This window comes from Castor canadensis, chromosome 9 (assembly GCF_047511655.1).
Source record: "Castor canadensis chromosome 9, mCasCan1.hap1v2, whole genome shotgun sequence".
Taxonomy (NCBI): domain Eukaryota; kingdom Metazoa; phylum Chordata; class Mammalia; order Rodentia; family Castoridae; genus Castor; species Castor canadensis.
Window position 1 is genome coordinate 151149973 of NC_133394.1, and position 283947 is coordinate 151433919.

The 283947-nt window shown below is 48.1% G+C and overlaps 5 protein-coding genes across 11 annotated transcripts; 3 read left to right on the forward strand and 2 right to left on the reverse strand.

The window, feature by feature from the left end:
* Positions 1-23618: 23618 nt before the first annotated feature.
* Positions 23619-95577, forward strand: Kiaa0232 (KIAA0232 ortholog). 5 transcript variants are annotated; one of them, XM_020165298.2, is made up of 10 exons: positions 23619-23773; positions 50038-50536; positions 65654-65791; positions 73718-73784; positions 74951-75032; positions 77523-80793; positions 82124-82195; positions 86727-86835; positions 91178-91275; positions 93123-95577. In XM_020165298.2, exons 2-10 carry the CDS (start codon positions 50306-50308, stop codon positions 93300-93302), a joined length of 4248 nt encoding a protein of 1415 aa, XP_020020887.2. In that variant the 5' UTR covers positions 23619-23773; positions 50038-50305; the 3' UTR covers positions 93303-95577. The 5 variants fall into 5 exon arrangements, with proteins under 5 accessions (XP_020020887.2, XP_020020900.2, XP_020020908.2 ...); XM_074042669.1 differs by lacking the exon at positions 23619-23773 and adding an exon at positions 47699-48737; XM_020165311.2 differs by lacking the exon at positions 82124-82195.
* Positions 95578-114533: 18956 nt separating this feature from the next.
* On the forward strand, positions 114534-205648 carry Tbc1d14 (TBC1 domain family member 14). 3 transcript variants are annotated; one of them, XM_074042671.1, is made up of 14 exons: positions 114534-114662; positions 124149-124887; positions 158256-158376; positions 176379-176497; positions 177863-177945; positions 180253-180370; positions 181890-181996; positions 185520-185600; positions 187113-187207; positions 190932-191003; positions 191580-191708; positions 194535-194644; positions 199224-199482; positions 203024-205648. In XM_074042671.1, exons 1-14 carry the CDS (start codon positions 114557-114559, stop codon positions 203087-203089), a joined length of 2205 nt encoding a protein of 734 aa, XP_073898772.1. In that variant the 5' UTR covers positions 114534-114556; the 3' UTR covers positions 203090-205648. The 3 variants fall into 3 exon arrangements, with proteins under 3 accessions (XP_073898772.1, XP_073898774.1, XP_020020870.1); XM_074042673.1 differs by lacking the exon at positions 190932-191003; XM_020165281.2 differs by lacking the exons at positions 114534-114662; positions 124149-124887; positions 158256-158376 and adding an exon at positions 171165-171311.
* Positions 205649-209598: 3950 nt separating this feature from the next.
* Cfap184 (cilia and flagella associated protein 184) lies at positions 209599-212196 on the reverse strand. Its single transcript, XM_020165032.2, has one exon. The coding sequence runs from the start codon at positions 212081-212083 to the stop codon at positions 210431-210433; it is 1653 nt and encodes a 550-aa protein (XP_020020621.2). The 5' UTR covers positions 212084-212196; the 3' UTR covers positions 209599-210430.
* A 468-nt stretch (positions 212197-212664) lies between these two features.
* Tada2b (transcriptional adaptor 2B) lies at positions 212665-225103 on the forward strand. Its single transcript, XM_020165223.2, has 2 exons — positions 212665-212969; positions 221681-225103. The coding sequence occupies exons 1-2, from the start codon at positions 212700-212702 to the stop codon at positions 222671-222673; spliced, it is 1263 nt and encodes a 420-aa protein (XP_020020812.1). The 5' UTR covers positions 212665-212699; the 3' UTR covers positions 222674-225103.
* A 2233-nt stretch (positions 225104-227336) lies between these two features.
* Grpel1 (GrpE like 1, mitochondrial) lies at positions 227337-232212 on the reverse strand. Its single transcript, XM_020165097.2, has 4 exons — positions 232061-232212; positions 230144-230306; positions 228872-228953; positions 227337-227982 (listed from the first exon to the last, which is right to left on the reverse strand). The coding sequence occupies exons 1-4, from the start codon at positions 232195-232197 to the stop codon at positions 227636-227638; spliced, it is 729 nt and encodes a 242-aa protein (XP_020020686.2). The 5' UTR covers positions 232198-232212; the 3' UTR covers positions 227337-227635.
* Between the last annotated feature and the right edge of the window lie 51735 nt (positions 232213-283947).

Below are 283947 nucleotides of genomic sequence, written 5' to 3' on the forward strand. Positions count from 1 at the left end.
TGGAGGCACCAATATGCCCACCCCACTGCAGCAAGAGTCAGGAAGAAACTCCAACCCTATCTGGGGTTGGAGTAGGGCTTCTGTGAGCTCTGCCTACCCTGGCTGGTGGTAGTTCCCAGCTTGACTCCAGCCTGTGACCATGCTGGCCAGCTGGCCTGCCTGCCAGAAGGCCAGAGGCCAGCCTGTGGTCCACCAGGCCTCCAGAGAGCCTAGCCCGTCCAGAGCAGGCTGACCTTGGGCTCCCAAATGCACTTAGCAGATTGTTCTATGCAAACACTCAACCAACAGCAAACATCGCGATGACCCCAAATAAACAAGCACAAATAACAGTCCAAAAAGAAGGACTTCAGGAAAGTAGGCTCTCCCTGTCCTGATTTTCTTTGGAAGAGGTATCCTTAGAGTCATGAGTTTTACACTTTTGATTCACACAAGCCTCAAAATTTTTGGCAGGGAAACTTTATGATTTATAGCTATTTGGCCCAGGCCCTCAACGCAGCCCTTCTAGACCATTGTGCCAACCTCCAGCAGGTCAGAAGCCTCTCGCCTGCTCCTCCTACTCCTTCTCTTCCCAGACACCAAGAGACCTTTCCCAAGTCTAACCTCGTGTCTTTCCTGCCTCCCCAAGACCAGGCACTCAGAGCCTCATGCTACTTGGTCCTGCCTGGCCCTCCTGCCCTGTCTCCTGCCAGGTCCAACCCCTGCCTCACACCATACAGTGGACACTCATGCTCTGCAGGTGAATGATATCAACCTACCCTTGGTCTGCACCTGCCAGCTTGGTGAGAACTTGGTACATTGTCAGTTGCTGTTAGAATTAAATGAGATGGGAACCCAGAGTGCTGGCATGAAAGAGGTACCATCCTTCTGCCACCAACCACGGTTATCCTGCTACTCCCATCAACAGGTAAGCTTGCAAAATAGAAGACAGCTGAAAAGAGAGCAGGGTTCTTGGAGTGGACTGGCCTAGGCATGACATCAGAAAAGTCGCTTCTGTCTCCAGACTTCAGTGTCCCTGTCTGCAAAATGAGGTGGGACTAGTGGTGCCCAGTACTCCTAGCAGTGGTCTCATCTATGTCCCTTCTTGTCCCAGGGGTAACAGCCCTGTCTCACTGCTCAGCATCTGTGGACAAGGTCCTGTGATCAGCTCTGCACGCAGCAGTCAGTATCTAGCACCCCCATGCCCACACTTTCATTGCCTGCTTCCCCCTCAGAACAGGGAAACTGGTCACCTTTGGCCTGCAGGTCTGGGCTGTGCCCCTGAAGGAGTACCATGTCACTGGCCTCCGAAGAGAGGCATTCCCTGGCAAGCTGAGGACAAAGGCGGCTCTGTCCCCAGGCCAATGGTTATTCCATGTCACTGTGTGGCTCCTCGTGTTCCCTCCTTCCCACCTCTGGGTGATAAGGGTGATAAGGACCAGAGGCTCACGTGGGCCCTCAGCTGTTTTCCTCTGCAGAAATGGTTGCACTAGGGCCTTCAGAGGCGACTGTGCCCAAGGCCCCAGCCCAAGCTGACAGTTGGTGAGGGCAGGTGCAGGAGCAATCTGCATAGCACTCAACAGCAATTCACAGAGGCAGGACAGCAGGTCTGGAGCAGAGGCCTGAATGAGGGCCTCTGAGGTGCAAGCTGCATGGTTTCACTTGCGTTTGTTTATGTAAATGTTAAATGTAAATGTATATTTTATAGTAAATTATTCACATAGATTTCTCACGATGCCTGGCTCTTGAGTAGGCACTTAATTGTTTTGTTGCTCTATGTCCTGTGGTGTTTTTTAAACATGGCCCTTCATCCTTGTTGTTTCTTGCACTGAGAGGCAAGGCCCAGTCCCAGACCTTCACTGTGGCAAGCTTGATGATGGCTTCACCAGAAGACAGAGGAGACCAGCCCCGTGTGCTCTGGGCTAAGCTGCAGAGCCTCTTGCTGCAGACTCAAGCTTTGCCCCTCCAATTCACGGGTTGACTCCTCGCCCCCAAGGTGATGGTATCAGGAGAGGCGGGTTTCGGGGTTGCTTGGTCATAGCATGGAGCTTTATGAGTGGGACTGGTGCCCTGGTAGAAGAGACCCCAGAGAGAATCATGCCCTTCTACCATGTGGGGACACAGAGAAGGAGCCCTCTATAGACCAGGAAATGGACCCTCTGCAGATTGAATCTGCTGGCGCCTTGATCTTGGACTTCCATTCCCCAGAGCTGTGAGCAAGAGATGTCTGTGTTCCTCAGCTCTGGAGGGTGGCATCCTGTTGTGGCAGCCCGAGCAGCCTTTGTAAAAGTGGTGAGAAAGTTTCCTTCCTAGGGGACACCCCCAAAGGGCTCAAAAGGGCACATGCAGGAAAGGCACCTGGCCTTGGGTTCTGTGCCCGGCTCTCCCTAGGCTGCCCCAGAAGCTGCTGCCCATGCTCCCCCATTCCTCGATCCACACCACTCATCCACAACGCCTCCCACAACACATCCTTCCTTCAGACACCTGAACACCCATTCTCTCCAGCCCTGTGGGCGCACGAGTCGCAGTCTCACCTGGGAACCCGATGTGCACTCAGCACATGTGGGCGTGACCTGGATCCGACTGCTTGAGGGGACACAGGTGGTGAAGATAAAATGACATGACCGGCGACTGTTTTGCACGTGACTATGCTGAGGGTTGCGAAGGAAAGTTCCAGGCAAGGGAAGCACACAGCAGCTGATGGGGTGGGGAAGGCATTGCCAGGAGAAAGTGGGTCAGCTTGCTGCTCAGAGGCTGAAAGCCGGAGAGTGAGTGAGGAGAAGTTGGGGACAGGTATGCCAAGGACACACAGTACAGAGAGTCAGGCACTTAGCAAGTAGACTTTGACCACAGCCGCTCCTCATATGTGCCTCTGTTCCCACCCCATTTCACAATTAAAGCAAAAAAAAGAGCAGCCTGCATCCATGAGTGCGAAGTTCAAAGACAGGCAAACTCTTGACTGGTGGAGTGGCTCAAGTGTCTGCCTAATAACCAGAGGCCCTGAGTTCAAACCCAGTATCACCAAACAAACAAACAAAAAACCTTAAGGGGAGAGAAATCAGAACAGGGGTTCCTGGAGCCAGGGAGGTTGGCAGGAAAGGTAGATGAGGGAGCTTTATGGAGGCAAAATGAGAAAGTCCTATCTCTTTTTTTCTTGTTTTTTGTTTTTGTGTTTGTGTTTTTGTTGAGACAGGGTCTGGCCACGTAGCCTAGGCTGGCCTTGAATTCGCCATCCCCCTGTCTCAGCCTTCTGCCTGCTGGAATTACAGGCATGTACCACCGATGTACTAGCTCTTGGTTGGAGGGATGGCTATAGGCACTGATAGAGCTGGCCCGCTCACCAGTGCATAAAGTCTGCATTTTATTCCACTCAAATTTACTTAAAAGGGATGATTGAGCCAGGAGCGTGGCTCACATGGTGGAATGCTTGCCTAGCAAGTGTGAGGCCCCAGGTTCAAACCCCAGCACCACAATTGAGATAGAGAGAGAGAGAATGGACGGAAGAGGCACTGATAACATGATATGAGATAAAGTAGTGTCAGAACAAAAAATCAAGGAGCCCATCTAGTGGTCGCAAAAAGTTGTTTAATTTTTTGAATCTTAGTACTTCATTTGTAAAATGGAATGATCAGCAGGCCTCATGGAGTTCTGAGCCTCAAAACCTCTGCACACAGTGTCTGATAGATGAGGTCGTGGGTCATTTGTCCCCTTCCTCTGTTGTTCTCTGATTGGTGACTGAGTTGAGATGGGGGTAGGGGATAGTGACCACTATGGAAGGCACTGTTGGCTCAAAGGGAACCCAGCCCACAACTGGCCCCATCCTATGGCCTGACCCAGCCAGGTCAGTCTTTAAAACATCCCTTTGTGTTTGCTTTCTAAAGCACACATTAGATTTTAGACCTATGAGTCACATTTACTTCTGTCTCACCCAGGACCCTGCAGCCAGCGGCTCCTCTCTCACAGGGACCTGACTCAGAGCCATCCCCTGCCACCTACAGGAGGAGGCCTTACAGGAATGCTGGTGGGAACAATGAGTAAAACCATGTCACTTACAATCCCTGGGATAGCACAGTTCTAGAAAGCACCGTGACAACTCAGTAGAGGGGGCAGGAGCCACCATGATGCAACTTTCACCTAGGAATGAGGATCAAGTCTGGAAGCCAGAATACAAAAGAGGGAGAGGCTGGGTGGGGCAGTAGAAGTCAGAAGTTCTTAATGTCATATCAGGAAGTCTGAATTTTATTGTCTGCAATGCAGAGGGGCCTGGGAGATTGTCATACCAGGGAGTGAGAGAACAATAGAAAATGTAAAAGTGTTGTTCTTCCCTTCCAATGAAACTTTGTTTTGTTTTGTTTTTTTTTTTTTATTATTCATATGTGCATACAAGGCTTGGGTCATTTCTCCCCCCTGCCCCCACCCTCTCCCTTACCACCCACTCCACCCCCTCCCTCTCCCCCCCACTCCCACGATACCCAGCAGAAACTATTTTGCCCTTATCTCTAATTTTGTTGTAGAGAGAGTATAAGCAATAATAGGAAGGACCAAGGTTTTTTGCTGGTTGAGATAAGGATAGCTATACAGGGAGTTGACTCACATTAATTTCCTGTGCGTAGGTGTTACCTTCTAGGTTAATCCTTTTTGATCCTCACCTTTTCTCTAGTTCCTGGTCCCCTTTTCCTATTGGCCTCAGGTGCTTTTAAGGTATCTGCTTTAGTTTCTCTGCATTAAGGGCAACAAATGCTAGCTAATTTTTTAGGTGTCTTACCTATCCTCACCCCTCCCTTGTGTGCTAAAGCTTTTATCATGTGGTCAAAGTCCAATCCCCTTGTTGTGTTTGCTCTTGATCTAATGTCCACATATGAGGAGAACATACGATTTTTGGTCTTTTGGGCCAGGCTAACCTCACTCAGAATGATGTTCTCCAATTCCATCCATTTACTAGCGAATGATAACATTTCATTCTTCTTCATGGCTGCATAAAATTCCATTGTGTATAGATACCACAGTTTCTTGATCCATTCATCAGTGGTGGGGCATCTTGGCTGTTTCCATAACTTGGCTATTGTGACTAGTGCCGCAATAAACATGGGTGTGCAGGTGCCTCTGGAGTAACCTGTGTCACAGTCTTTTGGGTATATCCCCAAGAGTGGTATTGCTGGATCAAATGGTAGATCGATGTCTAGCTTTTTAAGTAGCCTCCAAATTTTTTTCCAGAGTGGTTGTACTAGTCTACATTCCCACCAACAGTGTAAGAGGGTTCCTTTTTCCCCGCATCCTCGCCAACACCTGTTGTTGCTGGTGTTGCTGATGATGGCTATTCTAACAGGGGTGAGGTGGAATCTTAGTGTGGTTTTAATTTGCATTTCCTTTATTGCTAGAGATGGTGAGCATTTTTTCATGTGTTTTTTGGCCATTTGAATTTCTTCTTTTGAGAAAGTTCTGTTTAGTTCACTTGCCCATTTCTTTATTGGTTCATTAGTTTTGGAAGAATTTAGTTTTTTAAGTTCCCTATATATTCTGGTTATCAGTCCTTTGTCTGATGTGTAGTTGGCAAATATTTTCTTCCACTCTGTGGGTGTTCTCTTCAGTTTAGAGACCATTTCTTTTGATGAACAGAAGCTTTTTAGCTTTATGAGGTCCCATTTATCTATGCTATCTCTTAGTTGCTGTGCTGCTGGGGTTTCGTTGAGAAAGTTCTTACCTATACCTACTAACTCCAGAGTATTTCCTACTCTTTACTGTATCAACTTTAGAGTTTGGGGTCTGATATTAAGATCCTTGATCCATTTTGAGTTAATCTTGGTATAGGGTGATATACATGGATCTAGTTTCAGTTTTTTGCAGACTGCTAACCAGTTTTCCCAGCAGTTTTTGTTGAAGAGGCTGATATTTCTCCATCATATATTTTTAGCTCCTTTGTCAAAGACAAGTTGGTTATAGTTGTGTGGCTTCATATCTGGGTCTTCTATTCTGTTCCACTGGTCTTCATGTCTGTTTTTGTGCCAGTACCATGCTGTTTTTATTGTTATTGCTTTGTAATATAGTTTGAGTCAGGTATCGTGATATCTCCAGCATTGTTCTTTTGACTGAGTATTGCCTTGGCTATTCGTGGCTTCTTGTGTTTCCATATAATTTTCAAGGTAGATTTTTCAATCTCTGTAATGAATGTCATTGGAATTTTGATGGGAATTGCATTAAACATGTAGATTACTTTGGGGAGTATCGACATTTTTACTATGTTGATTCTACCAATCCATGAGCATGGGAGATCTCTCCACTTTCTATAGTCTTCCTCAATCTCTTTCTTCAGAAGTGTATAGTTTTCCTTGTAGAGGTCTTTCACATCTTTTGTTAGGTTTACACCTAGGTATTTGATTTTTTTTGAGGCTATTGTAAATGGAATTGTTTTCATACATTCTTTTTCCGTTTGCTCGTTGTTAGTGTATAGAAATGCTAATGATTTTTCTATGTTGATTTTATATCCTGCTACCTTGCTATAGTTATTGATGATGTCTAGAAGCTTCTGAGTAGAGTTTTTTGGGTCTTTAAGGTATAGGATCATGTCGTCTGCAAATAGGGATATTTTGACAGTTTCTTTACCTATTTGTATTCCTTTTATTCCTTCTTCTTGCCTAATTGCTCTGGCTAGGAATTCCAGTACTATGTTGAATAGGAGTGGAGATAGTGGGCATCCTTGTCTGGTTCCTGATTTTAGAGGGAATGGTTTCAGTTTTTCTCCGTTAAGTATAATGATGGCTGTAGGTTTGTCATATATAGCTTTTATAATGTTGAGGAACTTTCCTTCTATTCCTAGTTTTCTTAGAGCTTTTATCATGAAATGGTGTTGGATCTTATCAAAGGCTTTTTCTGCATCTATTGAGATGATCAAGTGGTTTTTGTCTTTGCTTCTGTTAATGTGGTTTATTATGTTTATTGATTTTCGTATGTTGAACCACCCCTGCATCCCTGGGTTGAAGCCTACTTGGTCGTGGTGAATGATCTTTTTGATGTGTTGTTGAATTTGGTTTGCCATTATTTTATTGAGGATTTTTTCATCAATGTTCATTAAGGAGATTGGCCTATAGTTCTCCTTTTTGGAGGTGTCTTTGCCTGGTTTTGGGATAAGTGTAATACTGGCTTCATAAAATGTGTGAAACTTTGTTTTTATTCAGGGCAAAGACTACATTTCCCAGCCTCCTTTGCAGCCAGGTGTGGCATGTGATTGCATTCTGACCTATGAGACAAAAGAGAACTTGGGGAGGGTGTATGTGCAAGAAAAGTCATTAAAAAGAGGACAGAGACATGGGGGGTATTGCTCACTAGCAGACTGCTTGCCTAGCTGGTGTGAAGCCCTGGGTTAATCCCCAGCACCGCACACATGCACAAAGAAGACACAGATGGTAAAAGCTCTATTTATCCATTTCCTCTGTCCTATTTTTTGCCCAAGGTGAAGACATGATGTTTGGAGTTCTTGGTCCCAAGTCAGTGCCAGTGGACCAAGGATGCCTGGAAAACTGATGCTGAACCCTTTATCTGCCCCAAGCATCCATTGAGAGCTGTGGATGCCCCTCTAACACCTCTTCCCCTACACCCTCCCCATCTCTGTCAATATACTACTGTTCCCCACTTTTGTAGGCCACTCCCCTGCTCATCTACAAGCCCCACCAGCTGTACCTCAGATGTATGTCTGACTCAACAACTTCTGTTTGTTTCCATCATTGCCTGTCTGGTCCATGCCCTGTCTCTCCTGCCAGGGATGCTGCAACAATATCTTAGCTGCTGTCTCCCATTTATGCCCCTCAAGGCTACCTCCACCTCCGTGACATCTTAAAAATATTAATTCAAGATCTTGCAACCTTACCTCCACCTGCAAGGCCTACCTACCTCTCACCCTGACCTCCTTCCACTCTCCCCAGTGTTCAGAGGAGGAGGCTGAGGCACAGCGACAAGCCTGAGGTCACAGAGCCCCTGGGGTGGCTGTGCTAGGCACAGCAGACACAGAGGTAGTCCAGACACATATATCCCAGGAGCCCCCAGCTGGTGAGAGGCCCATACATGATACTGAGGCTTCCCCCGAGGTCCTGCAGGCTCTTCCCTGTGCTGGCTGCTGTCTCCTCCCTGCCCCATACAGCAGGGTGCTTGTTAGTCTTTGGGCTCACTCGGAAGCCTTCCTGGTCCTCCTAATCCCAACTGTCTAAGTGGATCCCTGCGCTGCTTGGCTGGGGAAGCCATGATTGGCTGAGTCTGCCGATTTCCACTGTGAGAATGCTCCCCCTACATCAATGTCAAACCACCCACATGACACCATTGAACTCAGAGCTGGGTATGACGAGCTCTCGTGACCTGAGTCAAGTCACAGGACAGCATGAGCATTGAAACCGGGTGTTTACCTTTTCAATGTTTGTGTCCCCAACTGCTCTGGGAGGTGTCTGCTACATTCCCAGGGGCTAGCACCATGTTTAGCTCATCTTGCATGCCAAGTCTGAACTCAGAGAATGAAGGGAAAGAGGCAGGAGAGGTGGCACTGGGCCTGGATGCCAGCCTCCTCCTGTTGTCTGCCAGGGTCCTACCAAGGAAATGGAGACTGATGTCAAGGAATTGGCTTACAGGATATGTGGAGCCTGCTGAGCCAGTCTGGGATGGATCTTTAGGGCAGGCCTGCAAGCTGGAGACTCTGGGACAGAAGTTCTTCTTCCTCAGTTTTGCTCCTCAAGCCTTCGACTGCTTGGATGAGGCCCACCCCTATCACCAAGGGCAATCTCCTTTGCTTAGGAGGAGTGATGCAAACCACAGGCATGATGTTCCTTCACAGTCATGCCTGCACTAGCGTGGCTGAAAAAGTGGGCTGTAGCCTGGCCACCTTGGTGTGCACACTAAGCAGGACCTCTTTCTTTGAGATCCAGCAAGGACTCTCCCTAAGCAACGTCCAAGGTCTACAGAGTGAGAGTCTGGGGTGCCCAGTGGCCTCCCCGAGTCCATGGAGCTTCCAGTCTGTCCTCTCGCCCCTTTAGTGGGAACAGCTCCTCTGGGCTCCAGGAGTCTGCAGACTGAGCACAGAGTCTAGCTGGGAGCCCCTGTCTAGATGGGCTCAGCTTTGTAGCACCAGAGTGAGAGGCCCATGGGAGGCCACTGGGGACCCACTGGAAACTGACAGCTGTTCAGGTGTAGGCCCAGCTGTCACCCGATCTCCCTTCCTTCTCACAGCCTGGTACCCTTCCTCTCTTCTTCCACCAGTGTTGCACTGCCCACTAACCCCCACCCCAGAGTCCCGGTCCCCACCTGACTGCAAGCAATTCCCTCTCCCTATCTGCCCTAAAGGGATACAGGCACAGCCAACAGAGACAATGTGAGCACAGCCAAGGTTCAGGGCCTAATGGCATTGTCCCTCCCTGTGTAGCCCTCTCTCTGAAAGGGCCCTGTGCCCACTGGAGGCTCTGGCTTCTCTGTTGGTCACCCTGTGCTCATTGGTCTCCCTGTCCTTGGATAGGCCTTCTTTCCACAGCTCAGTCATGGTGTCCTCAAGTCTCCCAGCTCACACATTCAAGGCCGCTCCCATCTTCCAGGGTGCTCAGCCTGCCTCTAGGACCCCCAAGTTCTTGGGCTTCTTCTGTTCTGGATAATCCTGGGGTCCTGGAACCCAGATCTGGATGAGAAAGGGTCTCATGGCCTTGGTAATGGGAGAAGATGTGCAGTCCTCTGTTAGGCTGGTCAGATGCCTCTTCCAGGATGATGAGTGAAACCATTTTCCAAAAGAGGAAGCAGGAAAAGGTTGTATATCTTGCCCAAAGTCACACAGTGGAGGCAGGATCAAATTTCACTCTGACTCTCCACAGGTCTCCCCCACTGTGCCTCGATGGTCATGGGTTTAGAGGAGAGTTGGCACAAGCCCCTGTGCCCTGAGGCAGTGGGGAAGTCAACCAGAGTCAAGGCCACAGGGTGCTGGGTCCATGTCAGAGAAATAAGAGAGCCTTGCTCTTAATTCAAAGTTCTGATAGAACTCTGGTTTCACAGACAGTTGCCACCATGCTGCATCAGTGGAGCTGGTGGGCAGCCAGACAGGCCAGACCCAAAGAAGACGTGTACATAGCCACATGAAGACACCAAGAGAGTCATTGACTTGCCACCCCTTCCTGCTGAAAGGAGAATTTTCTGGGAGGAAGAGTTTTGCCTGCCCTGCCTTGCTCCCTGAGGTGACAAGAGAAACTGTCATTGCATTTACAGTGTGGAGACTGAGGTTGTTCCTTGCCCAAGGTCACACAAACAGTAAGTGGCAAAGGCACCTAAACCCTCGTTCTTTGAACATCTCAAAGAAACTCTTTGCAGAAGCTTGTCCTAAGCCTCTGGAAGTGTCTTAATTTTGGGGTCCTTGGGAATTGACACCGAAGCTCTTAACCAGCTTGATTCTGTCCCAGGAGGATGACTGCCATAAGGTCCCCGTGATTCAAGTCAAGGGCATCAGCCCTCCAGAGCGAGGTGGAGGGGCTCTCTGGGACCTTTAACAGGATGGGGCCATATTAGGCATGGGTGGGCAGTGGGGACACCCCTTCAGGCAGCCGCAGTCTCTCTGTGTATTCTCCTCCCATCTCCCTGGCCCCGGCTCCCCACTAGGTTCTTCTCTTGGAAGTTGTGCTTGTGCCCAGGCTGGGTAAGAGCAGCTGCAGTCAATATGGCCCTCACACCCATTCTGTGGGACAATCACAGAATCCCCAGGCTGGCCCTGCCCAGCATGGAGCACCCTGACACCCCTAGCTGCTTGGGAGCCTGCTGTTGGCCTGGACTCCTTCTGCGGGCAGTGGTCTCAAAGTGCAGCTGTTGCAGCTTGCAGCTTAGGGTGAAGACAAAAACCTGGAGTCAGCACAGTGGCAGTGGCTAGTTCCTTGGTGTCACCATGCTGCGGCTGTGTGCAGCTGGCCGCCCCTACTAAGCACCTTGCCTGGATAAGCTCATTTACTTTCATCACAAAACCTGGAGGCAGCACCTTATCACTCCCATCCTGAGGACCAGAAAGGCTAAGTGACTTGTCCTAAATCACATAGCTGGTCACTGAGTGAGCCAGGCTCCAAGGCAGGCCACCTCTGCCTGTCTGGGCCTCCATTCCTTCTGCTACTTCTTGGGTGAGATTGAATATGCGTTTACCAAGTGTGTGCTGGCCAACCCAGTCTCAGCAGTTAGGGGAAGAGTGGCAGATGGAACAGAGAGAGCCTGCTACCAGTCAAGTGAGGAGACAACAGAAAAGGAACAAATACGTAAGTGTATTCTGTATCAGGTGACTGAGAGACATAAGGAGGTGAAGACTCAGAAGGGGCTGCAGTGGCTGCTCAGGTGACCCTGTTATCAACCAAAAGGCAGCCCAGAGCCCAGCCTAGTGTCTGACAGAAGCGATGCCAGAGGTAGGGCTGTTGTGGTTAGTATGGTTTCATCCTTATCTGCCAGGTGCTCTTGCCTGTGTCAGCCATGTGTGGTAGGTTTTGTTACTTTCAGGTTACAGATGAGGAAACCAAGGCTCAGTGAAATTAACTGGCGCATATCACACAGCTGGTCAGTGGGACAGTCTGACTTCACAAAGCCTCCTGATGCTCAGCGGAGGGCCTCTTGTTCTGGCAGGGACCATGACACGTTACCAAACTTAAACATACTTAGAGTTCTTTTTTTGTGAGTCTAGATTCAAATTAGTAATACCTGGTGTCTGAAGAGCTGAAAGATTCAAATATATATCTGACCTTGTTCCAGGCCTTACTCAGAAGCCTTGGGCAACACTGGTGGAGATGGGGCCACGCAGGTGAATGAGTCACAGCTGCTCTGTGAGTCCAAGGAGCACAGCCCCAACGATGCTCTGAAATGCTCTGGCAAGGTGCGGGCGGCCACCCTTTCCTGGGGCAGGCAAGGCACTGCAGAGCAGGCAGTTTCTTGTCCTGTGATGTATGACTCAAGACAAGGCCCTGCTCGCTCTGGACATGGGGCACCATGAGGTGTAAGGGCGGGGTGTAGGGCCCTTTCAGTGGTGGCTTCAGGATGAAGGCAGGTCTGCTGAGTGAGCAGGGGGCTGAACAATCACGTTCCTTCTCACTGCTTGTCCACAGGACAAGGGGCACTCAGAGGAACGCTCGGTGTCATTGTTGTGACCAGCAGTGCAATGCAAGAGGCTAAAGCCTCCTGGGGTTAGGTCATCTCAGCAGTCACAAGAATAAACTCAAGTGGCTCTGACACAGACTTTGGAGTCCAAAACTGGGGACTGCCTGACTCCTAACTCTGCCATCAGCCAGCTGTGTGGATTTAGCCAAGTTACCTAGCCTCCCTGACCCTGTTTCCTCATCTGTAAAATGGGAATAAATTTTGGGGGGACACAGCACAGGTCTGGTAGCTGCTCATCCCTGAACGTTCACTGAAACTGATGTCAGTGGAGGGGAAATGTCAGAGTGACCATCTCTGAACACCTACAGTAGATGATCCGTAATGGTGGTGTGTGTAAATCTACATCTATGCCCATGTCTCTCTAGAGAGAGTAGAGTATTGACCAGATGACTTCAGGAAGGACAGCTGGCTGGGCGCCTGGGGGGACAGGGCTGGGCTGGCATCGTGTAAATACCCCCTTCTGTATTTTGAATTTTGAGTTATATGTTACCTCTTTAAAACTTACACTAAAATCAGGCTTGGCAATTTATCCTTTGACTTTCAAATTGACCCACCAGAAAGGACTAGAGCCTCGCCCATTTGATAGAGGAGATAGAAAGGTGACTGATTTGCTCCCAGTCACCCGGCAAGAACCAGGCGAAGCTGGAACTTGACCTTGGAGCCTCTGTGCTTGCAGCTCCCTGGCCAGGACACCAGGCTGTGCTGGCCAGGAGCTCCAAGCCTACTCCCGCTGGCCTCAGCAGGCGGCCCCAGCAAGTGTCCTTCCTTTGCCTGGCAGGTTTCACTGGCTCCATTTGAGAACCTGCCCCAGGGCCTCAGCTCTGCAGAGGGAAGAAATAAAAATAGCTGGGCACAGAGGCCAGTGGCTGAGCTGTGGGCAGTGGCGCGTGCCTTTCCTATGACTCGCTCCAGAGGAGCTGCCTTCCCTGACCCTCCTGGGTGCCAGGCCCAGGGCTTGGCCCCAGAGGCAGAACCAGACACTTGGCCAACCACTGGGAGGGGCTCATAGCCTACTGAGCTGGGCGGGGCAGATGCTCTTGGTGGCCCCTGGACTGGGACCTAAGAGGGGTTAGCTAGTGATGCAGGAGAGGGCTGTCACCCACCTGGGGGCTGCAGAGAAGGCTTCAGAAAGAGGTTATCTTGGAGAAGACAGAAATTTGGCAGAGATGTGAGGACATAACAGCCTGTGGGACCAGCGTTGGCAAATGCTTGATGAACCAGAGAGAAGTGCAAGCTGCCAGGTGTATCTGGAGGGCGGGGTGCCTGTTGAGGCTGGACACAGGTCAGACTACAGCACATGCCAGGACTATGGGGGCCGTGGGGAGCCACTGAGGTTAAGAAGTAGCAGCATGATCACTCCATCTCAAGACCCATATCTAAATCCCATCTACAAACCTCCTCTTGCCACATATGGTTTTGGGGGGTTAGGAGGTGCACGTTTGCAGGGGGCATCATTCTTCAGACCACACTTTCACAATAAACTGTTTGCGCTAAATACTTATTCCATGGTCAGCGTCTAAGGACCCCTAAATTAAGATACACCAAACCTTAGACCTCTATATATCCCAACCGGGTCTTTAGCAGGACCTCTGCTTCAGAGGTCCTGGCAGGTCAGTCTCTTAACAGATAGGACTGAATTCAAATCCTGCCTTGGCTGCTTACTTGCTCCATTGTCTTGGGGGACTGGTTGGTTTTAGAGCCCTTATTTAACAAGAGGTGAGGGCGTGAGGAATCCCTGAACAGGTTAAAGAGTCAATGGGTAGAAAACCCCTGGCACATAGTAGGTACTCAGGAAAGGAGAGTGGTGTGAGCTGCACTGGTTCTAGCTCTTTGCTACAGTCCCTGGTGCAGACAGTAAGAATGACCAGAAATATCTGTTTTGCTGTCACCCTGAGCCGCCAGCATGCTGAGGGGTAAAAGAAGTTTGTTTTGTTTTGTTTCCTGGTTGCAAAGCACCACTTGCTTGCTTTTTCCAAGCCTAGCTCAGCCTAAAAATTGTCTCCGCCAACACTGATGCTACCTGGAAGGCAGCTGACATCTGGGGGTGACCTGAACAAGGGCTTCTCTGAGGAGTACCTTCACTTTTACCAGGAACAGCCTTAGGTCCTGGGCCAGCCATGGACACAATGAGCTCCTGACTATGCTGTAAATAGAGCTATAAAATGGAGGTGGCCACTGGATAAACTTCTCCCTTAAGGCAAGACCACCATGCCATAGGTTGCCTTTGCCCCACTGCACATGGAAATGGATGAGCTGATGACTGTCAACATTTTGAGCCTTAAATTAAGTGGATTCCCTGTGGATACTGTTTAGTGTTGTTCTGGGTCAGTCAATGAGACAGAATGTGTTCTTTTAGCATGTTTTCTAAAAAGATGATGAAAGGGGAGTGCTTACAGAATTTCTGAATGGGTATTGCTGTTGCTGATGCTTTCTTTCTCAACAGGGAGGACCAAGCAATAGCTGTTCTTTAAGGACTGGGTACCAGTCAGCCAGCAAGAGGGACTACAGAGCCTTAGAGCAAAGCTTCCTTCATCTTCTTCCCTGGGACACTGGATGGACCACGGTGGCTTCGCCCACTGGGAATGCTTGGGATAAGCCAGTGGCATGAGCTGTGTGGTGTAGGCTGTGACCATGATGGACTCACTGCATTGTGGACGGGAGAAACCCTGCTGATAAGAAACCCAGTCACATGGAGAAAATATAGTTGAGCAGTTGGGCTTTGGAGCTAGTGGCTTAAGATTTTGTCCCTATTTCTTTCTGCCTGTGAGACCTTGGTAAAGGTCACCATTTCCATAAAATGGGTGAGTGATAGCACTCAGAGGGTCGTGGATGTGTAACTCCATGTCGTGTGCAGCCAGTGGCTTAGCACACACCAGTGACTTCTACCTGTGTGGAGGCCCCTGTGGCTTGTTAAGCAAAGTAATTTCGGAACTACTTGGAAGACAAAGTAATTTATATAAGCACATGAGGACAGGAACACCACTTTGCAAATAAGGAATAGGGCTTAAAAATACATGAACCATAGCAATGCTGTTCCCAAAAGCCAAGAAGTGGAAGCAACCCACTGAAAGATGAAAGGTTAAACAAAATGTGGGTGTCCACACATGGAATGCCATTCAGCCTCAAAAAAGAAGAAAATTCTGCCAGGCACCTGTGGCTCACACTTGTAATCCTAGCTACTCAGGAGGCAGAGATCAGGAGGATCATGGTGTGAAGGCAGCCCAGGCAAATAGTTTGTAAAACTCTATCTCGAAAAATACTCAACCAAAATGGGCTGGTGGAGTGGCTCAAGCATTCAAGCACCTGTCTAGCTGGAGGCCCTGAGTTACAGTAAAACAAAAATGTTTTTTAAAAAAAAGGAAATTCTGGCTCTTGCTCCAACATGGGTGAGCTTTGAGGACATTAGTCTAAGTGAAAAAGCCAGTCACACAAGGACAAATAAATACAGTATGTTCCTCTTATGTAGGGTTCCTAGAGTCATCAAATTCATAGAGACAGAAAGGAGAATGGTGGCTTCTAGGGGTGGGGCACAGAGGACTGAGGAGTTGTTTAGGGGACAGAGATGAAAAAGTTCTGGGGAAAAGTGAAGGACACACGACAATGTGTTGGGCTTACCACTGCTGAGCTGTACACTTCAAAATTACTAAAATGGTAAATCTTGTGTCTCTTAGCACAATTAAACACTTAAAGGAGAAAAAAGAGCCAATTTTCAAATCTCTCCGCTAGGAAGGTTGAGGGGCAAGATTAAAATTCAGATCTGAGAGACCTCCCACCCCCACTCCCCAGTCTGGGGATCCCTGCTGTGAAACCTCCCTGCCTTGCATGTGTTGAGTGGGTAATATCCAGGGGAAGAGGGTGACTTCCAGAAAAAAAGTATTTTACCAAGGAAAGATGCAAAATGAGACCTTGGTGACTCAGGAGGCATGATGTCTGGAGAAAGGATGTCAGGCTGCTTCTGCTGTGTGATCTTGGGCACACAGTTTACCCTCTCTGGGATTTGGGTCTCTACTCTGTATGTGGCTTAGGTCTAGGGTGGGGTGAGATGGGATTGCCAGGCACACTGTGATGGCCCCAACAGGCCTGAGTACCCCCTCCCCTAGACAAGTTGCTGGGAGAGCTCCCAGGCAAGGGAGTAGGTAGGAGTTACAGACAAAGATGAACTTAGCAAATGTTTGCTGACCATCTACCATGTGCCAAGCCGTCTTAGGGCTGACCTCCTGTTGGGGAGGATACGCAACAGAGAAGTAAATAAATAGGAACAGATTGGGGGAAGGAATGAAGAGCAGCAATGGGGTGGAGGTAGTCAGGTTGGAGCAGGAAGACTTCCTGGGGGAGAGGGAGGCTGCACCAGGGAATGGAGGCTTCTGGGCCAGGCCTGGGCTGATTCCCCCGGCACATCCTGTGCTCAGGTGCAGGAGATAAAGGAGTCACAGTCCAGTCTCATGGAGAACAGGGACATGGAGCAAACACGGAGTATGAGAATCCCATGAATCACTTCCTGGGGTGCCCGCAGTGACCTCACCACCTCCTGTTGGGCCCCACTTCTTAAAGGTTCTACCACCACAACACCGAGGACAAAGATTTCAGTGCATGAACAATGGGGACACATTTCAACTATAGCCAAACCACAGCAGTGGCCCCTGAGGAGGCTGCTGGGCTAGGAAGTCCTCGGCCTTTTGGGTTGGTGGAGAAGAGGCCTCTGGTCAGAAGAGGCAGGGAGGTAGGAGTTCCCACCACCAAGATCTCCCAGTCTGAGCTGAAGGGGTCTTTGGGATGGACAGGCCACCTTGGAGAAGTCTAACTTCTCCAAGAAGTGAATTCACCTTCACCAGGCTAAGGGCTGCCTGGACAGGTTCTGTGCCAGCTGCTTTACCTGGGTGCCTCTTCACTTAAAGTCACTTCCTTCTGGAGGATGTTAGCTTCCTGCCAAGAATGCTTAAACACTGTCATAAGCACATAAGTATAAATATAATATCCACACTAATAAATATCAATTATACCTCTCTGTAAACACCATGGCATCATTAGCTGTTAGTAACAATTCTTTCCAGTCCAAATAGGGCTGTAAATCCTTGGCACTCTGAGTAACCATCACCCTCCCTGCTCCTCCCTAGGATGTGGCTTCATGAATATACCCAAGTCACCCTTTAATCCTAAAGTCCCAAACTTGCAGAGTTAGAGGGAGATCATCTTGTGCAGACCATACCAGTGCCCCAATATCTCATGGTAAGTGATGACCCAGGTCTCATATAAACACCACTCACAGATGCTCTCTGCTGGAGGATGCCCCTGACATCTTTGGATACCTGAGGTTGTTCAAAGTGGAAAGAACCCAAGGAGAGAGGGTGACTGGGTTATAATGATGGGCCCAGTGACTTTAGACAAGTCACTCACGTCTCTGAGCCTCAGTGTCCTCACCTACAAAATGGGGAGTACTAGAGTGGTGGGTGAAGTTGAAATGAAATAAGAGGAGTACTTAGCACAGTACCTGAACATAGTAGATGCTTGGTTAAAAAAAAAAAAACAAACAGTGCTAACAGCACAAAGACCTATGGCCTCCCTGGAGGGTGATTCCAGGGTGCAGGGCCAGATCTAAGTGCCCATTTTCCACTCAAGGTTTGTGTATCAGTCCTAGTTTGCTGATGAAGAAATGGAGGCTCAGTGACTACCTTAAGTTAGACGGCTAAGACCTGAGTGTGGCTCTTGGTACTGTACCATCCTCCAACTTCAACTGAGGTAAAGATACTGTTAGAAGTCAGAGAAAGGAAGAAGCCCCTTCCTTTCTCTCTCTTCTTCAGGGACTCTGGGTGCATATAGCACTCCCTTTGCAGGGAGGAGGCAGAAGTTCAGAAAGAGGCATAGCTTGCCCAGAGGGACCCAGCAAGTGAGACCCAGAAGTCTAGTTCCTCCTCCCACAGCTGGAGGTGAACTCCTGAGCCATGGCCTTGCCTAGTGGACATCTTTGAATGGAGATTTGACCCAGCATCTAAGGGACCTGAGACCTAAACACCTCCAAGGTCAAGAACTTCCTCAGCTTTGAATTGAACACAGCAATGTGTTCAACTAAATGAACTCAATTCAACTATTGAATAGATAAATGAATTACTACACAGCTCACACACTGTGGAGCCATGCTTCCTATCAGCATTCAGAGTAAAGTCCAAACTCCAATTTCCTTGCCACAGCACACAAGGCCTGGTTGATCTGTACTCTGGACGCACACACACACACACACACACACACACACGTTGACTGTCCAAAATCAGATGGAATCTTCCAGCCATGCCCAACTGCTTTCAGTTTCTCAGTGCAGTATAGACTTTCCTGCCTGAGGATCTTTGTGCATGATATCCCTGTGTCTGATACACTCCCCTCAGCCTACCCTCCCTTCCCAATCACCAAGAGCTGGGTTCTCATTTTTAAAGCCTAAACCAAAACATCACTTCCTCAATGAAGCTTTCTGCTGACACTATAGCTAAGCAGATTCCCCATTTGTTTCTTGTTAAAGCATTTATCACAGTTAGTAATGATGTATTTTTTATTTTTTATTTTTCGGTGGTACCGGAGTCAGGGCTTTGTGCTTGCTAGGCAGGTGCTCTATCACTTGAGCCATGCCTCCAGCACTTTTTGCTGTGGTTATTTTGGAGATAGGGTCTCCATTTTCACATAGGCTGGCCTGGAACCACAATCCTCCCAACCTTAGCTTCCCAAGTAACTCGATTTGTATTTCTATTTTTTTCATAGTTAGTCCCCATCTTTAGATTGTAAGTTCCATGGCGACATTGCTGCTTTACCAATTACCTACCTAGCCGCCCCCCCACACCGACCTTAACTTAGTACCACCTATGGAGGCAGCTGCCATCTCCTGCTCAGCATCATGGCTGTCTTCAGGCCTCTGGTGAGGTCCAATACCTCCGTCAAAAAGAGGACCAAGACGTTTACGGGCACCAGTCAGACCAATATGTCAGAATTAGGCATAACTGGTGGAAACCCAGAGTCACTGACAACAGGGTGCGAAGAACATTCAAGGGCCAAGTCACGATGCCCAACACTGGTTATAGGAGCGGCAAGAAAACACATGCTGCCCAGCGGCTTCTGGAAGTTCTTGGCCCACATCACCAAGGAGCTGGAAGTGCTCCTGAGGTATGCTCCTGACAAATCTTACTGTGCCAAGACCACTCACAATGTTTTCTCCGAGAACTGCAACACCATGGTGGAAAGAACAGCCCCACTGGTCATTACAGTCACCAATCCCAATGCCAGGCTGTGCTGTAAATGAAATGAATAGATGGTTTTATTTGACCTTAAATAAAACCACACAAAAAAATTACCTACCAAGAGTCTAGGACAAGTGCCTGCCACACTGCACAGTAAGTTTTGCCAAATGAATGGATGGAAGTATGGAGAGGAAGAAAAGTGACCTGGTGACAACTACTTCAATTCTCTAAGTCTCAGTTTCCTGATCTGTAAAACAAAGATGTAACAGTCCCTCCCTTCTGGGGAAGATTGAATGAGACAGGGCATGCAATCCAAATGGCCAGGAATATCACAGGCATTATAGGTTGATTGTTTTCCTCCCAAAAGGTATGTTGGAGTGCTGATCACAGAATGTGACCTTATTGGGAAATAGGGCCTTGCAAATGTCCTTAGGATGAGGACAGTCTTCAAAGGATCTGTGTCTGGGTCGTCAGGTGCCCAGCATGCAGCCGGCCCTGTAGTGCTTGTGGAACTAAGAGGTGAATCATGCACATCAGTGTCCTTGTGGTTGGGAGAAAGGATGGATGTGCTGTGGTACCTGCCTGGCTGGGCCTCGCCCAGTGCTGCACACTGAAGGGAAAGCCCGAGAACTCATCTGGCCTCAGACTTGGAGGTCAGTGGAAAGGGCCTGGGGTCACCCCAGGTTTCCCAGCACTAGGTTTGCTTCTCTAAACACTGCTCCCTCTCCAGTGCCTTTCTATGCACCTCCTGGCACAGTAGCAGGGCTGTACTCTGCTGGAGAAGAGAGGAAACCCAAATGCCAGCTCACCTGCTCCAGGTGTGAGGGTTTTGAACTCAGAACTTTCTACTTATAAAGAAGGTGCTCTACCCCTTGAGCCATACCTCCAGTCCATTTTGCTCTGGTTATTTTGGAGATGGGGGTCTTGTGAGCTATTTGCCCAGACTGGCCTGGAACTGCAATCCTCCCCATCTCAGCCTCCCAAGTAGTTAGAATTATAGGCGTGAGCCATTGGCACCTGGCACGCCTGGGCTTTCAGTAACACTAGGTGGAGTGTTGTCTTCCCACAGAAGTCTGGCTGCCAGCAAGCTGCAGGTAAGCTGTGGTTAAGGTTTAGAATATTGATAACAAATTATTTCCAACGCCTTTTCATACCAATGGCCCAGGTGCAGGGTTCCTCTGAGCACAGAAGATAAAAACAGTGCAGACAAAGCCTCAGGAATAGCTTCAGGTTGTTATTAATGACAACATGTCATTAGGACTGAGTTTGGGAGGTGAGGAGGGAGGTATGGTCAGTGTGTAACCTTCAGGCTTTGAACAGGGATGCTGGCATGACTTCTCATCTAGATGTGAAAGGGGGTTGGACTCCCCAAACATAGGATGGGCCTTCATGTACTGAACGGATGCATCTAGAAATCAGTATTCAAACCATGTGCAGTGGCACACTTCTGTAGTCCCAGCTAATCAGGAGGCTGGGGCAGGAGTTCAAGACCAGTCTGGTAACATAATGAGACCTCAGGGGAGGGGGGAGAAGAGAGAGAATGAGAATGAGAGAGCAAAAGCGAGCGAGAGAGAGAGAGAGAGAGAGAGAGAGAGAGAGAGAGAGAGAGAGAGAGAGCGCTGAGGAGGGGGAGTGGGGAGGGGGAGAAAGAATGGGGGAGAAAAAATTAATGTTCACTAGTGGAGGACACTCTCATTATTTCTGTTATGGAGATATAGAAGCCAGCTAGGAGATGGGAAATAATTTGCTCAAGGTTGCACAGATGACAAGAGGCAGTGCCAGTCTCCTCCCCAGGTCTGCCTGACCCCAGAGCCTGGTCATTTCTGAAGCAAGTGCAACAGGGTGGCACAATGAAGGGTGCAGGGTCCCCACGTGAGAACCCTGCCTCCCAAGTGGTCATGGAAGGCAGGATGGCTTCCCTCTGAACGTCCACTCAGACTGCACTGCAGTTATAGTTTGGTTTAGTTAGGGCTGGAGGAGTGGCTCAAGTGGTAGAGCACTTGCCTCACAAGGCCTTGAGTTCAAACTCCAGTGCCGCCAAAAGAAAAAGAAGAAGAAAGAAGATAGTTCAGCCCTTCACCTACAAACGGTGGTGAGCAGAAATGAACACCATGAATAAGATGCCTGGGATGAGCGGGGAGGCAGGTCTTGAGGTGGGAAACAGACATGCAAGCAAGACAACTTCAGATACTGACAAGAGCTGTGAGCAAAGAACCCAAATAGAGTGGTGGCATCATGACCAGGAAGGTTGACTATTCCAAATTGGGCATCAGGGAAGGTGTCTCCGGATAGGTGACACTGTAGCTGAGTGTTGAACAAGGAGCCTACTGTGCAAAGAACTGGAATGAGACTGTTCTGCAAAGAGGAATCAAGTGTTAGCCCTGGCATTCTGTTCTCAAAATAATCAGAAGCACAGGGGGCTACTTGGTTAAAGAAACAAAGTAACCAAGACACCTCCATTCCTTAAACTCTAATCTTTACCACCTCCAAATCCACTAATCAGAGTTAATTGTCACCTGTTTTAAATACCTCTTCTTCCAAGAAGCCTGCAGTTGTACTAGTTTGTGGCTTGTGAAAATTGGCCTGTGACAAAATGATACAAAAGGAGGTCAACAAACTGTGTTGCTAAAAAGTTGCCAACTGTGTTGCTGTTTCCTCTGAGGATGAGATATATTATTACTATTTTAAAAACTTTCCCTGACAATATTTCTTTTCATAAAAAAAAATGTAGATGACCGTATTGTCATGGATGACCACTTTTTGCAAATTCCCCATATCTGGGGAAAATCTTTCACTGTTCTGTGAAATCGTAGTGCTTGGGGCACCTGGGAACCAGATCCTGAGGTCACAGTGAATCTCCGCTCCTTTGCTCCCAGACAGCCTGGGACTTCCCATACACTTTCCACCCTCTCCCCACTTCCTGGAGTTTCATCTCCAGGAGCTCAGGGACACCATCTCTGCCTGGCACAGAGCCATGCTAGAACAGGTGCCCAGAAGATGGTGATGTAGTGAATGCATGGTGGTTTAGGATGAGATATATTCACCTGCTATGAAGGTTTAGAGAATGAAACTGGAAGGAACCTGCTGAAGGGAAAGTCTATGAGGAGCCAAAGACTCCAGATGTCAGAGCCTAGGGTCTAGGTTCAAATCCTGCCTCCTATCACACACAGTGGGGTTTAGGGCAAGCAGAGGCAGGGGGAAATCTCTTTCTTTTTCTGAGCCCCAGCTTCCTTATCAGTGAAATGGGACAATCCTTACCCTAGGTTTCTTGTGAAGAACAAAAGAACGTTTGCAGAAAAACACTTCGCGGATAATACATAAATGATTGTTCTTGATCCCTCCCCCCCTACACGCCCATTCTGCACGCAGGAACTTTTGCCTGCGGGTTCTGAACAGAATATTAGTGCCTGGCACCTAGTGGGAGCTTAATAAGTGAAACGAGGAACTAATGACCCTAGGCCCCAGGTAAGTAACTCCTCCTGTGGACCTGTTTTCTCAGGAAAGTATGTACTCTTCTGGGCTCCTCCTTCTTTTCGGGTGTTTATGATACTTGATTTTTTTTTTTTTTTTTTTTTGGAACAGGCCTAGGAGTCACATTTAGGGAAGGATGGGTGGGTGTGTAGAGACTTTGATTAAAAGGTTAGTGCACATTTTTGGCGCTCTCTTCCGAATCTTCCAGAATGTCTTTTTTTTTTTCCCTACTTAATAATATAAAAAAGTCATGTCACATTTCTATAGCTTGTCTTCTGGTTTCTCTTTTTAAAAACTGAAGTCTTTATTTTAAACCGCCCACTCCAGCCATCCCAGGACGCGGCGAGGAGGGGGCGCGACAGGTGGAACCAGCGCGTGGAAAGGCAGGGGCTGCTGCGGGCGGGGCGGGGCGGGGGAGCCGCTCTTCCCAGGGGCGGGGGCGGGGGCGGGGACCAGGGCAGAGTTTGGGGGCTTTTGCGAACAGGCCCGCGGGGGCGCCTCCCTCCGCGTCCTCGTACACTAGGTGGGCTCCCGCTTCCAGCCCCCTAACCTCACAGCTGCGCACAGCGCCCTCACCTGGCCACAGTGCTGGTCGCCGACCCCCGACCCTCCCTCCGTTCCGGCACCGGCACCGGCACCGGCACCAACCCCAGCCCCGGCGCGTCCCCCCGTCCTCAACCCGCGGCTGGGTAGGAGGGCGGGGCCGGGGCGGGGCCCGGGCGCGCTGATGTAATCCTGGTGCCTGGGCGGAAGGATATGGAGCGCGGACCTGGTTGGCGGAGCGCTGAGGCCGTTGCCAGGTAACGGAGCGGAGCGGCTGCGGCGCGCCGCCTCCCGCCCTCCGCCGAGTGGCGCTCGGGCCGCCGCCGCTTTACGTAAGGCGCAGGCCAGGGCCGCCCGGCGCTCGGCAGCCGCCCGCAGCCCTCGGAGCGCGAGGAGAGGCGCCCGCCAGCCGCGCCACCCGGCAGCCTCGGCAGGTAAGGTGGGCAGGCGGGCGGGGCGGCGGCCTCTCGGCGCGGTGGGCGCGGTGGCGCGGGCCGGGCAGGGAGGCGGCGGCGGCGCCGAGGGCTCCGGGCGGCCTGAGGGAGGCCGGGCCGCGGTTGCCGGGCCCCGGGGCTGCGCGAGCACCGGGCGCCACCCGACCCTGGCAGCACCGGTTCTGGCGTCCTGCTTGCGGTGGGCTGGAGCCGGGACCCCTGCCCGGACCCGCCTGCGGCTGGGCGCCGGGCAGCTAAGAGTGCGCACAATGGGCGGCCCCGGGGCCGCTGCCCGCCGTGTCGCTGCGGCGGGCTCCCTTTTCGGGGTGCGCGATTGCGAGGCGGGCGCCGGGCCCCAGGCCGGCGGCGGGAGCTCTGGTGTCCCCGGTAGCGGGGCCGGGCGGCGCGCTGGTGGCTCGCGCGGTCCCTCGGCCCCCCGCCCCTCAGCATTGTCCTTTCGGGGCCCGGGAAGGGAGAGCCGCGGGGCGGGGGCGGGGGCGGGGGCCGCGGCGGGCGGCTGAGTGGCGGGCGCGCCGGCCTATGGCGCGGGCTCCGCGCAGGGGGCGGCCTGGCGGGCGGGGCCGGGCGCGGCGCAAGGTTTGGCGAAGGTTACAGCCGAAGGCAGAATTGACAGGCCACAAAGTCACCGGCCTGCCGCCCCCGGGAGCCCGCCCGCCTGTGCGCGCCGCGGGCCTGACCCCTTTCCGGCTCGGTTCCGGGAGGGGCGTCTCCTCCGGCGTTTCCCGAGCGCTCTGCGTCGCTCGGCTGTGGAAACCAGAGTTGGTCGCGTTTGGAATGCTTCGTGTTGCCCTAGAATCTGGCTTGCAGTGTGCGGCGCGCAGATGACAAGGCATTAATGAACCCTTGGGTGCAGACCCCCAAATCTGGCAATGCTCGGTGTCGATTTTCCCCTGCCTTTCAATTTTTGAGCTTCTGTGGGCTTTAAAGACTTCACGAAGTAAAAGGCATAAGATAGCGATGAAGTGGGGAAGGGGATGCGACTCGAGGGAGAAATTTAGCTTTAAAGGGGGTTCTTTCTTGGGTATATTACTCGAGTTAGAGACTTTGATTCATTGCCTAAGAATGGGTTTTGCATTTGATTCATTCCTAAAAGTGGGGTTTACATTTTATATTACATGACAAACAAGAATGGGTCTTGTTTGAAAACGTTGGTAGGAGGGTTGCTGAGTAGGAGGGGACAGGCAGTTTTGGTAACAGGTGATGCTGTGGAAAAGACGACCCATTGAAAACCGCAAGCTAGATTTCTGATCTGCCGTATAAGAACCATTCCCGAATACTTTGATCATTTCATAGACTTCACATTTAAAGGGAGAAAAAAAAAATGTCCCTTCGAATCCTGAAGGTCAGGTATTCACCCATCAGTTATTTTGGACTGAACCATTCTTAAATAGGTCTCAGGATCTTTATTTCTCTGTGACACAAACCATTTTTGAAATTGTGCCTTCGAATACCTGTAGAAGCTCCTTGCAGTTAATGTTTCTTATATCCTAGATTCAATTATTGTACGAATTTTTAATAAGGGCTGGGGATGAAACTCAGTGGTAGAGTCCTTGCCTAGAACCTGTGAGGCCCTGGATTTGATTCCCAGCACCAAAAAGAAAAAGAAAGAAAAACTGCTTCAGTCTTAAATATAACGGTTTTTTATGTAAGCCTGCTTTCTTCAAGGAAGTGCTAATATGACCAGTGAAATATTTAATATTCTTAAATATTTAGTTCCATAGGAAATAGAATTAGAGGTACAGGTGTTTTTGTTCTTTTGTTTTAAAGAAAAAATATAGGTCTTTAATATTGCAACACAAGACAAATCTATTTTAAGGATAATTAGTTTGTTATACAAGTTGCATACATTTAAGAAAATTAAAATTAGCTCCTGGTAATGAAGCTTGCTCTATGCCTTATTTTATCATAGCACTGGACAAACAAGAAGATGGCTTTTTTGTTTCACGTAATGTGGAAAAGTACGAAGTCTGAGCTTTGTCCTTGAAGCATTTGAGTTGGAGCAGTTAATGGCCTCTAAGCCAATTTTGTCATCTGCGAAATGGGAAGAATGTTGACACCTGTCTTACAGGATAGTTGGGATGATCAGTGAGGGAAGGTGTCAAATAATTTCGTTAGCACTCAAACCCTTTTAGAATACTGGATTAGTGTTATTATTGTTAAAACCTCAGGGTCCTCTGCTTGGCTTAAAACGTTCAGCTTTGTCCTTAGGCTCTCCCACCCCTTCTATGCACACCATGCCTGGCTGCCAGAGTTCTCTTTCCTAAACCCAAATCCCTTCTTGCCTGCCTCTGGCTAAGCAGCTCTCCTAAGATGCCTCTGGTTTGGAGCTTAGAACACAAACACACCAAGACCACATGGGAGGCTGCAAGTCATCTTGTACTTGTCCTCTTTGTCCCTCTTCTTCATTGTCCAGCCAAATAAGACTTCTCTTGGTTCTTTGAACATGCCAAGCTATTTCAACCTCTCTTTGCTTATATTCTTTTCTCCAGTTTTTAAAAGTTCATATCAGATGTTATGTCCTCTCTGAAGCCCTTTGGAAGTCCTGTAAAAGTGAATTATTTCGTCAATCCTACTCATATTTCTATATCCATTGTTGTTCATGTCATGTTGTATTCTAAACTGTTCATATTAAACTCTGGCTGTAGTGCCCGTGCCACTATTTTATCCCCAACGCCCTCCTTAGGGGTTTAAACATAACGAAAGTGCTCAAATATTTGCTAAATAAAATTAAAAATTTATAATCTAAGAACATATTAATAACAGAATTTTTAATAACCAGACCTCAGAGTACCTACCATGACATTAGAAATGCACTTTTACCATGTTGAAGTTAGTTACTATTTAAAATATTTTTTTACAGTTATTTCTGGCCTCTCACATAATCACATTTCAAGTGGCATTTCGTCACTTTGCTTTCTGCATCTAAACTTGCAGGGTTCACTTCGTGGTTGCTGTTCCAGGTCTTGGGTAGAGGGAACAAGGCATGAGCTTGAAAATACACCTTACATTTGAAATATCATTTCACTCCCAGCAGATAACATGCTTTGTAACGTTTTTTTTCTCTTTTTGGAAATTTATTATACTAATAAAAAGTAACTGCTTTGGGGGGAGGTTTTATTAAAAAAAAACATTAGGACTAGATTTGAAAGATTTTCATCTTGGCCCATCTTTACCTGCCTGGATCACTGCAGGCAAGCTCGTTAAATCTCTCTTGGCCTTCAGTCTTTATTCTGTGAAATGAAAATGGTTAGACTCGCTTCTGCCCTTTTGCTTTGTAGTACGCTCCGGGTGGCCAGACTTTGTGTGTTGCACATCCTGTACAGGTATGAGGTAATATGTCTTGCTTCGCAGCATGTTCGCCTTCCTCTTTATCCAAGCTGGAACCTTACAGACTTTTTCTCAATGACCAGATTTTTCCCAGGTCTGCCTCCAGCACCGTCTTCTTCCCTTTCCTTCCTGGATCCTCTTCCCTGTCCTCTACCAGCCTCTCATCATCCATTAGAAGATTGCTACTGTAGTCCAAACTGGCCTCCCTTTCTCTCCTCTCTTTGGCCCTCCTGTGTTGTTTTGCCAAAGTTACTTAACATGTAAGTCAGATTTTCAAACTCTCATCCCAAGAGTGTGACTGCTGATGTTCTCAACCTTGCCCTGTTCCATCACCCCTGAAGATTGTGGCAGTTCTGTTGGTAAGGCTGTAGGCTTATTCCAACCAAGATTGTCATCTTCAGGGCACCAGCACCCTCATCCCCAGTTGAGAATTGTTTTAAAGGATGAGGAAATCACTCTAAGATCATTGCCATCTAGGCTCATTCTGACTTTTAGCCGCAGCTTTTCTCGTTACCATATGTGTTAGACTTTGTCACTGTGACCAAATACTTGACATAAACAACTTAAGGGGAGGAAAGATTTATTTCAGCTCATGGTTTCTGAAATTTCAGTTCATCATGGCAGAAGGGCTCACCTCATGACAGACAGGAAGTGCAGAGAGAGGGGGACCAGAGACAAGATGCTCCCAAGGACCCTTCTCCAGTGACCTAGTTCCTCCAGCTAAGCTCCACCTCCTGAAGTTTCAAGTACCTTCCAAATTAGCACTACCAGCTGGGGACCACAGTTCACATTTCAGATTCAAACCATGATACCTTGAATTTCAGCATGAGACTGCTGGCCACTCATGATTGATTCCTTTATTCTGAGTATCCTTTCCACCCATCTCTAGCAAAATCTTGAAGACTTGCTTGAAATGCTCCTACTTGTACTTCTGTAACCTGATTTTCAGAATTAATTCCTCATTACTCTTTTCTTTGTAGTGCTTGCCTGATATCTCCACTCAAGTAATATTTTCCTTAGGACTTAGCAGTTTAGTTGCATGGAGGCCTCGCCTGGCTTTTAAATTTCTTGGGGGTTAGAGAGAAGAATCTTACTTGTGGCTCCTTCTCTCTAGTATGCAATGTAGTCTTTTACATAGTACTCATTCACTAAGTGTTTGGCTGAATTGACTCAGAAGCACTTTACAGTCTGATTTCAGCAGGAAGGAGAAGGATTGGAATGACTTTCTGTGAGAACTTTGTGAATGCACATGCTACTCAGAGTAGGGCCCAGCATGCAGCAGGCACTCTTTAAGTGGCAGCTTTTGGCTGTTAGTTAGAGCAGACGTAGAGAGCACTAGTGGTTTGGTAAGCTGATTGATTGCATGTGCTCCTTTATTATGAAAGTGTTCACAGATTGACTTCTGGCATGTGTGTGTAAAGATAAAAATCATCTCTTCTCTCCACCTGCACCTGCATTCTTTCATTAGTTTTGAATAAGATTCAAGACAAGTAAGCCTATCTGAAGCACAGGTTTTCTTTTTGTATGTGGCTTAAGAAAGTAAGTGGGAAATTTAAGTTGTTAAATTTTACATATACATTATTTTTTAGCAAAGCAAATGTTTTCATTTTATTCTTACATTTTGTAATTATTTATTAAGCAATAGAATTCCCCTGTTTACCATTTGGGATGGCTGTTGAAATTATTCCTGACATCTTCTCCAAAATTCTTCCCTGTCGCTAGACTTTCTAAATGCCTCTCTGTTGCCGGGCGCTGGTGTCTCACAACTGTAATCCCAGCTACTCAGGAGGCAGAGATCAGGAGGATCAAGGTTCAAGGCCAGCCTGGGAAAGTAGTTTGTGGAACCCTATCAAAAAATGCCCAACACAAAAAGGGGCTGGTGGAGTGACTCAAGCGGTGGAGCACCTGCCTAGCAAACATTAGGCCCTGAATTCAAACCTCAGTACTGCCAAAAAAAAATTACCCCTCTGTCATCTTCCTTTGTCTTGTCAGCAGTCTTGCCCCATAGTTGGATAAGGAGCAGATAGATGAAGAAAACTAGTCTTAATTTTGAATCTTTAAATTAAATATTTAGTATGATGTTTAAGTTTGTGTTGCTGATTAAGTCCTCCATCTGGACAGGTTGTATCTAGAAACTTCTAAAATGATATGGAATTGTCTCCTTTCAGTAACATAGCAGGGCAGTGCTGTTAATTTATACTGCCCATGTTTATGATCGCCAACGAAATTATGCATTCCTAGGAAAGCTCTTAAGAACTGCTCCAAAAATTTTGTGATGATAGGGTTATCCCAGTGGATGAACTTGTTAGTGTTTCGAGTATCTGTATTAGAAACCAGAGGCATTAGAGCAGATAGAGGATTGACAGGTGCACAGAATGGCTTTCTAATGTATTACTGTGTTTCTAGCTAGAGTGATGAGTTAATGTGAGTTCTGAGCACGGGGGTGTGCTGTGCATGTGTATAACTCCCGTGAGCTGCAAGAGAAACCAGGTACTGTGTGTCTGTGGTCTTTATGGACGTAGAAGTAAGGGTATCACCAAGTGAACATTTAAGTAAAGTGAGTTAGTCAACTTTGTGGAGGAAAAATAAATGGGAATAAAGAAGTGTAAAGAAATATGCCTCCGTCCGTTTTCAGATTTTTTTTCATGAAAAGAGTATATATTTTGTGTTTTGTACATACATGTTAAGTTCTAACTTTCAATAATAAAATTCAGTAAATTTGATTCCTTAATCATAAACACTTGCTGTACATATATTATTTACATGTCGCCAAGTTCCACAGCCATCACAAGAATGCAATGGATGCTCTGTATGGGACAGAGTTTGTTTTATAATATGGTTGTTACCTCAAAATTAGGGGGAGACTTGTTTTCCCTTTGAGCCAGGAGTTTGTTTCCTGCTCAGTTATATTTTCTGAAGCACCTTTAATCTTAATAGTCAGTACATAACTATTTCAAAACTGTTGGTCCAGTTTGGACATTCATTAGTAGCCTTTTCTTGGAGAAAGTTGAGTAGATTTTTGAGCCTTTTTTGGGTTGTTATTCTTCACTGCTCTCTTTGGTTACCGCCATAGACAACTGGGTTTTGAGTACAGATGGGTTTTGGGGTTATAGGCATACATCAGTATGCCTGGGTTTGTATTTTTGTTAATCCTGTTTTGCTAGTACCATCTTGAAGGTGTTCCTTATTTTTCCAAACTTTAAAGTTTAAGTTCAACCTGTTAAAGCGTATTTTGTATGTGGATGTCAGCTTTACGTTGCTATAATGAAATAACAAAGTAGGCTACTTATGAAGAAAGGAGGTGTGTTTAGGTCATGGTTTTGGAGGTTCAAGGTTGCACTGGGTGGCCCCATTGGTGAAGGTGGCAGATAGCACCACATCAAGGCAGGGCGTGTGTAGGAGCAAGCAGCCACATCTTGAACCAGGGCTCACAGGGAAGAGAAGAGCCAGCCCAGACTTGCTGCTTTTCTAAAAGCCTTCTTGGGAGGACTACCTTAGTCCCTCTCAAAGGCAGCATCCCAATAACCTTAAAGGTTTCACCACCTACCAAGACTACCATCTCTGAGGACCAGGCTTCCAACACATGGACGTTACCTCACATGTGGGGTACACTCACAACACATTTAAAGTATAGCATCTGCCCTGATCCTAAAGTGATGGTCTCTGTCTCATAATGCAGAGTGCATTCATTCTATCCCAGTATCCCCATAGTCTTATCTGTCCCAGCATTGTTCAAAAGTTTAGGTCCAAAGTCTCATCTGAAACTCAAGGCAAATTCTTTCAGCTGTGATCCCCTGAAAACCCTGGCAACCCCCTCCCAAAACAAACCAAAAAAATCCAAAAATAAATTGCATACTTCCATAATAAAATGGTATGACAGGCACAGGGCAAACATTACTGTTGCAAAAAGGAGCAGTAGGGAAGTTGAAAGGAGTAATCTGCCCAATGCAAGACCAAACCCAGCAGTAGAGACATTGAATTCTGCGGCTCCAATTCTACAACTGTGCATACTGCAGCAAGAGGCGAAACCCCTCCCCCTCTGAAGCCTTTTGCCCCATTGCTGGCCCTTCTGTTTACTGTCTCAGGCTGTATGCTAATATTGGCAGCTCTCCTGGGTAGCTGTTGGGAGTGTTGGTTATGCTGCTTTTTGCTGGGGGTCTTCATTGCAGTATGGTTTGCCAAAACATTGTTTTGAATATAAGTAGCTGTTAGGAATCTTATTTTTAAAAACGTACAGGCTAGAGAAATCTAAAAATGTGAGAAACTATCCTATTCTATCCTCTTCTTCCCTTGAAAACCACTAATAAGTTGCTTGGATAGTACAGGAAAAAATTACGCCTATAGTCTTAAAAAAACGGAATCATGGTAAAGAGTGTTATTGTGTCCTGGGTTAAGCAGACACTAAACTTTGTGTCTTAGTGTGGTTTCCATATCGGACATACAGAGCTACTTCATGAAGAGATCTACCTCACCATGTTCTTTTTTAAATGTGCCTAGTATTCCATTGTCTGGATGTGCCAGATTTTATTTAACTAGTTGATGGGCTAGGTTTTCATGTTTTTATTATTGTGACAAGATACTAGAGTGAACATTCTTTTACATTTGTCTTAGTGAATTTTCATGAGTAACCTTCTCAAAGTAACTAAAACAATTAACTAAGAGGTTTCTAACTCTCTAAATGATCATGTATCTGTTAACTTTATGTTACTCATTAGTTTATAGTAATTGTAGACATTAGGCTGGATATTTCTTTTTCAAGGTAGTCCTGTGATACAATTTCACACTATTAAGGAAACATAAATTCTTCATATTATACATTGAATATTAGGTTTATAAAAGTTGTGAAAGCTCATTCATGAGCCTATGTCCTGTGCAGTGTCACACAGTTCCTTGGTTGGTTTAATGATCTCCTGCCATAGTCTTGATGTTCCTAGTCATTTTTGAACTAGGTGCCCCATTGTCATTTTGCACTGGGCCTCGCAAATTAAGTACCTAGTCATGTAAAGAAACTTACCTTTTTATGAGAAAACAAAGTAAGAAACTCTTGTCCTTTCACTACCTAATCCCATTTCCCGTAATGACTGCCATTAATATTTTAGCTTGTCCTCTGGAGACTCTTTAGTCTTGTAAATGACATAGGCTAGGCTTGAGTGTATTTTAGAAGCTACTCATTTGCGATCCACGGAAAGTTAGTGTGTATTTTCTTAGAAAACTCCATAATAGAACAAAAATGCTACAGGTTTTTAAATTAAGGGAAGAAAAGGCTCTATAGCCAAGGGCCTGGGATGTAACTCAGTGGTAGAACACTTGCCTAACATGCACAAGGTCCTGACTTTGATCTCCAGCATTTCAAAAAGAAGGAGAGGGAGGAGAAGAAAACGCCAAGGTGGGCATACCTATAATCCCAGTTCTTGGGAGGCTGAGGCAGGAGGATTACAAGTTTGAAGTTATTCTTGGCTACATAATGAGAGTGTTTCAAAAAACAACACATAAAACAACAACAACAAAACCCACCACTAACCGAACAGAAGAACTTGGCCATAAGAAGTTGGTACTGAACTGCAGTTTCACGTTTTTTGTTTTTTGTTTTTTTTTAAAACTATGTTTAACTTGAAGTTTTAGGGAATCAGGTTAAGTTTCACAGTATTAAGATACCTACCTCTGATGAGATTTCATCTTGTAAAATGAAGCAAAAAAACAAAAAACAAAAAAACCAAACAAAAAAACCTTGAGCATATTATAGGTAAGACAGGAATGAAAATAAACTTTATTCACCTGTCAGGCTCAATTGAACAAGAGGTTCAGCTAGGATTATTGGATTATTTAGTTAAAAAGTGCTGAATTCTTGTATTCTTGGAAACAGCTACAGAAAATGGGTGGGGAGAGAATGAGCTAATACTGGCTAATCCGTCAGTGCGTCATGTTAGGCACCTTAGGTAAACCATTGCATTTCAGCCTCCTAACAACCCTTTGAGAGTTGGTTGTGTTACACAGCTTTCCATTACTGTCACAAGTACCTGAGACAGTCAGCTTAGACAAAAGTCTTACTTTGGTTGAGTTTTGGAGGTTTGAATCCATGATTGATTGGCCCTGTTGTTTTTGGTCTGTGGAGAGGCAGTCTTCCCTTGACACTGTGTTAGCTGATTCTAAGCTCTCAGAGTGCCTTTGAACATTTCCATTGGACCCCTTGCCTGGACTTGGCTATTGTGAGGAGGGGGCTTTTTTTCCTTACATTTTATAAGCTTACAGTTTGTTTTTCTTGTGTACCAATTGGTCAGTTGGTTACTTTGGCCAGCACCATTTGCTGCATCTGCTTTTTTGTCCTGATCTTCCTGCAGCGCTGAGGCGCAGACTTCAGCCATGTATTGATAATAGCTTCTGTTTAATATGGTGGTAACTTATTGGTGTGGTGTCAGACATGCCAGTTCATTCTTCCATTCTTAACCAGCAAACTGCTCACACTTTGAAGAGCAGTGTTTCTAACGTTTTTTTCTCCTGGCATGTGATAGAAGCAGTCATGGAAACTGAAACTCCTCTGCATGGACCTTGCCTGGCCTTGCAAAGGATCAGGTAACACCCTGCAGTTGGCCATTGGTTAAAGCAGAGTCAGAGCTGTTCTTGCTTTTCTCACCATCTTGTAGTTGAGGCTGTGGGGACAGTGAACATTAGTAGCCAAACCAAAAGCTTTGGTGAAGAAGGATTTGCTAAATACTGAGGAAAAGACTTTGCTTCAGTTCCTCAAAATCACATGGAGGGAGGCCCGCTGGTGGAGTGGCTCAGGTGGTAGAACACCTGCCTAGCAAACTTGAGGCACTGAGTTCAAACTCCACTACCTCAAAAACTAAACAGAAACATAGGACTACAAGTTAGCTAAGGGGCTTAGTATGATAAGGACATCGGCATTGGAGCTGGGGGCACATGGTAGCTTTGATTTTGACTTGCCACGGGAGCCTGAATACACGTCTAGGTTTCTTAATTCATGTGACGGGGTTGGCTTGGCTCTGTGTGTTTTCATGCTGTGGGAGCAGTGTCTAGGGCCGAGTAGGTGTGCATTGTATCTGAATGAGAAGGTACTGCAGACCTGAGTGAGGCTGGGGTGCTAAGGAGATGGGCGTGTGTCTCCCAGCACTGCCACAGCCCACTTTCACCTGCTCACTATGTGTTGGTTTCTGTACTCGAAGTGTCTGAACACCACTGCATCCAATTCTTGCTCTCTGAGCACCAGTAGGGCATGTTTCTGATGCCAACTTCACCCCATTTCTTTCCCCTCCTTGTTATGCCCCTGTATGCTTTTTACTAAGGACGAAGTTGCAGGAGAATAAATCTACTTCAGTCCAATGTAGGAGGGCTGCTGTAAAAAAGTATCACAAACTGAGGGTTTATAGCAACAGAAATTTATTCTCTCACAAATTCTGGAGGTCAGAGGTCCAAAATGCAGTTGTTTGCAGGGCTGGTTCCATCTGGAGATTCTGAGGGAGAACCTGGCATATGCCTCTCTTAGCTTCCGGTATCCTTGGATTGTGGATGCATCACTCCAAATTCTTCCTCTTTATTATTTTTTCTTTCTTTCTTTCTTTTTTAACAGTAAAAAACTTTATTTAGGTTTAGTCAGTAAGGTAAGGTATACTGGAGTCACACAGCAACATGTACTAACAGGATATAACAGTTCCTAAAAACTGAGTAACTCTGCACACAAAGTCTTAAACATTCAGTCACCTAAGGATAAATGCGCAGATGAATGGTAGGAAAGACTGCACATCCAACGGAGCTACTATAGGGCTCTATCAGCAAGTCCAGTTTTAGTGATAAAACTACTGTACTGGCAGACCTGGCAGTCATAAACCCATGTTACTCTAACAAGTCTGAGTGGTGCAATAGCTGTATAACAGCATGAATAGGAATAGCCTTGCACAGCACAGGTTCTAGATAGACACAGATATATTCAGATGTCATTGTTGTACTTTAAGGAAAGATTCCCATTTACAACTTCACATTAGCTCATATAAGAATAACTTGATCCTACACAAAATGTCCTTTTAGCAACATTTAAAGTAATTAACTGTTAGAGCTTTCAAAGTGGCAGAGATATTGAAGCAAGGGGGAAAAAAAGGGAAAAAAAAAAAAAAAAAGAACCTAACCAAACAAAAACACACACACACAAAGGCAACTTGTGACTAAAGTATGCATTAATTTTCTGAACAGTATCCTCTCCCAAATTGAAGACACTGTGTAAAAACTTGTTGAAAAAATGTTACAAAACTGAAACTTGTTTATATTAACACTTGAGTCCAAGCCATTCTGAACATGGCAGGAACCCACAGTTCAGTTACCTTTCCCACTCCTTCCTCCTCTTGAGGATCATGATTGAAGTCTATCATTTGAATGGTGTGTAAGAAAGTTTCACTGCCGGTGGGAGAGTCTACACTTACATACCCCACACTGAGTTGGTTTATGCTATTTTTTTTTCTTTTCTTTTTTTGATTATACTGGGTTTTGAACTCAGGGCCTTGCTCTACTACTTAAGCACTCTACTACTTAAGCCACATTCCCAGCCACTTTTGCTTTAGTTTATTATTCTGGTAGGGTCTTGTGTTTTTGCCCAAGCTGGTGAGCTGCAATTTTCCTACTTCTTCCTTCCATGTAGCTGGAATTACAGGTATGAGCTACCATACCTTGCTATTAATACTTGAAATGTGGCTTGTGCCATTGAAGAACTGAATTTCAAATTTTATTTACTTTTCATTAAAATGGCCAATAGTGGCTACTATACTTATTGGAATGTTGAATTCTAGATATTTTGAAGGACTTAATCTAATTTTCTGTACAGATTGAAGGTAGATTGAAAATGAATAGATTGAGGTGCATTGAAAATTGTCAGAGAAGGAAAAGTTGTACTCACTCAAAGTGGCTACAGTGCCTAGGACTTTGAGGAGCATGTCTGTGTTCTTAAAGTAGAACATAGAGTTTCTATAGAGTGCAATTGGTGTATCTGCAGTGCAGAAGGAATAGGACCTTGAGGGTGATCATTTTATCCATGTGCTGAAATCACATTCTCTTAGCTGTTAAGTCACCTGTGAACATGCTGCCATTGTCCTCCAGATTCAGCTTGAGTCCATCACTGTGTCCTGCACATAGTAAATGTTGCTGCTGTTCAGATGCAGGTGGAGGCACTTACATCTTATGGGCAGCCAGCTTTCAGTAGACATCTCACGTTGGTTTCTTGGGGAAGCAGATGCAGATAGCTTCTTAGCATGCAGGGTGTTACACTGACTGGAGGGAGGTGTTGAGTTGCTTTGCAGGCCTGGCCACACCATAACTTTGTTGGACCTCTGGGGACTTGGGAGGCTGGAAGAGCCCTTGGCTAGATGGCCAGTTAGTCAGTAAGTGTCACAGGGGAAAGGGTAAGGAGACAGTGTTCCTGCACCTGAATTAGTCCTTGAAGGGGCTAGCACAACACTCCCAGCAGATGGGCCACATGTCCTGCTATTTGGGGTCTGTATAATGTATCAGTGTCACAGTTGGGCCACATTTTTTGATTGATTTTACTTGACTCACTGTCAGCCTTCAGGAGAAATGTCGGGTAAATCTGTCCCCCTTTCTCTGTGACTCTCCTCATTCCCCATTCACAGTTACATAGGTAACTGTGAATATGTGTTGTGTGTGCATCTGGACAGAGCTAGAGTGCATAGTAACCTTTTCTTTCCCAGATCAAATACACTGGTTTCCTCAAGCATGTCATTTCACATGAGATCTGTCTCAACCTGCTATTTTTCTTGGTGAGGTCAAGACTCCTTGGCTTTCTTTAGCCATCTGTCATGCATATTTTCAAATACTTAGAAGTGACATTAAACTTCTTGGACTAATTACTCATTCCCCAAATTTTGTTACCTTTCCTGTGAACTTGAAATTTTTGGCTAATTTCATTTCATCTTCTTTTTCTTTTCCCCTGTTGAATGTGTCCTGTTTTGATAATTTCAGAGATTGCTTAAGGAACCTGTGGCCCAATTGAACTTCATCAGGGTAGAATGTAACTGCTGCAAATCCCAAGTTTGATGTGGAGTAATTGCAGCTGAAGCCCATTGCCTTTAGGGCCACAAGGACCCTTGTAGGTAGATGAGCCACTACAGGGATGAAGGACAGCTGGCTGTGGAGCCAGTTGTAGCCTCCTACTCTTCCTTTTCTCATGTTTACTGGGGAGATTAATTTTCTCTTCTGAGTTTCAGTTTCCTCATTTGTGAAAAGGGAGTAACAGTATCTCCCAATGAACTGCACATGCACATACACATCTTACATAGCAAGGACTCACATGCGAGCTGTGGTTTTTGCTGCTCAAGGAAAACTATACTTAGGAGAAAGAAAGTGTCTTTGCTCATTAAGTGTTTTCTTTTTTTGGTGATATTGGAGTTTGAAATCAGGGCCTTACACTTGCTAGGCAGGTGCTCTTACCACTTAAGCCACTCCACCAGCCAACTCATTAAGTCTTGATTCAGGTGACTGAGCTACAGCTACAGTCTCGCAAACTTCAAGTAGGAGGAAGTGTGCTTAGTCAGTAAAGGGTGTCTAAGAAAACCTGCCTTACAGAGATCGCACATCAGTCTTATGCGGGAGTGTGGGAACATTTCCTGTGTATGAGATAAAGTACCACTTCTCAGCGGCATAGCTGAATCCCAGCCGACACAAAGAGAGAATAGTATTCACAGGCAAAAGGGTTGGAATGCTAGAAACAAAAATGTTGTCATTTGCAGATGATTTTGTATAGAAAACCTAAGAAAATCTATAACCTATTATGTGGGGTTAGATTCATCGGGGTCTGTATGTCAAAATTTAAAACTTAAAAGACATGAAAGGAAGTCAAGCATGCTGATGCATGTTGTAACTCCAGCACTGTGCTGACTGACACAAGAAGGTCCTGTGTTTGAGACCAGCTTGGGCTATATAGCAAGACCCAATCACAGACGTCTCCCTACCCCCAAGAAAGACAGACATGAAAGGAGATCTAAATTAAATGGAAAGTGCTTTTATTAATAAACAGGATGACAGTGCTATAAATCAGTCAGTTCTCTTCAGATGTATATGTACATGTACACACACACATACACACAATGCATTGTCAATCAGAATTCCAAGCAGGGCTTTCATAGAATGTGACACACTGATCTAAGATTATTAGAAAGCCAAAGGGCCAAGAAGAGGTGAGAGACTCCTAAAGAGAATCCTGAGGCTTCATGTAAGATCTAGTAGTGAAGATAGCATGGTGTTAACATATGGTATGCACAGTTAGCGACGAGAGGGTCCCAAGCAGACATAGGATTCATGGAACTTGGCATATGAGAGTCATGGAGTTATACGTGAGGGTAGGAAGCTGATCTGTCAGTGCTGCTGGGAGTCTTGGTTTTCCACCTTAAAAAAAAAAAAAAGAAATTGATAACTTCTCACAGATGGACTTTCACTGATTCTGGATATGGGAAGCCTCTAAATGGGTTAAGGGCTTGGATGCTTTATTAGTTTTTATGAGGTTGTGCTCGGATAACAGAATGAAACAACCCAAAGCTCAGTGGCTTAAATACCAAATATTGCTTTTTGGCACCCATCACTTACTGGTGGCTTTGAGTTAGCTGCTGTGGTTCTGTTGATAAGTCTTCTCCTTTCGGGAACAATCCTGAGGAGTCCGTTCCATTTGGACATACTGTTTCAGTGATACTGGGAGAAAAACAAGAGGCCAAACCGATCTGGGTGCTGGTGGTTCACACCTGTAATCCTAGCTACTCAGGAGGCAGGAGGATCACCGTTTGAGGCCAGCCCAGACCCCCCCCAACCAAAAAAAAAAAAAAAGCAAGACCCTATCTGAAAAATAGGACTGATGGAGTGGCTTAAGTGATAGGGTGCCTGCCTAGCAAGTGTGAGGCCAAGTTCAAATCCTAGTACCACCAAAAAAAAAAAGCTTTAAAGCTTCTGCTTGACATATTATACGTTATGTCCACTGTAGTCCATTACCCAAACCAGTCACGTGAAATGATGCATGATGAGTCTGCCTACAGAGGGGCAGTGCCAGACTATCCATGTTGTATAAAGAGGTGGATGATTTATATAGGGAAGGGAAGGAGTGGTTAGGAATTCTACTGTCAATGTGGGGAAAAAAAGATATTCAGAAGAAAATGTAGACCATTATCTAATTGACTTTATGGTAAAGAGGGATGTTTGAGGAGTGTGTGGGGGTTACTGGTGAAATGTAGATTCTGATTCAGTGGGACTGGGTTGGGGTCTGAGAGTCTGCATTTCTTATAAGCTCCAGGGTGTGCTCAACTGCTGGTACATATATGATACTCGGAGCAAAAAGTCTTAGGGCACAAAAAGTGCCAACAATAAAAAGAAAGAGTGAAAAATTCAGCATATTAAAATTAGAAGTTTTGTTCTTCAGAGAACAGCATGAAGAAAAAACAATGACAAGCCATACGCTGGAAGGAACACTTACAGGGCATGTAACTGGCAAAGGATTGGTGTCTGTATATGAATTAACTGCAAATCAACAAAAACAACAAAGAAACTATCCAATGGAAAATAAGTAAAATCTATGAACAGGTGTCTTAGAGAAGAGGAAACATTTATGGCCAATAAATGTATGAAAAGGTGCTCATCCTTAATGATCAAGGAAATCTCCAATGAGGTTTTTTTTTTTTTTTTTTTTTTTTTTTTTTACATTCCCTGCCTTGACAAAAATTAAGTTTCTGAGTACCAAGTCTGGCAAGCTTGTGGATTAAGGGTTACAGATATGTTGCTAATTAGAGTACGGTACTGAGATGCTTTGTACTAGTAATACTTATTTCACTTACATTGTTTTATGCAGTTTAGAGTTTGTATATATTCAGGAGAAATGTATTCCAAGAGTTACATACAAGTCTCTTCATAGCAGCAATATTCAAAGTAGCAAAATATTGTAAACAACTCAAAAGTCCATTAGCAGGATGTTGAATTAATATGGTATTTACATGGTGGAGTATTATAAAATAGTGAAAAATACAAGTTCCTGAAGACTTACAAGAGCATTGTACCAGTTACAGAGCCGAAGAGTAAGTGCTGCTGAGTGGTGGACTGTTTCAGTACATAAGCATTTGTTATAATTTTTTTTAATTCAAAGAAATGACCAAATATAGGTCAGTAACTTCTGCTGGAAAGAGGCAGTGAAATGGGATAGAGGAGGAATGGACAAGTCAATGGTAGCATGTTAGCTCTAGGGTGAGTGGTGAGCTCACTGGTATTACAGTTTCATGCCTTATAACTGAACAGTGTAATACACAAATGCTGTTCCTGTAATAAAGGCAAACATTAGTACTAGCAGTGGGCCATATCCTAGAAGTGGAGAATGAGGAGGGCTACTTTGTCCTAATCAGCCATAGCTCTAGTTGCTCTTGTAAAAAGGATCTCAGTTCTTTGGTGGGGAAGTGGATAGCCTTACATTTTAGTTAGTTCTTTTTTTGAATTTCCTGCCTCCTTCCTCCTTCCTAGCACCTTCATATGAGAACACTAGTTGGCTACCTTGAAGGAGGCATGAATGGTGTCTCTGTTATGGAATCTGAATCCATTCAGAATGCTCCATCTTCACCCCTCCTCCAAGACAAAGAAAGGGGACTTTGGTATAGTATCATAGAGGACTACAGAGCACAGAAGAAGGAAATTAGTTTGTATGAAGCTCTTTCAGGGAAAGTGAATCTTTCTCACTTACATTGTTCTCCCAGATGTTTTGGTCACTGCTGTGCAAAAGTAAGTAACACACCTTGTTATGTAGTAATATTTATAATTTGAACATGTCATGTTCTGATCTGTGTAGATCTCTATAGGTTGCCTTTCAGTTTATTTTTTGAGAAGTTTTAATTAGTGTAAAATTCTAATCTAAGGTATTCCATCTTTGTTGAATAGTTTACATATTTTTGGGACTGTTACATTGTTAACTTGTCTTTGAGGTATTTGTACTTAAGGTTTTGAGCAGTGTGCCTTTTTAACTCATCTGGCAAGAGTTCCCTAAGATAAATAGACATCAGTGCTAACTCTGCCTTAAAGTGTTGTTGGGGGAAGGGGGAGAAATGACCCAAACATTGTACGCACATATGAATAAAATAAAAATTAAAAAAAAAGTGTTGTTGGGACTTTAGTTCTCAGTGTATTTCCCAAATTCAAGAATACCTCAGAGTGCAATTAAATTTTGTAGAGTTTCTAAGTCGTTTAGCAACTGTGCCTGACACTTAGCAAATGTTTGTTAAATACAGGGACTCCAGGTTGTCTGGCCTCCCTCCATGAGCTGCTGGGTGCTATCTCTTGCTCTGCCCATACTTGCCGCTCCTTAATTACACTGCCACTGACCAGTTGGGTTCACTGCTTAGTGGAGATGTTGCCACTAACATCCTATCATCAGATGTTTTTGCCTTTTGATTCACTAAAACTGATTGTTTTATAAAGCCTTTATAAACCATTTTATAAATAGGACCATTTTGATGGTGGTTAAGTGCCTCCTTGATGCCAGTGTGCCGGTTTCACTGCTGTGTAGGTGGGCAGGCAGTGTGCCGCAAGGCCCCACTGAGAAGGAGGAGTGCAGCCAGCACGCTCTCAAGGCCTGAGGCATGGGCAGGGGAAAGGGGAGAATCTGGACATTTCTGATACATGTGAAAAGGAGTGCCGGTGTCTTGCTTATAACTTGGGCCTTGGGAATACGTTTTTTGTCTGTTTGAAGCAGGGTCTAAGTTGCCCAGGCTGTTTTCAAACTTGTGATCCTCTTGCCTCAACTTCCCAAGTAGTTGGGGTTACAGGTGTGCACCACTGTGCCTGACTTAAAAATGTTAGTTCTTTTATTAAAAGGCCATGGTTCCCAAAGTGTATTCCAAGGAAGCAGAAAGAAGGTCAAAAAAATAACAAATAAGCAGACAAACTGCTACCTCCTTTTTCCTTTTTGGAGGCCCCAGATGCACTTGAGCATGAACTTTTCAAGAAGTTCTGAGTTAAACAAGCTGCTCTTGTTTCAGCACTGGTTATCTTCCTAATTTATACAAAACAAATAATTTTTCATGCTTGAAAAGCAGGTGCTCTACTGTTTGAACCACACCTCCAGTCCATTTTGCTCTAGTTATTTTGGAAGATGGGGTTTCACAAACTCTTTCTCAGGCTGACCGTAAACCTCAATCCTGCTGATCTCAGCCTCCCAAGAAGCTAGGACTACAGGCTTGAGCCACTAGGGTCTGGCTAACAATACCATACATATTTATATCACCCAGGATTTACTTTTGGGAAACTGTGTAGCACCTTTCCCCCTTTTAAATTTATTTATTTTTTTTTATTTTTCAAAGGGACAGTCTCCCACTGGCCTTGAACTCACTGTAGCTCTGGTTGGCCTAGAACTTACCATCCTCCTGCCTCTGCCTCCCCAGTGTTAGGATCACAGTATGGCACTACACCAGGTTGCAGGTTGTCTTTTAAATGGTGACACCCTTCTTTTAAATACCTTCCAAGGGACTAGAAGAATTGTTTGTTACCATAAGAGCCACATTTAGAACGTGATTTAATGTTTGAAGCATATAATTAGTGGATGAAAAATGAAAACGTACTTTGATCCTATTTTGAGTTGTCTAGTATAATCAAATAGAGAGTTTCATTTGAACGCTTTAAAATTCCTAACTAGTAGGATATTAAATAGTCCATAAAATTCTCCTGTTGAATTACATATTAAGTACTACTGAAGTATTGCTTATTACTACCTAAGTCCATTTTGGAGAACTGTGACATATTATCACTTAGCTTATAGCTTTTTACTGTAATTAAAAACCAATTCACTGTCTCACCAATTGCAGAATTTTAGGCCACTTTCTCCCTTTGGTTGAAACTTGAAAGATAGATCACTTTGTGGTTTTGAGCTGAGTACATTTTATAGTTGAAACCTGTAGAACGTTTACGCCCAGGCATTTTGACAAGCTCTGATATCACTGTGAGAAATTGCACTGGCACACTGTGATGATCTTGTGTTTCTCATCATTAATTGTTTCAGCTTTGGCAAAATAGTTTTGATCCTGATGGACCTTTTTGCATTTTCAGAAATTCTTTGTTTTGTTTCTAGATAGACTTTTCTTAGGGTTTTTGAAAAATTGAATTTCTTAGTGTGAATATAAGTTTTAATTCCTCATTAAAATTTCTAAAATTTAGATGTTTCATTCTAACGAGCATCTAAGTGAGCGAAACATGTATATTGATTATTGTAATGTGATAACATGCAAACAGTTTTAATCTGGTGGTAGTTCAGCTTTTCAAGCCAAAGAATATTACTGAGTACGACTCATTAGATAACTGGGAATTAAGTAAAAATTGGACATTTAGCAGTGTGACTTTACATAAGCAGTGTATCTCCTAATATCCTAGTTGAAACAATAAGGATGTAGACGCTGAGCAAAGGTTTCAGTTCTGTGGGCATTTGCCAGTGGCATGGTCAGTAGAGGAGAACTGGTTCAGGTTGGAAAGAAAGCTCTTCCGTTTTGGGGTCTTCTTATACACTTGACCTAGCTTTAATGTTTTGCTTTAATGGAAGTCTAGTTAGCACTTCTCATTCTATATGGAACTGGCTGCTTTTGTCTGTATTTTGTCATTATAAATTTGTTTCTTTTGCCTTCATCTTTCCCACCTTTTAATTTTTATTCATTTATTTTTTGTTGTGCTGCGGCTCAAACCCAGGGCCTCATCTTATCGTTTAAACATAAAGATTATCTAGGTCTTAATTTATTAAAACCCTTAATTGCTATGTTGCTATCAAGTAGAAGTGTGTAAGAAGAATGCTGTGTTTGTGAAAGGAGTTTTCAGTGTCACTGGAGAATAGATACTTATACTAGTTCATTTCTAAGAACCTGGCTAGTTAAAGTGGAATTTCTTCATCTTTATGCAGTTCCTCCTGTTTGCATAACAACAGCTGAGGTTCCACACTAGTTTTATTGATTACATTATCTTAAAAAGAAGCTGTATTCATTTCCCAGGACTTGACACATGTTAGTCTTCAGACCTGCAGGCAGAAGACTGTGTATCTGACTGTGCATTTAGACATAGTTTCTCAGATAACCTAGAGTAAACAGGCTTACATGATCAGCTTTCAGCCCTTGCTCCCTGGTTTCAGGGATTTTTTTTTTTTTTCCCCCGGCCCTGGGGTTTGAATTCAGGGCCTCATACTTGCTAAGCAGGTGCTCTTACTGCTTGAACCATTCCATCAAGCCTTTTTTTTGTGATGAGTTTTTTTCAGGATTGGGTTTCAAGAACTATTTGCCTGGGCTGGCTTCAAACCATGATCCTTCTGATCTCTGCCTCCTGAGTAGCTGGGATTATAGGCGTGAGCCCCTGGTGCCTAGTGGTTGTAGATTCTTTGTGGATGTTCACTTCTGGCTGTACATAGGCCTTGGAGCCAGATTGCCTATGGAAGAGGAAAAGCAGTGGTTTGTGCTTCAAATTATTGATCTGAGGTCAGAAGATAACAGGAAACAATTATTTATAAATATATAACTACTTCATTACGTGTTTGCACTCTGGTTTACCAGGCAAATACTATTTAGGATCTTGCTCAAAAGTAGTATCATCTAAAGCTAGAATTGTAGTGTTTCAGATATCCTTTTCTTTGTTTCCTCTTCCTTCTTTCTCCTCTTCTTTTTTTTCTTCCTCCTTCTTTTACCGCTTCCCCTTGAAGGCTGTAGACACCCAAATTGAATAATTATGAAAAGACAGTTGCAGGTAATGCAGACCTCTGAATATTGGGCACTTCAGCAAATTTATTGCAAACTTTGTAGTGAGGAAGGACAACTTAAAAATATATATTTAAAGACATAAATCGCAAAAGTATCATACTAGATCAATGGAATGGCAGAGGATTTCAGTGGGAAGTACAAGTTGGTTTACCTAAGCAGGAAATCAAAGCTCACTAATGATACAGATTGGTGAACACCGAGGGGGAAAACCTGAGGGCCGTTGACTTTCTATTACCAGTACCACCCACAGCACATGGCACACAAGAAGCCTCTAGCAGAGATCAGGGTGGTAAAAGATTGAGTTAGAATTCCCAGGTTCAAGAGTTATCCACCCTGCTTGTGGATTTAGAACTTAACCAAGGTTGGCATCCCCCTCCTTACACACACATACACACTAGTATTTTCATATTGCTTTATTTCCCAAATCTTGGGAAATAAAATGGTTTTATTCCCCCACATTTAGATTTGGGAAGCAGTTGAGCACACACAGTTTGGACCACCTGGCAAGTCCTAGGTGTTCTGTCACTATTTGGCCTAAAATAGTGACAGATGATGGTACCCACCTCTCAGGCAAAGCACCCTGAGGACGACTGCCCTGTGCAGAGGAAGAGGGTGCAGGGGACTTTAAGTAATTCAGGGGGCAGAGCAGAAATGGACTCCATTGCCCATTAGGTGGCCGTGTTTCAGCTGTGCTCTTGATTTTAGAAACGTTTCTGAGCATGTGTATTACTTTTGTCTCTTTCATGGATTATTTTTTTCTTTTGTGGTGTTTTGGTTTATTTGGGCCTCTAATATTTAGACTAACTCTACAAGAATACTCTTAGGTACTTGGGAGGTGGAAATTGGGAGGGTCATGGAATGATCATGGTTTGAAGCCGGCCTAGGGGGGATAAGTTCCTGAGACCCCATCTCAACCAATAAAAGCTGGGCATGGTGGTGTGCATCTGTCATCTCAGCTAGCAAGTAGCATGAATAAGAGGATCACAGTCCAGGCCAGTCTGGGCATAAGTGTGTGACCCTATTCATAAAATACCTAAAGTAAAAAGGGCTGGAGTCATGGCTCAAGTGGTACAGTGCTTGCTTAGCAAGTACATGTGTAGGCCCTGAGGTCAAACCCCAGAACCACCAAAAACAAATTTAAAAAAATACTGGTTTTAACAATGTTAGGCATTAGATGCTTCTTATTAAGGAGCCCATGTTTTGCCCCTTGAAGTGGTCATTATGGCTGTGACACCTATCCTTGAAGAGAGACCAGGCAACTTGCTTTGACTGTTAAGTTGAGAGAAACTCATTTTCAGGAGAAAGTGTTTGAAGCACTAGTGCACACTTGGCATAGAGCTTGTTTTCTCTGGCTCCTGGACTAGCAGCAGAGGTCAGTGTGGTGGCCATTTTGTCACCTTGGGTCCCAGAATGATCATGGTGAGCAGATGCGCTGAGCGTCCCTGCCAGTCTAGGGTGGACATGTAACACGAGCAGATACAAAGAAAAGGTAGCTGTGTCTGCAGCATAATATACCTCATTTTAACTAAAGCTTTCTTACCAGTGTTTGCCCCTTGGCCCCTTGGCCTAGTTATTCTCAGTTCTCTTTATTTTGTTAGTAAGCTTCATCTGTTCTTGTCGCATACAGTCTGACTTTGTCATTGAACTATTCATGATTACATGCAACTGTAATGAAACTTGACCTCTTGAAATTTGAGTCCTTTCGAACATAAAGATAGGTATTTCCCAATTCCCTCAAGTTCCTCTTGGGCATGTAGTACTACCTCAGAATAACTGGCGATTAGCATCCTGTCTTCTGGGTCTAAGGAAAAGTATCTGGTATAGTCTACAGGCAAATGGGGAAGGGCATGTGAACTGTGGAAAAGAGATTTGAATGAGTCTCTTTTTAGCTCAACATAGTCATTTGCTGGAGTCAAAGCCATTGTTCTCCTAGAACTATATTTCTGATATAGGCACTTACTATTATAAATTTCTCCCTGGTTGATGGTGGGGGCAGACCTAACCAAGATACATTGTAAACATGTATAGAAATGTCACAATGAAACTCCCCTGAACAACCAATATGTGCTAAAAACAAATGTTAAATTAAAAAAAAATTCTCCTAGGTAAGTAACTGCTTTTGTAGCATTTTCATTCAGTTCCAAATACTTTCTTAATTTCTCCTTTGTCTTGTTATTTAGAAATACATATTTTAGGGGTGAGACTGTGGCTCAAGTGGTAAAGCACCTGCCTAACAAAAGTGCAAGGCTCTGAGTTCAAACCCTAGTACCACCAAAGAAAAAAGAAAAGGAAAAGAAAAAAAATCAGTGTTGAGAAAGGAGTATTGAAATCTGGTACAATTGTAAATTTGTCTTTTCTCCCTGCAGTTTCAATCTTTTTTTTTTTTTTTTTTTTTTGGTGGCACTGAGGTTTGAACTCGGGGCCCCAGGCTTGCTAGGCAGGCACTGTACCACGTGAGCCACTTTGCCAGCCCTTTTTTTGTGTTGGCCTCTCAAACTATTTGCCTGGGCTGGCTTTGAACCACAGTCCTCCTGATCTCTGCCTCCTGAGTAGCTAGGACTACAGGCATGAGACACTGGCACCTGACTGTCAGTTTTGCTTTATATATTTTTTGGATTCTGCTATTAGATGTATGATAAATAGTACTGTTAGGTCCTTTTGATGAATCAACCCCTTTATCTTATGAATTGTCCTACTTTGTCTTTATCTTTATACTGAAATCTACTTCATCAGATAGATAATAATATTAATGTAGACATTGATTGTAACTTCTTTCTGTTAGTGTTAACATGCTATTATTATTATTATTATTATTATTTTTTGAGACAGGGTCTTGCAGTGTGGCCCAGGCTTGCTTAGAACTCACTGTGTAGTCCAGTTTGGACTCAAACTCCTCGTACTCCTGAGTGCTGGTATGACGGGTGTGGGCCATAATTCCCAACTTAGAATAACTGTTGTAATGTCCTCTGCTAATAAGTTCTGTGTTAACCTGAGTCCATTTAAATGCATTTTCTTCTCTTCACTTGGACTCCCTACTGGTTTTAGATGAACGCAGACACTGTAAACTCTACCTTCCCAGGATCTGGGTACACTCTGTATCCCATAGTACCCTTGAGCTTCGTTGTGAGGACATGACGAAATTAGCTGGAGATAGTTTGGTCCTTTCGGGTCCTTTAAAAGATTTCTTAGGGAAGACCAGAGCAATGTTTAGTCTGAGGCTAATTGTTCCCCATGACAAAGACCCTTCTGAGTACTCTACCCAGTCTCCTGGAGTTACAAGTTTTCTGGCCTGCCTTGTGGCAAATATCCCCTGTTGAACATCAGATCTGTTTCCTCCTGCTCTTCATGATGGTCATTTCCTGTGCTTCAGTTGGTCCCTTATGTGCATATACCCATTAATTCTCTGCCGAATAACCGAGGGCAGTCCTTTTAAGACTGCTGTTTTCTTTCTATGCAGGTCTCTCTGTGCTTCCTGTGGACTCTAGATGTCTAGATTTTCTCACAGGTTCAGTCATCACTTCTTAACTTACTTCATGTGACATTTCCAGAATTGAGTGCATTAGTTGGTGATCTTTCTGGCATCCTGAGATCAAATATTTATTAGATTTGTGGAAAATGTTTTAGCTTTTTGAGTCACCTGGAAAATTTCAGCTGGCTGCCATTATAGAAAATCTTTGCTTTAATCAGCTTTCATAATTGAAGAGGAGCACTGGAGAGAGCATTCTTGAAAGTGCAAATGCCCATTAAGGACATAGTAATCCAGTGACTTAGTCCTATGTAGAGTCACCATTATTTAAAGAAAGCACTTCAACATATGTAAAACTGTGAAATGCAAGAAACTCAGCCTTAAGTCTTTGCAGGTGAGAGTGTTTACCTTTTTGACTTGATGCTTTTACTAACAATAAATATTAATACTTCTCAGAAAGCCATTTTTTGGTATCCTCCTTGTCTGCTAAACTTAATACAAAAGTTGATCTGGCAAGCTTTACTTTTCACTATGTTCGTGTTAACTTTCTAGCAGAATATAGTAGTCAGAACTCTTAACATAAAGAATCTAATTAAATTCAGTAAGACCGTTATTACATTAGCTTGACATTGAAAGTGTGTAAAAGGAGAAGCTAGTAAATTAAGAGTATCATCTGTCATAATCAGAAATTCATCCTAGGTAAACAAGAAGAAAAGTTACAATGGTATGACATTATAGCTTGGCATGGGTATAAAAGAAATTTGTGCCTCACGTTAATTTTTATAAAACAAGGGATGACCAGCCTTAAACTTTTTAGCTGTACAAAATAATTGATTAGCCAGGTGTCAGTGGCTTACGCTTATAACCTTAATTACTGTGGAGGCAGAGATCCAGGAGTGTCACGGTTTAAGCCAGCTCTGGCAAATAATTTGCAAGACCCTATTTCAAAAATACCCAACACTAAAAGGCTGGTGAGTGGTTCAAGTGGTAAAGCATCTGCCTAGCAAGGACGAGGCCCTGAGTTCAAACCCCAGTACCAACAATAAATAAATTTATTACCTGTATAAAACTTAAATTTAAAGTACTAATTTTTTTGGGGGGGTAGTATTGGCGCTTGAACTCAGGGCCTACACCTTGAGGCACTGCACCAGCCCTTTTTTGTGATGTGTTTTTTGAGATAGGGTCTCTTGAATATTTGCCCAGGCTGGCTTCGAACCACGATTCTTGATCCTCCTGATCTCTGCCTCCCGAGTAGCTAGGATTGCAGGCATGAGCCACTGGTGCCTGGCTGAAGGACTAATTTTTAAAGTAGTGCTTCAATGAAATTACTGTTCAATTCTTTCTTTGCATTAAACTTAAATATGAGCTAGTGATTTGTTAGTAAATTCTCTCAGTGTTACAGATAAACAAAAATTTTATTAGTCCAGTCTCTTGAAATAGCAAAATAAAAATCAGTATAGTTAAGCACAAATAGAACATCAACTTTTCAATTTCCCTTTAAATTATAATTAAGCTTTTAAAAGTTTATAGTGTCACTTAGCTTAAAATGTCAAAGATTCCGGAAGAGGAGGGACAACTTTGTTTTAAGATACCAAAGATATTTTAATAAATAGGAACAATTTTTTAAACTTTTTCAAAACGTTCAATTTTATATCTACATATATGCTTATTGTTTTTCTCTCTCATTTTTGTAGGTTTTGCCGGAGACTCATATTTGGCCTCAATATGAAACAAAAGTAGAAAACTGCATCTACATGTGTGTTACTATCAGGATGTTGATTCACTTGCTCTGCCTGAAGAGGGAAGTTGTGTTGTAGAGAGCTGACTGAAGCACACATAAATGCTTATCCTAGATGTCAAGCACCTCTCCTTCCTGCTGGAGTGAAAATCCCCTCCAGACACCAACAGTATAGCAACTGCAGAAAATGCTTCCAGTTTTAAGGATGTCAGCAACCTAAATTCATGCACCCTGTCTGTACAGTTGTTGTGGATGGTTTGCCATCTGAAAGCTCCTCAACTTCTTATCCAGGCCCTGTGTCTGTTTCTGACATGTCTCTGCTTCATGCTTTGGGCCCAGTGCAGACCTGGCTGGGACAAGAGCTGGAGAAATGTGGCATTGATGCCATGATTTATACTCGGTATGTCCTCAGCCTTCTGCTGCATGACAGCTATGACTACGACCTGCAGGAACAGGTATTTGCATGTTTTAAGTGTTTGGTTAAAATTGATGAACATATCTGTAATGTGTACATTTTTACACTTCAGAACAGGGCTAGTCAACATATGGTGTGCACACTTGTGGCATATTGGTTACAAGATGGTAAGACTGCATTAGAATGTAAATCAGCTATGTCACTGAGCACATTTGAGTTCAGTTACATGCTTTGCTTCATAGATGTTTTCTATATTGACTACATTTTGGCACTTTGAATCTTGTCTGGACTGTTAGTATGTTGATGACCTGCCACTTCTGAGCAGTACTGCCTTGGAGTGTTGGCTTCTGCTACTTAGGAAAGAGAAAGTCTTTCCTTGCACCTAGATATTTAGTTGTGTGTCTGCTTTTTTGTTTGTCTTATTTTCCTTGTGGTGCTGAGGATTAAACACAGGACCTTGCACATGTTAGGCAAGTGCTTTACCACTTGAGCCATGCCCCCAACCCATTTTTGCATTTTGCAGGATAGAGTCTTGCTTTATGCTTGGACCTTCCTGGACCACAATCCTCCTGATCTCCACTTCCCAAGTAACTGGGATTACAGGTGTGAGCCACTACACCTAACTTAATATTGTATTAAAATACACCTGCAAGAATGATGTTCAACTCCTTGTTAATCACAGTGTATATGACAAAATCAGTAGACTTAAAGTTCTGTAAAATCATTACCTTGCCAGAAGTTACAGTGTATCAACTTGTAAGTCTTTCACTACACATTTTATTTGACATGGGTGCTGAGTTTAAAGTGAGAAACCAACCAAATCTTGGTTCTTGTTTAAAAAACAAAGCAAAACAAAAAACAGTAACAACTCTGAACCTCAGGCTCATTTTGCAAGAGGTCCTATTCAACAGTGGAGGAATGGGCTCTGGGTGATTTCTGTGTACAAATTTCACATCAAATCTTTTGGTTTTTATAGACCCTTGGTAGAACAAAGGGGGCATTTTATGGGAACTTTTTGTTGGTGTTTTAAAGCATTGCTACTAATACTGAAAGTAGAAACAAACTTTCCTTGACAGAAGAAACTGACTTTTTTCTTCCAAACCACTAAAAAGCCTCAGAGTCCTGTAAATAATACAGAGAATTTCACTAAGATGCTTTTTCTTACATCACTTGTACAGAGCATATATTCTTTCTGGTGGTGTTTTCATCATTTCTGGTTGGGCACATCTGCATTTTCTTGCATTCAGGTTACTTATTGCCTTGGCTGGTACAAATTAGGTCAAGTACGGTTTTGAGGGGATTGAGTAATAGATTACCTAATAATCAACAAATGTGTTATTTTAGGGGATCAGTAGTTGGTATATTTTCCTTACCAAAACTTTATTATTTGTCCCCGTATTTCTAGTAAATGTAAACTATTAGGCTTTTTTTTTTTTTTAGGGACAAGTAAGATGTTATCTGTATTAACATGGAAGAAATTGTTCCCAGAAATGAGAAATATCTTATTTCCATCATTCAAAAATCATGTACTCAGTTATAAATATATACTCATAGGGAGTGGACTTTTTTTTTCCTCCTGGTTTTGGTGTTTAAAAACCAGGGCTTTGCTTTTACTAGGCAGGCGTTTTACTACTTGAGCCACACCTCCAGTCGTTTTTCCTTTGGTTATTTTGGAGACTGGGGGATGTCTTACTTTTTGCTCAGGCAAGCCAAGACTGTAATCCTCCTATGTTAGGCTTTCTTCTGTTGCTGGGATAACGGGCATGTGCCCCCACACCCAGCTTTTTTGCAATCAAAGGTCTCTCAACCTTTTTTTGCCCAGGCTGGCTTGGAACCACAGTCCTATCCTCCCAGTCTCAGTCCCCTTGTAGCTTGGGATGACAGTCACATGCCACCCAACCCAGCTATTGGTTGAGGTGGGGTCTCTCTCACTGTCCCTACCCCCAGGCTTGAATTGTGATTCTTCCTGTCTTAGTTTCCTAAGTAGCCAGAATTATTAGGCTTGAGCCACTGGCAGTCTAGCTTGGATTGTTTCTTAGTAGGACTTTAACTTTTCATTTCTTAGAGTTGTATGTCAGCAGTGGCAATTCAGAGCATCTCATCAATAGCAGTAGACTCACTAGGCCCATCTCCTTAGCATGCTGAGTGCTGTGATGGCGTGCAGGACATGATGTAGGCACACTCACAGCAGACTCTGATCACACTTGATTGGGTCAGGGATCAATGGAGCATCAGTGTCTCTACCAGACTTGACCTCCCTTCAGAGTTTTGCTTCATTGCTTACGATATGACAGATAAAGGGTGGTTAAAACATAAGATACCTGGAGTTACTAGTGGGATCCACAGGGAAATAAAAGGCCCTAAAATACTTCTCCCCCAGCCCAGGGAAGGCAGAGTACATCACATCCTGTGTTGATGACGAAGGTCAGATTGGAAATGAGACCTGGTTTTGTTTTTTTGTTTTTGTTTTTTTGGTGGAACTGGGATTTGAACTCTGGGACTTATGCTTACTGGGCAGACACTCTACTACTTGAGCCACTCCACCAGCTCTGATACCTGTTTTAATAAGAGGTGACTTAAGGGTTATTACTTTTCCCTGCAGTTATAATCCCCTTGTAAAGGTGGCAGAAGCAGATGTGTGACTCACGGGGAAGATGTGTGCACTCTTCCCCAGGAGGAGAGGTAGAGTGTAGAGCCCAAGGAATGTTGTGTTCCAGTAGGCAGAACAACGGAAGGGCTCTGCTTGGCTTCTGCAACGCACAGCTGCAGCCAGTAGTTAGACTAGCCAGCTTACTTTCCACAACAAGCACTCCCTTCCTGACCTCTGGTTTGCCTGAACTCAGGGTAGCATGGCCCCTCAGGTAGAGGCCAAATGACTCCACCCCTGGCCTGGGTGTCTTATTTCCTCACCTCTCTTCTCATCCCTCATGGCCTGAGTCAGTCTGGCTCTGAATTGCGAAAGGCCAGGTTTAAGGTCATTGCTTCAGCTACTAGCCATATTTTCCATGTTCAGTCCGTGACTTTTGCAGCATTGGTTAAAACAAACACACGAAAGCTGATTTCTGAAACAGATTTGGTAGATGAATGTGGTGTCAGCTGCATGGGATAATGAGGTAGGAAGTCAGGCTGATCAAATCCTGGTCTTCTTGTTGTTTTGAGTAAAGCAGGAGAGTTTATTGAGATTAAAAAGAAATAGCAGAGTACAGCCCCCAGAGTTGGGGGGAGGGCAGTCCCAGGCATGGGTTGCCCCAGATCCTGGTCTTAATGGAGAATGGATAGCCAGGTAGTTAGTTACCTGTGCGGCCTCTGATTTGTGGTGCTGGCTGGTTCCGGGGTAGCTCTAGAGAACTGCTACCTTCTGGTGTCGAGATGTCATAGCATGTCAGTAATTTCACTTCCCAGATTTTGCTCCCCACCTTTTTTGGTCATGATTACCATATTCTGGTAAGTATACTCTCACATAATTTGTAATTCACTAGATATCATTTTAGATAGATAAAACCTTTTTGTCTTTCCCATCCTTCAAAGCCCAAGTCACCTTTCTCTGTGAAACTTTTGATAATTCCTGATGATGAAAGCAGTATCTCCTGCTGTACCTGATCATGTTTCTCCTGTTCAGCTCCTCACTGTTGTTGCTGAAATTACTTCCTTTCTCAGTAAAATGTAATATCTCATGAGTAGAACTCATATATTATCTTTAGTATTTTTAAACTTTTCCTCGTAGAATAATGTTAAACATCAGAACAATAACAATGATGAATTCCTCTGAATCAGCACTGATTGTTGAAAACTGATGGCTTTCTAACTTAATTATCCACTCTGCATTTAGTTGACGTTCTGCTGCAGTGCCTACATCTTTTTAGTTGAGACTATTCCAGCATACCCAATGTGTTGCTGAGCACCTCGTGAAAAGGAATTGCCTATTTCTTCTTCAAGTCAAGCAGATTTCCTTGTTTTGACTTAAGTGAGATAGAAGTAAGGGTGACCAGGGAACTGTTGGGAAGCCAAATGATTTAAACCTGGTTCATGAGAGCCGTCTTTTATACTGATGATTTTGGCTTTGTTCATTTTCATATATAACAAGCAATTGTCAAATGAATAATACAGACTACTGTAAAAGCAAGCTTTAGAAACTAGGTAGAATTAGGTTACTGTTTTTTAGTGTACCTGTAGGCTTTAGAGGTGGAGAAAGTTTATTCATTTCTCTGTTGACAGTTGACTCATGAGTACCCTCCTCCACCATGGAAGTGAGATAGGAGACTTGGAGCATAAGGCCTAGATCCTGTAAATCTTGTGATGGGTTCTTTTGAGATAGGGTCTCTTGAACTATTTGTCAGGGCTGGCTTTGAACCATGATCCTCCTGATCTCTGCCTCCTGAATAGCTAGAATTACAGGCATGAGCCATCAACGCCTGGCAGATCCTGAAAATTTTCAAGTAAGCTCATGCTACATTTGTTCAGAACACTTTATGGTGTTGCTCAAAAAATGACTAAACAGACTGGAGGTATGGCTCGAGCTGTTGAGCACTTGCCTACAAAGCACAAAATCCTGAGTTCAAGCACCAGTATCACAAAAAAAAAAAAAGGAGGAGGAGGAGGGAGAAGGAAGGAGGAGGAAGAAGAAAAGGCTAAAAGGGAAACACATAGTAAGACTATAACTTAAAGGTGGGGTTGACTTTTCTTACCTCAAGATTGGGCTACATTTATAGTCAACAGTGATCTGCCCATGATCCATCACTGGCGAGAAGAGATATTTTAGAAAGATGGGACTGTTTTTCAGCATGTCATTCTTACAGTCCTAAACATTCTTAGTCTTTCTTTATAGCTCATTAAATTAAAACTACTGTTCCAGAGTTTAATGGTTTCAGCATCATGAATTCTTTATTACTCTTATTAGGAGTCTATGAGTATGACAAAAGCTGGTCAGGCTGGCTTAAACAGAATAGTAAAAAACAAACACAGGTCTGTCGAGTGCTGTGTGCCAGCTACTATTGCGAGTACTTACTTTCTATTCATAGTAACTCAGTTCTCAAAGCTACCTAGCTGTTACCCATATTTCAAGGTGGAGAGACTGAGGTACACTGGCTAAGTAGTTTGTTCAAGGTCACACAGCTAGTAAATTTTAGTATTAGAAGATGCTTGAATATTAAACAAATGAATAGTTGCTTCTTTCCAGGTGCATGGCTTGTTTATACAGGAATGTATGGTAGGAGTGGGTGCAGCCCCAACAGATGTACACTGGGGCCTTCCCTTCAAGGAACTTACTGGGCTTTTCTTTTAAATCACCTAATTGAATGTGTCTTCTAACTCTGTGTCCATCATTCTAGAAGTGTAGGTGGGCTGTTGCATTATATGGACTTGTTACTAAGAAAAATCCCAGCACTGATTGCTAGGCAAGTCTCCTTCTGCATTCAACAAACCTCTTTTGCTCTTGGAGCCCATTTGTTACATATTCCTTCAGTGTATCTGGTAACGGGTCACATTTCACTACTTGGACAATCTGACATTTGTACTGTTTCCCTTTACACTTCATCTAATTTTTAACAGTAGGAACTACAAGAATTGGACCTATTCTGGGTCTTCAGATGTTTCACTGTGTATACAGACTATCCCTGGCTTACAGTGATTCAGTCTCACAATTTTTGACTTTATGACAGTGCGAGGGCAATACGTATTCAGTACAAATCTTACATCAAATTTTAAATTTTAGTATTTTCCTGAGATATATGAAATTATTCAATACCTTAAGACAGGCTTTGTGATAGTTTTGCCCAACCATAGACTAATGTAAGTGTTCTGAGCATATCTAAGATAGGCAAAACTAAACTAGGATGTTCAGTAGGGTGTGTGTAATCAGTGGATTTTTAATTCAGAGTATTTTCAGTTAGTGATGGGTTTATGAGGATGCAATCCCATCATAAACTGAGGAGTACCCGTGCTATATTACAGCACATTTTCACTCAGCAGACATTATTTAATGTCTTCTACAAGACAAGCATTGGTATTTGCATCAAATGACACTTCTTATCTTTATTCCCTTATTATTTTTGGTTAATGTACCTAATCAGCTTACTATGCATATCCCCCCATACACTGGGGTTTGAAACCAGGGCCTCATACATGCTAGGCAGACACTCTGCCACTTGAGCTATACCCCAGCCTGGCTTAATATTTTTCAAATCAGAATTTCAAGGCTGGAGGAAGGAAGCCAGGAGAGAGAGAGAGAGAGAGAGAGAGAGAGAGAGAGAGAGAGAGAGAGAGAGAGTGTGTGTGTGTGTGTGTGTGTGTGTGTGTATGAGAGAGTGAGTGTGTGTATTTTCCCTCCTGGCAGTACTGGGGTTTGAACTGAGGACTTATCTCTTACTAGGCAGGCACTCTACCACTTGAGCCACACTTCCAGACCAAGTAATGTCTTTCTACAATCTCTCTGACCCAGAAACCTTCCCATGGTTTGCCTTTGCTGCTAATGAGAGAATGTGTGCATGCCGGTATTCACATTGGCTCTTTTTTTAAATTTTTAAATTTTTATTTTTATTTTATTCATATGTGCATACAATGGTTGGGTCATTTCTCCCCCATTCCCCCCACCCCCTCCCTTACCCCTTGCTACCCGGCAGAAACTCTTGAAAGTGATAGGAACATTCTGTGGGCGCATATGGTAGTATGCATCATTGGATCATTCATGAAGAGTTAAGCTGTGTGTATGGGAGGCGTCATAGGATGAAAAAACTTGTACCACTGACCTGGACCAAACATTGGTTGGTTGTTTTAAATGGCACCTGAAGTTTATCCCAAATGACTGTCAGCCTCCTGTTCTCTCTCCACCTTTGAGGTTCCTCCTCCCCATACTGTCAGATCCCATAATTAAGAACATGTGCTGTGGGGTTTGAAGACCTAGGTGTCATCTCACCTGCTGTACTTCCTAGCTTCATATCTGTGATGATTACCTTCTCTGCATGTCTGATGGCATCACTGAGGATTAAGTGAGGTTCATTCTCTGAATGTGTTTATTGACTCCATAGATACCAGGCATCATTCTAGGTACTGATAAAATAGAGCAGTACTAGACCCAAAGTGAATGTTCAGTAACTACCATTCATGCAAACCTTTCTATCTCTCCATCAGATAGCTGTTTCCTATTAACAGGTGGGTGAATGCATTTATTAGAGACAGGAATAAGCTGCTCATTGAATTGTTCAGCAATTTCCAGAACAATCTCAATCTGAAATATTTGTCCCAGTCATATATCTTATGATTTCAGTAAACATGGTCATTGTGGCATTTCTGGATATAATTACTACCTGTGACGACACTACTGGGTTTCTTGAAAAGGTATTGTTTTAGAGGACTGACAGATTCTGGTGGCACTTACTACTACTTTGTGACAGAATAGCTAGGCTTAAAAAATACATTTTAGGAAGGTAAAGTAAAAATCTTTCGTAGTACATATAAAGTGAACCTGGATTTGTTCATCAAAAGGCATAATGGGGGCAGGTGTGGTAAGGTACACCTATAACCCCAGCTAGCGAAGCAGTGGAGATGGGAGAATTGCAGTTTGAAGTTGGGGAGGTGGGGCACAAAAAGTTAGTGAGAGTATCAAAAAAATGAGCTGGGGTCTTGGGTTGTAGTTCAAGTGGTAGAACACCTGCCTAGCCAATGTGAGACCCTGAATTCAACCTTCAGTACCACACACAGAAAAGGATGGAAGGGAGGGAGGGAGGACAGCTGGTAATGGTGATGCATGCCAGTAATCCCAGCTACTTGGGAGGCAGAAGTAGGAGAATTGAGGTCCAAGGCCACCTCCAGGCCAAAGTGCAAAACCCTATCTGAAAAAAAAACTAAAGCGTAAAGAGCTCAAGTGGTAGAACACTTGCCTAGCAAGTTCTCGGCCTCCAATTCAAACACCAGTACCACTCCGAAAAAGAGGAGATTTTCTGTTGAGTTAAAACAGTGATGCTTAGTAGAAAAGAAACAATGTTTTGTGATGAGAGTGGTTGCATAATAAACCACCCCTAAAACTTAGTAAGTTAAAAAAAAGACCTGTACACCTGACAGACTCAGGCAGGAATTTGGCATGGCTCTACATGTCTTCACCTGAAGTCACTCATTGGTAATCAGCTGGCAGATGGGCAGGCCTGCAGGACCCAGGTCACCCCTTCACTGCAGAGGTGCTGGAAGGCTGGGCTCAGTAGACAGTGTTGACTAGACCTTATTGTGTAGATGGGGCCAGACTGACAGGGCAGGTTGCTTCCCTCCAAGTGAGCAGGCGCAAGCCTGAGGCCTTGTACCACTCAGCCTTGGAAGTCACATAGCATCACATCTACCATGCTTTTGTTCATTGAAGAGTACTGGGTGTGTGGGGAGGTGTGGGGTGAGGATCAGTCTTTCTCTTTATGGAAAAGCTGCCATTCCACCAAGGTAAATGGTTTTGACAGTTTAGACCACCAAGGACAGGGGAGGCTACAGTTTTCCAAAAAGTGAAAAACAGGCCTTACTCAAAGAATTAGGACTTTTAAGAATGTACAACAATGGCTTTCAGATTTAAGGAAAATTATCTCTAGTCTGAAAGATCTTACCCAATCTACTAAGTCTAAGGGTAACAAGCAAAGCTTTGACAGGTGTAAAGTTTCTAGGTCAGAGTATGACCTAATAGAAATATTACTCCTCATAAAACTGCACATTGACATTGTGTATACTCTGGGATGTGGGATAAGTTACACATTTAAAAAATCTAGCTATATAGATGCCAGTGAATGACAGTAGTTAACTCGGGGGATTGGCATTTGGAAAGAACTGACTTTTTTTCTTTCTTTCTTTTTAACTTCCATGTATTTGCATTTATTAAGTTATTATTTTTACAGTGAAAATAACCAGTGAATGTATATGTTAAAAGTTGTCCATTTCAAAATTGTTACAAGGGTTGCTTGCAGGGAAAGCTTACTTTTTACAGTTTATGTATTGATACAATGCTAGAGACTTTCTAAACTCAGTAATGACCTTGAGTAATACGACTAACTTTGGTTCTTGTGTGAAAATTGATTAAATTTAAAACTACCACCCATTAAGTGTAGAATTATTTTGTGTGAGTACTTAGATTACTCAGGAGAAAATGTATAAAACTTTATGCATAAAGAATATGGAAATAGTCCAGATGTGGTTGTTTGCACTGTAATGCTAGCTAGCTATATGTTAGAGAGGTGGAGATTGGGAGGATTGTGATCGAAGGCCAGCTTAAGCAGAAGGTTCATGAGACCCCCATCTCAACCAGTGGTTGGGCCTGGTGGTTCACATCTGTCATTTGGCTGTGTGTGGAAGCACAAATAGAAGGGTTGAGCTTCAGGTCCTAACGGGCATAGAGTGAGACTCTGTCTCGAGAGTGACCAGAGCAAGGGTGGCGAGTGGCTCAGGGGCCACCGCGCTTCCTAAGCAAGAGACAGGCCCTGAGTTTAGCCCTCACATAGTGATGGTAGGTCCAGAAGCCCACATAAGTATACTTCCCATGGCGCCATATTTACGTGTTTTGTGCATAAACTCTCTTCATGGAAGAGAGAGGTTTTGAATGTAAGTATTATTTTTTAGCAGTACACTTCTGCTTTTTTACTCAAGTGTGGTGGATCAGTATGTGGCTAATGCTGAGTCAGACACCAGGAATATGGAGGTAGCCAAGCAAGATCACTGAGAGACAGCTGCCCGTTTATGGACCTGTAAAATTTTGTGCTGGGCAGAGCCTGGAGGCTGATCACAGCAGGAACGACAGCGGAGATGCAGTTGAATAATCTTGAAGGAAGAAGAAAAGAATAGTGTGTACAAGGTCCTAGAAAGAGAAGAGGCCCGTGTTGTGAGGCCTGAGAATGGTGAGAGTGGATAAAGCTTAGACTGCAATGGCCAGCAAGAAACAAATGCAGAAGAACCTGGCATGCTGTGCTAGGGGATTTATATTTTTGTCCTGGAGACAAGGAGACCATAGCTCTGGTAGGCTGCCAGCACAGAGCACGGTGGTGGTAGGGACAGAGGCTTGGGCAACTAACTACAGGCAGGAAGGTCATTGAAGAAATCCCCACCCTGGCAGAAGACAAGGAGGGTGGAAGTGGATTCAGTTACCTGTAAGCGTGCTTATTTGACTGGAGCTACTGGCTTTTAGAGGATGGATTTATCACTGAGTCCTCAGATTCTGGCTGTATTTTTCATTCACAAACAAACAAAATTTTGACTAAATTGGCTTGAGGAGAAAATAGATTCATATAACTGAAAGTCCAGGAGTAGAGCTGGCTAGGTGTGGTTTGAGTCCTAGCTTCATGGGGTCTTTAGGCCTTCTGCTCTGCCTCCCTGTCCACCTCCTGTTTTCAGCTTGGTTTTGAACTAGCTCTGTGTTGGGTAGAAGGTAGTGACAGTAAGCACATTTTTAGCATCATATTCTCCTACGCTACCCAAAAGAAGTGTTCCCTACACTCCCAGCAGAAAACATGAAACACTCATTTCTTATTGGTCTCTTGCTCCTCTCTGAGTGGATCCTATGGCCAAAGGATGAATGTGCTGATTTGCATTCAGTCAGTTAGAGCCTGAAGGTGGAGGTGGCATTGGTCCCATTCAGACACACGGGGTTTCTGTTCTTCAGGAGGCTGTTAACAGGAAGGTGTGGGAGGCAGGGGTGGGTGCTCAGCAACTCGCAGCAGACGTCAGCGACACCAGCTGTATTTTAGAATGCTGTGTTCTTTTTCTTCCTCCAGTTCCCAATCTCTCTTTTAATAGAAGACAGTACAAAGAAGTCAATCAAAATTCTCACCTTATGTTACCTCACAGTAATGTCTAGAAAAGTATCTGGTTTAACAGGTAGACCTGCACACTAGGAAGTTCTTTTGCTGCATCTGCTTTTGATACTTGATAATTGTGTTCTGTCTTTAAGATTAGGGCTTTGAGAAAACATAGTTAATTTTACTCAGTTTTTTGAGTAACTATTGAGCACATGCCTAATATCTTTTGTTTATGAATCAGTTAACTTTTAGCAAAGCATGGAAGAATAAAAAGACAATAAGTATGTGTTAGCTTTCTGTTGTTGTGACAAAATACTGCAGAAAGGCATCTTAAAGGGGAAGGATTTATTTTGGCTCACAGTTTCACAGGCTTCAATTTTGGTCTGTGTTGAGGCAGAAAACATGGTAGAAGAGCATGGCAGGGGAAAACTGCTTACCTCATGGGAGGCAGGAAGCAGAAAGGAGGAGATAGAAAGGATGGGACCCCCTCAAAGGTCCAGCACCAGTGACCCACTTCCTCCATGCATGCTTAGTTTCAACTGGGCAAAGGGTTTGAGTAGATGTTTGTCCAAAGATGATAGACGATGGACAAATTGCCATTAAGCACATAGATTACTCAACATTACTTGTCATTAGGGAAGTCAAAATTACAATGACTTCTGAGGTTGAGATCAGGAGAATTGAGATTCAAGGCCAGCCCAGGCAAAAAAAGTTCATGAGATCCCATCTCACCCAGTAGCTGGGTGTGGTAACCGATGCCTGTCATCCCAGTTATAGCGGGAAGCATAAAATAGGATTGCAGTCTAGGCCTTTCTGGGAAAAAGAGACCCTATCTCCAAAATAACTGGAGCAAAAAAGGTCAGAGGCGTGGCACAAGGAGTAGAATGCCTGTTTAGCAAGTACAAGCCCTAAGTTTAAACGGCAGTATCACCAAAAAAAACAAAAAACAAAAAAAATCCCACAATGAGATAGCACTTCATACCCACCAGGGTGGCTAAAATAAAAAATAAGTAAATAAATATTCACAAGTACTGACAAGCATGTGGAAAAATTGGCAGGGGAACTCAGATGGTAGCGCGCCTACCTAACAAGTGTGAGGCTCTGAATTCAATAACTAGTACTTCCAAAAAAATAAAGACAAAATGTCTGAGATGACACATTTTATGTATATTTTACTATAGAAATGCTTTTGGAGAAAGAAAAAAAATCAGCACTAACAGCTGAATATTTGTAGCTGATTTTGCTTTATTTTGCTTTCTTGAGGAGGGCTCTTTTTGAGTTTGGCCAGACTGGCCTGTAATTCCTGGGCTCAAGTGATCCTCCTGTGCAGCCTCCTGAGTAGCTGGGACAACAGGCATGCGTGCCACTGTACCCAGCTGCTACTTGATTTTGATGGGGAGGGAATACTAACTTGGAACTCCAGTTATCGAATGTTATCTCCTGCCAAAGAATTGTGTTCTTCTCCTTAGTAGAGCTGTATTACACAAAGTCATTGCTGAATTACATTTTAGGTTTTACCAATAAAATTTTTAGATACTCTTTTTTTTGTAAAAGAATCTACATTTTATCTTTGAATTACTGTCTTGGCCTTAGCATACTTACTCGTGGCCCTTTATAGAAAAGGTTTACTGTCCGTTGTTTCTTTTGCCTGGCATTTTGCTCCTCACCTCACCCCCCACAGCCTGTGAGCTTTAAGACTGTGCATCAGAGACCCTTTCCTCTGGGAAGTCTTTGCTTACCTTCCAGGCCAACACAGGAACATGACTGACTCTTGCATTTCCTGGATGTTTCTAGGCTGTCTGACAGCAGTAGTCATGCCATGAGCCATTGGCTTACCTATCATTCTTCACTAGACTGCATCTCTAGCAGGCAGGGGCTGTGTTGTATTCATTGTTATAGCTCGAATGCTACAGTGGAAACACTGAAGTGGTTTCTGAATGAAATTAATTTATTTCCATGTATAAACAAATTATGGCCAGACCGGAAATGAAAGAAACCCTATTATAGGTGAAGAGCTATAGGACCTTTTCCCTTTTCTATTGACTTAGAAATTTTCCATGTAAAACAATGATAAACTTTTTTGGCTGTTAAGTTATAAGATAATTTAGACAATAACAATTTAGAATCTTACCCCTGCTCGCCTTGGAAACTAACTTCTTAATAGTATTTTTTTCTCAGACCTTTTGGTGAACATTAACATGTATTACGTGTGTTTAACCAAAAATGAGATCACTATTGTATAAACTGCTTCTCTTATAATATTGTAAGTTGCTTTCCATGTCCATGAATATATCTCATAATCCCTTCTTAAAGGCAGTACCATCCCTTTGCCTGGGTGAATTAAGACTGACTTAACCTTGTCCTCTATTGACATTGAAGCTGTCTGTCATGTTTACCCTTATGACAGACAGCATTATGATCAGCGTCAACATAGCTGAGTCTTTGCACACTTAGTGATTATTTCCTTAGGAGGAATTCCCAGATGGAGAATTACTGTATCAAAAGTATGTGTACATGTATGAGGTTTTTGCTACATATTGTCAAACTGGGCTTCAGAAGGACTACATGTCCATCTGAACTTGAAAAATTCCTTTCCTCTTTATAATACAAGTTTATTAGGACTATAGTGTATGTTACCTCTCCTGAGCTGTAATGTACTTTACTAGAGAAATGTTTAATAATGCTTAGTAAGAGAAACAGCCAGTCTCCAGCCTAGACAAAAGTGAGTTATATTTTCAATAACTGACAAACACTTTTCCTGCATTTGTTCTTTCGTACACTGTAAAACAGCAGGAAGTTATAACATTTTTCTCTGCCTTTAAGAAACTTTGAATTGACACTCTTATGGTTCTGTCCTGTGTTCCTATTACAGGACTAGCTCTATCTGCAGAAGATAGAGGAGATTGATAAGAAAGGTCAGGTCTCAGCTGTAGTCTGGCTAAGCATGGTGAATAAACGGAAACATTGGTAGTTCTCATTTGGCTTACAGCATGTTTTCTCTTAGAAATGTAAATAACACCATTCAGCCAAAGAATGTGTTTTCTCACGTGCATGAGATCTGAAAATATTCTCAAGAAATTCGATTCAAAAAGGATGCTAATTGTGACAAGTATAGAGGGAGTGATGTTCTGCTTCTTTGGCATAAAAGTAATGTTATGTTTTGGATCAAAGTATAAAATTGAGTTAGGTAGTTGATGGTGTGTGGTTTGATCTTAAAGGTCTTTTGAATTTTTTATTATGCCTTTCCTTCTGTATCCCATCTCATTCATTCATTCATAGCAAAAATAAAAAAATATTAAGTTTCCAGTTTAGGAAAATAGCTAAATATACCTACATGTTGGAATATTATATATTCAAATAACTTATAAAATGGGCTAACACTTATAATAAATTAAGTCAAATACAAAATTGTACAAATAATATGAATTAACTCTTTTTTTTTTTTTTTTTTTTTTTTTGTGAGCGCACTGGGATTTGAAGTCAGGGTTTCACACTTGCTAGGCAGATACTCTACCACTTCAGCCATGCCTCCAAGCCCTTTTTGCTCTGGTTATTTTGGAGGTAGAGTCTCACTTTTTGCCCCAGCTAGCCTGGGCTGCAATCCTCCTATTTTAAGCTTCCCACTGTTTATGGGATGAAGGCATGTGCCAGCATGCTCACCTTTTTTCCATTGAGATGGAGTCTTGTGAACTCTTTGCCTGGGCTGGCTTTAAACTATGATCCTGTCGCCCTTAGCCTCCCAAGTAGCTAGGATTATAGGCATGAACCACCCGTTACTGGCAAACATGTATTCTTTTAAAGCAGAAAATGAAGATGGAATGAAGCACACACAAAATTTTTACTGAGTGGTGAATTCATGTGTAATCGTGTTTTTCCCCTTTTTTCTTGCCTTCTGAATTTTTATTTATATTTTATAATGGACTTATATAAGTGGAAAAAAATACACAAAAAATCCTGACGAAATATTTTGTATTCGATGTTTTTTAAACTGTAAAATACAGAACCATTTAACTGTTAGTTTTAAAATCTAATAGTAACCTGAATGCTCATGACTGTGAAGTAGGACATTTAGCTCAGAGAATAGAGTTGTACCTCAGTTATCTTTGCATTTATGCACAAGCATCAAGTTGAATTTTACTAGTTCGCATTTTTCCTGTAGTTAACAAAGTGATCACCTTTGTTAAGATGGTAAGTAATAGATCATAAATAACCTACGTAATAGATGCCAAGCAAATGGGTTGTTGAAGTATTGTGATTGAGAGTGTTCTGTGGGCTCTCAGTTTAGTGGGTCCCATTTGGTGAATGAATGTGTTTAGTAGGTAAACATATGTACGTGTGTAGAAACAGAAGCACTTGAAACTTGTTCTTCAGTCCTTCCATTTTAACCAGGTGTACTCTTACTGCAGGAGAATGACATCTTCCTGGGCTGGGAGAAAGGAGCTTATAAGAAATGGGGAAAGAGTAAGAAAAAGTGTTCCGATCTAACGCTGGAAGAAATGAAAAAACAGGCTGCTGTCCAGTGTCTTCGATCTGCTTCTGATGAAGTAAGTTTGCATTTTGTTTCTAACACTTAAGAGAAAGAAAGAGAAGGATGTTTTTGAAAAGTTTACAGATAAAACATCTTAATCAAAAAACTTAAAAATAAGTTATTGTCTTATCACCATAGTATGAACATTAGCATTCTTCCTATATGAAAAGTTTTGTGTGTATCTTCTTTTATAAAATACATGTACTACACAAAATTTCATTTTGTTTTTTGCAGTACTGGGGATCAAACCCATGGCTTTGCACATGCTAGCAAGCACTCTACCCCTGAGCTAGATCCCGAGCCCTATCTCTCTCTCTCTTTTTTTTTTAGGGTATGTAGGACCTAACACTTGCTAGGCAAACACTCTACCATTGAGAGACAAGGTCCTCTCTCCCCCCAGCCCTATTTTGCTTGAGTTATTTTTCAGATAGGATCTTGTTAATTTTTCACCCGGGCTGTCCTTGAAATGAGATTTCATGGGATCCTTTCCCTCCTTCCAGCAGTTTTTCTCTCCTCCTATCTCTTTGATTTTTTTAACTTCTAAATTGCTAGAAGCTGCTGCCTCATATACTGTTGAGAGGAAATTTGGGAGTCAAGCATCATTTTGTTACAAATAGGAACATAATTAACCTAGCTTAAGAAAAATAGCATATACATAAAGGATACGGAGTGATCACACTAAACCAAGGGCTGGAAGTGTAGTGGCCTCAGGAGGGACCTGAACTGTGAATGGTGTGATTGGCAGATAGACCCACAGTCTCTCCTTTGCTTTTCTCCCCACTTCAGAGTCATCCCCTCTCTTTCTGAATTCTGGCTGTCTGCTTAAAGCATACCATGGTAAAAAAAAAAAAAAAAGAGGGGGCCATTCTAGCCCTGGTCAGGATGGCTACCAAACTCAGGTATTTACCACTGTTCAACTACAGAGAAAACCTGATTGACTGCATGAGCCAGGTGTCCATCCCTACTTCAAAAAACTGTAGCAGGGGAATAGGACTATCTGAAGGTCACCCCTTCAGCAGGCTGTGAGTGATGGGCAGTCTACAGAGAAAAATGTGTGGTTAGTCAGTTACTTAATAGGTGTTTTGATCATGACACTGAAGGAGCAGATTGATAAAGTAACTTGGAACTTTTGAAGGAATTGAGAATGCAGATGGTCTTTACACGTGAGAGGTTAGGTCAGGTAAATGCTTTCAGTGGAGTCCAAAGAAGCTGCTGAGTCAAGGTTGGAAGGAATCTGGGAGAGAAAGAGATTGAGGACCTTATCTTAAAGGAATGCATAACCTTTGCATGTTCAGTTTGCATATAAGTCATACTCGCTGAGTGTGCTGTGTGTTGAAAAGAACATGGAGGTAGCAGCAGTGCAAGGTAAGGGTAATGGCTAGCAAAGGTCTCTGAGTCTTTGGGTTATTGCATTGGAACAATACTTTCCTTTGCTGGCTGTCATAGGTGGGGTTTTTATTTCAACCCCAATAAAATGTGATTGTGCCATCTTGCTCTTTCCTTCTCATTTTACAAAATAAATAATTTAATTAAGTAAATAAAAATAATTCCATTGCCTTTTCCTAATAGTGATTATTAAAATCTTACCAAATTTAATTGGCCAAGGAAATGAATATGCCAGACATATACCAGGTACTCAGTGAATCCTTATGGGGGCGAGTGAAGAGAAAATCCCCAACGTCCATTCCCCTGCCTCAGAGCCAGGTACTGTGTTTGTGCATCAGTTTACAGAACTAGCTCTCTGGCTCTTGGGGAGTCAGAGAAAAGGACTTTGGAGGAACCCTTAATTATTGCCTGCAGCAATAGAAAGAACCAGTGTGGTAATTTATGAATCGTAGGCTGATTATGTGTACCCCACCCCACCTTTTTAGAATCTGTCTGTTGGTTTCAGTGGAAAGAAAGGAACAAGGAAGACCTATAGGACATTACAATGCAGCAGTGGAAAGTTTGTTTCATGTTGTTACTTTATTGCCACAGTGAATGAGTGCATATGGATATGTTGCTGGTGTCCTGAATGAGGAGGATGGTTATGCCCGTGGTTTTGGGGTGCTTTCTCACCCAGTGCAGATACCCACTTAGAGCTCTTCCTAGTATATACTTTAGTTACTACCACCGATCACAGTCAAAAACCACTGACAACCCACATTTCTAAACTAGTTGATAAAATGCTAACACATAATTACAAAACAGTAATACAGGTAGTGTATTGGATGCAAGTGCAAGGTAGGTAAGTAGTAGTGATGTGTGCACCTGTGTGATGTTTCTTTCCTGTGTTTGTGTTTGGTGTGACTGTGCTGGTTACTGTGCGGACTGCTTGCTGAAAGCATCTAGGTCAACAGGCTTTTCACTGTGTTGTGGGTTTAAGTAGGATGGCTTAATTCGGACTCCATTTTACATGCTTGTGATTCTACACTTGGCCTCCTGTGAAGAGCTGTGCCCCACATTACATCACATCTTTTGATGTCCTCAGTTCCATGTTTTATACCTAAGAGACATTACCAGAGCCGTCTGGCAACTCAAGTGTGTCAGATTGTAACTCTGTACATTGGCGAAAATGTAGCAGCACTGTGAAGGACTCTGAGCAGTTGGTGATGATTTGTCCTGACCTTTGATGGCTTTGCTGTTTGTCAGGCCCCAGCTGAAACTGCCTTTGTGGAGTCACTTTTCATTTGCACATTCAAATGCAAGCCTCTGGGTATTTGTTTTCTGTAATATATTTTGCATTTGCTTTTCTCTCAGTTGGTAGTGGGGGTCTCTTGAAAAGGAACGGCACTATGACTCAGCATCAGAAGCTCAAACCCTCTCCCACTAGATTTTATCAAGTGTTACTCTCCTGGGCTGCCTGTGTATTTCTCTAATCAGGGGACATGGCTCTGCCTGATATTGTTAAATATATTCAGACTTCCTTCTTTCCCTTTTAAAAAAATATAAAACAATTTTGAACTTTGCCCCAGCTATTGTTTTTTAATCCTCAAGTTTACTTGGCTTTGTTTTTTTCCATCCTCAAAAGTTAGGGCTTTTTTGGAGGTGTGGCTCAAGTTGGTAGAGCGCCTGCTTTGCAAGCCTGAAGCCCTGAGTTCAAACCCCAGTCCCACCAAAAAAGAAAGAAAAGAAATCCAAGTAGTTAGGATTACAGGTGTGAAAATAGGCCTGGGGTTTGGGAGTTACAGTGTGGGGTGGAGGACAGCAGACTGGCAAGAGAGAAGGAAGGCAGGCAGAGGCAGAGAGGTTCAGTGTACTCCTTGTGGTGAGCTGGGAAGACCACCTCCCTCTCCCTGTCACCTTTCTCTCCACCCTGAAGAGGCCGCCACCTATCTGTCTTGGTGTTTATCTTTCCCATGCTTATGTTTGTACTTTCAGTAACTATTGTTTGAAGGTATATGCAAATATGTGGGCTGTTCCTCATGTTCCCCAACTTCTTGCAAATGGTACCATACTGCATATATTTTGCAACTTTCTTTTAGTTAACATTTTAAAAAATTATCTATGCTAGCAGTCGTTCTTATAATTTCTTTTCATTTCTGAACAGTTGTCCATTGTGAGACTTATACAGGGCTTATTTTCTTAGTAATGAATCATTCAACTGTTTCCCAGTTTTGGCTTTTACAAAGAGAGTGGGGCAAGGCACATCTTGCACACCTGTCCTTGTGTGCCTGATGAGGTGGAGCTCAGAGAAGTTAAGGACTCATCCATCCTCACAAGCACAGCCTGTCTGATAAGTCCATACCACATTCTCTTCGCCTTACATCACTCTGCTAAAGATGAATGCAAAGAAGGGTTACCTTCTTTAAGCTTTAATTGTGCCTTTTGTTTTCTGGGTGATTTTTTGTTTGTTTTGTTTTGTTTTACTATATTTCATTTGTTTTGTTACCTTTTTCTAAGCTTTGTTTGTGCTTTTTGTTTTCTGGATGATTTTTGTCTGTTTTGTTTTACTGACAGGGTCTCACAGTATAGCCAAGGGTGGCCTTGAACGCCCAGTCCTTCTGCCAGGTGTGCATCACCATGCTAAGCTGTAACCTGATTGTGTTGTATTATCATTAGTTGTAACCGAAGGTTGAAGTACTTGTTTTTTTTTTTTTTTTTTGGTGCTGGGATCAAATCTAGGGCCTCATGCATAACAGGCAAGTGCCATATTATTTAGCTACACCCACAGGCTGATCCTCTACTTCTTGTTACAACTTTGAGCCATCTTTTTCCATTATTCCAAGACTATAAATCTGTGCTCTATGCCTCTTCCTCACCAGCACATTCTCTGAAGTCTTCTTTCCTCCTTGTGCTAGAGTGTGACTCAAGTGGTACAGTGCCTATTTTGCAAGCCCAAGGCCCTGAGTTCAAAAAATAAAGGAAGGGAAGAAAAGGAGTTAGGGGTAACAGTACAGGAAGACCAGAAATTAGCTATTGGAAATGTATCTGTGGTAGTAGCACCACTTTCCAGATGTAGATAGGTAAGTGGTTTGTGTAGGGTCACATGGTTCATGCTGGTGCCAAACCCAGATCCTGGTGACTTCATTGTGCTAGGGACAAAAGGAGCAGTCAAGTAAGTGTCACTGAGTATCACTGGGTAGGTGTGGGATACCTGTCTAGCACTGAGGGGAATATCCAGTCCAAATGAGTTTTCCAACAGAGTCACCTGCAGGATGAGAGAAGCCTACAGTGAGAGAAGCTGTGGGTATGGAGAGGAGTGGTGGTGAGACACAGCAAGGCATATCATCTCTTTTCTTTACACTGAGAGGTAAAAAGGAAGGAAGCATGCAGAGGGTGTAGAATCCTTGGGAATGTGGTGGAACAGGAAACCATAGGTATTTATTTGTCAGGGATCAAATGAGGATTGTGTGGAAGTAACAGGACACAGCAGCTGTAGGCTGTAACCATGCTCAGTCCCCATTGTTTACTGATGGTCTTTAACCCTGACTGCAGTCACCAGCAGAGTGGGGCAGTGGAAGGGCCTCCTGTTGGTCAGAGGTGCAGAGCAGGCCAAGGAGGCTAGGTGGGGTCCAGAGGGGTTTTGGTGAACTGCATTTGGTTAATTATCTTTCTTTCTCCTCTAACTTCAAACTCATCAGCAAAAATTGAAGGTATTTTTGAAATGATGAATCCAAAATTGAGATTCTGGAAAATGAAAGACATACAAAAGCTGGAAGTAGGGCTGGGCATGGTGGGGAATGTCTGTAATTCCAGCTACTTGGGCAATGGAGGCAGGAATTGGTGAGTTTGAGGCCAGCCAAGGCAAAGTTAGTGAGACCCTACCTCAGAATACAAAACAAAAGGGCTGGAGACGTAGCCGAAGTGGCAGAGCTGGGTTCGGTCCTCAATACCACCCCACCCCACCCCTCCCCCAAAAGCCCCCAAAACTAGAAATGGGATCAACAGTTAAGGTGATAAGGACTCTGATGGGTGCATCCCATATATGCTTTTGAGGGAGCTGGTGGTATTCTTGTGCTCAGAGAGGGAGTGGCACACGTGCCCTTTGCTGCCCATGTTTGTGGCAAAGCAAGAATTCAGAGCCATGCCTGCATGACCCCAAAACCTAATGCATTCAGCTTGGCCCTATTCCTGGAGAACAGGTACTGGCACGTGACCTCCAGAAGGGTAGGCTTTTGTTCTTTGTGTGACCTGCCTGGCCTGTGGGGTGCCCACTACCACTCGTTCACTAGATGAGAGAGCTCATGCTAACTCGGTGACTGGCTGTCACTGAACTCAGAAGTGGTGTTTCTTAGGGCTGGCTCCTGAAACCTGCCAGTCCCAAGCATGCTTCTCCACTTTGCTGACTGGAAGTAAGGTGACAAGTTTTTGCTGGCTACTTGGAGATGGGCTGGTATTATCACAGTGAAAAAAAGCAAGGCATGAATTCTGCAGCATTGTCAGTGTTTTCTTCACCTCCAGCCTCTGCTTCTGTTGAGTAACTAAAAAACATGTACACTGTAATCTTTCTTTGTATCTTAACATGCAGTAGGCACTCAGTGTTCTTGAATACCCCTGTGGATATGGTACACTACTGAAGTATCACTAGTAAAATGGTGTGATCGCTTATATAATACTTGGGAAAGTAAATAAAATGTCTCATTAGCAGTTCTAAAGTAACATTTAGAATGCTTGCTAAGACATAACAGACCATGATGGCAGCTTCTGGTGTCCCTTTAAACTTTTCAGTTTGCTTATGATAACCCAGTGGCCTAATGATTGTTGTAAAAATGTAAGTAGCAAGCTGCAGATAGCAAGCCAAGAACTCAAACCAGGTCAGCAAGGCTTGCTTTTACACAAGAGTAAGAAGGACTCTGTGCTCTTCATATATGAAAGCATACATTGATATTTACCTGCTTATTTATGTGTGAGAGCAGATACATAAACTCCTTCATATATTTTTCCTCTCACAAGTGAATAAGCGTCTGTGTAAGTGGTTAATTTCCAGGACAAAGCGTAAGAAGCTTGGTTGCAGTGGTCACTCTCCTGGCAGCCTGTATTAGAGTATAGAAAGAGTTTAATAAGCAGTCTCTGGAGGTTTCGTGTTCTGCACTGACACAGCCTGGGTTTGCAAGCACGGTGACATAGGCTCGCTGTACAGAACAGTATGTGCCACGTCAGCTGACACTGGTGTTAGTTTCATGATCTGGGGAAAGTGGAATATAATTGCCAGCCTCATCACACCTGGGACATTATGGTAAGCAAGACCCTCTCTTACGGAATGTGGAGACGACCACAATCTTTATGACTAATCTCTGCCATGGTTTTAAGAGTGTTTTAAAGGAAAAGGCAGCTCTTCTCTGGCCCATTTTCCTGTCTCTCTATTAAAAGATAGGATAGAATGTAACTATGGATATTTGCAATTAATGATTTTCATTGTAATTTGTTTCTTGTGGCTTAAACTGTGTAACTCCGGGGTTTCTTGTTGAAGATATCTATAATACTTGTGCTGAGTCATTTTGAGTTAAGTGAATGGGGTAAAGGTCTATTTTTAGCCCTTCCAGGCCCAGTGAGGGCACTCAGTGCTCTGACGTGTGCATCTGTTCTGCTGTACCCACAAAAGATTTGATTCCAACTTAAATAGAACTTCCTAAGGAGTGTAGTCACATTCTTGTCCATTTTGAAGTTTTTCTTCTCAAAAGAAATCAAAAACTTGAAACTTTAAGAGTCTACATAGTGAAATATATGTGGCTGTGCCTGTTTTCAACATTCATTCTTCTTTAAAGTTTGAATTTTATCCTCCCAATTCTAGACTTCTGCGCCTGCTCCTTAAATGGTACCCGGTTCGGTATAAAGGTGACACCTTGTTCCTGACTCTTAGAAGAAATCAGAGCTTCCACATTTACAGCATTGACCTGCTTTTGTGCTGCTTTTTTTTGTTACAGTCATTAGAGTTCACTTTAAATAATAGAAAAAAACCACCTACTTCATTTTCTTTAAACTGTGAGCTCCTAAAGGACCAAGACGAGATTTTTTTCTGTAATTTTCTGTACATTGAGGTTGTACAAGACTGTGCCCACATAGGCTCATTGGTTTTTTTGGTTGTTGTGTTTTGTTTTTTTTGGTACTGGGGATTAAACTCAGGCCCTCGTGCCTGCTGGGAAGGTGCTGTACCTCTTTGAGCCATGCCTCAAGCTCTTCACACAGATTTGTGATGTCATTTTTGGTGGTGACTCACTTTTGGCCAGATCATGGCACTGAGGTCTTTGGTCTGTCATACTGAGCAAGGTGATGTGGGAAGGTAGAAGCTATGCTGGGAGGTACACTAACATTTCTGCATGTTATCAGCAAGTTCCACTTTGTGTCCTTTGTTAGTGAAATACTGATTTGGGTCTACAAATGTGCAGTTTTTATCTCCAGTGGCAATGTATTTCTTTTGTAACATGAAAGATTTGTAATTCTCTGTATTAACATAAAAGTACACAAATACCTGCTTTTTTGTACCCAGTGGTAAACTAACAGTCTTTCTGTTGTCACACAGAGCTCTGGAATCGAGACTTTAGTGGAGGAGCTCTGCTGCAGGCTGAAAGACCTACAGAGTGAGCAAGGTGAGTGTGTGCACTGGAAGCAGAGGATGCATCCTGGATTGCAGCCCCCAGGATCTGCATTGAGGAACTTCTTAGGACTGACCAAAAATAATCTCTGTGTTCAGCGTGTCACAAGGCCGTCATCCCATGCCATCTTCAGCTCTGTTAATGGCTTCTGTGTTGGCCCTTAGCAACCACTTGCAGAGGAGATTCCTGCTCCAAAAGGAAGGACTTAACCCATGCGTGCCCTCATAGCAAGGAAACATTTCCTTTTTTTTTTTTTTGTCTCCAAATTGAAGCTCATTGATCAGAAAGAAGCAGTAGTTTCTTTTCTCGCTCCCCAACTTGCCCCCCCCACCCCATTTAGTACCAGCCTGTTGATCTCAAGGCCTCCAGAGGTGTCGGCACTGATTATTTCAGTTTTAGAAGGAATTTCTGCCTTGCCTTGAATTTTTCTGGATATGCAGACTTGACAAGCTCATTAACCCATTAAGTCATTGTGACTTATGAACCTTCGTAGCTGCTTTTCCTAATTGCTCTACAGAATCTCAGAAGAAGACCTACATTTTAGACTAAGGGTTCCTGTTTCCTGCTCTCATCATGGCCATTTGCTGTGCACAAGCTTGAGGCTTCCTGCCTGTTAAGGGCACAGCTTGTTAGTAATCCAAGGCAGTAACAGGGCCAAGTGGAGAGAGGATAGCCCTTTGTTTCTACTTCAGTTGAGATACAGCCCTTGCTTACCTACAAGTTAAGTAACAGCTAATGTCAATGAGGTCTTTTCTTTACAGATTAGCATTTGTTAAAATGAGTCAATAGAAAGTCCATGAGTCAGAATTTTGTGGGAAAATATTTTTGGAATCTAAACAGATGTTCACTCCATCTGGTCTAATTAGTAACTACACAAGGGACTTAAGTCTCTTAATTAAGTGCCTCCAGAGCCTGGTATCAGTAAAGAGATCAACCATTCTCACCTTGCACCCTGTTTCTAGTGTGGTTTAGCTAGAGAATTTCTTCTGGCCCACTGAAGAAGTAGATTTTTATTAAAAAGACAAACTGGTATAGCTTTCTCCTTTTAAGCCCAAAAGCCTGTATCATTTCCGATTGAAATTACTTGAGAAACTTTTGAAAACATGGCATTTATTAACTAGATATAAGACAAATCTTTCTGAATTTTTGTTTCATAACAGAAGAGAAGATTCACAAAAAGTTAGAGGGGTCTCCCTCTCCAGAGGCAGAATTATCCCCTACAGCAAAGGATCAAGTGGAAATGTATGTAAAACTGTATTCAGTATAAAGTGTGCATTTGTTAAAATCAGACTTAATTACTATGTGGTTTCCGTTTTTTGTTTGTTATCTAAGTAATTTCTTATTTAATAATTTAGGAAACATTTATTGAATACTTAGCACATGCTTGATACCAAGAATGCAAAGGGGATAAGATAGTTCTGACCTTATCATGTATATTCAATAAATATTTGTAAAATGAATGAAACAAGGAGGGTTACTGTTTACAAAGTCCAGCATTCTTTTGAGACAACTGTAAAGAACTGTGACTATCTGTATATAGACACAAAAACTTAGTCTCTACTACTCATTGCAAAGGGAAAGTGGGCAAATCCTTGACCAAACCAAACCTGTTTTCTATATTTTTAGTTGTTTTTTTGTAAATGGCTTGTATTAAAATAATCTGCAATATAAGCAGACTTCCTTTGATATATACATTTTACTCTAATCTTCTGGTCCTGTAGAATCTAAGAAAAAAAGTTTCATTTGGACCTATGCTGTCCAGCACAGTAACTACAAGCCTCCTGAGGCTGTTGAGCACTTGGAATACGACTAGTTCAAATTGAGACTCACTGTAACTGTAAATTCTTATTAGATTCAGAGACTTTGTATAGAAAAAGTACAAAACATTGCATCAGTCTTTGTTCAATATGGATTACATGTTGAAATAATAATGTCTTGTATTTATTTGATTAAGTAAAGTATATTATCGGAATTTCATCAATTTCTTACACTTTTAATGTGACTGTTAGAACATTTACAATTAAGTATGAAACTCACAATATATTTCTACTGGAGAGCTGCAGTACAGACTTAGGAGAGTCAGGTTCAGGTCCTTTGAAAACGTGGTCCTTGCTACTTCGTGTTTGACCTTGAGTATTGCTTCTGGAACATCAATGGCCAGTGTGGCTTTAGGTCATCCTTTGACAGTTTGTTCTCCTCTCAAATCTTCAATGACTATTAGTTTCTTAGCGAGTCAAAAACACTTTCTTGTTTTCAAGCCCACTACAACCAGCCTCCCTGTTTTCAAGCCCACTACAACCAGCCTCCCTGGTCTCTCCTTCTCTGCATTTCCAGTGGTCACCAGTCCAATCAGGCTTCTGTTCCAGCACACTGCATGTGTACATATCATGATAGCTTATCCTCACCTTGCAGTCACTGCTCACTAAACAGCTGTACAGTGAGACTGCAAGACCACTGCTGTGGTCCACTTCCCCAACATCCTCTTCCCTAAGCATTTGAATATTATGTTCCCTAGGCCATTCCTAGAAGGCCTGTTTAAATTCAGGCCTAGGAATGCATCCCAAGATAAAGTAACAGGAACAAGGACAGTCCCTTAAGCGGGTGCTGTTCTGACTCATTTCTCATATTAATTCCTTTACTGCTGACACCAGCTCTGTGAAGTGGCTACTGTTCTTACACCTACTTTGTAGGTAAGGAAACTGAGCCACAGAGAGAGTAAGTAACAGACCTAAAATCACACAGCTGGTAAGGGGCAGAGTCGGAGTTCAGTCTCAGGGAATGTGGCTTCAGAGATCATACTTTTGACTCATTTGCTACCCAGCTTTTCAACGGCATGTGTTTCCATGCTCACAGCAACTTTGTGAAGTAACTCATGTGCTCACCATCTTACACTTAAGGAAATGTGCCTTTAAGCTCATTTTCTAATGTGTTGGCCTAAGCATAGTAAGTTCAGAATCAAATTCAGACATTTCTTTCTAAAAAGATTACATTCTTTCTACTACATTGTATTTATCATTTCTTCTTAATTAAAATTCAAGTGTTGAAGATAACTTTTGCCTTCCATATTTTTATAATTGTATAGTGTTATCATAGTGCTAAGCCAAAAGGTTCTTGAAGCCTGGCACTGGTGGCTCACTCCTTGTATATAATCCTAGCTCCTTGGGAGGCTGAGCTCAGGAGGATTGAGGTTTAGGTCAGCCTGGACCAAAAAATAAAAATTCATGAGATCCACATCTCAACCAAGGTACCTGTCATCCCAAGCTACTCCGGAGGCTGAAATCAGGAGGATCGTGGTTCTAGGCCAGCCCGGGGAAGTCGGGGGAAGAGGGGCAAGCTGGGTTTGGTGGCACATGCCTGTCATCCCAATTATAGTAGGAAGCATAAAATAGGAGGATTCCTGACCTAGACAAAAAGTGAGACCTTCTTTCCAAAATAACCAGAGCAAAAAAGGCTGGAGGAGTGACTCAAGCGGTAGAGCACCTGCCTTGCAAGTGCGAAGCCCTGAGTTCAAGCCCCAGTACCACAAAAAAAAAAAAAAGTGCTTGATTCATGAGACTAATTTTAATGTATAGTATATGTTACTGTATTAAAGAGTATTTTAAAGTTACTGGTTGGTTAATGTTGACTCTATTAAGATGGAATGCTCTATTTCTCTGGTTGGCATTGGTATTTTACTGTGTGTAATGAATACATAAAAGCGCTTGCTTGTGAACTCTTTACTCTGCTTTTCAGGTACTATGAAGCATTTCCACCACTTTCTGAGAAGCCAGTTTGCCTGCAAGAAATCATGACAGTGTGGAACAAGTCCAAAGCCTGTTCTTACTCTAGCTCCTCTTCATCGTCCACAGCCCCCCCAGTGAGCACAGATACATCCTCTCCCAAAGACTGTAATAGTGAGAATGAAGTCGTCAAGGAAAGAAGCACTGACATGTCCACCAGTATGCATGAAAAAACCCAGAGCAGAAGCAGATATGAGAAGGAGAACAAAGTGAGTAATGGCACTGCTGAAGAAAAGCCTGCCTTGTACAAAAAGCAAATCCGACATAAGCCTGAAGGGAAGATTCGCCCTCGCTCCTGGTCTTCTGGCTCTAGTGAAGCAGGCTCAAGTTCAAGTGGTAATCAGGGAGAATTAAAAGCATCCATGAAATACGTTAAAGTAAGACACAAAGCACGAGAAATTCGAAACAAAAAAGGGCGAAGTGGACAAAACAGGCTGTCACTGAAACATGGTGAAAAGGCAGAAAGGAGCATTCATGCAGGCAGCAGCAGTAGCAGCAGTAGTGGGTCCATCAGGCAGCTGTGCAAGCGGGGTAAAAGGCCAGCTAAAGAGACAGGGAGGAAAGAACCCGGGAGCACTGGAGGAAAAGACCTGTATGCGGAGAGCAGAAATGACAAAGAGTATAAAGAGGAGCCGTTGTGGTACACCGAACCAATTGCTGAATATTTTGTTCCATTAAGCAGAAAAAGCAAACTAGAGACCACATACCGAAACAGACAAGATACAAGTGCTTTGACATCAGAGGCAGTGGAAGACTTGTCTGAATCAGTGCATGGTCTTTGTATCAGCAACAATAATATTCATAAAACATACCTCGCAGCAGGTACTTTCATTGATGGTCATTTTGTAGAAATGCCTGCCGTTATAAATGAGGATATTGACCTCGCTGGGACCTCATTATGTCCTCTACCAGAGGACAATAAATACTTGGATGATATTCATCTATCAGAATTAACACACTTCTATGAAGTGGATATTGATCAATCCATGTTGGATCCTGGTGCCTCAGAAACAATGCAAGGAGAAAGTCGGATTTTGAATATGATTCGACAAAAAAGCAAAGAGAATGCAGATTTTGAGGCCGAATGTTGCATAGTGTTAGATGGCATGGAGTTGCAAGGGGAACGTGCAATATGGACTGATTCTACCAGCTCCGTGGGTGCTGAGGGCTTGTTTCTGCAAGACCTTGGCAATCTGGCTCAGTTTTGGGAGTGCTGTTCATCCAGCTCTGGCGATGCCGATGGAGAGAGTTTCGGAGGAGACTCTCCAGTCTTGGACAGCACAGTGCTCAATTCACACTTGCTTGCTGGCAATCAAGAGCTCTTTTCAGATATTAATGAAGGATCTGGTATAAACTCTTGTTTTTCAGTGTTTGAAGTGCAATGCAGTAATTCTGTTTTACCATTTTCTTTTGAAACACTCAATTTGGGAAATGAAAATACAGATTCTAGTGCTAATATGCTTGGGAAAACACAGTCTAGATTGCTAATATGGACCAAAAATAGTGCCTTTGAAGAAAATGAACATTGTTCTAATCTTTCAACAAGAACTTGTAGTCCGTGGTCCCATTCAGAAGAAACACGTTCTGATAATGAGACATTAAACATCCAGCTTGAAGAATCCACACGATTTAATGCAGAAGATATTAATTATGTAGTTCCTAGAGTCTCATCAAGTTATGTAGATGAAGAACTTCTAGATTTTTTGCAAGAAGAAGCTTGCCAGCAAAACAGTAGAACTTTAGGAGAAATTCCTACATTAGTTTTCAAAAAAAGATCTAAACTAGAATCTGTCTGTGGTATTCAGCTAGAACAAAAAACAGAAAACAAAAACTTTGAAACTACACAAGCGTGTAGTGAACGCAGTCCACATGAAGATGGCTATAGCTCAGGGGTTATTAAAGACATTTGGACAAAGATGGCAGACAGAAATTCTGCAGCTATGGTAGAAATAGAAAGGATTGACGATGAGTTGTTTTCAACAGATGTAAATAACTACTGCTGCTGCCTGGATGGTGAAGCTAAAGTGGAGACCCTGCAGGAGCCTAGTAGGGCTGTGCAGAGGTCGGAATATCATCTCTGGGAGGGTCAGAAGGAGAGCCTGGAGAAAAGAGCATTTGTATCAAGGGAGCTGTCGAAGGTGGACGGTGGTGATTATACCACACCTTCTAAACCTTGGGATGTGGCCCATGGTAGAGAGAACGCATTCATTCTTGGAGGAGTTTATGGCGAACTCAAAGCCTTCGATAGCGATGGGGAGTGGGCAGTCGTACCGCCCCGTCACACAAAAGGAAGCTTGTTACAGTGTGCAGCTTCTGATGTGGTGACCATAGCTGGTACAGATGTCTTTATGACCCCTGGAAACAGCTTTGCTCCTGGTCACAGGCAGTTCTGGAAACCCTTCATGTCATTTGAACAGAATGATGAGCCGAAGAGTGGAGAGAATGGATTAAATAAAGGATTTTCTTTTATCTTCCATGAAGACTTGCTAGGAGCATGTGGTAACTTTCAAGTTGAAGACCCTGGACTTGAATATTCATTCTCTTCCTTTGACTTAAGCAATCCATTTTCACAAGTTCTTCACGTAGAATGTTCATTTGAACCTGAAGGGATTGCATCTTTCAGCCCTAGTTTTAAGCCGAAATCAATCCTCTGCTCTGATTCAGACAGCGAAGTTTTTCACCCCAGGATATGTGGTGTTGACAGAACACAATACAGGGCTATTCGGATATCTCCTAGGACTCATTTTCGCCCAATTTCTGCATCTGAACTGTCCCCCGGAGGAGGAAGTGAGTCGGAATTTGAATCTGAGAAAGATGAAGCAAATATTCCTGTTCCTCCTCAGGTTGATGTATTTGAAGATCCACAGGCAGATCTTAAACCTCTGGAAGAAGATGCTGAGAAAGAAGGCCATTACTATGGGAAATCAGAGCTTGAGTCTGGGAAATTCCTTCCCAGATTAAAAAAATCTGGAATGGAAAAGAGTGCTCAGACATCACTGGATTCCCAGGAGGAGGTGACTGGAATTCTGCCAGTCGGAAAGCAGAGTCAGTGTGTGGAATGCAGCATGAATGAGGCTCTGGAAATAGATTTAGAAAGCTCAGAAGCAAATTGCGAAATAACGGCACAATGTGAAGAAGAAGTTAATGATTTTTGCAGTTGCAAAGCAGGTTGTCAGTTCCCTGCTTGTGAAGATAATCCAGTTTCTTCAGGACAGCTGGCAGAGGTATGTGTCTGTGCACGTCAGTATTTGACAGAAGATTTGATCAGACCTTAACCCAAGAAAAGCCACATCAGACAGTGAAGAATAGGGCTAAATGATTGGGAAATTAGCTTAAATGTCCTAGAGCTTATCACTCTTATGAGCTTACATTTAAGGACTTAAAATGATTTGACATTTATAAATTTGAAGTAGACAGTAGACTTCCCTGCAGAGAAGAGGCATTTCACAATGAATCACAGGATGCAAGGTTCTTATGTACTATACATGGACTGTGCATAAAACAAAAACCTAGTATGTATAAACATTCCAGGCTTCAAAGTCAGTGAACCAGGATGAAGTTGCTAGCAAAGAGCTTCGTTAGGTAGCAAGCCTGCCTTAACTGCCCCTTGAGATGGGTCATTTTATTAAAACTTGTGTATTGCATGTGACATATATTGTGAGTGAACAGTGTTCTCTAAGATACATTGGGGTACATGTAAAAGATGAACCTACTTTGCAAATGCAGCAAAATGTTTTCTACAGGTACAGATGTACCTTGCTTTATACAAAGTTCAGATTCCTGAAGCTGTGAAATTCTATGTTGAGTCTGTCAAGTGAAGTTAATGTACCAACCTTAACTATATTCCTAAAAAGTGGTTTGAGGTTAGATTAATTGCACCAGAACTAATACTTAAAGCAATAACCTGTTTCAAAAACAAAACAAAACAAATCTACACAGCTACCTGCCCACTTTTCAACTGTTATTTGACATAGCAGCGCCTGACCTTTTTCCAGAAGCAGCTTATTAAACAGAGTTGGAGGCATCTAGAAGTCATGCCACCTAAAGTGGGCAGGTGTGTGTGGCCCTCCCTTCTATCTGTCCTGCATGCTGGCTCCCACCCATATACCATGAGCCCCTCTTCACATACTGCCTCTTTCACTGACACTGTCCCCTACTCCACCCTCACCCTGCATCACAATGTATTCTCCCTCCTCTTAACTGTCTTGCGCTTTCTGCCTGTCTTACTGGTTTCCATCTCTCCTGAGTTACATAGTTTCTACCCTACACCCATTGCAACTCTGTATGGCTGTGGACCACACCCTACTCATTTGTTGAGCCTAGTGCCTAGGTATGCAGTCCTTGCCTGTAATTGTAGGAATCCTGAGGAACTTGAGCGTTGCCGCTCTGGTTAGCCTCCCTATAGAGGGATGAGTTTAAACCCATTGAAAAACTGAAATCTAAACTGCCTAGGAGAAACCAATAATACTGTTAGCCTTCATTTGTTGTTTATTGCCCCCCCCTTTCCTCCTTAAGTATATCCCTTTATGTACTTTGTATTTCACCTGGTTCCAGATTGGGAAGAAAGAAAAAGAGGAAAGAAGCAAGATTCCACATCATACCACTACCATATTCCTTCGCTTTCTAGTATGTTCATATATTTCCGTGTTATCAGAGTTGTGGGTTTTCTTGAGCAGTCTTAGCTTCCAGAGGATGTTCGGGGTTCTTTGAGAGTCCAGGTGCTGTCACTGCTGTCAGCACTCACTTCTCGAAGCATCACTACAGGTTGCAGCTTACTTCGTAGATTGATCCGAGGTATGGAGAATCGAACAGTGGCTTGAAGGAACAGCTTAGAACCAGACTGGAACTAGGACCTGTGTCCTTCCACCTGTCACAATTTCCTGGTCAGTCTTGGGAAGCTTGGAAGAGGATATTCTTTCCCTTGTCTGCCATCTTTCCAGAAGGCAGTTTGTGTACCTGCTTAATGCCACTAGTAGCCATTAGGCAAAAGGTCAGAGATGCAGGATTCCCAATAGAATTGGTATTTAAGAGCATAAAAGCATAGGATGTTTGTTTTGTTTTGTTTTTTTAAAAATTCAGTTCAGTTCATCAAACATTTACGGAATGCTTGTTATGGACCTGTTACTGAGGAAGGAGCCCCAGATGAGTAAGCTGTCAATCCAGTCTAGAAACGAAGATGGTTTGCAAACAATTTATTTTAATTGAAATAGGTTTATCTTCAGAAGTTATAATAATAGGGCACATTCACAGTGAAAAGTCCCCTCCCCAGTAGCAACTACTAGTGTGAGTTGTGGTGGGTCCACCAAGAGTGTTTTCTACAAAGATAAGCAAATACGTGTTCTGATATATTTTCTCCTGTTTTTTTCCTTTTTAATTTCCTGCATGTACCATTCCACTGTATGAATGTACCATGATTCAACTGGCTGGTTCCTTAATCTTCAGGGCATCAGAGCCAATGAAATTTTAGGTCATGTGGTAGGTGGGATGGTAGAGGTGAGCCCAGGAGGCTGTGGGAGCCTTGGAGAACCTTCCCACACTGGGGAGGCGTAGAAGGCCGTTTGAAGACACGTGGATATGCAGGGGCAGATCAAGGAGGCAGGCTGTGTGAGGTAGAGAGGCCTGGGCAGAGGTGTGCAGGGTGGGTGAGCATGGCTCTTTAAGTGTGGACGAAGGCAAGGACTAGCACAGAGAAGCAGTGTACTACACGTGTGCACAAGTGCCCTTCATTTACTCCGTCACTCACTTGGTGCCAAGCCCTCGGAAGCAGAGAAAGGAAGCAGAAAGCCTGGTTCCTGTCTTCAGGGGCTTTCCAGTACAACTAAGGAGAGGAGAAGATACTGGGTTCTAGAGGTCAGTGGATCTGGAGGTTGGAGAGGAAGTAGGGGTCATCCTAGAGGTGTGTCACCTCTCCCTCCTGTGCCAGGGTTTGTCACCATTGTCCAACTACATGCCCACAGGGACTCATTTCTCCACCTGACTGCTAGGGAGTCATAGGCTAAGCAAGGAGAGAGGCCTGCCCAGGTCCCACAGGAAGAGACAGGGTCAGAGCTCTCTCACTGCACCTCTTAGCAAAGGTAGTACAGAGCAGGTGCTTGCAAGGCTCCCATTGTCTCCTGCGCTCCCTATCTGTGGCTTTTCTAAAGAGAGGCCTAATGAGGGCTCCCTGGCTCCCTTTCCCTTTTGTGACCCAAATGATTGCAAACAAGTCTTGGCAAAGGGGTCCGGACCCCTAGTAAAGGAGCCTCAGCACCTTTCTCTTCACCAGAACTAGGTTATTTAGTGAGAATGTAAAGCTGTGAAGCCTTTGTTTCCATACCTGACTTCTGTCTTCTGAACTGTGAGGTGACAGCTATTGCTAAAAATAGCTATGGTCTGGCTTTTTGGATGAAATTTGTGCCTTCTTTCCTTTTTTTTTTCTTCTTCACATTTTCATTGATTCATTGTATATGTATAAAGTACCTACTGTGTAGGTGCTGGAATAAATAGCAAAGAGTCCTACATTTGTGGTAGCAGCTGCCACCTTGGGGCTCTGACAGTAAACATGCTGGTGTATGCACTGAATGATAGATAGTATATCCAAAAGGAGGGGCACAGATGAGGCGGGTGGGTTGGAGCGCTGGAGGGCAGGCCTCCTCACGAAGCTACCATTTGAAGAAGTACTGGAGGGGAGAGAGAAAACACCTGGAGGCAGGCAGGCTTGCTCTCCTACAGGTGGTCTTATTCTCCCCTCTGTTTTCAGTTTCCCTTGTTTTTCTGCATTCTTTTCAGTCACAAACCAGAAGTTAATACATTAAATAGACATTAGAGAAACAAAGAGCCGTGCAACCCAAAAGTTGGAAATAACTTAGTGGAAAGATGTCATAAATGTGGTTTTTTTTTTTCTTTTGTTTTTTTGGTAGTAGGGATTGAACCCAGGACTTCACACATGCTAGGCAAGCCCTCTACCACTGAGCTACATCCCAGCCCTATAAAATGTTTTTTTTGAATATGGTCATTGAAGCAAAAAACAAAAGACAGTAAATCCTTTCCATAGGAGTTTGACACCCAAATGGAGTATGCAAAATAGATAATGGCAGAAACTGGCAAGCTCTTACCATGGTCTCAGCAGAGGAAAAGGAGGACACGATGTGCCAGATAATCAGAGACTAAGCTGGGGGACACTTCTGCAAAAAGCTGTAGATGCTTTTTGTCTGGAGGTGCAAAAGATGACCATACCTTTATGGTCCTGCCCTAAAGAAGCTTCCAGTGAAGTTTCACTGGCATCTTACTTCATCTTGGTCTGTCCCTCTGCAGTGCCTCGAGCGCTCCAGCTTGACTTCCTCACTACAATTAACTCTGTCCACCTCTCTCGCCCATGGCCCTCTCGTCTCACTAGAGGTTTAAAAGATAAGCAGCATAATTGAACTCACGTTAACAAAGCTTATAGGAACTTACTACCATCTCTCTTCAGTAGTGCCTTAGGATAATGGAGAATTGTGGCCAGCCTCCTAGATGCCCCAGCTAGCTCCCAGAATAGGTAGGGCCTTTCTGAAGAGGCTTGGGGTGCCATGACCCACCTTTAATTAATTGCACTCTTTGTGCATGGCTGTCCTTGTTTGCTTTACATCTAACTTTGTCCCTTTGATTTTTGCATCTGTTTAGCAGCAATATTGTTTTTCTTTTTTTGGTGAGACTGGGGTATGAACTCAGGGCTCTGTGCTTGCAAAGCAGGCTTTATTGCTTGAGCCACATCTCCAGTCCATTTTGCTCTGGTTATTTTGGAGATGAGGTCTTGCAAACTGTTTGCCTGGGCTGGGCTTGAACTGTGATCCTCCCTATCTTAGCCTTCTAGGTAACTAAAATTACAGTTATGAGCCACTGGCATAGTATTAATTTTTATTGTTAAAATAAGCTTCAGGAAGCTGGGTGCTGGTGGCTCATGCCTGTAATCCTAGCTACTCAGGAGGCAGAGATCAGGAGGGTCACGGTTCAGAGCCAGCCTGGGCAAATAGTTCCACAAGACCCTATCTTGAAAAAACCCTTCACAAAAAAGGACTGGTGGAGTGGCTCAAGGTGTAGGCTCTGAGTTCAAGCCCCAGTACTGCAAAAAAAAAAAAAAAAAATCTGCAGGAGAAAATAATGAAGATTAATTGACTACTCTGGATAGGCAGCACAGTTTTCTTTCAGTTCCTGGGATATTTCAGGAACGTTTGAAGTGTGTTTCCCACTTAGTTATGTAATTAAAACACAGTACTGAGTCAACCAGATTTAGACCTATAGAATAATTTACAGTTAAAAACATAACAAAATCCTGTGAGAGAATTGATGTTCAGTAGCACCAAAATAGTTCAGGTTTTAAACTTGAACACATAATGACATGTCTTTTAGAAAAGTAAAGATTTGTGCAGAGTTCACAGGCCTCTCTGTTGAGCAGAGTTCTGCTGAGAGCACAGCATATGGGCCCTGAGAGGTACAAAGTGCAGAACCTAGGCCTTCCTCTAGGAGCTGTTGGCAAGCATACTGTGCCCCAGGCACAGTGAGGGAGGTACTGGAAGGGGGGACCACCAGCACACCAGGATGCATGTGCTGACTGAAGCCAGCCGAATTCTCATGACTACACAAAGAACTCTTGATTGCCAATGACAGCTGCTGTCTGTCAGCCATCAACCACATGGTGTCTAGTGCCCACTCCCCATGAGGGTAAGCCAGATCCACCTAGGCCTTGAGAGCTCCACTTGTGAAAGTTGGAGCCTGGACTCAGACTTGGATCCTTCTTGTGGGCTAGGTACTTTCCACCCTGCTGTGGCCATGGAGATTCATAGGCAAGAGTCATATTCACCCACCCCATTCTCTCTAGAGCACCTCAGGCTCTAGAGCCACTCATTATCTATGTGCACTTCTGAAATCTAGAAATTCCCTTAATTTGAGAGCATTTCCTGCCTGTTGTAAAGAAGTCTGGGGGGGTTTTGGTTAAGATTTTCATTCCACTTCCAGTGTAAGAGCTTTTTAAGAGAACTTTCTTTGTTTTCTATGAACATGTTGGCTTTTTTTCCTTTGCCTTATCCAGAACAGTTAAAAAACAAAAAACTCACTACTCAGCCTATAATTAGCAATGGTTGAATGTTTTTTCTATCTGCAAGTTTATAAACATTTTCTATGTTTGGTTTAATCTGCACAGTTTCCTGTATTGAACACTGATGTACAAGAAATGAATAGAAATCAAGAAAAGCAGACTTGGTGGGAAAAAGCCTTATACTCTCCTCTTTTTCCTGCTTCAGAGTGTAAAGGTAAGGCCTGTGTTCATTCGTTCATTCATTCAGATTTCTAATTTGTCAAGAGCACAGATTCCTTTGCTATGAGTTATCAGTCCAAGAAACTCTTACTGAGAGGTTTCTCTGACCAGCACTTTGTCACACACTGGGGACACAGAGATGAATGAGAACTGGACCCTGCTCTTAAACTCTTCCGAGAGCTGATGGAAGGGAAAGGCTTAGAAATTCCTAAGTGCCTTGAAGATATACAAGCTACCATTGAATGTAAAAGAGGAAGTAATCAGGTAGTGTCTGTTGAAAGAAGGCAGGAGGGTCCATGGAAGGGGAAGGAACAAGACCTGCTGGGCTCAGCAGGTTATTGCTGGCCAGAAAGGCGGGGTGGGGGGAGGGGGTCGGTCCTTTCAGGTTTGGGAGTTTGGCTGCATTAGAGCTTAGCCTACAGGAAGACACAGCTGGGGAATAGACTTCGGTTTCAGCGGTGTTACAGTCAGGTGTGTGTTAAGAACACTTACAGTGAAGATAGAATTGAAAAACTGCAGGGCAGGTGCCAGGTGCTTTGGCTCTTGCAGTGGTTGCGGAGTGGTAAGATAAAGGCTTGTTCGTGGCAGTGGCAGTGGGATAGATAAAGGGAACAGAATCAAAAGGATGTTTGTTGAGCAGCTTTCTGTAAGGAGTGAGCAGTGGGAGGGAGTTAGCACTGCAGAGAGGGCGAGGGGAGCAGGAACTTATTTTATGGGGCATGTTTTGAGTGAACCAGGTGAACCTTTCAGATAGCCACATGCAGAAGCTGCAAGGAATACTGACTTGGAATTTTGGGAGAAGCAGAGACTAAGGAGATAGCCTGCACAGATTAAGTCAAGGCATCGAGCCTGTGTGGGCTGTGGCCACCTGGGCTAACAGTCTCTCCTGTCAGAGCCCTGAGGGGTTAGAAATATAGAAGCCTTCTTTTGAGTACGTACACCTTCACATCCATTGTGGCTCTGGTTCAGCTGCAGGTGACTTACAGCCAGCGCCTTTGCTGTAGCCTCAGTGCCTGCCTACCTGGCCTGCTTTCCTTCACACCTGTTGGAGGTCATGCTAAAGGGAAGTTTGGCTCTTCTTTGAGAGTGCTTGCTTCTCTGTTCGGAAGCCACAGACTGCCTCCCAAGCCCTCTTTTCCTTCTTCCCAAAGGTGCACTGGGTCACATGAGGACAGCAGAAAGCTGACTCTTCACCGAACGTCTTTGTTTATTTCACGGTGTTTATCAAAGGCCCAGTGCTACTGTTGCTCTCATGTGAGCTCCTATCCGGTCAGCCCTTTCTTAGTGGCAAGGTGTTCTTACTCTTTTCTTACCCTCCACAAGAGCCTGATGAAATGTTGCCCATAGTTTTCAGATAAGGAAGCCCTGTCTCAAGGTTAGTAATTTGCTCAAATCATGCAGGTTCACCTTTAAGCACGGCTGGAAGCCAGGTTGTGTATCTGTGGTCCAGAAATTTTTCCCTCTGTAGAATGGTCTGCACTTGATGCTGATGTATGAGTGCACACATGGCCTTCATAAATGTCCATTCTGTGAGCTGGGTGAGTGTAAGATGCAGATAACGGAACACGGGCTGAAAGAGCCCAGCATTGTACCTCAGAAGCCCACCCTGGAAGATCCAGGAGGGAGGGGGGTACCACCTTACAGCCAGAGACTACTTCCTTGTAGTGATTTTCAAACACACTAAAGTTCATGCTTCCCTTGCCTTGTTCAGTTTCCTGTCTGTCACTAGTTAGTAGGAGTCCAGTTCTAAATCCTAGCTCTAGGTTCTTGGTTTTCCATAGTGTGCAAGCATGTGCCAGGAAGTCATTGTTGGTGTGTGGTGCAGAGTGGCACATGAAGAAACTCAGTGCACAAATAATGGTAGCCGGTCTTTTGAATAACAACTGTGAGTTAGAGCCCCATGCATTTGCCTTGCAGTGACGATATGAAGCGTCCTTCATATTGGGTCTGGGGTCTCTAGCCTTAGGAGGGGTTACCCAAGAAGACAGGTAAGCCACTAACTCACTCAGCAGAAGTGACTGGAGACTTCTGAAGCTTCTGGTGTTGGAAATGATTAATAACAAGCATATGCTGCTCTGAACAGTGACTGACCTGGACCTCTGGGCATCCCTGGTAAGGGGGATTGCCCCTTGTGTACAGTAGAGCGAGGAGACTGGAGCTGGTAGGTGAGGCAGCTTGTCCCAGTGCCCATCTGGCCTGAGAGCCCATGCCCACAGTACTCTGTCCCCCACTGACCTTGCCATATGTTTGTGGGTTCTTCAGTCTGGCAAGTGCACGTCTTCCTTGTTCTGGGCACTGCTTTAGGCTCTGGGAATGCAGTCTGTCTCTATCTTCCCAGTCAGGTTCCTTCTGAGCACCACATAACAGCCAAGGCTTCCTGCAGGAAGTAGAAGCAGTGACTGGGGCAATAGAAGAAGTGTGGCTGGCACAGGAGTTCGGGACACAAGGCCACCTGGGCAGTGGAGAACGTACTGCAGAGGGCCTTGAGATGTGTAATGGTACTCTCTAGTGACCTTTGAATGCTTTTGAAGGCGCAGCTGGTATGGGCATGTGTTACTCTAGCTGTGCAGAGCAAGCACTGCAGGGCAGCCACACACCACAGTTAGGGCCCAGGTTGAGAAGTAGGGTTGAGCCACTGTGCCTAGCTGCTAGGCCTTGGCAATAATGTGCCCTTGACTGTATTTGTAAGAGGAGGCTAAAAGGCATGCATCCCTGGTGAGGCAGTTTGTGAAGAGTGTCAAAACGTGTGTCACTTGAAAACCAGTGGCTGTCACCCTGAGCAACACGAGAAATGTGGGCGCTAGTTGCCCTTTCCTAACACCTACAAGAAGGGGCAGTGGAGGTGGACTTCCCTTCATCCTGGAGCGTTCCTGGCCCAGGAAACAGCCACCTTGCCTGCCACAGTCCCTGGAGCAGTGGGGACAGGGGCAGCTGAGTGGGAGTATGGTTAGAAGGGTGAGGTAGAGCCCAGCCTCATCAGAGGAATGGTCTCTTCCCCAGCCCCCCCAAAGCCCGGTCTTGGGCTGGCGGTTGTAGGTGATATTAGCTTCACACACAGCACCTCCTCTAATGTGCTCACAGGTCTCTGAGGACAGTGGTTTTAGAGATGAGGGCCTTTAGTTTTGGAGTCACATTGCAGAAGCAGAACCTGGTATTGAGTCTGCGTTATTCTAGTAACTTGCAGTGTCAAGGGCCATCAGGTTGTGGAGAGCATTGCATGCAGCCAGTGCAGGGCTGTGAGGACCGAGAAGGGCAGATGGCTATAAGTTTGCACAGTCCATACCTCATGTGAGGCCTGCAGCCCTCCATTGGGGCTGGCCTTGTCTTCTGTAGCTGTGGGTACAGACAAGCCACAGCATCTAATTAATACCTCATGGTAACTGTCCCAATAGGCAAGGGTGTTAAAGGACTTACATTCCTGAGCAAGTGTCAAAAGCCAGCTCCAAACCAAGCCCAGCCCAAGTTCTCCCCACCCTGCACTGTGCCTCTGCTAGAGCTACCTTCTTCATGGAGTCTTGGGGGACAAGAGGTTCATTTAGATTGAGACCAGAGCCCCTACCTGGGCTGTTTGCTGGAGTCACTTGGAAGCTTCTCAGATGGGCTGATGGTGGCCTCCTGGAACCAGTTTCTGCAGTCTCCCAGAGCTCCCCTGGTGACTTGAACATGCAGCATGGACGGACTGAGGACGACTCTTCTTGGATCTATTTGACTCCTTCTAATTTCAGCCTACTTTTCCTTCCTGTCCTGGGGACCATCGCTCAGTTGAACCAATAGCCTCCTTGCTTTCCCCATTGCACAGGTGTAGGGAACATGCAGTCAGCATGGTGTTGGGTGAGGAAGAACAGGCTAGGCTGTGAATTGTTTTGCTTCCTCGTTGCACTTCCCCCATCTGGAATGCCTCTGTCCCTGTTTCATGAACATGTCTGTGGTGCATCGTCCATCTCCTTCCACTCAACGGGCGTTCTTGAGAGCACGGGCCTTGATGCTCTCTTTATCCTGTGTTCCCAGGGCCATCACATCAGCGATGTGAAGTGAGATTTGTTGAGTGAATGTCTCATGGTGGAATGTGCTTATGCTGGCCTGTTTTTAACAAAAGAAAAAACAAGCAAAAAATCACTAAACAATCTGGTCCGAGAATTCCTCAATTGGCACAATTGGCACAGCATTTTTCCCTCATACACCTGGCTAGCTGTGCTTTCAGTGACTACTTAAAACCTCCAAGGGTTGGGTGATGTAACTTTTCAGCAAAAATGGAACAAGAATGTATGTTTCATAACTGTATCTTAATGGAATTTCCCCCTTTCCCTCTTTTCCCTTCTCCATTCAAAATGATTAAGAATGTTATACAAATGCCAAGGGAGAGAATGGTATAGAAGAATATCCAGATGTTAAAGAGATACCCAGTAATGAAGAGCGTCTGTTAGATTTTAATAGGGTAAGTGGACTGTCCTCCTCCTTATTATTAATTTAGAAATGGCCACCACCTCCCCTTGTCACTGCAGTCAGAAACCTGGGAATTCTGTAACTTACTCCTACCCCTACCCCATATCGGCGGGTGTCGCCTTTCTCTTCTCTTCCCATTCCTTTGGGTCTGTCTCACCCCCCACCTTGACCACCTATGGCCTGGCCTTCCTGAAGAATCCTCTGACCCTGCTCCAATCTTCCTTCACACTGGTGCCACAGGGAATTTGTCAATGGGAAGCTGACCCTATCACTACCCCTTCCATTCTTGGGTGGCGCCTCTTCATCTGTCAGAGTACACCACAATGGAGCTCATCCAGTGTGCTTTTTCCTGCCTGTCCTGGTCTCTGCAGGACAGACTGCCCTGTCTGTGCCCTCACTACACTGTCTGGGTAGAACTCTTGTTGGGGCCATGGTGTTTGGCGCATCCAATTCCTGCTTGTCTGCCTCCCCAACAAGCCTGTGAATGCCTTGAAGACAGATTCACAGCCTATGTCTGCTTTAATCTAGTCTCAGGCCTTCCCCAGTTAGGTAGGTAGGTGAGTGAATCTAAGGAAACTTCTTTTTCTTCACAGTTGATTGTCAGTATTGTTTCAAGCCCTGTAAGAACTTTCCTCCAAAGTACCAGGTGGTGTTAGGCCCATAGATCCGTCAGATCTCGTGTGTTGAAGCCAACATGTGAGGCCTCCCCACAACCTCCACCTCTCAGTCAGTGGCTTACAGCATCCCCCACAAGCCTCAGGCCCAAAAGCCAGAATCACTCTCCACCCATCTCTTCCTCTCACCTCACAACTGCTCCCCACCCATCCCTTTCCTCCGCTCCTTCCTGCTTCGGCATGTCCTCTTCAGTCATCTCCAGCCGGCAAGACAGTGGCTTCATGACACCCCTGTGTGCTTGGTACTGTTGCCATGCCCATTTTGCCAAATAGAAAACTGAGGTACCTAAACACTGTTGTGTGTCTAGAGCTATGGGTTAAGTGCAGCCCGGAACTGGGAGCCCCGGCAGTCTGACTACAGGACCCCCACTGTTCCAAGTCCACACTCCTTCAGGCCTGGAAGGCCCTGTGTGCATTTTACCTCTGACCTCTAGCTCCTCGACTCCTCACTGGCTTCTCTGTGCTCCTGCCTCAGGCTCTCAAGCAGGGACAATAATGCTATTTGGAAATGGTGCTGGGGGGGTGGTAGTAGGTGTGATGCTGGGGTAGGGAATGTTGCTGGTTGCTGTGACTGGGAGGAGCTGCCACTTGTACCCAGTGTGTGAGGTGTGCCTGAGGTGCTGGCCTTGTGGTGGAAGGACACAACAGAGTCTGCCCTGAAAAGCACTAGATAATATTTCTGACCCAGTTCAGAAATGTGGCCTGGGGATGGCCTCTGCAAGCTGCTTAACACGCCTCTGCTCAGAAGCACCACTTTCGGGCACCTCCAGCCAAGAGCACTCTCTCACCAGCCTTGGAGTGTGTGCATCTACAGTCTGAAGCTGCCTTTTGATTTGCTTGTTGTCTCCCCATCGAACGTGAGTCCCAGGAGGGCCTGGCCTTATCCACCCTCCCAGTGGAGTTCTGTGCCCAGCACCATGACTGACCTTGCAGCAGGCACTAAAAAGAATTGTTGAAAATTCTTCCTCTTATCCTACACAGCCATATTTGTCAAGGGACAGCATATGCAGAATTAGGATGGGGGTCCTTCATGGGCTGAGGGAGGTGACAGTATGACTCGTCATATTTTTGTAACTCCACAGGAGAACATCAGTGACTTGGTATTTCATCTCTGTTTATAAATGGAGTATCTCAGATCTGTTGAAAACTGTTTCTTGAATCATAGGTGTCTTCTGTTTATGAAGCAAGATGCACAGGAGAAAGAGGTTCTGGGGCAAAACCAAATGGCCTCCACAAGAAGATGTACTCCAGCGCCAGCTCCGACTCACCAGACTCGGGCTCCGAAGGCGGTGGCGAGTGGGCCGGCCCCAGTGGAGAGGAGCTCTTCTCCCGAACCCACCTCTGAGCCTGCAGAGTAGCACCAGTCATCCAGATCATGCGTGATGGGAAACTGCCTTCTAGGAGGCCTGTTAGTGTAAAGCAGCAACTTAGGTTCTCCTTCAATTAACTGATGCGCATCAGTGATTAGCTTTCTCTTCCTGCTTATTTTAGAGTTGAGGATAACTGTCCTGTTGAAGATTTGTCTCCACGCTGTTCAGTTCTTGCTATCTGAAGTAGACTAGACTGTGCTGTCCAGTGAAGAATGGGTGTGCATGTGCTTGTCTTAGAGGTGTCCCCGCTTCTGCATCGCAGCTGCAGGCCTTCCCTCTCTCGCTGCGGCTGCATCGCCATTACCTTACTAATACTGCAGCGCTGACAGCCACTGCTGCTGTCCAGAGACTCTAGCCATGTTCTCTGAGGGCTGGGAGATTAATAAGCTTCCACGTGGGTCAGTGCCTTTCTGAAGGCAGAGGGAAGCAAGCTGACTCAGCTGCAGTCTCATTCAGTAAAGCCTCGTGGACATTTGACTAGGAACCACAAGCGTGTGCTTTTAGAGACTTTCAAAATACTGTGTTTTCTCTCTTAGGATTTCCCCCTAAAGAATCATGGAAGAAACTATGGTTTGTGACTCTTGCTAACTGAAGAAACCAAGGATTTGGGGTGTGGGGTAAGGGAGGAGGCAGAGCAGGGTGAGGATGCCCGCTCCACCCACCCTGTTCTGACACTGCAGTGTATTCACACCAGATGCCAACCAGGGCTCTTTGTGGTGAGTGCTCAGCACAGGGTGAGTGAGGCCTTAGTTGCAGGTTTTTATATTTGGTGATTCCATTAAATCAAAGCCCCCACACCTTGCAGTTATAAGCATTTGACATGCAGTAAGGCCACCTATCACCCAAAGAAACCTTGGCTGCTGCAGCTAGCTGCTTTTGTAGCTGTGAGCAGTAGAGCTCATATCTCATTTTGTGTTTGAGAGAATGTTCTGGCCAAGTTCTGTGTGGTGGGTGGGCTGGGCAGTTAACTTTTCCACACACCCATGTGCTTGCTGCTCTGATCCTCACCCCATGTGACCTGGGGAATCTAGAGCACCCGTCCATGTGGCACCCATCCAGAACGATCACTTCCGTGAGCTCTCGCAACCCTGTGCAACAGGCTGATGCCAGGAGAGCGATGTTTGCAAGACCTAAACATTCTACATTATTTCCCTTTCAACCAGCTTGGGTTTTTTATTTAAAAAAAAAAAAAAAAAGCAAACAAACAAAAAAAAAAACCACCTAATCTGTGAAATCAGTTTAGCATGTCTGAAACATCAGGAATAGCAGAGAAGTCTCACACAGCCGAGACAGCTTCACCACTAAGTTCGGCAGGCAGTGAACACATGGATAGCTCTCAAGCTGGGAGCCAGACTTTGCTTTGAGCATTTGAGTTTGTTGCCTTTTTCTTAATAACACAGAAAACATCTCGAAGGCTGTGGAGTCATTGAGGTTCTGTCCTCACTGTGAGAAACCTGCCTGGCATGCTCGTTGGGGTCGATCTTACCACCTGTTAGGGTTTATTTTTATATAGCACATCTTTTGACACTTTACAGTGAGTTTGTGTGTGCGTGTGTGCATGTGTAAGGTTTTTTGTTGCTCTTATTTATTTACAAACATCAGATAAGTTTTTATGTATTTTTCTTTCTTCTGGAGCTTCCTAAAAATTGATTAGCATCTGCACTGAAGTATCACTTAATGTCAAAGGCAAAAAAGGATTGGAAGTTGTAAATTCCTAAAAACACTGCAGTGACGATTATTCTAGACATCGTTGCTTATGTAGCAGAGACCAAATAAATAGATTTCAGAACAACCTTGAGCTCAGTTTACCTGGACAGCTGCTGTTCATCAGGAGAGGACTCCAGGTGGCATAGGTGCCGACTTCCTTAGGCGGTGGGGCTGGAGAACACCTTCCGCAGGGGCGGGGGTGGATCTAAACAGGAAAGGGATTAACAAAGACTGTATTTATTTGTTTTCATGGTTAAGTGGCTAAAGCTCAGAGGCTTTCGGCACAGAGTTGAAAGTGTGGTTTTTAGTTTTGTGAATGGGTGATCACAAAAGTATTTTAAAAAGTTGGCAAACGCTGAAACGCACTGTGGTATGAAGCGCGTTGCATATTCATAGCACTGAAGTATCAGTTTCCATTCCTGGGCTGAGATTTTTTCCCGTGGTTGTATTGTTCTGATTTCACGTACACCAGAGTAACTGATTTTTTTTGTTTTGTTTTGTTTTCTTGTGGAGTTAACATCAAATAAAAAAAATTAAAAATAACTTGTTGGTTTTATTTATCATAGCAAAGATTCTTGTACAAAGAATGTCAGCCACCTCTTAATTGTGAAGGAGCTAAAAAGAGCCCAGGTTATTTCGTCCAGATGCAGGGCAGTTAGCTCTCCTTACAGCATTCCCAAAAAGCTAGAGAAGGAAGCAGATGGGGACTGAGCAAGGAGTTGACCCTGTGTACCATACACACAGGAGCTAGTCCTGTCTCTCCCTGGTAGGCAAAGCTTCCTCTTTTTCTTTTGGAGAAAAGAAAAGCCTGTATGTGACTGATGTTCATTATAAAAAGAAATCAGTGACTTAAAGAAGGCAAACTTGTCCAAACTTCATCACCCATACCTGTGACAGCTAATACTGTGCAGGGGCCCATCCTGACATCTGAGTGGGGTGGGAACACAGACTGGAGACAAGGTGCTGCAGGCTGCCCTGCACCTGCTCTCTGTAACCCGCATAGGCTTTTCCCAGGACATCTGTCAGTAACCACAGAGCTGCCTAAGGACGTTTAAGCTGCATCATTCACCAGATGGGGTTAACACTCCTCTCCTCACTGACCAACATGTAGAAAGTTACTCTGTTTATTCAGTACTGAAAAGCACCTCTGTGCACTTTGTGCAAGCTTCTGCCGGTGCATCCCAGCTTGTGTCTAGGCTGCATGTCACAGTGTCACCAGCATCCTGGGAAGCAGTTCCTGTGGCCTGCTTGTGGAGTTCCAGCATCCTTTTCCCCACTTTCTGTAGTTGATACTCAACTTTGGTTATTTGAGGCAGGTGCTTTTTTTTCTTTTTTTCTTCAGTTTAGGGTGTGCCTTTCATCTAGGGGCAGAGCGTCTGTCTAGCGAACAGGAGCCCTGAATTCAAATCCCAGTACTGCAAAAAGACAATTCATATAGGGGCAGAGGAAAAGGGGTTCCATATAGAATGCTTAATTTTGTGTGTGTGTGTGTTTTTTGTGTTACTGGGATCGAAAATCTGGTCTCACGCTTGCTTACACAGGTTCTCTACTGCTTGAGCCATATGCCCAGACCTTTTTGCTCTGGTTATTTTTTGCCTGAGCCAGCCTAGATGGTGATCTTTCTGTTCTCTCCTCATAGCTGGAATGACAGGCATGCACCACTATGCCTAGGGTTTTTTTTATTGTTGAAATGAAGGGTCTCCTTAACTTTTTGCTCTGGGCTGGCCTCAAACTTCTGTTCTCCTGATCTCCTTGTCTGCTAGTGGCATGAACTATCATGTGCAGCTGTTTCAAAACTTTTTAGGTTTCAGATACTGTAAAATGTATTCTCCACTTGTAAGAGTATAAAATTTACTTCTTGTGGGGTTTTTTGTTTTTGGTTGGTTTTTGTTTGCCAGTACTGCGGCATAAACTGAGGGCCTCATACTTGCTAGGCAGGCACTTTACTACTTGAGCCACTCACCTAACCGTTTTCTGAGTTGGATATTTTCGAGATAGGGTTTCAAGAACTATTTGCCTGGGCTGGCTTCGAACCACAATCCTCTTGAGTAGCTAGGATTACAGCCATGAGCTACTGGTGCCCATCTAGAATCCATATACTTCAGAGTTCATGTCCGCAGTATGTGCAGTATATCAAAGAATTAGGGTTAAGGACCCAGCCCCTTTTCCCAGCTCATTGCCAGCCACTCTGACACGTTACGAAGACCTTCTCTCCCCCACCAAAAAAATTTAAAGTGACACCTGTGTCAGTGCTGCTTGGGCTGTCCTTGAACCTTACTCCTATCTCTGCCTCCTGAGTGACAGGGATTATAGGTATTTGCCACCATGCCCAGACTATGTTGTACCAGCTCCGCTGCTTGCTAGCTTTGTGGCCTTGGGTGGCAAGGGAGCCTCGTGCCTGGGCAATCCTCAGCACTATAGGTAACTCTGGCCAAACTTTGGTCTAGTGCGATTACTGACAGTTGGAGTGACCCCACGGCCCAGTGGAGTGATAAGGGGACATGGACGCCCTTCTGGGAGCCACCTGGGGATGTTACGATGGCACACCCTTCACGGGTTCACTAGGGGGTTATCCCAATGGTAGGTGCACCTGAGGGTTGTGCGGTACATGCTGGGTCCTAGCCAAACCCCAGTCCGTCGATTTAGTCCCACAGTTGTGTACCTGATGGTTGTGTTGGCGGCCTGCTCCACCTGCTCTGGTCAACACATTGGCTTCACAAATGCCCTCACCTGGAAGAGCATGGTCGGTGCTGAGGCAGCCCATTCATCAGGCCTCTGGCCTCTTCCTGTCCCCAAGAGAACTGGCATTGCAGCTAAGTGTTGTGTAGAGCAATCAGGGATATAAAGGCCGTTACCTCTTTCGGCTAAAGAGTTCAGGTCACTAATGTTGTGACCAATGCTCCTGCCACCAGTGCCACTACTGTTGTCACCCTGCAGGTTCTGGACACATGCATAGGTAGCTGTGGCAGCACCACGCCTGTGGGCGAAGATTGAAGAGCCTGACACCTCACCTCAGAGTCCAGGAGCCACTACCACTCAGCCCCAGGGGTGGGGGAGCTTGTTAGAGCAAGAAGAGCCCCACCCTCTGTCCTGTCACCCCCACAGGCTCGGCCACAGTTGTGGACCCTGTACAGGAGTAGAAAAGGGCACACCTCAAAGCCGAGGGGCACAGAAGAGCCTTCCCCACCAGCTATACCACTCTCAGGGATGATCGATCATAGGCAGCTGGGGCTTCCTCCGGCCTGGCAGGGAGCAGCAGCTCCCAAGCACGCTTCTTGCCCTCAGCCCACTGGGACCAGCAATTCACCGTCCTGTACCCCAGAGGACCCGAGCACTGGGGCAGAGGAACAGTGACAGACACGCCCTGCTCAGGAGCAGCTGCTCCCTCCAGCTGGTCCCACTCTAACCCAGGTTACATGCACAGCACATTTACCACGTGCCCCATCCCTCGGTCAACCCCAGCAAGCCAGCCTTGCCATGGTTCAGAGAGTTCACAGAGCTGGCCAAGACGCTGATGAGCTGCGGCTGCTGTTAGCTTGGCAGAATCTGAAGTGCAGAGCCCCGCCTTCACACCACAGAGGCCTCCCAACCTGAAGGCCAGTGCCCCGTCCCTGCCACCTCTTCCTCTCACAGGGAACTAAACTCTGGCAATTCTTCGAGGCCCATCGAGCCCTGCTGCATTGCCTCGGACACAGACCTCCCACCAGGAGGCTATAGGCTAGGAACCTGAGGGCAGCCGTAAGGGGGTACCCACTGCTGGCCAGGAAATCAAGAAGAGTTTGTCCTGGCCAACTTCGTGAACAAGGAAGCTGGTGGTGGTGAAAGATCCTGGATTTGACCAAAACCCCAGGTGCAAGGCCAGGGCTTGCCAGGGCCCGCTGGGGCCTCAAGCCAGTCCTGGTTTCAGCTCCTCTTGTCAAGGGTCTGAGGACACCATCTATGGCTACACTTAGGATCCAGTTCCTGGTGGTCACAGATGTCAAAAACAGTCACCACATCTTCCCACAGACCACAAGCTGCACACCAGAGATAACAGCAGCAGCCGGTCCCTCCCCCACCCCAGGGCCCTCTGGTCTACCTGTCATGGCCTCCCTGCAGCTGGACAGTGAGTGAGCACAGATGCACAGGTTGCTCAAAAAAGGCAGGGACCTCGCCTAGATAGCAAAACTAATTAGTGGCAGACCCTGGGTCTTAGTAGTGGTGCTGCCCTGTGATCATACAGCGGGACTCAGCTCCCTTATGCCCACGCCGGAGCTGTCCCACCCCTTGCAACCTAAACCTGCCCAGTAGCCCCTCTGCCACCACGAGGCCTGCCCAGGGATGCTTTGAGCCCAGACTCTCCACACAGGTCTGTGGAAGTTGTGAGCTCCCCAAACACACAACCCCCGCCTTCCTCTTGCCACCTCCCCTTCCCAGGCTGGGAGGGTCTGGAGGGGCTTGGGTCCTGGCCCCATTCTCCCTCAGAATGTGACTCCTCCCTCCACTTGCCAACAGGTCCCCACTTCTCCCCAAACCTAGTGGCATCACACACGAGGGACCTCTGCGTATCTGGACAAGGCTGGCAGCAAAGCCTGGCTTCCCTGCTGACCTTTGCCTTTCAGAGTCATCATAGTGGGAATAGGGACAGCAAATTGGGGTTGTTTCGGGGCCGGGATGCCTTCATGGTGGCATTAAGTTGCTAACAAGGAGGAAAGAGAAGTCCCTGGCCCTTGATCTCCCCAATTGTGGAACTTGGGGGTGAGCCTCTTCCATTCAGGGGCCACGTCTTCCCCAGTGAGGGTGAGGTGGCAGCCTCTGGGGAGGTGTCCAGGCTGGGGGCTGCACTGAGCCTGGAACTGGACACGCCCCTCTGTGGGGTGAGTGACGTGCCTGGGGCTGACTTGGACTCCTCCTGCCTGGGTGCATTGAGTCTTCATTCTGACAACCAGGGGGAAGCCTCCAAATCCAAGGTGCCATCCCATGGGGTATGTCCCTGACATTCACTTTGAGTAATGTGAGGATGTGCCAGAAGTTTCATGGCCCATTTGACAAATTTGGAAGAACCAAGTGGACTTGTGGCATTGGCAAGGCTGGGCAACCTGTGCATACAGGGTGGCAAATTCCAGTTAAAGATGTGTTAGACTGCTGATGGGGTGGTGTGTACTGGGCTCTGAGCCAGCTGTAAAAATGTAAAAGTTTCTTTTATAAAAGAAGAATGACATGAAGTCACCAGGGCTAGGCCCTCTAAGGTTTCCAGATAGTTTGGAAACATTCATTCACTCAACTAACATGTAACAAGAACCTACTATGTTGGGCTGGTGGAGTGCCTCAAGTGGTAAAACACCTGCCTAGCAAGCGTGAGGCCCTGAGTTCAAACCCTAAAAAAGAACCTACTGTGTGATAGTCCCTGAACCTGTGCTAGTGATGACTTTTGTTCTTCTAAACCAATAAGCCCCTCTCTACCCTGGTTTTCTGGTAACATTATGGGTTATCTGTAATCTCTCCGTGATAAACTTCAGTCTCTCCAGCCTGCCCGAGCCATGCACCCTCTAAAGGAGTTTGACAAAATGGGTGAGGCCCCCGTCCTGCCCCAGCAGTCCTCTTCATTAGGATGTACATCCTTACCCAGTACAGTGTCTATAATCCCAGTTACTTAGGAGGCAGAGATCGGGAGGATGACAGTTCAAGGCCAGCCCTAGCCAAAAGTTAGCAACACTCCATCTCAATCAGTAAACTGGGTGTGGTGGTGTATGCCTGTCATCCCAGCTACTCACTCAGGAGGCCATACGTGGAAGGATTGCAGTCTAAAGATGGTCCCAGACAAAAATGTGAAACCTTACCTGAAATGTAACTATAGCAAAAAGAGCTGGAGGCATGGCTCAAGTGGTAGAGCACCTGCCTAGCAAGCTCGAGGCCCTGAGTTCAAACTCCAGTACTGCTCGAAAAAAGGGAAGAAAGAAAGAAAGTGCATGGCTTTCTTGACCCAAATTTCCTGCCTGGAAGGCCCTCAGGACATGGAGAAGTCAGCAGACTGGAGGTGCAGCTGGGTGGGCAAGAAACACCAGATGGTGTTTCTGGGCAGGGAGGGGTCAGTAATCTTACACACCCAAAGCAGGTGTGGCCCTTCCTGCAGGATAAGTTGCATGTCTCATCCCTGATTGACACACGAGGATTCCTTTCCACCGCAGGCCTTTGCAGATTGGCTATGGACAGTGGTCCCTTCTTGGCAGCATCTGGGTCTCAGCAAACTTCTACAGGGCAGAGAGCAGCAGAAAGCCCAGCTATCAGGGCACAGCTTCCTGGGATTGGGCCAATTGGAGTGCAGAGGGAGGCGCTTTCTTGATGATACAGGAACAGGGTCTCTCCTCCCCTTTTCCAGGGCCGGAAAAAGCAGGGGAGGCCACTGGACAGCAGGAAGCACCCAGGGCGTGGGCCACACTGCTGGCTCTGCCTATTCCTGGCTCCCTCTGTGTGACCTCATCTGTAAAATTGGAAGTCTGTGTCCCAGGAGAGCAAGGAGTCACACACCTGGCACACATGGGTGCCTGATGGATGCTAATTCCCTTGTCAGTGCACTTCTTTGGGATGAGCCATTCCAGAGGCCTCTGGTCAGTTTCTCAGACTCTGACCTTTGGTGTCCGGGCTGGGGTTGGCTAGGGTGGTGGTTCAAGTTACTCAATCATGGGTGGGAAAGCCCTTTGTAGACTGTACGGGAAAAATGATTAATGTCATACTGCCATTATACTGAAAAATAACTCAGCCCTAATAGAACCAAGCTAGGTGGGTGGCCTGTGGCACCAGATGTGAGCAATCCATAGACTTTTTTGGGGGGTGGAAGTGGGGTTTGAACTCAGGGCTTCATGCTTTCTAGCTAGGCAGGTACTCTTCAGCTTGAGCCACACCTCCAGTCCATTTTGCTCTGGGTATTTTGGAGATAGAGTCTCATGAACTATTTGCCTGGGCTGTCCTCAAACCAAGAGCCTCCTGATCTCAGCTTCCCAAGTAGCTAGGATTACCTGCATGAGCCACCAGTGCCCAGTTTTTTTAAAAAAAAGATATTTTAAAAAGACAATTGGGGGTCTGGGGGTGTGGCTCAAGTGGTAGCATGCCTGCCTAGCAGATGTGAGAGACCCTGAGTTAAGAACCCAGTACCAAAAAAAAAAAACAAAGAAAGAAAGAAAGAAAAACAAAGACAATTGGAGCCAGGTGTGATGGTGCACACCTGTAATCCCAACACTTAGGAGACAGAGGCAGGGGGATCCTGAGCTCTGGCTGTCTTGGGCAACTTAACAAGTGCCTGTCTCAAAAATAAAATTTAGGCCAGGCATGGAGGTTCACGCCTATAATCCCAGCTACTTAGGAGGCAGAGATTGGAAGAATCATGATTCAAGACCAGCCCAAGCAAAAAGTTAGCAAGACCCCATCTCAACAAATAAGCTGCATGCACCTGTCATCCCAGCTACTTGGAAGGCAGAGGTAGGAGGATCATAGTTTGAGGGTGGCTCCAGGCAAAAAATGAGGGACCCTATCCAAAAACTAAAAAGGGTGGTGGCTGTGACTCAAGTGGAAGAATGCCTGCGAGCATTCAAGACCCGAGTTCAAACCAAATCCTGCCAAATAAAAGAGAGAAAACTTACAAGAGAGCTCTTAGAAGATGCTAAGGAATTACTATGAATTTTATTAGATGTGCTGATGGTGTTGGATGTTTTTTCTTTTGTTGGTGGTACTGGGGATTGAACTCGGGCTCACACTTGCTAGGCAGGCGTTTTACCACTTGAGCCACTCCACCAGTCCTATTTTATGTTGAATATTTTTGAGACAGGGTTTCGAGAATTATTTTCCTGGGCTGGCTTCAAATCCTCCTTATCTCTGCCTCCTGAGTAGCCAGGATTACATGCCTGAGCCACGAGAGCCTGGCTGGGAGTGTGTTTTTAAAAAGTCTTACTATTGCAGATGTTAGAGCGTGCTGAAGCATTTTCACGTGAACTGATAAACCTGAGATATACTCAAGAGAATGCAGGCTGTGGTGGGGGGAGGGATGAGAGGACAGGGTGCGGGGCGGGGTGTGGGAAAGACGAGAGAGAGAGAGAGAGAGAGAGAGAGAGAGAGAGAGAGAGAGAGAGAGAGAGAGATGGGGGAGGGAGGGATGTGTGGAGAGGGAGGGAGAGAGTGGTGAGGCTTTGGGGAGGAGCTTAGCACAGCAAAATACTGATTTCTGTTGAGATGGGTCGTGGGCCTTCATTGTACTGTCCTTTCTACTTGGCGTGTATTTGACATTTCCCATAACACAAGTTATTCTGAAGATTTACTCTGAACGCTTTCAAGTGGAAAGTCAAACGCGTTTCAGCTAGCACTGGGGCATGACTCCAAAGGATCCAGATGGAGCCAGGGGAAGCTGCAGCCTCTGCCCTCACAGCCTGGTGCTGCTGCTAAGCCCCATGGGAAGGACCAGACATGGGCCACTGCTGGTACCCACTGTCCGGGATCCCCCATGAGTTCTCAGGATACCATAGCAACCCTGGGCCTGCCTGGCACCTAGCCTGCAGGACAGCCTGCCTCCTGGAGACAGAGGTGATGGACAGCAGCCCGGGACGATCGTCCAGCAGCACTCTCAATGGAAGCCCCTGTGGCACCAAGGTGTGTGGGTCAGTTTCCATACCCCTCAGCCTTGCTGAGCTGAACTTAGGAGCCAGGGCAGACTTAGAGGGCGGAATTGGGCCCACTTTCTAAACCAGACGCTGACAAGCACAGGGTGGGTGCCATAGCTCTGTGTGCACCCCCTCTGGCTGCTGGAGCCTTAGCCCTGGCACCTGCCCGCATCCCTTGGGGTGCATCCTGACTTCTTCATGGGTGATTTTCTCCTCCTTGACTGTGGGAACTGAGAACATATGCCAGCCAGTTTTGTCACCAGCAGCCCCAACCATAGGTGGCAGTCCCAGATCATTTCACTGAAAAAGAAAAAAAAAAATCACAGTTTCCCTGGAAGCCCTTTCCTTGCAGTGGTATTCTAGCACATTCCAGAGGAAGGGGCAGGCAGCCTCCTTCCTGTAAAGAGGCCTCATCCCAAAGCTAAGCAAGGACACACTTGATACTGGAGGGTCGCCGTGCTTCAGGGGAGCCCATGGCCACTGCTGGCTGTGACACAGCGCCCTGGGCAGCTGCAGATGGAGTTTCCAAAGTGTCTGCCATTCTTTGCTGGGCAAACAGGACGATCTTTGCAAATGGCAATTGTGACCTCATGCCCTCACCCCCACCCCAGGAATCTACCCATGGTCGCTGCCACCTTGCTGTGACTGAATGTCCACGTCACCCTAAAAATTAAGCAGAGAGAATCTCCAAAGAACGCTGATCGTGTCTGGGGCCAGCTGAGCATTGCAGCAGGAGCACGAAGGGCATCTGCCAGGAGGTTGAGGTCAGGCAGATTTCCAAAGGTAAAAGTGAGAAGGGCCCAAGTTATTTTGACACAATAATCCTTGACCCCAGGATCAATAATCAGGGAGGTCCCCCCTCCCAGGTCCCCAGTCTCCCAGTTGGACAGACTGTGGTGGGCAGAAGTCCTTGCAGGTGTGTTTCTGTTGAGGGTGCAGTGGACTCTGCAGGATTCTGGATTCTGGTGGTTCTGGTGGAGCCCATGTCTGGCACCGGGTGGGATCTCTTTCTTCATAACCTCCTGGCTTTATTTTTGCGTAGGGCTGACAAAGCAAATCTCTTCTTTTCGGACAATGTTCATATCTGTGCCCCTCCATTCATGAATTGAAACTAAACCCCACAGTGATGGTGTCCAAAGGTGGGGCCTGTGGGGGTGATTAGGTCATGGGGGAAGGCTTCATAAAGAGGATCAGTGCCCTGGTGAAAGGGACCCTGAGAACACAGACGATACCATCTATGAACCAGGAACTGGGTCCTCACCAGACCCTGGATCTGCAGTAATTTCCCAGCCTCCAGAACTGTGAGAAATAAATTTCCATTATGTCTAAACTGCTCAGCCTGTGGTGTTTTGGTATAGCAACCTGAAAGGACAAATACACTCCACCACCAACAGGGCCTTTGTGCGTCCTGCTTCCTCTTCTCTTCCCCTAACTCCAGTGAGCATTCAGGGCTCAGCTTCCCCCATGGGGCCAGCCATCTCCACTGTCCCACAGATCAGCCCCTTTAGTTCATGTGAGTATTTGATCAATGTCCCCTTTCCCTGTGACCTCAGGCGCCACACAGGGTGGGACTCCACCTGCTGTCTGCATGCAGACCCATGGTGAACGGGCAAACATGTTCCCCCCTGCCACCCTCTCTCCAGTCCCTGGCCTACCTTCTGTAGTCCAGATGTCTAACGTGGCTAAGAAAATATACTAAGATGTGCACAGTAACACTAGAGCACCTCTGGCGAGCTCTCTTCTTCGGGTCATTCTCTGCAGATGTGTTTTGCGGTTGACATGGGTCCTCAGGTTTGCTTTTCCCAGCCAGCCCTTTCCATGCAAGTTCAAAAAGAGCCTTGTGCCATTGAGAGTCCTAAGACCTCACCCACTTGTGTCCCCAGTGTGGAAGGACCAGTGGCTCAGCTGCACCCTTCCTGGACATTCCAGATGTTTCTCTTACACACTCACCTGTGCACCGGCGGCTCCCTGGAAGGAGTGGACACATCCCAGAGCCTCTGCTTTTTGCCACAGGGGTGACCGAGGCTGCGCCCCAGCTGTTGGTCCGGTGGGAAGGGAAAGGCAGGCCTCATCTGGGCTCTGGCCTTCCTTCCGGCCTCTCTCCTGGACCTCAGCTTCTCCATAGGGAGAACAGGGTGGCTGTGATGTCGACTGGGAGAAACCTAAGTTTCTTCACTTCTCTTGGCAGGCCCCTGTCAACCCAGTACCTGCCACACCTGGCCTGGCCCTGCTCACACTCCATAGTCACAGCCTCCAGCATCTCCCTCAGTGCCCTGGAGGGAGGGGACACTCCTTCAGCTCCACCTCAGATAGGCCAACACTAGAGCCCAGAGAGGTTGTTTGCACCAGTCAGACATGCAGGCCTGGAAACCATCCTAGCTGTCCTGGACTTGTTCCCCATGCAAGATGGCAGCAAACAAGATGGAAGGCAGTGGACCCGGGAGGAGTGGCTACTTCTGCAAGGCTCCATTCCAGGTGCTGTCCCCTCTCTTCTTGGACACATCTGAGCTTAGCAAGTCCTCCACAACAGGTACAAAATCCTGCCATATGGGAGAAAAACTAAAAGTTCTCTTCCAAATGTAACATAATCTTTGTACACATTTGTCTCCCCTGACCCAGCAAAAGCAAATTCATCAAAAGCAGAGGAAGGGAGGAGTAGATAGCAGTCCCCAGCCCCCAAAAGCTGAGACGGGCCAGTTTCTGGATCATTTCTAGGTCCTTGGTATTTGCCTATATGACCCAACAGACATGAGATGTTTTGGTAGATATTTGAGTAGTGATAAAAGAACATTTTTTTTTAACCTATAAAAAGTCATGCTACAAACAAGTTCACAAGCAGAAGCCCAGACCACCTGGGCCCTGTAAAGGCTCTAGGTCTAGCCGACCTTCATCAGCTGAAAGATTCCTACGCCCCCACCTCTGAAGTGGTTAGCTCAGGGGACATGGTGGCCCTGGACTAGGCAGGGAGCTGTCATCACTGGATGGCGATCTGCCACCCTGACTGTGTGACCCTGTGCAAGGTGGTAACTCCCAGGTCACAGCTGCCTTTTCTGTAAGATGGTGATAAGAACACCTGCTGGTCAAAGGTAAAGTCAGGGGGCAATGGCAGGCAGGTGTCTCCACCTGCCGCATGTGGGGAAGCACTTCATTAAGTGCTGCTGTGGGAAGGGGCGAGGCAGTATTGTTTTTTTCTGGAAGTTCAGCTGTGGGTGCTGGGAGCCGACTGCTAGGAAGAAGCCCTGGAGGGTCTCCTCCATCCACAGGGTGGACAGGACATCTGAGCCTGAGGCTGAGTGGCAGGAGCTGGCATTAAGGAGAGGCCTGAGCTCTGGACAGGAGGTCTGAGGCTGCACCGGTCCCGAACACCAACGCCTGCCCTTCCGGGCCTGAATTCGGGGAAGGGCACAGGGCCTGGCGGACCCCCACGAGGTCAGGTGAGTGGCTCTTTCCCTTCCTTGAACCCAGGCCGGGGTCTGCCTACCCTGCAGGCCTCCCTTCTCCATGGGGAGCCTGGCTTTTCCAGGACAGCTAAGCCCCATGGGGATTGGGGTGTCTGGAGGTGATGGTACCTGGTGAACAGTCTATCTGTCTTGAGCACCTTCTGGGACAGGGTGAGCTCCTGGGCTAATGAACAGACAGTCAAAGAACCTGAGAGGCTAATTCTAGAGAGGGCAGGACAGGGAGAACAGAGAGGCCAGAGGGCTCTTCTGGCTGCCACTGCCCCTCAGTCTGTACCCTCCACCATGTGGTTCTAGGCAAATCTTTTTTTTTTCTCTTTTTTTTTTGCAGTAATGAGGTTTGAACTCAGGGCCTCATGCTTGCTAGGCAGGTGCTCTACCATTTGAACCTCTTTGCCAGCCCTGTTTGGTGTTGGCTATTTTTGAGATAGGGTCTCCAGAACTATTTGCCCAGGGTTGACTTTGAACTATGACCCTCCTGCTCTCTGCCTCCTGAATAGCTAGGATTGCAGACATGAGCCATAGGCACCTGGGCAAATCTCTTGACCTGACTGAAGTTTAAGACAGCCCCCCACCCAGAAGGAGGAAGACGCTATTACTTGGCAGGTGTTTACAAGTAAGCCCCTCTCCAGTCACAGGGCACGGGAATGTGTAAAAAGCCTGGGGGCCCCTAGGGGGGAAGTAACCATCACTTCCAGGTGTGAGCCACCAGGAGAGGGGACGCATGGCAGGGGCCTGGACAGAGTAGGAAGGAGGCCCAAATGCGTTTGGAGACCCCAGACTGAGTTGAGGTTTGGGAGCAGTTGGGTTGGCAGGAGCACAGGAAAGCTTGGGTTGAAGCTCCAGTCAGACTCCTGGCAGCTGTTGTGTGGGGGGAAATGAAGCAGCAGCACTTTGGAGGTGGAGCTGCCTGTCCCCTTGGTGTGCCCTGATGCCAGGCAAGCACAAAGTCCCTCTTGGAATACTGGGCGGCCCCTGCTTTACTCCTTGGATCAGTTGAGCCTCACCCTTCCAGGTCTGTCCTTGGGGAACCTCTCCCTCTCAACCCCCACTAAAGCAAGGACAAAGGCCACCCCTTACCAGGGTGTGTGGTGCACAGCATCTATCTCAAGGTTCTTCCCAGAGATTCTAAGATTCGAGGTAGAGAGGACCCAGTCCTTTTGCTCACCTGGGTGTCCCTGGCATGGAGAGGAAGGGGGTAGGGTGGGAGGAAGACCCTCCAGTCAAAGACTGAGGGATGAGGAGGGTGGGTCAGCTGCTCTGGAGGGAAGGAATGCAGAAGGAACCCCAGAACTGTGCTCACGGGGGGCTGGCACTTTCACAGATGGGAGGGGCAGGGCCAACGACAGGTGTGGGAAGGGAACGTCGGTGGTGGGTGGGTAGCCCAGAAAGAAATGGGGTCCCAGGATTAGCAAGGAAAAGTACATGGGTACATTGAGCAAGGTTCCCCCAAGATAGGACAGATCTGAGGAAGAGGAGAGGTTGGAATGGGTAAATTAGGGTAGGGAATAAGGTCGGGAAGAAAGACAACACTCATTAAACATTTCCTCTAGGGACAATCCAAGACACTCCCCTGCCTGAGGCAAAGGGACACCCCTTCTGAAGGAGGAAGACAACACTTGGAGAGGTTGAGTAACTTGCCCAAAGTCACACAGGAAATACCAGAGCTGGGATTCCAGACCTTTCAGGTGTGATCTGAAAGTTCCTGTTCTCTCCCACCCTCTTCCCAGAGGCTGGAAAAGTGGGTTCTGGGGTAGAAATACAGAGGTGAGGAGGGGACAGTGTGAGTGAGTGTGGGTGGGGCCTTGTCTCCAGGACAACCAGTTGTCCATTTGGCCACTACATAACAAGCCCGCCACCTGGGTTCAGCCCTGCCTGTGTGCTTTGCAGTATGGAACCTTGGGTGGGAAGGCTCCCTGCCTGAGCCTCAGTGTTTCCCTGCGGCTCAGTGGGTGTGAGGATGAAGGGGGCTGGTGCACATTGCAGTGAGCGTGCTGTTCTTCCCCCTGGGTGGGCACAAGGCTGTGACCAGGCACCCAAACATGCAGCCTGTGCGTTCTCTGGGACGGTGTGCCAGGAGGCAGCCTGCAGGTGATTGTCTGAGGGTCGCAGTAACCAGTAACGCAGTAACCATCTTGAGCCAAGCATGGAAGGGGAGCAGGAGCCCAAGGAGGAAAGGAGGTCGGGAGGTCCAGAGGCAGAAGGCAGAGCAGGCAGGTGATGGATGTGGGGGAGCTCCTGGTGGCTCTGGGAGCCTGGAAACAGCGCCTGGTGGCAAAGGCCTTGGGGCAGGGATTCTGCAGTGAACCAGCTGGGGATAGGGAGGGAGGAGCTGGACCTGTATCCTCTGCCTCTTCTGCCCTGCACAGGCTCCATGTGAGACCGGATTCCGACAGGCGTCTAAATTGGGCTTTGCTCTTGGAAGGTGGCAGAAGCAGACAACTGGGTGATGCCTTTATAAACAAGGCTATTTGGAAAATTCCACTGTGGTGTGTTGTGACACAGAGCCCCAGCTCCCAGTACTTTCTGTGTTGTCTTAGTGCTTGGAGCCTGGAGGCTTTCATCAGGGCACTTCTTAGGGATCAGTGAGCCACAGGCCACATGGGAGCTGCACCTGTGTCTCCTCCCCCTGACCCACCCTTGCCTGTGTCTTTACACTTTGGAGGACCCCTTCTTTTCTCCCTGTCATTCTCTTGGGATGCTCTGGGGATGATGACCTTGGGTTGTGAGCCAGCCCCACCTGTGTCAAGACCCTCAGTAACCTGGGGGCACCAGAGGTTCCTTGAACAGTTAGTGGCTTGCCCTCAACCCCAATGACAGCAAGGGTAGTGAGACCTTGCAGTGATATCAGCCTCTGCTTGCTTAGCTCAGGCTTTGGTAGGAAGTGGAGGCCTCACCCTGTGGCCTCCACTTAGCTGTCCTTGATCTGTGGGTCATAGCACATCTTCCTGTACATACAGCAGATGCTTGCCACGGGGACATTTAAAGTTACAAAATATACAGGTAAACAGAGATGTGCGTGGATACTCAGCACACAGGTGCTTCTTCCTGTCTCCTTTCGTTCTTCATGTTCCCATGAAGTCATATCCTTTGTACTCAGTAATAGTCTTCTAAGCACTTCCTCTGTGCTATCAGAAGTTTTTAGAAAAGATTTTACAGAATATTTTAAGGTTTTTTCCCCCCACACATAATTGTACATATTTACGGGGCAGTGCGACACTTCCATTCAATGAACACTCAGCACCTCCAAGACTCGTCATTCCTTATGTTGGGAACATTCAAAATCCCCTCTGTGGCATTTTGAAATATGCAATTGTTGCCAACCGCAGTTTTCCTACCATGCTACAGAACACTAGAAGTTATTCCTCTTAACCAGCTATGTCCCTTAAAAAAAAATTTTTTTTTTTTTTTGGTGGTACTTGGGATGGAACTCAGGGTCTTGCCCCTTGCTAGGCAAGTGCTATACCACTTGAGCCACAACCCCAGCCCTTTTCTTTTAGTTTTTCAGATAGGCTCTTGCACTTTTGCTTGGGGCTGACCTTGGAAGTGGATCCTCTTACCCATGCCTCCTGGGAGTACAGGTGTTTACATTGTGATTACAATGTAATGTAATTGTGATTACAATGCTATGTCTTTAAGATTTTTTGATGGCTACATGGAAATCACTGCATTTAGTTAACCATCCCTTATTGTTGGACACCTACGTTGTGTACATTTTATTGTTGTAAATAACAGTGTGGTGAAAATCTTGTGACAACAGTCTGCCTGAATTTGGGGGTATTTTTTTAAGGAGCACTCCCTTAATTGTGTCGCTGGATCAAAGGGATTCTGTGTGGTAATTTCCCCTATTCTGCCCTTCTTTTCTTGGAGTCATGGCTCTTCCTTTTTGAGAATGAGCTGTTTCTAGCAGTTCTGCCTCCCCAAATTCACTGCTGTGATCTCCTGCAGGGAAGGAAGCAGGTCGCCACACCTGTAAAAAACTGTGAGTAAAGCGCTGGTTGATGGGTGCTGGTGTGATGGTCTGAGTGCTGCTCCTTGTAGCAGTGGCTTCTCAGCCACGGCCCCTGGGGCTGTCTGATGCTTTTCTGTGTCTTTGCTGCCTCCTGTGTGCCTCCTATGTGCTGAAAGTTGACTTCCAGCTATCTAGAAATTCCTGCCTTTATTTTTTTTTTTCTCCTCATATTGCCAAGTTTCCAGAGAAAACCAAATTTTAATCATTAGGTCCTAAAAATGAAGACTCCTGTCTCCATGGTGAAGGAGGTAACCAACACTCCACAAAAAGGAACTGGAGACAGAAAGATTAGGTTTTTGGCAGGGTTTCCTGGGACCAAAAGGAAGCTCTTCGTAGGAAATTAATGCTATGCCATTAGCCTCTGCCCAGTAGGCATGGGTCCTGAGCCAAGCCGAGTCCTAGCATGGAGTGTGCCATTATTCATGCCATGGCCCCTGGTGGCTCTGAACAGCAGCGAGGGACAGAGGAGGGAGGATGGTGACTGGGCAGGACCTTGGGACAAGGGGAGTGCAGAGCTGTGCCAGCTGGGTCGGGCTGAGGAGCCTCACCTCGCAGCATAGACATGAGGACTGCATCAGCAAGGCAGGCTGTAGAGGTCAGCTGTGGTAACATAGTTGAGGCACAACAGCCCGTGGCACCAGGATGACTTCAGGTACAGACACGGGTGTGAGTGCGATTCACTTGTAATCCATGAGTTGGTGGAGGCAGGGAGATGAGATCCCAGGATCTCTCAGGAGAAGTAAAGGTCCTGGCAGGGAAGGAGAGCTCTAGCTTGTGTGAGCCCACCTCCCATCCACCTACCGGTGGATTCTTTCCGGTCCCTCGCTCTGGGCTTGTTTTCCTTCTGAATAGTCTGACCTGTGAGGGTCCTGCCAGCCCTGCCACCCTGGTGAGGACCTTCCTGGGAGCCGTGTCTGGTCAGAAGACTATTTTCCTTGTCAGAGGCCATGGCAGCATTTGCCAAGTGCCACCTCTGTCCCGGCAGACCCATGAGGGGCAGGAGTTGTGGGCTGTGGGCCAGTCTGGTGTTGCCAATGCACAGCAAGCATTCTGGGATGGTTTCCATGGATATTGAACGTCCATGGAAAGGCACCCCCGCTCCCACAGAGGGAGGCTGAGGGTGGGCTGGGGGAGATTGCCCAAGCAGGGTCTCTCCTCATGTGGCCTGGGACTGGCCAGCACACTTTGTGTATTCTGCCGGGGGTGGGGTGCTATGCCAAGAGCTCTCCAGCATGCTAGAAAATGATGAAGCTAGACAGAACACTGTATCACTTCACATCCCTTTACTGTGACCCATTCCATCCTTACAGTGTGGGAGGCCGAGGGGCTGTGCCTTGCAGAGATGAAAGTGGGGGTGGGGTGGTGAGGCTTCCTTGACATCTGGGGAGTATGCCAGCAGGGAGGGGCCTGATGTGCCCCTACTTCCCGTCTATCAGGTATGGGCTGTACATCCATCAAAGGAGGGGACAGGATGGCTTCCCCAGGATGGTGGTTCTGGGGCTCCAGGTAGAGGTGACACCCTGCCAGGGAGTGGGGGGGGGGCGCCAGGTTCTAAGAGGTGAAGTGACTACGTGTGGCCACACAGCTAAATCCTGTTCACTGTTTTTGATTTTGTCAGACTGGAGCTGTGATGACACTTTATCTAGAATACTTCTGGGTGCTGATGACAAACGGTAAAGATGGGCAAATCAAAGTGAGGATGATGTGACAATAGGCTCCCAGGAGAGGCTCTGGTTTGGGGCAGGAGGCTGGTAAGGGTGAGGGAAAGACAGCAGAGGGCGCCAAACACAAACTTGTGCACAGTAAGCGTTCAGATTCTGGGGATAGTGACAGTACTTTGTCACTGTAGGGCTTTAAAACCTTGAGACTCAGGCTAGGTGCGGTGGCAGCTCAAGCCTGTAATCCTAGCTACTCAGGAGGTGGAGACTGGAAGGATCAAGGTTCTAGACTAGCCTAGGGAAAAGGTTCACGAGACCCCATTGTCATCCTAGCTATGCAGGGAAGCTGAAATAGGATTGTGGTAAGTCAAGATCCTATCTCAAAAATAACCAGCACAAAAAGGACTGGTGGGGTGGCTCAAGTAGCAGAGCACTTGCCTAGTAAGCACAAGGCCCTGAGTTCAACTCCCAGTACTGTTAAAAAGCAAACAAAAGTCCTGAGAGAATTGGGGAGGGCAAGGAACCTTGTGAAAGGCAACCTGCTAGTCAGATATGTTAAGTTGTAACTGAGCCAGACTGAAGCAAGTCTCTGCTCTCCTGTTAGTGCTTAAAACCCACTGGGAGAGCCTGGAGAGGCTTGATAGAGACCTGGTATTGTGTTTATTTAAAACCACCAGAAGTTTAAGCATTTATAAAGCTTTTACTACACATCAAACACTGGCAGGGATGCCTGAGAGCCACATGGCTCTCATATCCTACGGACAACCCTACCTTCTTGTCATCTGTAACTAATAGGTCCCAGGAGCTATGAGCTGGGGAAAGAGACAAGTTAAGTGTTCTGTGACCATCTCTAAGGACCACAGCCCAGACAAATGAATTCATTGTATGCTTCCAGATGCTGATTCCACGGGAGATTGCTCTTCTTGTCCCTGATCACTGGCTGTTCAAGTCCTCCTATAGATTCAGTGGTAGTCAGTATCTCTAGGGTTTCCCCTTTGGTAATTCCTCTGCTATGCCAACCCTCAGGGCTCTTACTATAAACCCAGGCTCCAGTCACGGCTTTCTGAATGTCCTCAGAATGTAAAGACAACCTAACAAACACTCAAGTCTCTACTGTCTGCCAGGCACAGGGAAGACAGCAGTAAACACCATGCGGTGGGCTCAGGTTTGTCTACAGATCCTGCATTTCTGTCAGGAGGCATTTCCTACACAATACCCCACTCAGAGCCTTGCATCATCTCCATGAGAAAAGCATCGGCTTTGGCTCCTCTCAACTACTGACCCACCCCAGGACCTTGGGCAGAGGGCTTTCTTCTCTCTGAATCTATATCCTGTTCTAAAAACGGATTTGATTATGGACTATTGCTGAGTTTTTGCAATGTTTACGCAAAATGCACATAAACGGTAGGCCAGTGGTTCCCCATTACACAGCTTTCAGAACACTCATGAAGCCAGAATCTCACCTGTGATTTAACTGGCCTGGAGCGCAGCCCGGGCTTGGGAATTTTAAAAGATCCCACGTGATGCTAAAGCGTACACAAATTTGAGAACCACAGCTCTAAGCATTGGGTCAAAGCGTAATAAGCGAGCAATCAGAAAAGCCCGTTTTGCAGATTAAGAGACTAAGGCCAGGTCGGGCAGGCACGGAGGCGCTCTTCTAAAGCCATAAACCCTTTGCTTGAGTCCAGGTCTCTCACACAGACCTCCTCTTGTCCAGTAGGAGCAGGGCCAGGTCTCCTGCACCTGCCAGGCAGGGGCGCCCGATCGATGCGCTCGGCCGCTCGGCTCCCCATGCCTGGTACAGCCCGCTCGTGCCCCTTCCCCCTCCCAGGCGCTTCCCACTTCCAAGATGGCCGCGGGTGGAGCCGACCAGGTAAGGGGGCCCCTGTCGGGCGTCAGCGCCCTATCTGCGGATCCGATGACTCCTTGGGGCTTCCCTCGCAGCTCTGCTTGGACCTTGGGACAGAGGAGGACCCGGAACGCCGCTCCAAAGTGCTGTGACGGACAGACTGCGAGCCGGAGGAGGGGCAGCCGGGCGAGCATCAAGCTCAAAGCACAGCGGAGGCGCGGTGGGGGGCGACGGCGCGGGCGGAAGAGCTGTCGCAGGCCGGCAGGGGGCGTGGCAAGAGTGCGCGGGGGCGTGGCAAGAGAGCGTGGGGGCGTGGCAAGGCGCGGGGCGGGGCCAGGGCGTGTGGGGTGGGGCCGGCGTGAGCCGCCGTTGGCCGCGGGCGGCTGGCGCGCACCTACCGCGGATCCGCTGCAGCCGAGTGGAGCGTCCGAGCCCAGCAAGTTGCGGGTCCCCGGGGCCTGGGCTGCGGGCCCCGGGATGGCGTCTGAGCCGCGATAACTCGGGTACTGAGGGCTTCCGCTGAGGGCCGAGGCGCGAGGGAGGCTGGGAGGGGCGCGGGGCCGCTGCCACCTGCTGCAGCGCTGGCGGCGGGAGCCGCGGCGGCCTGAGGCGCACGGGCCGGCGCGCCCCCGGGCGGGGGTGTGTGGGATGGTGCTGTCGTGCGCCCCGGACGCTCCTTCAGGACTCGCTCCTTTCCCGGAACTTGGAGAAAACTTTTCTTCTCAGACTCCTGTGCGTCTGGCATGTGCCGGGTTCCACTCGTCTGAGTCCCTGTCTTTGGACGGCGGACCCCCTTCCTTAAAGGCCCTCTTTACTCCTGGGGTGCGCTCCTGACCACCAGATCCCTGCCTCGGGCCCCTGTCCCCTTCAGATCTCCCGGCTTTGGGTTCTCTTCTCCTCGGAGCACCCCGGCTCCGTGCCGAGACCCTGGTGAGAGCTCTCCTCTCTACTGGGCTGGCCAGAGGCTGGAGCCCAGCGGGGCGCTGCCCCGGACCTCGGGGGTGGGGGCTGTCTGGACAACAGAGCTCTGGCTGCTCCTTCCCAGCGGGTGCAGATCAGCCCTGCGGGGAGCCTGACCACGAGTGAGGCCTCCTGAGCAGGTGCGGGAGACCACTCCCGTCTTAAAGTTGTAGGGCTCCGATGTGGATACGAAGCTTTGTTTTGGAAGGTTCTGTGTGCGCCGATGTAGGTCGTTGTTGCCACAGTCCATGGGAGGCCCTGGGCATCATCCCACTGGGACAGAGCTCTCACCTTCTCGCCCTGCCCCCCTCTGCAGGATATTAGCATCCAGTTGTTTTGGTGGCTTTTATAGAGCTTGGATTGCCTGTGGGCACTGGCAGGTGTTTTGTAGTACTGAGCTAGTCCTTACTGAGGTCTTGGAACACTTCCTGCTGCCCAGTTAGGGACAAGTCTCAAGTTTGGACATGGCGTCTCACCTCTCCCAGCTCTTCTGCTTTCTTAGTTGTATATGTTTGAGCCCTGGAGATCCTGAGCTCCAGAGCTAGAGAGACCCAGCAGTATGGGAACCTGGCTCTCTGGTGCTCAGGGTTATTGGGGGTGGAAACACAAAGGGAGGTTTTGAGTCATCCAGGTGAAAGAGACAGTTCACTGGGCCAGGCTCTGCTCACCTTGGTGTCCTTTGCAGTCCTGTCAGGCCCCTGATCAGCACTTGGCTTGCACCAATCTGGACTTGATTCCTGCTTGTGCAATGGAGTTTTCATAGCCTGCCTCCAGCCATCTCCTCACATTCAGCATCTGTGTGTCTTACCTGACTTCTGCCTGTCCCTGTCCCTGTCCCTTTAGAGCCTTCACTTCCTCTGTGCTAGGCCCACTCCTGTTGTCCAAAGGGTGAATTCCTCTCTGTCATGCTTCCGTGTTCCCTCCCCCATCCTGGGCTGTGGGCTGACTCCCTCCCTGTGCACACTTCTCTAAAAGCGAGGCCATGGCTTGTCTAGTACTCCTGACTTAAAGTCTGTCTCCTCACTTGGGTCAGAGCTCCTGACCTTCATGTCCTCAGCCGGGTACAAGGCACACTTGACCACCATGTTGTGGATACTTGTGGGGTCTTGAGACCTTGGACAGGATTAGTTGTCGATGTAGACATTAATATAGTCTATAAGAGAGAAAAATGTGTGTATTCCTTGTAGGACTAGGTATAAAGAAACTTATTGGGCCTGGGTTGTTTAGACGTCTTCCTTGTTACCTGGAAGGCCCTCGGGTTGATCAGCTTGGCTAATCACCTCCTTTTACAGATAGGGAAGTTGAGGCTCAGAGCTCAATGTCACACAGTAGGTGTGAAGAGAGATGTTAGTGACAGGAAGAAGCTGTACCTTGAAACTGTGTATACTCGGAGTGGCTGTTTCTGGGCCTGCTTATGCAAATGTGTTGCTAAAATAGTGGGGCTGAGCTGGCCAGCCCTCTCTGGTGCCCAGAAGAGTAACACCAGCCAGCATCTTCTAAGGCTTAGCTCTTGCCAGGCACGAATCTCAAGGCTTTATGTGGACTTCTTCTCTAATTCTTGTCATTGAGGTAGGGTCTGTTGTCCCCATTTGAATACAAGGAAACTGAGGCACAGGAAAGTTAAGAAACTAATCCAAAGTCACACAACTGATAAGTAGAGGAGGCAGGATTTGAACCCAGGCAGTCTACTTCCAGAAGCTGCATTGTTCTTCCTGTTTATTTTATTTTTAGAACGTTTCTATTGAAAGCTAACATACAGACAGAAAAGCACAAAAGTTACGTGTTCAGCTTCCTGATTATCACAGAGTTCAGGGTCTGTATCCTAAGCATGCCAGCAAGCCATGCCTGGTCTTTGATGTCAGACCGGTCTGAATCTAGTGTCCCTTGCTGTGACCTTGGGTGAGTTACTTTGCTCCTCTGAATCCTTCAGTGCACTTGGCAGGCTTGCGATGACTAGCGCACGTGAGGGCTCCTAATGTGTGGCACACGGTAAGAATTAGGATTACAAATTACCCTGCCATTGTTAGGTGGTCTGAATATCTTCTTGTCTATCAGTACTTCCCAGGTACTTACGGCAGAGGGGTTTGGTAACTCGCTAAATGTAGCTGAACATTCTGGAGAGGAAAGAACACCCCATATGTTCTAAGTTCTTAATTTAAAATGTCCCACTTACGCCTTTTAGACACAGCCACTGTGTCCAGGGTAAGTCGAGTGTCCGTTCTTTAGGCTATGAAGGAGCCTTTGGGGCCCTCTCAACAGTTTAACCTCAGTTTCAGCCTGGTGCACTGAAATATTCATGGGAGAAAACCTATTTAAACAGTAAGTTCAGGGGGTCTGGAAGTTGTCATTCACCCTCCAGAGGAACATGAGTTTCTAGGAATTGTTTTTAGGACTATTTTTATCCTAAATAACAACTCACTTGAAAAAGGACCTCTCCATTCTACACAGTGCAGACCAGCCCATTGTTTTACGCGGTATGGGTAGCAGTGGAGAGGGCTTCGCATCACGTCACATGGTTAGTGCTGGCTGCTCTCACGGAGCCCTCAGTCAGAGTTTGTGATCAGGCTCTTTGGGTGCTGGTGGGGTTTCCTAGTTCGTGGGTGTAAATGTTGAGCACAGTCCCCCACAGACTTGCTGTGCGTACCTGGTAGGCCAAGTACAAATCTGCTTGTTTTAAATGTTACTGCTGAGGTCCCCTGGGACCCAGGGCCACCCTGGTCTTTCCTGACTCAGCCAGGATTTGAGTTAAGGAAGAGGTCCTATAGCAGGTAGATTCACATGGGGGAAGGGGAAGGGAGTACCACCCTAATCCCTGGGCTCTCTTTGGTGTTAGAACTCACTTCCCGGGCTCAACTGGGCTGGCTGTCCTTCCCCAGCTGTCTTGTGCCCCAGGTTAAGGTTAAGTCTAGTGGAGCAACCACTGCCGTGTGGAGGCCATCAGTCTCACCAGAACCCCCAAGAGGCCTTGGGGAGAATGACGTGGGTGCTGGACTCAGAAAACTCAGGTGGGCTCAGCTGGGTTGTTTCCGTGTGTGAAGTGGGGAATGTAGTCTGCCCTCCCCTAACATAGGGCTTACAGGAGGCCTGGTGTCTGCATTTGGCCTTTTAAGCAGCATAGCTTCCAATGGACCTTGACGTCATAGCTGGACTTACAGTGGAAACCTTGGGCAAGCCACATGCCTCAGTTGCCTCCTTTTCTCAAGGGCTTGTTGAAGGGCTTTAAGCACTCTGGTACATTCATTTGTTTGTTTGTTGTTTTTACAGTACTGGGGCTTGAACTCAGGGCCTACACCTTGAGCAACTTCACCAGCCCGTTTTTGTGATGGGCTTTTTTCAAGATAGGGTCTCTTGATCTCTTTGCCTGGGGAGGCTTCGAACCTCGATCCTGATCTCTACCTCCTAGTAGAGATCCTATTAGTTAGGATTACAGGCGTGAGCCACCGGCGCCCAGGCAGTCTGGTACATTTAAAGTTTAGAAGTCTGTAGTTTTATGGTGATGCTCAGGTGTGGTGGCAAGTGTCATAGGTCTAGTCCTGCTCTCCTGACACTGTGGCTCTGTGACATGTTGCCCACAGGCCATGGCTCAGTAGAAACAAACTGTGTGTTTGACCCTTAGAATAAGAATCTGGAAAGGAGCTGAGCTGGGCTGAAGGGAGCCGTGGCAGTGGGGTGAGCGCACTATCCTTTTGAGGGTCTTAGGGAACAGTGGTGGCCCCTTGCCCACTGCTGTCCTTGGGGGGCATCCAGAGAGGTGCAGAGGCAGGAACTACTTGGGGCCTAGGCCCTGTGGCTGGGAATAGTCCACAGTAAGAAGGTGCCACAGGGTATCTGCACAGAAGGCAGCCTGACTTCTCCCTGAAGCTACCAGGGAGGGGACATTTTTCCCCATGGGGACATAACTAAATCGTCTGGGTTGGGCTTCATAGGTGGTTTCCTTTGTTGTGGAGACTGATCAAGACCTAGTGTCATGGTTTTATGAATAGAAAATGAATTGGCTGCTTTTGGATGGAATTCTGTTCAGAATTGCTAGCAGAGTTGCTGTCCCCTTCCTGACTTCTCTTATACTAAACATGGCCCCTGTGGGGTGGCAGTTGGGTGTTCCAGTCTCTCAGGCCATTTTTCCTCTTTGCTTGCTGCAGAGCTCTGTGCTGGGACAGGCAAATAAAATTCAGATGGTCTTGCTGCAAGGAGTAAACACAGTCTGCCTCTTATCCCTGCTTCACATCTTGTGTGGTTTTCTCTGGTCCGGAAAGTGATGACTGGGCTTCAGTAGCGCCGTGTTTTGGGCCTTCCTTGGCAGTGGTCTGTGGGGCTACTCCTTCCTCCCTGGGTGTACAGAGCACCAGAGATTATGTCACTTGCTTGCGACTTTGGAAAACAAAGGTAGAGGGAGGAATTTTGTATCAATTTCCTGACCATCTGGTGTGGATGGTGGTCTTTACTACCAGGTATGGGACTTTACAGATGCACTGAGTAGTCATGGTGTTGGTTGTCCACACATGTTGCCAGGAACTCAGTGGTAAGGGTTTTTTTCTTTGTATCATTGCTTCTAGTGCTTACCTTGTTCTTGGAACATAACCCAGCAGATGTTGCCTGGCTGGGACTGTTCCCGAAACCTGCCCACTTAAGAATTTAGTTGTTAGTAATAATTAATTCAGCACATAGTTTTTTGAAACCTTAATCCATGCTAGGCTTTCGGCCAGGTAGTGGGATCTAGAAACTGGTAGAACTGTGCCTGCTTGAGGCCTGGAATCCAGTGGCGAGGGAGACAGGAGAACTCTTGTAAAAATCTCTCCTGGCCCTGCTGGAGAGAGCACCCCACAGTGGCCTGGCAGGGCTGATATTGTGAGGCCAGGATCATGGTGCAAGGCGGAGAGGCAGTCAGAGATGATGGGGAGGGCCCCTGGTGCCTGTTCAGCTTGGGGAATTCAGGCTTAGTCTGTGTTTAGAAAGTGTGTGACTTGGAGGCAGGCCACCTGCCTTTGGCCAGCTTCCAAAGTCCACCCCACGGCCTTGTTTGTATAACCTCCCCCTATGGGGCACTGGCAGAACGCAGAAGGCCTGGAAAGCTGCCTCTGGTTTTATTGTACCAGTGGTATAGCTGGAAGGGCTTGAAGACAGGTGGCCTTGGTCCTTGTAGAGTTTGATTCCAGTGTTGCAAGTGGAAGTACTGTTTTCCTTTTAGGGTTATTTCCCTGAAGACTGACACCCCGTTCCTGAGATTTAAGGAACTTAAGCTGGACTTGGGACTCAGAGGACCCAAAGGTTGCCTGGCTTCTCCCAGGAAGAGGCCCTGGGGCTGCTGCCCTGGCCCCGTGGCAGAGGAGAGTAGGACAGAGAGGCATACTGTGGTTCTGGGCTGTGGCCTAGCTTCCTTTTCTGTGCTTTGGTCATGGCCAGACTCAGGGAAGGGACTCTTGGAATACCATGAATGAAAAGCTCTTGTTTCACTTAACTGGTTTCCATTAGACTTAGCAAGTGCCTTCTGTTTGCCCAGCGCTGACTTTCCTAGAAAAGGTGGATTTAGTGTTCCTGTCTGCTCTAGGGTCAGAATTCTTTCTTGGTGGTATTGGGGATTGAACACAGGACCTTGAGCTTTCTAGGCAGGGGTTCTACCACTTGAGCACACCTCCAGCCCTTTTGTTTGTATTTTGTTTTTGAGATAGGATCTCATTAACTTGCTAACTTTGCCCACAGGCTGGCCTCAAACTTTTGAGCCTCCTGCCTTCACCTCCTAAGTAGCTGGGATTATAGGTGTGAACAACCACACCCAACAGGGTCAGAATTTCTTGTGTGAACCCACCTCTCTTTTGTAACAGTTCACAGCTTCATCTTTTCAGCCACTTTGGCTTTTTATGTGGCTAGAAAGCAGAGTGAAATTTGCATTTATCAGGCACTAGCTAGGTGTCAGATGCTGGCTTGTGCTTTCACCAAACCTCGCTTCTTTTTTCTTCAGAGCAACCTGTGAGTAATGTGGCAGTGCCCCATTTTACTGCTAGGTGGAAGAGAAGTTGAGGCTTAGAGAAAGGTTAACCACCTCTCCTGAGTTTGCCCAGGCTGGTAAATGGCAGAGCCAGAACTTCAGCTGGGCCTGCCAGTGTGCTCAGCTCTGTTTAGCATAAGGATTTCCTCTTCTGTGTATGGCTTTTTGCCAGTTTGGTCTTTTGGAGTATTGATAGTGGTTTGATAATTCTAATTACCTTTGACCTTGTCAAAGATGAGCTCTTAACTTTGTGATAAAAGTATTTCTGACTTATTATATTTTCATTTTAATTAAGGAAATGTAGAACTTTCAAATCTGCTTATATTTGAATCTACCCATACCTTTTTTGTGCCCCTGTTGTCTCATAATGGGACTAGAGGGTTTTCCCAGAGCAGGGAGCACAGAAGTGCCATATGACTTGGGGACTTAGGCCGGAAACTCAGGGCTGTGTGAGCTTGAAACATTTAAAGTGTGTCCATGCCAGGTAAAGCAGCGCCAAGGTCTTCTGGAGCATGAACTGAGTTTTTTGTGTTGTAGGTTTAAGACACGTTTTCTTTCTGTCTTTTGTAGCACCTTTATAATTTTGCTTTGTGTCTAACCCTAATTTTGTCTGTACTTTTGTTGAAGGAGTACTGTATGGTTCTACCTTCTTAAGAGAAATTGATCATCACTTAGTAACACACTGGAATCAAATGACCCTTAATCATTCACTGGGTCATATTTCAGGCTTTTGTATAGCTCAGTCTATTTCTGAATTCTGCCTTTTGATTCATTCCTTCACATTTCTATTTTTGCTCCCTGCTGCTCTGTCTGACTACCTCCTTCAGTTTCTTGGAGGGCGGGCAACTACTCCCCTGTCCCTTTTCTGCTTTTAATGAATTTGCTTTGTTGTGTGACCCTGAGGCACTGGGGAGGCCCTTGCAGAGGCTGAGCTGACCTCCAGTGGGCCGGCTGCCCTTGTGCCTTCTGAACGCTTTCAGCAACCTGCTGTTTGGGCATAGCAATTTCCAGCAATGCCCGCTGGGGCCAGCCGCCGCTTTCATCCATGCTTGATTTTCCTAAGGCCATCTGTAGTAGAGTTGGGCTTAGAACCCAGGAATGGCTGGGTCCAAAGTCCTGTTCCTGTGTTGTTCTGCTCTCTGGTCAGACTTCAGTGTGGCACCTGAGTTGTTTAGTTTTGACATTTTGCAGAGGTAACCTGACACAGGCTGGGGTTGACAGTGTGCTGGGGGCTGTGTCCTTCCGGCTAGAATGCTCTCCAGGCTTATCCCTCCACTCCCTCCAAGGCAAGAGCGCTTTGGACATGGTGGTAGACATGGGTGAGGTGCTAAGGTTTTTGACTCTTCTCACTCAAGTTTTGGTTGTAATTGTCCCTTTCCTGATTGTATCTTCCCTGAACCGGCCTCCTGACCTGGCTTTATGACTCTTAAGCTAAGCCATTCTAAAGTAGGTGAGGCCCACTTTGGGCCCCGGATGCCAGCTCTGCTGCTGGGTAGCAGTCTGACCTGGTAGGTATTTCTTAGCGTCTGCTTTCTGCTGTGGTTAGGGAATAGCGTGCGCTGCTCCGGGTGTGAGTAAGCGTGACTGCCGTGGAGTGGCATGGCCAGCTTGGATGTGTTGTGCAGTCTGAATGCAGATGGCATACGTAACTCCTTTGGCTGTTTTTCTGTCTTAATGAAGACATTAACTTTGACTTTTATGCTGTCTCAGAATGAATAGAATTGAACTCAGGGCCTGTGTATCCTAGGCAAGCATTCTGCCACTGAGCCCTGAATTCACATTTGGACAGAGATGTCCTGTTTTTTACTTACCTGCTGTGTCAGCTTTGTGTTACTGTGGCAAAGTACCTGAGACTTTGTAAGGAGGAAGAGTTTTTCTTGGCTCAGAGTTTCAGGGGCTTCAATCTGTGCTCATTTGGTCTGATTGCTTTGGGCCTGGGGCAGCACAGTACATCTGAGCAGGTGCCGGATGAATCTTGTTTACCTAGTGGTAGCGAGGAAGCAAGAAAAGCAACAGCAAGGGTCTGGGGCCCAGTATCCCCTCCCAGGGCAAAGTTCCCCGGTGATCTCACTCCTTCCCACTAGACTCTACCTCCTAAAGGTTTCACCACCTCCCAGTTTCACCATGGACTGGGAACTGAACCTTCAACATGTGGGTCTTTGGGGGATATTCAAGCTCCAAACTAGAGCATTCCCCTCCCTCCCAGAAAGACAGAAAACCTCCCACAAGAAAACTGCCCCTCCCCCCACCTCCTTGTCTAGTCCTCTGCTCCCATTGCTGCCCTGGGTGTCAGGGATGAGACTAGTGGGGTAATGGTGGTGATGGTGAGGATGCTTATTTTGCCCTAGCCATGTCCTTTGTATGTCTGGTCTTCCTGCTGTTTTATGTCATGATAGCCTGTGTTAAAGCTCTAGCCCTGGTCCTGAATCAGAACTTGGGTTCAGGGGGGCACTTTTAAAGGTGTCCCCCTTTAGATGGGTGTCAGGCCATTCGAACTGTGTGTCCAAGTACTGGCATCTTTGGGTTTTGTATCTACCTTCTTAATTTTCATGTCTGTGTTTCTTTAGTTTCTCCTTGGACCAAGATGACTGATGGAAACCTTTCCACCTCTACAAATGGCGTAGCCTTGATGGGCATTCTGGATGGTCGGTCCGGAAACCCCCTTAAGAACCTTCAACACCTGAATGTCAAGGCGCCCCGGTCCCTCTCGGTGCCTGAGTATGGGTCCACACTGAAACTTGGTGCTTTGGAAGATCGGCACAGCCTTCAGTCGGTGGATTCGGGCATTCCTACACTGGAAATCGGCAACCCAGAGCCTGTCCCTTGCAGTGTGGTCCATGTGAAGAGAAAACAGTCTGAGTCCGAGATTGTCTCCGAGCGGGCCTTCCAGAGTGCATGCCCACTGCCTTCCTGTGTACCCCAGATTCCTGCCAGCACTGAGCGGGAGCAGGTTGTGCGTAAGTCCTCCACGTTCCCCAGGACAGGCTATGACTCAGTGAAGCTCTACAGCCCCACCTCCAAAGCTTTGAGCCGCAGTGACGATGCCTCTGTCTGCAGTGTGTCTAGTCTCAGCACAGAACTGTCAACCACGTTGTCTGTCAGCAATGAGGACATCTTGGACCTCATGGTCACGAGCAGCTCCAGTGCCATTGTGACCCTGGAGAATGATGATGACCCACAGTTCACCGATGTCACCCTGAGCTCCATTAAGGACACAAGTGATTCACAGCAGCAGGACTGTGTTGATGAGCCTGAGGAGGGGAGTAAATTGAAAATTTTGGGGCCATTCAGTAACTTCTTTACAAGGTAATGCCACCTTTGTCTCTCTAGCAGAGCTAGGATACTGAATTCAGACTAGTTGCTTCTTGTCTAAGATGTGTGGTGTGTTCTGCTTTGTTAAGCAAGTGCTGTGTCATACAGATAATCATGCCTTTCCCTGTACCCCAGACTGCTGTGGAGTAGTGTGTGGGCCAGGTCTGCTGGTGATTCAGCTGTCTACTCTTCACTGTCACCTGCTACTCTGTTCTTGGCTCACTCTTACGGTTTTTGTTACTTCTTATTGTGGCTGCAGGTGACTCTGAGATGGTCGTGAGCCTTAGTCTGTCAGCCTTAGGCTCTGAAGGGTTCTGGAACTAAGGACTTCAGGTTCTTGGGCCAGAGAGCACAGATGAGGCTGGCATCAGTGTTAGTGATTCACATTTCTAATATTGTTCCACTGGCAGAGCCCAGGGCTGGCATATCCAGGTGCCATGATCACTTCCCCTGGGTTCCTGTGTGGCCCAACAGGGTGGGGTGTTTGTGTTCTGGCCCTGACCTTGCAGTTGTGGTGTGTGCTTCACTGCACTGCAGCCACATGCATTCCCACTGTGTTAGGCCTGCACTGTGCATTCCTCCCCATGCTACCCTGTCACTCAGGTACCCAAAAGGCTCACTGGGTTGCTATGTGTTGCCTAAAGCCCTTTGGGGGTAGCTGCTTCAGCAAGTGTCTGTGTCTGAGGCCTGTTCCAGGTGGGTCACCTGGGAGTGACAGGACAATAGAAATGATCTTAGGTAATGATGGAGGAAGGGCTAACAGCTCAGGGGTGGTGTGGGTATATAAGCCACGGTAAACTCCTAAACTGTAAAGTGCTACGCAGAACAGCTGAGGAAAGTATCTGCAGAATTGTGATCTCTGTAGCTGCTCTTTTGGGGCCTCTGGGTCTGGCAAACCCACCTGCCAAGAATTTCTGTGGTTGTCCCTGGCTGCTCCATGTACAGGTGCCCCTGGCAAAGCCCCACATTGGAGACAGGTGTGGTGGTGTAATCTCAGCACATAAGAGGCTGAGGCAGGAGGATTGCAAGTTCCAGGCCAGCCTGGGCAAAAAGGTAACTGAGACCATACCTCGAAAACAAAAGGGCTGGAGGCATGCATGGCTCAAGTGGTAGAACACTTGCCTAAAATGTGAGAGGCCCTGAGTTCAGTACCTAGAACTGCCCAAAACAAAAGACAAACAGAAAACCTTAAAAACAACAACAACAACAACAACAAAAAAAAACCTGTGTCAGACCGTTTGCATCCTGGGTGTGCCATGCTGACTGGACACACTGGAGACACCTGTGACATTAGGCACTGCAGGAGCTTATTGCTGCCTAGTTGCTTCATCAGCTAAACGTGGGCATCTTGGGGACTCTGAGACCAGTTCTGAGTGAAAGGATCTTACGTGGCTCATGGTTTTGTGGAACACCTTATTTTCTATGCTGGGCTGGCAGATAGATGCCCTGCTACTCCAGTAGAGCCCTCTGTGCCTGAACTCAGTAATTCTGTGATTGCTTCAGCAGGAAAAGCCCAGGACTCTGCATGTCATACTCCCTTCTGAGGCCCTGGCTGTGCTACAGTAGTGTTGCGGTTCCCATTGGTGTGGCCAGAGTGTTCCCATTGTTGAGATGAGTGGTTTCCACTTTCTCTGTTCACAAATACCACTGGTGCCTTAAATGTGGATCCTCGGGATGCATGCAGGGCTTTAGAGTCTCGGGGAAAGACTGGGTTTTCACAGTCATCTGAGATTCTTAGCAAATCTGGGAACCCTTGTTTGACATGGGTGGCTGGGAAGCAGCTTAGTAAGAGCTTGGCTTTGGGATTCCACAGACCTATACCCATGTCCTAGCTGTGTGACCTTGGGCATGTTGCTCCGCCTAAAATAGTATTAATAAGAGCCTCACACAGAGTGCCCTTTGCGTTGCTGATGGCATTCCACTTTCACCTCAGTTGTCTCCATCATCACAGTGCTTTCTGTCTCGGCTTCTTCACCTGGGAGGTGTGGGATTAAGGAGTCCTCTATGGTAGTCGTAGGAATAAGTGGGTTAATGTGTGCGAAGCTTAGTGTGTGTCCTGACATACAGAAGGCTTTAGATATGAGTAGTTTGGGGTGATCATGGCTGTGCTCTGCTCTGTCATTGCCTTTGTCTTACTGGGATGTGGCTGAATTGAGTAGTCTGTTGGAACCTCTTCCCCAACCAGTATCAGTTACGCAGTCTGTACATTCTTTCCAAGGCTGCTGTTTCTTGAAAGTCTTCCTTAGCTGTGGGCTACAGAAAGAAACTTCTCTGTTTTTTATCCCTCGTTGCTGTCTCCTTACCCTTGTTCTGATGGCTGCGACATTGTTACTGGGAGCCTCACTTAAGTACTTTTGGGAAACACGGGAGTGGAATGATAAATGAGCCAATCAGTGATTCCAAGCGCTGGGCTGCTGGGTTGTCCTAGAGTTTCAGAGTGTTAGAGAAGAGTTTCAATGGAGAGTTAACTTTGAGAGACAGAGTTCTGTGCCTGAAATGCGTGGAGCTCACTAAGCATGTCACAGATGAGTAAATGGAGTTACAGAGAATGTTTGGGAACTCAGCCCAGAGTGTGCCCTCAGCAGGTGCTCAGAAAAGTGTGGAGGGTGGCAGTGTTTGTGCCAGGCCAACCCCCTCTGGGGCGTCCTACCCCAGGCTTTGCTTTGCTGCTCATCCCTGGTCTCTCACTCTCCTGGCTTCTGCTCTCCTCAACTTCAGGGAGTCTGTCCCTGGGCTGGAGAAAGGTGTGTGGCTGATACTGTAGGAGGCAGGTCTGGGGGAACATGGCTCAGCAAAAGTGGGGGAGATGGTCAGAGCGCCTGTGACCCTGGCTGCTTGATGTGATTGGTGCCTGTGTGAGATGGGGACACGGGAGTGACAGGATTGCTACTGGGCCTGTTGTCCATGGAAGGAAGCTTCAGGCCCAGCTGCCATTTGTTTTTCCTTCACCTGTTGCAACAAGTGCCTGTGTCCCAGAGTCCACTCTGAGCGTAGAGCAGTCCCTGCACCTAGAGCACCCCATCTGATGGGGGAGACCAACAAGCATCTGGTGGGGTGGGAGGCTCAGGCTTGGGCGGGCTGGGTTCATTGTGTGCAGCCTTGGACAGGTCACCTCTCTGAGCTTTAAGGGGCAGAACTAGTGCATAAGGAAGCAATCACATAGGTGAAGTATCTAACTTCCTGGCTGTCCTTGGAGCTTTCTGTGGTTCTCACAGAATGGATTTTTGTTTCCTGAAGTGTCTCTAGTTCTTGCCCCCATATTGTGCCTGCTTCAGTCAACCTACTGCTGTGCTAGTTAGAGAGGGTCTCTGTACCTGGCATTCTTATTTTTTTATATTTTGACGGTACTGAGGCTTGAACTCAGGGCCTCACCCTTGCTAGGCTTGCTAGGAGGTGCTCTACCACTTAAGCCACTCCACCAGCCCTGTTTTTTATTGGGTTTTTTGAGATTGGGTCTTGAGAACTATTTGTCTCTGGCTGGCTTCGAACCGTGATCCTCCTGATCTCTGCCTCCTGAGTAGCCAGGATGGCAGGTCTGAGCCAAACACCTGGTGTGTACCTAGCATTCTTGATGTGGGATGGGGGCTGTGCTGTGCACTGGAGGATGTGCCCCAGCATCCCTCACCCCTGCCCACTAGGTGCCAGCAACAGTCCCCAGTCTCGACCAAAAAATGTCTCTAGACTTTGCCAAATGTCCTGGGGCACGGAATGGAGAGAGGGCACCAGCATCCAGCCTTTGGGAATCCCTGGGTTGATAACCTGATAGGTTGTAACTGCCAGTACTCAATTGCCTCCTAAAGGACACTTGCTAATGTAGTGTAATTTGAGCTAGATCCTTATCTCACATAGAGCAGGAGAGGGCCTCCTTGAGGGATCCTTTGAGCCTAGTGTAGTGTTTGTCTAGAAATTGAGACAGCAAGTGCTGTTTTTCCTCTGGAGGCTGGCTTTCCCAGAAGCCAAGCGTTTAATCTGCTAATCTGCATTGGTCTGGGAGGTCATAATTAACTTTGCTACTTACATCTTCTTTCCTGTGGTCCTTTTAAGCTCTCAGAGGAGGCCACTGGAGGAGCCTTTGCTGAAGAGCGATGTTGATGTGTGTTTGCAGGCTGAGGGGAGCTTGCCAAATGAAGGCGTGGGGCAGATGGCCAGACTGTGATGGCCAGGCAGGGTGAGGCACCTGGCTGTGCCTAAAGGACTGGAATGATGGATTTTCCAGTTTGCTTTCTGACATGGCTGAGAGCCCCTTGGGTCTCAGTCTGCATGTGGCTTTCCCTGTTCTAAGTTGTAATTCAAAGGCAGTGGGAGGAGTGTGGTGGTTGAGGAGCCCCAGCTGTACCATTTTGTACTATGTGACCTTGAGAAAGTTGCTTAACCCCTGACACCCCCAGTGTTGCTTGGGTAATGTGGGGCTAACTGCATCCTTGCAAAGAGCTAAAGGCTGGGGGTATAGCTCAGTGTTGGAACACTTGCCTAACATGTGCAAAGGTCTGGGTTTAATCCCCAGACCACAAAAACCAAAAACAAAATAAACCAAGAAAGAGCTACTGTGAGGGTTAAATGAGAGTGTAAGTGAATCCTCATGCAGAGCATGTACTCATTGCAGAGGCTGTGTTTCTTTTCTTTCTTTCTTTTTTTTTTTTTTTTTTTTGTGGGACTAGGGTTTGAATTTAGGGCTTAACACTTGCAAAGCAGGCGCTCTACCACTTCAGCCACTCCTGCAGTCCATTTTGCTCCGGTTATTTTGGAGATGGAGTCTTGCAAACTATTTGCCCCGACTATCCTCAAACCATAATCCTCCCAATCTCAGCCTCCCAAATAGCTAGGATTACAGGCATGAGCCATTTGGTGCCCAGCTCAGACTGCATTTCTGTCCTGTTCTCTGCTTTTGTTGGGTTTCACCTGTGATTTCTTTCTTCCTTTTTTTTTAAATTTTGCTGTGTGAAACTGCAACAGTAGCTTAAGAGAAACACCTCTGCAGATGGATACTTTGACTCGATATGAAAGAGCTTAACTGCAATTACAGTTTCCTGTATGGATCTGGGATTTTGGGATTTGATCCTTTGGGGGTGACAGAGCATGACATGCTAAGGAGAAAATATGTTCATTGCTATTTTAAGGCAGCGAGGTAGCTTATGAAGAGTGAGATGAGTTAGTTTACCAGGAAGCGGGTGCACTTTTGAGGTGTGCTGCTCCCCCAGCCTTTGGCACAGGCAACGTTTAGTTCACACTGCTTGCTGGGGCCACTCTTCACCTTCACACTGCTCTCTCCATTAAGCTGCACACCATGGGAGGTGGTGTGTGGTAGATTCTGAGGGCTGCCAGTTCAACCTACATGCTTCCCTCCTCCCAGTGTGGCTTTCCAGACTGCAGCCACTGCAGAGCAAGAGTCCCTTGGCAGCTTGGATTCTGCATATGAATTGGGATCATCACATTCTCTCATTTATGGGAGACTTGAGGCAGAAGTGAGGTGGAGATGATTTTTCTCCTCTCTTTGGTTGCTTTCTGCTGCTTAGTGATGCTGTAGAGATGGGAGGCCTTCCTGTAGTATCAACAGTGCCTGTTTTCAGCTTCCATGTAGCAGTGAGGAGGTCATGTGACACTGACCAGAGCTGCTTTTAGTGGAGTGGTGCAAGAGAAAGTGTGGCTGGTAAACGTAAGAGGGAATGGGAGAGGAGCAGTTGGAACCAACGGTGAGTTGCTGCAGAGTGGAGAAAGAAGTGGGTAATGGCTGGAGGAAGAGGTGGTGTGAGATTGTTTCCTTTTTTAGTATTGGAGAAATCAGTTTTTTGTTTACTGCTGAGAACCTAATAAAAGCACAAGCACTAAAAATGCTTGTGTCAGAGAGGAGAGAATCACTGGAGCACCATCCTTGAGTTGGACCAGCAGGGAGAGGACCAGTTTCAGCTGAGGTGAACCATGCAGGCAACAGGTGCCAGCATAAGGGTGTAGGCACAGATGCAGGGGGGCATGGCCATGGGTTCTGTGGAAGTGTGCATGCAGCCTGCTTTATTGTTTTAATGCTTCTTCATTGCTTTGTGTGTGAACATGTGTAAGTATAGATTTTTTGGTGCTGTAGCCTTGAGTGTACTAGGCAAGCATTCCACCACTCAGCTGTATCCCTAGTCCCTGAATATAAATTTTTAATGACATCATATTTACTTAAAAAATAGACTTAGTTTTTTTTAGAGCAGTTTCAGGTTCATAGCAAAATTAAGCAGAAAGTACAGAGAATTCCTTTATATTCCCTCTCCCTCCCTCATCATCCCCCACAGGGTGTACATTTGTTAGAACTGATGAGCCTATACTGACTGGTCATTATCAGTGGAATGCCACAGTTTATGTGAGGGCCCACTCTTGGTGCCATGCGATCTGTGGATTTCAACAAATGTATGCCAGGTTTCCACCATTACAGTATCACAGAGTATTGTCACTTCCCTAGCAATTGCCATGTTCACTCTTTATCCTTCCTCCTTTCCCACTAGTCCCCAGTGGCCACTCATCTCTTGTGCATAGTTTTGCCTTTTCCAAAATGTCACATGGTTTGAGTCATAAAGTGTATAGCCTTTTCAGATTTGAGCTTCACCCTAGTGCTCTTGTTTTTATTTTGTTTCTGAGATAGGGTCTTGCTAACTTTGAGCAGGCTGGTCTTGAACTCAGGATCTTCCTGCCTGCCTCTGCCTCCCGAGTAGCTGGAATTACAGGTGTGCACCACAACTCCTGGTTTTCAGATAACTTTTTTCTCTTAGTAATAACCATCTAAGTTTCCTCCATGTCTTTATCACTTGATAGCTTACTTCTTGAAATGCTGAGTGATATTCTTCTGTATGGATGGACCACAGTTTGTCCATCCATTTACCTATTGAGGGACATCTTGGTTGTTTTCAAGTTTTCGTAATTATGAATATAGCTGCTGTAAACATCTGTGTGCAGATTTTCATATGGCATAAGTTAAGTTCCCTGGTGGTCTAGTGGTTAGGATTCGGCGCTCTCCCATATGGCATAAGTTTCTAGGCTCTTGAGATAAATACCATGGATTGCAGTTGCTAGGTTGTATGGTAAGATATGTGAAGTTTTGAAAGAAACAGCAAAACTATCTTTCAAAGTGGTTGTGCTGTTTTACCTTTCCACCATCAATGCACAAGAGAACCGATCGTTGCACAGCCTCGCCAGCATCTGCTGTGGTCAGGTCTTGTCCTATTGCTCTGTTTTTGTTCTTGGTTCTCAGCTGGCAATGAGGATGGGTGGATATTGTGTGTGTGACTCGCTGTGGCAAAACACTAGAGTGATGGCTTGTAAATAGTTCTCAAGGCTGGCAGGTGCCGGCAGATTTGTTCAGTGAGCCATCTATCATGAGATGATGGACAGCCATCTTTTTGCTGTCTCTCATTGCTGAAGGGAGTGGTAGCTCTTTGGGGGTGGTTTTATCTGGGTCCCAGTCCCATTCATGAGGGCTCCACTCTTCCCAAAGGCCCCCCCGCCTCCACTCCAAATACCATCAACTTGGGGATTAAGAGTCCAGCATCTGAATTTTGGGAGGACACAGTGTCCATGACATAGCCATGGGGATGGAGTGTTGGGTTTGAGGAGAGCAGAGACGGGATGGATGTCCTAGAGGGAGGGAGATGAGCAGAGAGGAAAGCACTGCTGGGTCTGCTGGCGGGGAGGTGGAGGCTGGTCAGTGTGCTTGTGCATTTTTCCCCAGCTGCATTCCCCTACACAGGCATCTGTGCAGAGCAGGACTGTGATTTTGAAGACAGTGACATGAGAGAGAGGTAGGTGTTGGGGGGACAGGTAAGAGGGATCTCAGTTTAGGGAAGTTCTGCCTTTGCACTGGATAAGGTAAGGCCCTGATGAGTGAGGGACAGAAAGGGCAAGAAGGTCTCGAGGGAAACTTTGAAGTTGGTAGGTACCTTCTGGTATGGAACAGTGGGCAATGAATGTGGAGGGTCAGCCCTTGTGCTTGTCCTGTGGTTGCAGCTGTGTCTGAGGCTTTGGCCAAGGAAGGTGGAGAAGGGGAGGGAAAGTGCCCTCATTCTGTTCCCCTGTGTGTGGGTGGAGCAGGAAAGCAGTGCCATCCCAGGTGCCTCATTCTGATGGGCACTGAGAGACACCTTCTTCCCACTATTTAAGAGAGCTCCATTTGGGAATGGCACCTAGTGCTCAGGGAGAGGTTGGTGTGGTGTTCCCAGGGGTTCCCATGGCTGGGGCCAGAGGAGAAGTGTGAACAGCCTTGAACAGTTCCCTTCTTGGGGGTCTGCTAGTGGCCCCTGTGCTAAGGAGGTATGTGGGACAGTGGTGCCCTCTTCTGCCCTTGGGTGGACATAATTGGACATGATCCCTTAGAGATGCCCAGGCCAGGATAGCAAGGGGGAAGTAAATGCCAAGAGGAAATATCCAAGAGGAACATGGCGCATTGGCGTGAGGCACCACTTCCTCTTCTTCAGCCCTTGGTTCTCCGCAGTCACCCCACCCTCACTCCCAGCTGGTTGCCCATGCTTGATGTTCCCTTGGTGTTCCCCACCAGGTACCATGCTGAACAACTTCCCATCTCCAGGATAGGTCTGTAGAGAAGGGGTCACTCATTCAGTGACTCCTCTGTGTTTCTCTGAGGAACCATATCCCTAGTTCCTGCAAATGTGCAGCATGGCTAGTGTGTCCTCTCCAGCCTTTCAGGCCTTCTGTGTGCCCTCAGGACTTCCCACTAGATGGGCACATGGAAGATGCTGGATGAGCACGTGTCATTGCAGCTGCTCTGTACTATCACTTCAGCTGTGCTCCTGATGGGCCCAGTGTCCTGGTGTTCTGGTCCCTGGACCTTCCCCTCCATCAGCACTCTGCAGAACATCTGCTTGGCTGAAGCCCACCATGGATAGTATGGGGCCTGCAGGAGGGAAGCCCTGACTGTGCTGTCTCTTTGAAGCTACTGTGGGCTCCCCTGGAGTGATGCCAGGTAGCACTGTAAAAACACAGCAAAACCCTCCAGATGTCAGACAGTGACCTCGTTCTCAGCAGCAGAAGCTTTATGGCCCTGCCACCCATTCCCATGGCATCTGGCTTTGTAGACATGGTTCCCCAGATGTTAAATGAATGGTCGGCCCAGGCGGTCTCAGTGCCATCCAGCAGGAGGAGCCTTCCTGAATCGTGTCTCCTGTGCTTACAGCCTTCCTATCCTCTGGCAGGCCTGGAGACCCCTCCTGGGACGTGTTTCCTTCTGCCTTTCACTACTGTGCACACTTTAAATGAGGAGAATCCACTGGTGATCCACAGGAAGTGTGGTGATGTTTCAGTGTACAGCTCCTAGCTTGTGTCATTGAGCAGTGTCATCCAACTGGGACATCCCCACCAGACTTGGAGACTGGCTCATTTGTGTGGAACTCAGTAAATGCTTGCCAAACCACAATCTGAATGCAGATAGCACACATTTCCATAGAGAGGTTCACCTTAAGACCCAGCCCTGGGATGTAGTGGGCAGCATTCACCTCCCTCGCTTAAGGTCCCATTTGGCCCCTGTAGTCTATTGAAGAGAGAGAAGCAGTGTTAGAGAGGGTAGGCTGGGAAAGCTGGAGAGGTTCTGTTTAAACCTTGTGGAGAAGGTGACATTGAGTGAAGAGCTGGGTGGGGTGATGGAGAAGAATGTTCTCTATGGATGTGCATGCCAGGGACAGAGGCTGTGAGGCTGGTGGCACTTGCAGCCACCCAGTGCCCTGAGAAGCACCCTGGCAGGTCTTGGTCCCTAACTAGCCCCACATGTTGTGCACACTCAGCGGTCACCCCTTTCGGTTGCCCAAGTCTGCTGTTGGGCACGGTTGGTGATTACGCTGGAGTTTAGCACTGTGTCGTTCAGTGTGTGAGGCACTGGCCACACTTAGCACTTACGTTTAATTAAATGATGTAAAATGGGAAATGCAGATCCCCAGTTGCACTGGCCATTTCAGGGCCTCAGTAGCCACATGCGACTAGTGGTTGGACAGCTCGCAGTGTATGTTCATTAGTGTGGGAAGTTCTGCTCCCAGTGCTGGTCCAGAGGACAACCTGTGATTTTATTTTTAAATTCATCCCTTTGTATGAAAGCAACACACAGTGTCACTTGCAATGATGAATTATAATGAAGTGGGTGAAGCCAAGAGAAGCCTGCAGAAAGACCCATCCACAGGGCCAGGGCATGCTAGCAAGGTGGCGCTGTGGGGAGGGCATGACCTGGGACTAGAGCCTGCATGGATGGCTTGTTCCCAGGAGGTCATGTTTGACACTTCCTGGGGATGCTAGAGTGTGGCTAAACACCTGAAGGCACTCAAGTGAAGGTGAGGAGCGTGGCCTTTCAGGTGTGCTTGGAAGGAATGTGTTGTGCTCTCTGGTGTGGGGAGGAGGAACTCAGTGGAGAGTCAGTGTGCCTGGAGAGCCAAAGATGGGAATGTCTGCCTGACCATTCTGACTGGATGGCTGGACAAAGGGTCTTATTTTCCTGAACCTTGGTTTTCTTACCTCTGAAACGCCTGTGACGGGTGGTGCATATAAAGAGCTTGGTGGGCTGGGTATTGATAGATCACATCTGTTGGTAGATTATGCTACTTGGGAGGTGGAGATTGGGAGGATTTTGGTTTGAGGGCTCAGCATGGGCAAAAAAAGCTCAAGGCCCTACCTGAAAAAAGTGTCTAAAAGCAGAAAGGGTCGGAGGCGTGACTCAAGTGGTACAGTGCCTGTCTAGTAGGCACAAGGCCCTGAGTTCAGTACCACCAAAAATTAAATAAATACAATGCTTGGCATAGTGGTCAGTGCTGTGCTCTCACTAGGAGACATTAGGGATCCCATCCCTGTTTTTTACATGGATAAAGGAATGAAGGAACAAATGCTGGCAAGTGCTCACTTGCCTCAAAGATGAGCACCAGAAAACGAGAAACAGGCTGGGTGTGATCACACACTCCTGTAATCTGTGCACTGGAGAGTCTGAGGCAGGAGGATCTTGAGGTACAGGCCAGCTTGGACTACATAAACAGTTACTGTTTATAGTGAGGTCATGTTGGGGGAGAGGGAGAGAGAAGAGAGAGGAACACATGACAAAGGATTTAATCAGGAGGTGGACAGGAGAGGATGACTTTATCTGAAACAGCACTGATGTCTTCTTTGTGATCTAGGTGTGTGCTTTGTCCCCCGGGAGAGCTCCATTAACTCTTTCCTTGCCTTGTTGGACTAGAAGACTTGCCTTTGAGTATAACACATTTAAATTCTAGCCACTTCATTTTGGTGCTAACATCATCATTCCTGTCACCTCAGGTGGGGAAGGTGGTGGGCAGTTTCTCTGTGGCATCCTAGAGTCAGTTGTGTTCAAGCATAGCACAAACACAGCCAAAGCACAATGACTTCAGCGTGCACATCTATTCCTGTGACCTACTGAGAAGTTATTTGTGTTCCCAGTGGCCCTCACAAGTCACCCGGAATTCTCTGCAGTGTTTCTGCTCAGGGTTGATATCCTTAGAGACTTCACAACTAGCAAAGCAGTTTAGGGAATAGAAGAAAGAATGAAGGTGCTCCTTGCAAGACATGTTTGCCCTTGGTGTTTATGGGACACTCCTGAAGATAGTGTGTCTTCAGGGACCCCCACATTTGTGTGCTTTGCGTGTTATGGTGACTTGATGGCCTACCTTTGTTCTGCCTGTCAGGAGGTTATGGTCAGCCTGGGAGGGGGTGACTCAGTACAGGATGTGGGGAGCTCTGTGGACCTTGAGTGGGTGTGGGTTTTGAGAGGCTGTGGGCAGGTCCCTTCCCGCAAAGCAGATCTGCGCCACCAGCTCCTTTCTACCCAGTAATTCACTTCCTTTGCCCAAATGGGTAGAGAATCTGTTCTGCTTTGCAAATGTTTGTGGATAGTAGAATAACCTGGCAATTAAAGTGGCTTGTCTCATTTTCTACCTTGACCAGTGCTTACTTAAAACTGTTTACACAGTTACTTTGGTTTTAGAAAGTGGATTATTTGGCAGAACTTAAGCTCTTCTGTGCCTCCTGTGTTTTTGCGTGGACATGTGTTTTACTGGGTTGCCACACCAAATCAGTTCCTGTTTATGCTGAGTGAGTTGGGTTTGTAACCGGAATGGTTTCACTTCTAGTTTTGCTGATTCTTTGTTGTGAATAGTTGTGGTTTATCTCAGGATTCCTGTGAGGTTCTTTATACAGGAGAAGGTAAGCCCACTAGATTTGCAGAATGGCTGTGTCAGGCCCCACAGCAGTCCAGTTTTCCTGTTAATTCCTCTTTGCTTCCAGCAGGATGCTTTTAAAATCTGTGAATTGTTGGCATTTGCAGGTGTTTGAAAATAAGTAAATTGTAATCTCTGTTTACTTGGGAGGTGAGGACATGCAGTGGTGGGAGTCAAGAGAGGTAGCTCTGCCCCTAGTCCATGTCCTGCACAGGTGAAAGGAGCCAGTCGTGGGGAAGTCAGGCAAGCAAGGGCCCAGGGAATGAGGAAGAGGGTTTCCTAGGTCATCTTACACCCTAGCACCTGTCTGCTCACTCACTTGAAGTTTGCCTGGATTGGACAGGTTCCCTCCCTCCCTCCCTTCCTCCCTTCCTCCCTGTAGTGGGGATTAAATTCAGGGCATTCTGCTTAGTAGGCAGGCATTCTACCACATGAGCCATGCCTCCAAGTTTGATTTTCAAATAGGGTCATTTTTGCCTGTGCTGGATTTGGATGGCGATCTTCCTACCTCTGCCTCCCAAGTAGGTGAGATTATAGATACTCACTAAGCCTAGTCCTGGTCAGATTCCAGGTTCCATTTCTTTTGTGTGTGTGTGTGTGTGTGTGTGTGTGTGTGTGTTGGTACTCAGGTTTGAATGCAGGGCCTTGAACTTGCTAGGTAGGTGCTCTACTATTTGAGCTATGCCCCTCACAGCCCTTTTTGCATAAAAGTATGAATAGGGTCTCACATTTATGGCCCGGCTTGGACCACAGTCCTCCTGTTTGTGTTTCCCAAGTAGTTGGGATGATAGTACATGCCACTACACCCAGCTTTTCTTTTTTTTTTTTAACTAGTTGAGATGGGGTCTTGTAAACTTTTAGTCTTGACCCTCAGTCCTTCCAGTTTCTGTCTCCTGAGTTGTTAGGATTATACATGTGAGCCACTGTGCCTAGTTTAGAGGTTTTTTTTTGTTTGTTTGTTTTGGTACTGGGGTTTGAACTCAGGGCCTCATACTTGCTAGGCAGGTGCTCTACCACATGAGCCACTTTGCCAGCCCTTTTTTATGCTGGAGATCTTTGAAATAGGGTCTCATGAGCTTTTTGCCCAGGCTGGCCTTGAACCTCGATCCTCCTGATCTCTGCCTCCTGAACAGCTAGGATTACAGGTGTCAGCCACTGATGCCTGGCTTAGAAGTTATTTTTAGGGCAGAAGAAATTGAGTATTGACTACAATACGAGTCTCTGGTTACCTGACTACTGCAGCTGACTGAGGTATATATAAAGGGTGCTTGTTTCCATCGTGTGGTCTGCCAGGTGCTTTGCAGCTGATGGAGTGTGCAGAGCTTGCGTGGGGGATTCCTGCAGCCAGACACTTGTGCCACAGCCCACATCCCTCCAACCAGAGTTAACTGGCTAGAACTGCCCCAGATGGCCACAGTGACCTGTAAGTGAGATCAGGAGACAGGATCAGTGCCCAGGACCACGAGGAATTGCATTTGTGAATAGCTAGGAGCCTCGACCTCGATGTTTGTTCTTTTACCTTCTGCCCACCTCTCTTTTCCTGAGAATTAAGTGCCTGAGTTGGTTAGTGGCATACCTGACCCAACAGTAGTTCCCACTTGCACGATGGATTCCAGGCTTCCCAGTTTGCCACACAGGGTGTTCTGAATCTGCCTTGACTGGCATCTCTGGCCTCCACCTCATTCCTGAGCCAGCCATATCTATCTCTGCACCTTTCCTAGTCTGCTGCTTCTCCTGACAAATTCCTTTATGGCCTTTGTGATGTCTCCTCTAAAAATCTTTTCTGACTCCCAGCCCTTCCCTGTGTCCCTGTGTGGATCCCCCCAGGCCCTGGATGACCTTTGAGCCAGTACTGACCACTCATCCCACTCCCTGGGTCATGAGCTGCCCAAGCCCAGGGCTGTGTCAGATCTGTTCTATTTTCCCAGCCGGTGCAGGTGTCTGGTGAAATATTCTTGAGTGGATGAGGGTAGAACACTGTCTCAAAACAGTCATAAAGAGGCCTGTGTTTTCCTTTTAAATCCGTTGTTGTTGAGGATTTTCAGAGATATGGGGGCCAATAGCTTGAGCCCCCATAGCAGCACACACAGCCCATGGTTCTCATGGCATCTTTGTTCTGCTGAGGGGTTTAGGTTTTTTTGAGAATAGATTTCCTGAGTTATATATACGCTTTCTTAAAGCTTCTGTTTGTTTAAAAATACACAATAATGTCAAAACATTATTGTTCTACTTTTGACATTATTCTACTTTTGTTTTTTCCATTTTTATTTGTACTGTAATTTTTCCTTATTTCCTTACAGAATTTCTATGACTTTTAACATAAAATTATAGGCCGAGCTGGGCACCAGTAGCTAACACTTTTGTAATTCTAGCTGTTTGGGAGGCAGAGATCAGGAGGATCTTGGTTCCAGGCCAGCCTGGGTAAATGTTTTGTGAGACCCTATCTCAAAAAAAAAAAAAAAACCCAACACAAAAAAAAGGCTGATGGAGTGTCTTAAGTGTAGAGTGCCTGCCTAGCAAGTGGAAGGCCCTGAGTTCAAACTTCAGACCTCCAAAAAAAAAAAAAAAGAAGAAAAAAGTGCAGAGTGAGGCTGGGAGATATAGTTCAGTGATAGAGCCTGTATTTAGCATTTGCTAGGCCCTGGGTTTGATTCCTAGAATTACCCCCACCCCACCCCCCCAAAAAAAAAAGAAAAGAAAAGAAAAAGAAAAACAACACAGGCTCTCCAGTTTGGTGTCCTACTTCTTCCAGTTCTCTGCATATATTAAACATCATGTGCATACTTATTAATGGTATTCCCTCTGTGAATCATTTACTTGCTCAATAATAAGGAAATGGCATTTGTTTCCGCTTTAAGATTGCCTGTGTGCACTTCAGCCTGCTTTGTCTGCATTTCAGATGGTGTCATTAGGACAGCTTTTCAGGATTGCTTCCCGTTTCATGACCACCATCCCCAGCTGCTGGTCGGCTCTTACTTGTCCTCTCCAGGGGTCATGGTGGAGTACTTCAGGAAACTGTCCTTGTAGGGAGCTTACTTTAGTGAGCACCATGCCTCTGGTTTATGGTTGAGGATGCTCCCAGCAGTGGCCAGTGGGCTCTTAGAATTCGCCATGGCTTTGACCTCTAGTTACTATGAGATGAGGTTTGGCGAGGACTTGTCCTCTCTGCTGGTGTACCTTTGGCTTTCTGGCTCCTCAGGACTCACTGGGCCTGGTGTTCTGCCTGGTCCACAGCTCCTTGCCTCAGTCCCGTGTCCCATTGGCCACCTACAGATTTTAAGACAAAGTACAGCTGACATCCTTCTCTGAAGCCTCTGCAGGGCAGAGATGGTCCCCACAAGGGTAATGTCTTGCTCTTCCTGTGAGCTCTTCAAGGATGGCCTAGGCCATCAGTCATCTTTGATGCCCAGCTACTCCCAACTGATGTTCCTAATTGGCCCTGGAATATCAGCAGAACATTAGTGGCTGGGTTTTGTCCACATGGACCATATGGACTCATGGTCCTTGAGCCGATGTAAGTGATTACGCATTTGCCATATGAGAGAAGACAAGGATCTGTTGACTTTGCAGGGAATGGCCCAGAATTGTGAGGGTGGAGGAACAGCACACTTTGTGCTGGGCTTTGGAAGCCATTTGGCTTAGGAGTCTGCACACGGCCTGGATCTGTGAAGATAGATGAAGATTAAAGGTACTAGAAAGGTTGCATGATAAGGCAAAGGCTTGCAGTATGATTTTCCTTAGTGAGCAGAAATGCTGGCAGATATCTTGCTACTCATGGAAATGGTTGGAGTTATTGTAAATTCCTGCAGATTAAAGCATCAATTAAAGAAATGAGAAGGTTGGGAAGGGAAACACTTAGTGGTTAAGAAGCAAAGTCCTCAGTAGAGCTGCACGATGGGTTGTCTGGGACACTTAAAAAAATGAATGTCTGTGGGGATGAAGCTCGATGGGAGAGCGCGCTCACCTTGCATGTGTGAGGATCTGAATCAGGTCCTCATTGAAAGAGTACAATAAAATAATTTTTTTAAAACCTCACTGCTTGTTGAGAAAAAATTAATGTCCAGGTGCTATCCTCAGTGACTGATCTTAATTGGTTTGGGATGAGAGGTCAAGCCCCAGGACTTGTAAAGACTCCCTGGGTGGGGTAGTGTAGCCAGCAGTGAGGCCTACCTGAGAGGTGTGTGCTTACTTTCAGACTGAGGTGCAGGGGCCACTGTCCCTTTGCATGTCCCTTGCACGGCCAGCCGAGGTCACCTGTCTTACTTTCCTCACTTTGGAGGAAGTCACACCTAAGCCCCTGAGGATGGGGACCATAATCGTGTCCCAGTGCTTAGCCTGGTGCTGAGGCTTAGCTGATTCTCAGTGCATATTTGTTGAGTGAGAAAAAATAACATGTTTGAATATGGTTCGTGTTATGTGAGGTGAGAGGTCTAGCCTTCTATAATTAACTGAACCTTTCTGTTGCTTTTAGTAAGCACACTGACCCACACAAGTCCTGGAGACCGAATGGTGGCATCACCATGGTACAGGCCTGAGGCTGCAGCTGCCCAGGGCTGCCAGGCAGCCAGCTGTGCTCTGCTGGAGTCCACATCCAGTGTGCTCTCTCCACCTTACTCCCAGCTTACTCCTTAAGGTTTCTAGACTAGAAGAAAGAGCAATCTCATCCCTTCTGTGGAAGGTTATCATCCCAGAGCGCTCGTGATTTCTGTGTGTACAGACTGTTATGCTGACTCTCTTCCCTCTCGTCTTAGCAGTCATTTGGAGATGAAGAATGGGTTAGTATTGTTTCCTTAGTATAGTAACATTTTGTGTAAGGTTACATAGGTGTTTCTGCTCTGCCCTCTCTCTCATAAAAAAGCCCAGCCAATGCTAGAACTGATCCCTACTTACATTTTTCTTCCTGTATTTGCATGTTGGGGAGGGTTTGGAGGAGACTCTGGGAGGTGGAGGTCAAGGAGAACTCCTTGACATCGGTGGAGACGGGCAGAAGAGTCATCTCAGGGTTAGTTAATGGATTACCTGTTAATGCAGTGCTGTCCAGCAGGTTTTGTGCCAGGCCTTGGGGATCCAGAGACTAAGTGGGAAGCATTTCCTCCCCCAGAATGTAGTGGGAGGTGGTAAGTAAAATACAGTGCTATCACTTTGTCAAAGCTGAAGGTGGAAGTGCTTGGGGAGCACAGGGGCTGTTTGAAGTGGGGCAGCCAGCCTGGCAGGGCTACAGAGGGGCATGGTTTTGCTGATAATTTTGTTGGGTTGAATGTGCAGTAAAGACCTTAAAGTGTTTAAAGGGAACACTCTGGTGAAGGCCGCTCGGATCAGCCAGTCCTCCGGAAGCCTTTTTCTGGTCACTTCTCTGTAGTTCCTCATCCATGGACAGTGACCGCTATTCTGACTTCTATAACTAGATCTGTTTTGCTAGTTTTATTTTATCTATTTATTTATTTTTTTGGCAGCCCTGGGGTTGGAACTCAGGGCCTCATGCTTGCTGGGTAGGCGGTCTACCACTTTGGACTTTAGACAAATGGAGTCATGCAGTGCTCTTGGGTCTGGCTTTCTTTGCCTACCACTCTGTGCAACACTGAAGGACAGTGCTAATGAGGATATTCTGATGTGTGTGCTTTGGGGCACAGGTGCCCAGGTGGATTTGCAGTCTGCTTTTGTGGGTGCCGCTAAGCTGCTTTCTAGCGTGGCTGTACTGGTTCACTTCCACTAGCAAGGTTCAGAGATTCTGGTTGGTCTGTGCCCTCTCGAAATGTTGATATTGTCAGTTTATTTTTCTTTGTGCCATCCTGGTGACAAGTAGGAGTATCGTGATTTCAGTGTGCAGTTCCTTTACGACTAATGCTATGACATACCTTTTCATATCTTAGTTTCCACGTGGAGTCTTCTTTTGTGAAGTGCCTTTTTGGGGTTATCTTACTGGTTTATATGTGTGCCTTATATATTCAGAATAAGAGTCCTTTATCAGAAATATGGATTAGCAGATACCTTCTCCTGCATTGTGACTTTTTTGTGATGGTGTTTTGCTGTGTTGCCTAGGCTGTTCTCAAACTCCTGTCCTCAAATGATTCCCCTGCCATAGCCTCCCAAGTGGCTGGGACTACATGTGTGTTGCCACGGTGTCCAGCTTGTGGCTTACTTTTTCCTTCTTTTTTGTGGTACCAGGAGTCAAACCCAGGGTTCTGTGTGTGATAATCAAGTACTCTACCACTGAGATACATTTCCGTCTGGCTTACCTTTTAATTCTCTTCGTCTTTTTTGTTTTCTTTTTTTCTTCTTTTTGCTGTATTGGGGTTTGAATTTAGGCCAGCGCTCTACTGCTTGAGCTATGTCTCCAGCCTTGTTTGTTTTAGGTTGTTTTTCACATAGGGTCTCCCTTTTATTCTCCGGGCCAGCCTCAGGCTGATCCTTTCACCTGTGCCTCCTAAGTAGCTGGGATTACAGGTCTGAGACACCTTCTTGCCTTGTTTTGTTTTGTTATGAACAAAGCTGCTTCTTCTCCTTCTCCTCTCTCCTCCCTCCTTCCTTTTCTTTCTCTCTCTCTCTCTCTCTCTTTCTCTACTAAGATTGAACTCAGGGCCTTTCACTTTCTACACAAGTGCTCTGCCTCTTTAGCCACTTCCCTAGTCCTTTTGATTTTTAGTTTGATTTTTCAGATAGGGTCTCACGCTTTTGCCTTGTTGTCAGCCTCAGACCTCTGCCTCCTGAATAGCTCTTCTGTTTCACCATGGCAGCCACTAAGTTTTTAATTGTAATGAACTCTACTGTGTTAATCTTTTTCTTTTATGGTTACTGCCCTTTTGCTTTCTGTTTAGGAGATAACTATGTTAGCTTCTAGAAGCTTGATTGTTGTGCGATTACCAACTAGATTGATGATCTATCTAATCTGCCTGGAATTAATTTTGTTTATAAATTTTACAATCAGTTTGGCAGTCTAAAAAATAAAATCTGCTAGGGTTTTGTTTGGGATTTTATTGAATTTATGGATCACTTTTTGCTACATGAAGACTTCTAATCCTTGAATGTGGTATGTTACTCCATTAGTTGAGAATTTTTTTAATTACAATTTTTTTAGTTTTTTTAATGTAAAGGTTTTGTATTTCTTTTGTTACATTCATTATAACATGTTATTTTTAACTTTTTTTTTTTTTTTTTTTTTGTGGGACTGGGGTCTGAACTCAGGGTTTGCACTTAAAAAGCAGGTCTCTACTTCTTGAGCCAACTTCCAGTCCATTTTGCTCTGGTTATTTTGGAGATGGAGCCTTGTGAACTGTTTGCTTGGGTTGGCTTCAAACCTCAGTCCTCCCAATCTCAGCCTCTCAAGTAGCTGAGATTACAGCCACTGGCACCCAGCTCTAGGCTTTTTATTATCATTTTAATTCAGATACAATAAAACTAACTTTTTGGTGTACAGTTCAGTGAGTTTTAACATATCAGTAGGTTCACTTAACCTCCAGAGAAAAATCTTAAACATGTTGTTTTTTGATGGTTTTACAAATGTGGAGAAATGTAGGTTTTGGGCTGGAGGAGTGATTCAAATGGTAGAGTGCCTGCCTAGCAAGCACAAAGCCCCGAGTTCAAATGCCAGTCCTGGCAATGTCTATATATATGTTGTGTTTGTTAGAAGTACAATTAATTTTATGTATGCACTTTGAATCCTGGGTCTTGCTAAATTAGTTATTCTGATACTTTTCTGTAGGTGTGTTTGGATTTCCTCTGTAGAAAATTGAACTGTCAGAGTAAACTTGTTTCCTTCCAATCCTAGCCATTCCTGTACAAGTGCCCTGCAGTGGTGCTGCTGGGAATCCTTGTCTAGGTCCTGGTCTCTGGAAAGTGTCCCCTATTTCCCTGTTGAATGTGGTGTTTGCGGTAGTATACCTTTCATCAGATTTAAGGAAGTTCCCAGTTTTAAGGTTTGAAAGAAATGGTGGCTGTCTTGCATCTTATCTGCAGCTATTGGTGGTTGTGTGCTTTCTTGTTAGTTTGTTTATGAGGAAATGACATACTTTCTAAGGTGACTTTGCATTTCCAACATGTTCATGATACATTGTACTTTACATTCCTCATTGATTTGATTTGCTAATATTTTGTTTAGACTTTTCTGTCTGTAATCATAGTGCGGTCTGTAATTTTCCTTTTGGTTCTGGTACAAGATTGCACAGGCCTCCTGCAGTGGTTGGGGGAGTGTTCCTCTGTGTTCCCAAAGAGTTTCTGTTAAGATTTTTCTCTGGTGGTTAAGCAAACCTACTGATTATTAACTCATTGAACTGAACACCAAAAAGTCAGTTTTATTGTTATCTGAATTAAAATAATAATGAAAAGCTTATAGAGCCAGGTGCCAGTGGCTGTAATCCTGGCTACTCATGAGGCTGAAATTGGAAGGGTCAGGGTTTGAGGCCAGCCTGGGCAAAGAGTTCATGAGACCTCTTCTCCAAAATAACCAGAGCAAAATGGACTGGAGGCATGAGTCAAGTAGTAGAGCCTGCTTTGCAAGTGCAAAGCCTTGAGTTCAAATCCAGTTCTACCAAAAAAAAAAAAAAGCCTTTAGAACAGGAGAATTTAAAAAATTCTTCCTCCAACTTCATGTGAAGTGATCCTCAAAGGAGCAGTAGAAAGTCATGGTTGAAGGAGTCTTTCCTTTTTTCTTGTTTCTTGTTTTGTGGGGATTGTGCCCAGGGCCTGCACAGCTGGGCAAGCGCTCTCTCTACCACTGAGCTACACCCCAGCCCTGAATAAGTTTTATTCTTAGGAAATGATGCCAACAAATATGTTTGTTGAGAACTCTGATAAATGACCTGTGGGGGTGCAGGGAAAGCAGGGCTAAAAGCCTTGTTCTCTAAAAGAATTTGTGGATTTCTTCCTTCAGCGTTTGGAAGACTTCACCAGTGAGGCCATCTGGATCCAGAGTTTCCTTTGAGTTTTTAAATCATGGAATTCAGTTGCTGTTGAGGGATGTTATATAACATACAGCCGTCGAAAGTTGAGGAAGAGTTTGGCGCAGTGGACAAATGAGAAGCTGGGGCTGTTGGAGGAAAGAGTTTGGAGCAACAGGGGTCCTGGCCAGGAGCCTGGAGGTGAGGCCCAGGAAGGGGCCAGGGTCTTTAGCCAATGTGCCCCCTTGTCCTTGCTGTCGTGTGGTCCTTTATAGGCCTCACCCTGAACTGCTGAGATCCTAGACTAAGAAACCTAGGCTCGATGCCTTGGGTAGTGGGAAACTGAGGGAGGATTGACACAGGACACAGGGACAGCCTTTTAAAGTGCACAGATATGGCTAGAGCCTTAGTTCTAGAATTCTGCCAGGCAACAGGCCACCTGGTACTGTGGTACTGGTTGGGTCCAGTACTCCCATTTCCAGCCAGTTTTGCGATGACAATGGCTGGTCCAGGTACCCCACTCTGAGAGCCACAGGGTAGCCCTTCCTGCTTCTTTCCCCATTGTCTGGGTGGGGATTTTGTTTGCCCACTAGTCCCCGGGGCCTGGTGTGGATTCAGCACATAGGATCACTTCTGTGCCAGCTATCTCTCGTACTCATTGTCATCTTGTTTTTTTATTGCAAAAGTAAAGTTTTTTTTTAAACAATTCAGAAATGTGTGAAGTAGCAGTAGCACTCTCCTCTTTGGTACTCACCTCCTCTTCCTAGAGTGGCCATCAGCTTTTGCTGCAGTTGCAAATACACATTGTGGGGTTTCTGTTAGAACTTGAGAGGGCCTTATCAGGGCTAACTGTTCCTCTGAGGGGGGCCAGCGGAAGTAGCTGCCGATGGGCTCAGTCATCTGCTTTGTAGGGCTTGAGATTGTTAGCTATGTCTGGTTTTTTTTGTTTTTTATTTGTTTTGGTTGTATGGAGTTTGAAGACAGGGCTTATGCTTGCTAGGCAGGCACTGTACCACTTGAGCCACTCTGCTGTCCTTTCTTTGCTTTTAGTTATTTTTCAGATTAAGGTCTTGTGCTTTTTGCTGAGTCAGCCTCATATAGTGATCTTCCTGATCTTTGCCTCCCAAGTAGCTGGGATTACAGGTATGAGTTGCTACAGCTGGCCTTTTTAATTTTTTAAAAACAGTATTTGTAGTTGTGAATGAGGGCGCCTCCCTCCAGCGCTGGTTCCCACCAAGGCATTTGGACAGTGACTCACGTGACCATGTTTGCGGCCCACCTACATATTTGATTACGTCACAAAGGGCAGTGTCTGCCATGTAGTAAGTGCTTAACAAACCCTTTGGTGGCATTTCGTGAGATACCACCCTGTTTCAGGTGGGAAGTGCCACTGGGTTTTGTGACCAGTCTGCCTGTCCATTCATGGCTTGTGGTGGGGCGTGCTAGAGGTGGGTCCTGGTCTGGAAACCTAGACTTTGCTGCCCCGCCTCTCCACCCCGCCCCCACCCTTCTAGCTGGTCCGCTCCATCCTACATGCCTTCACCTTCAAACCTGCCGTGTGCCTGGCACTGTGGCTGTGGCTTGCCAGGAACGTGGCACTGGGAGAGTGCACATCTGTGGCTGTCCCTCAGAGCTGCATAGGCACAGTAGCCACCATGGCTGTCTCCCCTCTGCTTCTGTTCATAGACAGGTGAGTGTGTTGCTTCTGTACCCAGGGCAGCTGGAGCAGGGTCTTTTCCACTGCAGAGGCTTTGGTGTGAGCTCACCAGCCGCCCTTGATCAGACGGGATGTTCCCTCCTGTGTGGATGCCTCCAGCAAGGGTCTGCTGGAAGCAGGGGTCCCTGGCCAGTGTTTTCACACGAGCGTCTTGTGCTGACTGCACAGCGTTCCCAGGGAGTTAGGATTCTGTCACCCAGGACTTTGCTAATGAAGAGCGTGGCTTTGTTTGGCGTCCCTGTGACACTTTTGTTTCCTTGCATTCTGAAGGAAAAGTCAGAATCTGCCGTGGATACATGCGTGTTAGCTTCTGAGAGTGGAAATAGACCCAGTGAGTGGGCTCGAGAGGAGCCAGTCATGTTTTTCCTTCCCTGCTCCAGATGAGTGCTCTGATCAATTGTCCCTTCAGGAGGAACCATGTAGCCTCTTCCTGTTTTCTCAGCGTTGATGCTGAGTGCCTTTCTTGTAGGGCTGTTGGGAGGAGAACATAAAATACATAACCTGTAACAGGTAGCCATGACTCAGAAGATGGTGAAGTTACCAGCTGCTCTTGTGGGGACCGAATTAATGCTGCACAGTTCAGCTTGTTTCTGATTGTGTTGGAAACAGAAATTGCTAGTGGTCTCTGTTAGGCAAAGGAGAGAAAGAAGAAACCCCAAGCAATTACCGAATCTGAGCTGGGGCTGAGATGTGCAGTATCCCGGAGGGTGGAAGACTTTGAGGTTTATCTCTAGACTCAGAGGAGCTTTGAGAAACCCTGAGGAGTGTGTGTGGCCTGTGGAACCTTCTCTGCCAGGTGGTGGGGGTGGTGTCCTTCTACTCCAGCTGTTCTCTGCCTGAGCAACAGGTGTGGCCTCTGACACTTGCGTCTCAGTTCTATGTGGCTTAGCTGGATGTCTCTAGGAGGTTCTCCTCAACATTTCTGGATCCTGGCTTCCTCTACTTTAAATGCATAACAGTAATTCTCATATAATTCTTAGGAAAATTCCTTGGCAAAGCTTTGATTCCATACATTTGAGTGTTAGATGGGTTCTAGGCACCAGAGACTCAGCAGTGAGTGGCAGAGGCCCATGCAGCCTCAGGAACTTCACACCCTGGTGGAGGAGATGCGTCAGACAATGGTGATGTTGCTCCAGCATCCTCTGGGAGCACCTCTCTAGGCAAGTGCTTCAGAGCCCCAGCAGAGGAGACCCCAGTGCCACACTGCACAGTGTTTTGTTGTCAGTGAGCATTTTAAATTTCTCCTGAAATTACCTCCTTTTGACTTCGGAGAAAGTCTGAAGTTGGGTAGATGGGTAGTTGGGTGGGCAAAACTAACAATATTCAAGAAGAAAGGGGATCCTGTTCCTTTGGCTACACAGTCCCTGTCTGCCTTGTCCCAGGTTTCACATGCCAGAGTGACAGGGCTGGATTTGGGACAATAACTAATGATGCTCAGCCTTCAGGACCCCTCACTTGTCCCTAATTTTGTGCTCATAGTTTTTTTTTCTTAAAGAGGATTCCCCAAGTTATATAACCTCTAAGAGTTCCCCAAACTTGGCTCAGCCTCTCTGTGGAAATGCTGGAGTGATAGATGTGGTGGAGCATGGTGGGGCAGGGTCGTAAAAACAGCACCTCCTGTCCCCCTCCAGGCTGCTGTCCTGCCATTGTGGCCAGATGTGATATTTCAAGAGACACCAAAGTCTGGAGTTTCGTGATTTCTAGCCTCTCATGCTTCACTTCTCAGCCATATGTGGCTATATGAGGCTGTCTCCACCTCGTGGCTCTCTTGATGCAGATAGGTGCTTGAGCTGCCTGAGGTAAGATAGGGAGGTCCAGATTTGGGGGTCTTCTCACCAGGAAAGCCAGTTCTGCCTCACCCCTTGATTTGTGGGAAGCAGGTGATTCGAGAATGAGGGTAGCCATGGGAGCATGGTGGGTAGAAAGTGAACTGCTTCCAGTAGTGGTCACCGCTGCCTTTTTACCCCTCCCATGTCCTCTCTTCACTGCTGGAGCTCTCCCCTTCCTAGGAAGTTGGAGAGTGGAGCAGGAGTGGGGTTGCCTGCACTGCTAACCATGCTGCTTGTGTGTGCCCCTTGAGGGCGCCAGAAATCTTCATTTACACTGGAAGGACACCAAGAAACTGGTGGGGTGTGTCCATTGGAGCAGACTTGTTTGTCTGGTGGCCCATGAAGGGCCTGGGATGTGTCCCAGGAGGGTGGCCTTGGGAACTTACCAACTCCTAGGCCATTGTCCTTGGAATGCTGTCTCCAGTCTTACACTGAAGCCCTTGGTGATGTTTACAGTAAAATCTGTGGGGCAGGAGCTCCATGCCTGAAACAGTGCCCGTAGGATCAGTATGTACTTGAACAAATAATCACTATTGAGGTCAGTGAGAGTTAGCACAAGTGAAGGTGAAACTCTCAAGCATACCTTGGAGCCTGCTTGCAGTGCAGAGGTCCCTTGTTTCTGCCCTCAAGGCTCTGTCGTCAGTCCCCTTCCTGCATATTGGCAGGGCTCATGTCTTCCTTGGTCGGCTGTTCTCAGCTGCTGCCGAGGACCTTGGCTTATGGTGGGGCACTGTTGCTGCGTTCTTGGGGGGAGAGTGTGGTGCTTAGCTTTGGTCGTAGAAAGTCAGGGGTGCTAGCTGTTTTTTATGGGATATTCCAACCCTCTTGTGGATATTAAGCCTACATTGCTGTCTAGAAGTATGACTTGGCCCTGCAGGCTGGTCTGGTCTCCTGCTCCTGGGTTCTGAGCTCCCTAGGGGCAGACCCTGCATATTGTGCTCAGTGTCTCACCAGTAGCTGAGCATAGTACCTGGCGCAGGCCAGGATGAGACGTCTCCTGCTCAGACGGTGCTCCAGACTGTGGCCCGCAGCATGGAGTTAAAGCCAGGCTTGTAGTCCCCCTGCCAGCAGCCTTTCCAGCATTTTACTTGGGTTTTACTGGGTCTGGGTTGTATCCCTTGAGCATCCTGACTTCAGTGGCCTCTAGGAGGTGGACGATAGGGTAATAGGGTAAGGTGATAATAGGTGGTCCCCACCTCCACACACATGCTCACTTACTGAGCTGAATGGTCTTTTTTTTTTTTTTTTGGCGGTACTGGGGTTTGAACTCAGGGCCTACACCTTGAGCCACTCCACCAGCCCTTTTTTGTGATAGATTTTTTTCAAGATTGGGTCTTGCAGACTATTTGCCCTAGCTGGCTTTGAACCACAAGCCTTCCGATCTCTGCCTCCTGAGTAGCTAGGATTTCAGGCATGAGCCACTGGCGCCTGTCTGAATGGTGGTTTTAACGCTTTTTTGGGAATTGTCTTAACCTCCAGTCTTCTCCTCTTTCTTGAGGGCTCACCTGTTTTATGGTCTAGGCCTTGGGCATTGTGGGTGCACACTAAGTAAATATGGAATGGAGGTGAATGTGCTGGGCCCAAGCCCCAGGGAGTCAGCACTGGTGCTCTTCTCTCCTCTTCTCATTGTCATAGTGAATCCTGGGAGACAGAAAGGAGCCGAAGACATGGCTACCAGGGGTGGAGCCAAGTGCTCATTCAGCTCTGCCTGCCCTTTGAAGCCGAGCAGGCTCCTGGACCTGCTTGGCTGTGCTCCCCTGAATGCCTTGCCTTTGGTCCCTGTGGTTTGGAGACTGAGGTCCCATGTCCAGCTCCCCATAGGCTGCAATGCTTGCAGCGTGGGGTGGGGGTTGGCCTCCTTGAAGGGAGCACAGTAGGAGAGGTCTTAGCAAAGCGCTCCTAAGGCTGTAACCATGCGGCGGGTGTGAACAGCCCTTCACTGGCCACTTCTCTGTAGTCCACTCTGGATCCAGGTGAGGCACAGCACTTGAGTGCAGTGATTGACTCACAAGGATTGTACCCAAGCAGCTGAGGCCAGAGGAGCCTCACCGGATTGCTTGGTCTCCTTAGTGCTTCACTTGCTGTGGTCCTTCCCACTCAGCACCCAGGAGCTGTCTGCACTCTACGCGCTGTGTGGCTGCTCTGCAAAAGTCAGGAATTTTGTTGGGTATAAAGGGCTGGGGTGGGAGTGGTACAAATGTGGCTCGCTTTCTAGAGGCAAAAATCGTAGGTTTGTGGGCTTTTTCTTCTTTGTGAGCTTTTAACAAGCAGTGGCACATTTGCATGGTTCAACATTTAAAAGGTACAGCAGAGTTATGGTGGAAAGCTGCTTTTCACCACCTAGTAACCTGACCCAGAGGAGTGGATGTGTTCAGTTCTCTTTCATATTGTTCCAGGGAATCTGCCTGGCCAAGGCAGGCTGTGGCCTGTACCACCTGCTCACCTGCTCTTACCGTCTGATACTGGATCACTCACACTCTCAAGGACAATGCCCTGATCTTTCTTAAAGCTGCATGTGTATGTGCCATGATGGTTTGCTTTTCAGTCTTTATGACATTTAAATGTGTCTGCTAATACGTTTCAACATGACGTCTGACACATTTCAGGTGCTTGGTGGGCACGGTGGCTGGTGGCTCCTGGGTGGCACAGTACAGGTCCCCACCTTTTGTCTGCAGGCGAGGCTGCTGATGCCTCAGGCAGCGTAGTGCTGTTCCTCAGCCTTAGCCCCAGCTCCCTTGCCTCTGCAGATGACCCTCTGTATTTTCTTCCCGCCTAACAGGGTGCCCTGGGCAGGCCTGAGACAGGAGAGCCTGCATGCCATACCTGCCATTGGTGCTGCGATCCCCAGGGTCCGAGCTGATCGTGCTCCTTGGTGTCACAATGCCCTGTGCTTGTCATCTGGCACTCCACAGCTTTCCAGTGAGCTTTCCTGGTTTTGCAGAAACTGACACACTAAAGATTTTTAACATTACTTTATCATCAGTGTGCTGTGACTTTTCCTGAGTCCTCACCTGAGATGGAAAGAATTAGTTTGCAAGCCATTGAATAAATACCACAGTGAAACTTTTCTCTGTCTTAAGGTTCTTTTGCCTTCCTCAGTTTGTTAGAATCAGATTTGTCCCTCATAGTTGGAGGTGGCTTCACCATTGACAACCCTCCCCCCAGTGTCTTGCAGAGGTTGAGGCCACTTCAACATGATTTTGAAATTGTGGTCTTTCGGCATCGTGGCCAGATCCCAGTGTTATGTCTTTTCAGGCCTCCTTTGGGAGCTCCCCATTGAAAACCAGGTTCTTCCCCTCCAGTCTGTGCCTTGGGGTTGCAGGGTGCTGGCACAGCTCAAGAGGCAAGGACAGTCCTTGCTGTCATGCGCTCACTCGGTATCCATAATGGGGAAATGCCTGCTGGGCAGGAGCAGCTCTGTTCTGGCAGTCAACTGTGTGGCTGCTCTGAACCCCGGGTTCTACCTCATTCAGTCTTCATGTGTCCTCTTTTGGGGAGCACTTATGGGCTGAGGAAGCAGCCTGTATGATGGGCTTCAGGTGGACAGGTGGTAGGAGCTTAAAGGGCCAGGACCAGGCCACATGCCACACACACCAGATACAGGTCACTGGCGGTATCTGGGGACAGGGCTGGCATGATCCATTTGTGCCTTTGAAACATGGCTCTAGTAGATGCAGTGGGGCCTGGTGGGTCCAGGGCTTGACGGATTGTGGAACTGTACCTGAGAAAGCACTAAGGAAGGGTGAGGCCACACACAGGTGGGCAGGTGTCTGAGACAAGAGGAGGAAGCTGGACAGTGGGAGGTGTGGCATTAACCTGGGAAGAAGCCAGAGGTTCTTGTACACTTGAGACTGCCTTTTTTTGTCATTGGATGTAGTTGAGGCCCTCAGGAAATGTTGCAGAAATGAGACCTGTGGCGGGTGGTTGCCTGTGCACCTCTGCTTGGTCCTGGCCTTCAAAGGAGCTTTTGGCCAGGGCTGATAGCTTTTAGAAGGAGGCAGGTTTGGAGTGGCCTGGCTACACAGTATCTCTGCAGAGGCATTTGAATGGTATCTGGGAAGAAGCAGGTGCTCCTAGGAAACCCACACAAGGTGCCATGCCTGCTCTGCCTTCAGCAGCAGGTCCTTTCCAGTGAGTTAGCCACCCCTGGGCCTTCCGACATGGGGGCACCAGTGGCCACAGCCACCACCTGACAACTCTTGCTCAGGGACAAAGCACAAGGGCTGCTGGATTCAAGAGCCCACGCCTCAGGATTTTGGTTCACCTGCCCTACCTGTGGGCCCTCGGGTCACTCTGTAAAGCCTAAAGCCTTCTCTGACCGCTGCTCACCTGGGCTCCCAGCACCGTTTCCGGGTGAGTGCACTGCTTTCTTCTGTGCCTGAGGGATATACTCTGTCCCCTGCTTTCCCCCACTTCCCTTCTTCTGGCTAGGAGGGCAAGGCAGGGCAGTCACCTCTGCATCCCTGAGTGTATCCAGCAGCCACTATGTGTGTTTGTGGGGAGGAAGGACTGGTACACTGTTGTGGTTTGGCTACAAAGTGTTCCCCCAAAAGGCTCATGTGTTGTACTTGGTTCCCAACTGATGGCACTGTTGAAAGGTGATGAGGTCACAAGTGCACTAATCCTGCCAGCAGAGGAAGTTCTCTTTCCTTCTTATAACAAAGGGATTTTTACAAAGGGCCTGTAAGTTTACCAGGGATGCAAGACATTGGTGTCCAGCAATTGTGGGAAGTGTTCTCTTCCTCTATGGAGGGTGCTCACCCTACAGGCTACCCAACGCCCTGCTTTCCCTGAGGACATGTGAGGTGCCACTCCTGCCCTGGCATCGCTCAGCCCCCACCTCCATTGCCCCTTCATCCCAGGTTTCCTTCCCCAGCCCAGAGGTTACCTCTGTTAAACTCACAGATCATCAGGATTGGGTGGACATCTTCCTTTAGCCTATGTGTGTGTATGCACACTTAGTCCCTTTTTTGTTGCTGTGACAAAATAACCTAGGAAAAAACAACTTAAAGCAAAAGATTTATTTTGGTGTGTGGTGTCAGTTTTGGTCTGTGGTGAAGCAAGAGCATATGGCTGAGGGTGAGGCAGAGAAAACTGCTCACCACCTGGCACCAAAAGCAGGCAAGTCCCCAGTGACCTGCCCCCACCAAGGCCTCGCTTCCTGTGAACCGTGGGTTCACCCGTTGATGAGATGGATCAGTGTCCTAGTGACCCAATCACCTTTCAATAGTGCCATCAGCTGGGAACCAAGTACAACACATGAGCCTTTTGGGGGAACACTTTGTAGCTAAACCAGTGCACTCACCCGGAACGGTGCTAGGAGCCCAGGTGAGCAGCGGTCAGAGAAGGCTTTAGGCTTTACAGAGTGACCCGAGGGCCCACAGGTAGGGCAGGTGAACCAAAATCCTGAGGCGTGGGCTCTTGAATCCAGCAGCCCTTGTGCTTTGTCCCTGAGCAAGAGTTGTCAGGTGGTGGCTGTGGCTACTGGTGCCCCCATGTCGGAAGGCCCAGGGGTGGCTAACTCACCGGGTCCCATAGCCTGTGAAGGAAGTGTTGCTGGACACGGGGCAGGAACGGCACCTTGTGTGGGAAGGTGGCGAGGGTTGGAATAAATGGGCCCTGTGCTGCCCAGGCCCATGTCTGCTCATTGTGTGCTCTCACTGCAGCTTGCTGGATGTGGGCTTCATTCATGTGACGAGCACACCTTGCCTCCTGTGCCTGGCCAGCAGCGGTGTGAGGCCTGGGCTCCCAATACCTGCTGGTCTGAAAGGAGGTGCTCCTTTGGGCTCAGAGCCTTTGTCTGTGCCGTTTTACTTGGAGAGGCCTATTTTGACTTTTCAGTCTTTGATCCACAAAAATTAATATATCCAAGGTTTTTTTTTTTTTTTTTTTTTTTTTTTGATAGTACTGAGCTTTGAAATCTGGGCCTGTGCTTGCTAGGCATGTGCTCTACCCTTCAGTTATGCCCCCAGCTTTAGTTATTTTTTGAAGAGGGTCTTGAGTTTATACCCAGACTGGCCTGAACCAGAGTGCTTCTATAGTTGCTTCCTGTGTAGCTGGGATGACAGGTGTGCCATACTACGCCCATCTTTTTATTGGTTGAGATGGGGTCTTGTGTTCTCTGCTTCCTGAGTAGCTCAGATTACAGGCATGAGCCACTGTGTCACACCCAAGCTGCCTTTTATGTATATGCCAAAAGTCAAGGCCTGTCATGTGCGTTTAAGCTCTTAGGCCAAGGCTAACTGCACAGCTTTGGTTTGGGATGTGGTGAGTTTTGTCTGCTGCTGAGGCCCTGAGGTTTCAGGTACTTTTAATTGTTTTCCTGCTGGTCCTATTGTCTTGAGAAGCAGCACCATTTGCCCAGCCTCCCAATCACAAATGTGGGAGTCCGATGCCCAGATTGCTCCATTTCCCAGTCCCCACACCAAAGGCTCTGTGAAGGTCTCCAGTCCATCCCCTAGGCCCTTAGCACCCTGCCCCTCCTTGCTGCCTGGCCTCCCCTTCCTGACTGTGCTTGGTTTCCCCACCTTTGATCCTGTGCAGCTCCATTCCTGAGAGGACAGCTTTTTTTCTTCAGCAAGATGTAATCCTTCTCGTGCTGACATTCTTAGCACCCTCTGGTGTGTGTGTGTGGGCGGGGCGGGGGGGGGTGGCGGCGCTGACATTTTTACCTGGTTTTTATTGCTTAAGTTCTTCACTGGTGGCGGAGTCTTAGATGCAATGGAGTGAGCGAGTCAGAAAGCTCAAAGTTCATTTCTTATAAGCATAAATAGAAATCACCTTGGGCTGTGAAACCATTTCTGGAGTGGATTCCACTATAACCACAACAGAAATGCAGGGAAGAAGACAGACTATTTGTGTACCATTTTGAACAGTGTTTTTTTTGGTGGTATTGGGGTTTGAACTCGGCTTCATCTTGCTAGGTAGGCGTTATACCACTTGAGCTGTGTCCCCAGCCCCCTTTTTGCTTTGGTTTGTTTTTGAGGTGGGGTCTTGCCTTGGACTGCAGTGGTCCTTACCTACAGCTCCCTCATAGCTGGGATTATAGGCATGTATCACCATAGTGGTATACTGGGCCTTTGAAAGTGTTTATAACTTTATCTTGATGTAATTTCCAACTTTCTGGAAAGTTGCTGGAAGAAATACAAGGAACTCTCATGTATTCTTTGTCCAGATTTACATTTTGCTGCATTTGTGCTACTACTATTGCACACATGCAGTCTCAAACGTGCACATTTCTTCTGAAGCATCAGAACCAGGAATCAGAGGCACCATACCTTCTACCCCTAAATACACCAGCATGTGCCTAAGAACAGGGTGTTCTTTTACATAGTCACAGGGAAGTTGTCAAAGTCAGGAAACGTAACCCTGGCCCAAGCTGATTTTAAACAGCCTAGAATCACAGTTGCCCATTGTCCTTAAGCCCTGTAAAGTCGAATGTTGTGCAGGATCATGAGTGCCTTCACCATTGTCTCTAGTCTTTTTGTAATCTGGAACAGCTCTTCTGGTTTTGTCTCTCCCTACGCTGGCCTTTTTAGAGGGGCAGTTCCAGTTATTTTGTAGGTTGGCCCTCTGTTGGGGTGTGGTTAGAGTCACTGATGGATTCCCTGGTGCAGTGGTCTCAGCACAGGCCATGGCCTTGTTCTCTGTCCTAATGGTGGTGGTATCAGTGTTGAGCTCTTGGCTAAGATGGCGCCCCCCAGGTTTTTCCAGTGTAAAGTGAACCATTTTGCCTTTATAATTAATCATTTGTAGGAGTTGTTTTCAAACTAAATGAAAATCCTATTCTTCACCCAACTTTCACCCACTGGCATTTGCGCCCATCGCCCATTTCCTGACTGACTGACTACTACTGCATTACTCTTGGCGTGTTCCCCATCCATTGTTGATTTGTCTCTGCTGGGCTCATGGATCTCTCTCTTGTTTGGTGGGTTACAATCCATTGTTCTCATCACTTTGATAATTAAATTGTTCCAGATTTGGCAGGGAAGCCTCCCCAACTGGTGCTGTCCCCCGAGGCAAGCCCCTGTGTTGCTTGGGCTCATTCCTCCTCGCACAGCGAGGCACTGCTCATCTTGTGCTCTCTTGGGGCCTGGACAACGGGCGTTTCTATGGAATGCACCCATACAGTGCATTTCAAGCTCCATCTGTTTTACTGCCAGTTGAGATTTGGGGGTTTTGGAACTTTTGTTTACATGTCCTTGGGAGAGCAGACCCCATGACCATCTCATGAGTGATTTTATTTATGATACTTGAAGAACATTCACAGATAATATAGATTTACCTTGTAAATAATTTAAGCTAGACTAGGAAAACTAAAGCAGCTGTTAGTAAACCTGAAATTTCAATTTGTATAACAGCTTTGTGGATTGTGCATGGTGTTCCTTTGTCAAACATAGGAAACTGACATTCAGAGAGGTTAATACATGGTAATTGAGTGGTTGAGCAGGGGTTTCAGTTCAGTTTGGCTTACTTTTTCTGACACACTTTGTTATCATTTAACACATTTCCCACCCTGAATCATAGAATTTATACATGTAACCATTAAACAACCAAAAGTTCATTTCTGGTTTAAGGTCTTTCTCCTGCATAATTCTGGTCTATGTGAGAATCAGGCCTGAAGCATTAATGTATGCAGCTTACCATGCTGATGCTCTCAAATGAACGTTTACTTGTCTTTTCCAGAGTGATTTGGCTGTCCTGTGTTTCTTTAAACAGGCAGAAATTCCCTAACCCTTTTATTTTCTTCCTATAGGAATTTGCTTGCTAGAAATCAAAATGCAAGACTTGACAGACACAGAGACTTGGGATGGAAGTTATTTGGAAAAGTCCCACCGCGAGAGAATGCTCAGAAAGATTCAAAGAGAATGCAAAAGGTATACCAGACTCGAAACCAGAAGTGGGCTCCACGTGCAGCATATGTGTGTCAACTTCAGAGTGGCATTGCAGAGGCCTTCAGATCGGGAAACTCCTTGGGTTCTTCGCATGTCAAAGTCTGTTCTCAGAATGTGGATGAGTTCAGCCGTTTTCATTTCCTGCAGCTTGTATGCATATAGGAAAGTTCAGTTGGAAGCCTAGAGCTGGGCTTTAGGTATTTAGAACTTGATTAAATTTAATCAGTTTTTCCACTTGCAAGTATTTTTATCATCAGATTTTTACTGGGTTTGATACTAAAGCTTTCTCTATGGGTTTTTGGAGCTTAAACCCTTCATGTTACTCTGGGACAGGCAGACTCGGCCATCATTCTCCCAGGCTGTGGCTGGCCTCTCCCCTTGCTCACGCTGAGGCTGTCTGCTTGGGTGGGGTTCAAGGTTAGGCCAGGCCTGCAGTGGCATCACCACTGGTACTCTTACTCTTCACTGTGGGAATTGTGCCAGAAACTGGAGCACCTGCTCATCCTGGCAGGGAGGGGTGCATGCCAGACATGATGTACTCATGACCTAGACAGCCTCTGACTATAGCGCTTGTACCATCTCCTGGGCCCTGAGCCTGCTACCCTGGTATCCTAACAGTCTATGGTCAGCCCAGCAGCCTCCCCTCCCCCACCTCAGGTTTATTTTGATTGACAGTTGTTCAGTGAACACACTGGAGGACTAAGTGCATCAGGGTTGAAGAAGGGACACAGTCTGTGCTCAAGAGCAGCCCTGTAGAAGTGATCCTGGGGCAGGTGGGTAGGGAACGCCTCAGGGAGGAGTTGGTGGGGAGGCAGGGCCTGCTCATTGAGGCGCACAGGCACTTGAGGTCCAAGTTGTGACAACTGTTATGGGATCCTGTCTTGAGCGATTACTATGTGCTAGTTTTAAATGACTCAGCCTTTGTATTTACAGTTCATTAAAACTCGTGATGATCCTATGAGGAAGATCCAGTTGTCGCCCTTGATCGTCTGCTCTGAGACACCAGGGCTGAGTGACTTGTGTAGCTAGGAAGTGGTAGACCTGGAGTGACACCCCAGGCCCTGGGCACTGCACTGAGGTCTCATTGCTGGCAGGGCTAGATAGATAGGGGAGCAGCATGAGTTTGAGGAGAACAGGCAGCGGGGACCCTGAGGGCTGAGCCCAGGGAGCAGCAAGGGGAGGCTGTTGGTGGGACCTGTGAGGTGCGCTGGTGCTCGGCTTTGACCCACGGCTTGTTCAGTTGAGGATGATGAGTTCATCCTGTGAGTCCACAAGAGAGGAAATGGAGTTGGCCTAGCTGAGGTCATTGTGGGTGCAGAGAGGTCTGCCTGTGAGTATTAACCAAATGCTGGTGACTGCTAGATGTGGGGTGTGTCCAGGTAAGGCAAGCACAGTGCTGGGGCTTCTCATGGGTTCCCACATGGTGTATTTTCCATGCCATGCCAAATCAAATTTGTTTCAGATGCTGTCTACCAGGACTCACTAAGCACATCAGCACTGGAATTCATTTTTGTAGCTAGCTGTTACATTTTGAATTGGAATTGTGTGTAGGCTTACACACAATTATTATTATTAGTCGTGCAGATGATTAAAATACAAGTTTGTGTGCAAAGCTCAACTATGTATTTCTTAAGAGTAGTTAAACTGTTGTAAAGTTTAAAAAAAATCTTCACTTTAAGAAGCAGTACCAATTACAATAAATAGATGTTTCCTTTTGACTCTTACTACCACTTACATCATGCTTGAAATTCTCTATCTTTTTAGTACCCTGGGTTTTGTTTGTTTGTTTGGTGAACTACATTGACTAGGCAGCTGACTGTGGTAATACAATACTGCAAAGACCATCTGGCTTCAGTCATCAATAATAAAGAACGTAACTCTACCTGCATGGGTCATACAGTCCGGTCTGTGACCTGTTTGCTTGTGCTTTGTGTCTTTGACCCTGTCATCTCTCATGTCCTGCCTCAAGCTGGCAAACCCACCAGGTATGGCCATCATCTCGGGAATTTGTATCTATTAACTTTTGCAAGATTCTATCAAGTAACTGTTTGCACAGATTTCAATCACTTAATAAATAATATAGTCACCAGAAGCAAAGACAGGGTTGGGCCTGCATGGCAAGGAGGCTTCTGGGCACTGGGGGTGAGTGGTGTCCCCACTGTACCTCTAGAGGCAGGGCTGGCGCCTGGAGTATCTATACTTGTGATCCAAGATACTGACTGTATAATTCCAGTAAAAAGTAATATGTAAGTGAGTCCTCAGGAAATGATTTATTCCTTTTCCTTCTCTCCTTAGATTTTTTTATTTTTTAATTTTCAAGAAGTAGAATCACATAGTGCTTTAAGATTTTTGAGCTAGGTGCCAGTGGCTCATGTCTATAATCCTAGCTACTTGGAAGGCTGAGATCAGGAGGATCATGGTTTGAGGCCAGTCCAGGCAAACAGTTCACAAGACCCCATCTGAACAGGAAAAAAAAAAGCTGGGTGTGTCCCCAGCCCCCTTTTTGCTTTGGTTTGTTTTTGAGGTGGGGTCTTGCCTTGGACTGCAGTGGTCCTTACCTACAGCTCCCTCATAGCTGGGATTATAGGCATGTATCACCATAGTGGTATACTGGGCCTTTGAAAGTGTTTATAACTTTATCTTGATGTAATTTCCAACTTTCTGGAAAGTTGCTGGAAGAAATACAAGGAACTCTCATGTATTCTTTGTCCAGATTTACATTTTGCTGCATTTGTGCTACTACTATTGCACACATGCAGTCTCAAACGTGCACATTTCTTCTGAAGCATCAGAACCAGGAATCAGAGGCACCATACCTTCTACCCCTAAATACACCAGCATGTGCCTAAGAACAGGGTGTTCTTTTACATAGTCACAGGGAAGTTGTCAAAGTCAGGAAACGTAACCCTGGCCCAAGCTGATTTTAAACAGCCTAGAATCACAGTTGCCCATTGTCCTTAAGCCCTGTAAAGTCGAATGTTGTGCAGGATCATGAGTGCCTTCACCATTGTCTCTAGTCTTTTTGTAATCTGGAACAGCTCTTCTGGTTTTGTCTCTCCCTACGCTGGCCTTTTTAGAGGGGCAGTTCCAGTTATTTTGTAGGTTGGCCCTCTGTTGGGGTGTGGTTAGAGTCACTGATGGATTCCCTGGTGCAGTGGTCTCAGCACTGTTTTCCTTGGCTGCCTGTAAGACTTCTTTTTCTCTATTTATCTTCAGCAATTTGGTTATGACTTGTCTGGATATGGACTTCTTAGGGTTTGTCCTGTTTGAGGGGTTTCTGAGTTTCCTGAATGCAACCATTATTTATTCCAGCATTTTCAGCATCACATTCTCTCTCCTCTTCTTCTGAGACTCCAGTGACACACACTTAAGACTTTTTAGTATGTTCTCAAGGTTTTCTCCTCGTCTTTACCTTTTTATTCTGCATCATTCAAATTGAATAGTTTCTACTGCTCTGTCTTAAATTCACTCTTTTCTCTAGCAACTGAGCCAGTCCAGTTAGCTATTTCAGTCATTGTATTGTTCAGTTGTGAAATTTCCATTTATGGGAACTGGACATGTAGCTCTGTGGTACAGCTCTTTACTAGCATGTGTGTGACCCAGGGTTTCATACCAGCTACAATGGGAAGCCAAAAATAGGAGGACCACAGTGCAGGCCAATCTGGGCAAAAACTGAGACCCTATCTCCAAAAATAACCAGAGCACAAAGGGCTGGAGGTGTGGCTGAAGTGGTAGAGTATCTGCCTAGCAAGCACGAAGTCCTGAGTTCAAAACCTAGTACCACCAAAAAATCCCCAAAAAGAACATGAACTTTGGAGTCAGACTGTCTGGGTTTTTTATCCCAGCTCTGCCACAACTTGGCTCTGTGACTTTGGATGCTGCTTAACCTTTCTGAGCCTCACTTTCTAGCATTTGAAGAGAAATCAGACCTATTTCCAAGGTGGTAAGGATTAAAAGAATCAATCTCTAGCATGTGCTCGGAAGAGCACTGAAGTAGTAAGTGCGCGTTACTGTTTTCATCGTTCTCTCCTATGGCAAGTCAGCTCTGAACAGCCAGAAAGAGAGCACAAGGTGAGGGGATGAGCTCGTTTCCTTGTTCAGCACTGTGCCATGCAGTAGCACGGCAGTCAGGGTGAGGTGCTTGCCTGCATCCAGAGCCTGGATTGAGCGAGGGGATGGTGTATGTGCACCAGCCAAGAGCCCTGGATCTGATTTCCAGCTTTACCACCTTTTTCACATGATCTTGGGCCTGTTGATTGTTCTGTCCCTTGTCTGCTAAATGCATTATGATACCTGCTTGCTAGATTGCTGTTACTTAAGAGATGCTGTAGGTGGTACGTTTTTGCCCAGGGTGTAACAGCACAGCCTGTGGCCCAGAGCTAGTCAAGGAGTGGCTGTTGTGACTCTTCATTAATAAACAGGCCCGATTTGTGATGGTGCTCTGTGTGGTCTGCCCGGGGCACACCTGACCCCATTCTCTTGGCTTGGGCCTTCTTGACTTCAATATTTTGAGGAATGCTGAAATGTTACTTTCAGTTACCTTTTCAAAGTTCATAAAAATTTTGCAAATTAAGTCATGCTTTCTGTTAGCTTACACTATGATTTCAGAATGTTTCTTTTCAGGAGAAACAAAAAGGGCCAAGGGGTAAGAGCGTCACAGTAACACCATGGCCACGTGGTCACCACCTGGCATTTGTGAGAATACAAGTCCTCAGATCTCACACATCCAACGCACTGAAACAAATCCAGGCTGGCTCCCAAAGCCATGCTTACAGCTCCGCAGCTAATCCTAGTGCATGCTCAAATTTAAGAGCCCTTGCTGTGCTTATTGGAATTGTTGAATACAGGAAGAAAATAGTCTGCTGGCTAAGTGATGGGCCCAAAGCATGCCAGCTTGCAGACTCTGGTAACTGCTAGTGAACTGGAGAAGATCTTGAGAATGAAGGTGAGGAGACGGCACTTGAAGTACTGCTTTCAGGCCTCTGCCCACAGGATTTTGCATGGACTAGGGCTCTGGCCAGGCTGGCCAGTGTGGTAATGGTGTCTTGGAAGTGCCGTGTGCATAAGGAGGCCCTTCTTTCTTGGGTTCCTTGGTTCTTTTGTTTGCTCCAGTTTTGAGCTGTCAGGATTATAATGAAGGACAAGACTTACTTGACCCTTGCCTTTGTTGGAATTTACCGTTGATCAAAGAAAGACATTTTCATAAAATTAATTAATTGCAGTTGTAACAGATGCTGTGAAGAAGTCCAGAGTTCAGTGATCCATAGAGGAGTTTTTGCACATTTCCCTGAATTGAGGTTTTCAAGTGATTGCCAGTTGCCCAGTAAAGCAGTCAGTTCTCAGCCCTTGTTCTCCTGGACCCATCAGTAGCATTGCCTCAGCTGCCCTCGCCCTGCCCTACCAGGCCTCCCACTCTGTCTCCTTTCTAGTTTATTTTGCTGCATCGCTTTGCAGGCCCTAAGTTGCGGGGCATCTCTTAGGGACGTCCCTCCATGGACAGCCCCACATTTATCTCCAGTTTGGACCTTTTAACTCCAAATCTAGGTGCCCAGCTGCCTGAAAGCCCTTTGAAAAACATTTGAAGTGTAAATGTTAGAGGTCAGGGCTGGAAACTTGTGCTGCTTTAGAACAGAGTTTGTGAATCTCTTAGACACAAGACTGTGTTCCTAGGCTTGAGGAATTGGCACTAGTGTCAGGAAATGAGGTTGAGCAGAAAGTGTTAAGTCCTGGTTGGGCTCCAAGGCAGCCGCAGGTTTCCACAATGATAGCTGCAGGAAAGGGCAGGCATGTAGATTTCAGTATCCTAGATGAAACTGTCAGATAGTAAAGAGGGTACCTGGCCTGCTGTGTTTGGGTTTATACAACCCAGAGTGTCTTGGGTGGCCTTCTGGAGTTTTAATTCAGCTCTTAGCTTTTAGAGATCCCCAGAAGATAGCAAAACCAGAGGAGCTTTGAATGCCATTTGTTCTCCTCATCTCTGGGTTCTGAGAAGTCTGGACTATTCCGAAAGTCACCAAACATTACAGATCCCAGGCAGGATAAGTGTGCGTGGTCAGTGGGAGTAGCAGGTTGCAGGCGTACAGGCAAATAGCAACAAGAAGAAAACTACCTTCATTTTCAACAGCCCCTGTGTCTTTGAAAAAATGGGTTTGAATGAGCTTACAGAAATAGAGCAGGTCCTAGTTCTGAATACAGTGGAATCAGCACATTTCAGCCTGTCATCTCGGCATACGCAGCTTAAAAACCTGAACAGAACACACAGAGCAACTCTTTGAGGGGCTGGAAAGTAAATGGTAAGGTGAATTGGGGAAGAGGATGAGAATTTGAAGTCCTGCTGAATTGACACTGAGTTAACCAGTTTTTCCCCTGCTGATATTGCCCAAGCTGAACTTAGGCAGCCCCAGCCCTCAGTGCCCTCACAGAGGTGAGCCCAGCAGAGGCTCAGCAGTGTGGTCTGAGGAGTGGGTCCGTCACTCAGAGGCAAAAACCCTTTTTTGCATTATTTTTCCCTGTATTCTCTTGCACCCCAGCCCTTGGCAAGAACAAAAGGGGCTGTGAGGCCAAAATTGTCAGGAAAGGTAGCTGATGAGAACATCTTTGATCTCGGGAAGGTGGGTGCGCCTCTAGTTTATTATCTCTTGTTACCACCTGGCTGTGATGAGGACACAGTGGTGTGCAGCTAGATAACAGAGCAGGGGGCACAAACCAGAGAACACCAGGGAGATTGGAGAGAAAAGTGCAGGGAAGTGGCCTTGCAGTTGCTAGGAACTCCCAGACTTCCTGCCAAGTCGGGGTACATGGATCTGACCTTAAGTAGCATGTGTAGATGTCCACAGAGAAAACATTGGGATAGACCACATGCACCCCCTAACTGGTCCACTAGGTGGTGCACATGCGGGATAGATCTAAAAGGAGCAAAAACTGCAGATTGTAATCACAACTCACAGAAGGCCGGTTGGACCTGGTGTCTGCAGTCCAAAGGACCGCTCGTTCATCAGGACAACATTAATGTTTACACAGGAATGGAGCCTCGTAACACAATATGCCAAAATTATAGGATGCAGTTTAAAAGTACCTGGCTTATGAAGTAGGATTGTCTTGACAATCAACAGATAGCAATCCCAAAGCTACACAGATGTTGGCATACTTTAAAGCAGGCATTATAAAAATGCTCCAACAAGTAGGGGAAAATCTCTTGAGGTAGGAAAATATAAAGTATTATAAATAAATAGAAAATATAAGAACTTAATGGATTTTTTTTTTGTGGTGTTGGGTATGAAACCCTGGGTCACACACATGCTAGTAAAGAGCTGTACCACAGAGCTACATGTCCAGTTCCCATAAATGGAAATTTCACAACTGAACAATACAATGACTGAAATAGCTAACTGGACTGGCTCAGTTGCTAGAGAAAAGAGTGAATTTAAGACAGAGCAGTAGAAACTATTCAATTTGAATGATGCAGAATAAAAAGGTAAAGACGAGGAGAAAACCTTGAGAACATACTAAAAAGTCTTAAGTGTGTGTCACTGGAGTCTCAGAAGAAGAGGAGAGAGAATGTGATGCTGAAAATGCTGGAATAAATAATGGTTGCATTCAGGAAACTCAGAAACCCCTCAAACAGGACAAACCCTAAGAAGTCCATATCCAGACAAGTCATAACCAAATTGCTGAAGATAAATAGAGAAAAAGAAGTCTTACAGGCAGCCAAGGAAAACAGCGTATTACTCACTGGGGAGTTTATAACTTGACACTGAGTTTCTCATCAGAAGCCACAAGGCCAGCAGAAAGGGAAACAGCATTTTTAGAATGCTGAAAGAAAAAATGCCACCCAGAATTCCGTATCAGGAACGAAGGTGAAATAAAAATATTCTTAGGTGAAGGAAAGCTAAGAGCATTTGTGACCAGCAGACCTGCTGTAAAAGACTTGCTAAAGGAAGGAAAGTTGTTCACATAGAAGGGTCATTGTACAGAGGAAACTTGGAAGACAGGAAGGAGGAGGAACAGGAGTGCTAAATACCTGCACCGGATATAGTAGGCTGGTCTTCTCTCAGTGAGTTCTTTAAAAATATGTTTGGCTGAAAGCAAAAATTAGTGTTGTCTGGGGTATGAGATGTGAACATAAGTGTACATCAATGCAGTGTGTAAGGCAGCTGAAATATAAAGGGGGAAGGGATATGGCGATAAAATTTCCAATTCCATGGGAAGTGGCAAAATGCTGATTCCAACTAGATTATGGAAAACTAAACTGCTAAACTATGCAAAAAGATAGTCTAAAACACAACAAGTAAGTTAAAATGGGGCTCAAAAGTTAAAAAAACAACCTAAATTAAGGCAGAACAAAGAGAAACAAATAATGTAGTAGATTTAAGTTCACACATCAAATTACATTAAATGAAAATGGTGTGAGCTCACCGATTGTGTGTCTCAGTACCCAGCTTGGACAGCTTATCAGAATGGGTTTAAAAAAAGTTTAAAAAAAAAAAAGAAAGAGAAAAAGATGGGGTTGGGGTGTGGTTCAGTGGTAGAATTCATGCTTAGCATGCATGAGATCCTGGGTTCAATCTCTAGCACCCCCTGAAAAAGATGGGTCTATTAATATAAAAAGCTAAGAAAAAAGACTTCAGAACAAAGAAAATTACCTTTTCGTGATGAAGAGGGACATTGCCTATTGCAGACATAGCCATCCTAAGTGAATGTGTACCTAACAACAAAGCTGCTAAAACTGTTAGAACAAGTGGGCAGGCCCACATTTATAACTGGAATGTCAGCGCTTCTTTCCAGACACAACTGGAAGAACTGCTGTAGACGGAATCAGTCAGGACACAGAACAAACGAACCCCACCATCCTCCAGTTGGATCTCGCTGACCTTTACAGAACACTCCACCCTCCAGCAGTAGAAGAGCACAAATCTTTCCAAATGCACACAGAACATTCACTAAGGTAGACTGTGTCCTGGGTTATAAAAGAACTAAAACTGTGAAAGGATTGAAGTTACACAAAATATGTTCTTTGACCACAGCAGTGCTAGACCAGAAACCAGTGGCAAAAAGATACTAGGAACTGCTCCGAAAACGTGGACATTGAACAGGCAGAAATCTTCTAAGTTAATTATCGGTCAATGAGGAAGTCACAAAAATTAAGAAATATTTTGAAGTGAACAAAAATACAACATGTCAAAATGTGTAGGATGCAGTGTTTGAAAGGGAAATTCATAGCATTAAAATGCTCATCTTAGAAGAAAGGTTTCATATCAATAATCTAAGTTTCTATCTTAAGAAATTATAAACCCAAAGCAAGCAAGAGGAAGCAAGCGATGAGCATAAGAACAGAAATTAAATTAGAACTGAAAAGTGATAGGCAGCAGGACCAAAATGCTGGCTCCGTGAATTGATCAGGATCCTGACCAAACTCTAGCTAAATCCACAAACTGCTGACAAAAGGAACGAAAAAGGGGAAACCACCATGGGCCCTGTAGAAATGAAAGGGAGAAAAGAATGGTTTGAGTACCTTTCTGTTCTTAAGTTTGGTGACTTAGATGAAATGGCCAGTTTCCTTGAAAATTAGAAATCAAAGCTCATCCAAGATAAAAGAAGGAAAAATAATATTTAAAACCATCTAAAAAAGACACCTTGAGGCCCACATGGTTTCACTGTTGAATTCCCCCTACCATTTAAAAAAACTGTAGTTTTAGAAGATGTGAGAACCCTTCTGGACTCACTTCATGAGGCCAGTATTACCCCGACACAAAACCAGACAAATACAGTACCAAAACGACAAACTCTCGGCCAGTAGCCCATATGAACACACATACCTGTCATTGTTGGAATAATGTACAGTTAAAACTGTGTAAGTAGTGCTCAGCTCTCGAATATGAGCTGGAAACTGTTGTTAAAGTAGCTGCAGGATGCAGCCTCTGGAAGAAATGTGCAGTGTGTTAGGGAGTGCGTCCTAGCATGAACTTATACATACATAGCCACATCGCGCCTGCACTTAACTTCAGTGAATCTGTGGATCCTGGTGCTGGCCCCGCTGGCTGTCCTCTAAAGTGTTAGGGCACTGGATATTGGGCTGGAGGTCCTAGTGAGGGCAGTGGGTTTGGAGGGGCTAAGAGCTCCTGTCTCTGTGTTCAGCCTTCTTCCAGCTGCAGGCACTATTTCTAGAAAGGCATCTTTAACACTCACCCCACCCCAGAATGGGCCAGAGTCTGCTGTGGGTCCCCTCCCCAACCTCAGCTTTCCCTGTAGTGCCACCAAGCTATAGTGTAGACATTGTCTGTTTGCTGGTTATGAGTGACTCAGGGCAGGGACCTTGTTCCCCTCTATTCCTTGGACCAAGCACTTTGAGTGCTTGCTGTAAGGAAGGAAAGGAAGGACAAACAGCTTGATGTGGTGGTACACTGATTCCACAGATAGTTGAATGCTGCCTCTGCTTCATGCTTTACCAGGTCTTCCAGCCAGCTTAGCGGTTTTAGAGCCTGGCAAGAGAATGTGAGTCAAATGAGCATGTAATTTTGAGTTGTGATGAGTACCACCAGACTAGGGCCTGGTGTAGGAGAGAGGGTGTGGGCCTTGCTGTGGCTGTGGCTGAGGCAGATGGGGTGTGTTTGTGAGGATGCCTGCTGAAGGTGAGAACTGAAGACTGCCACTCAGCCTTCTCACTAGTTTCTTCCCCTGTGAAGAAAAACTTCAAGGAACAATTTAATGATAAGCAGTACACTCCACTTAGGTCAACAGTCGTTGACATGTGGCCATATTCACCTTATTTGTCTCTTTTTATCTCTAGAACATCAGACCCCAGAGAGTAAGTTGCAGGTGTTATGTTCTTACTCTGAAATACTTCAGCACACAGCTCTTAAGAGTAACGTCGTTCTACAACAATATGAACTATTACCTAAGAGAATTACACAACAGCACCTGGTACCTGACCGTGGTACCCATCAGCTGTACCAAACCATGCTTTTTTTTTTGGTAGTACTGGGGATTGAACCTTGAACCCAGGGCATTGTGTATGCTAGGCAGATGCTCCACCACTCAGCTACTCAGCCCTGGGATGCTTTTTCTCAACAAGGCCTTCCCTAAACCTGCTGGCCAGAACCAATCTCTCCTTTTACCCTGTTACTTTTTTTTTTTTTTGAAATCCTATTAACATTTTAAAAATGTCTTCATTGCTGGTGGCTCACACCTGTAATCCTAGCTACTGGGGAGGACAGAGATCAGGAGGATGGAAGTTCAAAGCCAGCCCTGGCAATAGTTCAAGAGACTTGAGAGTTTCCATCATGAGAAACAGCCGGTGGAGTGGCACCTGCATGGCAAGTGTGAGGCCCTGAGTTCAAACTCCAGTAACACCAAAAAAAAAAAAAAGGCTTTATTGAAGTATAACTAATTTACCACAAAATCTACTCATTACAAATATTCAGTGATTCTTAATACGTCTATATAGTTACTCACCTGTCATTGCAATTTAGAAGATTTTTCATCACCCAAAGTTCCAGAGTCATTTTCATGTCTATTTCCCAGGTGGTCTCCACTCCCACCTCCAGGCATATATGTTGATTTGCTTTCTCTCTAGAAAGTTGCCTTTTTACACTTTTTTTTTTTTATTCCAGTTACTGGGGCTCTAACCCAGGGCTTTGTGCATTAGAGAGTTGCCTTTTTAAGACATTTTCTACAAATGGGCCATGCAGATTTCTTTGGTCTGGTGTCTTTCACTTACATTTTGTGTTTGAGGTTCATGAGTAGCAGTCTTGCCGGCAGCCTGTTTCTTTCACTGCTGTTTATCACTTGTGGACATCTGGATTGTTCTTACTTTGGTCGTTATGCACAATGCTGTGAAGTTTTGAATGCATGTCTTTTTATGGAAGTATTTCTCTTGAGTAGGTTCTTAGGGGTATGATAGGTGTCTGTTGAATTATATAAGAAACTGTCAGACTTTTCCAAAGCAGCTGCACTTCTTACAATTCCTCTTCCTCCCAAGGATTTAGGAGAATTCCAGCTTCTCCACACCAGTGCTGCCACTTGCCGTTGTGTTTTGATTTTATCCTTTGGGTCTCACTGGCTTCTTCTGAGTGAGGAAGTTTCTCACTCAGGTGATTTGGAAATTCCAGAAAACCAGCTGAGGGAAAGCCTTCATAGGACCCGTGTGTGAGGGCCCATCAGGGACAGACAATAGTGTTGCTTGACACTGAGTTTGTTCTTGCTGATCTTGCTGTGAGTTTGGCCTTACTGGGCACAGGACTGGTGGGCGCACCAGAAGGAATTTTGACCCTTAGGCAACTTTAAAGATTTTTTTAAATTAGGGTATAAAGTGGCATGAGCTGAAGGGCACTATTCAATTTTGATGAATGCACGTGAGGATAACCATTGTTACTCCCACCCCCCCAAGTTTCTTGTGCCCCTTCCCAATCCCGCGAAGCAACCGTTAGTGGGTTCTGTCAGTGCATTTGTGTGTGCGTGTACCCCAGCGTGGTAAGTTAAACCCACCGCAGAACCAGAAAGAACCTCAGGAGGGGACCGGAAGTGAGCAGCCGCTGCCTCCAAGTTACCGCAAGCCCGTAAATAACAATCCTTTGATTTTTCTGGGTTTACAGTTGGAGCTGGCTGGCTCTCGGTGGTCAGGACGGTGGCCCGGGCCCTCTGAGCCGCAGTCTCCGTCCAGGAGCGGGGCTGGGGAGGAGCCGCGAGCCCAACGCCGGGCCCGCCCTTCCCCTTCAGGGCGCAGCGCCGATCGCGATCGCGATCATCCGATCCGATCCGCGGCGTCTGCGCGCGATTGAGCCGCCTGCCGCCCCGCCCGCCCGCGCCCCGCGGTCTGGAGCGTCCCTTGTCGGCGTCCTAGGCTGGAGGGAGGCCGGCCTCCGCTCCGCTCGCTGGGCATGGAGCCGCCGGCCGTGCGCCTCTGAGGCCCGGCGTTCATGGTGAGTCCTTCGCAGCCCCCGCCAAGCCCCGGCCTGCCCCGCAGGGCCTACGCGGCCCTGTGTGCATGTGTGCATGTGTGCCTGGCTGCAGGTGCACGCACACCGCACGCATCTGTCTCCTCTCACCCACCGGACCGACCTTGCTCTGACGGCCGTGAGACGCCTCCTTCGCCGGCATCTTTGTGTCTGCGTTCCGCATGACTTTTTCCAGGGGCCAGGCTTAATGAGTACAGTGAGAGACGGAGAGAGCGTGTGAGCGCGTCCTTCCAGCCCTCATTCTCACCTCATGCCATGACACCCTTTCCCAAGGCCAGGTCAGTCCAAGCCAGGGCCACCTGGAGGCTGAGTGGCCTTGCTGGGTCTGGGGGAGACGGACAGGATGCGCCACCCTGAGTGCTCCAGGGCAGACTGCAAGAGCCACCTGGCTTCCTAGAACCCAGCTCAGTTTCGGTACATTTCACTCACCAGTCCATACATTAACTTTTATGCTCTTGATGCTTTGTAAGAAATCTGACAATTAGAGACGGCCCCTGAGAGCTCCTGCCCCAAATGCCAACTTTGCAGGTAACTTAGAACGGTTTCGGGAGAATGCCATGGGCAGGAAGGGGTAGATAACAGCACTTGAGAAGGAGATCCTGCGTGCCTAGGGGCTTTACCTACGGGGTGGCCAAGGTGCAGTGGTTGCCAGCACTGTCTCCTTTAGAAGGCTATGCACCCATAAAATCCATACAGGGCTCTCTGCCCTCCAAATGGCAGAACAGCTCCCAGATCCTAGAACAGCACCCCTTTCCAAAATACTTGCTTGTTAGAAACAGCAAGGTGTGAAACCAGCTATGCTGTGTTAGCAGTTTAGGCTCACTTGGTCTTTGTCATAATGTTATTAAGTACTCTTAGAGAAATATTTTGAAAATGAATTTCATAGTAATGCAGTGATAGCCACGCTTCTGTTGTTTTCTGGGTACCTGCTGTGGCTACATGTCTCACACTTATTCCTTCTCATCTAAACTTACCTTTAACAGACATGGAAATAGACTTAATGGGGATGGTTCATCTCTAGTGCTTTCCCTGCCGGCTGCCTGGGTGCTGGGCCTGAGCAGACGTGGTGACTGCACCATCGTTAGTTCAAGTCTGTCTTTCAGGGTGCCATATGGGTGTCCCTATTCCAGACAATCTTCCTGGACCCCTGGTATGATTAACAGCTGATCTTGTGACTGTGGGCCGCTGAGTCAGAGATGCCAGCCCAGATTCTGATGGATGGCCCTTTTTCCTCCTCGCTAGAATGGATTTACTGGAAGCCAGGGGCTTCTACTGGTCAGGTTATTGGCATGTGTGGCTATCTTTTTGGCATTCTTCCAGCTCCATAAGTAGTATTGATGACCCATCTTGTCTTTCTGCTTGGAATACTTTCTTATCATCCTGATCTTTTCCCTTTTATCACAAATGTCCATTCAGGCAATTTGGATTTTTTTGGTCTTTTCTGACAAGTTTTAAACCTAATTTAGTTGTTGAGCAGTGCTTTTCTCCTGGCCCTTAACCCTGGGCAGCTCTGCAGGTGAGGGCCACCCTGCTGTTGGTGTATCAGTGGGTTCCCCGCACTCACAGTCTTCTTGTACCCCTATACCAAGCCTAGCTCTTCCCCTCTCTCCTGGGGCTGTCTCGCCTGCTCTCGGGAGCTGCTTGTGGAGACCACCGTACCTCGGCAGAACAATTTCCACTTAGGATCCTTCCCTTTTTAAAATGCTCTTGCTCACTCACCCTCCATCCTGCTTCTGGTGCCCCCAGGCCACTGCCTGTGCTGTCAGAAGGGCTCTCCCTGTGGCCTCTGCCTAGACCTTATCTTTGCTCAGATGGTAACCATTATAGGATGCTTTGCCTGTTTTTTTGTGGCCCCCTATTGCCTGTTGTTCACTTTAGTGTGTTCCTCATGGTCTCTCCTGTATGGTAGCTTCTGCCCACACCTGTTGCCCCTTTAGACTGATCCCTGCAAAGCTGGGGACTGAGGGTCTCCTACTAAAGAGCCAGGCCCCTCTTGTGACTTCTTCATAAATGAACTTCCTCTTTTCTCATGGTCTCCTTTCTGTTCATCCAACTGAATCTGCTTTGCTCTGGACCCAGAACCTTCTAGTTCATTAGTGCACACATCACAGCTTCGCCCCTGCTTAGTAGCATCATGTTGTGTGTGTGCCACTGCTGCAGTGGCCTGGTATTGGCGTCCCCAGCAGTATTCATTATGAGCAGCTCAGAGCAGGGGTGTTGAACCAGGATGCTGCTCAATCAGTGCTTGCACACTGTTTTGATATGACTCCCAGTTAGACAATTTGAGACTCAGTGCTGTCAGCAAATAGATGCAGCTAGACATGGAGCTAAAACAAACTGCCCTTGCTATGTGCACTCAACTCTTTATTGGTTCATTTAAAAAAGGCCACTACACTGAGTCTCACTAGGACTTTGGAGAATCCTATTCTGAACTTCCCTCTGTGAGGCTGGCCAGGGTGGGTTGGGAGCAGCCTCTTGGCTGGGCAATTTGTGTTACTGATTAGCCTGCAGGGCTTTTGATCAGTCAGCAATGAAAGCAATGTTACTCACGTCCAACTTCCTAACTTGGTTGCATGCAGGAGAAACTTTGTAGTGATCAGCTGGACTGAGCTGAGGAATCCACGGATTTTGCTTGACACTCAGAGAGGACTCAGTCCTTTTGTGGGCAGCCAGCCATCTTGCATGTGTTTTCCCATGTAGCCATCACAATGATCGTTACAGTCACTGCCATGCGATAAGCCTAGTGACTTGTTGAAGATCAAAGCCAGGCCTTAGAACTCTGTCTTTTTGTTCCTGAGTCTTAGCTCCTGCCGTGTCATGTGCTGACCCTATGTTGATAATCCATAAGTGAGCATGGCTCCTCTAGGGTGTTTACCTTTCCAGGACCCTTAGAGCGAGTTCCTCTTCTTAAGCCTGAACTTGGTTTGTCTGGTTGGACAGTGAGCTTACTGTGGATACCTAGGTGGCAAAAGGAGAACAACTAGGTTTGGGCCAGGACCTGTGGGGCATTCCCAACGTCATTCCATTCCTATTTGGAAATGCTACCTGGGATTTCAAGTTGGAGCAGGCCAGGTCTCATCTGTCGTTTTAATCATGCATCATTCGGTGATGAAACATTGCTGTTTGACCTCGCATCTGTGCTTGTTCTGTGCTCATGAACAGGCTGCTGTCAGGGTTGAAAGCTTTACTGAGACTGAACGTGAAGTGATCACTTCCCATTTCTGTCTGAGAAGCTACCTGCAAGAGTTCTGCGGGGAAATGTGGCTGCAGGACCAAATGCTTGGTGTCTGCCCCAGCTTCTCCGTTCTGACCTGCAGGGCAGGTCAGTGACATCTCTGGGTCTCTGCAGTCCCATGTGGGACTCTCTTTGAGATGCTCTCTTTGAGATACTCCTCAATATCATGTTCAAGGCCTTGACCTGTTGTTGTTACTGGTGATGGTCCGAGGTACTCACTGAAGAAACACCGGATATTTGGTTGTGGATCGGGACATTCACTTCCTTTGGTTCCTGCCTTTTCTGTCTGCTACTTGCAGACTGCAGGACTCCTTGATTGGCGTTTGGCACAGGAGTGTGCTTTTGTGCTCCATGTGCTCACTGCGGGCCCAGGGGAAACAGCTAATGGTGTGTACTGCTCAGGCTCATGCAGAGGAGGAAGCACATGGAAAGAGGCCTCCAAGTCTTGGGTCGTCTGACTTTGGCCAAGGTCTTTCTGGCCTTGGCATGCCAGTCAGGCCAGGCTCAACAGATGAGTAGCACTTTATGGGGTAGTTGTTTCAGTCCTCGTCAGGTGTGACATGCCCCAGAATTTTTCTCAGTACTCAGCTTTGATGGCCTTCCTGCAGTGTTGAAGATGTTGACATTCAGGTACTAGACTCTAAGCTTCTGCTGTGCTTGACATGGTAGGTGCTCTCAGAAGTTTGGATCCATGAGCCAGTGAGTGTGTTTTCTCAGTTTCAGGTAGTGAAGGTAATTTTAGTACATCATGGAACCACTGAAAGTCAGGGTGTGCAGGGGTGTGACCTCTAGCTGTGAGTATCCAGGTGAACAGAAACTGCCCCACCTATCCACTTTTCTTAGCCTCAGTATTTAGAGGAAATAATTTTTTCCTTTCTACTCTTTAGAACCCTCAGTATGCCTTTCTGGCTGAGTGAATAATTGCTTATGAAATACTCTTACCAACAATGTCCCTCTTGACAACTGGTGTCAATAAAATCCATCTAGCAGTTAACACTGCTTGATGATATGCTGCTTCTGTCCTCTTTAGTGGGTAGTGAGAGCTTAGATTCACTCCAAGTTTGTCCTGCCTTCACAACTGGATCATCTTCCCTGGGTGTGGAAGAAGGGTGGGGGTAGGGGTTCTGAGAACCTTATCTAATGGGCAACAAGAAAATACTGTCTTTTGATATTGCAGGGAGTTAAAAGCATGTGTACACACACACACACACACACACACACACACACACACATATACACACTCCCATAAGAAGCATCAGCTTGCTCTCTTGCACTCTTCTGTCTGGGTGTTTGGAATGTGGGTCACCGAGTGTGACTAAGCTTTTGTGGTTGCATCCATGGAACAGGTTTGTGACTCAATGGGTATAGAGGTTGCTCTTAGATTTCCAGGACGCAGCAAATTTATTTACATTATAATTTGGAGTGATGGCTTCCTGGTGGCCATTACAGCATCAGTTAAAATTTACAGTTTCCGGAAGACAGAGAACACACTTCTCACCCATAAGCAAAGGAGGCCTACACCAGTGTTGAGGGTCCTTACAAAGGGGGCGCTTTGATGACCAGACCCTTTGTAACTTCCTCACCAAGAAGAGAATGTGTAGGCTTCAAGACACAAAGCAGTGGTCTGAGCTGAGGGCTGTGGGACCTGTCTGGTTGGTGTTTTCTTCTTCTGTGTAGCAGGAAAGGCCTCCAGGGCATCATCCTCACAACAAATTTAAATGGCTTTCTCTACAAAGCAACTTTCTGGTGATAGCAAAATTGGCTAGGCCCACAGTCCCCTGGTTTCTTTGTCCTAGGAACATGAAGACAAGGCTGGAAGCCCGAGCAGACCGCCCTCCCCGAAGCAGAATGTGAGGAAGAACCTGGATTTTGAGCCACTTTCCACCACCGCCCTCATCTTGGAGGACAGACCCGCGTGAGTCTTAGGAAGGCTCTGAATTGTCTGCCTCGGCAGTAAGGCAGCTCGCCAGGCCCTTTTCATTAGAAAAGAACAGGGTCGGGGAGGGAAGAAGAGCAGCCATGTCACTTGTTATCCCCCACGTCAGCATGGGTCCTAGGGTGATATCACATGGCTATAGCATAGAAGTTTTATCCAGGCTTTTCCATTCAAGCAGTTTCTCTTTTTAGTTTATCATTTAAGAATACTTACGTAGCTGCTATAAATGCTAGACTGGTTTGTAACTGCACAAAGCCCTGGAAGTGTGCTCCAAGGTGTTTTGAAAGCATCTTGGTATTACAGGACACTACTCACGCTGGCCTTGCAGGATTCCTTGGGATCACAGTGTACAGGCTGTGGCTGGTCTTAGATAGGGCTCCTCTCCCTGGACCTCTGTTTCTCCACTGTGTGATGAAATCATTTGCTCCATTGTTCCAGGTCACAGCAGATCCCTTTCTAATGACTGAGGTTCCGTAGAACACTGTTGGAATAGAAGGCCTCTGCTTAAAAAAGAACAAAAAAGATACTAAAACATCAAGCTAGTTAATCCCTAAGACCCCTGTCCATTCCTGAAATTTAAAACAGGTGAAGTCTAAAGAAGAAGTCTGTCTCCTACTGTTAAGTCTTAGTTCTTGGAAACTGGGAATGAGGAAACTCTTAGGTGCAGGACTGGCAAGTTTGGACATGACGACCAGGCCTTTTAGTGCTCTGAAACAGGGACTAGGGGCTTTTTATGTTCTCAGCCAGTAGCAGTGGCTCAGAACCTCTCAGGTTGTGGCTGTGGTGTATAAGGAACAGGTACAGGCTAGACATGCCTGCCCTCCCATGAAGTCAGCTGCCATTAGTCCACAAGCCTGTTTCTGGAAAAGCACACATTTGTTTATAATGGGATGCGTAGACCTCTACTTTGTAAACAAAATAAGGCAAAGGAGCTACTGAGCTAATCTGAAACTTGCCAGGGAGGTATCAGTCACATGTGTAATGGGAGCTGTGCACACCGCTACTACAAGGGCAGCTGTTGAGCCATTAGTGCTTTGTGCCTCATATCACAGCTTCTTTGGAGAATGGGTGACAAAAATACCAAATGATTGTTTATTGCAGTTATGGGTAATTATTATTTTCTTGGTTCTGCTAATCTTTATACTTCAGTTGTTTTACTGTGAACATCGTGCATTTGTAAGAAAATATTTTTTGGTTTATGAAATAACTGTATAATTTAAAAAAAATTTTAGCTTTTGATCTTTGGCTATTACAACTTTTTTTATAAATAATGCTACAGGCTTTTTTCTCAGAGACTTTTATTTGATATTTTTAATGGTGGAATATCATTTATTTCCTGTCAAGAAATCTGCCAGCAAAACCAGCCGAAGAAGCCCAGAAGCACAGGCAGCAGTATGAAGAAATGGTGGTGCAGGCCAAGAAACGAGGTACTGTAGGGACATGTCCAAATCTGTGTCTCTGGGTGTTTTCTTTTTACCTTTTGGAGCTGTAGAACCTCAACTCTGCTGAGTGTTTTAATGTTTTGAAATGTATGCTTTTGATTAAAAAAATTCCTGCTTGAGGCTGGGTGCCTATAATCCCAGCTGTGAGAGAGTTCCAGGAAGGAAGATCACATCTGAGGCCCCTGGGCAAGAAAGCTAGACCCTATTGGGAAAATAATTAAAGCAAGAGGGCTAGTGGAGTAGCTCAAGTGGTAGAGCACTTACCCAGCAAGTGAGGGGCCCTGAGTTCAAACTCCAGTACTGCCAGAAAAAAAAAAAAAATCCAAAAACATGCTTGTCCTAGCCATTCCTGGTAGCAAGGTAATAACACTTTGCACTTCCATGAGAAGACACTGAACAGGATGAGAATTCTTCACTAGAAGAAACTTCAGCCAATAATGACATGTGGATTTCTGTCCCTCTCTAGGGTGTTCTCTTTATAAGAAGATGTGATTAGATTTGATAAAATCCCTTGCAACACTTAAACTCTGATTCTAAGATAGTTAAAAAATACATATACTAGCTGGGCGCCACTGGATCACATCTCTAACCTTAACTACTCAGAAGGCAGAGATCAGGAAGATCACAGTTTGAGGCCAGCCTGGGCAAATAGTTTCTCAAGATCCTATCTGGAAAATACCCAACACAAAAATGAGCTGGTGGAGTGGCTCAAGTGGTAGAGTGCCTGCCTAGCAAGCATGAGGCCCTGAGTTCAAGCGCTAATAACGGGGAAAATAGTACCTATAATAACTAAAATGTATTAGAGTGATATGATGAGATATTATTCACCTTTTAAAAGGAAAGAGATTTTGACTCGTGCAACAACATGTTTGAAGCTTGAGGCCATCATCCTAAGTGAAGTGAGCCAGTGACAATAGACAAACACTGTGTGATTCCATGTATATGGGGCCCCTAAAATCCTCAGATTCATAGGGACTTTTCAAATACAGTGGAGGTTGGCAGGGGCTGGGGAAGAGGCACATGGGGTGTTAGTGTGTAATGGAGACAGTTTCAGTTGTGGGTAAGATAAGAAAGTTCTGGAGATGGTGGTGATGGTTGCACAACAACGCGAATGAGCTCAATAAACTGTGCAGTTACAGTGGTAAATTTCATGTTAGATATGTTTTGCCACAATAAAAAGTGTACAGTTGTCCTTCACAGTGCATGGGGGAGCTCCCAAGCCCTGTGGATACCAGAAGCTACTGATGTTCAGGTCTCATATACACATGGATTTGCATTTAACCAATACAGATACTCCAGGGTACTTTTTATTTTGCTACTTTTTCGGTTGTTCTGGGCTCTAAACTCAAGGCCTCTTGTTTGGTAGGTAAGTGCTCTGCCACACGAGCCACACCTCACCCCAGTTTTGCCTTTGATTAGTGGTGAGAAGAAAAAATTCGTCCATTCTGGGTGCAGATGTAATTTTTTTCTCAAATGTTTTCAGTCTGGGATTGGTTAATCCCTGGGGTGGCACCGTGGGTGTGGAAGCTAACATGTGAACTAAATTCACAGCTTTTCTCAGAGTTGCTGTTACAGTAGGAGTAATGCTGAAGCTGTTAGGAGTGAGTACAGGGGTCACACTTGGGAAGGGGTAAGGTGAGAAGCACAAGAGTGGCTTCTGGCAGTGCTCTGTTGCTTTTTGTAGGATGGTTTCATGGGCTTGACTATTTTGTGTTAATTGAATTGTATTAGTACTTGTATACATTTTTGTGTACAGGTTACACTTAAAACACTAAAAGATGAATAGTGCTAAACATTTTAAAACCCATGGGGAGCTGGATGTGTTGATGCACACCTGTGATCCTAGCACTCAGGAGGCTGAGGCAGGATTACAAGTTCAAGTCCAGCCTAGGCTACATAGCTAGAATCTGTCTCAAAAAATAAGGTGGGCACCAATGGCTTACACCTGTAATCCTAGCCACTTGGGAGGCTGAGATGGGAGGATCACGGTTTGAGACCAGCCCAGTCAAATGGTTTGTGAGATCCCATTTCCAAAATAACCAGAGCAAAATGGGCTGGAGGCATTCCTCAAGTGGTAGAGCACTCGCTTTGCAAGCATGAAGCCCTGAATTCAAAACCTGGTCCCAGCAAAAAATAAAAAAGACAAAAACTCAAAAAAGAAAGTAAAACTCATGGGTGTGAAGTGAGCCTTGGGAGCTGGTGTTTCCAATGTGTCTCTTGGAGACACATCACCCAGCTTGAAAGTGGTGGGTACTAGTGAATTCATGCTTTCTTCTTAATGGTGGCTTTTAGAGCTTAAGGAAGCCCAGCGGAGGAAAAAGCAGCTGGAGGAAAGATGCAGGGTGGAAGAAAGTATCGGACATGCCGTGCTGACCTGGAATAATGAGATCCTACCCAACTGGGAAACCATGTAAGGTTTGGCTCTGTGGGCACTGCTGAACTAGGGGCCGGTTCTTTCTCAAGTCTGCAGGCAGCGACTGTACCTATACGAGCTTCTCAGGAAACTTTGATGGAGTGGCCTAAGTTCCCTTGGTCCTACCCTGTTGTTCCTTGCCTGGACACCAATAGCAGCTTCCGTTCATCTGCTCAGCAGCCTGAACTTGCTTTCTGTGTCACTTTCTACTTAAAGTTTCAGTGACTACTTGTGAGTCTCAGTGTAGAATTTGAACTCCAGTGCTTAGCTAGCAGGACTCTGTGTGAGAAGGTGTGCCCTGTGGCCTCCCCCTTCTCCACTTGGACCCACTTCTCTCCCTAGGGAGCCACCAACAGCAGTTACTGCTCTTCAGCCTCAGGACCTCCGCATGTCCTCCTCCCTGTGCCTACAGTGCTCTTGCCTTGGGCCTCTCTTTTTTCTTTGGTGGCACTGGGGCTTGAACTCAGGGTCACATGCTTGCACATGCTAGGCAGGTGCTCTACTACTTGAGCCACTCCACCAGGACCTCTTCATCCTGCTACTTCCCGTTTGTCCTCTCCAGCACAGTCCTCCCTAGGGAAGACTTTCCTGCCCCTTTCCCAGCTCAAAGTATCTATGGAAGACTTCCTGGGAGGCACTGAAGGTGTCTGCTCAGCTTTTGTCTTCTACTCTAAGGGCAGACACTGGTTGTCTTTGATGTCAGAGTCACTACAGGGTCCACACGCAGCAGGGTCTGGCAGCTGCGACATCCTCACTTCTGAGGGTCAGCCGCACATCTTGATTTCTTCCTGCATGGTCAGTATGGCTGTGGGCTGCTGTGGTAGCAGTACCGGGTCCCCGTAGAAGCTGGTGGGGAGTTTGAAGGCCAGTGTCCCTCTGCTCTTCTCTTTCATGGCACACTGCTGGGACTCATTCCGATACTCACTTGGTATTTCTGTCACTCTCACTACAGGGACCAAATATCCCTGTTGAGTCTGCACTAGGAGACCTACTTTTCTAGATACTGTCACTCTGGCTGGATGTCACCAGAAAACACTGAACACTTAAATGGGGCCCAGTAACAATGGCAGTTTCCCAGACCTTGCTGTTTGCCACACGGCCCTGGTCTGTCCTACCCTGCTCTGGTGGATGTGGTCAGGATGCATACACACAACTGCTGCTCAGTGCCAGGCACTGTTCAGGTGCTGTGGGGCCTGCCTCCTGCCTCCAGCTCTGCCGCAGAGCCACCTGGCATCCCTCACCCATGCCCGCCTATTTGCAGTCCTGCAGGACTGCAGTCTGGTCTGTGCTTTCTGCTCAGAAAGTCCTTCCTATCCTTTGTGTGTATAAACTGCAACTGCTTATTTAGAAGTTACTTCTGGAAGGCGGCCTGGCCCTCTGGTCTGCGGTACAACCTGTTGGTGAGCTCTCTGAGGGCAGGGTTGGTGCGTTCTGGTGGTATGGGGCATGGTGCGGGTGTAGACAGCCTTTCTTCATGGAGAACAAATTCAGAAACTTATGCTTCTGTCCTGTCCAGGTGGTGCTCTAGGAAAGTTCGAGATTTATGGTGGCAGGGCATCCCTCCGAGCGTGAGAGGCAAGGTCTGGAGTTTGGCCATTGGCAACGAGTTGAACATTACCCACGGTGAGTGGCTTGTATGACTTTAGATCCAGGAGTCCACTCCATAGGTCCTGGGGCCTCTTCTGTCCCTGTTGCCCTATTAGGAAGGACGACAGATACTGCCATGAAGCCAGGTCTTCCAGGAGAGGGCTGTTGGGAGGCTGGGTGCAGTGCAGGGTGCTTTATTTTCCTGAGAGTTTAGGGCAGATGCCCCAAATAGAAGATGGTAAACATGGGCGTCAGAACTTCAGTTGGGTGGGATAGGGCAGGACCACTCATCAGAGTCCTGCAGAAGGCAAGCCTTGATTGGACGTGAAAGTCCAGGTGCCCTTTGTAGTTGGGGTGCCTGTTGGTGTTTTGTGGGACGTTTTTTCAGCAGCATTGGAGTGGATGTTAGGACTGATGTCCTTAGAGCATTAGTAGCTGAAGTGTGGAGGAATGAGACTGCGCTCAAGGCTCTCAGCTGTGTGTCATGCTGTGTATCATGTGCTCAGTTTGCACGTGTGTCCTGGTGTATCCTGAGGGCTTCGTGGGACTGTGGGGAGCACACAGACTGAACATGAAGCCTTCACACATGGGAGTGGCTGCTTTCAACCATTTCCCTCCAGTCTGTAGGCTGAGCTTTGGAGGGACAGGTGGGCCATCCTGCTGTCCTTTCTGCCTGTGCACTTGGACGACAGTTTGTTCTCTGGGGAAGGCTTTCGAGTTTAAAACAGATTGGCTTGCACCTTCCCTCTCGAGTCAGGTCGCCATGCAGATCTTCACAGCCTGGTTTTTCCCATGACTGTGGCTTTGTCACAGGTGATGTCTCCACCTTGAGTAGTGTAACTGTCAGCTCGATGGTGACTGGCATCCTGAAGGAGGTTGGGGCAGTGAACCCTGCCAAAAATTTGTTTTATCTTTATGTGAGATGACATATAGCATGTAGCTTATGGAAGTATTTTTTTTTTCTTTTTTTCTTGGAAGTATTTTTTAAAAGCATCCTCAGAAGATGAGATATATAGAAGTTGGTGAGCACTTATTTTGCTCTGTGTTCTCGAAAAAGTTCTAACCTGTTATCAGCTACCCTATCTATGCAAATTGGTTGTTAGGCATAGAATTTTGTGTGTCTGTGTTTAATTTTTGGTTCTCACTGATGTCTGGGTTGATTTTATTTAAATTAAAACCTTTGATCTCAGTGAATTGGGCTAAATAAGCATCGAATTCATCATTTGGATGTCTGTCTACATCTTGATACTGACTCCATTTGTGTAAGCTGTGTCTGTCTTGAATGATTAGCTGCTTTGCCTCAGTTATCCCCACTAAAATGTGTTTAGAAAGATGGGGCCTCACAGCCTACGGTCTGCTTTGTCACCAGTGCCTGGCTCAGTCCTCCACACATACTTAGCAGGACCTCATAGGCAGATTTTTAAATTTTTGATTTATCATTCATTACCATAAGGGGATTTCATTGTATGCATACACTGTACCTTGAGTAAGTTCACTCTCTTCATTATATTCCATGGGTAAGATTTCCTAAGCTCTACAGTTTGACCTGCCTTGACCTGAGGCTGCCAGCCTCTACGCCATTCACTCAAATGTCTCACTTGGGACACAGATCCCTGGTGGGCATGGGCCACGTGGTCATTTTTGTCACCTTCTACCAAAATGACAAAAGCCCACCTCCTGGAAACTGAGAGCAGGCGAGGTTCCACCAGCTGCCTCAGCCACCAGCTTAGGACACCCCATGTTGTCCTGTGAACACTTGACTTTGTGGATAATGATGATATGAGCTTGTTTATATTTCGTAACTGTCCCCTGCCACAGCAGGCTGGCATAGATGGCGTGCTAGAGCCATTGTGAGGCTACACAGGGTCATTAATCAAGGTTTTACCTGTTGGCTTTTAATAGTGTTACTAGAGTTTGAATTGCATTTTAATAAAACCGTGAGCATTGCCCTGTAGACAAATGTGTTCTGCTTTATTTTTGGAAAGTAATGAGGAAGAAAATAAAGTGATAAACATTCTATGGTAACTTCAATTGCAGTCTCAGTGATTGGCTAGTAATCACCAGGGTTCAAGGACACCCAGGAGCAGGGAAGCATCAAAGCCAGAGGCACAGGAAGCACCTGGGGTGGGGTGGGTGGGGGAGGGTCCTGAGAGAGATCCAGTAAAGAATCGGAGGACATGTGCATACCCAGGGAGGTCTGTGTGTGCTAGCAAGATCTGTGAGCCTGAGTTGTTATTCAACTGTTACCAAACTGCCCCAAGAGAAGAGCTGTAGAAAAGGAGGTTCTGAATGTGGCAGAGGTTTGGAGTCTGTCATGACAGTTCTGACAGCACCAATCCTGGTTCTTTGCAAAGCTCTGCCTGTTCCTGGGCACCTGCTCTGCTGCCTCCCTCCTTCCAACGGCAAGAAGAGGAAGCCTGTGCGGGTAGCAGTCACATCATGCTCTTATTATTTGAAACTAGTACCCATCTTAGTCCTGAAAGTTGTAGTTCTGGAAGGTTAAAATGCCAAATGTTGAAATTCTGAAAATTTTTTTTCAGAATTTGGGATTACAAAAACTATAATTCCTATTAAGAAAAGACTATAGAAGAGAGGCAGTAAGCCAAATTCTGGGAAGAGATTGGCCATGCAACAAGATGAGGGCTAAAACTTCAGTCAAAAAATGCATTACTTGTCTGTAGTGGCATTTCTTCAAGCTAATGTGATTCCAGGAGCTTTGTAGGGATTAAAGCTGAATTTGCCCGAAGAAGCCAGCAGAGTTACTGATTAATCACATGGGGTGGTTTTCACCCTCCTACAGCAGGATAGTTTGATCACTAGCATTGTGGTCTGTACGTGAGTGTGAGTGAACTGGATGTCCATGCACCCAGAACAGCAGAGAAGTGTGACACGGGTAGGGACATTGCGTAGGGAAAGCTCATGTTGGTGTACTATGAGGCATAGAAGAATTTCAAAAAGTAAAATCACAGAGAATGACTGTGAGAACACAACTCTATAAAAATGCTAAGAAATATCTTTGAAGAATTTTTTTGGTTTTTTTTTTTTCCCCCAGAATTATATTTTTGGGATTTTAGACTTGAGATATTTTTATCTTTGGGGATTTCAGCAGTCAGGAGTGTGATGTATGTTTGGGGCTATGTCTTTCAGGATTGTGACTCAAATTTTGAAACCAAATGGGCTGCTGCTGACCTCCTCTCCTCCCCTCAGGAGTCAGATAGTCATCAGTCAGTCTGTGTCAGCCCTGGGACCATTTGCTCTGCAATGAGTGAGACCATCTCAGACTCTGAGAGGCTTTACCCACCAAAGCAAATCAGAGCATGATATGGTGTAGGTGGGCAGCGTGACCAGAAGAAAATACCAGACATAGTGGTGTGTGCATTGTTTTTCTTTGTGTATGGCTGTGTCTTTAATAAAATACATGCAAGCTGAGGCAGGAAGGAATTGTTCAAGCCGCCTGTTAAGTGTGTGTTGAGCCTGTTGCAGTTGAAGGAGATGTTATGTGTTCTCTGGAGTTTAGAGGAAAGTGTGCACGTGAGACTCACCAAGGATTTTCTTCCAGAGCTCTTTGACATCTGTCTGGCCCGGGCCAAGGAGCGGTGGCGGTCCCTCAGCACGGGAGGCTCAGAAGTGGAGAACGAAGGTATAGGGTGCGGGGAAGCTGGACACTGCTCTGGTAGTTAGTGATGGGGTGCTCATGTGGGTGGACTCCCACATGGCTTCCGGGAGAGGGGGTTTCTAAGGCAAAAATGGAAGGAATATAGCTATTAGGAGAGAGAGAACCAAGCAGTTCCTGAGAGGGCTCGTGTCCTAACACACAGGAGCACCGCTCAGAGCCATTGTCGTTCCTGTGGCTCACAGTGACTGCTGCCCAGGTCCACTGAGTACCGGCTCACAGAGAGGCATCAGGACTGTTTCACAGAGGCAGGAGCACTGCACACTGCTGCACAATGTCTTTAGCACCGCGGTACACACAGCACGACTACTTCAGCTCGTTCAGTATACATTTTAATGATTTTTAAAACACAAAAAGTAAAGCAGCCTCTTCGTGAATGTGTTAGTATTATGCAGGATGGCACTGCAGTATGTCCACAAACCCATTTTGATTCTCTTTGTTTTTAAATTGACTGAGTTGTTTGTGTTTGCTGTGTACAACAGACTCTGAAGCATACATACCTGGTGGATGGCTAAATCTACCTGACATATATTGCCTTGCACAGTTAGAGTTTTTTACAGTGAGAACACTTTCTGTCCGTTCCCTTAGCATTTTTCAAGGATAGACTATATAAGTAATCACCCTGTTGTGCAGTAAATTTCTTATCTTACTCCTCCTAACTAAAATTTTGGGTTTTTGAGTAGTATTTCCTCAATTCCCTTCCACCCACAGCCTTAGGCAACCACCAATCTGTTTTCTGCTTCTGTGAGTTCAGTCAGCATCTGCAGATTCTACATTACTGGGCGATTCACTTAGCATAACATCCCCAGGTTCATCCATGATACTGAAAAGGACAGGATTTCGTTCCTTTTAATGACTGAATAGTACTCCATTGTTTTTATTTGCCATGTTTTATTTACTCAGCCATTGGTGGGCAGTCAGGTTGACTTCATGTCTTGGCTGTTGTGAACGGTGCTGCAGTGTACATGTGAAAGCCGATGTCTCTTTGACACTGGTCTCATTTCCTCCAGATTTGTACTAAGGGGTGGGCTTGCTGGATCATATGTAGTTCTAATTTCAAAGTTTTGAGGCCACATGTGCTAAGTTCATCCAGTGATGTGTAAGATGAGATAATGATGTCTTGTCTTTTTCTGTACTTGGAGTTCATCTGTGTATATTCCCCTACGTGTCCTGTTTCTCCACTTGGTGTTGATGACAACATTTAGTCTTTGATCTTTAGACTCTAGAAAATAATCCAGTAGTACTCCGGCCTTGGCTGGTCCATGTGGTGTTTGCTCCCTAACGTGAGCAGCCCCACACCTGCTGCCCACTCTGCAGGTGGGCTCTGTCTGAGTTGGGATACAACTGAGTCAGTGGGATTCAGTTGGACTAGCGTACTTCCGAAGAACTTCCTCCTTGTTTCATGCTTGTAAAATGTCAGGCCTAGTAACTCTCCCACGCTAGAGCTCAAGGAGTCAGTGACTCTCCATCTTTTGACAGATGCTGGGTTTTCAGCCGCAGACAGAGAGGCCAGCCTGGAGCTTATTAAACTGGACATTTCCAGAACATTTCCCAGTCTCTGCATTTTCCAGCAAGTAAGTGGCAGTAATTTGTTGTAAGTATGTTCTGTCTAAAATTCATAAGGGCCGAGTTGCCTGTACTTGTGATTAAGCTTGAAAGTAGTTAGGTTTTGCGGGGCGGGACAGGTATTACTGTCAGAATCTTTCGATGTTTTAAAATACGTGTGACTGGTCCTTCCCAACAAATCTTCCTATAGCTGTACTTCTGCTTTAATGGAGATTCTGTCCTTATGAGATGCACGTGTTGGAACCTCTGGGTGATGCAGAAGGCCCAAAAGGAGCCGCCACGGTGTGATTTCAGAGGGGCCAAGGCAGCAAGCTGGGAGAAAGGGAGTGTAGCTAGGGCAGATGACTGAGCAGAGTGGGTGGGGTTTCTGAGCAGTGGATCAGGAAGATGGGGCACTGGGGCAGAGCCAACTGTAGGAAACAGACTGGAGGTGGATTGTTCTCTTTGGATGTCAGTAGTAGCAGACTGGAGCCTCCACATGGGTGTTGGAGCACAGGCCAGGGTAGGCAGCCAGCAATAGGTTTTGTAGTCCTCTGAGCAGAGCATACCTTCTTGTCTTTGAATCAGCTGACGTCCACCCAGGGGTCTGCTTGACCACTCCCTCATCCATACTAATGGTAATGCTAGCTCTCTTCCAAAACCTCTCTGCCCTCCTCTGAGCTCACTGCCTTCACTCTCATGAGAATTTTGTTGTGGGTCTCTTTACACCTGCCTCCCTTTCCTCTTCTGCCTCCCTTTTGCCTCCCTCCACTCAATTTTTGCCTCCAGAGTAGCCTTGGAATCTCTGGTCTGACTTATCTTGTCTAGGTTTCTAGCATGGTGCCCTGCACACAATGGCTTATCAGTAAACAGGATGGAATAAACCACAGCACGTTGGTTAAGTGACCACTGAGTGAGCAGGCTTGGCACAGAGTCCAGACCAGCTTTGCGGGAATGTGGATGGGTCTAGGCACTTTGACAGCACAGGGGAGGCACCATCTCTGGTAGTGAGCAGACAGTGCTTAGACAAGGTTTAATGCAGTCTGCCCAAGGAGGGCAGAGCATTCCAGGCAGAAACAGGACTAGAATGGAAGCATGGGACAACCAGTGTTCAGGGAACTCCCAGTTCTTTGTAGGAGAGAAAACCTTGCTGAAGAGTGAGCAGAGAGGACACGGCTCAGTCAGTGTAGCCTCCTTGGGGTAGGGGGTCACCCTGTTTTGAGTGGGAGCCAGCTGTGGGTGGTGGGGGATGGAACTGAGTAAAATTGCTCCTGTGCTGGAGTGGAGAGCACTAGGGCAGAGCTGTGGCACACTTGCTTGTGGCTGAGATAAGGTCAGGGAGCATGCCATGGCCAAGCACCTAGGGACAAGTGGCTTGGAGGACAGCAGCAACCTGAGCACCGTGGAGCTTGGGGAGGGGGATTAGGAGGATCTTTCTTCTGGGGTGGGCTGCTGCAGTGTCAGATGCCTCCTCAGCAGGGGACATGAGACCCTCTGTGCCCAGGGTCCTAAGACAAAGGGTGCCATGTCCCACCATGGATATGGTATCCTAGGTCTGTCCTGCTCCCTGCTTCCATTCCCACAGGGGCCTGCTGGATTGGGGCTGTGGTTTTTTTCACCATGCCCTGGCCATACTTGGCAAGGTGAGGACCTCAGTGGCGCCCAGTAGGGTGCCATTACTCTCTTGCTTTCCCCTGCTTCTTAATCCAGCTGGGGACATGCCTGTTAGGGTCTTCGAGAGCCTTTGCAAGAGAGGAAAGGGGGAGAATCTACAAAGCCACCTACAGATTTGGTCTTGGCACCTGGTCCATAAACCCCAGTTAGCACTGCTCTCCCTCCCTCTCTGACAGTCTCAGCTCCTTTGCTCTTGCGCTGTACACTACGGTTATTTCCTTGGGCCTCAGGCCACAGTATGCTTTGCAACCCCTCATCTCTGAGGTGCTCCTGGCTCTCACCCTAAAAGGCTTTGCCTGAGCCACGTGGCTGCATGGAGGGTTTGTGCACCTCTCACCAGCTGTAGGAGGGCCCAGAGACGCTGCTTTATGAGAGGATTTTGCTTCTGATTCCAAGTGGATTTGGGTATGAATCCCAGATTGCCTTCTTGCCAGCATTACTGCTTCCATGTCTTTGAGCTTCAGTTTGTGCATCTGTAATTGGAGGTGACTGTGGTAACCTAACAGGCTATTGGCAGTACGCGGTGCAGAGCAGAGATCCATCACTGCTAGTTATCAGTTATGTCTGAATGTAATATGAAACCAAAGACAACCGAATCTGACCAACAGCAGAACTTTTCATGTCAGGTGACCCAGAAGCGGGGTGTGGCAGGCAAAATAGCCAGTGAAGAGGGGAGCAAATAGAACCCAGAGGACAGCTGGGGCAGGGTTCCTGAAGCATTTTCTGTGTGCAGTGTGCTTGGAGTTTCTGTTGACAGAGGTTCCAGGGTGCCCATGATCTGCCCCCAGATGTCCCGGACGCCTCAGAGAGAGCTGAGGCCTTGCAAAGGCCTGTTTTCCATTCCTGGAACCCCAGAGCATTTTCCCTGGCTCATCACCTAAGACTCAGCTCCACAAATGTTGAGCTGAAGTACTGCTGAGAGCAAAGGATCGACTGAAGAGGGGAACAGGGGCTCTGGGGTCTGTTTTGATGGGTTCTTTGCATGAGGCAACCTCAGGGGTCCCAAGATTCTACAGCTCATGAATGAGTAATATGAAATCCAGAGGCCGGGAGGGAACTGAGATGCCCAGAACAAGTTAAGGGCACTAGGGTAAGGAGCTTCCAACTGCTGGCACCAGTGAGGAGGATCCTTTCCATCAAGGGCATTTAGCATTAAGAAATGATCGGTATTTCTCATCTCTTAGTCCTGGACCAGATGTAACTGCGTTACTGCCACTCTTATCCTTAGGTTGGTGGTTGGCTCTGCTGCATCATCCCCGAGCCATGGATGTTGTCATTTTTGCCTCTCATTGCTACTTTTTCTCTTCTTTTTGTGATTTGGCAATGTCTCTTCTTTTACTTTGCATTTTTAAAATGTCGGAGTGTTGATGGTCTGATCCCTCAGGTTCCTTTAAAAGCCACCCAAGGTCACCTAAGGAGTGACTTCTTAGTCACACGTCAGGAATATTTATTTCTGTGTTAACTGTGGGCACATGATAGGCATATTAGATTTGGGCCCAGCCAATCCCATTGTCATGTCTTCCAGCATGCCAACAGCAGTGTGAGGCAGCTCTGGGCTTTCTTTTGAGATCGATTAAGAGGTAAAATCTAAGATTTATATTTTTGGAAGCAGATATAGGAGCAAGTAGAAGTGTTGGATGGGAGAGTGTTTGAAATACAGTGGAAACTACTAAAAGCTAAGATTTAGTGTGTTTCTCAAATCTGCCATACAAGAGCCAAAGACAGTGTGACAAGTGGGGAAGTCTGAACAACCAGGAGTTACTCACCTGCTTTGAGGAGCCTGGCCACTGGCTCCCCTGTAGAACTAATATGGCAGGAACCAAATGAAGGGTCTTTTACTAGGGCAGGGCTTACACTTGATCTACCAGCTTTCTTCAGAGCAGCGTCACAGGGTGAGTTGCATCCGTCCTTGTTGTCTCCAGGCTAGTGGTTAGCTTGTTAGATTGCATAATGCTTCTGGAGCTGCCAGCGTCGTGTCTGACAGGTTCTCCTCTGAACAGCAGCTGACCGCAGGGCAGCATCGAATGCCATTCTAACAATACTTACACGTGTGTTGTTTTGGTGTGTCGCTCCTTCTAGGGTGGCCCATATCATGACATGTTGCACAGTATTTTGGGCGCTTATACTTGTTACCGACCGGATGTGGGTTATGTAAGTGACTTTTTCAGTCTTTTATACTGGTATCACCTACAAAGAAAGTCAGGTCACTGCGCAGCACATTTCAGCTGTCTTCAAGTTGAATGCCTTACGGTAAATGAGGTGACTCAGTGTCCTCAAAGAAATCGAGCTGATGTGGCTGCCCTGTGCCAGTCATCACATTTCACCTGGATGTGATGTTCACTTTTTGCATGCAACTTTTCCCAACATTGAATCATAAAAGCCTTTAGCAGTAACCATTTTTAAAATGTGTGCTGCTGACATTTCTGTGGCTTAGCAGATGCGTGTGCGCATGGTCTCACGTTAAAATGCTTACTATGCGGGTCTGTGGCACAGACTTCCAATGCAGAAGGCCAAAGCGGGGGTTGGCTATGGTTTTCCACTGGGGCCGGGCTGGAGGAGAGCAGAGCAGGGGCTCTGAAGAGGGTGGGGTGGAATCCTTGAGGCTGGCAGTTGAGCTGGGGTGGGTGGTGGCAAGGGGGTGGTGGTGTGGGCCCTTCTGGTGAGGGTGTCTGGTTTACGAGGTTTGGTCCTCTTGTTAAATGGCACTCACCGCCTCTCTCTCCTCAGGTTCAGGGCATGTCCTTCATAGCCGCAGTGCTCATCCTGAACCTCGATGCTGCAGATGCCTTCATTGCTTTTTCTAATCTTCTAAATAAACCCTGTCAAATGGCGTTCTTCCGAGTGGACCACGGCCTTGTGAGTATGCTCTGTGTACTGCCCTGGGCACTGTGTCCTTGAGCAGCGAGAGTTTCCCAGTCACTCTGTCTTTTCAGGGGAAAAGGTGCATTTGCCCTCCGTGAAGGGGGAGCACTGTAACAGGGTTATCTGTGCACTGTATCAAGCTCATGAATGTAAACAATGGTCGGTAGCCATGTGTTTGAAGGTGTTAGTGCATTCTCCCAGAGAGACAATACTCCTGAAAATTGTGCTTTCCTTGAGCGGGGAGGGTGGCTTCCATGCAAACACATGTCCTCCGGGTCAGGGAAACTTCACAGTAGCATCCACATTGGGGCTGTCACACCTCTCAGAACTGAGTCATGCACAGGAAGCAAGAGCAGGGGTAAGGCTGTGCTCCTGAAGTTTTGTTTTTGTTTTTGCTTTTGTTTTTTTTAAAGGCAGCGGGTTCTTTAGGGTGCTGCTGTAGATGGTCTTTACCACACCAGTTAAGTGGAAGGCGTTGACGTGGGTGGCCCTGAGGAACCCCGCCCGCCACACTTCGCAGCTGAGTCCTCTGAGTGGCACAGATGAGGGCAGTGACTTGTCCGTGATGCATTTGATATGTGGAAGAGCTGGGCTTTGGATCTGTTCTGGGTCCTGCGCCATTGTTATTTCTATAGCCTACAAGAAAATCACCAGTTCAGCGAATCCATCAGCTTTCAAACTAATTGTCTCCATTCCCTGGGTGTCACCAGTACTTCCAAGACCAGGCGATCTGATCGTTTCCATCAGCTGGGGACCATTTGTCCCTTAATATCTTGGGACCCCTGAGAGACCTTGCTCAGAAACTGCTTCTGAATTTGTGGATGTTGGGGAGTGTCAGCTAGCAGGGTCATTTGGAAGACGCTTTGCTGTTAAGTTTCAGTAGCTGTCGGCAGCATTGGTGCACAGCTCTGCCTGTGCGAGTCCGTTCTGAGAGTCATGGATGTGGACAAGGCATTGTGCGTGGAGATGGTTGTTACATAACTACTCACCGTCATGAACATGAAAACAGTTTAAAGTGGGGTTAAGAGAATGCAGGTGATAAATGAAAGTCTGCAAAATACCCAGGGTAGTGAGGAAGGGTCTAACACACAATGGTATTTTTTTCAAAAATATGTAACATAGGACATATACTATAGTCCACAAAATTAGTAGTGCTTGTGAGTGAGCAGTTTATGGATAATAGTGCTCATGTACATCTGGAGTTTTGTGCAGTGAGCATGTACAGGTATTACTTTCATAATCGTCAGGAACTCACCTCTCCAAGGAAAACAATGGTCAGAAGTGGACAAAATCGTTAGGGAGATTCTCTCACCCTTGAAATAGCTTATTGATGTTAACATACGCTGGCTTCACGTTGCTTATGATATTAACTCCTGGAAGTAGTTCCTGGATAAAAAATTTTACCTTTTTTAGGGGGGCAAGGGAGACAGGGTCTTGTTATGTGGCCCAGGCTGGACTTGAACTCATGATCCTCCTGCCTCAGCCTCCCACATGTGCCATCATGCCCAGCTTTAATTTTATCTGTTTATATATAATAAATTTATATATAAAAATTTCTACTAATTTTGAAGAATCCTCCTTTGTCTTTGGAAATGTAATAAAATCTCTACTTAGAGCCAGGCGCCAGTGGCTCGTGTCTGTAACCCTAGCTACTCAGGAGGCAGAGATCAGGAGGATCATGGTTCGAAGCCAGCCCAGAAACAAATAGTTTGCGACATCCTTTCCCAAAACTATGTAACACGAAAAGGGCTGGTGGAGTGGCTCAAGTGGTAGAGCGCTTGACTAGCAAGTGTGAGGCCCTGAGTTCAAACCCCAGCACCACCAAAAGGAAAAACAAAACTGTACTTAGTAATTTTAGTTTACATTTTCAAGGGGGAAAACAAACAAACAAACAAACTATACAGTTGTGCTGTTGAGTGAGACCTTTGCTTAGGGCAGGTTTCTCCCCAGAGCACTGGTGACCTTGGGCCACCCTATGTATCGGAGGGTGTTCGCAGCAGTCCTAGCTAGCCTCTACCTCCTAGTGCCAGTAGTCCCTCTTGCACTTGTGACATTGCCACATGTCCCCAAGGAGGCAGACCTACCCCGTGGGAACCACTGGTTTACAGTGCAGCCCTTCATGAAGATAAGTGAAGGAAACCAGACTGGCTATCTGCCTGGTGCATCTCAGTGAAGGGAGGCCCGGCAGCTCCCCAGGTGCAGGTGACTCCATCCAACAGGAGCTCTTCCTCTTCGAATTGCTCTCTGCTTTGTGAGCTTTGTTTTTTCACAAAGCCTGTGAGAAGTTGAAAAGAGTTCTGGCAAGGTCCAGACTTGACTGCTTCCTTTTCACAATGACCTCCCACCCACTGTGTTCAAAGTTCTGTATGTTGAAGCTGGAGCTGTGTTGCCCTTGCCTCCAATACCAGCTTTGCCTTCCTGCTGATGTGCTAGGACTTGACAGTGAGGCAGGCGTGTTCTCTTGAGAGCCCAAGGCGAGAATGAGCCTGCAGCCTTTGTGGGTGACAGGCCCTGATTTAAGTCCCAGCTCTGCCACGTTCCAGTGCTCTGCCTCTATTTAGCCAATTATGTAACGGTTTCAGTTATATTTTCTGAAGAAATAACACGAGGTGACCAGTGATGCTTTTGTGAGGATTAGAGGTGGTACTTATTTCTCAGTTTGCCTGGATAACCCTTAAGTGAGTTGCCATTCAACATGTATACCACTTGCGTAAAGAGACAGTTGTTTGGTTCTAAAGGTATAAATACATTGACTCTTTTGTAGAGTGGAAATTTGTGCTGACAATTGGTTTATTCGTGCATCTCACATTATCTCCCTAGATGTTGACTTATTTTGCTGCATTTGAGGTATTCTTTGAAGAAAATTTGCCGAAATTATTTGCGCATTTCAAGAAAAACAACTTAACTCCAGACATCTACCTGATTGATTGGTAAGACTGAGTTTTCAGAGCATTTTCTCATCCCACTCCTGTTTTCCTCTGTGTCACTACCAGCTTCTCTGCAGGTTTGGCTGAGCCCCAACTCTTGCTTCCCAGCACCCCTCCGCCTGCCCTGGAGGTGCCCTTTGTTCTCGAGCTGTGCCCTATTCGTTGTCTGCTTAGTAGGGGGTGTGGGAGTTGGGAGGGGGTCCTTTTGATCACCATCTGTGACTCTATCTGGTCTCCTGGACTCCATCAAGGGAGAGATGGTGTCTTGGACCTATTTGTTTTCACAGTTCTATTTGTCCATCTATTAAACAAGATGTCTCTGGGCAACAGGTCTATGCCAGTCCCTCTGCTAGGTGCTTGAGGTGGGTGGGGAGCAGGGCACAGCACTTGGCCTGCCAGTGGCTGCTGTGTCATAGAGATGAGCTTGCAATGTCTGGCAGGCATTGGAGGTAATGTGGAGGCTTGAGCAGGTGAGATGAGGGGAAGCAGCATGTGGGGCCCAGGGTTAGCAGGAGGAGCAGCAGTAGCTGGTTGTTAGGGCCTAAAGTAAGGATGGCAGGTTGATTGTTTGGGGGTCCAGGCCATGAAGGTCTCAGAGGACAACCTGAGGGCTTGGACAGGATTTCAGGGGCCTCAGAAAACATTTCAGTTTGTGCTTGGGGTGCTAGTGAGTTAAAAGTAACTTGAGAGGCAGGAGGCCCTGGGGCAGAGAGATCAAAGAGGGAAAGCCGAGCAGGTGGAGAGTAGTTTGCAGGTCTAGGGACTCATGGTCGTTGACTCACCAGAGAATTGTAGTACATTTGAGCATTGGCCACGGAAAGGTTGCTGGTGTCAGCAGCTGAGATCAGAAACGCCTGAGGCAGATTTTACTTTGCACATGAGGGTTTCCTGGTGTTGTGGACATCTGAGTAGAGGACTGAGACCTTCAAAAAGAGGCTCAGAGAGCTCTGCTGGAGCAGCAGCATGTCTTTGTGCAGAGCTGGCTGTGCTTGCTGAGGAGAGGGTGGCTGTCTCTCCAGGGCACCAAGTGGAGGGCCAAGTGAGGTCCAGGAGACCTGAGTAGGCATCACTCTGTGGAAGAGGGGGCTGATGGCCCCCACACTGTGTCATGGCCTTGGCCAGGGCATGAAGTCCCCCTGAGCCCTGCTTCGCTCATGTGGAAACCACGATGATTGACCTTCCAGGGCGTTTCAAGGCCATCAGCCCCTGGCTTGGCAAAGTGGCTCTCCAGGAGAGAGAATATGTCACTTTGAAAGCCTGTCTGATTTTGACACGGACTCACAGATGAAACCTACAGCTGCTGTAGACAGAGAGTTGGCTGGTTAGGGTTTTTCTTCTCACTTTCTTCAGGAGCCAAGAGGCCTCCTACAATCCAAGACAAGGCCAAACCCCCTTGATGGAGCAGACCACCTGAAGCCTTGCGAGTGAACACTTGCTTGGCGTATACTGCTCTGTCTTCACCCTGAGTCTGCTCCAGCTCTACTGGTTGTGTGGACAAGGGCTCAGAGGCTGGAATTTTGAGCCAGAGCTGTAGGGCTGAGCAGCAGTAAACATGAGATTGTGGATTGGGCACAGGTGGGGACCTTCGGCTGGCTCGGTGTGCTGTGGAAGTGCTTGGGGCAACAAATGATGCTTCCTCTACCCTCGTGAACGTTTGCCTTCGCAGATGGCCTCTTGCATCCCCATTTTTGCACTCATAGTGTGTTTTATTTTTGACAGTACTGGGATTTGAACTCAAGGCCTTGTACTTGTTAGGCTAGTGCTCTACCACTTGAACCACAACCCAGCTTGCTTAAGGTTACTTTTCAGCAGCCTTGGCCTGATTCTCTCATGTATGCCCCCGAGGTGGCCTATTGCTGATGAAAGCTGGCTGTGCTCTAGAGTGAGGCCAAGCAGACCACTGCTGTGCACGCAGTTCCAGTGCAGGCTGGGTCTGCAGGAGCCTTCTGTACAGGCTGGACTGAGTTTGAGTGAGGTGCTGGTTTATTCTTCAGCCAATGTCTGCTGATGGTCTGCAGTGCTCCAGGTTCTCTGTTGGGTGCTAATAGGTGGAACACTGATCCAAAGTGAGAGGAAGCAGAGGGCAGGAGCAGACCTTGCTCAGGCTGAGCCCAGAGGCTGCTGTTTAGGAAGCACTCATTGCTTTGTTGCATTGTCACAGTGCCCAGAAGCAAGTGTCCCTATGTCTGTGCACAAAGGATGTCCCTATGGCTCACTCACCTAGTGTCCCCTTGCAGTGAGCAGTTTAGGTCAGCTTAACTCCAGAGCCCTTGCTCTGGAGTTGTCATGCCACCTTCCCAAAGCCACAATCACACTGGTAATGTCTAGGCCTGTCTTGAGTCTCACGTGTCTGTGGTCTGCATGTGTATGTGGTGTGTGTGAGATGACTGATTCCAGGGCTCAGATAACCAATTGCCTGGGTGGAAAAGCCTTCTTGTTTTCTCCCCAGTAGGGCCCGAGGGCCTGTGTGGCTTGGCTGGGCTCCGCAGGCGCCCAGCTGAGACGCTTCATTCAGGGTGAGAAGACCATCTCCCATCTCCAGCACCAGCCACGCTCCAATGTGTCCATTCCCCACGCTGCTGCTGCATTCAGAGCCTTGTGGGTCACCTCTGTGTTCTCAGAACTGGCACTGTGCTCAGCTCAGATCCCAGGCCAAGGCACCTCTGTTCCCAGGGCCCCTCCTGGTTTGAAAACCCGGCCTGAGGCCCACTGGGCAGGTTGCTTTATGCAGCTTGCTCCTTGTAGCTGTGCACTGTCAGTCCCGTGGGGCAGAGCTCTACAGTGGGAATCTGTTTACTTGCCCATACCACCCTCTGCCTGAGAGCGCTTGCTCTGCCATGGCTTGCCCACCCCCCTTTTTTTTGTTTGCTCAGGGGGCTGAAACTTCAGTCCTCCTTTCTATACCTCCTTTGTAGCTGGGATCAAAGGTGCCCACCAGCATGCCCAGTTTGTTTGTTGAGATAGGTCTTGCTAACTTTTTGTCCCAGCTGGACTCGAACCTTGATCCTCCCAGTCTCTGCCTCCCAAGCAACTAGGATTACAGGCATGAACCCCCTCGCCCAGCCTTGTCATTCTTTCTGATGAGAACAAAGGCTCGTCAGATGTGTTTGTCCTCCTACAGAGCTTTGAGTATTTCAGCTGTCGAGGAGCCACACTTTGTAAAAGGACTGACATGAGGTCATCTAGCATCTCAAAATATTTCCCAGTGCTGTCCACTGGCAATATTTTTTGGAGGCATGAGTGGGTTTTATATGCCTGTTCTGGATCACGGCAAATGTGCTGAGATGATGTTGACTGCTCACACACCGGAGGACTCCTTGAGGGGTAGGGTTCTGGGGAAATGATTGTTGGCAGCTTTGTCTCCCATCGCGGCCTGCACAGTGTTCGTGGGAGCTCTCTGCGCGTGGGTTGTGATCTGCCTGGACTCCCTCAGAGCAGGAGCCGCGTTGTGGGCTGGGTTCTCCAGAGACACAGGACCCCCCTGCACCTCCAGGAGCTCGTCCGGCATAGGTGGGTCTCGGAGTGGGGAACCACGTGCAGGATGTGCACCCCTATTTTGATGCGGGGCTCATGCATGCACTTACAGTGCTGGTACAGGAAGGAGGACACTGCTGGGCTCAGGGTAGGGTTATAGCAGGGCTCAGTGGCGGGTGTGTGGGTCTGACTGCCCTTGGGACCAGGTGGGGCATTGATGGGCATGGTGTGTGTGCTTGAACTGAGCCTGAGGTGTCCACCTCAGCTTTGCATATGTACAAGTCTGTACTGTTTAAGCCCTAGAGTCCAGCGAGGCCGAGTGGCCCTTGTTCTTACCTAGCACCCCGTTCCAGCTGAGTTTCTTAGGAATACAGGGAGCCTGGGTGGGGTAGTGGCTGAGGGTGTTCCTGAACCTAGTGCTGGGAGAAAAGGCTCATTTCTAGGAGCCAATCAGTCTGGGAAAGTTGGGGGCAGCTTGAAATTGGTGGCCTCGGAACCTGAAGGTGCAAGGCTCCAGTTGTGACTTCTCGATGCGTGAGACTGCCGGGTGACATTTGTCTTCTACTTTAAGCTGAAATCTGCTCTTCCACCACCTCCCTTTGAGACAGAAAGCTCATGCCCCTGACTTACAAGCAGATCACTGGTGTGGTGTCACATTCTGGTGGAATCTGTTATCTGAAGGAGTCACAGTGAGGAAGATTTAACAGCATTACGTCCTGGCTGAGTCAGGGCTCAGCGCCGACTCTGTAACTGCAGGAGAAAGACAGGTCTGCAGGGGAGTGAATTCCAGAAGGAATAGGCAGTTCCCCCACCCAGTTGGGATAATGAGTGCTGTTGTTGATGGGGAGGTCACATCTATAGAACTCTAAGGCAGAATGGGAAGTTGTTTACCCACATGCTTACTGTGGCAAGTAGCAGCAGTGGTAGTGGGATTGTGGGGGCTGGTGACGCTGTTCTGTACAGTGCAGCGGACCTTCAGAGGGAGTATGGGCCGGTGTCCTTGGGACTCTGCAAAGGGTCCGAGTCAGGGCGGTTTTCATGGCTTCTGGCTGGAATCCCAGACTCTTTCTCAGCACCATCCCAACCTGACAGCCTTGCCTTTCCCTAGGATCTTCACCCTGTACAGCAAGTCCTTGCCCCTGGACCTGGCCTGCCGTGTCTGGGACGTGTTCTGCAGGGATGGAGAGGAGTTTCTCTTCCGCACGGCCCTGGGCATCCTGAAGCTGTTCGAGGATATCCTGGCCAGGATGGACTTCATCCACAGTGCCCAGTTCCTGACCAGGCTGCCTGAGGACCTGCCGGCAGACGAGGTGTTCGCTGCCATTGCCACAGTCCAGATGCAGAGTCGGAACAAGAAGTGGGCACAGGTGAGTCTCCAGTTCTCTCCTCACACAGTAGTGGGTGCAGCCATGTGATTTGGAAGTATGCCGCTTAAGGTGCCCTATGAGAAGTGGTCCTCTGGCTGTGGATGTGCCGCCTAGCTGTGCCTTGGGCATCCACTGGGACTCTTGTCGGCTGTATGGGTGAGGGTGGAGAAATTGCCTCCATTCTATAGAGGCACTAGGAGCATCAGAACTTCTGGGTCACCTCTGTGGTACTTTTTATGCACTAGAAAGCATTTTTGTAAAGCAAGCCATCCTCCTTTTAAAATAATGCCTGAGACGGAAACCCCTGCACGGAGCTGTGCCCTGTGGCAGACTTTGTGTACTTGTGAAGTAGGGGGAATTAAACCATCTTACTGAGCCGAGAGGGAGGCCCAGAGAGGCAGCAGTGACCAGAGGAGGCATGGGCTTCTCCCAGTTCTTCCCTTCTGATGTGTTTCAATGGCCCCCTGTCAGCTGTGTTTGTCTGAACAGCTCTGGCCTGGCCTGCTTCTCATAGGTCTTGCCCCTGTGGCATTGGCCAGTGTTGTACCGCTCCATACCGAAAAGGAAAAAAGCTGGCTGTGGCTCTTATTCCTGCACGTGCTCAAAGCTGTCCTAGGTAATCCATGGCTGAGGAAGCTGCTGCTTGTACGTAGATGCCAAACAGCACCTGTTCTTGATGTAATGTCTTTATTAATGGAAAATGTAAAACATACAAAACTAGGAAAACATCGAATAGGAACCCATGCACCCGCCACCCTGCGTCAGTAAATGTGAGGCATGGGCTGTCCTCTGAGCTGTACCCACCCAAGTCTCCCGTGTCCTGAAGGGAGTCCTAGGCAGGACATCATCTGTAAGTGCTGTGCACTTCTCTGCATAACTACCTTACTGTTATCACTCAAAGTGACTGAACCCTTCCTGTCATCAAATAGGGAGCTTTCAAGTTTCTGAGTGCTTCAAATGCCGTAAATGGCTTTATAGTTTGTTTGAATCAAGATCCAGATAATGTCCATGCATTATGAGTGGGTGGGAGATGTTTAAGTCTTGTAGAACATATGTGTTCCTCCACTGTCTCCCCTTACACACCTTTCTTGTTCCCTTTGTGGAAGAAAGCAGGCCTTTGTCCCTGGCCTTTCCCACAGTCTGCATTTCTCAGGCTGGATCCTGCGGTGGGGGCTCACAGGTACCTCCTCATGTCTGTAAATTGACCCAAAGCCTTCATTGGGTGTCATTTGTTGATGTGTTTGGCAAGATACTTTCTGTGTAGTCAGGCTATCCTTTTTTTGAAGTTAGCAGCCCGTTTGTTCCATAACAGCTTTGAGATTTATACACCATGCTGTGTATGTGACATAAATCCCGCCCTTTTAAAGTGTGTGATTCAGTGCCTATTTATTTGTTAACCAGAGAGAGATTTTTCCCTCCTATCTGGACCTTCGGTCAGGCTGTCCACATGTCCTATCTATCTCTCCTGTCTGGCTGGCTAGCAAACTCCCTTCCTCCTAGGGTCTCTTGGGAAAGAAGCTGCTGGAATGTGGCCTAGGGTCACACTGGGAAATGCTCTCCCAGTTTTACCAGCTGGAGGGAGTTCTGTTTTGCCATGTGAATTACATTTCTGAATTAAGTATATTCAGTTCATAAAAAGGAGTGAAGCACTGACATATGCTATGACATGGGTGAACCTTGTGTTGTCACACTAAGTGACAACAGCCAGGCACAGAAGAGCAAGAACACAGAGAATGCTTGCATTCATACACAGGGGCACCTGTGGAGACAGGAGGAGAGCAGTGGTCAGCAGGACTGAGGATTGAGAAGGAAGGTAGAGGAATAGGGCAGTGCTGGCTAGTTATACAGCTTTCTTCTTGAGGTGACAAAAGTGCTCTAGACTTTAAATGGGTAGATTATTTTTCAATGAAGTAGTTAAAGTGCACTCCGCTCACATGTGGGCAGTTCTGGCTGTCCAGTCACCAAGGACCAAGGGGCAGAGGAGGACCTTTCTGTGGTTATTTCCACCATGAGTGGAAATGTGGGACCCTGGTTTTGAAAGACACTGAGAATTTTAAGGTGGTAGCAGCAGAATGTTAAGCTAAGCAGGACCCTTTGAACGCTGAGGCGGGGGCCGGGGGAGGAGCACAGGCTGCACCACCATGAAGCTGGGCCTCTGTGCAAAGGTGTGCTTTTGGAATCTTCCAGGCTTTTTGTTTATGGTGACTTTCTGAAGTCAAGGCAGAAAGCCAGGCGTTTCCTGTGGCTTTGTTCACATGCAGGACTTTACCCACCCGACTCCTAACTTGTATATTCTCGGGCTCCTGGGCTTCCCTCCCCTTCCTTTCCAGGTGCTTCCTGAGAGAGAGGGGCTCCTATCCCACCACCCCCATCCCTTGCACGCTTGTTCACATGAGGATATTCACACGTATGCAGAGGGAAGGATTAAGCCCGATTTTGCCTTCATGCTTCGTGCATGTTAGGGACTGGGGAAAACCACTGGATAAAGCTATGTTGGGGTTATTTGAATAGCATGGAGGTTTCTAATTCGTAGGGTAGTGAGCGGAGTCAGCCCTACAGGAGCACGAGCATCTCATTTTACACGGCTCTGGTCTTCGGGAAGTGTGCTCCACACCTGTCTCTTAGGTTCTACTCGAGTTCTAGACATCGGCACGCCTCTTCAAAATGAGCAGTGTTTGTGCTCAGTCAGCAGTCCTGCCTACTCAGAGGTGGAGGAGAGCTTTATTCTGCTCTTCGTCCCTTTGTGTAACTTGAAACGCACATAAACTGTTTCTGCTTCACCCCGATCATTTGTGACTCAGAGTGACAGTGCCACCCCGGGCAGGTAACTACCGTGCTGCCTAGATCTCATGGATTTGCAGCCACACAGCTGGGTTTGAGTCCTTCCAAGCTGTTGTTCAGGCCCCTTGCATGGGGGTGCTAAGCTTCCCCATTCTACTGTGTAGACTGAGACTTTTGGGCCTGAAGCCGATGGCTGGGCCTTGCCTTTTGCTCTGCTCAGTCTTTGAGTATCACTGCTGTTCGGCAATCACATGTGGTAGGTTTTTTATTTTTATTTATTTATTTATTTTTAATAAAGCTGTTAACCCAAAGCTGTGAGAGCAGAGGGGGAGCAGAGTTGCTCTGGCCTCGCTCAGGAAGGTGACTGAGAAGTGCTGACATCTGTTTGGCCCTGGAAGGTTGCCAGCTTCCTGGAAAAGGGGACAGGCTGCAGGAGCAGCAGTGTGTGAGGCACAGGGATGGAGGAAAGGCAGGGGTTGGCGGCAGGCTGTGGAAAGAAACAAGCCCCACAGCTCCGCTCTGCATTGGTGCTGTGGCTGTGGGAATGGGTATAGACTAGCCCAGAGGTGCCATGGTTGGTTTCCGTCTTAGGAAGGTCACATGGATGCAGATGGGAGGCATCCCAGAGGGGAGGCAGGAGGCAGGCGTGGGAGTGGACGAGAGCTTGGTTAGGAGGCACGCTGGTTCTCTGCACCGTTCCCAGAGTGTCAGGTTCTGTGCATCTTGCAAGTTAACCACCTCTGTCTTCTCTGTCATTCAGGTGCTGGCTGCACTGCAGAAAGACATCCGGGAGATGGAGAAAGGAAGCCCGTCCCTCCGACACTGAGGCATCGCTCTGCATAAAGCAGGTGTCCGGATGAACCTGTGAGCTTTCAGACTGACACCTGGTGGCAGAGAACAGCAGGGCTCTTTTCATGTTGGATTCCCAAATGCTGGAGTTGGCCTTAACCAAACCAAACTCAACACAACACAACAAAGCAGCTTTTAGAGAATTAAACCCAGGCCTAGCCTTAAGCAGCTCAGTGGACTGACGCCCTGGAGCTGGTCATGGCCAGCCACCGTGTTTTCCAGACGGGTCAGAGGCAGGGCAGTGGTTGCCTCCTCCCTCGTCTTTATTTCAGCAAAAGTCAATTAAATTGTAATGCTGTCATGCAGCTACTGGAAAGTACGTCACAACCTTTCTTAGACAAGACGCATGTTACTTGGGAGACCTCAGAGATGTTATTGGCTGGTGTTTTGGATATTTTGGTATTGAGATAATCTTTCCAGAGCTGGAAGTTATGTTTTCAAAACCTACCTACCAAAGAGTGGAAAGGAATGTGGGCCCTTGTAGGCTAGTTGCTGGTGAGTGCTCCTGGGATGCCAGGAGTCCACCTGACCTTCGTGTTGACATTTGACCATGTTATCTTGACATGTTACAGCAGAAAGGTGGCTGATGCACACGAGGTTGTGGTGAGCACCTGCTTTCCCAGATCGCTCCCTGCACCTGTCAAGCCACATTGGAGCCAGGGAGCCACGTGCGGAGATGGCCTGTGGCAAGAGACAGGCCTGGGGGCTGGCAGAAGCACCCTTTTAAGGAAAAGGGTAGAAGGAAAGTATGACAGCTGCTCTTCCCACCTGCTGTTTCCAAGGAGGCTGGGGTGTGGACGGGCGCTCCCTTGCTTTTGCAGAGTGGCCCTCTCTGCCTTTGATGCCTGAGCAGCCGGGTCTGGCCTAAGTGCCAGTGGTCCCCCACACATTTGGCTTTAAAAGATGTGCTTGACACAGTATTGTAGGACTGAGGAGTGAGCAGTGCATGTCTAACAGCCCAGGCAGGTACCAGGTTTCCCACTCTCTCTACCACTGGCCTTCCCCAGTTGAGCTGATTTTCTAAGTTCATTGGTGGGTTTTTTGTTCTAAGTTTTCCTTGACTTTTTTGAGAACTTTGTGTAAGAAATTCACAATGACGAACTGTTTTTGCATTAGAACAGTCGGACAGATAGGCCAGTGTCTGTGGAACCAGGTTCTCAGTGGTAACCCACTGGCTGGCTGGTCCTTGGGCTGCAGGTGGGCAGAGTGGAGGGCACAGTCAGCATGGTGAGGACCTGTGTGGCCTGCATTCCACAACTTCCTCAGCCATCCTGCCCTTCCTGGGAACACCCCTTCTCTGAGCTGGTCTCTGATGTCAGGAGCCCTTGGCTCTGACAGTGACCTATGCAGCAGGGAAACCTAGGCTGGGTGGAGAACAAAACAGCATGTTCATATGAGCTTCTTCATCTACTGTTCCCACTGGTGGTACTTCAGGTCTGCTTTACCCCCATCCCACTCCACCACGTGCCCTTTTTCCCGGAGTCTTCTTTCTCATACTTCTCACATGGCTTCCCCAGGGAGGTTGCAGAGCATCGTGGATACCGCTTCTGCCTCAGCCTTAAAACGCTGACTTGCCCGACCTCTAGGAGGAGGCGCTGTCTTTGCCAACAGTCCAGCAGCCTCCAGATGCAGCCATTCCTGACTGAGATGTTGAATGTAGCCTAGGCCCAGCTGGCCTGTGTGAGTGCCCAGCCTGCGCATTGTCCTTCCTCACAGATGGACTTAGTTTTGCTCCACGATGTGGACGTTCTGTTGTTTAAAGATGTATATATTTTCTTACTGTATATCGAGATCGCTTCGTCAGAGGGTGAAGGGGCAAGGGGCCTTGGGCAGCTAGTTTGGAATGCTGTTGGGAAACTCCCCGGGGTTCACTACCAGCTCTCACCAGTTCTTGTTCTACGGTTTGATGTTAATCTGGGTATGTGTGAAGTTTCCCAACAGGACCCTGGGCCAGTCTGGAGCACTGACTGAATTCTTAGTCCAGACAAGGTTTTTATGGCCTGCTCAGGGATCCCACGAGCTGGGGGTGTCCTGCTCAGAGGCTGCAGAGTTCAGAGTCCTCATCCAGGGTCACTTGGCCCCTTTGTGTTGAGAGCCACTGGTGAATGCAGCATTGTGCTTCTGTCTGTCACTGTTGTTGGGGTGAACTGGAAGCATAAAAGCTTGAAATGTGTCCTGAGGAAGCCCACACTTCCCACCTCAGGGGCCAGTGGCTTTCCATCCCAGCATTCAGGCTCTGGGCGCTAGCACTCTCTAGTGGGAGTGCAGTCTGCCTGCCTGCCTGCCTGCCCGCCCGCCCACGCGCAGCTCTCAGTGGGAAGCAGTGTTCACTTCCGAGGTACTTTTTAACTGCTCAGTTTTTGACCATTTTAAATAGTTTGCTGATCGAAAACTCCTGATAATACTTGCTACACATCATGTTTTAATTGCTTGTACAGTTAACCTTTAATTTTATTTAGTAAAGTGTATCAAAGTAGGCCTTTTTGAATTGTAAATACGTGGTTTTATTAAATAAAAGTCATGTAAAATTGGTAAATTGATGTTCATGTTCACTGTACTTTAAAGTTAAAATTCTTTGGAGCATGGCAAAAATTTGACCATTACGCTGCTTGAATATTTAAAGTTTTACTTACTGGACTTACTAAAAAGGACAGTTCTGGTAGCTTCGGCAGGAGGTGTTCAAGAGTTCAGCCTACCCCTGCCAAGTACCGGCCCCTCCCCTCCAGCCTAGCCTGCCTGTGGCGTTAGCCCCTGTGGCGTCTGCCACACCCATCCCAGCATTCCTGAGAAGCGTGTAAACCAGCAAGGTGATGTGGACCCCTCAATGTGAGATAGCCAAGAAGGTGGCCGTGTGGCTGGGAGGGTGCACGGCCACTTAGAACCCAGCAGGGCAAGTGCTTAGTGACCAGGGACTTCCTTACAGCTCCCCCAGACAGGAAGGAGGCTTAGGGGAGGTGTGTGCCCTCCTGTCTATCAGAGACTTTGCATAGTGTGTCACAGTCCTATGTCCCAGCCCAAGCAGGATGCTCAGATGCAGGGCTCTGCCTGCCTCTCAAGCCAAGGGCTCCACTCTCTGGGCCACTGTGAGGTGAGGTGACAGACTGCAGGGCTGAGTCCACAGCAGCCACATTTGCTGAGGGTTGGCTGGCTGTCCCACCATGTGCCAAATGCTGCATGTGAAGTCATTGCCACTGCAGCTCTGTGAAGAGAGACTCGTCCCCATTCCAAACGTGATGCAGAGGAAGTGATTTACTGAGGATCCTGCAGCCATTTGGTGGCAGAACTGGGGTCCAGACTCTGACCTCATGACCTCATGCCCAAGCACTGGCTCTGAGACACACTGTGGAGAGGTCACATTTGCTTGTGGGGCCTTTGGGAGTCTTACTCTAGGTCTGATCTCTACCTCAAGTGCAGGGCCTGGGGTGCTGCCTGGTTCCTCATTCCTCCTAGAGCCTCCTGAGTGTGGGCCGTGTGGGAAAGGCAGGAGCGGTAGTAGAAGGACTGTGGAACACTTCCACAGGACACTGACTTGTTCCCCAGGCCGTAGACCTGGGTAGTGGGTCTGACAGCAGAAATCTCCCAACAGTGGAGCCTGCCGCGAAGGCATGTGGAGTGAGGCACTGCACCAGTGCACAGTGAGGAGCAGGTGACACCTTGGGCTGGTGGGGCTCTGGGTGAACAGGGAAGGGCCTGGCCAGCAGAGGGCAGCCTTTGAGCTAAGGGTCAGTCCTGAGAAGGACAATGTCAAGACACGGAGGGACTCGAGTTTCCGGGGAAATTGCTGGATTTGTTTTGCATGGTGCCAAATATGAACTCAAATATTTGCTGATGTTATACAGGCCCCTGCGTGCTACTCCGGGAAGTAGCCAGGTGTCCGAGGGGCCTCGAGCACCGTGTAGCTCCCATCTGCTCTGCCTTGCTCTGTCAGCACTGCCTGCCACTCCTGCAGTCAGCTCGCTTTGGAAGGGCCATGCAAGGCCCTGTCTCCTTGGACCAGCTGCCAAAGCCCTTTTTCCAGGACGTGATGCCTAGGCTTTGCAGGGGGTTGTGTGGAGCAAGGAGAACAGCTTTGAACTTGGAAGCATTGCTCTGGCCCCAGATTTGTCTTAGACATTGCTCCTGCTCTGGAACTCTGGGAGAAACCCAGAAATAAACCCAAGCCAACCCTTGCCATTTAGGAACTCTGTGACAATATCAGGTAATTTCCCCAAATTCTCTAAGTCTCATTGTCTTTTTTTCTGTAACCATAGGCTAAGAAGGGTCCCACTTCTAGTGCCAGTGGTTCATGAAGATCAATAAGAAACGAGCTGAACAAAACTGTGCCATAAAACCTCCAGAAACATCCCCACAGTAGACTCATGGCCTTGTCATGGAAGCTTTCACCATCTTTCATGCTTGAACTGTGAATTTAAAAAATAAGCCAGGTATGGTGGCAGACACCTATAGTCCCAGCACTCAGGAGATGGAGGCAGGAGGATCACAAAGCCAGGTAGACATAGCAAGTCCCTGTCTCAGAAAATAAGAGCCCCTCCAACTAAATATGTATCCATTGTATACAGTTTGGAAATACATAAAAGCACAAAGAAAAAGCTCATTTTACCACCTAGATTCTGTTTTTTCCCGTCAAGTGTTACCCCATTTTACAAATGAGTACACTGAGGCTTAGAAGCTCAACGTGTCTGTCCTGGCCTGGCCTGATTCCGGAGTCCCAGCAGTGCCCTGTCTTCCAGGTAGGTCTTACATTTGTCCTTGGTAGCCTTTGGGGAAAATGTTAGAATTGATGATAAAACTGGAAGGCTGTGCATGGGGGCTTATGTCTGAAATCCTAGTGACTTGGAAGCAGAGATTGGTTGAAGGTTCAAAGCCAGTGTAGGCAAAAAATGAGACCCTCATTTTGACCAACAGGCTGGGCATGGTGGCACATACCTTGTCATCCCAGCTACTGGGGAGGCGTACGTTGGAGATGGAGGTCCAGACCAGCGCAGGCAAACTGAGACCAGTTTGAAAAGTAAAGCCAAAAGGTCTGAAGGTGGTAGAGTGGTAGAGTGCCTTCCTTGCAAGCATGAAGCCCTGAGTTCAAGCCCCAGTACCACTAAAATCAGAACAAAACTGGGGGGGGGGTGATTTTAATCATTAAGATATGTACACATTTAGTAATTGGTTATTTGAACAAAACCAAGAGGGTCTTTTGAAGTGGAGGAGGTGCTGTGGTCCCAGCACAGCTGACATGGGCTCAGAGGTTTTTCCACTCAGGCAGCATGCGTGATACCCCATGTCAGTGGCCAAACCTAAGTGATGGCTGCAGGTGAACTAATACAAAAGGAAGGCATATTTCACTTATACAATTTAAAAATCTCACATGTGCTAAGTTACAGAACTCAACACTGCACTTGCGATTCATACCTATTTTAAAAAAAAAAAAGGTCTGGTTTCATATAAAATTATTCAGTGCCCATATTTTTTCAGGTCCAGTACTCTTTAACAAGTTGAAAAGACAGACTTTGTTTTTTCACACATACAATCTTAGTGTTAGGGATTTCTGTCCTCTGAGAGCATGTATGTGCTGCCTATTGTGACCCCAGCCTGCTGCCGGCGCTTCCCTCCCTGCTTCTGTTTTATGAGAGCGCCTTTTCTGCCTGCAATTATTTTTGGATCCAACATAGGACATATCTGCCTGGCACAACATGGGCATTCCAGTAACACTTATTTTCGGAATTAATGTGCAAACCTTCAACTCATCTTGTGCCAGCACTGCACTGGCCGCTAGGGAGGAGGGTGACCCCACGGCCTTTCCTCCCGAGACAAGGAGCCCAGGAGAGGGTCAGTGAGCAGGGGATCAGCAGCTGGGGGTGGGATTGCATAGCGCTGTGATCTTGGGGTGAGACAGGTTGTGAATGTGCTGCTCTTTCAGGATCAAGCACTCCCCTGTAATCTAACCTAGTAAGGTCAGATCTATGAGCCACCTAGTAAGGCAGCCACAGAAAAGTGTCTGAAGTGTGAGCTACTGTGATGCACACTTGGCAGGCTAGGACACATTTGCTTTGCAGCTTCAATTGTCACACGTGACAGTCTGGTGGGGAGTGTTCATCAGGTAACTGCTGATGGGAGAGAATCATGACACCTAGTCTCCTATAGTGAACCAAAGAACAGAAGGACGCCATCGTGAGGGAATCAACTTGTTCTCAAACACCTAGCACCACTGCCAGTTTCACTTGGACGCCTTCCCAGTTGCAGAAGAACCCTGTCTGTGAGGACTGCTGCTCTTACAGCCCCAGAGAAAACAGCTCCATTTGGAGCAATCTACTGCTTCACTCTGGCCTTGATGGGCTGGGTGGAGGGAAGACCAGAATTGTAGCCAGGGAGGGGGATGGAAACAGAAGTCAAAGCTTTGACTTTTTTTTTCTATTAGGCTTGTGTGGTGTCATTCAAGCCACAGAAGTTAGAAAAGGAGTTTTAACTTTCATTAACTTCAAAAAGAATGCACTTTCAAAACCAAATTTATGTCATCAAAAGACAGTAGGAGTAACATTCTCCCAGCCAGCTGAGCCACCTGCACCGAGTGGGGTTTCTATATTTTTTAAAGTTATCTAGCACCAAAAGCCATGTTGTTTTTCTATGATCCATCTAAGTTTAGGAAGGGGAGAGCACTTTGTTGTGAACACAGAAGAAGTCAGCAGCCACTGCTGCAGAATTTTTGCACCTGACAAAAGAATATGATTGTCATTTTGTTTTCACTGGAAAACAATTTTTTTCATACAGATCAAATTCATTTCCTCAGAGGATCCAAGAAAATGTTTGATTCCAGTTGAAAACTGTGAGGCAGAAGCAAGCATTAGCAGTTAGCAGACCAAGCTTCCTCCATTCATGGAAGAGGAAAGATGGAATGGCAGCTCCTTTTCCTGTTGATCGTTCCTGCTTCCTCCATTTTTAAAAAAAATTCTGCAGAAGCTAGTACTGATTACATACAAAACAAGGAAAAGGGAATTAGCAGGCTTCTAATTGAGACATCGATTCAGGACTACACACTTTCATAAATCCAAAGAGAATTTAATAGCACAGGAATTTTTTCATTGCTCAGCTATGAAAATATCTGACAGCTTTTTGTGAGTTTACTTTCTAGACCTATCTTCTTAATTCCATGTTTTGCTAACCCAGTTTTGTGCTCGGTGCTAATCTGGAAGCCATAAAACGATGAGATAAAAAATAAAGAGCTCCATCCCAAGCATCCACAGGCCTTTTAAAGAAGGGCAACAAATGGTACGAAAGGCGAGTGAAGGACAGAGTTTGCGGAGATCGCTGTGTTCTGCTGTCAAGGGTGTCAAGAGGGGAGGAAGGCTTTGGCCTCCCTAATCTTCTGCTTCACACCTCTGCAGGACAGCGTGAGCCCCGCGTGATGGCGCTTCAGGGATTCTAGGCGCTTGTTGAGAGCGTTGGTCTTGTCCACCTTCTCTTCCAAGTCCCGTAGGAGTGCTTCCTTACCCAGAAGCCCACACTTCTGGTTCAGCTTCATGTTGTCAACCCGCAGGCTGTCTCGGGCTTGCTTAGTCTTTCTCAGGACGTCCCTCCCTAGGGACACCTGAGCCTCGATTTCCAAAAGCTGCGTCTTCTTGCACGCATTCTCCGTGTCTATGAAGTGCAGCTTTTCCTTGATGTGGGTTATGGTTTGCACATTGTTGGTCACCTTGTTGCGTAGTTTTAAAAGCTCTTCATTTCGTTCCTCCACTTTCTCGTTGAAGGTCTGGTTCTCAATCTTGAGCTGTTCAAAATCGATGAGGAGCAGACCCTCGGCCAAGTCCTCCTGGGCTCGCATCCTGGTTTCAAAGTGCACCAGGCTCTGCCTCAGCTGCACGTTCTCCAGGCGCACGACGCTCATCTCCTTCTCCTTTTTGTCCTCCAGGGCCTGGATCTGCTCCACCTCTCGCAGGGCGGCCTGGCGACCGCCCCGCATGCGGCAGCTGCCCACGACCTGCATCACCACCTGCTTTTTGAGGGCCTGGAAGCGGCGCCACTCCTTCTCCACCCTGGCCAGCTTCTCCTGGCACTGCTGCTTCAGCTGGCCCAGCTCCTGGTGGTACCACTCCAGGTCGTCCGCCTCCTGCTTCTTCAGCTCCTCCAGGATGGCCAGGCGGTGCAAGTAGGCCTGCTCTCTCTCGGGGTCCTCGGGCTCCGCACCCCCATCGGGCGCCTCCCCAGCTTCCAGGCCCTTCTTCTTGCGGAGCGCCTCGAAGATCTTGTGCTGCAGGAACAAGTTGTAGCGCCGGTAGCGGTTGCGCTCCGCCATCAGGCTGTGGTACTGCTCCAGCAGCTCGCTGCGCAGCTGCTGCTCCTGCTCCTTCTGTACCTCCTCCGACCACTCCTCGTCCTGCCCCGGGTCCCCTCCCGAGGGCCTCCGCTCTTCCTGGCTTCTCCACTTGCGCCCTTCCGCGCCCTCCATCTCACCCTGGCTCTCCTCGCTCGCTCCCTCCTCCCCGTCGTCGTCCTCCTCCTTCCCTTTTGCTCTCTCAGCCTCCAGGACTGGAGCAGCCTCCTCCTTGCTGATCGTGGTCAGCTTCGCAAAGCTTCGGGAACATGATTCCATTTTCCTCCTCTTCATCACCTCCACCTCCTCAGTCTCCGGTTCCTCGGACCCATCTTCGGATGGCGGCTCGGCTGGCCCCTCGGGCTGGAGATCGGCCCGCCTCTTCGGCTCTCCGGGTTCGTCTTCGCCCGCGGCCTCGGTGGTCTCCGGCCTTTCCAGGGTCTCCGCCTGCTGGTCCGCGTCGGCGCCGCTCTCCCGAGCCTCTAATTCCGGCCCCTCCTCTGCCGCCACGGTCTCTGGCCCTGGCTTCGGCTTCGGCTCCTGCTCCAGCTCCAGCTCGGGCCCCTCAGGTTCCACCAGGGTCTGGGGAACAGAGTTGACCTCAATCTTGGTCGGGTCCAGGCTTTCTCCATTTCCACCTTCGACCTCATCGTGCTGGGAGTGGTCGTCCATCTCTGACCCGCTCGGTCCAAGCGGTCAGCCGCGGCTCTCGGCTGTTAGGTTTCCCCGGGCAACCAGAGGCGTGCGCGGTGGGCCCTGTGATTGGCCAAGCCTTCTCCTGACGCCCAGCCCCCACCTCCTGACAAGAGCGGACCAATGGGAAGCAGCGATTGGGACGCGGGTGGGGCTGATTGGACGCGGGCGCAGGTTTGCGCCGAGAGGGGCGGGGTGCGTCCTCCCAACTTCCGGTCCGAGCGTGGCCCTCTGCCAGGTGTGGGGCGGGGCGACGCGGGAAAGACGGCGGGCGCTGGCGGCACGCAGGCGCAGAGTGGCGGGCCGGGTGCCCGGGCGGGGGCGCGCGCGGGGCGCCTGCGCGATGCGGCGGAGCGACGGCGGCGGCGGCGGCGGCGGCTGCGGCGGCGGCGGCGGCGGCCGGGCCGGGCCCGAGGGCGCCTGCGTGCTGAGGCGGGACGTGGCCCGGCTGACCGGCTCCGGCGGCGCCTGGGCGGGGACGGCCGTGGCGGCGACGGGCGGCGGCGCGGGCGCGGCGGGCCCGGCGGGCGGCGGGGCGCTGACGGCCGGGGGGGCGGCGACGGCGGCGGGCCGGGCGGCGGGCGAGCGGGGGAAGATGGCGGAGCTCGGCAAGAAGTACTGCGTGTACTGCCTGGCCGAGGTGAGCCCGCTGCGCTTCCGCTGCACGGAGTGCCAGGACATCGAGCTGTGCCCCGAGTGCTTCTCGGCTGGCGCCGAAATCGGCCACCACCGCCGCTACCACGGCTACCAGCTGGTGGACGGCGGGCGCTTCACGCTCTGGGGGCCCGAGGCCGAGGGCGGCTGGACCAGCCGCGAGGAGCAGCTGCTGCTGGACGCCATCGAGCAGTTCGGCTTCGGCAACTGGGTAAGCGGCCGGTGCATGGCGGTGCCTGTTGGCGCGCTCGGTGGGGCGCGGGCGCCGCGGCCGCACGGCCGGGAGGAGCAGGGGCCGCCTGGCGGGTGGCCCTGACAGCGAGCCCCCTGCCCTTCTGCAGGCAGCCCTGCCCTGCCAGGCCGCTGCTGGAGCTGGCTGGACCCCAGCTCTGCGCTGAGCCCGGAGGAAGGGTTGGTGGGGAAGGCCAGAGCCCTGGCTGGCCCGCCTGTCCCCGATGAGCTGATGCTGCCCTCGGGGCCCCGGAGCGCTCTCTGGGGGTCCGCCCCTGTCTTTTTGTCCCGTGGTCCCTACAACACTCAGGACCTTGTGTGGTGCTTGGCCAGTCAAGAATGAACAAAGGAGCCTGCACCGGGAGACCCGGTCCTGCTTTTGCTGTCTGTCGGGAGAGAAGGGGCAGAGCCAGACTGGATTCGTTTACACTAGTCACATAGTGTGCCCGGCTCCCTCTTTGGGAGAGAGAAGCGGCTGTTCTCTAGGGGTCCCGAAGGAGCTCTTTCCACTTTTCACCTGTGTTAGAAAGGAGACATCAGCCTGCACCGTCACCATTGCCACCAAGGATATGTGGTCACTTCAGGCTTTCTAAAAAACAGGGAAGCAGGATATGACCCTAATCTCTGTGGATTGTTCCCCAGGTACATTCGGGGCCCCAGCTTCTCCAAGCCATTTTCACCCGCTGTCCACCAGCCATGCTGCCCCTCCTGTTCCCACGCCTGCACTACATTCATTTTCTCTTCATGCAGTGAGAAGCCTTCAGGGACCACTCTGCAGCCCTGGGATCTTTATTCTCCTCCCTCCTATTTAAGGAAGGTGCTGCTGTAATTCTTATCCATGGCCGGCCTTTAAAAACCTCTGCCTTACTTTGTCTTTAAATGCTATGTGTTGGTGCATATAGAGTGCTTTGTGAGATTACCCAGTGGTGAAGGTTCCTGAAGTAGAGAAGCCATTGTTCTTGCCTTTAAACACTTAAAGTGTTGTCTTTATTTGCTCCCAGGCCTGGGGCTTCTTCCCTAAGCTGCCTTCCATGTCAGACCACCTATCTAACATCACAGGGGCCCAGCCTCACACCTTCAACTTAGTGTCAGGCTGTAAACAGAGCCTTCCTTCCAGTTCATCATCAGCCCCTCCAGAATATGTACAGAATCCAACCCTTATTTAGCAACCAAGTGCAGGCTGGTGTTTACCTCTTCCCTGGACCACTTCTGGTTGATCTCCCTGCTTCACTGTGTGTTCTACAGCACATCTCACAGACCTTTAAAATGTGAGCTGCATGCCTCATCAGCCCTAAGTGGCTTCCAGATTCACCTTTACTGCTGCAGGGCGTCCCAGTGCCCATGCTTCACTGGGACCTCATTACTTGCCTCCTTGATCTTTTTTTTCTTTCTTCTGCCTGGAGTATGCCTCTCCCAGTTTTGGTTCATGACTGATCTTTCTTCTCTAATACTGGTGCCTCAGAGTGTCCTCTCATCCCCACATCATTCCTCTAGAGCTTATTTCCACAGCAGTGGCTGAAAATAGCTGGCAGGACAGCACGTGTGTATCTTTTAAGTCTTCCCAGCAGGAACTTTTGGATGAGCTAGTTTAGCTGCAGCTTCTGTGCCCCAACCTAAGTGTCTGCACCCCCGCCCCAGCACTGTGGGAACTAAAACATACAGTGTAGGGGAAGAAACGGCTGAAAGTAAGGAGCTCTTTTCTGAAGCCGTGCTTTTCAAACTGCAGTGCTCTGAGGAGCTTGGTAACTGCAGATTCTGAGCGGTCCACATCTCTCAGCTTCAGAAGAGGCAAAGCGACAGGAGGAAGGTCCTTGGTGTCCTAGTGTTGGCCTGGTCTGGCCTCAGGGCTGTCCTGGGTTGCTGCCTTGCTGAGCAGACCTCAAGTGCTGTCCATGCTGTGGTCCTGACAGACTGGGGATAGCAGGCGCCCCTCTCTCTAGTTGCTTTCCCCTGTGGGCTTGGCTTCTGCACCCAGGGCACTGCGGCCTGGATATATGATCCCCATGTGAGCGTGTAGACACGGGTGCAGGAGTAACATGCACATTAAGGAAGCGTGTAGCCCGGGCCGCTCGTGAGCTGCACAGCAGCCCTGTGGGATGGGTTCTTGTTCTGAGTTGACAGTTGGAGGACAGCAGCTATAAGAATGTAAGCTCCTTGTCCAGGATTCCACAGCTTTGGCATGTGACAGAGCTGGGGTTTAACACAGGCCTGTGTGATTGCAAAGTCTGGGCCTTACCCACCCAGCCTAAGACCATTAATGTGGGTCGGAGGCCAGCAGCTTGTTGGTGCAGCTGGAGGTGGGGCTTTCCCCTGGGGCTAGATCCTGACCCTCTCCAGTGAGGAGTGGGGGAGGTTCCATAGGCAAGGGCAGGTGCTGGGTTTCACTGGCTGGGAGGACTGGAAAGAGGCAGTGTGGGCTTCCAGGACAGTGATGTAAGGAAGAGACTCCTCAGGTCTGACTTCAGATGGCAAATGATAATGGACGACCTTGGGGTTCTTCTGCTTTGTGTGGAACTCATAGAGGCATTGGGATCACACTGTACCAACACTGAGGTGTGGGGCCTGGAGGGAGTAGCAGGAAGCTGAGGAAAGTTAACCATTCTACTAACAAGATGGCTTGGAGACATGGACGGGGTGGGGGATGGGGGGAGGGGGTGGGGTGGCATAGCAGTAGGCAGGGAACTGGGGACAAGACCTTGGTGGTGAATGGAGAATTGACTAGCAGGCGGTAATCCTGAGGGGCACTGAGAGCTTCCAGGCAGCTGATTTGTGGGTTCTGCCAGTTGCAGGACACAGATCCTCTAGAACAGGTGAACGTCAACACAGGTGCAGTGCTGTAAGATAATCTGAGTCTGTGGTAGAAGAGTTGCCCACTTATTGGTTGGCTCCAAAGACATGAAACTGTCACACAGGAGGCCTGAGGCAGCGTAAGGCTGGCCACTCTGCCAGGGCAGCTGGGAGGGCCTTGGGGAGGGGGGCTCAGGCTAGCTCTGGAAGTATTGAAATCAGTGATAAGATAACTGTGCAGGGTCTCATGCCTGGGTCTGAATGCTCAGGCTGCTTAGTGGAGGCAGGTGGACGTCATGGGCAGTGGATTTTGCCTTTCTGGATGACAGTTGACATGCGTAGGCTGAGTGACACTGGTGTGCAGGTCGTTGACATGTGTGCATTCACTCATCCATCCATGGGAGCTTGTTGTGTGCAGCCTTGTGGCGAGACACTGCTAGGATGTCAGTTTTGAGACCCTGCAGGTGCTGTGTGGGTAAATGGGCCTCTATGTCCAGTGGTGGAAAGGACAAGAGAAGGTTGGCAGGTGCAGTGGTAGTGTGGAGGAAGGAGGTGTTTTGTGTCTTAGAAGACTAGTATATTCAGGGTTCAGGAAGAAGCCAGCTCACCTGATACGGAGGACTAGAGCTGGGGACTAACCCCATGGAGTGGTTGAGGAAAGTAGGGGAGCTTGTGTGTGGTCACAGTTGGAAGAATCTCAAGCCCCAGGCAGGAGGTGTTGACACCTGCTCCCTTGTCTTCCCTCTTCCCCCACTGCCTGAAGCGATGTCCCCTCTATTACGAATGAGGGAAGGGAACGGAACAACTATCGGTGCTGAAGGAAGAGGGCAGAGCTGGAATTTGGGCCTAGGTCTTCTGGCTCCATGCTCCATTGGGTCACCATTGACACAGCTGGCCCAGGGATCAGCTTGGCTGCTAAGCTTGTGTCTCTAGGGGTGAGGCAGAGAGCCACTTCTTATAAAAGGATCCCAGAAGCTCTGTGTTGGTGGAAAGGGTGGGTCACCACCAGTGGGATGTGTAGGAGTGGCTTTAAGGAAGGGCTGGAGGACAGAACCTGGATTGGGAACCAGCTAGAATTTATGGGCCTGTGCAGAGCAGCAGTTCCCAAACTTTCCTTTAGTGTGTGGGGAACACCTGGGAGGGCCCGGCAGGCACACATAATCCTGAGTCATCAGGCCGGGGAGGGGCATAGAGTGCATTTCTAACAACTTCCTAGGTAGCATGGGGTTGTTGGCCATGGACCCCTTTGAGAGCCACTGAGGCAGAATAGTAAGACAGGCCATTTAAAACACCTTCATTACTTTTTATTTAAGAATTGTATTTTTGTAGTAAAATATGTCACATAAAAACGTGTTACCTTTTGTAAGTGTACAGTTGAGTAGCATTAAGTACATTCATCCTGTTTAGCAGCCATCACCACCATGGTTTCCAGAACTTTCTCATCTTTCTGAGCTGAAACACCTTCCCAGACTCCTTGCTCAGCCCCTAGCAACTCCATCCTATTTTCTGTCTCTGAATCTGACGACCCTGGGCTATGAGTTGAATTGTACAGTATTTGTCCTGTCACTGGCTCATTTCATTCAGCACAGTGTTCTCAAGGTTCATCCATGTTGTAGCAGGTGTCAGAATTTCCTTCCTTTTAATGGCCAGATAGTTTTCCATTGTGTAGATGTACTTTATTTTATTCACCAGGTGATGGTCACCCCCGCTCTTGTGAACAGTGCTGCTATGAACAAGGGTGTGCACAGATCCCTTCCAGACTCTGCTGGCAGTGCCTTGATAGATATCTAGAAGTGAAATTTGAGAAACTGACATGTTCTTTTGCACAGGGCTGCTTTTTAAAGCTCTTTCTTAGGTAGCCACATCTCTCCTGTGGCTGGCATCACCTAGAGCTTGTGGCAGCTCTGTCTGTGGATGAGTGATGAGTTTTCTGAGTGAATTTAGAGAGAACAGGGAGCCCAGAATCGGGCTCACAGGGCTTCCCATCAGAAAGGGCCAACAGCAGAGGCAGAGAAACGGGGTCTTGGGGACTTCTGATACCCTGGAAGAATGGATTGCAAAGCCAGTGTGAGTCAACAACCTCAAGGGCTGGCCATGCCCTGCAAAGCGGATGGCTCATCTCTCCACTCTTAAGGGAGACAGAATGTGGCTGGAAGAATGAAGAGTCATATCTGGTGGTCCTCTGCATGATGGTGGCTGAGCTGTCATGCCAGCTCCAAAGAGCTGTTGGTGTCCCAGCCTGCCTCTGCCTGGTTACACTATCCTTCTGTCACCTGCAGAGGACCCTGGAAGGGTCTGTGTCTGGTGGTGTAGTGGCTTAGCTGTGAGAGGCATTGGCAGGAGTGAGAGGCTGAAGGCAGCTCAGTCTCAACCCATGGACAGTCTGTTGGAACCATGTTTAGTTAGTGGGCAAAGAAGGCAGTGCCAGGAGCTCCTAAGAAAGTGGTGGCCTGGGCCAGGCAGGTGTCACAGTGGGACGCGGAACCTCCTGGATCTCTTGCAGGGTCTCATCCAGAGGCAGAGTCAGTGGATGCTCCCGAGCACTGACTGCCACCTGGGGATGAGAAAAGGAATGAGGTAGAAGCTTCCAGGAGTGCTTTCCAAGGTTCCCTCTTCTGGGCCTGGCTGCTCTGTGACCAGTGTTTTGCACTCTGCACTTCCCCTAGGGAGACAAGTTCCTTCCTGTCCTCCTACTCTCAGGTGGATTCTGTTTCCTGTTTCCTGCTGACTGTGCAGGTGCCACCTGCTTCAAGCTGCTCACTCCAATGCCCCACAGAAGGTGGCCTTTTTTGGCTTCTGTCCTTTTAAGGCCTCTTCATTTGAAGAAAAAGGAACTGGAGTCGGGTCTCCCTGTAGAGAAGTAGCACATACCCACATCCCAAAGCCTGGTCCCAAATCCCTTGGAAGAAGAAGTCCAGCCCCAGGACAAGGGCCTACCTTGTCCTGTCTTGTACCTCACAGTTCAGATGCCGTGAAGAAAGGACAGCACTAGCGTCCCAAGTGACAGCTGGGTTACTGTGTCATTGCAGTTGCTGTGGAGCAGCACTGACCTGGGCAGGAAGGAGGAAGGATTGCTCTGTGAAGCCTGTCCTTAGTGCTTCTAGTGCCAGAAGCACTAGAAGCTGTGTTCACTGGGCCCCGGGCCAGGGCCCACAGTGCTTCTCCAATGGGCTGCTTGGTCCAGGAAGGAGCGCAGCGGCCCACGTTCAGCCTCGCGCTTTGTTACGGTGTCAGAAACTGTCCCGTGGCATGTGCTGTATTGCACACTATGAGAGGCATATGAAGGCAGATGGGCAGTGCTTGCAGCCTGGCTGCTGGGGTTGTAGTGGCTCAGTGTTGATTGCCTTTGTGCCCAGATGGAAGCGCACTCGAAGGCTTCTTTTCCTGACCTGTGAAATGAGGGGAATAATGGCTCTGCACTCTCACGAGAACCTCCGCTAGGACTCAGGGAGATGCTGCATGTCAGTGCACACCAGGAAGCAGCAGGACTGAGAGGCTCTGACAAAAGTGTCAGAGCCAGAATGTGCCAGCCCAGGACTCATCAAAGTCTTCCTGGAGAGGACCTGGGTCGTGAGAGTGAAGCTAAGGCCCTCTGAGTGGCCGGAAAGGTTGATGTGGTAGAGAGAAAACTGCCCGGACCTGGGCACAATGCCATGTGCACGCTCATGCACCTTGTGAAGCGGGTCCCGTTATTTTCTCAAGATTTCAGCTGAGGAGAAGCCCAGGGAGCCACTGTGATTTGTCTGAGTCACACAGCTAGAGAGGGTGGAGCCAGGCTTGCATAGTGCCTGGGCATGTGGAGAAAGGGCATTCTAGCAGGGCAGGCAGTGGCAGGACTGTGGTGTTCATCGGGCCTTGGGAGGTTTTGAGAGGAGCAGGCTGGAGTCAAGGATGCACCAAAAGGCACACCAAAGGGTCTGGCTGACCCTCACAGGTCAGTGATCCCCAGATTTCCTAGTCAACCAAACTGGAAAAGTATCTTAGAGGCTGACAGAGTTGCTAACTTTAAAATCTGCCACGTAAGGGTCTTAAAAAACCTCAAATCTCTGCAGGCCACTCCTTTCCTTCCTTATCATGTAATATTGGATGCGTGACCCAACACCCCCGATCCTCTGCCAGGGAAACCAGGACCCTGGCCTTACTGACTTGGGAAGCCCTGATGGTATGGTATGACTGTCCTGATCCTCCTCCTAGCATCAGACAGAAGCTCCTGCAGATGGCTGGAGAGGATGCATAGATCAGGGCTAGCTCTCCTGCTGGACTCCCCTCTGAGTGGTGGGAGGTGCTGGTGCCAGGCATTCTTGCCCTCCTGACACCTTGGTGTGGAGATGACCCCTACTTGTTACTCCATGTGGCCTTTCCTTCCATTAGTTAGATCTGGCAGGTAGTTCTCCTGGCTCTGAGGATGGGAAGAGAATGAGCCCTACGTGGCCTATCCTCTGTTAACTGCTCTGGTAGTGGGGACCTGGCCCTGGCCTGCATGGGAGTCACTACAGACTGCAGCTTCTTCTCATCCAAGGGGGAGGGTGGGATGGCTGTCTCCTTTATTGGGGAGGCTCTGGGAGGGTTGCCACCAGCCCTTGATCACTCAGAGGGGTGTGAATATCCCCAGGTGAGGATAGTTATGACCTGCTGTGCTTTGGCCTAAATGCTACCTGAGAAAATAAAATGAATAGATTTGTTGCAAATAGTGACTTTTAAAGAGGAATCATTTATTTCTTAAGTCCAGAATCTCTTTGTTTTTGTCCTTATGATTCTCCAGGAGACCCTGAAGCTTGGTCTCTGGGCACCCTTCTTCATTCTCATTCTGTTAAATCCCACCCTCCCAGGTTAGTGGAGAGGAGCCAAGCCCTGCACTCCAGGCACATGTCTCAGAGGAATCCCAGGGTGAAGGATCAGGCACTGAGCCAGGCCTCTTCCTCTACCACAGTGCCCAGAGGGCAGCCCAAACAACTGGGCCACAGCCTCAGATTCCAGCTGGCCTTCATGGGTGCAGAAACCAGGCTAGGTGAGGTCAAGTAGGGGCAGAAAGCTGCTTGTCCCTCCCTCAGCCAGCTGCAGTCACAGTGCAGTGAGGCACTGCTGGACTGGAGCAAGTGCTGAGAAGTGGTGGCCGGGTGAATGAGTGTGCATTTTGGGCAGTTAACTTTCTGAAGTGGGTTTAGTGGTTGACTTTAAGGAAGAAGCCTCTTGGCAGAAGGAAAAGATCGAGGGAGTCATACGGTTTCCTCCCTTTGGGCTACCTTCCTGCAAGAGTGAATGCTTTCAGCCCTGGCATTGTTGAAGCTAGCTTCTTAGGTTGGGACGGGTCTCAAATAAAGAAGATCCCCACTGTCTAGGATAGGGACAAGCTAGCTCTCCCATAGCACAAGGCCAGGACAAGTGTCAAAGACAGTGTCTTGGCCCTTTCTGTCCTGGGAGAATGGCATCCTCTCTTGTGGTCTGGGTGTGAGTCATGGCCTTACCTTGCGCCCAATCTGGGCAAGGTGAGTGGTTCAGGCATTTTTCTGCCCATGTGTGTCTCGTGACACTCAGTCCCCAAGAATGCAGGGTTTGTAGTGGGGCAAAATGCAAGTACCAGGTGGATTAGAAGCCAGCACAACAAAGTACAGCTCTTAGGTGGGGGTTGTGACCTCAGCTCTGCCACCAGCTCCCCCATGACCCTGGGCAAGTTTGTAGCTCTGTGAATCTTCACTCTGTCAGGTACAAAGACAGGGCAGGGTCCTTCCAGCACTGACCTAAAGAGGAGATGTAACTGAACAGCCTTGCGAGGGTGGATGGCAGTGCTGACAGGAAGTACTCCTGTCAGAATGGAAAATCTTGGAAAATGTTAATGGATCTTGTATGGCGCCCAGGTGTAATGGCTGCCTCCTTGGAAATAACTTCCGACTTCTGTTGTTGTAGGAAGACATGGCTGCCCATGTTGGTGCTTCGCGGACTCCCCAAGAAGTAATGGAGCACTACGTGAGCATGTACATCCATGGAAACCTGGGGAAGGCCTGTATCCCCGACACCATCCCCAACCGGGTGACTGACCACACCTGCCCCAGTGGAGGTCCCCTCTCACCCAGCCTCACCACGCCCCTGCCCCCTCTGGACATCTCAGTGGCCGAGCAGCAGCAGCTGGGCTACATGCCGCTGAGGGATGACTATGAGATCGAGTACGACCAGGATGCAGAGACGCTCATCAGTGGGCTGTCCGTGAACTACGATGATGACGACGTGGAAATTGAGCTCAAGCGCGCCCACGTGGACATGTACGTGCGGAAGCTCAGGGAGCGGCAGCGCCGAAAGAACATCGCCCGCGACTACAACTTGGTGCCAGCCTTTCTGGGCAGGGACAGGAAGGAGAAGGAGAAGGCCCCGAGGCGCAAGATCACCAAGGAGGAGAAGGAGCTGCGACTGAAGCTGCGGCCACTCTACCAGTTCATGTCATGTAAAGAGTTTGACGACCTATTTGAAAACATGCACAAGGAGAAAATGCTCCGGGCCAAAATCAGAGAGCTGCAGCGGTATCGGCGAAATGGGATCACAAAGATGGAAGAGTCCGCAGAGTATGAGGCTGCAAGGCACAAACGGGAGAGGAGGAAGGAGAACAAAAACATGGCTGGCTCCAAAAGGGGGAAGGAGGACGGCAAAGACAGCGAGTTTGCAGCCATTGAGAACCTTCCTGGGTTTGAGCTTTTGTCAGACCGTGAGAAGGTGCTCTGCAGCTCTTTGAACTTGAGTCCAGCACGCTACGTGACTGTGAAGACTATCATAATTAAAGACCACCTCCAGAAGCGACAAGGAATCCCCTCCAAAAGTCGCCTTCCCAGCTACCTGGACAAGGTCCTAAAGAAAAGGATTTTAAATTTCCTCACAGAAAGCGGGTGGATATCCAGGGATGCATCCTGATTGCAGAGCGATATAAAGGAGCTTGTGAGCCAAATGACTTGGGGGTGGGGGGAAAGCGCTTTCCCCCCATTGTTGCTCTTTTAAACAAATTGAGTTCCTTTTTCCAAGGTATGAATTCTTTCCACCATCCTCTGAAAGAAGCAATAGTAACGACCTTACTTTGGATCATGGGGGAAACAAATGCGCATCTATTTTAACTTATCCTAAAAGTAATCCTTTAAGATGACGATTTGCCTTTGCGTGTTCCGTTTGAAGAATACTACCAGGTTGGACGATTGCCTTTTGTTTTGTGAGCCTTCTTCCCTTTAGGTTCAAAAGTAAGTGTGCTGTGGGTGCCAGGATCTAGGTTTTCCTGCCATCACCTTTTCCCTGGTGACAAGCTCTTCTCAGGTGAGCTGCCGTCTGTACCCCTCTTCCGAGCCCACTGCTGCCCCAGACGACACCTTAAGTGCAGCCCCAGCACGCAGCACTTTACTGGGAGGCAGGTGCACACAGAGCCGTCCACTGTGGAGGCCAGAGACCACCACCAGGTCCACTCCCCACTGAGCCACTGAAGAGGAAAAGCCCCTCGTTTGCACAGTGACCACATAAACTTGCCCTTGACTACTGGCACCAGCGAAGTGTGAGCTTTGGGTTCCTGCCCCTGCCTCATTGTAGAAGGGCTAGCCTGCTTCTAGCTTTGGGGAAGAGTGTTGCCCTGGGCAGGCTCCCTTGTCCCTTCTAATGCAAAAGTTGGTTAGTGGGAGGGACCTGGACGAGTGGGACTGCCAGATTTCCCAGGGCTGCCCATTGCCACTGTGAGTGCCTGTAGCACATCCTACTTGGAAGATCCTGTTTGAGAGTTCAAGGCTAAGTGCTCAGTGTTCCATGTTTGGGCATTAGCTTCCTCAGGATTTTCATAACAGTTGTAAAATATGACCATGCTACTTGGCTAAGTGAATTGTTCAGGGTGTAGCCACACCGACTTCGCACTAGCCGTGCAGAGCCAGGGCCAGCTCACGGGGGCTCTGGAGTGTGGAGAGCACCCTGGCGGTGCCTTGGAGCCCATGTGCTGCTTCTGTTCACTGTCTTGAAACAGACTCAGAAACGGCTACTTCCCAGCCTGACTGAAAAGTTTGTTTCTGGGCTCCCTTCAAGGATGTACACGGTACCTTCCTTCTAAATTTGAGGAAGGCATTTGTCTTCCGGCTGCTCAGGGTTCTCACGCCCAGACCCTGCTTTAGAGTCCCTGGAATGACCGCAGGCCCTGCCCCTGTTCCTCCCCAGCTCATCCTACCCTTCTGCCCCCATAGGTACAAGAGCCTGTTTACCTCCCAGAATGGTGGGGCTTGAAGTTACAGTGAAGTTATGTTAAAGAAAAAAACCACCTCATTTCCAAGGATGACTTGATTCCGTGCCTTTTCATTTTACATCTTGTCCCTTAGGGTAAGTTTTTCAGCATTAAATGAACCATTTCAAATATACTATCTATGGCTTTAGTTGTGAAGTGCACTGTGGGCAGGTGAAGCACCTACAACTATTGGCTAGGCCCAGATTTCTCTTGACACCAAAAGATACTGAGCAGTGGCATCACTGAGGGCCAGCCCCACGCTGTCCCCTGCAGGGTAAACCAGACAGAAAGCTGGTGTCATCGCTGACCAGCCATGGAATGGTACTAAGTTCTTAGTTGTCTTAAGTGAGTGGTTCTCAAAGTGGGTCCCTGGGCACTTGTTAGAAATGCAGAATTGGGCTCCACACGCCCAAATTGTGGGGCTGCTGTGGAGAGGACTAGCAGGCTGTTCTTCAAACCTTCTAGGTGGCTGGGGTGCAAGTTCAAGTTTGAGAGCCACTGACTTTAGTTGTCTGGTGTTCTCATTGATCTTCTATACCAGAATCCTAGTTTGGTGAGGTCTTAAGTTTAGTCTTATTTTTATATAAAATGACAGCCAGACCTCTAATAAGTGCAAAAAGCAGAGGGTCCCTGTTAATGTGTGGCCCAGATCAAGGGCTGGCAAACAAAAAAACTGCTTAAGCACGTTTGTACTGTGCAGATCTCTTTGATGGTATGAAGAATTTATTTAGGATTGACTTTTAAAACACCATAATGAATGTATAATTAATTTATGTTGAAGTATTAATATGCTGTTACAAGGGAAGTAATTTTAGGATTGGTTGCCTCTTCCGTCTGCTTCAGCTGTTTTTGTCACATTAAGTCCTTACTCTACTCTTAGTTCAGAGCCTGACGTTTGTATTTAATTCTCATGATAAATTACTTACTAGAACCCCATGGAACTAGGTCTTTTCAAAATTTAAACAAATTTTGGGTCAAAAAAGTTAGGTATTTCTTGAGCTATTTAATGTTTTCTGGGAGGCCAACATTCCAAGAATGTATCAAAACTGCAACTCTACCATTTTTATTGCCCTTTTACATATTAAATGAGTTGAGAAAAACAGTGTCACTGCTTGTTCTTCCCGTGCAAGTCTCATAGAGTAAGTCACACTCCAGCCCAGGATACAGACCTGCCCAGGCACTCCACCATCCAGCCAGATTCTCCCGCAACGTGGAAATCTCCTGCCAACATGGAAAGCTGCTTTCTGCTAAGCAGAACCATTTTGGGCCAATCCCCGCCCTGAAAGCAGCCTTCCTGGTTCCAGTTCTCATGGTTCGTAAGGCACAGATGACCTTGCTGCAATCACACAGCTCCCAGGTCACTTGACTAGCATGCTAGTCTACCTTTTGTGGAAATGTGTGTGTAATCAAAAGATGTTTTCCCATTAGTGGTGACTATGGATGACTGAGACTTAACTGTTAAAAAGTTTTGCCACATTTAAGCTACAGTCACCCCTGGAATTGGTTCCACCTCAGGAGCTTAAGTCTCCTATAAAATGACATTGTTAACATGACACGCACATCCTCCTGTAAGCTCTGAATCATCCCTAGATAATTGGCTTACAACCTGATTCAGTGTAGATGCTGTGTGCACATGTGGCTGGGCTGCGGCTTTTCTCCTGAATGTTCCTGATCCGTGGGAGCTGGTTGAATTGGTGGATGTGGAGCCCGTGGATACACCTTGTAGTGGGTTGAGTGAGGTGCTTCTCAGCAGCCGTGGCTGAGGAAGAGGACCAAAGACTCGTGGAAATCAGCCTTACCATAACTTTCTCACTGGGGCTACAGAGCATGAAGAGAAGAGCTGGACCCAGTCCTGCATCACCACCAGTGTGCTAGACTGCCCTCAGTTTTCTCATGTGCTTTTAGCCAGATAATTCAAGGGAGTTTACAAGAAGAAAATGTGTAGAGAGTGAAAGTTGAGATTTTAATTGTGGGACTATTATGTGCCTCTTTTCTTTTTCTTTCCTTCCTGGTACTGGGGTTTGAACTTAAAAGCCTCAAGCACTCTACTACTTGAGCCAAACCCCTAGTCCTTTTTGCTTTAGTTTTGTTTTTCAGATACAGCCTTTCTCTTTTGCCCAGGCTTGCCTCAGATAATCCTTCTACATCTGTCACCCAAGTGACTAGGATTACAGTCACCATGCCAAGCCCCCACCCACCTTTTCTAACAGTGAATGGACTTGCTGTCGCATCCCAACAAAGGCAGTGGAAGAGAGGGCTACCCTTATAATAGGCACATCAATTATTCAACTAGATACACATGAAAACGAGGGCAGGGGCCTTTCTGCTAGAAGCCTGCAGTCAGCTTCGTTTCCGGCTGTGACTCCCACGTGTTTCCACTGTATCTCCTGTGGTTCTTCTAACAGGCTGCAAGGCCAAGGCATCTAACTGCAGCCTAGCCCAGGCTGTGCAGCCACCTCTCTTTTTCTTGCTTTCAGTGAAGGGCAGCACCTGCACACCATGCCTGCAGCTGGGCGAGGTGGGGAAGCTAAGCCATATTACCTTAGGAGCTCCAGGGTCTGCACCAAAGGACAAGAATCCATTGCCAGAAATCAGGAAATCACACTAGGCTTTTAGTCCTCTTAAGCCTAAAATTTAAAAAGTACTATTTAAAGCACAACCTGTGGTCTTTGTGTCTCACTGATGTCCACATACTATGGAGTGCACCTTGGGGCCATTTGTAAACAGGAAAAAGGACTGATTTTTGCTACACTGATTGGCAAAAATAAAGGTGATGAGATGCTCAAGTTTCTATCTTCATTCCTACCTCCACAGAAAAGCTAAAGGCTACTTCTAAAACTAAATACTAATTACAAACAAACTTCTCAGAGGTCACAAAAACCTGGTTTTTGAACTCAGCCTCACACTTGCTAGACAGGGCTCTACCACTTAAACCATGCCCCCCAGCCCTTTTTGGTCCTATTTTTCAGATAAGAGTCTCAACATTTTGTATGGGGCTGGCCTCAGACTATGCTCCTCCTATGGATCCCCAGGAGTTGTACAAGCAAGCACCCACACTTGCCTTTGTTGGTTAAGGCAGAGTCTCGAGTTTTGTCTGAACTGTCCTCAAACCAGGATCCTCCCAATCTCTGCCTCCCAAGTCCCACAGGGATAGGATCTCAAACCAGCCCAGGCTGGTCTCAAACTAGAGGTCCTTCTCCATCAGCCACCAGGGCTGGGATTACAGAAGTTCATCATCACAACTACCCTCAAACTTTCTTAGCAAGAATAATGTTCCCACTCTGGCCTTTGCTTCAGTGGTCTGTGCAGACAGATATGCCCAAGTAGCCAAACTGAATTCCTAAAGACCTTTTATTTGTTAAAATACATAGCAATCACCTGGGTTGAGAAGACACAGCTTTATCCACAACATTCCAGAGGTGTCCTACAGCCCTCTCCTGGAAGTACATGGAGCTACATGGTGCTAAAAACCAGTGACTAGGCTCCCAGATCAGGACTCTTTAACATGGGTGGCCACGCAGCTTACTTTCCTGTTCCACCAAGGCTGGGCAAAGGTCAAATGCATTCACAGATGAGAAAAGGTAAGAGTTGTAGCAAGTGACCCTAAAAGTCCAAAGGTTTGCAGGAGGCAGCTATGCTTCTTTCACTACCCCCACCAGGGCGGGCCTTAGGGTGCGCCCATGCAGCTTGTACCCCACCTTGCTAACCAGTGCCACTGTGCCTGGCTCTTTCCCCTCCACTGGTGTGTGGAACAAGGCCTCGTGTTCATATGGGTCGAACTTGGCTCCGACAGGGTCCAGCCTGAGTAAGCCATGCTTTGTGAACACCTTCTGAATCTGGACCTCCGTCATCACCAGCCCCTCATACAGGCTCTTCAGGTGAGGATTGTCATCATGAAGCTCTTCTTTTGGTATGCTCTGGGTTGCCTTCTCCAGAATGTCTGCCACCTCCAGCAAGTCCTTGCAAAAGCCCTGGATACCTAAGCCAAGTCAGAGAAAAAGGATGACACATTTGGCATCCACTGCACAGGCGCATCGAATAGCTGTTAATGACACCTGGTCAATCACTCCTCTGCCCCAGAGTCTCAATACCTCAATCGTTACAGAACAATCTCCCAGACCCCACTGGTATCACTACAACGAGGGAGGAAGGAAGCACAGGTGGAGGGGAAGATTTAAGTTTAAGATGCCCTCGAGACTTCAAGCAAAAGTGCCAAGTAAGCAACAGGATCTAAGGGGCCAAGCTCAGGAGCTCCTGCTGGAATAGAGACCTAACTGCAAAGGCCACTAAAACCAGCAAGTGTGGCAGTCACCCAGTGGGCACAGCAGATAGGCTACCAACCAGGAGGAGTAACTCTGGGAAAGGGAGGTGACAGCAGCCAGGGAAAAATCCCAGGAGAGCTTCACTGTCTGTGTTGGATGTGGCAGGAATATTGAGCTGGACTCTTCTTATTCCATCTGTCTGGGACCAAGCATTTAACCTCCTACTCTTGAGCCCAAGGCTTCCCATCTGTAACCTGCCGGAAGGTTGTGGAGAGACAGCAACAAGTGCTCAAGAGACAGCCTCAGGTGAAAATGCTGGTGCCACTACTTAGTAGTTTTGTGATTCATGGCAAAGCATTAAGCCTCAATTATCTCTACCACAAAATTGGAAGCCAGTGACAAAAACCTTCGAAGTTGACAATGCAGACAACACACTGGGAAATCTGACAGTTGGCAAAATCCTGGATCCCGAGCACCAGTCAAAACTGTGCTGACTCTGTCCCCCAGCAGACAGCTGTGCCAGGGACACATGGAATACTGATGGCTTGTCCCCGCTGCCTGGTTGGCTTCCTTCCCCACAGATACCATTTAACAATGCTCACTTACCGTATAACTTTGCTTCTTCCACCAGCTTTTGGCTCCTTTGCCGCAAGTTCTCAGTATCTGCCAAAGCTCGTTTATATTTTTCCTAAAGGAAAAAGATTCATGAATTAAATATGGAAGAAGTTTGTAAACAAAACAAAACAAAAAAACAAAAAACACCCTGATTTGGAAATGTTTACAAATTCCCAGTAAGTCAAAATCCAAAATTTGTCATCACTTCTGAGAACGTGGACAAAAACAAGAGAGCTTAAGAAGAGAATAATTTGCCTGACAGTATTTCTAGTGAGTGGGGAGTGACATGAGGCGGCCATGGCCCATCCCTCTCCAAATACATAGTGGGCAATGGACAAGAGGAAAATCCTCCCTGTGCTAATGATCTGTCACTACTGCAGGGAAAGCCTCTTAATTTCCCCAGCAGAACCCCCAGCTTCAGGGGGTCTGAGCAACTCTCTCTGGGGGCCACCTGCCTCCAGTCCCCAGTTTGTGGGAGGGAAAGGATGGCCCTTCTGTGTTTTCAGTGTTGCCGAAGAGGCTCGGTGTGAATGATGTTTCATGATCACGAGGCTTAGGGCTGTCTCCATTTCTTGCCACTTCCTGCAGGCACCCCATCTCCTGAGCATCTCCACCTAACACCTGCTGGATAACTGGGGGTCTCTGGCTTCAGTTGCAATGCTGTGGGCTGGCAGCAGGGCTGGAAGGCACACTAGCCTAGTACAAACGCTGGGTCCACAGCCTGAGAGCAAGGTGACCTGAGGATGCTCCCTTAGCCTTTCTGGGCCTCAGTTCCCTCTTCTGTAATAGGGGTGTTAATAGTTTTCTCAAAGGACAGGGGCAGGACAGTGCCAGTAGTAAGTGTTTGGTATCACCAGTCTCAAATGCCTAAGGAACTTAATTTGTGCTACCTCTGGTCTTTCAGAGTAACGCCCTGTATTACTAACCAGTTCATGAGATGACCCTCACCCCCACCCAGCTCCTGTACCGAGTATTCTCTGGTTCCTTTCTGGAGACTCAGCTTAAAGAACCATCCCGAGCATTCCTTATTGTCAAGACCACTTCAAGTCTTAATTCACTTAAGCACAGCATGTAAAGACTGTTTTCATGTCAGAACAAACAGGATTTGGGTTTGCTCCCACTTAGGCCATTAACTTGCTAACTGAGCCCATTACAGGCAGTGGACACATGACTGAATATTTCTGGCTTTGCCTTGTCACCAGTGAAACAGGACTTTTTATGTAGACTATACAGGAAACAACCTAGCAGTGCCCACGTCCTTACCACGGTCTCCCTCAGTTGCTCTTCCAGCTTCACCTTCTCCTCCAGGAGGATTTTGTCTGTTGAGGGTTGGTCTGTCTTCTGTTCGTTGTGACCCAGGTCCTCTTCAAGGTTCTGGCCATTGTTCTTTTGTTTGGTAGCTGTGCACAGCAACCGAGGAGAGGGCCTAAAGGAAAGTCCACATGTTAGAAATACAGACAGCTTTTTGTTGTGTTATAGTCAAACATAAGATTTTAGAAATTTGGGACAATTCAAACTATTTGCTATTGACTTTGGAGGAGGAAAGCCTGATCTCAGATCAAGTAAAGGCAAATTGTATAAGAAGCTTGTGTTGCCTAACACTTTTTGATCGATGACAGACCATGGGTGTGGTGGTGGCTGTACCAAACAGCCTGTCTGTAGCAGGCTTTTGTAAATGCACTCTGACAGCCCTGCAGCTACAAAATCACCTAATAACGGACTTCTTAGAAGGTAACCAACCCAAGGTTACCAGCAGTGGCTGTATCTACAGACCTGCAGCAATGTCCACCTGGGTCAGCGCCCTTAGCCTCTTCTTTCTGCACTCTTCAGTCTCTTCTGAGGTCCAGGTACCCAGAACCACCTCACCAGGGCCAACATCCACTAACACTCACCATCATACAAAGAAGGCAAGCTGTCAGCCAGGTGTGATGTTGCATTCCCGTAATCCCAGCTATTTGGGAGGACCAAATCCCAGCTATTTGGGAGGACCGTAGTTCAAGGCTAGCCCCCGCAAACATTAGTGAGGTCTCACTCAACAAATAAGCTGGCTGTGTTGGTGCATGTCTATAATCCCAGCTATGAAGGAGGCGTAGGTAGAGGGATCACGATCAGAGGAGCCAGAGGGAAACTGAGTCTCTGAAAACCTAGTGACTGTGAGAACTGTCACTACCATTCAGCTCTTGTGATGCTGACTGGGTGGTAACTTTCCTGGCAATAACTTCAAATACAAATCCACAAATGACTTCCACAAAAGTCTTTTGACACAAGAATTCCAGGAGCCTCAACTGCTTTGTTTCCAGGGGTTTTTGGGTAATTTCTTAAGCTCGAGTTCGCCTCTTCATCACCTTCACTGGAAGTGATCTTCACCACACCTGCCTGTCTCACCAGGTGAGTAGGCTCCTTTTCGGCTGTCCTTCTACAGTTCCTACCCAAGCTTTGGCTAGAGCAGTTTCTTTTTATTTAATCAGTAACTTGCTTCTAGCAGATCCTCCATCGACAAGATCAAGTTATTAATTTTTGGTATACTTTCAAGGCAAGTCTTTCAAAACCCAGAAGCCACAGGTTGAAATAAAAAGTGGCCGTGCGGGCACTGGCTCTTGGACCCTTAGCGTGGCCCGGGCATTTGTGCAGATCAGCTCTTCTCCCTGCGCGACAGGCTGCCGCTCTTCTGACCGCGCACCACTAGGAAGGCGGCGGTGAGGGACTCGAGGACAGTGGAAAAGCCCGAGCCACACAGGCCTTGGTCACACGGGGACTTTCCCGTGCTGGCCCTGGCCGGGTTCTGCCCCGCTAAGTGACCTTGGGCAAGTCTCGGGTTTCTCTGGTTGTCTTCGCCGCAGCGCGCGGGGGTCGTGGGCCCGCGCCAGTTGTGGCCGCGGACGCCCCTGCCCACGGCGCCTTGCGGCCCCAGCTTCCTGTCCAGGCGGCCACGCTCCTCCGGTCCCAAGACCCGTGCGGGCAGCGTGGACACAGGCCCCGGGGATACCGGCCCCGAAGTGGCTTGGGGCCCGCGGGCCCGGGGATTGCGGTTCCAAGGGTAAGGCTCCGGGGACGGAACGTGGGCCGCGCTGGGGGCCGCGACACCGACATCACAGCTCTGGCGCTGAGGCCGGGAGAAGCCGACGTTGGAGCGGGAGGCACTGCGGAGCTGCGCTCCTTTCTCAGTCCAGCGTCCCTTACCTGAGAGACAACGCCAAAGCCGGTAGACCGCTACGCGCCAGCCTGACGCACCGAGCCGCCATTGCTGCTGCCACCACCGCCGTCACTGCGCACGCACTTCGCATGCGCGGAAGTCTCCTGGCAGACCTCCCGCCCATCACTTTTCCTTAGCCAGTCCGTGACCACTTTTGCTATGATGGACAGACAGTAGTCACCAATACTTGCGAAGCACGGTGGCGCACACTTCTTCCTCTCCCCACCGGTGGGCGGAGTCTGAGGCCTCCGGCGCTCCGAAGGTGAGGAGGTGAAAGGTGAAGGGAACCGGGGGCGGGACGACGTCAGGGGAGAGCCAATGGGGAGGAAGAGCTCGGGGGCGTGTCCGGGCGGCGAAGCGCGTGGCGGGTTTCTGGTGGTCTGCGATGGGTGGTTCAGCCTAGCCCGGCTCGGGGCTCGTGTCGTCTGCCCACTGCCCTGACACCCAATGCCTTTGATGAGGAAATGCCGGGCAGGGTCCTGTGGCCGCACACCCGGATCTAGGACGGTGCGGAACGCTGAGCAGGCCGCAGAAAAGCGGTCTTAACAGCATCCAGGGGAAGTAAGGCTAACGGCCGGCCTGGGAAAGCCCCAGTCCCGAAGCCGCTGTCCAGAGGGCGGAGGAGCGGCGGAAGGGACAGCGTTCTTTATTTCTCTGCCCTCGTTGCAATCAAACAAGACCCAGGAAGCAAACGTGACAAAGCGTCAGCAGGTTTGCTGTTGGATGAAGGGACTATGAGTGTTTTGGGTTTTGCACCTTTCTGTTATCTCCGATTTTCTCAGAATAACACACAATAGCATGCTGTATTAGGAAAGCTTTGGGGACACCACCGAAGCTCAGAAATTCAGATATTTTGGTTAATCTGACCGAGGTCAGTGCTGCTTTGTCACACAATGAGAAAGCAGAGGTGCTGGAAGGAGGCGCCTTTTCTCCTCCAATCTCCCTGCTGCTCCCTGGGGTCGGGCCCACCGGGAGCTCGGGGCTGCCTCTGCTTCAGCTGGGCTTGGCTGTCAAGCCTGCAGTGCAGCCCCCGACTGCCCAGACCCCACCAGCCTCCCTCAGATCTGAGGACAATACTAGGGCCTCCCACGTGGAGTGCTGCCTGCCTCTTAAATCTGAGGGTTAAACCTCTATTTGGCTTTGCTCTCATTAAAACCATTTGTTCAACCCATGCTGACTGATCACCTGCTCCTGTTTGCCAGGCACTGTGCCGCCTGCAGAAGGATGGGGTAGCATTTACAAATCCAGCACATTCCACATTCTGTGGGACAAACGACCCCATTTTCTAGGGCCCAGAGAGAAGAAAAAGGAAGTGGGTCTGTTAAAAGGTCATTGAGTTTAAAAGACATAATTGAATATATGGAACTTACTTGGATCATGATAGAACATACCAGCTGTAAAAAAAAAAAAAAAAAGCATTTGTGAGATGGTGAGTAATTTGAATGTGACCTGGCTATAGACTTATTGATATTTTTTGCCTGGAATTTTCTTTAAAAATATTTCAAAAAAAATAAGGATAGGTGAGACACACGTGGCAAAATATTGATAGTAGTTGAAGTTGGGTTATAACTATTTCTCCTTGTTTTGAATATGTTTGAAATTTTCTGGGATAACATTTAAAACATCTTGTCTTTTTCAATGACTGTTACCAAGTCACCTAATTGCTCTCATTTTGAATCTGCTTACCTGTAAAATGGGATCCTATCAATTCATTTCCTTTCTCTTTGGGACTCAGATGGACATCTTACTGCACAGAGATGGATGAAAGAGTTACAACCACTGTGTCCTGAGGTAAATAAGTACTAGTCTTCCCAGTGGTGAGACCACATTGGGGGGATTCTGACCCACTGAATAGTCCAGGGCAGTCCAGGCTGTATCCATTCTCAAAGCAGTGCGTTTGGATGCATTGAGGCCTGCCTGTGCTGCCACCTGGTGGCTACGTAAGGAACTGCTCAAAGGGAGCCACCTCTTGGGAACCTACCTGGTCAGGTAGTTCCCTGTGGTCTGCAACAAGTCATCTCCATGTGGAGATGAAGCTACCTGTGTGAGAAGACTCCTGGATCAGCCATGTCCAACGATGTGCATGGGTTCCCAGCGGGGGAAGGTGGCATGTGCAGGCAGAGCAAACTAAACAACATGTGGTGCCCCAACAAGCGTGAGGTGGTGTTTACAAAGAAAATGTCTTTGGAAGGAGGTGGCACAAGACAGCTCAAAGCATGTTGTATGTGGGCGTGATGCTGTGTGCTTCAAGGACGTCCTGTGTGCGTCAGCCCCAGGATTCCATGAGGAGGTACTGGGCACAGCCAGGCAGGGCAGTTTCCACGAGGCTGAGCAGGCAAAAGAAGGCAGAGCTTTTGCACACTTCTTCCCACAACCCAGCTTGCCTGGGCCGGGGCCTGTCTACTGCAGGACTGCAGGTGTTTGCTGCTACCTGGAGCTGCATCGTGATCCCTCAGCAGAGGCTGGGTCTTCATCCTTTTGTTGAATTTTGAAGTAAGCAAGTTTAGAAAGATGTGGGTTTGGTGGGTGTGGCAGACAGAATTCTAAAGATGAATTCCGTATAGTTCGCTCCTCCCCTCCTCCCCCATTCAATCAAACACTGGACTGGGTGCTGCTGTGCAAGGACTTTGCACTTGACATTAAAGTTACATGCCAATTAACCTTCAGATGCAGAGATTATCTGGTGGGTTTGACTTTCCCAGCTCTTTCAAGGCTGGGGGTTTTATTCAACTGGCAGCAGAAAGGGAAGTCAGATTCAAAGTATAAGCAAAGCTGGGTTCATGATCCCTTGTTTGAAAGTGGAAGGGTGGTGGGAGAAGGTCAGTGGGTGTCCCTAGGAGCAGAGAGCAGCCCCTAGCTGGCGACCAGCCAAGAAGTGGGAACCTCAGACCTGCAACACAACGAGCTGTACTCTACCAGCCACCCGAATGAGCTTGGTGGTAGGTCCTTCCCCAGAGCTGCCAGGTTAGAGCCCAGCCCAGCCACCAACTTGACTTTGACCTGGTGAGATCCAGACAGTAGAGCCTGGTTTAATTCACTTAAGCTGCATCAGCAGGCACTGCTTCTCTTCTCCACATTTTATTGGACTTTGGCACATAGAGCCAAGCTTTGTCTTAAACCTTGGTTCCCATTATCACCTCCATGGCCACCACCCACAGGAAGCTTGAGTTCCCGGAGCAGCAATTTCCCCACAGTGTCCCTGGCACATGGGCCTCAAGCCAAAAAGAATGCTCTTGGTAAGAAAAATACCACCAGGTCTGCACTCTGTGGCTTAAGTGGTAGAGTACTTGTCTAGCATGTGCAAGGCCCTGGGTCCAATCCCCAGTATTAAAAAGAAAAATACTCACAGAAGGGGCCACAGGTGTTCGAGTTGAAATTGCTTGCTGCAGACCTCACGTGAGGCAGGTTAGTTGGGATAATGGGCTGCACAGGGAAAGAGCAAGTGGAAACTTAACTGCGACTTCCCTGGGAATGTCCAGACAATAAATATAGCTGTCTGGACCTAGGGGCTTCCTCTGTGACTCAAGTGTCCTGATGCAGCCAGGGCTGCCACAGGGATGTCTGTGACCTGGACCAGCCAAGAAGGACAAGGAAGGAAAGAGGAGGTGACCAAGTCCTCAGCCCCAGAGGAATAGTAGGTGGGCATGAGAGGTCATTTGAATATAAAGCTGGTGATGTTGTGTCCTGCACAGCGGGTGTGTTGACCCCCAGTGTGTGGATAAAATCAGTCAATGGCAGACAAGAAGTCAGAATTGAAGAAGCGCTGTGGGTGAGGGTTGGAGGGAGGGGATGTTTCTCATTATGAAAGAATGGACGTTACTGTGGAAATTGTGGAACGCCAGCCCCCCCCCCCCACATTCCCTTCTCTTGTCCTCGGTAGGATGGTGGGTGCCAGCACTGTCTGTCCTGTACTCTGCCCTTGGATTGATCCCAAACCCAGGGCAACTTGAGACCCTGTGAGACCCTGGTGAACAGCCTGTCTGGGTATGGTGGGTTGGTGACACTCGTGTTACTGTGAGAAGCGTGGATCCATGGTGGTTTCCCCAGCCGAGTCTTAGTGCAGTGAAATGGCATCATGGCAGAGGTGATGGGCACTGAGCTTCTCAGCAGCTGTGCTTGAGGGTGGAGGGGCTCCCTGAGCTACAGCTACAGCTGGGGCGCTCAGGACCTCCCCACCCACCATCCCTCCCATTGCCACCAGCAGCTAGGGGTGGCTGGTGCAGGTCTGCACAGATGGCCATAGAAGTAGCAGGTACATGCTACTGGTCTTGCTCTGACGCCCTTCTGGGAACCGAATCAATAGCAGCTGAAACCTGGGAAAGCTCCTTTCTCCCGCATGCAGAAGTCCAGGAGCAGACAGTCCCTGGCTCTCCTGGTGGCTCTGTGGCCCCAGGACCTTAGACGCCCAGGCTCCTCACAGCTACCCAGGATGTGGTCTTCATCTTGCTGCAAGGACGGCGGCGTCCCAAGTAGGATGGCAGAGCACAGGGACAGGGAAAGGATGTACTGTGGCAGTCTTGAAGTCACATGGCACACCTGGCTACAGAGGAAGCAGGAAAATGTAGTCTTTATTCCCAGTGGCCCACTCCCCCCTGAAAAGTCTATGCCTGTGGAGCAAGGGAGAGGACATTTGGGGACACTAGCAGCAGTACCACCCTGAGCCTTCCATGATTCGTCCTCTCTGGGTGTGGGTGACCCTCTCCTTTCTTTTATAACAAAGCCCCTCCCCCCAGCCCATTGAGCTATGACTCCATCAGCTATTAATCCACTGATGAGGTCAGAGTCTTCATAATCCAGTCAAGTCCCAAAGCCCCACCTCCCAAAATAATGCCAACAGCTGGGGACCAAGCCTTCAACATGAGCTTTTGGGGATATTCCAGCTCCAAGCCATACCATCCTGTGCTGCCTCAAGGCTGAATGATGGGACCCAAATATCACCATGTCCTGATCACTGACCCTGTGAACTTGTGATCACAGGTCCTTAGGAGAGGTTGACAGGAGGACTGGACGAGGCCACAAGATGATGGCCAGGGAGACTGGAGAGATGCAGGGGTGGGCCATGAACCAAGGAATGCAGGTACAATCTTGATGCTACAAAAGACAGGGAAATTGTCCTCCCCCGGAGCCCCCAGAGGGAGCCAGCCCTGCCACATCCTCATTTCACCCCAGTGAGACTGACCCTAGAGCTGTGAGAATGAGTGAATTACAACATGTGGTAATCCGTGACTGTGGCTATGACAACCACACAATGGATGAGTGGGGTGGCTGGCACAGTGGGGCCCTGGGCCAGACAGACCCAGGCTCTACCTGTTTCCAGCACTCACCAGCTGTGGACAATGGTAGATCGCTTCATTTTTCTGGGCTTCAGGTTATCAGTCAGTGAGGGGGGAGAAGGAGTGCTGGGCACCCTGCACGATGGCGGTGTCAGATAGTGAGTGGTCTAGTGACATCAGGGGCTGGAGGACACGATGACATGGTATGAGCAAATGCTGAGTGGGGATTCTGATCCGAGTTCCTCGTCCATGTCCTCCCTCCCATGATGCTCTGTCTCACCCAGGCTCAGAAACAATAGAGCCAAGCCACCATGGGCTGAAGCTGTAAGTCTTCCCCCTTTAGGTTGTTTTTGGCCGAGATGGGATTAAATGAATGAACTAGTTGGGGAGCGTTAGCATCTTTATGGTATTAAACGATCTCTCCCAGAAAAATGGTGCCATTGCCCTTTTATTCTGAAAAGGCCACCAGGAAAGGTTTTGTCTTCCTGCACATGCTTCTCATGCTTTTCTGATTGGGTGGTGGCTGGTCCTTGTGTGCTGAAGTCATATCTGCTCGCCAAGGTTATTTAAATGAGATAGTGGTGGCCCTGTACCTTGGTCCTGTGCTGTTTACTTCACAGCAGGCTCCAAGCCCACCAGCACCACAAGTAAATTTTTACACATGCAGATGCTTTAAAGATACTCTGCACAACCTATCTTCCCTTCCCTCACAAACCACAGCCTATCTTTGGCCAGCCGGGCTGTGAGAGGCCTCCCTGGCTGCTGCCTTGAAGCTCTCTGACCCAAAGACTCTTGTGGATTGGAAGCCCTCCAAGATCCCGTGCCCACCTTCCCTACCTGTGGCCCAGACTGCAGCCTCTGGAGTCTCCACACCTTCCTGCCAAGACCAGCCAGTACAACCCTGTGCACTGCTGACACCTTGTGGCCCCATCTTTTCCTTGATCAGCTTGGAGATTCCTCCAACTCACTAGACTTGCTGAACCCTCCTGTTACTTCCTGTCACTTTCAGTCGATTAAATATATATTTAGCAGTACTTGGTTTGAACTTGACTTTGCATTTGCTAGACAGGTGCTCTACCACTTCAGCCATACCTTCAGCCTTTTTGCTCTAGTTAGTCCAGGCCAGCCTGAACTGCTACCCTCCTGTCTTTTATACTTCCCACCATCACTGTGATGCAGGCATGCCCAGTTTTTTTTTCTGTTGAGATGGGGGTCTCACTTTTTTTGGCCAGGCTGGCTTGAAACCTCAACTCCACCTGATCTTAGCCTCCCAAGTAGCTAGGATTACAGGTGTGAGCCACTGGCACCTGGTGTATTAACATTATTTTCAAGTAACCAGTCATCACTGGCTTCTCTGTATCTTGTGTTGTTTACATTTGATTTCATTTTCTTGTCTTATTGCATTTGCCTGGACTTAGTGTTGAATTTAAAATATTTTTTGAAGTCTTTGTTCATTTCTTTCTTTGGCAGTGAGGTTTGAACTCAGGGCCATGCGCTTGCTAGGCAGGTGCTCTTACCTCTTGAGCCACTCCACCAGCCCTTTTTCTATGATGGGTTTTTTCAAGACAGGGTCTCGTGAACTATTTGCCTGGGCTGGCTTCAGTTCGCAATCCTCCTGATGTCTGCCTCCTGAGTAGCTGGGATTACAGGTGTGAGCCACCGGTGCTCAGTTTCATTTATTTTATTTTTGCTTATTTTTTTGAGGTAGAATCTTGCTATGTAGCCCAGACTGGCCTTGAACTCGTGTCCCTCCTGCTTCCACCTCCCATGTGTTGGGATTACAGACATGCATTGCCATGCCTGACTTCCTTTATTTCAGTTTACACTGAAAAACTGCACATATTTATGTGATGTTTCCAGACCTACGCATGTCTTGAAATTTGCAAATTGGGGTAAGCATACCTTCTCCAAGCTGTAGCAATTCTTTGTGCTGAAAACATTAAAAAGCTTCTTTTAGCTTGTTTGCAGAGTGCGTTCTCGTGTCTCCAGTCACGCTGCTGCACAGGCCTTATGTCTATGTAACTGTAACTTACCCACCCTGCCCCCGCCCCATTGGGGTTGAGCTTTGGCAGGACAGAGCATCCTTGCCTTGTCTCTGACTCCAGTGAGGTCGATTTGAAAGTTCTGCTACCTCACCCACTGCTTGCTGCAGGCTTCCAGGGTTTAAGGGCCCAGTGTTCAAAGCCCCACTTCCTGTCACATAGAGGCTACTGCCTTACTGCATTCTACCAATCTGTCAGGTGCACCAAGCTCTTGTCTGGCTCCACCTGCACAGTTGACACTCCTACCCCACTGCGTTCTCCACCAGGCAGCCTGGGATGCCTCACAAAACCTTAAGTCAGACCATGGCTCTTTCCTGCTTATGGCTTGTCAGTGACTTTGCATCACCCCAGGCATAAAATCCAAATTCCTCCAAAGCTCTGAGTGAGGGGTGGCAAGGCAGGTTCTCTGGGACAATGTCGGGATGAAGGTGGGTGCTGCTACCTAGGATCACCCCCAGGGAAGGAAGGGCAAGAGCTGGAGGAAGCACCCGAGTGTCAACATCACTGTAGCACTGAGTGGCGGGGTAGCAGAGACCCTGTCCTCTGCCTAGCACTGGCCAGATTGGGGACTGTGGAAGGGGTGAATGGAGGGGGTGGTGGATGTTTTCCCATATCCTCCAGAACTTAATTCTACGCCACTGAAATATCATAGCAACTTCTTCAGTGAGGTCTGTGAGAAGCACACCCTCTGGACACCCAAAAATGACGTCTTTCGTGTTAGCTTTGATCACTAATCTGGCTGCGTGTAACTCTCTAGATTGAAGAGGGGGGAGGTTTAATAGTTCATTGTTTTCATGCCTCGCATTCTCTACCACAGCCCTGCAGCTGCAGTACAAAGGCAGACATGGGCCTCACGCAAGGGGCTTTATTTACAACACAGATGAGTGGTTTGACTGCTAAGCCAGACTGTTTATACTGTAGTTGTTTTAAATATTTTAGATTCCCCTCCCCTGGATTTTACCTATTTTCCCTCAGCTGTCTTCTCCTGGGCCTGGTGGAGTTGTCTTTCTCTCAGGGGTCACTCTGCGTTGGCCAGAACTCACTGCTGGGACTTGGTGTCTCCCCTTCATTCTGGAACCGGAGACTTTTGGTTGTGTCTGAAGTATGCACTCTTGGTCATCTCTGATCCCACTTTCTGTGCATGCAGTGCACGGGAGGGTGTTTCCATGCCGTTCCGTGGGTCACCCCACCATCTGTCCCTCTTCCAGTGTGGCTGGGGCATGGAGAACACGGGCTGGTAGATGAGGCTGAGTGTGACTGCTCTGATTTGGTATTCTGTCACCTCTGGGTCACAGCTGCCTAGACCTCCATGCAGATTGGCAAGGCCTCTCTGAGACCTGCAATGTGCATCCAGGGCCTTAAAGTTGTGCTTTTCCCCTTGTGTGTGGAGGCAGTGCTCAGAAGCCGGTGAAACTGCTCTTGAAAGCGGCATCAGAGACACAGATGGAAAAACCAGCCACATGGAGCACGTGTGATGGTTAAGCTGTGGTTAGCTGGACTCACCGAGAAACCCCTAGGAGATCATTGAAACTCAGTGCTGGGAGGGAGACAGTGTTTGCAGAGAGGCTTGACTAAGGGGAAAATCCACCCTGGGGGTGGTGGCACCATCCCATACGCTGGGGCCCAGAGCGAACAAAAGGCAATCAGCAATCTCAATCTCTCTCTCTCTCTCTCTCTCTCTCTCTGCTTCCTGTGCGCCATGAGGTGAGATGAGCAGCTCCTGCCTCATGTTTCTGCCACTGTGGTGTTCTGCCTCACCAGGACTTAGAGTCATCAGCCAAAGACTAGGGACTGATACCTCTGAAACCATGGGTCTCAATAAATCTCTGCTCTCAGTTTTTCTAAGGTACCTGGCACAGTGATGGGAAACCCATGAATGCAGCATGTGGGGGAAGACTGTTTAATGAGGAGGAATGTCCCATGTGACCTTGGAATGCTCTGGAGTGCAGTATTGTCCCTACACAGGGCTTTCAGTGGTACCAAAGGACCTGAGGGAAAAGGAACCTAAAGGGTATCAGCAGGTGCCACTTTGGGCTTTTCTATATTGTTCAATTTTTAAATACAGCAGGCATGGAGTAACTTTTGAAAAGAGTTTATCTATTTTTAAATTAAAAGTTATTTTAATGTGCAATATATCCACATGGTGAGAAGATGTTCCAATCCTTTACACGTGGGGGATACTTTTCCTCTTATGCCTGTCTCCACCCAGGTCCCCTCTCATGTCAGCCACCACCTCACTTCCTGTAAGCTCCTGTGGACTCTGTAACACGCACAGAGGAGTGGAGTGTTGTGTACGACCCCATTTCACAAGCTCTGCATTTGAATCATACCGTTCTACTCATTTTCCTCTTCACGTAACTAACAACACAAGACCAGAACTGTGCCCACAGGTCAGCTTTGCAGAGGCTCAAAAGTCAGCCCCACACGTGACATTCAGTGCACCAATTCTTTTGCACACATACTAATAAACATATGTACACATTTAAATCACTAAGGTGATACAGGCTTGTTGTAACAATTTCTACAGCCAGAACTTATAAAGCAAGCAATAAAAGGAAATCCATCTCATGTGGGAAGATGGTCCTTTAAACAAACGCTTCTGGATATTCACATGGGGACGACTTGTGCTGACCTCCACCTCGTACTGTCCCTTCCATGTGGATTGCAGATGTAAGCGTGGAAGGTGAAAAAGCAGCACTTCAGAGAAAAGTACAGGAGGCTGTCTTGTGACCCCAGAGCAAACAAGGCTTTCCTAAACTGTACGTTAGTACCACAGATGGCTAGCGCTAAGTAAGTCATCGGTAAATGGGCCTGACTATTGAGAATAAGGACTTCTGTCCATCAGAGGTCACCTTCAATGACAGTAAAAGAAAGTCTGAGTGGGAGGAATGGTTGATTCTGTCTACCTATCCATCCATCTATCTATCTATCTACTATCTACTATCTATCTATCATCTATCTAATCTTCAAAAAGCTTATATCCAAAAAATTAAGAGAATTAGAAGGAAAAGACAGACAACCCTGTGGAAAGACTGGGGTGCTTCATAGACAAGGATAGCCACATTGCTAAAGAACATGGGGAAAGTGTTCCATTTCATTGGTCATGAATAAAATGAAATTAAAACCACCATGTGAAACCGCCCCCCCACCTCCACAAACAACTGAAATGAAAAGACAGCAATACCAAATGGTTGCTGTTGTCTTGAGCTGTTAGGTTTGAGATAATTTGGTACGCAGCAGTAGCTAGCCAATGCACTGAGTCATTTGGGGAGGGTTTTGGGAGTGTTTCAGAAGAGAGAATGGGGTACGTTTGGGAGTCAGGCTTTAGAGTTGCTTGATCTTTTCTGTTAAGATGCAGTGTAAAGCCAGGCATGGTTGTGCACATCTATAATCTCAGCACTTGGAAGACTGAGTCAGGAGGTCAGCCTGGGCTACATAGCAAGACCCGCTCTTGGAACAACAGTGGCAACGATTGCCAATAACAAAAACACAAAAAAGATGCAGTGCAAATTGAGAGCAATTATCTAGGTAATTCAGCCAAGGTGATAATAGCTGTATTTGAAGTTTATGGTGTGCCGTTTATTTTAATTGAATTTCTTCCTAATGGCTCTGATCTCCATTTCACCTGGCTGAGCCTACTGGACTGTGATCTGCAAATTTCTTTCCAGCTCTGGGAAACTCTTTGGCACTTCTGGGTCATCTGATGTCACTGTGCCCACTTCTGAAGAGGAAACAGTCATCCAAGGAAGAGCTTGTTCTGGTGAGGGCGCACACTAGCCTGTCACAGAGACTGGGCCTGACCTTTAAAACCAAAGGTCAGCACGTGCGGTGCACACTCTATGTGTTACTCTTCTCCTTGTTGGGACCAATGACCTGACAGGAACAATGCAAGGAAGGAGGGACTTATTTGGGTTCATGGTTTCTGAGATGTCAGTCCATCATGGCGGGGAGGGCATGGTGGAGCAGAGCTGTTCACATCATGGTAGCCAGGAAGCAGAGAAAGGGGATACAGGAAGAAGCCAGGCAGGACTCAGCCCCAGAGACCCACCCCAGTGACTACTTCCTCCAACCAGGTCCCACCTCCTAGCTCTCACCTCCTCTCCAATGAATCCATCAGGATCAGTCCGTTCACTGGGGTACAGTGGTCACCCTTGAGATGTGTCTTACTAATTGTCTAGGCATTTCTCAGTCCAACCAAGTTGACAGATTGAAGATTAACTGTCACAAGTCTGCCCTGGTCAACTTGACACCTAACACATCCTTTAAACCATAACCTTCCACTCTTGGCCCCCAAAGGGCTCATGTCCAGTTCGTAAAGCAAAACACATCCAGTCCATCTCCATGAGCCCAAGGTCTTATTAGTTCCAACATTGTTCAAAAGTCTCTTCTGAAACTCAAGACTGGCCATTAGTGCTCAGTGGAGGTGAAGTCTTAGTGGGAAGTGGAACATTCCAGGGGTGGATGATGGCAACAGTGGCACAACACGGTGAGTGGGCTTCCTGCCACTGAACCGCACTGAAATGTACATTTCAAATGCACAATTGAAAATGGATAATTGGCTGGTGAGTGGCTTGAGTTGCCGAACACTTGCCTAGCAAGCCTGAGGCCCTGAGTTCAAACCCCAGTACTGCCCAAAACGAACAAACAAGTGATAATAGCGAAAGTGCTGGGAGAAGTGGGTTCCACCAGAAGTAGGAACTGTGGTGCCTAGGACAGCCCTGGTGCAGACCTGTGAACAGAAGCCAGTGAAACTTCTTTAGGAACTCTTGCTTGGGCAATTTTAATTTTTTCTAAGTACTAAAATGTGACCAACAAATTACTTTTCCCAAAAAAAACAAAACAAGTTGTTTGGCTCATCTACGTGGTAAATCTACAATTACGATGAAAAGTAAACCAGTGTTGGAACCCTGAGCTGTGCTATGGGTTGACTTGTGCCAAGTCCTCACCCCAGTACCCCAGAGTGGGATCTTGTGCATAGCTGGGGCTTTGCTGAGGCGATTGGGCTAATGAAATCTAATCTGACTGATGTCCTTATGGAGAGAAGTCTGGACCCAGGCAGCACGTAGGGAGAAAGCTGTGTTGCCCTGCAAACCGCAGGGGTCCCGAGATGGTCAGCAGCCACCCAGATCCTTGGAGGGGCCTGGGAGGAGCCGGCCCTGCCTCACCCTCACCTTCATCCCGGTCCTTGCTCCCAGGGCTGTGAGAAAAGAGGTCGCTGGTGTTCAAGCCCTGGTTTGGGGTGCTGTGCTAGCAGTCCTAGGAGGTTTCAGATAATGTGGACCCAGGTGTGACTTCTGTGCAGTGCTCTTCATGTAATTAGAACAACCGTCCTTACCACAACCTTTTGTTCACTGCTCACTCACTGTGGGCCGGTCCTGGAGGTGCTGTGATGAATCAGCCAGAGCCCCTGGGCCTGGTGGGAGGTTAGAATAAAGTGTGTGCTACGGTCTGGATCTCAAATGTCCCCAAATGCCCATACATTGAAGGCTTGGCCCCCAGGGCCGCTGTTAGGAGGTGGTGGCGTCTTTAAGAAGTGGGGCCATGGGGAGGACATTAGGTCACTGGGGTGTGCCCTTGGGGGTATTGGGACCCCAGCCCCTCCTCTTCCTCCCTCTTTGCTTTCAGGAGGTTCCTCTGCCACGTACCTCCTGCTAAACCCTTCCTGCTTTTGAACTCGCACGCTCTACCACTTGGGCCACACCTCCAGTCCATTTTGCTCTGATTATTTTGGAGATGGAGTCTCAAGAACTATTTGCCCAGACTGACCTCGAACCTCGATCCTCCTGATCTCAGCCTCCTAAGTAGCTAGGATTACAGGCATGAGCCACTGGTGCCTGGTGACCTTTCTTCCTTTTAAGTTGATTGTCTCAGTTATTATTGTCACAAGGACAGAAAGCTGACAGCACAATAATCCTGGGTGTCCTCTTTTGCAGTGCTTAGACACTGTTTTGTAATTGTTTACTTAAGACAACCTGAGAAAGGCACAAGAGTGTTTTTTAACTTTGTAAAGCAAAGTAAAACTTCCTCGACTGCACCTCTGTTCTTCAGAGGTGTGTGGCTCAGGTGCTCACGGCTCCTGTAGGACTGAGATGATGTTCTTGCTTACTCCTGGGGTTGGTAGTGTGTGTTTTTGCTTTCTCCCTGGTCAGAAAGGCAGGGTCTGACTGCCGGAAGGCAACTGTCTTGGAAAAGCTGAACATGGAGGCTGGGGAGGGAGGGGTCCTCAGAATCTTAGCCTCCCAGAGGCAGAGTCTGTCCCACCCCCTGGCTCCCCCAGCCCACCATGCCCACTTCTAGCTGGAGAAAGGGCTGGTGGGGTGGGTTGGGGAAGGGACCTGGCATTCAGGTTGAGATCAAAGGTCACTCCGCTGCCTTGGGCCTGGGAGATGCCTTCTTCCCCTTCTCAGCCCCTTCCCAAGCTCCCTTCGCTTGGCTAATAGCCTCTTCTACTCAGGTCCCAATCTGACTGTCACCTCCCCCAGGAAGCATTCCTGAGTTGCCCTCACTGCTTCACCCTCTGTGCCCTCCTCTATGGGGCCTGGGCCACACTGGGATGGGTCTGCATTTGCCTGGTCTGCCCTGGAACTCAAGGAGCGGTTTTTTACCTCTGCCCTCCCTGCCACTGCCCCTCTGGCCTCCTGGTTGGGCTCATACATCCCCTCCGCTCCGTTCATCCCCCATAGGCTGGGATGATTGCAGAGCTGCCAGAAGGGAGGTCTCCTCAGAGCCCTGGGTTCTCCTACACCAGCCTGATTTACTGGTCACTCTGGGCCCATTTGCCAGGTGTCTGGCCCTGTCTGCAAGCAAGCGGTTTGCTTGGAGGTGATAAATGTGGCAGGAGGGGGCTCGGCTCTGAGCCAGCATGCACCATGTGGCCCCCCAGCCGCCCTGCGTTTCCCCAACTTCAGAGTTCAGCCAAGAGACAGTGGAAATGCGCTCCCCCCTTTTTCTTTGTTCCTGGAAGTACCTTGCGCACACTACTTACAGTTTGAAAAATCAGTGCGGCAAATGTGACTCAGTGCTCGTTAGCTGGAAAAGATGGGGTTCCCTGCCCCTCTGCTGTTATTCCTCCCAGCAGAGAATAAACACTTGTCATGACCGTGCCCATAGTGTGTGCATCACTGGAAAAATTCAAGTACTCTTGCCATGAGTGATTTGAGTGGAAAGTGGAGATCTTGAGCCCCTGGGGCTCTGTGTTCCGCTGGGCTGGTGGGGACCTGGTAGGGGTGGGGCTGGCGGAACTGCACTGGGCCAGCTGAGAAAGAAACCCCTCCCCCAATGTCCCCTCACCAGGGATCCACACTGGAAGCCCAAGACTGATTGGCGGGGGGGGGGGGGGGGGGGGGGGGGGGCGGGCAGGAGCCTCACTGTGGCCTGGGGGCTCAGCTGATGAACCAACCAAGAGGGAGAAGGTGAGGATCGGATGTCCCCCTTCCACCTTAGTCCAGCCATCCCCTCGTGTGAGACTCCTGTACCAGTTCCCATTGGTTCCCGTTCCTGGTGTCTTGAGTCCTTCAGGGTGCCCCCCTCCATCCTCCAAGCCGACCTCCTCCACCTGGCCTCTGCTGGGTACCACCCAGGGCAACTTTCCAAGCCTGTGCTGGCTGTGCGCTGGCCATTGCCCCAGCTCTGGCCCCCTTGCTCTGAGCCTTTTCCTTTTCTTCTCAATCCTGCTCTGATCTCAGAGAAAGGCCACCTCTCCTGCTGTGCATCGGCGAGCACCTCTCAGTGAGGCAGTGGCTCTGGAGACCTTCTCCTGGCCTCCAGGGGACAACGGAGTGCTGCCTGACGGGAGCACAAGCTCAGGGGAGGTGATTGGGGGTGTCTTGGAGAAAGATGGCACCTGAGATTGCTGTCTCAGGCTAGGAAGTGACTTCCTGGTGCTGCCTCCCCCACCCAGCTTTATTTCTTTTCCCCAACTCCTTTTCCTCACAGACAAGCTCAGCCCGCTCCCCATGGAAGACAGCTCAGCGGCCTCTCATGGCTGAAGCTACAACTTCTCTGGTTTGGGGTCTGCGTGTGAGTGTGCATGGTGGGCGAGGGTGTGCGTGTGCTGTGTGAGTGAGTGCGAGTGTGCACATGCTCTGTGAGTGTCTGTGGTGTGTGGAGTGTCCCGTGGAGCCCCTGATCATGGATCTGCATCAGCCTGGTAATCAAAGATGGTGCACCTTCTCAGCGAGGTAGGCAGCTCCTTGGAGCACATGTGAGGCGACTGCAGCTTGGGTTGTGCCCGGGGACTTCAGGATGAGCCTGGCTTCGTTTCAGTCATCCTCATGATGGGGCCACTTGACCAGGTTATTTAGGTCACCCAGCCTCAGTTTCCGCATCTGCAGTGGGAAAGGCAGAGTCACCAGAGGCCAGATGCCTTCTGGACCAGCCACCAGGAGCACCTTTTTGGTTGGCATGGGAGTGAGGCAGGTGGGAGATTAGCACCAGCACCTACCTCCAAGCAAGGCCTGGTGCACGTGCGCCATGGCTTCATCGCTTATGTGGCCCCTCTCACCTGTGGTTTAGGCTCCTCCTGGCCGAGGACTGGCTTCTCTCCTCTCCCAGCCTCCACCATGCTGCTGGCCCCTGTCCTCCCTGTGTGTCAGTGTGCCCCTGCAGGGCCCTCCCCTCAGCCCCTGCATTGGTATTCCGTGGTTCACAACCAGGTCATTTGCTCTGCTGTCCTTTACCTAAAGTGGCACAGGACCCTCCAAGGCAGGGCAGGGATTTTCCTGTTGCTTTTTTGTAGCCCAGAGCCTTGGTCTTTGGTGAAATTTGCCACACAGGCAGCAGGAAGATACCCTGACCTTCAGGTGTGCCTGGGTGTCTTATGTGAGGGCAAATGCATGCTGGCCTCCTCCTCACATGGTGTGCAGCAGTGCCAGGTGTCACCAGCCTGGCTCTTCCTTCTGTCCACCCCTCCTTTCTGAGGCCTGGCTCAGATGGTAGCCCTCTCTCCCTGGCTGTCCCATAGCCTTCTGCCTGACCTCCTTCCATTCTCCAATCTACCTGTCCATCCTTCCTGAGACAGCTCTGAACGCAAACTGACCTGAGCTTGGCAGGCACTTGTGTTTTCTGATACTTGGGCTAACATCCCCCACCCTCCTTGGGAGCTGAACTTGGCCTCTGGCACCTGAACTTGATCTTATCCCCTGCCTCACTGGAGCAATGACCCATGAGCCTTGGCCACATTTGTGTCCCCAGCACCTAGAACAGAGCCTGGCAGGTGTGAGTGCTGATCTCTTGGTGAGGGAGGGAATGAATGAATGAGTCAGTGGATGAATGACTCCAGGCAGTGCCTGCCCTGCTCCTTGCCCACTCCAGGCTCCACCCTTCCATGGTCCTTGCTGACACCCCCACACCTGCTCCCATTCTCCCGTGCTGGGTTCCTCTTCATAAGGACAGAAACCCCAGGCTGGTAGAACGGCAAAGTGTGGTACACCCACCTGTGCCACGGGCTGAGCCTCACCATCTGCTCAAGCAGGGTAGAATGGGAACAACTGTCCTCCCCCAGGGAGGGTACAGCTGGGGATCCATCTATCCAGTTTGCAGAGTGCACAAAAATGTTATCCTTCTGTCTCCGAGACACTGGCAGGCCACCCCTAGCTGCTCTGCTAGGTCCCCACAATGTTCCAGTTGTCATGGTAAATATGGACTGTGTATTTTTGGGCACAGGACTTATCAATGTTCACTCTGAGTGGGGGGTTCCATTCACTCCTTGGCCTGAGCTCCTGGTACCAAGTGGGGCAGTGGGCAGAAAGACACTGAGGTCCCCTACAAGGAAGGACACAGTGTCTGCCCAAATTCCTGGGAGTGACAGTGATATTGGGGGGCTTACTGAAATGTCTGTTGACTGACTTGTTGGGGTGTCCGTGGTGTATAATTAAGGGGAAACAACCAGTCTCCTAATGATTAGTTGCCAGTCAAAAAACAGCACACACTCGTGCAAGCGAGTAGGGGTCAGATTGTGACCAGCCCTGCTCGGGAGGTGGGATGGATGGATGAAGGAGCAGAGGAGGTAGGCTGTGTGGGCTGGAGGGGAGCAGTGGCTTTTCACACCTCCTTTTAATGTTTTGACCTAATGTCAGTCAAACATGGTCAAACATTGAAAAGCACCAAATAAAGAATATTAAACATTACAAGGAAACAGATGGAAGGAAGATAGGAACCAGAGGGGATGTTGGAGGTGGTGTGAAGGTGACAGGAGGGCTGTGGTGCTGAGTGGACCGTACTTGGTTCTAGCCCTGCTTCCACTTCCCCTGAGTGACTTGGGCCAGCACCCACCCATGGACTGAGGGGTAATGATGCTTCTTTAAGACTGTGGGGGATTAAATAGGCAGACGCAGGCCAGAGTCACAGTGTGCTGAATCCGGAAGTCCTACTTTTGGGAGGAGAGCAGGGTCACTGGGTCCTTCCTAAGCCTGCTCTTCCCCCACAGCCACCCCACTCTTCCCCCTGCATGCTCTGTCACATCACTCCAGTTGGCCCAGGCTCTGGCTCGGTCACATGGACTGAGGAGGGACGGAGGGATGAAGAGATGGATGGCTGAATGGAGGGGTTAGGGATGGATGGAGGGAGGGACGGGAGATGGAGGGATGAGGGATGAATGGTTGTACAGATGGATGGTGGGATGCTTGAATCCAGCAGTTTGTTGGCAAGGTTTTAAGGGACCGTATGCTTTCTCATGTCTATCAGCTCAGCCGTCCTGCCTTCCCTTCCTTTTGCTCTCTGTCTGAGCACGGGCTCTTGAGAGCATTATTGTCTGTCCCAAGTCCTCATCCATCTTTCCTAGGCAGCTTTAGGGAAATTTCTGCCCTGCAGCTCCACTGGGGTCCCAGGGTCTTGGGGTGAGCACAGAATCTTCTAGGTTCTCATGCACATCCTACTTCTAAAATTTGCAACTTGCTGAGTCTGGGGCAGGCAGTACAGAGAGTGGGAGAAGGCTGGCTTGGTTACTTTATCACTTCCTAGTTACATAGCAAAATTGCTCAAATTACTTAGCTGCTGTGAGCCTCAGCTTCTGCATCTGCAAAATGGATTTATTTTACAGTTCATGGGAGAAAGATGGCAGCGGAGGAGTGCAGGCTTGGGGGAGAGAGCCATTCTGGGGCGGAAGGAGCTGGGGTTCTTCTAAAGCAGGGGTTGTCTTTGGAAAGTTCACTTTCTCCCATTGTCTCTGGGCTGTGACTGATCAGTGGCCAGTACATGGTGCAAGTGGAGTGCTTGGCTTTGGTACTGGACAGGAAGGTGGCTGGCAAGGACCACTGAGCTGTCTCTTCCATACCTTTGTGCTCTGAGGTTCAGTGGTTTCCAAGCGTTTATAACTCAGGTACATTTTGTAGATCAGAATAATTAGAGCACAGTCAGGTTTTCCCTTTAGCCTCAAGGAAGTCACTCTGAAAGCCTCAGTGTGTTCTCTACAGCTGAGGTCATGGCTCTGGAGAGGCTGTGTGTCCACACTGTGGGCTCCTCGGGGTCCACCTTTGAGCGATGGGCCAGCCCCTGGCAATTGTCCTCAGAAGGCCACTCTGATTGTCCTCCCAAGTCCCCACACCATGCAGCCAAGGCAAGTTGTGTGCGGGACACCCAGATGGCCAGACTGGACAGAGCTGTGCTGGGGCAGGGAGTGACAGTTCCTGGGCTAACAGAGTGACCTCTGCTTCTCACACCTGCTGGGCAGGCACCACACCTGAGCCAGGCACACGAGCACTGGGAGGGTCCACAGTCCCTGGGGAGACCTGCAAGCAAGCAGCAACGGAAATATAGCCAGGACAGTCACACCCACAAGCCAGTCTCTGGTCAAGACACTTACAGAAAGAGCTTAGGAAAACCAGGCCTGGGAGCCACACCTAGGGGCCAAGAGGTGCACCTATCCAGCCCCCACTTTCATGCTTGACCAAGCTTCCTGCTGGTGGCAGGGTCTTCTGTGGGAGGCCCCTGCAACCTCCATTCCTCTTGCACATCTCAGGGTTGGCCCTGACCCGCACTGTGAGGACTGAGTAAATGCTAGGGGGCCTGAGAAGACCAACCTCTCTCTACTTCTTCCCTCCCATCTCTTCCTCCTCACCCCCCCTCTCTCTTTCTCTGAAGCTATAAACGATTCTTAACCAAAAACACCTTCAGAATTTCCTCAGCCTGTACCGATCTGCCAAGAAAATTGCAGACTCTGCATAAGAAACAATTGGCGATGCTCGCTGGCCCCATCAGGGGAGGGTCTGAGCCCCTCTCCCCAACTCTGCCAAAGCACAACCTGAACCCCAGGAAGGTCTGAAGAGCAAGCCAGGCCCTTCTGAGAGAGGTGTCTGCATGCAGAAGATGTCAGCTTCCTCCCAGGGTAGAAGAAAAGGGGTGCTACTCAGTTGGGGGCAGAATGTAAACACCCACCATCTTTTCCAGACCCTCTTCCAACACGCATGCTGCTCCCTGAGGTCTGATGGCATGGGCAGTGAAATAACAAGGAGCCAAGGCCCAAAGGTGTTGGAGAGGAAGGGCTGAATGCTTTGGGCTGGCTCATGGTGCAGACAGAGCCCTGGCCGCAGCTCTGCTCCCTGTGGTGAGAGTGAGAGCAAGTGTGTGTGCTGCAGGAGCCGTGCCCACTTCCTTTAAGACTAGCATGTTCCCTTTCTCCCTCCATATCCTTCCTCCCTCTTCCCTCTCCCTACAGCACAGATTGGTGGCTAAAAGTTTGAACCGTGGAGAGAAACAGCTCTGAGGGCCACCCCCAGTCAGCCTGCCATTTCCCTGCCTGTGGCCTCAGGCTCCCTACCACCAGACTGAGCCTCCTGTCCTCATCTCCTGATGGGACTAGGATGTCTAGAGTGGCTAGGCTGTGCTGCAACTCTGACCTCCAACCAAGGGCATCAAACAAAGGCTAATTTCTGGCTCATACTCCATGCCCCCCTCTGGCCCACGGAGGGCCCTGCAAGTATTCATAGACAAGACAAAATTTGGTTTCCTGGTAACTGTAAGACCACACCGTGGAACTGGGTTGTTCCTAGCCTATAGCTCTCCAAGGTGAAGTTGGAGCTGTGATATGAACTTCAGCAGAATCACAAGAGCTGATGTATGGGTCAGCGTCATGCTTGTGGGCACGTGGGCCCTGAAGAAATCTCATCAGAACACCCAGTGATGTCACCAGAGCCCCTCAAACTACAAGCAGGGAAGTCTGAAAGAAGAGTAAAACCCTTTCTATGCCATCAAGAGAGAAATTGTAGCTCCAAATCTTAGAGTGCTAGAAGACTGTGGCCAGGTTTCCCACTGTTCCAGGGAGCGTGGTCCATTGAATTGATCTATTTAGTTGGGGGAAATCTTGGCTCTTGGGCACCTTGTTTGAGGTATCTTCAGACCGGAGGTGGTGTTCTCCTATGTTGCATAGATAATCCTCTTGGATGTCATATTCTGTCAAGAATCCTAAGTGCTTGTCAGCAGCCATGAATTCACCGATGGCCTCCATGGTTGTTCTGATGAATGACCAAAAGACCTCCTGAGAGTCTGTTCTGTGAGCTAGGATGGAAAAGTAAATGTGTGATGACTGGGAGTCACACTAAATAACTTGGTCACATTCTCAGCTCAATTGAGAGGATGATTTTATTTTTGAAGAAAAATAAAAATGGCCACAGTTTAGCTATGCCCTGTGGCAACTGCTCAAAACCATATAGTCCAAATTGAAGTCAACCCAATTTCCCTAAAACGCTAGCTCAGTCATAAGCAAAATGTCTTGGTCGGCATGACTCAGTGAAATCAAGTCAATTGGTGACAGACAAATCAGCTTAAATAGCTCTGTTTGCCCTAAAAGGAATGATAATGTCTAACAGCCAATCACAAAGCCCTCCAGACTGTTCTGTGACTTGTGAATGGGGCTTCTTGTCACAGGATTGAAGTTTCCCCACCCATTTGAACCTTTCCTTTTCTTTTTTCTTTCTTTTTTTTTTTTTTTTTTGGTGGTACTGGGGCTTGAACTCAGGGCCTCACACTTGCTGGGCTTGCTAGGCAGGTGCTCTACCTCTTGAGGCACTCCGCCAACCCTAAAGTCTCCCCGTTGGAGAACTGTCCTTTGCATGCATCATAAACTTGTATGATTTCCGAATTTGGTCAGTTTTCACTGTGACAGTGCCAAGTGCTGGGATACTTAGAGCCTGGGCCCTACCTGCAGATTTTCTCCATTTGCTTGGATCACTTGCTACTTTGGGAAAGAGTGTGGAGCCTTCTCTTTATCGGGGAGGGGTTAGGGGCACAGAAGCCTTCCAGGTAGACATGGAGAACAACATGGAGTGGAGCTTTTAAGGTCACCAGCAAGTCTCCAAGATGACTTGCCTGGCTCTGTCACTGCTGTCCAGCTTCAAAGCTCCAAGTCTTAAGAACCTAAGACTGTGTCTAGCTGTTCCACCAGTTCAGGACTCAGGCTCAGTAAAATCTTTGCTCTGGGGACCTTCCTCTGGAGTGTATTCAAACTGTTGACTTGGACCAGGTCATTGTCATTGCTCCCTTGGTTGTCTAGGACTACTTTCACTTACCCCCTGCCTCCCTTTCTCTCCTCTAACCCGCCTTCCAAGAAGCAGTCAGACACGTTTTTGAAAGACAGATCTGACCTTGACAATGACTGGTTGAGACGTTCAGTGCCTTCCTGTTGATTTCAGGAGAAAATGCCTCAGCTTGGCACCAGTTACAGAGCACGGCTGAATGTGGCCCTATTTTCCTCTCTGAGTTCAGCTCTTTCCTACTCCCTAAATGCCTGAAGGATTGAATAGATTTTGTCTCTGGACCCTGCACGTTTGGACCCTGTCTGAAAACTTGTCTCCTCACTTCTCTACCCCCTCCCTCTGTCTCAGACCCTCAGGATTCCCCCTCCCTCGCCCCACCAGGGCCTCTTCCTGCCCAGAGTGCACGTGGCCTGCGTGCCCAGGGGAGGTGATGCAGTGCGGTGACTCAGAAGGAGGGCCTGGGAGCTGAGAAGGCTGTGGGACAAAGTGAGATGGGGATGCTCACAAACGGCTTAGCACCTACAGCTGTTCACGTCATTTCCGGATCGGGGTACCTTCTCCATCACCCTCAGCACTGCTGTCTGTCTCCCACGAGCTTCCAGACGCCAGGGTCATGTTCATCTTATTCCCACTTGCTCCATGGCCTGAGCCGGAGCCAGGCCAACTGTGCTGAATAAGTAACAAACTGTATGGCACACGCGTGCAGCATGGCACCTTTGTGCTGGAGTATAGGCTTCTGGGAACACGCTTCCATTTGTCCCCACTGTTCTGATGGCTGGGAGTCAGGTGATTATCATGCTTAAAAGGCCAGGCACTGGGCACTTACACAAAGTCCCTGCTGGGGACTTTGTAGTCTCTCTTTGGTCAAAATTATGCCAATAATTGTCACCATGACCCTCCTGCCTCCCTCCTCCCCCGCCACCCCACCTCCCTGTACCCTTTCAGCACTCTTTTGAGCCCCTGGTTTGGGGCTAGGTGCTCAGGGTTGGCTCATAGGCCAAGGAACCATTCTGCTGTCACTCTGTGGTCTTATGGGGGAACCAGATCCAGGAAGTCAGCCGCTCATCTTCAAAGCAGGACTCTGAGGTGGCGTGTCACCTTCAGAAAGATGAGAGGAAGGGCCCATGGCTCACAAAATTAGGAAGTGCAGCTGCTACACTGGCTCTGGGTGAGCTGAGTCTGGAGCAAGGCCCAGGGTTTGTGTCAAGTTCATTACTTTCTGTTGGACTATGACATACTCTCACTCATGCCAGCTCCCGTCTCTGAAATGGGTGCATATGCTTATCCTGTGGTCATTTTGAAGACTAAATAAAGCAGCAACAGTTGTATAAGATCTTTGTAAATAATGAAGACCTGTGTAGATTTTTGCTTTATTGAACCTGACCTTCTTTGTGTAAACAAAATGTTCCGATTTAAACTTTTTTTTTTTAAAGCTGCTAAACTTAATCATGCACATTGAGAAAAGCTGAGCCATGTGCAAATTGATAAGATAAAATCAAAAGGGTGTCTCTGAGCCTCACGGATCGCTGCTGTTCATACAGTCGCTGTAAATGTAGAAACATCTAGGGGTGAGGAATTGCCTGTCCTGGCTCTGTGTGTTCTTGGCAAGTCACAGTGGCTCCAGAGCCTGGGTTCCTCAAGTTTGTGGTGGGACGGTGGCCCGTCCCTCACCGTCTGTGTGGGGCGAGTGACTGAGTCCCCAGGCCCTGTGGCTGCAAACACTGGGGTGACATGCTGGTTCCATCCTGTGACTTCAAGCCAGAAGGTTGTGCTGGGCATATGTGAGCTGTTACTAGGGTTTTACCAAGGCCAAGTGTGTCCTGTCAGGGTTCCAAGAGCAATTGTCAGGGCAAGTAGCGCGTTTTTGGGCTTTCCTGTTTGGTTTGCTGAAGTCACCCAGTGATCCATTTCAAGTCATGCTTTCCAGGTTTTTAAAACAAATGATACTAACAATGAAGCTGTAGGCCCAGATGGAGTACCGTGAACTTGTCAGCCATCGCAGGGTGATGACTGATGCAGGTCTGCTGATGGCGAGCAGGACCGCCGGCACCAGCCAATCAGACTTCTGCGTTTGGAAGCATGGTTGGACGCAGCCCGAGGACCCAGGTCACAGCAAGTTGAAAGCAGAGGGTAACAGGGGATGCGTGAAAGGAAAGCGGAAGGCCACATCCACCTGTGTTGACTGAGTCGTCATCGGGAAGGACTAAGAGCCGTCGCTTCTGTCTGGCCTGGTCCTCTATATGGAGTCACTGGAGTCAAACCTTGAAGACATCTATGCAGGACCCCAAATTTACAAAGATGGGTGGGTTGTGGTGATTAAGGATCAGGACCCCAAGGCCCGTCACCCATAGCTGGTCTTACCAGGGCCTCCACTTCTAGTCTGAACAGCTTCAACTCCTCAAAAGGTGATGGCAGTGGCTGGTTCCAGTGAATTCGGCCTCTGGTTGGGCTGCCTTGCCGTTCCCAGCACCGGTCATGCACACTTCATGTGACCGGCCAGGGTTCTGATTCTCCTGACCTTACTAGCAAAACAACATTGACGTTCTTTCACGACAGAATGCTTCCAAGACTCACGAGCTGCAATGAAGATGGCACAAGAGGCTGGCAGAGTGACTGTCCGAGGTGGGCCATCTGTACCCTTGAAGCTGTCACTGGAAGGGTCAGCAGCTGGTGCCTCTCGCTCCTTAGCTGAAAGCACATCCCATCCCGGGAAGCACTGGGCGAAGCCATTGATCTGAGATCCAGAGCTTCTGCAAGCATGGCAGACTGGAGTGAACCGCTGGCACCTGTTTGGGGTTGTTTGAGCACTTCTGTCATTTCCTGAAGTAAAACATGCAGCTTTTTTTAGAAAAATAAATTGCAGTGACATAAAAGTTTCCACCTTAACCATTTTAAAATGCACAGTTCAGTGGTATTAAGCACTTTCCTTCTCATTGTGGTACAACCATTACCTCTGTCCATCTCCAGAACTCCTTTTTCATCTGGAAAAGCTGAAGTTCTGTCCCTGTCCCCTTTAACACCGGCTCCCATTCTCCTCCCCATCCTCAGCACCTGCCTTTCTGTGAACAGAGCTCTGACTTCTCTGTGCTCTCACACCTGTGAGCTTAATCCTTACAGGTGCCGAGAAGCAGCTCTGAACATCAGCTGCATTTTATGAGCGGGGAAACTGAGTCATAGGAAGATGCACCAGAAGTCATGGAATTAGCACCAGAGTTCAGATCTTCAGAGCCCAGTCTGTAGTGCTGTTCTCATGCAGAGGCCCTTGCAGTTCGCTGGCCTTGGATGGCTGGGCAGAGGCGGCCCACACAGGTGACGGGAAGGCAGTGACTCCCACTGCAAGTTGCTGGTGGCTCATGTAATCAGGAAGTTCAGGTGCTGGGCTGGCTCTGGGCTCTGTGGAACTTGGGCTTGGGGTGTTGTCTGCCTCTCGGCCTTGGCTCCTGTGACAGTTCTTCCAGCACCCGGCTTGGGAAGTTTTCTGGCAGCAGTCTCAGCTCTCAGGACCTTGGAGCTCAGATCCCAAAGAAAGCGCGTGCTGCCCCACCCTCCCGGGCCCATGCAGGGAAGCTTGGAAACATTCTTTTGGATGGTTTGGTTCCTAAATCCAAGCCAGTCAAAGAGCCAAGGTGGTGGCCGATCAGGCTGGGCGGCCAGCCAGCATTGTAGCAGGCCCACGAAGGGCAGCCCAGTAGGGCTGAGGGCAGGGGTGGAGAAGCAGGCTGGGCAGGACAGGCAGGATGTGCCCATGGGGCAGGGAGAGCTGGAGGCCAGACAGGAGTGGAACAGAAGCACAAATCTGTTACAGGCAGCAGAGGCCTCAAAGGCGTTCCGTCTGCGAACCGATTGAAATAAAAATAGCTCCTCTTTCTAGGGCTTTGTGGAGCTCCCCGTGCACAGGGATTCTTGGGAAGCCTGTCATGTCTTTGGCACAGTATTTTAGCTCTGGTTTTTCAGCACACAGTTGCAGGCGCCTGTCAACGACTCAGCGCCGATGGCCCTCTCTGTCCTCTCCTGCATCACCCACGGGCTGAGCTGGCCACGCTCCTCCCTCAGACGTGCCGCTCAGGGCCTGGAGAGCCCAGGGCTTGGAGCCAGAGGCCCGGCATGGGTTCTGGGCTGGCTGCTGGCTGGTGGTTTGGCCTCCACACCCTGGTCTGCGATTTGGAATATTATGGGTAGAGCACTGTGGAAAGTTCACTGAGGCATGAGAGCACTTTTTAGGCAGAAAGACAAAACCAGCATGAGGAATTCCTGTCTGCCCTTCCCTGGGAGTCAGGACCCCAGTCCCCAGCCTCCACCCCAGGGTTGTTGGGCTCTTGCCTTGGCTTCTGCGAAATTCTACATGCACTGGAGAGAAGATGGGATGTGATGCCCGAAGACCAGGGCAGGAATCTGGGTGGTGGAGATGGTGATGGAGGGAAGTAGATGAAGCAGGGATAACTGGGAGACCAATGGCAGACTTCAGGTGGCTTGGAAGGGGGACTGGGGGGACCGAGGGTTCATCTGAGGGTGGGGGTAGTACTGCTGCTGACTGAGATGGGTAGGGAGGGGAACCCAGGGCAGGGGAGGGAAGAAGACGGCCATTTGTGACACGTGCAGGCCAAGTTTGCATGTTTGTGGGGACCGAAGGGAGGTGTCACGCCTCCTGCCTCATCCCTCAGTGAGAACGGCCATGACAACTTTTTTGAGTTTTTAAGATGGAGGTCTGGATGTTTCCACATCTGGGCCAATGCAAACAATGCTGGCCTGCATGCTTTGGGTCTTTGTGAGGACATAGGTTCTCATTGGTGGCACTATTTTGAGTGGAGGGAGACAACCCAACTGGTGACAGTGACTCTGTCACATGGTGAAGGAGAACTTGGAAGTGTGGGCCTCAGTTGACACACAGAACCATCACTAGCTCTCTTTCTCTGAGGCAGCTGTGGCCGGTTTTGGGGCTTTGTCTAATTAATTGTACAGTCGAGAAACAGCCCAGCACCTCTTGATCTGGCCTGAAAGAGGGTAAAACAGTACCCCTGTTAAATCTGAGTTCCAGATTGACACGGAATCCTTCTCATACAGATGTTCCTGGTTCAGTGACGAATTATGTCCTGGTACGCCTGTGTGTATCCGTTGTTATAACAACCGACACAGACTACTTAAGAGGTCAAAGGACATTGATTTTGGCTTATGGTTCTGGAGGTTCCAATTTGGGATTGGGGTTTGGGTGTGATGAGGGCAGCACACCACAGCGGAAGCATGTGTCAAAGCGAGTGCTCCCTTCTGAAGTCTGGAAGCAAAGACTCAGAGGACCGAGGCCCCCGGTCCCCAATGACCTAGGGACCTTTCACCAGGCCCACCTCTTCTAGACCCTCAGAGCCTCCCCAAACTGCCTCCCTAGGAGCAAACCTTTACTTGTGGCCTTTGGGGGACACTCATCCAAACCAAAGCACCATAATTAGGTTGAAAATGTGTTAAGAGGGAAATGCATCCAGGCCACCTATCCTACCGAACCTCACAGTTTAGGGACACAGTGCACCGTGGCTTCTGGTGTTTCCCCTCTCCTGTAACCTCACAGACTGTGACTTGCTGCTTCTGCCCAGCATCTTGAGAGAGCACTGTGCTGCATGCTTCTAGCATGGGAGAACACCTAACTTCAAAATCCCAAGAACACTTTCTACTGAATGTGTATCCCGCCCCCTTTTGTTTGGTGGGACTGGGGTTTGAACTCAGGGCTTCACGCTTGCAAAGCAGGTGCTTTACCACTTGAGCCACACATCCAGTCCATTTTGCTCTGGTTATTTTGGAGATGGGATCTTGTGAACTATTTGCCCTGGCTGACCTTGAACCTTGATCCTCCCAATCTCAGCCTCTCAAATAACTAGGATTACAGGGGTGAGCCACCAGCGCCCAGCTTGTGTATTGCTTTTGCACCACCGTAAAGTCAAAAACTACATGTTGAGTCATTATAAACTGGGGACCGTCTGTATTAGTATATCCCAAATAATGCATGGGATATACTTATTCTAAAATTACTTATCTAAATGTCAAATGTAACTGGAAGAATCTGTGAGGCTCCAGCCCTTCCTCTGCAGGCCCTTCACCTTGTCCCTGTGCCACACAGCCCTGCGGCTTGGTGCTGCTGTGTCATCAGAGCTGGGCACAACAGGCTCTCAGGGCACATGTGCTATGTGAGCAACTCTGGAGAACGCACAGCAAGCTCTAACAAGTTCTTGCAAAACTCAGTCCAGCGATGGGGGTGCCGCCATGTTCAAAGCCTCCCTCTCTCGGGTCGTTTTATAGGAAGTCCCCGCAGAGAAATGTGTTTACACGTTCCTTTACCACTTCTTTCCATTAGCACCTGTGATGACAGCTGGTCCCCTTGTTGTGTTACCAGTGAGCATTGTCTGCTTATGTGAGTGTGTGCTGGAGGGGAGGGGATGGCTCTGGGACCTCTTCCCAGGAAACGTGTCATCAGGAGACTCTTGTGAGTGTCACAGCCCTGGCCTCTCCCCTCCCTGGATTTGGTGACATCATGCCCACCATGCATGGAACACCCGTGCTTGTCGTCTCTCTGAAGTTTCCTGTCCTGGAAGGCATTGTCCCCATCCCATGGGGCCATGTATCTCCAGCCCCCTCTGTGTCCAGGTCCCCTTGTGGCCAGTGCTCCACTGTCTGTACCTCACTAACTATGGGCTCCTTCAGGACAGGCCTGGGCCACCTGCGTCTTTACTGTCTCTGCTCCAAGCACACAGTTGGCACCACTCTGGCACTGCCGGGATGGTGGGGGACCAAGTGCCCCTCTGACTCTTGGGTCTCATTTGCTGAGTCTCTTTGTCCCTTCTAGCCCAGCTCAGCCCTGCCTGTCTTCAGGGGACTGCTACTGGGTGGGGGAGAGATGTTCAAATCCCAGCCTTCCCTGACCCGCTGGTATCCGAGATCCTGAAAGTGGGCTTTTGGCTGAGAACTCAGAATGCTCTGGGTACCAATTACTGGCCACCAGCTTTGCATGCTGGGCTCCTGAGCTCACTGGCCTAGGGTTGAGCCTATTTTGGGGTTTGGGCCCTGAGTGCTATGCCAGGCTCTGAGGCAGAAGCAGCCATCCTGCCAGTGTCACATGAACATGAGTGATGGCCCAGGTGAGGGGTCTGGCTGGGAGCAGCGCCTGTGGGCATCTCGGACTCTGCAGAGCAGGGTCCATCTGCTTCCCCATGTGTCCCAGTGCCCGCCTACGCCTGATGTGTGGCAGGTGCCCATTGGTGAGTGAATGGACAGGTCAGTGGTGTCTCCCAGAAGCCACCCTGTTGTCACTTACCTGCTCTGGTAGGTGGGGGCCTGGGGCAGGGATGCTCTGAGAACTGATGCCTGGGTTTCTGGCATATGTCTCTTCCCCTGCAGAGGCTACTGCTGGGTGGTGGCTGCTGTCTTTGGGGCTGTCCGTAAGTCTGTCCCCCTATTCTCACTCACAGATAGGGCTCTGGGATGTGGGGGAGAGCTCTGTGCTGGGTTCAAGTCTTGGTATTTCCCAGGGGCCTGCTGGCTGCTGCAGGGCAGCTGTGGTGGGCAGGGGGAAAACCAGCCATGTTCCTCTCACCTCCTTGACACCTCTTCCAGGCCCACAGTCCACTCCTTTATTGAGGGATGACTCAGGGAACTTGCTAAATCCCTTCTTGATCTGGATCCATTTATCAGCTGCTCCTGGCCTCTTCCCTCCCGTCCTCCTGGCTTCCCATGTGGACTGTCCCGTCCCCTCCCTTCCAGCCTTCAGAGAGAGCACTTTGTGGTAAAGACTTAGGGCAGGTCAGGAATGGTGGCAATGACAGGACTCATCGTGCACCCCATACCTCATCTGTTTATGCTGACTCCCTACGGGGAGATGTAGCCTCCATCTACATCTACTCTGACGGAGGCTCAGGAAGGAGCCTGGTGTCACCAGCGAGGAGTTGGGGAGGCTGGGAGTGGATCCGGCTGCCCAGCTCCAGAGCCTCTGCTCGCCAGCCTCCACATTGCTGTTCAGCAACAGCCTTAGAATAGAGAATCCACGGGAGGTGACAAAGACATTGACCAGTCAGTCATTCTTGCACAAGTATTTCTGAGACCCTGAGTTCTGGGAACACAGAGATGATAACAGTGAGGAGAGGCAGAAATGTTTTATTTGAATCTGCTCATTTAATCCTCCACAGAGAAATATGCATACATTGGTGACTCATTCCATCTTACAAATGGGGAAACAAGCGCAGAGATATCAAGTGACTTGCATAAATCACATAGCATGCGAGTGGAGAAAACAGCTGGGTCCAGGTGCGACCTGCCTTGAAGATGCTCACAGTCTAGTTGAGAGATCAGAGGAGACTGACTGGCCCTACTGTGGGATCTCGAGGCAGCGGGCACTAAGGTGACCGGGAACCCAGGGAGGAGCCAACGGACTGAGTAGAGGGGAGGCCACCTCAGGAGGTGCGGACTGAGTAGAGGGGAGGCCACCTCAGGAGGTGCGAGCAGGAAGGTGTGCCTGCTGAGGCCTGGGATGCTGCACTCACCAGTTTCTCATACATACCGCACTCACATCCTGTGTGCAGCACAGATAGGCATGGTCCACCCTTGGGGATCCTCTGGGACCTGGGGCGTGGGCAGAGCAGTCCCAGGTGTCGCTGACCTGGTGCCAAGGCCTGAAGAGTAGTGGGCACAGAGTCCTGGGGGGGTGCCTGGTGCTCGTCATGCTGTGGTGTGAAGATCAGCCCCGAGGCCACGATGTGGCCAGTGTCCCCCAGCCCGGAGTATCTCCACTCCTTCCGCTGTCACAGACTCCGGTGGTCCTTGACCTCGACAGATAGAACCTAGCTTTGTGGTTGGAGGCCCTGCTTCACTGAGCCACCAAAGTCCTTAAGTGCTCCCATGTCTGCCCCCATCACACTCTGCGTGCTCCTGGCCTCTGTGTCAAGGAGAAAGGGAGGAAGAAGATGTCACAGTGGGGAAAGTAGCTGTGGAAGTCACAGAGAGGGGCAGGGCACTGGGGACTTCTGCCACTCGTGTTGTGTACTCTCCACCTGTAGCTTAGCCTCTGTGTGCATCAGGGGTGAAGGTGGAGAAACCCAGGAGTGTGGGGATAAAAATGTCCAACTCTTCTGTGCTTGAGAAGCTGCCTTAAGATTAGCATAGGGTCACATTAGTGGAACAGCTCCCATCTGTCCTGTCCCTTGCCACCTGTGACTGTCCTGGTCTAGCCCCTTGGTATAGGGCAGTATTTTCCTAAGTTATCTTATGTGTCCCCCTGTACTCCAGATTACAGCCTCAGGGGTACAGGAAAACTTTTGGGGTAACGTGGAGGCCCTCTGTTTTGTCTGAGGTGGTTGTTCCTTGACTGTGAATTTGCCAAAACTCAGAGGAACATGCACTAAAAAAGTGCACATGTAACCGCACGTGTTGTGTTTATCTGTGAAGGTCTCATGTGTGTTTATTGCATTTATTTCCAGGTAATATTTTTTGTTGATATTGTGCATGGTACCTGCTTTGAATTCCACTTTCTGTTTGTGGCTGGTTTATAGAAATGCAATTGGCTTTTCTTTCCTGTGTAGAGTTTAAGTCCAAAAACCTTTCAGCATACTCTTAGTACTCCTGAAAACTTGATTTAGATTTCATTGGGGTTTATTCGTAGACAATTTGTTTGTGAATTACGAGAACTGTTACTTTCTTACACTTGCATTTCTTTTTCCTGTCTTACCACACAGGCGGGGACCTCTAGTACAATGCTAACTGCGAGCCACGAGCGGGATGCCTCTGACATTTCCACCAAGGAAAATCAAGGTTTACTGAAGGCGTTTGATAGCCGTCCTTTTTCAAGTGAAGAAAATGTCCTTCCATTTCTAGTTTTCTAAAAGTGTTTCTATTTTATTTTTTTTTTGACTTTTCTTTTTTGGTGCTGGGATCGAACCCAGGGCCTCACGCGTGCTAGGCAAGCGCTGTACCACCGAGCTACATCCCAGCCCCTCTCAAAGTGTTTTGTTCTAAATCACGGCTGTTGAGTTTCGTCAGAATCTTGTTCTGCATTACTGGGATCATCATGCTCCCTTCACCTGCTAACTCGACCATCAGACGACCGCACGCACCGACTTTTGAGGTAGGTCATTCTGCATTTCCAAGACAAACCCTTGCGGGCCATAGGTGTTTGTGAGTTTCTTTTTGTGTACAGGGCTGGATTCTGCTTGCTGTTACTTTGATTGAGATTTTCCGTCTTTGTTCATGTGTGAGACACCCTACAATTTTTCGTTCTTTGCTTTTGCTAGGGTTTGGATGTGTTTTCTCCCCCAAGGATTCATGTGTTGGGAGCTTGCTCCCTAGTTGGTGATGGTAAGAGGTAATGGACCTTGAAGTGGTGAGGTCTATGGGAGGCTGTCAGGTCATCTTGGAAGGGATTAATGCAGTTCTGGTGGGACCCTGATTAGTTCTCAAGAGAGAGTTGTTACAGAAAAGCCAGCCTAGCCCTTCACTCCTCCCTGGCTTCCTGTCTTGCTGGGTGCTCTCCCCTCTGACACTCCTGCCATGTGCCGTTCACTGTGAGGCCTTTACCAGAGGCCAAATTAAGGAGGCCTCCTACCTTGCACTTTCACCCTCCAAAAAACTTCCTGTATTTATAAATGACTCAGCCTAAGGTATTTTGTTACAGCAATGAAAAAAATCTAATGACTAATGACTAATCCAGTAATATACCAGTCTCCCAGAATGAGTTTAGGATGACTGGATCTTTGAAGGTTTAGTGCCGTGCATAGGTGGAGATTTCTTTATGGGAAACTACTGATTGGTATGTGTGTTTTGTTGTAGATGGCGAAGCCTGTCAAACTTATTTCTTCTTGAGTTAGTTCCTTTGTTAGAGTTGTTTTTTGAGGAATTTGTCTATTTCATGTAAAATTTAAATTGTGTTTTCATCGTGCCATTTTATTAGTATTTTCATCTTTAGTGTCTCTATGTTCATATTCAGTTTTTCTTCCAAATATCGCTTTTTAATAAATTTTCCTTTTTCCTTGGTCATTCTCACCAGAGAGTAGTATGTGTATTTTGTTAGTTTTCCTAAAGAACAAACATTGGCTTTGGTGATTTTTCCTCTTTCCTTCCCGTTCCACTCCTTTGTCCCTTTTGTTCTACATTCTTTGGGTTTACTCAGTTGTTATTTTTCTCCTTGATCTCAGCGAAAGGCACAGAAGTGATTCAGTTGTGATTTTTTATGGTATTTCAAATTTCTTTCCAGTGTACATGTCAAGCTATGAGTTGCAGCCCAAGAACAACTTCTGCTGCCTTCTGTAGGTTGTGACCTGCGGTGTTCACCTCTACAATTCCAGGGGCTACAAAGTAGTTGCACGGTTTTTCCTTCACCCACATCAAGCTTTGATTTCTGGCAGAGCAGGGAGATGTTGCCAGTGCAGTTAATGCAGGTCCTGCCCTGGCGTTTAGAGGCTTCCGAGAAGGTATTGGTTCATTTTGCTTGTTTTTGTTTTCTAGTTTGGATTAATATAAATCTTGGGGAAGGGAGCAAATTGCAGAGTTATTCTTTACATCATTTACATGCATTTTAAAAACATAAAACCACCCTCTGTTTTGTTTATGGACTCATGAGCAGTGACAGTATAAATGCAGAATTGTTGTGGATTAACTCCATCACAGTTGTGGCCCAGGGACAGGGAGGGAGGATGGTGTCCTGGGAGGAGAGAGATGGAGTGTGGCCTGCAGCGTTTTATTTCTCAAGCAACTGCAGAAGGAAAAACTGCCAAGCGCCCACCCTGACTGGTGAGTTCCAGGCGTGTCCACTGCTCAGCCTGTGATGGGCAGTTCTCTCAGTGGCAGCTTCATGGGAATTGGGGTCCAGGAAAAATAAAGAAGTTAAGGCCAGATCTGAGAGCAACTCCCTAAAATGCATACCGGGGTGTCCCAAAGAGCTTGAGGTGGCAACTCTCCTAGATTTTAGGCAGCCACTGTAAAACAAGGTCTGGGAAGAAGTTTTCTCATTGTGTCTCAAGCACATTCTTATTCAGCTCATAAATTCCACTTTGGGGATGTAAGGGAAGAAAAAGGATTTTGGACGAGCAGACAGGTCGTCCAAGAAGATATTTACTGGAATCACAAGGGTAAAACTTAATGCAATAGAGTCTATCCAATAAATTATATGCCTTTCATATAAAGGTTGTAGGTGAAAACTGCTACACAAGGGTGCTGATGGTAAAATGCAAAGGCAGAGGATGCAGCTCTGATCTACAGGCAAAACGGAGGAACAAAAACCTCCAGGTGACTGTCCAGAACGTCATCAGGGAGTCTTAGCTGGCAAGAGGAGCTGCCTTATGGTCTCCAAAATCTAGTATTTTCATTTAATTTGGAAAGAGAAATGGCACCCTTGGTGTCCTGGGAGTCCACAGTAGGGTTTGCTCTGTTCCTGCCACACAGGTTCTAAGCACACTTTCCCTGTTGTGGTCTTTTTAAAGCCACACCGGGTCCCCTCTGGCAAGCACTGTGACCATCCCCACTTTCAGATGAAGAAACTGAGGCCAGGGGTCAGTGACTCACCCGAGGTCACACAGCAACCCTGAGTTGGACAGACATCATCTCTCTCCCTAGTCTCCTCCAAGTGCCCTGGGGCACAGCAGTCCCAGATGGTAGGTCTGGGAAAAGGGAACGGCATTCTCAGTCTCCCTCCCCTCCAAAGGCCTGGGGAGGCCTGGGGCGAGCACCTGAAAGCCTGGGTCCACTGGCTATGACTTGGGCCGCTGACCTCACCCTTCTGCCTCTGCTTACTCGTCTGTGAAATGGGCTTTGCCCCACTGGGAGGATCTGGCAGGTTTTTGTTGTAGGATTTGGAACAAGGCTGGCACTCAGTGGGTATCTGCTGTTAGCGCGTGCTACTTGGGATCTGTCTGACAGCGAGAGACAGGAATGAAGAGCACTCAGGCTGGAGGAGTGAGGGGGCATGGCTGCTCAGTCTGGGGAAGCTGTGAGAGTCTCCTGATGGAGTACAGAGAGCCCCTTCCCCACCCTGTCCTAACTGTCCTGAGTCCACGTTTTGAGCCAGGAGCACCTAATTCCTGCACAGAGCTCTCACTTAGGGAGCAGGGAGGACTGCATATCCTGTCCTGCCCTATACTGTGGGACTGTGCCTCCATCCACCTGCCCCCCACCCCAGGCCTAAATACCTGTGATAGCCAATGTCCTGTGTCAACTTGACTGGGCTGTAGTGCCCAGGTCAGACATCGGTCTAGCCGTTACTGTGAAAGTGTTGTTCTGGATGAGAGTAACATCTAAAATCAGGAGACTCTGAGTCTAGCTGATGTCTCCTGGTGTGGGTGAGGGAAGACGCTGCGCCCCAAGGAGGGAAGGAATTCTGTGAGCAGATGGCCTTAGGACTTGGCCTGGGGTAGCCAACTTTTCCCTAGGACTCCAACCACTCTGCAGAGTTTGGACTTGGAGCTTCCATGATCACATGAGTTGATTCCTTAGAGTAAATCCTATCTGTCTATCTGTCTGTCTGTTTCTCTCTGTACACACACACACACACACACACACACACACATTCCTTGGTACCCACAGGGCACTGGTTCCAGGACCCCCAGAGGACACCAGGACTGCGGGTGCTCAAGTCTCTTGTAGAAGTAGCGTAGCATGCGTGACAGCTCACAGAGTCCTCCCGTAGACTTTAAATAATCCCTAGGTGCCCACAGCAATGCAGATGCTATGCAAATAGTTGTCACACTGTATTGTTTAAGGAACAATGATGACAGAGTCTCTACATGACCCGTAAGGATGAATTTGTTTTCAAATATTTTCGATTCACAGCTGGCTGACTCCACGGATCTGGAACCAGCAGCTCCAGAGGCCGATTGTGTCTATAAGCACACTGTGTAGATCGGACTTTGAGTCACTGTGACCAGAATCCCTGATATAAGCAACTTAAGGCAGGCAGGATTTATTCTGCTCATAGCAGAAACATCATCCTATTATGACTCCATCAAAGGATGGCTTCATTGATGAAGTCAGCACCCTCAGGATCTCAGCATCTCTAGAAACTGGCCCCGCACCCATGGCGGGCTTTCTTGATCTCTGAGGCGTCTGTCAGTCCAATCAGGGTGACGGTCAAGATGAACACCACACACACACAAACACACGGGAATGTCCCAAGGTCCCCAGGGGATGCCTGAAACATATATATTATGTTTTTTCCATACCTACATACATACCTGTGATAAAAGTTTAAATAATAAATTAGGCAGAATAAAAGCTTAGCAACAATTTACCATAGATTTTAGCAACTTCAGCCCAGGATTTGTTTTCTTTCTTTAAGCTGGGAACTTTTGCTTTTCATGTAAATGAAGCATTTACAGATTTAGGTATGCATTCACAGGCACACCTGAACAGCCAGCATCACCACTCTTGTGCTTTGGGGCTGTTAAGTAAAATAAAGGTTACTTAAACACAAGCACAGCAGTACCGTGATGACTGCTCTGATAGCGGAGGTAACTATTAGCAGGCGGGTAGCATATACTCTGTGGACACCCTGGACAAAGGCATGACTCGTGTCCCCGCTCAGAACAGCGCACAATTTAACACTGATGAATTGTTTATTTCTGGAAATTTCTATTTAATATTTTGGGGTCAAGGTGAAGCAGCAGAGAACAGTCATGGATGAGGGACTTCTGCATGTATTCCCTACTGGGTCTGTTCCTCTGGAAAGTCCTGACTAAAACAGGCCCTGAGGGCTGCACAGCTGAGCTCTGGATCGCCTGCCTTGGTCCCTCTGGGCACTGAGGGCCTGGCGTCCCCACAGACATTCACATGGACGTCCTGAGTTAATCGGCCCGTCTGGACTGCTGCTGTCTGCTTCTGGAAGACGTGTCTCTGCTCCCCAGCAGGGATTCCATCTCGGTATTGGGAAGCCGTTTCTTACACTCAAACAGCGCGTTCATTTGTCAGCTCTTCTCCTGGTTTCGTCCCATAGATCAGCCCCTCGAGGGAATGTCTTCCGTCTGTGCTCCTCACTCCACGCATCTCTGGCCAACGCTGCTCCCCTCCAGCTACCCAGATCGGTCTTTCCTAATCTCCCGTCATAAATCATATTCATTTCTCTGAGCAGTCTTCTGCCCGGAGGTAACAAGGCGTGTTCCCCTTCCTACCCCAAAAGGAGACTGATCCGCTGCAGTGGGACGTGGAGATGGGAATGACCATGCTGTGTGCTCCAGCAGGGCTCGGAAGGAAGCTCAACGGGAGCAGGAGTCTGTCACCAGGGCCCACTCCACACTCCGTGCCTCTCAGGGCCCTGTGTGTGGGAAGCTGAATCGCCCTGCAGGGGCCCTGCCTCCAGAGGGTCTGGGTGTGAAAGCTCCTAGTCATGGTCCCAGTTGCCCTTGACTGACTTAATGGGTGCTGATTCCTGATGCCTCTCCCTCCTAAGCAGCCCTCTCTGTGTGGCATTTGCCCCATGTCCCAGCCTAGGTCAGGAACCTGCCGTCTCAACCTGGACCCCAGAGCCTTCTCACCCACCCTGTCCTGTCACACCTGTCAGCCCTGCACACTTTAGTGAGAGCAATTCCATCACAGGTAGATTTTCCTTGCCAGTGCTTCATAAGCTGCCTGGGTGTGTGCTTCACATGGTGGCCCTGGCAGAAAAGTGCACTCAGGCTGTGAAGAAAGCTTGGCGACTCCTCACCCCTGTGTCCCCTGCATGTGAGCCTGCACCCAGCCTCCGGGCTGGAGAGGCTTTCCCAGCACCCTGACACTTAGATCGCTTCCACCCAGGGCCCAGGTGCTCAGATTTGCATGGGGCACGGGCCTCTGCACCAGCTTCATGGTTAGGGGACCCCTGTGGAGAACTCAGCGAGGCAGAGCGGCCCTCCTGAGACACAGCTGTGTGTGTGTAGCGCAGGCTCCAGCTGCTGGTCTCAGACAGGGCTGAGCCACCCTTTGCAGCCCAGGGACGCAGGCCATGGTGGACTCTGAACCAGCTGCACCCCTTGCCGGTGACCGCCACTAGCATGCATTACTCAGGGGCTCCCAGCCTGGCAGAGGCTGGTCCAGCTGTTGTGTCACCTGGAACCAGAAAACCCACACAGGGGCGCATTGGTAGATGTAACATGTCCTTATGACAAAGCTGATGTCACATTTGTGGTGCCTCCATCTGCGAGGAAACATCAGCCGCCCTCCTTCAGCTCCTGGCCATACTTGGCCCTTGGTAACTCTCCAGGTCTTTCCGGAGCCGGCTCCTCCAGGTGGAGGAGGAAAGTCACAGGAATGTGGTGTGCACGGGGCCCCCAAGTCCCTATCCCACCCAACATGCGTCACATACGGCCTGGTTCTCTGCACCCACTGGGACTCCAGTGACGTGTGTCAATGCCAGGTCAAGTTTGGATCTACTGACTATGGGGCAGAGGAGTGTGAGTTTGGTAAAGGGATGTGAGTAAACAGGTCTCTGTGTCGCCCGGTCATGCTCTGGGCTGTGTTGGGCTTTGAGCTGGGCAGGAACAACAGGTGAACAGTCTTTGGCTGAGACTGCTGTGCACTCTGAGACTGCAGGTGACAGTTGAAACCACAAGAGGCCATGGGGCTGGTGAGACACACAGGCAAGCTGGCGGTCACTAAAGAACAAGTGAATAAGCCAGGAGCAATGGCTCATGCCTGTAATCCCAGCAACTTAGAAGGTGGAGATAGGAGGACTGAGGTTTGAGGCAGCCTGGGCAAAAAGTGAGATCCCATCTCAACAAGGCAGGCGTGGTGGCACACACCGGTGATTCCAGTGATACAGGAAGCAGTGGAAGGAGAGTTAGGTCTGAAGCTGGCCGTGGGCAAAAAGTGGAAAACATATCTGAAAAATAACTAAAACAAAAAGGGCTGGGGCACAGCTCAAGTGATTAGAGTGCTAGCAAGTGTGAGGCCCTGAGTTCAAATGTCAGTATTGCCAAACAACAAAGAAAGGAAGTAAATGGACAGAAATGAGGAAAATACAGGAACAGGAAGTTGTGCCAATCCGAGGAGGCTGGGTGACATCCGCTCATACAAGAAAGGCCACTGTAGAGCACTTGCTTTTGCCAAACAGGTACGTCCCAGAGGCCAAGTCATGCTGCTCTGAGCAGACAATGCTGGCAGGCAGTGGCAAAACTGGAGAGCCCAAGGTTCACTTCTTGGTACGAAGCCCAGAATCCATCGCACACTGTGTTCTGGCCACACTGATGGTCCCGAGGTTTGCAAGAGGAAGCAGCTTGGACCTGGCAGCCTGAAGCCTCACAGAATGGCTGCTCCAGAGACAGGGGTAAGGGTGGAGGAACTCACCTCTGGCCTTGGCCGTGTGAGTCCCTTGGGCTCTTGCAAAGGTGGCTCTGACAGGGCTGCCAACAGGCGAGGTGGTCTCGTCACACTGCATGCAAACAGGGGCATGGGACAGACGCTTCCAGGTGCCCCTGCGTTTCCCACTGTGCCATTGAACCTTGATGGTTGACAGCTTATGGCTGGGATGTTGGTTAAAAAAAAGTCACATCCTGGCCCACTGATGTTAACAGAACTACTTGTTATACACAGCAGGGTCTTGATGACCCGGAGCCTAGCAACTGGCAGATGACAACCCCTGAATGACCATCCAAGGCCAAGAACTCCCCCACCCCACATATGGGAGGAGTTGGTGGTGCAAAACCTCATCTCCAGGAGTTGGTAACCCACTTTTCCAGGCCTGAGTGCTCCCACAGCCCAGAGGCTTGGGAACCCAGCACAGCTCCTCCAGAGCCTGCCCACCTCCCGTCTGGAGGGTGTACTTTCCCTTTTTCTTTGCTTTGCTTTAAGAAGCCTGCTCTTGCTTAAGTCTCCACTGTGTCCGTACTTGAATTGTTCTGGCCCCGGGGCCCACTGACCTGAATCTGCTAACACCATGGCTGCGGCTGACCCCTTGGAGAGATGTCCCTGCCGAGTTTCGTACCTGCCATTACTGCTCCAGTGACAGCAGTTTGCAAAAGATGCTGGATGCTGAATACTGCTGTGATTCCTCCCAGGATGGGATGAGAGGCCAGCGCAAAGGAGGCCAGCAGCCTCTCCCTGGGTCCCATAGGCCCAGGGCTCCCCAGCAGAAGGCGCTTCAGTCTCTGAAACCTGGAGGAACTGGTCACTGCAGACTGGCCCCAGCACAGTACAGACGTGCTCTCTTGCTGCTGTGGAAGCCAGAAATTCAAAGTCAAGGGCTGGCAGGGCTGGTTCCCGCTGGAGACTCTGAGGGACAATCTGTCTCATGCCTCTCCTGGCAACCTGTGGTGTGGGCAGCCCCAGCACTCCAACCTCTGCCTCTGCAGCTCGACCTCTGCACTTGACCCTCTGCCCTGTGTCTTACACTCCCCCTACTCCCCTCTCCTCCTCCTCCTCTTTCTTCTCATCCTCCCCCTCCTTCTTGGCAATCCTGGGGTTTGAACTCAGGACTCCATGCTTGCTAGGCAGCTCCTCTTACCATAAGCCACACCCCATCTTTCCTCCCTTCCTTCCAGAACCTCTTCTGATCTCCATGGACACAGAAACAAGTAGACACCATTGTTAACCTCTGGGCATAACTGTTACTAGTCAGTAAGGTGGTGACTGTGGGCCAGAGGGATGGCCTGGGAGTGACAGGCTCCTACCCATAGCACCTTGGGGGCAGCAGTCAGGGCTGGTTGAGCTTTGCACCCAGCTCGACATGACAACAATCACCGAGCCCTGGCTGCATTCGTGGGTCATCTCACTTGGCCCACACTGGACTCAGGGTTCGCTGCCTTCCAGGCAGGTGATAAAACAGGGCTCTCCTGGGACTGGACTGTGGGTTGCGAGGGGACAGAGGTGGGAATGTACCCAGGGAGGAGCCCTGTGAGAGCAGGATTGGGAGGGAAGCTGGAAGTTAACTCGTCCAGCACCCTGATGGCGACCTGACGGCAACCCTGGAATGTGGGTCCCAGAGAGGAAGTGGCTGGGTCAAATCCACACCTCGAGGACTGGAAACCAGCCTTCTCATTCCCAGTCAGTGACTTTCCAGTGATGGACAAAACCGAGGCTCTGGAAGTGCTCCACTTCTGTCACCTCTCTCGATAAGGAACTAAAGTGTTGCATTCAACTAAATCCCGTTCCACCCGATGTCAGCCCCATGGGGACGTCTCTTATGGCTAGGTTTCACTGAGAAACTGCAGAAGGGCTGCGTGCCCTGCATCAGGAATGCAAACACCGCCAGGCACAAAGGGAAAGCTCTGTGGCCGCCCACTTTCACCAGCAGTAACCACTTGCGAGCGTCTTTCGGATCTGTAGGGAACTCAGAGCTTTGTTAAAATATCACCACATGTCCCCGGGAAGGAACGTGTATGACCTGCACCTGGCTCTCCTGGATTGCTCAAAGCTGCCCCGCTCCTCAGTGGCCGTGGGTTTTGCCCCCATTGGGCGAAACACGCTCAGGGCTGTCGGTTTTCTGGCCAGCCCGGCGGTGCTGCCATCGCGCTCCTGGTACCCTGTGTGTGCATGCCTGCAAGTCCCGAGGCCAGATGTTTTCCTAGACGTGGCCCTGCTCGGCCAACAGTGTCACACGTCTTCCACAGAGATGGCGTAAGTGTCTCCGGAAGGCTGTGGGGTTAGGAACAAGGTATAAAGAAACCCCTTTCTCCACGCTTTTGCTGTGCCGAGTGCCCACCACTTCTCAAGTTTGTGTGGGACTGACAAATGCAGGTGCTGGCTGTCCCTGTGACCCAGGCCAGCCATCAAAGCCCAGGGCGTGGCTCTCCCTTGTATCTGGCCCCTCATTCCTGTGTTTGGTCTTCAAGGAACGCAGCTAGTCTGTCCTCCCAGTTCACAGTCCATGCTTCTGGGCCCCACAGGCATCTTGCTTGTCATCTTTACCTGTGACTCACTTTGTCCTCTCCCCTCTCCCCTTCCTGCCCCCACTCCATTAGACAACTGTCCTTAGGTGTTTAATGGTCTGGTCTTTTTTTTTTTTTGGGGGAGGACTGGGATTTGAACTCAGGGGTTTGCGCTTGCAAAACAGGCGCTCTACCACTTGAACCTCCAGTACATTTCACTCTGGTTATTTTGAAGATGGGGTCTTGTGAACTATTTGCTGGACTGGCCTGGAAACACAGTCCTTTTGATCTCAGCCTCTCAAGTAGCTAGGATTACAGGTGTGAGTGACAGGTGCCTAGCTAATACACATTTTTGCTTTTAGAAAATGTATATGGGCCTTTCATGATGCATAAATTTTTAATAGAAGCACCGTGTATATATATAGAAAACACGAAACTACACGTAGAAAACTGCACAGATCTCCTGTGGATAGCTTCAGGGGTGTTTGCAGAATTCATTAACCTGTAGCCAGCATGTAGATTGAGAAGCAGAGCTTTACTGGGGTTCCCAAAGTCCTCCCCGAACTGTCGTCCTATGGAGGATGGCATTTCACAGGGATGCTGTGTTTAACGCATATACTGTGTGTGATAAGCTGCGTCCCTGTCAGTGGCACTGCAGGCTTACTCACAATTCCACCAGGTTCTGTTTTTGTTTTTGTTTTTTTTTCAGTACTGGGTTTGAACTCAGGGCCTACACCTTGAAATACTCCACCAGCCCTTTTTCATGACAGTTTTGTTGTTGTTTTTTGTTTTTTTTTGAGATAGAATCTCATAAACTATTTGCCCAGGCTGGTTTTGAGCCATGATTATCCTTATCTCTGTCTCCTGAGTGGCTAGGATTACAGGCATTAGTCACCACGCTCAGCTCAAGTTCCATTGTTAAAGCGTTGTCTCGTTACTCCATGTACATCCACCTGCGACCCCCAAATACTGCACTGTACCCTGCGGTCTAACTTGCTCCCAACCCAGCAAAGGACCCAAGCTGGCATTTACCTCCCACCACCCTAGAGAGCTGCAGGAGTGGGCTCGCGTGGTCCCATGGGTCCAGCCAGGTGTGTACAGCCGGGGGTGGACCACAGGTCACACAGTGGCCCCATGCCTGCTGTCTGACACCTGTTCTGCTGGCTTCATTGGTGAGTGTCTGCCCCAGTGTCCCTGCATTGGGTTGGTCATGGCCTGTGTCCAGCCTCACCATGGGGGCCGGATGTAACTTCTGCTCTTAAAAGGAGGGCAGAGTGTGGCAGAGCTCTGCATTCTAGAGAAAGGGGTCAGCAGCAAGGCTGGACGGCTTCTGACCTTCCCTGGGACAGGGACCCCTGTCTTGGCAGTTGTGTTGCTTCCTCCCTTGTACATTTCTGCCCAGGCATCCTAGAAGGTGGCTGGGCTTGAGCCATCTTGCTGGTGCCTTTCCCAAAACTGTGGTCCATGAGGCCAGGGCACCGCCAGCAGAGACTTGGGAGGCAGGGGCAGTGTGAGGGCTGCAGGGTGGGACGCCCCACTATGCAGTGCAGCACGCAGTCCCCAGAGGGTTGGAAGGGTATTAAACTCCAAGAGTGGGGTCTCTGGCAGTTAAGGAATTCAGTTAGGCCATGGTGGGCATGGGGCATCTAAGCCCACGGCTGTTTGTGTGGCTCAAGTGGTAGTGTACTCGCCTCGTGTACACAAGGCCCTGTGCTCACAGCCAGGACCACACACACACACACTCACACCCCCCAGCGATGGACCTGTGTTGACACATTCCTTCTTTCTCAAAATACATTGGATCTAGACATGGTCAACAGGCCGAGCCCCCAAGGACCGTGACAGGGTGAGGTTGGGGTTCTTCCCTTCCAAACTCAGATCCCCTTGTCTTGGCGCGGATGCTGCTGGAGCGAACCAACTGTCTGACCCTGCCTCTGGCTTCCTGTCCCTGAAGGCGGGCACACCATTTCCCACCCATTCCTTCTGGGGTCCCTGGAGCAGACGCTGTCCCTTGCTAGGCTGCAGCTTTTTTTGACACTCCTCACACTTAGGACCCTGGACTGGGTCTGACGTTTTTCAACAAGGTTCCCAGGCTACATGACCCACCTTGCCTCTGTCCTGGGGGCAGATCTTCTGCCCCTTACTGGGAGAGGAAGGCATTTGTATGAACCAAATTTTCTGGACTTTTGTGGAAGGAGCAAGTCTGTCTCTGAAGTTGGTTGAACTGGTCTCGTATCCAAGTTCAAGGGCCCCTTCCTGACGTGCCTGGCCCAGTGGCAGCATTTTAACAGGGAAAGAAGTAAGCCAGAAGGGAGCAGGATTCAAAATAAGGACACCTGGTTCCTTGACACACTTGCTGTGTGGTGCTGCTCACTTGTCCCCAGGTGTTAATCCCTGGGCATCACAACCAAGAATCAGAATGTGTAAGCCTGATAGGCAATCTGCTCTCACGGAGCCTCAGTTTACCCTTTTCATGGTGATGATGTGTTCTTGCCCAGAGCCTGGCACATAGTTTGTGATTACTAAACCGTGCCTGTAAGTATCACCAAACCCAGTGATCACTGTGAAGCCTAGCGCTTGGTAATCACGAAGGGTGGCTAATGGTTGACAAGAGTCCGGGGTTGGGGAAGGGACACCTACAGGAGTCCACTGTTAATGCTATGCACAGCTCCCACTTGGGACTGACTCCTGCCCACTCTCCTTTCCATCTTTTAGTATGGAAAGATGCCCACTGAGGGCAGCTGGGGAATACTCTGACAGCAGTGACCGCCACCTGGGGGCGTTGGAGAAGCAAGCAGACCTAGAGGAAGTGTGGCAGGCTGGGGACAGGTGAGCGGAGCAGGCAGACACCTGGGGCAGTGCACCCTGGAGCACTGAGGGGAACCTGGGCCCCTACAGCATCCTGGCACTGATGGCTGCCAGGGCTTATCCGAGGCCCCACCCTGAAGGTACCAAGTCCTGAGCTCTGGAACCCAAGAAGGCTGCTGTCCGAGTCCATTTGAGCTGCTCTGACAGAATGCCTGGGGCTGGGTATGTTATAAAGAACAGCTTCATTTCTTACAGTTCTGGAGGCTAAGAAGTCCAAAGTCAAGGTGAGGATCTTTATGCAGAGGGCAGAAGGGCGGAGAGCACATGTGGGAAAGGGAGGAGGCCCAGATCCCCCCCTGTGATAACGTCAGTCCTTCCCAGAGCACAGAGCCTCGGGAGCTGTCAGAGGTCCTGCCTTTCAGCTCACGAGATTAACTGACTTTCCAACACACGCAGCTGGGGACACATTGAAAGCACAGCATGACCTTATAAGACAGAAGAGGCTTCACAGGTGTGATCGCGTGTGGGAGGGAACAAGGCTGCGTGCAATAACAAGCATCCTTAGAAAAAGGAGGCAGAGACTGACACAAAAGGTGAAGCATCATCATACCGTGCTGCTGGCTTTGAAGACAGAGGAGGGGCCGTGGCCAAGGAATGCTGGTGGCCTTGCAGGTGGAAGAGCTGAGGGACAGAATCTCCCCTCGACCCTCCAGAGGGAGCCGGCCCTGTTGCACCTTGACTTTCGTGAAGCTGATTTTGGATTCCTGGGTCTCCAGTTTTGTACGAAAACAAATGCACAGTTTTCAGCTGCAGTAACCTGTGGGAACTCATACGAGGACCCCTGGGGGCTCTGTCCTGGTAAGCCTGCCTTGCTTAGAATGGGTTCAATGGGTTCCTGCTCTGAAGTGACCACAAGTGCACAGAGTCACGTAGACTCTGTGTTTCAACCTCAAATAATCTGCATGCATCGTGGGGTCACCCCAGTGCCTCAGACAGACAGCCGACACAGGCTGTCCTTCCTGACAGAGTCACAGCAGACCACTTGCTGAAACTACAATTCTGGAGTCATCCCTGAATCTGAACTTCTCCTGGCCCCATGCATCTTGTCAGCACAGCCTATTTACTACATCCACTAAACACATCCAGAGTCCCTCTTCTAATTTCTCAAAAATCCCACCCGGACAGAAACTGCCCTCCTCGGCCATCTGCCTTCTCGACACAGCCTCCAATCTGTTTTCCCTGTTTCCACCCTCTGCAGCCATAAGGAGCTTTTGAAAAGGCCAAGTCAAACCCTATCAACCCACTGTCAAAGACCTCAAGATTCAGGGTACTTGTTAGAGCAGCCTGGATGGACTAAGACAGCTGCCTGGAAAAGACTTGCACCTCACTGTGTGAAAGCCTAGGTGGTTGCAATGGCTTACAAGGACCCAAAAGTCCACCTGCCTCCTGCTTTGCTTTGATTGCGTCTTCATCACTCTCCTTCTTGCTCAGGTACTCACGCCACAGTGGCCTTCTTGCTATCCTAAGAAACCACCAGACGGACTCCTGCCTCAGGGCCTTTGTACCTGCCATTTCCCCTGCTGCTATGAGCTGAATATTTGTGTCCTGTAAGATTCATACATTGAAATCTTAGCTCCTGAGTCATGGCATAAGTAAGTGGGGCCTTTGGGAGCTGATTAACGTCCTGGTAAAAGAGGTCAGGAAGGTTGATTTGTCCCTTTTACTACATGTGGACACAGCAAGAAGGCAGCAGGAATTGTGCAAGCCAAGAGGCATGCCCCGCCCCCCCAGAGGGGGTACCCTGATCCCAGAGCTGTGAGAAAGAAATGCAGAATCTGCAGCTCAGAGAGGTCAAGAGGCTGAATCATGAGTGCTCAGCTTGCCGGAGCGGCCAGCAGGAGAACTCCCACTTGGAACTGCTAAAGGCAGCCATGTCTTGATCAGTCTAGGCTGCTGTAACAAGATGTTGCAGACTGGGTGGCTCAGAGAGCCATAGGTCCTCCCCTGAGGCCTGAGGTCCAGGATCAGGGTGGCAGCAGGGTTGGATCCCCAGAGGGCTGTGAGGGACGCCAGAGATGAATAAAGCTGGGCCCTCACTACACAGAGAACAAAAGGAAAAGCCCAGCGCAGACTGGACTCTCCTTTGATTTGTGGCCAGGCACTTTCAGGGGGAGTGAGGGAGGAGAGAGGGGGCGAGCCGAGTGCAGGAAGGTTGGAGAAACAAGTATAAGAAGAAGCAGGAAGGTGTCGGGCGGGGGTGGGAGGACATGAAACCTGTCTGTGCCAACGGTATGGTGGAAGCTGGTGCCTGAGCTCCCATGGGGTAGGATGGGCTCCCTGGCTTGTGTTTCTCTGGCAAGTGCTTTAAGGGAACTGGAGTCAGCCAGGGACGTGACTTGACCTTCAGAAACTATGTTAGTGTTTGTTCAAGTCTTTGAAGGCCAGGGTGGGAAGGGAATCAGAAGAGCTGGCTGGAGTTTGGTCAAAGGGAGAATCTGTCCCAGGCCTCCCTGCAGCTCCTGGTGGTGGCCTCCGTCCTTGGCTTGTGGAGGCAACACCTGGCCCCTGCCTTCATCTTTTCATGGCACTGCCCCGCGGTGTGTCTGTGTCCAAGTTTCCTCTTTCTGTAAGGACACCAGTCCTGTTGGATAGGGCCACCCTGCTCCAGTGACCTCATCTGAACCAATGACCTCTGCCACAACCCTGATCCTATGTAGGGTGCAGTGTTGAGGTTCTGGGGGTTACAGCTTCAGCATATGAATTTTTGTGGGGCCAAACCTCAACCCAGAGCCAGTAGATATCATAATTAATAATAACCATTTCATTCACCACCCACCACGCCGAGCCTCTGTGAAGAGGGGGTACCGGGGGTGTCCTTGGTCCTGTGAAGAGACCTCCCAGGGAGAGGAGGGAGAAGGCGGGGCGAGGGCCCCGGCTCTGGCCTGCTATTACATCTGCATGGGAAGCCTGGCGTTTCTGGCGCCCACTTTTCTCATTTGGGAAAGCAGAGCCATTCCAGACTGACTGCTGCCCCCTCTCCCAGGCTGCCCCAGTAGCCATACAAGTGCGAATAGCTTTGTTACCTGCGTGGGAGCAGAGAAACTCCACTTCCATCTTCTCTTCGCAGGGCTGGGGAATTAAATTGATCTGCACTGGATCAGAAGGAGAAAGCAGATAAGTTATTTGCACACTTATGTGGCATGACCCGAGAGCCCTCACAAGGAAATGAAGGCCCAAGAACTGGTGAAAGGCAGCAACCTCCATCCAGGAGTAGCCAGAGTGGCAAACTCTGCACGGTGACATGGCAGAGGGACTGGTCTTGGTGGTGTTGAAGCCGTAGGGATGACAAGGACAAATTTAATCAGGCTGTTTTGTTCAGCCTCAACTTTCTTGGCCCTTGTATGTTCCCAAGATGAGGGTCATCTTTCTTGTAGGCATCTTCTGCTTTTAGACACAACACAGAGGTCAAAGCGATATTTGTTTCATTTCTGGTTTTCAAGTATCTTTATTTAAACAGTCAAAAAGCCTTTCACCTGCAAAGTGATTGATTCTGGAAGCCATCAGAGCCTTGGGGACAGCCTGGTCACGAGGAAGGGGAGGCCAATGGCCACAAGGGCAAACGTGATTGAGGTTTATGATGTTCCAAGGGTGTGAAGGCTGCAGCTGAAAACATGTCCCCAGAGCACCCTGTTCACCATGAACCCTTGTCCATGATTTTGTCACTCTGACCGGTTCTGAGAAACCGGTGGGCAAGCAGAACCCAGATTTCATGTGAGAACACGCTCTCTGAGACCCTCTGGGAGAGCAGGTCCTCCATGAGCACTGGGAAGCGTGGTCCACTTGCTAAGTAGAGCAGAAGTAACTGGTGTCGCTGTCCTCTGTGTGTGTGCCAGCTGGAGCCAGCTGAGCAGCCCGCCCTCGGGCCTCATCTATAACTCATGAGACTCAAAGACCTGGAAACGGCCCTCAGGTTGTAATGCATCAGTCAGAGTCAGAGCACGGATTCCCTAATGTCTGAGAGAGTCGGGCCTGGGGATCAGCGCGATTGTCTATTTAGACCAAGTCACATCCCTGGCCCATTCTGCAGGGTTCCCTTCCCTGATTCTCCTGGGCTCACGGTGCTGGATGAGATAGCTTGTCCTTTGTTCCCCCCTGGGCACGTCCCTCATTTAAATGTGCCTAACCTCCAACCTCAGGCCTGCCATGCGATCCTGGTCAAGTCCCTTGATTGACTTACGCTCCTGAAACCCTGGAGTGGGGACGACAGAGAATAGCCATTTAGGGCTGTCAGGAAAGGGCACCAGGTCAGGGGAACAAATGGCCAGCTCAGGCTGACGGCTTCCAGAAGTGCAGCCCCGGCTGACACCACATCTCACGAGCAGCTCAGCCTCCCCTGGATGCTCTTTGCTCTGCCCAGAACTTGTCACCTGGTCCAGCCCTTGGACAGACAGCTTGTCCTTCTCCAGTACAACTAAAGACACAGGACCCCAGTGCAGCAGTCCCTCCCGAGGCCCTGCTCCTGCTCCCTGGGCAGGCTGGTGATGCATGCCCCAACACTCTGCCTGGCCAGGCCCCGTGATATATGGGGCATCTGTGTGGCTGTCATGGCCCAAACGGGAAACAACTGGACGCCCATCACTAGTAGAATGGTCTATGTTCTCACAGGGTGATGAATACCAGGGATGTGCACATGACAGATCCTCTGCAGGTCTACAGTGATGGGAGTGACAGAAGCCAGCCGTGTGGCATTCAGAGAGCAGGTAAAGATGGACGGAGGACTGCACAGCACAGGAAGGCAGCCACAAGGTCAGCACTGGGGCCTGGCCACCAGGGATAGGGTGTCCCCAAAGGAAATAGGGCGGCAGCTCGACCAAGCAGTCAAGTGCCCTGAGCTCCGGTCTTAGGCACTTTTATGGGGATGCTTTGATTATTTTGCTAGAGAAATGTACACAATTGTGAAGTTTTCTGAGAAATGGAAGGGCTTTTCCAAGGACTGAAGAATGGGGAGTGGTTTACCTAATCAGGGGTCCTCAGAGCCAAGATGGCGATTTGCGGGGTGGCGCGTGTGTGAGACCACAGCTGTAATGCTACTGTACAGGAAGTGGACTCAGCTGCAGTCACCTGTTACCTAGGACATAATGGAGCAGGATGCTTGCCAACATGAACCCGTGTCCCGTGCTGCTCCGGTCTCTGGCTTCTTGTGTTATTGCTCCCTGTCTCCCTGCCTGCCCTGTATCACCTCGGTGCGTCTGTGTCCTAACCTCTTCTCATAAGGACACCTGCTCATTAGTGACCCTAATGACCTATTTTACCTTACTCACCTCTGTAAAGACCTGATCTCCAACTGCAGTGGCATGCTGAGTTGCTGGGGGGTTGGAACTTCAAGACAGGAATTTTGGGGGACACAGTTCATAATATCCTTTACCTCATCTAGCTTGTCCAACTGTCAGGTGACAGCTACAATATCCATCTCCTATGTAGTGCCAGGAAGCCCCAAAACAATCCTTGGGCCTCTGAGCACCAGGGAAGTCTCTGTCCACCGCACAGGCACTGCCTTTTGGCCACTGTCTGTCTTTGCTCTGCTCTTCCCACCCGGGCTGGCTGGAGGCTGACCTCAGGCTGTTGGCCTCAGACTTTCTCTTGGGTTTAGCCAAGAGAAGTGAAGGGCAGGAACAGAGGCCGGGCACTTCTTCCTTTCTCCTCTGCCTGCTGGGACTTGCTTCTGGAAGTGTCTGGGCTCCTCCTTGGTGGCCTCTCCCATGGCTGTGGAGTTTCCTCTTTCCACTTTTCCCCTCAGGCTTAGGGATGGTGACATTTCCTTTTGGCTCTGGGGAGCAGCATCGCTTTCCCTGAGGCTTCCTGAGAGCCAGCCCCACCTGTGCAGGAGCCTCATGCAGCACCCACACGGCTCCTCGCAGTGCTTCCTGGTGTGCACAGATGGCTCTGGAATTACCCAGGAAACCATAGTCACAGCTTTGAAAGGTCTTGAGGCCCTGGGATTAAGGCTTTTAAAAGTTACAAAGTTGTAAAGTTATGTGATTATTCATGTATTTTTTTATTCAGGGTCTTGGAATTGCTGCCAGCGTGGCCTTCCTGGCTTTTTGGAGCCCCTTCATGTTCTGTACTGAAAGCAAATGCCCTTCAGGACATGGCCTGGGTTCTTTCCCTGCCTCCCTCCCTCCCCCCTCCCTGCCTCCCTGCTTCCCTCTCTCCCTCCTTCCCTCCCTCCCCCCTTCCCTCCCTCCCCCCTCCCTCCCTCCCTGCCTCCCTCCCTCTCTCCCTCCCTCCCTCCCTCCCTCCCTCCCTCCCTCCCCCCTCCCTCCCTGCCTCCCTGCCTCCCTCTCTCCCTCTCTCTCTCTCTCCCTCCCTCCCTCCCTCCCTCCCTCCCTCCCTCCCTGCCTCCCTCTCTCCCTCCTTCCCTCCCTCCCCCCCCTCCTTTCTTCCTTCCCTCCTTCCCTCCTTCCTTCCCTCCCTCCTTTCTCTTTTCCTCCCTCCCTCTCTCTCTTTTTCCTTCCTTTCTTCCCTTCTTCTATCCCTCCCTCCCTTCCTTTGCTGCTCTCTTCCTTGCTTTTTTCTGGCACCAGGGCTTTTTTGTGTTTGAACTCAGGGCATTGTGCTTACTAGGCAGGCATTCTACCTCTTGAACCAGGCCTCCAGCCCTTTTTCTCTGCTTTTTTTGATAAGGTCTTGCTTTTTTGCCTAGGCTGGCCTGGACTGTGATCCTCCTATTTTATGCTTCCTGCTGTAACTGGGCTGACAGGCATGTGCCACCACACCCAGCTATTGGTTGAGATGGGGTCTCGTGACCTTCTCCTCCTCACGCCCCTGGGGCTGGCCTTGAACTGCAGTCCTCCCCATTTCCACCTCTGAGTAGCTAGGATTACAGGCATGAGCCACTGGTGCCTGCCCTGCCTAAGTTTCTTCACCCATTTTTCCATCTTGTCAACATTGCATGAGTGAGCAGGCACAGGCTGCGTGAGGAGAACGCTTGGGTGGGTGGCGTTCCAGGATGTCTGGGGTTGGGGTGGGCCTCTAATTCTGACATCGATTGGGAGATGACCCTTGTCTTGGAGAGAAAGGATAAGAGCGAGCCATTGAACATGGAGGGCTCACAGTCAGCACCAGCCCCCTGCTGAGCAGCCACTAGGAGGCTCTCTCTGAAGGTCAGTGGGGCAGGCGCCTCTGCTGCCAGCTGCCTCCGGCCTCAAGCCACTGTGCAGCACCCTGCCTGCGACATGACAGCCCTCCCTGAGAGACTTTGTCATCCTAAATGTCTTATGCCAGTTCACCACTGCGCCTTTGTCACCTGCAATTGAACTAATGACAATGTAAAGAAAAGTGTCAGGGTCAAACGGAGAGACAAGCTTGTAAGCGAGTGACAGCTTGGCAGGTCCTGAGACCCGAGCCCTGCTAGACACACAAGTGCTGGCTCTTTCTGACTGTGGTCCTGCCCCTGCCCCCCACGGAGCCAGTGTTTCTTGATGGTCAGACGC

Bases quoted from the DNA above. Each gene is read 5' to 3' on its own strand.
- Kiaa0232 (XM_020165298.2), top strand. From the start codon at position 50,306: ATGCACCCTGTCTGTACAGTTGTTGTGGATGGTTTGCCATCTGAAAGC. The intron at 50,537-65,653 runs GTATTTGCATGT...CTCTTACTGCAG, and splicing joins ACTACGACCTGCAGGAACAG to GAGAATGACATCTTCCTGGG. The intron at 80,794-82,123 runs GTATGTGTCTGT...ACCTGGTTCCAG, and splicing joins CTTCAGGACAGCTGGCAGAG to ATTGGGAAGAAAGAAAAAGA.
- Tbc1d14 (XM_074042671.1), top strand. From the start codon at position 114,557: ATGCGCTCGGCCGCTCGGCTCCCCATGCCTGGTACAGCCCGCTCGTGC. The intron at 114,663-124,148 runs GTAAGGGGGCCC...GTGTTTCTTTAG, and splicing joins CCGCGGGTGGAGCCGACCAG to TTTCTCCTTGGACCAAGATG. The intron at 191,004-191,579 runs GTAAGTGACTTT...CTCTCTCCTCAG, and splicing joins ACCGACCGGATGTGGGTTAT to GTTCAGGGCATGTCCTTCAT.
- Cfap184 (XM_020165032.2), bottom strand. From the start codon at position 212,083: ATGGACGACCACTCCCAGCACGATGAGGTCGAAGGTGGAAATGGAGAA.
- Tada2b (XM_020165223.2), top strand. From the start codon at position 212,700: ATGGCGGAGCTCGGCAAGAAGTACTGCGTGTACTGCCTGGCCGAGGTG. The intron at 212,970-221,680 runs GTAAGCGGCCGG...CTGTTGTTGTAG, and splicing joins AGTTCGGCTTCGGCAACTGG to GAAGACATGGCTGCCCATGT.
- Grpel1 (XM_020165097.2), bottom strand. From the start codon at position 232,197: ATGGGCGGGAGGTCTGCCAGGAGACTTCCGCGCATGCGAAGTGCGTGC. The intron at 228,954-230,143 runs GTAAGGACGTGG...TTTTTCCTTTAG, and splicing joins AGCAACTGAGGGAGACCGTG to GAAAAATATAAACGAGCTTT. The intron at 227,983-228,871 runs GTAAGTGAGCAT...GACTTGGCTTAG, and splicing joins GGAAGAAGCAAAGTTATACG to GTATCCAGGGCTTTTGCAAG.